The sequence below is a fragment of the Oenanthe melanoleuca genome, chromosome Z (assembly GCF_029582105.1).
Source record: "Oenanthe melanoleuca isolate GR-GAL-2019-014 chromosome Z, OMel1.0, whole genome shotgun sequence".
In the NCBI taxonomy this organism is placed as follows: domain Eukaryota; kingdom Metazoa; phylum Chordata; class Aves; order Passeriformes; family Muscicapidae; genus Oenanthe; species Oenanthe melanoleuca.
Genome location: NC_079362.1, coordinates 20982145 through 21270502, shown reverse-complemented (window position 1 = coordinate 21270502; position 288358 = coordinate 20982145). Strand labels below are relative to the sequence as shown.

Sequence of the window (288358 nt, the reverse complement as noted above, 5' to 3'; positions counted from 1 at the left end):
TACTCTCTCTAGTTTCATTCTATATACTCAAAACAGCAGAATGGATCTGAGAGGAGAACAGGAGATAACACAAGGAAAGTGCACACTGTATTTAGCAGGCCTAAAAGGAGCGACACAATTCCTTTTAGGAAAAAAGAGCCACGCCAGTGAGAAGAGGAGCTGCCTCATTCCAGTGGTTTTGGATGCAGCATTCCAGAGAAGGGACTGCTCTGATATGTCAGCTGTGAAGCACTTCTCTTATGGTATAGTTATGCAGGTTTATTATAGCTGTTCTTTGTTGTTCTCTACCAGAGATTCTCTAGTTGGCAAAGCCTCTTCATACCACGAGCAAATATTTATTAAAAATTAATTATATTCTTAAATGAAGAACCAGCAAATGCAACAGATCTGGAGGCCCCCTATAACAGAAGTCTGCTGTTCTTGTAGACTGAATGAGCAATTCTATGTTATATACTAGTCCTTCCTCAGTACAAAAGAAATCCATGTTATTGTCCTATATTTTTAAAAGTTCCAACAGCTGCCTTAACTAATTCGATAGTAACTAAAAGAGACATCTTTGAAGATAAGAAGCAAATTTGGAAACACTTCATAAGCCTGAACTGTTTTGCAAACTAAATGTCATTCACTGAAGAAAGAAATTACCATATCAAACAATTTCCCAGGACCTCAGATCAGGAACTAAACTGCAAAAGGTGGCAGGGTATGACAGTGGGTCATAGAACATAATTTTCAACAAAATCCTGCTGCTCTTCCTTAAATAGCAAGTTTGTGGAATGCTCAGTTAGAAATAATATATTATTGGAAATTTAATCATATTGATACATGGAAGTTTTGCTGTATTAGTGTCGAAGTGTCAACACCCCCAAATTCATCACATGTATTAATGACACAAAAGGTAAATTCTACCATCAGAAGCTGAATTACCAATAGTTCAGTTTTCCATATATAGGGTGAATTACTTTTTCATCTAAAGGGACCTGTAACAGGCAAATCTTTCTTTTACACAAATGCTGTCTGATAAAATATTTTAAATTTACCATACCTTATTCAAACAAGAACTATGTTTTAAGAAGCTGTTTAAAAGCTGAATTGATTTTAAATTTCTAAAATAACATTTTCATACACATACACTATTGTTACTCAATTCTGCTCATTGTGATCATTCTGTCATTTCTCTTATCTTGACCCACACTCTGATATCAGAAAGAGCTTGTCATATTTCATGAAACAGATATGGTGAAAATCATAGATGAAAAGCTAATAAGAAAGTGTAAAGCAAGAAAAGAGCAGGAAGAAATATGGATTAATATTGCCTAATTTATGAACAGGATATTAAATAACTGGAACATAGCAATTACCTTTAAAAATGACTCTGCCTCTATGTGCAGCTAAGGACAGTCAAGAGACTTCAGCAGGATTACTTCTTATATTTGTGTTTCTGAACAGCACATGCAGGGTTCACAAAGAAACAAAGAGGCTTGTTAAATCTCAATACTACTTTACCTTGCTAGAGTCAAAATCATTATTCCCTAATAATTGAAGTACCAATCACTCATCTTGCTGACATTTCACTTATTTGAAAATGTTTTGTTATGTCCAATTAGAACACTTTAAACATGTTATGTTTAATATATGCAGAAGAGCTAAAATAATTAAAAGCTCTTTAAAACACAAATGTTTGAATGTAGATATAAATAAAGCTGTTTTGAAACTCAATTTTTCTTAGTGCTATTCATCAGTAAGCTTAGTAAAATATCTTTAAGTAAACAATCAAATATGCAACTTTCTATTTTTTCATTACACACCTTGAATCTAAGCAATTTATAAGATACTGTTTTAACAGTGAAGGTATTGCTTTAACTGCAATCAAGGTTAACTTAATTTTCCTAATAAAAACTTTGAATTTACTTAAAATTATCTTTCAACCTTTACTCATTTTTCTTTGAAATTTGGATTAATTTTTCCAGTACTTACACTGGCAAGGAAATATCTAAAATATATAAAATATACCAAGTTTATTGCTACTGGGTAGGATTAGTTTCAGTGAAACAGGATGTTTGTGAAACAATGTTCTTGTTTAGTGACCAATGTTCTGTGTCTTACTCAGGTTTTTACAATGTACTAATGTAACAGTAATAAAAATAAAAAATAAAAATTATTGACAAGATGTATATCTCATAAAACCCTTGCTTTAGAAGTACTGAAAATTGAAAGTCAAGTCCTCTCAGTAACTGGGTAATGGCATAGTGATTTAGTAATTAAGTAATTTTTCTTTTTGTACAGACATGATCTATTTCAAGGTTTTGAAACCCTATGGATCTCCAATAGAGTAGTAGAGGAATTAATTTAATTTTTCTATTTTTCTATCACTAGGAGAAACAAATATGACACTAAAAAAGCAACAGTGAGTGGAGTAGAAAGTTATAATGTATTAAAAATGTATTTGATCACACCTGTGACACTTTCATAGTAAAATTAGTCATCTTGTTATAGCATACAGAAAGTGCTTCAACATTTGTATTATAGATTGATGATGTACATTGATTAGTGTTCAAAACTGAGAATTAATGAAAACTTGAAGGAAAAACAGGAAAGTAAATTCTTCGCAATGCAGAAACAAAAAGAAATTATTTTTTTACTAGAAAAACAGTAAAGAAATGACCTTTTAAATTCCATTTATAGCTGAAAGCCTACTATTTGAACAAACAAACAAAAATATTATAACTATTTCTGAGAATAAGAAAAAACTCATTCTTTAGGAAGTCTAAGTCTCAGCTAGGACCAAAACAGGCCAAAGATTTCAAGAGTAAGAAGGGATCCTTAAGGTAGGTAAGCATTAGGCAGAAGCACAGGAAAGTCACAGGCTCACTACAAAAGAGGTCTGGCAGGATATTTACTGGGAATGCCTGACCAGGCAGAGGTTCCCTTGACTCCCTTGACTGTTTTCAGTGCCATAGCTGTATTCACATCCCAGGATTCACTGTGCTGACCCAGCAGCAGTGGCAGAGGGCTGGTCTGTAAGTGCTCTTATGCCTGGCTGTATCCACTCCAGGGAGTTAAGGCAAGGGGCTGGCTTTGCTGCCAGGCCACTGTCTTGATATCTGCAAAGTTGTGGAAATCAGGGAGCATTTGGGTGGTGACTGGGAGAGGATAGATATTACCCACCGAAAAGGGCACAAAATAGAACTCAGAAAACTTGAGACCCATTGCTCTTACCTCATTATTTTGGGAAAATAACAAAAGACAGTCCTCTTAGGAAGTATTGCAAGTCAAATAAGACAGGTGATTAGGAGAAGCTAAAGCAGATTTACCGAAGAAGGTAATTCCAGACTGACCTGGTGACACTGTACAATGGCATAACACGTTCTGTTGGCAGGAGAGGAGTGGTGAATACTGTTTGCCTGGCCTTCACCAAAGTGTTCAGCACCATTTCCCACAGTCTCTTGTGGGCAAGGCTGAAAAATATGGACTGGATATAAGTCTGTGGGATGGGTGGGAAACAGACCAAGCATTCTATCATTCTATTCTATCATCTCTGTGAGTTAGAAAATTGAGAATGAATATGCATTTGGCCCATGAATTAGAATATCATAACTTTTTTAAATCCTGTCCCAAAGAATAGAATTATCTCTCTATCCTGTAAAACAGCTTATTTAAAGGAATGTAAGTGCAAGTTCCTTGCTTATTCTGGGCTGTATTATATAGAAATAAAGGAAATATTGCAAACCAATTTGCACTAGATAATACTTCTCACCCCTTTTTCAGTCCAGCCATGCTCTGCATTCATTTTTTTTTAATTCCCTGTTCTCCAAATATGCAAAGGTAAAATATGAAGGTTGTGTTATTGATGTGATATAAATTCCCTTTTCCCAGTAAATTGTCAAATCTCATTTAAAAGATTTTTCCCATTTAGGTCAGCCTGGTTTGGAGACATTGTACATATATGCTAAAGAAAGAAGTCAGTTGCAACTAGCTGTATTCATACTATTTCCATGTGTGGAAGGACAAAAAACATTTCTTTGTTCTTCATAAAAATAAAATTACGTAAAGACAAAGCAGCTTTAGATTGGAATTATACAACAATATATAGGCATTTCCAAATTTTTAGTGTTTTTACCGTTTGAAGTAATAATAAGAAGAATTATTGCCAAAATTATAGATATACCACATCAGAATCCTAAGAATGACAAAAAAATACTCTCTTCATGCACTTGAAAATCTTTGAAGATATTATTATTGCCAAGGATATAGTGAAACCTAAAATAAGCATTGGAATTGCCACTTTTTAAACTAAAATGTAAAGTCAGTATTTAAAAATAGGGTTTTTTTCTATCTTGCTAATATTTCCCAAACATCAATAACATTCACCTAAGAAATTAAAACCACAAATAAAACTATATACAAAACAATTGACTCAAACAGGCCACAAACAAAGTAGCCCTATGGATTGTTTTCCAAACTGAACAAATTGATACATGAAGCAAACAGTGTTTGTTCTTTAATTTAGTGACCTGCGTGCTTGGAGCACATAAATAATTTACTCAGACAAATCCTTAGCTCCTGCACTTTAACCTGTACAGCCATAATGAAAAGACTCCACCTCCCACACACACAGCTATATTGTAGTGCAAACCCTGCGTCCCCCTGCCAGTCACAGCACTGGGAAAGAGAGCATCAACCTCCTGTCATTTATTGTTTGGACACTGCTGATCACAGCTTAATGTGTGTTCTATTTGTGAATGCAAATGATTCAGTCTGATAAAGCTTTCTTCAAAGTAGAGAATCTTCTGAGATGAGAAAAATCACTTTTCCCTTACTCATGTCTTACTTCCACTTCCAATATTCTGGTAATGCACTTTCCACATTTAGGGGTTTTTTCATTTTTCAAGGAAACAATTTTTGATTTTGTTTGTTTTGTTTTAGGAGACAGAAATGTTTCTGTGTTGTAAAGCCTTGTTACCTTTGATCTACAGTCAAACACACAGAGCCATTCACCCACACTCTGCACTGTTTCCTGAGCTTAGCTGAGCATTCTATAAAAAATAAAAATATAAACTTCCAAAAATACATCATTTTATTAGCAACAAAGAACTAATGTATGTACTGTTGTGGGCTCATCACTACTCATCACTTACTGACATCCCCTGGCTGTCTCCCCCAAAGACTGTCCCAGCTGTGTCCCCCACCAAAACCCTGCCATTTTCATGCAATTTTCATCTTCCTTTCTGTGTGTGCTTTATTCTAATAAGAAGTATTTTTGTATTGTTTTGTAAAATCCAACGCAAAATATCGAAGCAGATTATATATTTAAAGTTAATACTCTGATTCTTTTCAGAACAGATAAAAACAAATTTTAATCTTAAAAATGGTTTTCACTGCAAAGTGCAAAGGAGTACTGATCTATCTTCGTTATTCTAATGATTTCATTTAAAAAATACCAAAAAGAAGGGTTTTTTTCCAAAACTGTGAGTCTGAATTCATATGAAGGGATTAAATTAGCACTCAGTTGGAGAAAAGATAACTGACTTGTTTCTGTTACATTGTATGGAGATTCAAAACAGGGTGGATTATTTTACTATTTTGAGATGCACACACAACTTTTTTTCTAGTTTGAACCCCAAGAACCTCAGTAAGGAATTTATATTTTTATGTCACACAATATATATATATATCTGAAATAATCAAAGATTTAAAAAGTAATGCTAACTTAACTAACTTAATGGAAGATTTCAGTGTCTCACTGCTCACGCTTTAATTTTAACAGCTATTTAAAATTAAATCAGCACTTACCCGATTTTTATCTGCATACAGATAAATTGTGCAAATTGGTGCTAAAGCAGCAAAACCGAGGGTGCTAATGGTTGTTCATTTCTTCTTTCAGTTTACAGCTTGCATTTTATAGAGTCCAGTGAGCCATCACAAGCAACACCAGCATGCTAATCTGATGCAACCAAGTTTGGAAGTATTTGTAATAACTTTGCTCTGGAGCATAATTTTTAAACCATCTTCCTTTGCGTGAGAAGGAAAATAAAACTGATCAAAAATGTTTGTTGAATCATATAAGGTAGATGCAGGTAAAATATGTACACAAACCCCATCTCTTTTTTAAAGAGGCATATAAAAATATAAAGGATGTGGAAGGATGCTTGAAAAAGTGGGTACAGCTTCACAGAGAATAGCTGGGCACTCATACCTATCATGTTCTTCCCTACTCCCCAAAATGTAAAAAAATTGCATTATTGACCTTTTAGTAATGTTAATTAGCCACCATAATGGGCCAAATGAAAATGAAACAAACAAAAAAAACCCTGAGAGCTTAAACTGAACAAAACCCCCAAACAAATCTACTTATTCAAACATAATATGTGAGACCACAGCACAAAGCAGTGACAGAAAGCAGGGGCAATCATTAAATATTTCTTTCATCTTCTTAGAAAGATTAAATAAATATCTTAGACACATGACTGACTGTCATTGTTCAAGAAAATGTCTTTCAGCATTACTGTCAGCAAAACTACCTCCTACTTTTCTATGGAAGGAACACATTAACTTCATGTTTGTTAATGTCTTATAAAAAGGAAGGACTATAGATCTTCCTCACCTTTTGTTATTTATTTCAATTTCAGTAATAACACAAAGCAAGGGGACCCAATTAAATTGCAGATCATGAAACAAAATAATGAAATAAGATGTCAAGCAGCTGTCAATTCAAAATTATTAAAGTTGTTTAAAGGAAACTTCACAAAGGGTAAAATGTGATTTATTTCTTTATTTATTTATTCAGCAAAACCCAGAAATCCTAATCCTGAAACACAAATTTGTAACCCACTGCTGAGAAACAGACCACAACCCTGCTCTTCTTTGGACACCATTCAATTTATCTTTATCTTCCCTCCCAGTTACTCTGTATTGGTAGATGTTGCCTTCTTGGTGGCATATTAAAACAAATAATTGTGAAAGTGCTGAAGTGGAAGAAGTCTCCATGGAAACAGTTGTTAAAATTGGGTAGTAAAATATGCTAGTATAAAACTTCATCTCTCTACAGCTCCTGGTAGAAATAAATAAATAAATAAATAAAAATAGCCAAAACTATATAAAATATTATATAGCCATATTTGTGACCATGTAGGTCTCCAGCACCATCTATATTACATCAAATGACACACTGAGATGATAATTTTGGACAAAACAGCACACCTTGAGGTCCATTTTGTTCTTCTTCTCCTCTTAACCAAATAATTGCAACTACATAAAAGCATACATTTAGGATAGAATGCATCAGAAAAAAAAAGAACATTACAATTTTCCTCAAATCCAAGCAAATATATATTGCAACTCACCTATCAAGTCTCCCTTTTTTAGTGGGAATAGTGAGATAGAGGTACAAAGCATAAGCAGAAAAAACCCTCCAAAATACTAAAAGACTTGAAAGAAAGAATCATATTCACACAAATTATATTAAAACAAAGAAAAAATGGATTAGCACTTCTAAAGGCACAAGACATATAAGAATAGATTCATGCTATCAAAGGGAACCTAATTGAAATATAGATGTCCTACAATGCAGGAAAATCAAAAGCTGAAACCTTGGCAAATTGAAAAATAACTCCTCCAACCTAAAGATTTCATTGGCCAATCAAGCTGATCCAGGAAAGCAATTCCGTAAATTAATCCTATGGTTTTCTTTATGTATGTAGTTTTATGGTTCACGTATTCTTTTTCTGACATTTTTACAAACTACTTCTTCAACTTCTTAATAGAAAGTCAATAAGCTACCAACATTCTCTCTAGATGGGAACTGAAACACAACGGGATTAAGTGCCCAAGAAAATATAAAATTTCACAGTTAAATTAATGGGTCAGACAAATCCTTTCAAGTCCAGCATTTAGCTTCATGCTTTTTGAATAAAGCAAGGTAAATTCAGGAAACTCAACAATACATTGGCTTTTCTGCCCATTGTTGTAACAACCAGAAAATTAGAAAATAACCCTATTCCTGCAGTCATTTACTGTCAGTTTTGAAGGCTACTTGGAATGACAGATTTCTCCTTGTGACACCAAAATATTAAAGTACAGCTAAATTCAAGTCACTGACATTTGCTGGACAATCCAACTCTAAGTCATAATGTAAGCTAAGAGTTGTTTAAATGCCATTTCCTTTACCTCTTTTATTCCCAGAATTTCCTCTTTGGGAAGAATAAAGACCTTAAAAAGACTTTTTGTGTATTTCATACATTACAAAATGTGGCATACAAGAGCTTTAAGGCACCACTCTTTGAAATACAGCAGTAACTAGGGAGGAGAAGCTCTGAGTTCTCAACTGATTACCACTTTCTTTATTTCTTTATAAAATTTTAAGAATAGGGTTGTATATTCACTGAGTTTTATTTGTGTCATAAATACTACTAGGAATAAAAAAAAAATCTAAATAATTTATTTTTATTTTCTCCCTATACTCTCAATGAATTTCTGTTGCAGTGTTTCTTAACAAAAACATGATTAATCTGAAGAAGGGATCTACACTTTGTGCTATGGGTTGCCCTTACAGCCAAGATATAGTCTGGTTTAAGATTATTTTACAAATTAATTTCCATAAAGATGCTGGGATTTAACAGATACTGTCTGAAGAACTCTAAAGTAGAAAAGAAAAGAATCACTAAAGCACTATAAAATTGTCTCTATCAGAAAGTTAGCTCTAAGACCATTCTCTCTTGTTCATTTTTCTGAGGATGTAATCTGATTTCTCTCCTTACATATGAATAATGTATTCCTTCCCACTCCTATTACAGTTCAAAGATACTCTGCCACTCAAAAACCTGCAAGTAGAAGAGATTGCAATTACTCAAATGTGGGAAGGGCTGGAGAAGTGGGGACAACACTGCATTGAAACAAGTCTGTTTCCCACCTTGAGACAGGACAGGAAACTTCCAAACTACTTATTCATTCACACCCTCTACTTGTAATAGTGCTGTGGCCTCTAAGCCACTGCCCCTCATCATTCATCACCTTCAAGGCTGAACAGAAGCAACAAACCCAGTTTGAACTCTACATGGCATTAATAGTTCTGTCTCAGCTACCAGCCTGGCATGGATGCTTGCCTAGTGTCACCAGACAGCAATGCTTACTACAATTCTCTGTTACCCACAGGATGTCTGTGTTTCTGTGATATAGTCAGTCAACTGGTGATGGTCATCCTCAGGGGCAGCTCACACTAGACTGACCTGTTTAGTGACTAGAGCAGCCACACCTTTGTGACCTATATCCATCCTCTTAATCTTCAAGAGATGGGGGAGAGAGAAGGGAAGGGCAGGTTATCAACTGAGTTTATGTAGCAATCTTTTGCTGTGGGGTGGATGGGCAGGAAGGATTACAGGCACGACCTATGTGAGTAGACACCAGGAGCTGCCCCTGAGCAAGCCCAGCATCAGCTGGCTCCAAAACATGGCCCATGCTGGCACCACCATGCTGGTGGTGGCTCTGTGTTAACATGTCAGAAAGGATAAAAAGTGTGCAACAGCTGTGAGAGAGAAAAAACATGAGGGAAATGGTCCTTCAGGCACCAAGATAATGATGCAGGAGGAGGAGAAGGTGCTCCAGATGCAGAGCTGAGATTGTCCTGAACCCCTTGGTGAAATCCATGGGGCAGGTTGTCCCCCTGAAGCCCATCAGGGACTACACAGGAGCAGATATCCACCCTGTAGCCCATGAAGCAAATTCAGATCTCAATGTGTTCTGCAAGACTAGACTATCATAAAGCTACTTTTCTGAAATCAACTCTACACTAATTATACAAAATTTAAACCAAGGTTTAAGAAATATCCAATAGAAATTTAAATTCAAATTTCTAGTCTCACAAGGCAGAGGAATCTGCTTGATGAGACAGTTTCTAAAAGATCATACTCGAGGAGTAAAGAACCTTTCTCCAGTAAAACGACAATGTAGAAGGAATGTAACGAGTGAGGAAGTATATTTTGACAGGCAGCCACTGAAATCAAAAGCAAAGGAAAGTCCTCTATGGTGGTACTCCTGACACATCATTCATATGCAACACAAAGCAGCATTTCATAATGCTTTTGAATTATTCAAGTCAAAAATGCTCTGAAAAAATCATTCTTGAACTCTAGAATGTACTGAAGACATGTGCTTCAATGGCCTTCAAGGGAGAATAAACTTTACAAAACCTGCCTTGTTACCTGCTGTCTTATATTGCATGCTCTTTGTTCAAATTTCTCCAGTGCATATATCTGCTATAATTACTGTCTCAGTAGTGTGTGTTTACTATCAACATGCAAAAGTTCACAGAAAATCTATATTTATGTCAGTGTTTAAAAGTTTACTCCCGGAGCATAAGTATTTTGCAATCTCATGTCCCATGCCTTGCAAGACTAGTAACTTAAGATTTCTGAGTGTTATATCTCACTGTGATGTCTAAATTACAACTTCAACACTGTAAGTTATTATGTTTTGGCTTGTGTTTTTTAAATGTAACTTTATTTTTTAGAAAAATTAAAATATGCTATGAAACAAAGATAAGGAAAACTTGCACTCTTCTCTTTTGAAATACAATTATCTCCACACTTTAGAAAAATCTTTTATGGAACAGAAGTTATAACTTTTTATTATTTGCATTTTCAAATTCATGTGATTAACAATATAAGCCAACAATAGGGTAATTTTCTGTTAAAAATAACTATTCAGGGGAAATTTTCAGTGAATGCTTATAAATGAGAAATACTGTCTGTGACATATTCAGTCCCCTCATCTCATCATTTTTCTAGTGGAAAAATACAATTTTATTACTACAATTAAAATTAATGTAAACATATTTTTCCTTCAGTTTTCACCCTTTATGGGTCTTTTGGGTTATTGGCTTACTGTGTTGCTTGCTATGTAGAAAATTTCAGAACATTTGCAGGGCCCAAAAAGCAATTTCAGAGAACCAGGCAGCATATTTTCGGCAAGCTGGGTGCCAGAATTTGCATGCTTCAACATTTGAGGCTAAGGACTCTGAAGAACCATTCCAGGCAAGCCTATCATGAAAGAATCAACATCTGCATTAAACCTGAGCAAAACAGAATGGTTCATTTCTTTATATTACCTTGTATGCACTGAATAATGAGCTAATACTTTCCTGTGTCTCTTGTTTCTTTTGCAGACTTTGAATTCGCAAAAAACCAAGAAGGATGCCATATGGTACCCATACCAAGTTCATAAAAATATTTTGGCAATTTATTCTGAAGAAAAAGGATTATGGATGGAATTTTGTGTAGTTCTAAAACAAAGAAAAGAAAGAAAATAGAAAATGAAAACATAAAGTTACCAGCCTTTTTTCCTGATGTTGTAAACTTTAAATTATTGATCAGTCTTTTATACTCTCCAAAAACCATTTTGATTATTTTCTGTAGTGGCTCTGTAAGGTTAATAGAGAGCCCAATCTGTAATTTCTCTCCCTGTGAGAAGTGCTGATTGTATTACCAAACCTCAGCATATGTCTCTTCACAGACTGTGGAGCAGTGACATTTCCATTTCAGCAACTTTCCTTTAAAAAGAAATTTTGGAAAGTGTCACAGAAAAACGTGAAGCAGATTCATAAAAGAGTCTTTAGTTTGGTTGTTCATTAGCATTTCAGTGAATAGTACAGTATTTCATGGTATAGTGCCATTGCTGGTCTCATCAGTCCTATATTTTAAGTGTTTTGTAATTTTTCAAATTTTTCAGGAAATACTGGAAGTGCCAGCTCTTTGTCCACCCCACTTAAAAAGCACAGCATGATGTTCTACTGGAAGTGGAGGATTAATTTTCCTAGGATGTGCAAATATTTTTTTTAGTCAGCTAAATAAAACCTTTATTCTAGATCATTAGCGCAGATGAAAAAAGCTGCAACCTCAGTTATAAACTCAAACATTGTCTGCGGAAGGGATGTTTTATTTAATTTCAGCAGTAGAAGTAAGGGGTTTTGCCTACAATTTAGTGCATGGAGTTCAGATGTTTAGAATTTTTGACATCAGCACATAGCTAAATGAGAAGTAATACAACAGATTTAGAGTAATTTATCATCACCTTACACACAAAAGTGTTACAAGCAAAATAATACGTTAATAAACTTGTTTTATGACCAACTCCCTAATCTCCTTTTCATTATTTGGGAAATACTGGCAGTCTTTTCAATTTGCAGTCTATTAGGAGAGATACATATGTCCATAAACAGATGGCAAGAACATGCTGAGATCTTACTAATTGTATTCTGTTCTTTGTTGTAATGTCAATGGCTTATGACAGTGCTATAAAACCACTATTAGTTGGAGGTAAAATTCTAATTACAATTGCTCAGTAGCAATAATTTGTGAGGGAGGAAAGATCTGGCACAGAAGTCAGGAAGGCCCAGACAAAGGAGAAAGTTGAAGAAGTGAACTCTCCTTAATTTTTCTCTACAATATAACCTTGCTGAGAAGACTCTGTTCATGATTTGTTTTGAATAAAGAAGAATCTACTGATATTATCTAATAATAATAATATCTAATTGAATCAATCAATCTAAACTAATAATAATTATTCACTGAAATTTATTTAACAGGGTAGTCTAAAAGGTTAAAAATATTCCAATCCTTCTAGATATGTGTAAGTGTTAGTCAGACTAAATACTTGTACAAAAATCAGACTGTCTTGGTGACCCCTATATGTAATGATTCTGGTAATTAAATTTAGAATTTCTTATTAAAAATGCTTATTAATTTCCTGAAATAATCTTAAGTCAGAATTGATGTGTTCTGTATGATTTCATCATACAGTGAAACACCAATGTTATGGGGTTTTGCCATTTCTGTTGAAGAATGCTGCTTGAAAAAACAGTCTATGGACTTTAAATTAACAGGATAATGAGGGAAAGGGTTAGGCAACTTGTGTATTTGTACATTGGCATAACATTTATGTTTTTTAAGAATATGAAAAAGTAAGAAGTACCTTAGGACTACAAGGAAGACAGAGAAGCACCGGGATTGGTTTTCCAAAAAACACTGCACATCTTCTGCCTTTGGCTGTTTTCCTAGATTCAGCCACAAAAAAAAAGGTATAAATGACCTACTCAGATATAGGCAATCTTGTCTGAAGCTTGGGGTGGGACAGGGTGACCTCCAGAAGATCCTTCCAAGCAGTACCATTACAGTTCTAAGGAAAAAGCAGCACGGTTTTTCTCAGAAGCATTTATTGGTTGCAACCCTTAATAGAAGATAATGCACCATGAAATCATAGAGGTGACATAAAAATACGTTAATATTGAAATACACTGCAAAGAGAACATATTAGGCTGATTTATTTTAGAGCTCAGTAATAGCAGGCCATTTATCATGTAAGCAAGCAAGTGGAGAATAAGCTTAATGCATTTCAAATACAACAGAATTTCTAAAGCTTATCACAGATTCCTTAAATATAGTAAAGGCTCAAGGATTATTACTATATAATCTCATATATGAATAATTAGTTGCATTCACTCCTGCCCTCCAACACACTCAACTACTTCTCTGTAAAATATTGTGTGACTTTCACATACAGATATATTCTGCAAATATAAGTTCACATTAAAATGAATCAAGATACTGCTCAAAATCCTTTAAACAAAAAAAATTTAATGATCTTATCAGTCAAATTCAAAAATTGCTAATCAGACATCATGGAAGACAATGCAAAAATTTTTCACCAATAATTTGCAGGGCCAGGTTGACTTTTATTAATAACCCCATTTTACAGGCATCAAGTAATACACTTTGCTCCTGTAGATTCCCAGAAAATATATTTCAACCACAAGCATCTTAAAGAACATCCTCAAGTGATTTTTCTTTACAGTGAAAAAAATGTAGTGGTTTTGTAGTGGTTTTGTTGGGAATGGAGTTAAATTTATTCATAGTATCTCATACAGTTCCACTTTTGGATATCTGCTGAAAAGAATATTGTCAGGTCATGGTTTCATTATTGCTGGGCAGAGCTTGCACAGCATCCAGACCTTTTCTGCTTCTCACATATTCAGCACATGCACATGCTGCCCCACCAGTGAGCAGATGGTGCACACAAGAGGCTGGGAGGGACACAGCTGGGCAAGTGACCCCAAACGACCAAAGGAAGATCCTGCCCCATGTAAAACTGCTGAAAATCAAGAGCTGTGAGCCAAAGGATGGAGGAGGTATGGAATCGTGATGCTCTTCTTCCCCAGTCCCTCTTCAAAGTGATGGAGCCTGTCTTTCCTGGAGGTGGCTGAACACCCACCTATCTATGGGAAGTAGTCAGTTAATTTACTGCTTTGTTTAGCTTGTGCACACACTTTTTGCTTTACCCATAAAACTCTTCTCACTTTTATCTTTCAAATAGTTTCTCTCAGCCTGCTGAGGAATATAAGTGAGTGGCTTTGTGAGCTGAGTTGGGTTAAATCACAAAAGGTTTGGTCTGTAAAGACCTTTGGTAAAACATCATGCACTAAATGTCTTGTAAAGATTATAAGTCAGATGGGGAAAAGCAGGTCATTTTTCTTCTCTGAACTTGTAATCTCTGTTCAAATTTATAGTAACATAGAAATGGGTGACATTCAGAAGATATAGTTTCTGTTCTGATGCAATATTTTAAACATGTTTACTTCTACTTTAATGGCTACTTCGATCTTTTTGGCTCTATTGAACTTACCAAAGGGTAGTAAGTTTAAAATTAGGACAACAGCAACATCTTCAATCTTTTCAATGTCTATATATTCAACCTTGGGTTGTCTTTCTTGTCCTTTTTACTCATCTTTGAAGTTCTGATGCAAACCTGGATGAAGGAATGACAAATATTTATAGCTAAAGAGTCTCTGAGCAGCAAGGACTACCGTGGGTCATTGGAAGAGGGGTGAAGACATAGAGTGCTACAATACCACTTTAGTTCTGAGCTCCTATCTCATATGCAAACATGTCTGCTTGTTCAGTTCTGAACCATCATATTGACAATGGGAAAAGTTCAAAAAAGGACAATTCATTGGGAAAGAAAGGCTCATATGTTAGCCAGAAGATACACCATTCATCCAAATGATACACTGAGCAAAAAAATCATCTCTTGTAAGTAAACCCCGAATTTCTTGTTTTCACTTCTTTATCATACTATCAGGTGCTAGCACTTGAAGCAAAATGCCCCATTGCCATACTATAATTAAAAGGTTATTACAAGAGAAAAATTATTTAGGGTCTTACTATGACTTTGAAGCTAATATCAAATGTTTCCCTTAAAAACAAGTCATCCTAGAAATGAAATAGTCATAAAAATAATATTATTGCCAAACAGAATACAAGGCAATATGGAAAGCAAAAAAGTGTATTTTGAGTGTCCTTGTCAGTATGTGTGTGTGCTCATGATGGTCTTTGGTTAATTAAATGCTGTTTCTGCTGGAGGACCTCAGCCTAACTTTCAAATAACTGCCTTAACCTGGCAGATTTTAAAATGCAAAGTTTTGCTTCAGACCTCTAAATCCTTTGGCACTTCACAAATCTTAGTTTTTTAGCCTTCCATGGAATTCTGTAAAACTCATCACTCATATATTTTAAATTAATTTGGGGGCAACAGTTCAGTTTAGATTATGACTGTAAATAGACAGACAATAGCACTGGAAAATAGTGATGTCTATAACAACTTTAGGTCTACATTAGGTACTACCATCTCTCCAGCACAGCAGATTTAGCTGCTTATAAATAATATTTACTCCCTTGCCCTCATACTAAAATTCTTTTCACACTCATCTTTTCCTAAGGCAGTAGTGCTCAAAAATATAAGGTAACAATGCCTTCTTTAAAGCTCTCAGACTGTTCCTAAACAGCAGTCTTATGAATTCTCTGCTAAGCAAAATTAATTTGACATCCACATTATTCTGAAAATGCTTTTTCTTTTTTTTTTTTCTTTCTTTCCTGGGTCAAAATGCCTCTGAAGGTAATTGCACAGGGCTTGCAAAAATCTTTACAATACTGCCATAAAAAAACAAAATATTTTTTTTCTTTTTGTTGTTTTATGAACTGCAGTAATCCAAACTCAGTTTTAGAACACTGGAGGAATATATTCCTTGTCGTTTTTAGTGAATAGCACTTTTACTATAATACTTTCTCTTTTATTTCAATTTATTTGTATTTTACTAAAATGAAAAGGACACAAATATTCTCCATATAATTTAAGTTAAAGACAACGTCACTTAGATTTTTACCAGGACCTTTCCTACTTAGAGCAGTACAGTGCCAAAGTTATGAAAAAATTTAAATTTTTCTGAAATTCATAAGTTAGCAGATCTTGCTTTAGAAATCATTGAAAATGGAAAAAAGAAATTCTGAAATTTCCATGGGGTATATTCAGATCTATACTGGGATATCTCTGTGTTCTCAAATTAACAAAGGACTAGAGCTGACCTTTTACTAAGCAGGTGTCTTCCTTTGTGTATGAATATTTCTGTCTGAATATGATACAGGAATGGTATAAATTTCATGAGACCATGGGAAATGTGTTAAAATTGAAGAATGTGGCACATTTTGCTTTGTTCAGGTATAGTACTGGATGTGATAATAGTTGTATTATCCTCTCTTCCTATAGGCAGAACCCAAAATTATTATTATTTTTTAAAATTGAAGCTTAAGGATAAAAATGCATGCTTTAAATTCAATATTAATAACTATAAAATTGTAAAATGAAGTTACCCACTGTGTTTTGTTAAGGATGGTGTCATGTGACATAGGATTGAGGTAAGATTGGAGAAAATGGTATGGAAATTTTGGGAAACTTTTATTTTTGTAATCTTTTTGCCACATCTAGAAATTGTGAAAAAATATTCTACTGGAATAGATTTTCTGAGGCTAGTAAATTTATTTATACACCCTTGAATAAAAGTTGCATTTATAAAAATGGAAGGATTATTTTTGTAGCAAAATATTTTAAAAGAGAGAATATATTTTTTATTTCTTTTTTTTTTTTTTTTTTTTTTTTTTAGTTGGAAGAGTAGTTTGTCATAAGACAGATCTTTGAACTACCCAGAGTTGGGATAATATTGATAAAGTGTTATAACACATGGATTAATCTTTTAAGCAAATTAGACTTAGTATAGTTTTAACTCGTCTTTTGAGCTTTTTCTCACAAATAAATTGAGGGGACAAGTACCTGCCATGTAGAAAGGCACTTATCAATTCATTCAGATTAATAAATTGTATCTTTTAATAGCACATATTTTTGTGGTTGAGACATCAGAAGATATAAAAATGGGGGTATCAAAACCTTGAGTATATTTAAATTGAATTATAATTCCTAAGAAAAGCTCCTGAAAAGAAAAAAAAATCTTTATATAGTAATGAAATGCTTTCAGACACAGTTGTTACTGATCATTTATGACAGGAGAGGAAACTTTACAGCTGAAATAACTGCAGCAAGGTTGCCAAGCCATCAAGTTTTATTAAATGCAACCCCCAAAATCTAAGTCCGTCAGTGTTTTCATATATGACAACACAACATCTTGCTCTGGAAACATCACAAAACATTCAACAATGAATATGCATTTGAGAAATCAGGGGAAAAATTCTGATTAGTTGCCATAAAATTAGAATTCAATCATAAAAAAATCTGCAGACTGACGAATTTCATTAGAAATGGAGAAGCAATGCCAATGTTTAACCTTTATGTGTTTCTCACAAACATTCTATCTTTACATGCTTAAAATACTTTAAAAGTGTAGAAGAAAGTACAAGCCATTAAGAAAAAGAGTAGATCAGCAGGTCTCATGCAAATACAACCATGCAAAAATACAATACCACCTAATTTCTAGGTTAGAATTGCTACTCCAGAAGAATATAAGAAGTCTGAAACTAAGGAAGATATGTCTGAAATGTCTAGACACATTATGGCTAGGAAAGTTTTGTTCTTCACTGAGCTAAATTACTCAGCTGGTTTTGTTTGTGTGTGAAAAAAGTTATGTCAAGAAATTACAAGGGTGGTGGCTCTGGTAGATGTCTTGAAATAACAGAAACAGCCAGGGGTGACAAGGAGTTGTTCCATTATTAAGCTGTGAAATTGCTTGAAATCTAGCCCATGATACATCAGGGAGAAGTCAGGCTTATTGGTCTTTTACCTTGGCTGAAATTTGCAAGTTAGAGAGATGCCTTAGGAGCATTAGATTGTTTTCAGGGTTTCAAGCTGCTGCATGTTACAACATGACATAACTGTACAACCATGTACAATCATTCCTGCCCCTTTCACCCTTCAGTTCTACCCAGCCTGTTTCTGAGGTAAAAAGTGTCTCAGACTGTAGTTTTACTGGGGCTATGCTTCACCCATGGCAACAGCAGTGACATCTTCAACCTGACCCCTTATTTTGGTATCTGACTGTGAACGTGAAAGCTACACCAGTGAGGGCTTGGAGGAGAGATGAAAAAAAGACATCCAAGATTTTGCATCTCAAGTCCCATCATTACATTCACATATCTTTTGCTCTTTTGTAAGTGTACAGATAAGAGAAGCAAAATGAGATGACTCAAATTAATAATCTTGTAATAAGTGTTCATCATTCAATGGTAGAATCCACACCAAACAGAGATTTTTGTTCTTCTGTTTTTTAAACCAAACCAGTGAAATGCTATCCTGCAGAGTTTTGAAAGTCAGTAAAACATAGGTTGCCAAGTAACACTGATATTTCTAGCCTTTGAGCTTTTCAGTGTTCATTTTCAAGTTCATAGCAATTAATTATAACTATATACTCAGACCTTTCTGCACAAAACCAATATTTTGATTAGTTGGTCCATGGTTTGCAGAAGCAGATTTTTAAAATTTTGTCTTAAATCTCGAGAGAACAGATTTTTTTCCTTGTCTGTTGAATTTAATAGAGTAAAAACTTTCAATGTTTTGTTCATCCAACACAATGAATATTCACTTCAAGATTTTTTTATTCTGGTATAATGCCACGAGTTAAAAGTACATCTTGTTTTCTCAGCTGTTACTTACCTACTAGATGAAAAATTATGTAATTTTTATCACCTACACTATTCTTGTCCTAAAAATTTCTTCTGAAAAGTCAGTTCTACTAAATTACTTGAAAGAAACCACTATTAAAAAATATAGATCTATCAGTATCCTGAGGGGAATTTCAGTTGTTTGGCTGTCATCCCTTTGTACTTGCAGACAGAAAAGACTATATTTCTAAGGAAAAATTTCTGCCAGCCTCATAAAAGTCAACTTTCTAAAGCATGGTAGATAATTGGTTATCATATACTGTATTTATATATTCTCTATTACTTTTAATTTAATCTTCATTTCCTATCCTTTCCCTTTTCTTATGCACACTTCACATTTGATTTGTTTTTACTTTCATGATGAGGACTACATCTTAGCTCACCTCCAAGCTTACCTGCTCTCTTACTGAAGAAGACAGAAAAATTACAAAGAACAGAAAGTGAAACACGAACCATGGATAATAAACTTCACAGCTAAAACCCAAATAACTCCACAAGCAAAGCCAAATCTGTCCATCTACAGAGCAGTGTCTTCCACATTTTCCCAACACAGTAACTTCTCTCTTTTCTCGGAACAACTCTCTACCAGCCTTTTACACACCTCCTCACACGCTGATTGCAGTCTATCTCTTTTTTTTTTTGGATGAGTAAGTGGCAGTGTGTTTGTTCTGTGACTGGCTTGAATTAATCACTTTGTTTGCCTACTACTGCATGAGGCAAGATGCCTTTTTCAGGTGATGACACCAGAGTCAGTCTTTATGGGAGCAATTACTTTGAGTTTTTTTAATTAATCTTGAGTTCCATAAGAGAAGAAAAACTTAATAATTTCCTTTCAGTGTGATTTTTTTTAATTTTGTTGTCAAGAGAACAAGACAGAATGATTGAAGAAACCATAATCCTTTAGGACAGGCTAAGAAGAGTCCTCCACTGACTGTAATTTTGTCAGTGAAAAGTAAATTAGTAACAACAATTTTGTTTTCATTGTGGGTTTTTTGTTTATTTGGGGTTTTTTGTTTTGTTTTTGGTGTTTTGTTTTGTCGGTTTTCATTTGTTTTTGTTGTTGTTGGGTTTTTCTTATTTGTTTGTTTGAATTTTTTATAATTTAATTCAAATTAATTGACATTAAAGAGAGTTGCAGAAAGAATGAACTGATAAAGGAATTGGAGACCTTCTAGGTACCAAATAAAAGACAAAGCTTTCTAAATGGCTATGAACAGAAAGTTTTTTGCTAAACAATAACAAGTGTTCAATTAAAATTAGATGCTAGAAGGATAGGAGCAAAAATTTAAATTTATTTGAGAAAGAGAAGACCTAACACAAAGTAAAATGAAGAAGAAAATAGAAGGCAAAAAACACCTGGTGTGGCAGCAATTGACATAAAGGCCAGCTGATCCAGAAGCACCTTCTAAATAACTGATCTTTGGAATACTGATAGCCATTTACAAACCATCGTGGAAGAAAGTGACACTGAACAAATTAAGGCTCTTCTAAGCAGGACAGCCAAGGCAAAAATTCACTATTGAACAAAATGTGTGGCCTAGATGCATTTTCATCTTATCAGTTGCTGTGAATTAGGCATAACATAACAAAATAAAGGGGCTTTGAATAAACACTACTGTTACCAGACACTCAGTAACAGTCAAAACTCAAATTTGAATTGCAGGAAGCTGAAAAGGATTGGAGAGGAAAGAAATCAAAGATACTAAAGAATTTCTCGCAGCTATCTGAAATAAATGCCAGCAGAAACAGCTGCCTGACCATTTTATCCAGAAGGGATTACTTTGGGCAGCATCACATGGACAGGAAGAGGCAGAAAAATAATTACTTATGAATTTTTTAAACACATTCAAGTTTTTTATTGGAAAAAAAACAGCTTAAAAGTAATTTTCTCATGGTTAGATGCAAAGATGTTTGTTAGATATTGGACATACAGGATGCTATTTGTGTGGAAAGCAAAATCAGATGGAGAGACTGATTGAATCAACCTAAAGCCAAATCTCCAAGGATTCTTACTATGGGTACCATTGTCACCAAGAAAATCATTCACATACTGTTTAACAGACTCTATTCCCCTTGGGAGAGTTAACCTATTGCAAAAGAACTCAATAAATTATTTTATTTCATTATTAAAAAAAATTGCTCTCCTTCCTCAGATAAGATAGATGAACAGGGAAGACTTGTTTTACATACCTAAGTTTAGATGAGTAAGGGCTCCAGGGTTGGGGTTTAGGAAATCAATTGGCAAATACTAGACAGTTATTGAAAAGTGAAGTAGATTCTATTCCATCATGTGGAAGGGTGAGCAATATAAGAGATGTACAGTCTTAAATGCAGAGAATGCAGGACAATGGCACAGAAGAAGGGATCCATCCCTAGTCTCATTCATTCAAAAAGAAATCCTTATCAGAACATACTGAATCCTATGGACAGGAATGGTGTATATTGGCATGTACAAGAGACATTATTTCATGCATGAAGAATTTGCCGTTTTTAAGGTTTCACCCATAAGTTCAAACTATCCACAAGAATTTTCAAGGGAAGGTATGTATTCCGGCTCATTTTGTCTCCTAGCAGATTCTTCCAAAAAAATATTTCTTAGGCTGTCTATAAATATAACAGTAGCCTGTAACCTGATGTCAGCAGACTCCTAGAAGTCTGTGGGGTACTTCCAGTTGTAAGTTTTTCTTGGCAAAGGCTTAAAAAACCAACCACATGCTTCTTTAGCATGCTAACTTCTGCTGGTGTGGGTAGAGGATGTTAGTCAAATGACACATAAGCTTCTTGGCCTTAGGTTTTGGGTTCTTTTGTTTTGATTTCCATCCCTTCTGATTTTTCATTGCAAGCTTTTAGAGATGTAAAGTGTTACATGAAATATTTTCTAAGCTGGTGGTTCTATATCTTTTGCCAACATCGTAGAAAAAAATATGTTTCTGGTGGCAAGTGTTCCTCTGAAATATTTTTACACCAATTTGAATTACTCAGATTTCATGGTAGAGTTGAATCTTTTGGTATTGATCACAGTATAGTATATAATTCAGAAGTTTATGGTTTTATCATATTAGCTTAACAATAGGTAACTCTGTTCCAGAATAATTACAGTGCAAAAAGAAAAATGCAATTGATACACTGAATTAGAGAAAAAGCAGACTAATACACTATTATATTAACACTTTTTTGGAAAAAGAAAAACAAATGTGAAATCTCAAGCTAGAAAATACTGGGGAAGTGAATGCCTTCCAGAGTTCAAGAAATGTTTGGACAACGCTCCCATCACATGATGTGATTCTTGGAGCTGCTCTATGTGGGGCGGGGAGTTGGACTTCGGGTGATCCTTGTGGATCCCTTCCAGCTCAGGATATTCTGTGATTCTATGATTCTGTAGGCATGTAGCCAGGTAGACTGCTTGGACAGGGATTGCTAAAGAGCTAAGTCAGTTTTAGTGCTGTCACGCCTGAACTTTAATTTGGCATTGCCCATCCTTGGCTGGTAAAGTTCTGAGAGTAGCAGGGTTAACAGTGCTATTTCTAAAAGAGTTAACAGTGCTATTTCTAACAGGATTAACAGGGCTATTTCATGTGGCCAAATATGGTTTTGTCTCAGTACAGTGAAGTCAGTGACTCTGGGATGAACTATTTTAATTCCTACCATACTGGAATGTATACAGGCCTGTGACCTGTCATGTTACTGTCCTCTTAGCATGCTGTTTCACATTGTTTAGCTTGCTGAAAAATAAACAGGAAACCATGTAGCCTTTCCAGTTAATAAAGTTCCAGGTAATTTGTTAGAATGCAGTCTAGTAGAGAAATCACGGATATGAGTGGGACTTCAAGAATTACCCAATTACCCCACACCATTAAAAAAAATCCATGTATAAGATATGCAAAAAATTATAATCTGAAGTATAAATTGAATTAGGTGTTAATGAAGTCTGTTGGATTTTGCCATTCAGCAGGTGATACCTTCAAAAGAGGAAGTACTTATAGCTGAATGATTCCTCCTATAAAATGGTGGATATTTTGGGTGGAAGGCATGAGAAAACTCTGGGAGAAGTATAAGCCCTGAAAGTATAGGGAATACTTTCTTTCAACTTAACTATTAGTCAGATCAACAAAAATGGCTATGTGATCCTTTTCTTTCTTTACTAAGACAGTAGCAGATGCTCATACAAAGATGCAATATGTAACATTTCTATGTGGCTGTAGTATAACAGCCAGGTTGAGCAAAAAGAACAATTATTTCTTATTATTTTAATGTTTCCCAGTCGCCCTTTGATTATCAGATAATGGAGACGATTTTCCATTTCTTTGTAACTTATGAAATATTTAGCTCCTCATTTCCTTAGTAGAGCTGTACTGAATTTTCAATGCTAAGAATTCATGTCACAGTTGTAAACATGCATGAGCCAGAAACAGAATTTTAATTCACAGAAAGCACCATTAGAACACTTAAAGTATCATATTGCTGGTGTTTATAGTCAACATCATCAAGCAGAAAAATCTAAACGAGAAAGATAAAATGGAACACCTTAAAAGGAAATTACAGGTGGCTGTGCTTAGGCAGTCACTACAAGTACTGCTGGGTGTTTTCAGTGACAAGAGCATGACAAATCCAATAGTTCACTGAAACTTGTTGTACTGAAAAAAAAAATCTTCATTTGTTATAGAAGGGTAAGTATACTCTCAAGACTGATCCTGCTTCCTGTGCTTTGGTGTTGGATATGAACCTCCATATTCTCATGTTTTTTCATATATCCCTCTTTTCCTTTGCTGTTGAATTATAATGGCACAAATACATTAACAAAAAGCATTATAGTCATAAAATATACACTCTTTGTACAGGCTGTATGTTGCAGTTGTTATAGGCTCTGTGACTTAATCACCCTAAGGTTTTGTGATTATTCCTTAGGAATCAGCCTCCCGAGTTTTTTTGCTGTTTTCCCTGCAGATAATCCAGCTGGTGTGTATAAGTAGAATGCATGAGCAATAAAAACTGAGAAAGGAAATTACAGTATTTATGCTAAGTATGGATATAGTAAACCCATCTTCTACCTTCCTTCCATTTCAGACCTCAATTCCCTCTTTCTTGTGCTCCATTCCACAAAACACTCTCTTCCTGCTTGTAATCTCTAACTCCTGGCAAACTGATCCCCTCAACTCTTGTGACAAAGTATAAAATTCAAGACTTTTTTTTCTCTCCATAATTTTTTACCATGCCTACATACAACAGAAGGGCAGTAACTTCTGCAATAAAATAGGAAAACTTGTAACAAACAGGAGGTAGTTTGACCATACACAATTGAACATATTCCACTGGTGCAGTAAAATCTAACACCCAGAGTCCAAAGATATAAGACATAAAATTGCAAAATAATATATCTTTTAGAAATTACTCTAAATATCTATTTAAAAGTTGTATTTCTGCACAGGTTACTCTCTTTGCAATTTTTTTTTTTCTTTAAAATCTGATGCCTTTCACAGACATAACAACTTAACTGTGTGCTAGAGTAGAACAGTAACACTTTCTGTTAATGAACTTTATTGAATGCTCAGAGGAAGAATGGAACATTGTCCATATAATTGTGCATTGAATCTTGGAAAAGCTTAATTAAGGCACCTAATACTTCTTTTGAAATCACACAGTCAGTTTATTCTGCGTATGTCACTTAATTTGTGGACCTAAAACAAGAAATTAACTTTTCTTTGGCATGAAATGGAATCAATACTACTTTAAAAAAATTAAATCATTGTCAAACCATCTCTTACTGGTTCTAGTAGACCACACAACTGTTGAAATGAAATTAATGTAGCTGAAAATGCCCCTTATAGGAATTCAAATCCACTGTATCAAACTATGATAAAGTACTCTAGATTAGGACTCTTTGGGAAAAAGACCAAAACATGCTGAGAGGGAGGGACAATCTTAAAAATATTCACACTCCATCTGCCTCTTGCATTGCTCTGGACCCACTCAGAAAGGCATAGTTGTGACAGCATCCTAGCTGTGCCTGGACTAATTTTTTCCTCCTTGCAAACAAGATATGCACACCCCAGCAAAACGAAAATAAAATAGAAATATTTATAGATGCTACAGAGAAATCTGTGGGGATGGTAGCTCTTAACACAAGCTAAAAAAATACCTAAAAATGTGAATTTAAATATCCAGTTTGGAGTTGTTACATCTGATGCTTGGTGCTTGAAAAATTCATTTGGATTTTAAACAATAAAAAAAAAATCTCCTTGTTGTCTATTTTTATTATGTTAAAGCAATAACTTTTCTTAGAGAAACATGTTATTTGCAAGAAATACTTTAGTTTTGCTTTTGAAGAAATTCCACAAAAAATATCAAAAATATGGAGAGCACAAAGAAAGTGTTTTACTACAAGAAAGTCTGTTTTTTGTAACCTCTGCTGCATGCAAATCTCTGCTATTCACTTAAAAAGTAAAAAAAGTCAGAAACATTCTGCAATTCCATCCATTCACAATTTTGTCTTCCTGAAAGCCTAGTGTCATGCATAAGCAAGTATCAGAGCATTTTAACTATTGATAAAAAACAAACAAACAAAAAACAAAAACTGGGAGGTTTTTTTTAATGATTAAAAACTTGTAAAAAGAGATAATCAGTTACAATAATAATGGTAGCCAAATTCACTGGCATTTCAGTGTTTAAGGGAATGTTGCTACAATCATAACCACATTTATTTGTTCAAGGTCTAAGCTGAAGATTCCTGCTCTGCATTTTTCAGTGAGTACCAAAACATCTAGCAGATATTTCAGAATATTCACCAAGAAAAAAAAAATTATTTGAAATACATTCAAAAGACTGAAAATTTGATTCTATAAATTGTTGAAACAGGAAACAAATGCACCATGTTATCCTTATATTCACTTTCAGTCGTCTTAACACATAAAAAATCATATATATAATTGCAGTGAATAGATTTTAACATGTTTATAAGTTGGTTTTGCCCTTTTGATTTGGGGAAAAGAAAAACCAAACAAAAATAACCAATCAAAGAAATAACCAAAAGAGCAAATGGAAGGGAAAAAAAAGAAACAACCAACCCCCCCCACTCTCAAATTGCAAATAACAAGCATTTTTGCAGAACTAGTGTGCTCCATGAGCAAATCAAAAGGAGCAAAGAAAGCTCCATTTTGTGAAAGAATTGCCTGCTCTAAATAGGTCAGGCAGATATGGTCACAAGTCCCAGCAGCTGTTCCCTACCACTTGAATGTAGAACATGATATTCTCAATCTAGACATAAATGATGCCTGACTTTGGAACTATAGCAATCAAAACAGACTTTCATATATGTGCAGCACTTATCAGTGCCATTGGAAAAATTCAGTGTATGTGCCAATCTGTGCTTGAATGTCAGCAGTTATTTGTAGGGCTAATGCTTAGGTATAAAGGTACCAGTGGAAAATGTGAGCCCCTTTAGCTGAAGCAAAGCTGGGTTCTCATTCTGCATTTTAAAAACTTTTACTCGGTGAGAGGGAGAGTTTTCTACACACTTTTCAACTATTATCAATTAGAAGCTTTAAGTGCAACTATTTTGTTCCTTTCCCATTCTTTCTCCCTTGTTCTCAGTATGCATGCTATGCTTGCTGTTACTGGCAAACATAAAGTAGGCAGGAAAAGTAATTTTTTATTTAATAAGGATGAAGAGTTGAGGAGAATCTATGTTGCCAACAAAGTACTCAAGCAGCAAGCTTTTCAGAAAGCCAATTACTATGATAGATAACCTTGATATTTAATTGTGGAATAATACATAAATACAGCTTTCATTTCTTACTGTAGTTAAATCTCTACCCCCATGAGGAGATTTGTGAACACCATTAATCCCAAAGTCATGTCAATATATTAGATAGGTCTGTTAATTATCACTTAAGCAAAATCAGCTAGGCTAGAGTAGATCTGCATTTCATCAAGGGATTCACTTGAATCATGTTAGTCTGAACATGTGGCTTTCTGTTCTGTATTTAAGATTATTGCTCATAACCTGCCCCACTGGACTGCAATATGGAATTTATTGTATGCCTCAATGTGTATTTTCCAAGGGCTCTGCTGTTGTTGTTAAGTCACAGCAGACAAGAAAAGTGTTGTGGTATCTCTTAAATAGACATGCTGATTTGTGTTGACATTACTCTAAAGTTATAAAACATATATATATATCCCAAAATTTTATTATTATGAAAACAAAGGCCAACCATAACAGACACTAAAAGAGATATATATGGACATATAAAATAATATTATCTTTTATATAGATTATTATCTCTTATATAGATGGATATAGAAAAGTCTAAAGTTTCAAGGTGTAACAGTACTAGTACAAAGCTATTTGGTAGAAGTTAACTTTAGTTCATTTTCCTACAGGCTGGTTGTACTATCAGCTTAGACCAAAAAAATTTATCTCCAAGACAAGAAAAAAAGGCTGGTAGTATGTGTCAATACATTTTAAATATTTGCTTGTAAATGAAAACTGTAAGTTTTATAATTATCTGTAGAAACAAAAATAATGAAAGATGTCTCCCTGTACTATGCAGCTAACTTCACTTATGTTTTCTCTGTTCCTTATGTGTCAATGTAGTGCTAATGAAACCCAGAAATTAAGAGGTTCAGGTAAATACAACCAACACATGATTCAGCAGTTTTGACAGGATATACTAAACTGTATGTAACTGTATGAAACTGAACTAATTGCTTTATATTCTAAATCTCCTTAAACACATCATCTACAGTATTGTTTCTTAAGAAAGAGAAAATTCTCTCAGTAGTGGTTTCTGCACAGATTCTCTTCTGATGAATGAAAAATGAAATGAAGCTTAAAGGAGCCCCAGTTACTCTTTGCCCAGGAATGACATGAAAATAGTATTCTGCCTCTGGATGAAAAAGTGAACCCTGCACTTGAAGAACACAGAAGTGTGAAAAATATTAATTTTCATAATTGCCTTATTAATTCCATGAATATTTTTGAGAGAACGAAGATACAATATCAAAATACCCTTCGTTACATTAATTTATGAATGTTTACATATTTTCCTGCCTGTTTCTACTATTATTTTACAGGCTTTTAAGGCTAAACTTATTTCACCCAAAGGTAATTAATTAATTAATGGGAATTCTCTTGAATTTAATTTGAGAGATGTTTATGAGAAAATATGCTTCAGAGATATAATTTCTTGATTTATTAGTTGCTTAATGATTAGTTTTAAAATAAGAATTAAAAGCAGTTTCAGACAGCAGTGAAGAGTCAGCTAGTTGCAATAATAGGACAGTATTTTTTAAAATCTATCTCCTCCTTACTCCATATATAAGATTTTTGTTCTTCCTCATTCCTCCTTGACCCCTCTCTCCTCCATCTTCTGCCCAACTTGTTCCTGCTTGTTTTGTGATTTTTTACTGAAGGTTAAATAAATTTATATTACCTAGTCAAAGACATTTCTCTAGACCTGAATTGTAAGCACTGATAAAAAGATTTGAAGCATGCAGGGAGAAAAAAGCATCTTCCAGATTAGTTTACCAGTCAGAAAACAATGGATATACACACATTTCTACATGTTTTTAAATACACTTGTACCTTTGAAAGCTGTGCTAATTTGCTGCATTTACAGAGATCCAAGCTAATGACACTAGAAAGGAATTTATATATCTAGTGATGAATTACATTTGAATTTCCTGAATACAGGAAACATGACTTTAACGATTTTGGACATACTGATAGCCTCAGATAAAAGAAAAGAAATGGTCAAGGACTGAATACACAAAGCTATATATGGAACAATTTCCTCTCTATTATGTGCCAGCATTCTTGCTCATTTAGACTTTGGCTTTCCAGAACCATAAGCAAGTGTAGCTGAAAAGGTTGTGCTGACATCCATTAATTCTGGAAAGAATTCCATTGTGATTTTTCTCTTTTCTGCAAACCAGTGAGGAATTTATTAAGTATAAGGAAGTAATAGATTAATTCAAAATTGAATAACAAACGGGTATCATCATTCATTACTGTAATAGATTTTCTGAGACTTTTTTATGTATTTTTCGTTTAAATTTTCTAATTTATTTTAAAGAAAGGTAAACACTGATAATATAATTCTTACATGGTTTCAACATGCTTCTGCACATTTTATACAGGGAATACAAAAATAAATCTAAAAATAATCAGAGAATTTCTGTTTGCATATAGTACCCAAGCACTACAGGCATTACTTCTTGACATTAAAAAAAAAAAAAAAAGAGAACGAATGTAGTGAGAAAAGGGTTGTATTCTACATGTATGTACAAAAATGTCACAGTGCATTCACAGAAAATACATTGAAAAAACTCATCTGAATCAGGTTTTTACAGACAGATGTTTGAAACTCTGGTGTCAGAAAGTCTGTCAAGCCTGAAAAGAGAGCAAGAGTATCAACTGTACCCTATTTGAAAGAATGCATAAATACATACTAATATGTGATAATATGCTCAGAGGCCAACTTTAGGATAATCATACACTAGTTAGTAACAGCTCATATCATGAAAACATAATCACCAATTCCAGCTGCTGTATGTCTATGACAATAAGTAGAATTAATGATGACTTAAAAGACTAAAACACATCTATGAAAAGATCAGGAAATGCTATGAGTTTTACATCACCAAGATTTACTTTGCAAGAATGAGCTACATATAAGCAGCAGTGCAAAAAATATCCCAGCAAACCAACAAGGTGTGTTTAACACCATATAGTCACAGCTTATGCATTCATTTAGAGAGAAAATTATTCCCATCTTTCAGCTCAAAACGTTACTCAATCATAGTGTTCAAAAAGAGAGGGCTTGCAACAAGCTCAAAATGGAAGTAGAGTTTTATTATCACTTTACTCTGCTGAGTAAGTGATTGCGCAGGAGGAAACCACAAGAGGAGGTAACAGCGTGAGAAATGATGAATGCTAAACTGTTTTTTCATTAAAACATTAAAAACATTTACAGAAACAAATTCTGGCCAGGTCTGTCTCTGGGACTTAGACTTTTATTTTTATGTAGTTACTTTTTTTTTTTTTTATTTGTTTGAGATTTTCGGGGACAGTTTTGCGTGTGTGTGATCTTTTCACAATCCAAGTCATGGAAAGACTCCAAGGCATCAAACAGATGAGTGTGCCACAAATGTCTGGAGTTACATTGCCCATTTTTACAAGAACACAGAATTTCTAAGTACAAAAAATTCAAAAATCAGTAGCATAATCGAAAGATATTGGGGGAAAATATAAAAATACTCAATCTAATTAGAATCACAAAACTAGTTTTCTGTTCTCTAAAATGGTAAATGGTCAGGTAAAATAGGAAAAATAGTCCTTTAAACGTCTCAGAATACTGTATAGGTTTTTTTTAAATTTCAGTTATCAATTTATTTTTAAAGAGGATGATGATATTGCATTGTGAGAGAATGGAAACGTAATTATATTTATAGCAACATAAATCAGTTTTCCACCCCTTCATTTTAGCTTTTAAAGTAAGTTTTTAACTAAGAAAATTATAGTTCTCTGAAGGAGTGCTAGCATTTTCCCCTCATCCAGGAAGGTTAACATTGCAACTAACTCTATGTCAGCTAGTCTGACAATTCCTATGGAGCCTGTGCAGAACGGTAGAGGAAAGAAGGATGACAGAACCTTGTCTTTGGATCCAACTGGCAACTTCACAGCATAAGAAGATTTAAAAGTTAAGCTAGAACCAGTGAAAACAAGTTTGCCATGTAAATGTGATACTTCCCACTGGGATAGGAAATGCAAACACTCCAATTAAATTACCTGGCATTTTTTCAGTGTATCTCTAAAAGCCAGTGTGCTGGTTGAGGCTGGAGCAGAGTTAATTTCCTTCACAGTGGCTGGTATGTGGCTGTGTTTTGGATTTGTGCTGAGCACAGGGTTGATGATACAGAGATATTTTTGTATTGGTGAGCAGGTTTTACACAGAGCAAAGGCCTTTTCTGCTTTTGTATTTCCATGCTGGTGAGGGAGTTAGGGGTGCTTGAGAGGCTGGGAGGAGACACAACAGGGACAGGTGGCCCCAGCTGACCCAAGTTTGGCCTGGTACTCCAGACCATCTCACATCCTGCTCTATACAAAAAGTGGTGACTTAATTCCTTCTTTTTCTTTGCCTGTGTGTGCAGCCTACTTTCCCTATTAAAGTGTCTTTATCTCAACCCACGCTTTTTCTGGCTTTTACCCTTTCAATTTTCTCCCTGATCCTACTGAGGGGGAGTGAGCAAGCTTCTGTTTTGGGCTTGGCTGCTGGATGTGGTTAAACCATAACACCTAGTTTTACAGAGACTGCTAATGTGGAAGTGTCTGGTAGTCAAGGGGTTTTCAGCATTTGGAAGATAGGCTCTCATGTGATTGTAAGGTGAAATAACACTTGGGTAATCTGAAAACCTCGTCAGTGTGTGACCGTGAGAGACATAACCAAATCAGTGTTCACCCATAGTGCTTCAGAGCATAAGAAAACAGGTGGTTATTTCTGCAAGAGAAATATCTCTATTTGCTCCTTGAAGCAGTGGTATACTGGTTTTCTATTATGATTTAAATTCCCAGGTTAAGTTTTATTGCTGTTCTTTCTAATACAATCTCTTTGTTGCGACAATTACATAGGTCAGACGTTTCAAAAGCAGATGAGTGTAAGTTACTGACTGCAATTAGAAATAACCAGCCCACACAGAAAATTAGTTTCTATGCCAGTGAAAAGTGTCTTTATCCCAGACACACAGCATATGCAAGAAGATAAGGCAGAAATACCAGAGTAAGTATTTCCTAGCAGAATGCCTGCGTTACTTGGGGGCTCAGTTCACTTTAAGCCAACACAGATGCTTTTCCTTGGACTCTTCCTGTGCATTCCAACATTGTTGTGTTTGCCAGCAATAGTATTCATGCATCCAAACAAAGAGATAGATTTGAGAATTAATCTGACTGAAAGGTCTTGGTATTTTTCTTTCATCAGCCTAGTTTATGACCAAATCAATTTCCTATCAAGCTCACCCAGCAGCTGCACGAGCTCTTTTTAATGGCAACATACAATTATGCCAGCATAAAGCAACTGCAGAGCCTGAGAGGACTAATCCCTCTTTAAAACTGAAGAAAAGAAGCACCAATGAAGAGCTGACATCTCTCTGTTGACTATGATAATGGAAAATTGCCCAAGCTCCTAAAATGGATGCCCTCTCATAGACTTCATGAATGAGTCTATCTCCCTCTGTATATACTCATCTCTCCCTCTTTTTTGGACTCCAAGAGGTTGCCTTTAAAAGAGGTAAGTACCACTATTTCATTGAAAAGTGCATTTCCACTTATCAAAGAAAAATAGATGCCTTCTACTTTATCTGTGAGGGATCTTACCTTTTAATTATCAAAAATAGTGAACAATATGAAGTTTACAGCGGTTCATTACCCTGTTTAGAGTCTAAATATATTTCCTCAACAATGAAATTTTAATTGTGGTATGAGGATGAAACAAAAGATGCCTGTTTCATCTCTACTCCTGAAAAATTCTGTCAAAAACCCTGACATGGATTTCTCAGTTTATCTTGTATTTAGAAGGCTAAGTTCAGCAGATTTAATTTTTTTCTCTCTAGAAAGAATATGTGCTGCATTTTCCCAATCTTTCTTCCTTTCTTGACCTACAATTTTCTAGAAAGAGTAGGCCTTCTAGAGCTGTCATTGTATAGCAAAAATTTTGGCATGCTTCCAAATTTCCCAAATCTTTCATCAGTTGTGCCAAACTTCTTTTCTATAAAGAGTGTATTGTTCTGTACTTATGAAAAACAGGAAAGACAAGTAATATGGCATCCTTACATATAAATAAATTTTAATCCATTAGTATTAGACCCTTTAATTAGTTCATCACAGGACTACTTTGATCTAGGATAACAGTTTTCTGCTAATGAGATCCTGTAAATCTCACCCCAGTTTCTTCCAGAGAGCTGGTCTAATACACAAACATGTGCACAGGAAAAAATTCATTTCAACCTGACATGAAAAACTTCAGAGAAAAAAAAGAAAATAAATAAACAACAGTTTAAATAGGTGAGCACTTATTTTTTACTCAGCATTATCTCTAGGACAAAACTACTGTTAGCCTATACCCTGACTGCAAAGAGTAACCTAATCAGTCAACCCTTATTTAAAAATTATTTTCAAATACTGAAATATTTTTAAGTGTCAAAATTCCTGGGTCCAATAAAGCTTGTAACTTTTTTAAAAATATTTTTTTGTCTAAGATTGAAGAATAGAGCAGAAATCAGAAGTTAAATTTAGCAAATAAGTAATTTTTTTTCCTTTGCAACCCTAATAGTAATTTCTCCTTTTTGTCAGGATCTAAGTATTATCTGTAAGCAGGACACTTGGGGGAAAAAAAAAAAAAAAGAAAAATAAAATAAAGGAAGAAAGCAACACCTAAAATACAGGTATATTGGTTTTAAATAGTTAATAAAATAAATAGTCAGTGACACTACCACACAGCATGTCCTAAGTTCAGCTTCTACACCTAGAAAGATCCTTCTTTTGGAAGGAAATGGAATACCTGGTTACCCAGGGCACGGAGAAGGCCGAGTTACTCAGTTTTTCACATTAGGCTTCACAAGCAAGTGCTCCAGCCACACCACCCAAGTCACAGAAGACAAGGACAGAAATTGAGACAGTAAAGAGCCTCCTCCTTTGGAAATCAGATTAAGACTATCAAAAGAACCTGAAATTCGTGGAAGCTGGTAAGATGCATCCACAGGTTCTGAGTGATCCTCCTTCTAAGCCACTATTCGTTATCACTGAGCAGTTTTGGCAGTCCAGTGAAGATTCCACCATCTGGGAAAGGGGAAAAAAAACCTTCAGGCTGGTCAGGATCTCTTCAGTGCCTGACAAGAACATTGAATAACTTAGATTGCAAAAAGCTTAAAAATAAAAATAACAATATAAATAAATAAATAAACAAACAAACAAATAAATAAACAAAATAATAATAATAATAAACAAAATAATAATAATAATAATAATAATAATAATAATAATAATAATAATAATAATAATAATAGCTGTTTACCCAGCATCACTCTATTCATCACTAAACCATATCCTCAAGTGTCATATCCACATGCATTTTGAACACTTCCTGGGATGATGATTCCACCACTTCTCTGGGCAGTCTGTTCAATGCCTGATGACCATTAACAGCAAAGAATTTTTTTTCTGATGTCTAACAACCTAAGGCCATTTCCTCTCATCCTGTCACCTCTTAGTTGGGATAGTGACCCTTACCTTGTAAAAGCATCCTTTCAGGCAGTTGTAGAGAGCAATGAAGTCTCCCTGAGCCTCCTCTTCTGGCTAAACCCCAACTCCCTCATGCTCCTCATGAGACTTCTGAGAATGGATCAGATCCTCCTGACAACTATGCTAAGACACATGGAAATAATTGAGGTAGTGATTAGTGACAGCCAAAACAGTTTCACTAATGGGAAATCCTTTAGGTTGGAAGACACCTCTGTGATCACCAGGTCCATCTGCTAACCTAATAATGCCAAGTCCACTTCTAAACCATGTTCCTAAGTGCTGTATCCATACATCTTTTAAATACCTCCAGGAATGGTGACTCCAATTCACTTAGCCTGTTCCACTGCTTCAAAATACTTCTCATGAATAAATTAATTTCTCCTGATATCTTTGTCATATTTGAAAAACACCATGTCTTTCTTTAACAGGGTTACAGAGAAATTGATGTCACGTAGCATTTTTTTGAGGAAAGCATTTGATGCTTCCCCGTACATAACAACCTTGTCTCTAAATTGGAGAGGCACGAGTTTGATTGGTGGACCACATGGTGGAGAAGGATTTATCTGTATAATCATACTCAAATAGTTATGGTTCAATATCCAAACGGAGGTCACTGACAAATGACATTTCTGGGAGTCAATACTGGAGCTAGCACTGCTCAGTATCTTTATCAGAGACACGGCCTGTTGGACAGAACCCATCATCAACAAATCTGTAGATAACACCAGTCAACAACCTCGAAGGAAGTGATTCCAATCAGAGGGATTGACAGGTTTGAGGGGTGGGCCTGTACGAACCTCATCAATTTCAAGGAAAAAAGTCCTACACCTGGGTGAGGGCAACCTCAAGCCCAAATCAGGCTGTCAGGAGAATGGATTGAGAAATGGATCCCTGAAAAGGATTTAGTGATTCTGGTGCTAGAAAAGCTCAGTCAAGTGCACCCACAACCCAGAAAGCCAACTGTACCCTGGTCTGCATCAACAGAAATGTGACCAGAGGGTTGAGTGTGGTCATTCTCTTTTTCTGCTCTGCTCTCCTGAGACCCACTTGTAGCAACACACCCACCCAGCCCTTGGATCCCCTACATAAGAAGGACTTGGACCTAGGGAAGCAAGTCCAGAGAAGGCCACAGAGATGCTTGGAGGCCTGGAACATCTCTCCTATGAAAACAGGCTGAGAGAGATGGGATTGTTGGAGATAGCATGGTTGGAGAACAGAAGGCTTTAGGGAGACCTTAGAGCAGCTCTCCAGTACCCAAAGGGGGCCGGCAAAAAAGCTGAAGAGGGACGTTCTACAAGGGCACATAGTGACAGAATAGGGGGGAATAGCTTTGAACTGAATTAGAATGGGTTTAAATTAAATATAAGAGAGACATTTTTGACTGTGAGCTTAGTGGGACACGGGTGCAGGTTAACCAGAGCACTTGTGGATGGCTCATCCCTGAAAGTGTTCAAGGCCAGGCAGGATGTCAATCTGAGCAACCTGGTCTTGTGAAAGGTGTCCCTGTCCATGGCAGGCGAGTGGGAACTAGATGATCTTTAAGGTTCCTTCCAACCCAAAACATTCTATGACTCACCCAGTTTAAGACACCTTGGAGTGGAAAAAGTTTAACTGAGTCTTAGTTGATTACTAATTACCTCATGCAGAACTTTGAGAATGTGCAGAAAGTGAATAGTTACTGGTTTGCTGCAGAAAGGCCACATTAGCTGTTTGCAGAAACAGTAGGAGAAAAAACAGCAGTTGAATAAATGGATAGAAAAAATTCAATATTTCTATCTGAAGCTATTGAAGATATGCATATTCCCTTATACAGTATGTTATTCCTTAAAATCAAACATTTTACACTCATTTATTTGTGAAAATAACTGGCATATTTCATGATTCACAATTAGGTAGCTATTTCCATTGATGCCTTCAGCTAAATAACACTTTGTTCCATAGATAGTCCTATTGCAGAAAGTCAGATTACCCATTTAGTAAAAACAGGATTTAGGGGACTGGAATATCTCATTTGTTAGCTGTGAAAATTCCACATTATTTTAATTTATATTGATTTCATTTTTTAATTCTATGCACAAAATTAAAAGGCAGCAGAAAATGTATATTTGTTTTGAATGCATCATAAGTATTGCAGTTTAAGATCTATATTTGGTTATGACTTTTTACATAGATGTATGTAGACAGTCTCTACTATTCTCTACAGAATAAAAACAGTACTAACAAAAATCCATTCTATTAGAAAAATCTCTGAAAGACTTGAAGATTTTAACTTTTTCCTAAAAGAATATGAACTTCAGCTTAAATACTTACCTCAGCTCATAAGGCATTTATATTTTGAAACAGTTTGGTGGAAAACATAACACCATGCCATCATTGTTCAGAAGTTTCCTTACTACGGGTCACATAGACAAGAACAACAGCATGATTGGGCAAGAGTCATTCATCATACAAATAAAATAACCTGAAAGTAATAACTTTCAGACGTATATGAAAGCCATTATACAACTACTATACAAATGGTGAAACGACCCCCAAATACACTGAGCAGCTCCTCTATGAACATGATCGTTCAGACATTAGAAATAAGTATTCAGACATTAGATCATCTGAAGTAATAACCATTATTCTGCTTTCTAAAGAATTCATTAATTTACATGAAAGCTTTAAGACATGCAGAGGCTTTCCTAGTATTTTGTCCTGAAAGGAACTGGTTTTCATTTGCATCAGAAAATAAAAAGTACTGTATTTTGAAAGATTATCAAATAAAATAATTTATTTTAAAGTTTAAAAAATTTTAAACACATGCAGAGTCTTTAAATTTTCTTTACAACATAGTGGTTTTTAGCATCCCTTATATTACAATGTTAGACTGAGTTTTTTCAAATCATGTCTGTCACTGAAGCAACACCAATGAATAAATAATGGTCATTTCCCACTGAGAAGCACAAGATATTTCAAATAAAATAAAAATATAATCCAAACTGTTTTCTCCATATATATAAATTGGAGTTCCACATAATTTTTAGAAAGACCACTTGCAAAGTGGGCATGATGCTATTAACTCTCAGCAAGTGTATCAGGAATTTGATAATTTTGAGCATCACTGACACTGTGAAATGGTACTTTAGGGATATATGCACTCTTCTCAAGCACAGCTTTAGAAATTCCATCACTAGTAATAGCTTGATACGCAGCCACTTACTAAGATATGGCATCAAAAAAGATTGCAGGAACTCTGCAAAAGGAAAATGTATACACAATTAAGAGGAAATACTGTCTTCACTGTTAGCTGCTTCAACAATATAATTTGAGGTGCTAAATATTTCACTTACATCTCCTTGGAACCAGATCCACTATAAAACCCAACTTTTTAATATTCTGTTTGGTCTCCAAGTTTAATCTGATCTCTTCTACAAATTTCACTTTTCCTGTCCCCATTAAAAGCACTAACGTTCAACAGTCATCTGAATTTCATTTTTCTCTTTATGAAAATTGGTTTTGGAAGTTTAAGAAGTATTTATTCATATAGACTAAACTCATATTTTTATAATAAATGTTTTGTAATCAGAATGGTTGCCATTATTCTGATAATTATAAAAACAAATTGAGGGATGTAGGTGGAGCTAACATAGTCCTTGCATAGATTTTTTTTCAACCCTTTTTTTAAAAAGAAAAAAAAAATAAGAGAACCCATTTTTTTATACAATACACTAGATATCTATGTAACATATTAATCATGTGCTTTTAAAAGAGGAAACTCATCTTTATATTCTCTTCCCTCTAATAGAGGTGACAACACAGCTTTTATTTTGTATATTTTGATGTGTCAGTGTGATTACTGTAAAGAGAACAGAGCTTGTGGTAAATAATGAAATTTACCAAGGAAGAAATTAGAGAAATTGAAAGAAATTAAAAACTCAGTAAAAGCACATGAAGTTGATGTAAACTGCTGTAAAGGTACAAATCAAGCTACCTGAAAAATAAAAACAGAAGTAAATAACCTTTTTCTGCAATTATTGCCATAGAAGAATCACTTCAGTACTTGAAACTTACTTTGCCTAAGGTCTGTTTTCATGCACCTCATTACTGTAGACTGTCAGAGTAGGATTAGATAATACTTGTACCTCCAAAGACCACAGAATGAGTAGTTTATTAATTTAGATATATTGGATGTTTGCTTAGAATTGTATATTATACACAAGAAAGTGTATGAAAATTCTTCTATTCCATAGTTGAAGTGGAAGACTATATATTAAAACAATTACAAAAATAACAGTGAAAACTAATACAGGATGCCAGAAAGCAAACTCAGATACCACCAAAAAATTACTTTGACAGCAAGAATCAGATACATAAAATTGTACATAAAATTTTAAAATATTTTAAGAAGAATATTATATTCCATTTCAAGATGGCAGAAATTTCAAATATAAGACAGAGCCCAAATCTCCCCCCCGCCCCCCGCCTTTTTTTAAGTGTTTCTGGAAATCTAATGAAATTGCAGGCCTATAAAATCATTAAAAGCCTGAAATTTCTACACTCAGATTCTCCAAACCTTGCTGATAGTGTCTTGTAAATTGTATATTTCATGTATGTGATACAAGTCTTGATCTGATCACAGAGAATACAACTGGCAGAAAGCAGTCAGTCTTTTAAAAGCCCATAGGATTTTTGAAAATTATTTACTTAACAAAATTTTCTTGTAAGAGTTTAGCTAATGTGTGCATTCTTTTAAATTATTAGTGGATTTTGGAAAAGGTTCAGAAGAAGAGCTAAAAATTACCACTTTTTCCCAGTTTAAAGTTGCATTAATTGAGTAAATTTTCTAAATAATCTCTGCTAAATTCCAGTTGTCATGATAAATGTAGGCCCCAATAGCCTTTTAATCAAAGGTATGCTGCATATTCCCTTTCCATATTCTCAAGAATCATTACTTTTTTAGAAAAATAAGCGGGATGAAGAAGAAATTCAGGAGCCCTTCTTTATGAAAGTCAAGTCGGTATGTTGCTTTCAGATAAATATTTTTTGTCAGAATTTTGCTCTCCAACTTTATCTTGTGTTTTTTTCCCAGTTTAATAGCAGTATTACCTTTATATTCTTATACCTTTTATGGAATCTACTTCTGGGATTACTCCTGTAGTTAACTTCTGACTGATCAAAGCCACAGAATAATTTAAGGGGAGATGAAGTTCCTTGGAAATACAAATATTTATTTATGCCTGCAGCTGAAGCAAAAAATGTTGGCTCAGATGGCTGTTACAACTTAATTTACCAGGTAGAAACTGAACAGAAGCTTAACAGAAGAGTTTTTAAAACCTTAAGAATATTAGCAGAAGAAGAGCATAACCCCAGATTTATTGTGTATCAACAAGCTAAAGACAACGTCACGTAACTCACGGGCACTCATCAACTCTTTAAAACTTTTAGGAGTACAAAACCCAGGGAATAAGAAAAAGAAAAGAGCATTTTATTCTCAAGATGGCCTGTCTAATCATCACCAAAACTGGGAGATTAGTGAAGTTATCAGACTCTGAGTGAGAATAGTTAGCTCTCTTACTGAAAGCAGGCAACAGCTCATGGGTCTGTACTAACTGGAAGGGTTGGTGAACCCAGCAGAGATCATATTTCCCCACACAAAAATACTTGACACCAGACAAATAATTTGTTCCCTCTCCAAATAGCCTTATTCATTATTATATAGAGTTACTTTCAGAGTGATTCAGAGGTTGACGCACAATGAATCCTCAGCATTGAGAACTAAGAGTCTCACAACAACCTTCCATTCGAGACAAAAAATTACTCCAAAACACTTAATGTTTTTAACAGAAATGAATGTGCAGTGGAAACTACCTCTCAGTAAAATATCTAACTTCTCACACGATAGGATCACGATTTTGCTAAAAATATGGAACATGCAAGGTTATTTTCTCATGCCACTTTTTATAAGAAAATTTAACTGCAGGTTATTTATCACACTCTAAGAGCTGTAGATCCTTTTATCAGACCAAAGATTTCCCTCATTTTAGGGGTATGAAAAAGAAGATTACTAAAAGAAACACCCAAAAGAAAAGAGTTTTTCTTTAGAGACAAGGAGAAAGAGAAAATGAGATGTAATTAAATCAGTTTTGTTAGCTTACTGATTAATTATGATTTCTTATAAAGAATGCAGTTTCACAAATAACAATTGTATGATAGTAACACATAACTTAATATATATAATACAAGAAAAAATACTCTAGCAGAATAGTTGAAGGAGGACACTTAATATTTCACACAAATGTCACAGTTTGGGGGGTTTGGGGTTGTTTTCCTGCCTTCTGGGGTGAGTGAGTGTGTGTGTGTGGTTGACTGGGTGGTTTTTGTCCAGAATCCAGTCAAAATAAAACAATATCTATTCTAGGAGAGCTATGATTTTTCAGGCTGTTCTGTGAAATTTTTATGGGAGAGAGATTGTTAATGATAAAAGAACATCTCAGCAAGGGTGGCAATGAAAAGATATGGCATCCTTCTGCTCTCAAATAACAAAAAATCTGTGAGGTTTTCAAAGCCATCTTTGATAACAAAAGCACAACAAAAAAGGATTGTCTAGTATACTGAAACTGTGAGCAGGTCATGGAATGTCTTTTCAGGAGGTTGAGATTACCACTAAGACCCTGTACTGGAAAAAATTCACAAAGAGCAAGTTTATAATGGAATTTTAATTTAAGCACTACATTATCTTGAGAACTGCAAAACCTTCACCCTGTTATCTTTACAATTAGTGATTTGTGTTTAGCCAAGAGCCTCTGATGTAAACAAAGAGAACCAAAACAAATAGAATGTTTGTTACAGTATTAACACAATACAGAATTACTGTAAACAAGGGAGATCTCTAGCAAATTATGTTTCTCTCTGAGGGAGTTGGGGATGTTCAGCCTGGTTGAAAGTGGGAGGTGGAAGCACAGGAAATTATCTCGAATTTCACCAGAGGAGGTTTAGTTAAGATAACAGGAAAATAAAAAAACTTCACCCCAAGGGTAGTCAGGCATTGGAACAGGATACTCAGAGAAATGACGGTGTCACTGTCCCTGGAAATGTTTGAAAAACCCTGTGGATGTGGCTTCTGGGAAGACATTTTAGCAGTGAGCACGGCAATGGTAGGTTAGTGGTTGAAGTCAATGAACTTAGGGCTGCTTCCCAACCTTAAAGATTCAATAATTATATGAAATATCTCTGTATCAGGACTGCTTTTTAAAATAGGAATGTGATGAGACATACTTTTTCTCTACTTTTCGTGTCTCCCAAAATAATAAAAAATAAACTTTCCTTACTTCCCATATTTCAGAAATGTTAATTTGACAAGTATTCTAATGTAAAACAGTAAAAAATGGCTAATTAAAGAATGTCTGTAAATATCTATGTACAGATATAATAATTTATATTGTCTGGTTAACTAAATATAACTAATTTTTCCTTAATGTTATCTAAATTTCACTTTCTTTACATACCTTTGAGATGTGACCACCACATGGTTTTCTCCATTTGTTTAAGAGCAAACTCATTAAAAAACACTGTTTTGTAAGAAAACAGAATTAAAGACTAGAATCAGAACTTCAATAATCACAAAAAATACAATGAGAAAAGCTGTAAGAGTTAAGAGTAGAATTTGATTTCAATTAATAACTGTTTTTGAAGTTCAGTTGCCAAAACAAAAAAGCTATGTAATAACTAACTGAAATTATTCCAGTTAAAACCCACATGAAAGAAACTGAAAATATGAGACTGGAAAGAAATCTGATAGTCTGTAACTATTTAAGGGCTATCTTTTAAACATTAGTGTTAGTACTTTTTCGCACTTCTAAAAGAAATCATATATTAAAATGTTTCTGTTTCTTTCTTCTTAAATTCAGCATATTGGTTGGGGTAGAGGGAGTTGAAGAGTTCCAAAGGTAAAGAACTTTAACAAGAATAACCAAACTCTTTTGTGAACTACTAGTATTGAAATTATCAGAGGTAAATAGCACCAATGCACCCCTTAGCTGAGGAAATTTCTCTCATTATTCATGCTGTAGCTCAGCTGGGGTAAACACTTTTCCTCTCTCTCCAACTTTAACTTAATCATAATTTCAGATTATGACTTTGATGCCAACACTACCATTGGAATTTCCAACCACTCCATCAGGAGATTCAGATCTGGATCCCTAAACAAAAAAGTATATATTTAATCGATTTCAAATTAATTAATGAGGAAAATCTCACTGTTACGGGATTAGTTATAATAAAATTTTTTCGTTGGTTACAAAAAACTGAACTTCAAATTGTAAAACACCAGAAAAATCTATTTCCTTTCAGTCTCCAAGTTTTTTCTTCTTTTTTTTAATTATGTAATTATTTCTGCATTTATATACAAAGATTTCAACATGTTGCCTAACTTGAGACTAGAGCATGCACACTATGCAATTTCTTTGCAGTGTATTATAAGGTAACTCCTCAATGAGCAATCTTTTAATATCTTATTCAAACATGGGAATTTTATTCTTTTTCTGAAACCTTTATGTTAAAATTATGCTTCATGCATTTGACAAAAAATGCAGCTTGTATTTAAGGAGTTCAAGTAGAGTGATTTTTACTATCTTAGACATCTGTCAAGTTCATAATACACATTAGCACTTTCTCCAGTACTTTCACACATAAGCTAAGATCACTTAAAGATCACAACTTCAGATTAAATAACTTTTGGCTTCAGATCCTGGTGAGAATATTTTCCTGGCCACATAGCACCTTACTGTGCTACTGGAATACCTGCAAATGGAATAAAGCTCTCAAAAAATAACCTCAAGGGAAATTAATTCTCCCCAAAATAATTTTTAAGCATATTTAGAATGTCTGGAAGCTTTCAAAGGTTATTCCTGTCCCTTTAGCTGGAATCATCCATTTCACAAAAAGTAATAACGATGTAATTTCACAAAGAGTAATAATAATGAGAATTTTAAGTTAAAATAAAATTAACTAGCTCTTTCTTAAGAAGACAGAAATTAATTGCAAAACCTAAGGCTGGAACACATAACACCACAGAAAGTGTACTGAAATTATGAAGGAGGTTGCCTATTTGTAAGTATTTGCTTCAGCCCCTGCCAATTCAGCTTGTCAGAATGGATGTGAGGGTAAATTTTTCTCTTACGTTTTTCTTTGTGTTTCTTTGTAGTCACAAAATATGTTCACATACAAAAAATATACTGCCTCAGAGGTTTTCAAAAAACTATTGCCACTCAGTATGTAGAAGCTTAGAAGAAAAAAATTATTTACAGAGAATAATATTTTCTCTACCAGATTCTGTATTATCACTGTATTCACATATTTTACCTAGGAAAATAAACAAGCAGGGAAAAAAATGTTATTATGATTTCTCCTAATTTAAAGATCTCTAGTCCAATGCGTTTCTTTCTTTAGCTGGTTCTTGAGTACAGATTCACTCCACTCTTACTTGATCTTTTCTGTTTGTTTACTTGTTGATATAATTTTAAAATAATAAATGGGTTGATTAGTTCCTAATATTTTATACTTGTTGATCCTTATAGTCATAAAAGTCAATGTTGGTGCATTATAGGGTCAGAAAGGAAGGAATGGTGAGCAGGAAAGCTCTTACTTGAATGGATAAATTAATGAAAAGGTAGTAAACACAAAACAAATATACAATGGACAAAATATTTGGAATATATACAGAAAAAAAAAAATCTTCAAATTGATTCCATAATTTAAAGTAGCTGCACATTTTCAGATAAAGGCTCTATAGGTTTCACAGAGAAGAAAAATACAAATTTCACCCTAAAATCTTCCTAAACAAGTGTATCCTTTGGTGTAATGAAAGCAGAATAAGAGTAGAAAGGGAACAGATTATATCTTTTCATGATTTCAGCATGTTGATTAACAATTATTTAATTATTCTTTGAAAATATTTTTTTAAAATATATTTTCTTTCTTCTCAGTTCTAGAAAATTTAACAAGTACTTCAGTGATCTGCTACTTACATATTTCACTCAGAAAAATAATTGGAATACTTTAGGATTTTTGAAGACAAGGTTGGCTGCTGACATGTAGCTTAAACCACAAGCACCATATTGATGGTTCTCAGTTTCTTCTTGCATCCTCAGGAAGAAGAGAGAGAGGTTAGAGGTCAGGAGCTGCCCTGTCTGCAGTCTGGACACCTGGACAGCTTTTATGGTAGAATGAAGGTTGTAAATTGCTTCACACACAAAGCAGTCCAATGACATGCACTCAGTTCCACCCCCTCCTTGGGGTTACCCAAATACTCAGTCTCTGACCCTTTGAACAAACTTTCTCCACCTTCTTTCTGCCCTGCCATGCTCATCTGAACCTACATGGATGTTAGTGGAGCTAAACCAGAAGAAAATTAACCCTGTCTAACCCACTGACTTATTCACTGCTGGTTTAGCAGCTTAAAACACCCCGGTTGAGCACCAGCAGCTCCATAAGAAAGCACTGGGAATGTGCAGCTCTCTGCAGGCTCAGGCACATGAACCTTCCTTTAGGAGACACATGAACTTGTACCCTGTTTTCCAGGAGACTGCATCACATGTGGGATCAAAAGAGGCGTTGCACAGTCTTGCCAAAACCCACATTTCACTGAAATAAAAGAAGATCCTGAAAACGGTCAGGCAACTTAGATTAGGAGGAAGCAAGCTCTGTAACAATTAATCCTTCTTTAATAGGTAGGATTAATCCTTTGAATTAGTATTTTGTGGTTTTAAGACAGGAAGTTAAAATTCACAGCAAATCTTATTCAAATTTTTAGGTCAATTTGTAAGCAAACCTGTAATTTATAAAGACATCACTGCATAATCTTATTTCTTGTGTTTAATGCACACATCCCTCTCAAAGAAGGTGCTATTTCAGAGTATGAAGAGCACTAAAAAAGCAGGAGAAAAATGCATTAATCACTGCTGGTTTTCCCCCTTCCCCACTGCTGTAGCAATACTAAAGGGTTTATCTCTGCTCCATAGCTGAGGTGCCCTACTGCACTTGAAGACTATAATAAGACCACTTCAGGAAGCAGTGGTGTCACAATGAAAGTAAAAATATGACGTCTTCCACATGATCTTGGTTAAAAGTTCAATTTCAACTTTAAACCTCCCTCATCTTAAGCTAGAACATCTCAAACAAATAATATAAAAAGTATTAAAAATTAGGCAAGAGCAGTTCCTCATTTTTTGCTTTTATTAAAAGTGACCATATTAAAAATATATGTAAAATATATTTTAAAATAGTGTTGAGTCAAACACTAAGAATTTGGTTTTATGACTGCCCAAGAAAATCTCTTTGATGTTATAATAGGATTAAAGATAGGATATTCATAGTGTTCTGATCTTAGTATCCAATAATTTATGAAACACCTATATCACACAAATTCTAATAAATTAAAATTATTTGTAATAATTTTTACCCTATATGCCTGAGGACTTAATATCAGAATGAGTTTGAGTAATGTTCATTAATAATAAGGTTCTGAATAAAGTTCAAAATAATACTTAGCTCTGTTTTCTGCATATAAAATATTTTATCAAGGGAGGAAAATTATGAACCCCAGATGCATGCTCACAAAAAACAAATGCAATGGAGAAATATATATTATTCCCAGTTATGTCTCACATCAATTTCAAGCCACTGCTGATAATGAAAACAACAGCAAGTATTACAGTGAATGGCAGTACTGTGGAAATGATTATATGTAAAACAGTCTATTAAGGGAAGCTTTCTCACAAAAGTGCTAATTTTACATAATTATTATTATTTTTTGTGAACGACATCCAGATACATACACACACTCTCCTTCCTATGTGATTTGCATGGTGTAAAAGAAGAGGAAAAACACAAGAGAAATACAGGAGCGAAGGACAAGTGCAGCCTTCCACCAAGAAATTTGAATTGAATTACAGCACAGAGCAAGTGGCAGAAAAGATTTTATATGGAGATCTACTGCTCCTTTGGAGTCTGTTCTACTCTTCCTCCCTTAAACCCTCTAAACAACATGCTAATGAAGCCCAGGGTCTCTGGTATTTCAAAATAGTAATTAAACTGTACTAAGGAACTCAGCATAAAAATCTACAATGTTTTTCAATCACACTTGTATCTTTACAAGTTTTATATTAATCTGTCATCAGAAAAAAAATTCCATCTTATTCCTTCTCATCATGAAGGAGGCAGAAGAAGAAGAAGGGAGGAAAGCCATTATGCAATAAATTACTGGAGGTGTTTAGGATCAGCAAGAGTTACAGCAAGAACACACAAAAGAAGCAGAGGAATAGTTCAGCCACTTAACCAGTAGCAAGTGAATTCTGAATTATCTGACCCCCAAACTATTTTTGAGCCTGTTTGCTCCTGAAATTGGTATAATGAGGGTTTAAATTAGGGCGTAAATAACCCTGAGAGTAGTTGGTAGATCAATAAACTCCGTGTCCTTCTCAAATATGCCGGTTACCAGAGTAGCATCTCAAGAGAAAACACACATCTTAAATCACTGGCAATATCTATTTTACAGCACAATACAGAGCCCTGTAGCTGGCCTTCATTCAACTTGAACCTACAGTGTAGTTATTGTAGTTAGACACTTCAAGAGAAATGACAAGCCCATAACATGGCTTTAACCAGGAGCTATCCAAGCTGATTTATCATACCTAGCACTAAATCCTTCCATACCCATGCTGAAAATGTGCAACTGAGGCCCTACTTCCTGGTTATTTGTAACAGGAGTTTTGGACTTGGAGAGGAGATCCATACTTCGAACTGCAGAGGTGGAAACATCTTCCAGAAATTCTTAATCAGGGACTCAGTAGATAGGCAAAAATGAGTAGATTTACAGTAAAATTCTTCTCATCTGTTTAGAGGTCAAAATTCATACAGCTATCATTCAGCTCATTCCAAGCTTGGGGAAGGTGAAGTATCATGACTTTGGAACAAAACATGTGAAATGTTAACCCTAGAATCAGCACTGCTGAGTTAGAAACTTTCCATGTTAAAACGCTAGGTCTTGTTGATTAGGATTTTTTTGTTGTTGTTCTGAGAAAAATTCTCCACAGAAATAATCCTTTTATATAAAAAAAAATTCCCTCTAGATGTGTATTGCACACTCTAGTAGAACGAGCATGTACAGTACTCTTTACATGAGATGTGGGGTTTTTTTACAATTCAATGTAAACCCATTTCTTGTACAGCTGTTGCTACTTGGTGTTCTCCTCTTTTACTCAGAGTTCAAGTGTTCTCCAAAGCTCCTCAGAGCTAGAGCTTCTATCCTCTAAAGCTAAAAAAATGCCTTTATATTACACACAAGACATATACAGCTGCTATGCTGGTAGCTTTTCCTCTCGTATTTTAGAGTATACCGGCATGTTCCCAACTAAGTAACATCAAAGCACAGTGTTAATATCTAAAGAATGCCTCATGGGAGCTTGACACAGCAGATCTCTTCTAGTTCCTGGGAGATTTCAAGTCATTATTAAAAAACAAAATCGAAGGAGAACTGAAGCCTAGCAGGTTTCCCACCCAGTGCATGCCCTCATTTAAAATGGGATAGTTTATCTATTTAATTCCAACAGAGGAAGAAAGCAGACCAAGTTTCTCATCTTCCCAGGTCCTCTCTACAATTCCCCTCCATTAAAATTTCCTGCTACTTCTTACCTTTGCAGCTTGCATTTTACCTCAGTCTTCTTTTCCCTGCTGTGCTGCTCGCACTGGGCAGCCCTTCTGCAGCACCACCAGCTGCTGCTCTGTCTCAGGCTAAAATACAACTTGTGACCAAAAGTATGTTTTCTATCACCATCTGTTGAAACCAGGTGGAGAAGTGATCCTTATCTCTACGGCAGATATTCTCTGCTAATGGACCATCTGTTAAAAAACCAGATGGGGCAATCATCTTTATCTTTTCCACAGCCCATCCTCCCTCCAGGAAGATATCATCTGCTCTTAATGGGCCATCAAGTCCCACTGTATGACTGATAAAATTACATCATCCCACTGGGAGATGCTCCAGCCAGGGAGAGGAGCCAAGCCTTTCCTACCTAGATAAAAAACTGAGTTTTTGGACAGCAAGTTATCCTTCTTTCCACTGGATTCCAGAGGAAAACTGGACCTTTCCACATCATCCCTGGACCTTCAGAGGAAAACTGCACCCTTCTACAGGAGCACTGCTCCAGCTGAACCACATCTGCCACTGCAGGAGGATGCAGCCACCATTTAATGGGACTGCTGCCAACACCCTGACTGACAAGGTGTCAGGTTGTATTCTGACTCTGTCAGGGTTTTGGGATTGTTCTTTGTAATACTGTATTTCTTTTTTCATTTTTCTAGTAAAGAACTGTTATTCCTAATTGCCATATCTTTGCCTGAGAGCCCCTTAATTTCAAAGTTATAATAATTTAGGGGGAGGAGGTTTACATGCTCAGCTTCCAACAGAGAGCCTTTCTTGGCAGACATGCTCTCCAAACCTGGACATGCCCCCCAAACCTGGACATGCCCCAAGGCACCAAGCCACAGGCAGTTCATGGCTCTGGTCTGTCTGCCCAGGGGAAAGGGAGGGCTCAGGGTGCCTGGTACCTCTTACAGTTCACTGCCATGGCAATTTCTGGCTTACTGTGATGACACCCCTTTTTTATTTTTTTCTCAACACTTACAGTGATGCAGACATGTAAACACAGTGCAAGTCTTCAGCTATATGTGCGTTAATAACTTGTAGCTACAAAATTATTACTGTTATTACTATTATTATTACTATTATTATTATCTTCTTCTCCTCTATGCTAGTGCAGAAAAATAGCCTGAGCTGTTAGAACAGGCATGATAGAAAGCTGACCTAACATTAATGGCTTTATAATATTTTTCGGGTATAACCCCCACAAAACAAAGAAGACAGTGGCAAAGAAAGGAGCTCAAACAAAAGTTTTCAATAGCAAGAAAAAAATAGCAATAAAGCAACAAGAGCAAGTAACAGTAGCAAGACTTTACTAGAAATTTGTAAACAGTGAAGGAAACCATAAGAAACATGAGTCTTTAAAGTAACTACTTTGTACTTCAAAATATTTTGTAGTCTGAATACTTCAATTACCACTGATTTATTATCATGAAATATAGTCTGAATACATAGCTGATACGTGCTGTTATTGCGTCCCACATCTCTCATTCATTAATTATTTGTTAATATTATTCAGATCCGTATTGTTTCTCTACAGGTGTAATAGATGGTCTAAAGCATGTTGCACATACTTCTTCCTCTACTTCATAAACAGCAGCAGTGACTTAAATTAACTGTATTAAGTCTAGAATTCTCAAGACATCTTCATAATGCAAAGAAGGTTTTCTAAATTTTATTTGTATCAGATAATTACGATTTGCATCTTTAACTCCACCAACTTTTTTACATGCCACGTGTATATGGTAAGATGTATACCATTAATACTTCTTTCCAGCTTCTTCCATTTGGCTGTCACTCTAGTTTGAGGAGTGCTCTATTAAATTATAAACCAGATGGTTTTCTTCAGACTCACTGTGGTCCTTTGGCAACTTTTATTGTAATACAGGTATAATAAGTATCTGAATTCCTAAATATAACAGCAGAACAACCCACAATGATGATGCTTATTTTACCTTTTTTATAACTTTTGTTTTATGGGTCTCTCTTTTCAGTTTTAGTCTGTTCTTTAGAGACACCAAAAATCTGTTGACTCTGTTCACTTTATAGTACAAAAATCGGTGGTACCACCTTCAATTAGGAGCTTTCAAAGTTCCTTTCATTGTCTTTCAAAGTTACTTTCATCAATTTCAGGGCACTCACAGAGTGAAAGGAAGATTTAGGCTGAGCCTGACATGTAGAAAATGAGAAAACAAGAACACTTAATAGAATCATAAAATCAGGCAGATTGGAAAAGACCTCTAAGATCATCAAAATTTAACCCAGCACGACCAGGTCCACAACTAAACTGTGTTACTAAGTGCCACATTTATGCACTTTTTGCACACACAACCCTTCCAGGGGTGCTGAGTCCACAGTTCCCTGTTTCAATGCTTGACACCCCTTTCAGTGAAGAAGTTTTTATTTCACATCTGATCTGATCCTCCCATGGTAAAACTTGAGGCTGTCATCCTTTCACTTTCCTGTGAGAAAAGCCCTGCTTCTACTCAGCTGCACCCTCCTTTCCAGCAGGGGTAGAGAGTAACAGGGTCTCCCCTGAAGCTCCTTTCCTGCAGGCTGAGCACCCCCAGCACCCTCAGACACTCAGTTCACTCTTTATATGAATAGCCAAAACTGAACATGGTGTTTGAGGCACAGCCACTCCAGGGCACAGTACAGGGGGACAGTCTCTGCCCTGCTCCTACTGGCCACACTATTGCTGGGACCAGCCAAGATGCCCATGGCACTCTTGGCCACCTGGGCACATGCTGGCCTGTACTTCATCCATATTTTTTTTCTGAAAGAACAACAGCATGTCTGTGACATTTCTTTAAAAACTTTCTTACTATCTGAATACTAAATAAATAAATTTAACAGATCTAGATTTGAGAAAAATATGCTGTCATTTTAAATAGATAAGTTTTCAATTGTCAGGTAGGTGAAGAAATCTTTTCACTTTCATCTTCTCCCACTTCTAATTATGCAGTTCATAGATAATATTTCAAATGACATAGTTCATGATGGATTTATGCTGCATGTGAAAGAAAAAGGTAGAAGGAGCAAAGATGTAACATCTAGACTCTTCTGTCATTAAGAATTCACATAATGATGATTTTATCCATTGTCAGTTTTTACATGCTCTCATCACTAAGGGGACAGTTAACACTAAACTTAGCACAAGGAATCTAATGAGGCTTCAAACTCATAAATTACAATTTTGGGGGAAAGAAAAACCACATGACCTTCTTCTCACTGCCTTTTTTTGTCAGTGAACTCTAGTGTACCCCTTATTTTTTCTTCCAGTCTCAAGAATTCAAATCTTAAATTTATCTTGAAATTTACACTTCAGATTTTTTTTATCATTTAGACAGTATAAGGTATTGTGTGTCTCGTTTCATCTCCCTCCCTTGATCCCCCCACTGCTTTTGAGGTAGAATGCAATTGCCTCTTTGCTGGTGGTGAGGTCATTTTTGAGGGACTGAAAAAACAAGAGTTTAAATCGTCAAAATTTCTTGGAAAAGCGTCCATTTTGAGTTTTTTTGATTTAGGGATAGGTTTAGGTAATTCTAGGAATTTGGGTGAATTTGAGGAATTTAGGATGTCTGAAGACGAACTGGTCTGCTGCTGGCAGACAGTTTGTGTAGACACTAGCTGCTGGCTGGATGTCTTCTTTTCAAGTTTTGAGAGACTCTTTATGGCCTTCAGAGGACTAGAAACTTTTATTTTTTTGGCAGACAATGTCTCTAGCATAACTCGCACTAATGTTAAAATATCCTTTGCTTTATTATCTTTCATTGTTGCAGCATGGTATATTTTTTTATTTACCTGCTGCCAAAATTTTATTGTAAATATTTGATTTCTCCCAGCTTGAGGGTAATGTATACGAACCCATATAAACAAATTTCTGAGTTAATTTTTCGTTACTGTAATTGAATGGGAGGAGACTAAAAACTAAAACATGGATAATATTTGGACCTGTTTGTGGATGAAGGATCCACTCGTTATGCGTGTGTGACTGTAGTGTATTTTAAATTTGAACAGCCTTACTCAAAAGTAAGATTTCCAAACTGATTCAGAGTTTTCCTGGGCGTCTCTCTAGCAGATGCACAGGGAGAGGAATTTTTGGGATCCTCTTTTCCGAAAAAAGTGTGGGAGCTGACTTTTTTGGCACCGGCTTAAAGTTTCTCTTTTGCAGCTTTTTTCAGATGGATTTTCAGGGTTTGGCATTTGTGTTTACCTTTGTGAACCACGCAGCCAAAACTTACGATTCCAGAAGTCCAGACGCCCACCCAGGGACGCCAGATGTCACATTCCGAGGTGTCTTCTTAGACCTGAGATCACCTTAGGTGGACATGCAGGTGGTTTGGAACTTAGCTCTTTCCAATGCCCATCAATGAGAGACTGCAGGAGGCTGTTCTTAGAGGTTTTTATGGTTGTTTATTTTTTCTTATCTTAGGAATACTTTGTCCAGCGAACAGCAGTCTGCTCGCCAGACGTCCAGGGCAGAATCTGCCTGGCAGAGGCAGGACTTATCTTTTATAGTCTAAACTACGTACTAGGTATTTACAAATGACCCCCAATACAATACAATTTTGTTACATGGTCCAGCTTTGTCTTCATCCAATCTAAAAGTGCCAGCGTGTTACCCAGCATGGATTACACGGAAAAGAAGGAGGAAGAGGTATCCACACCCCCAATTCTCCATGTTGGCCACGTGTCCCTTATTACAAACATTTTAGAAATTTGCTGATTTTACATTCTAACAGTCTAATTTACACTCTATTTATTTTTGTGGCTTGCGTTTTTTCTCTCAATGTTAGTAAATTGTTTCAAGGAGCTAAATTAAGCCCCTGAGACACCTGGGTCTCATTCGAGGGTCTTTGGGGACCCCGCCAGGGGGGTCTTAAACCTTCTAGGGAAGCTAGAGAAATACTCTGGACTCCCACATCATTTCACTCTTTCTTTTATCTAATAAATACCAAATCCTATGTATTGTTTCAGAAAAAGAAACAAAGAAGATGAATATCACCTATCTTTTTAAAAGTCTTTATGTGTGGGAAATTGGCTTACAGGAAGTGCTTTTGGAGAAATAGGGAAGAAAAATGAAACTATATCATCAATCACATGAGGTAATAGATTCATTCCCATATGCAAATTAAAATTTAAAATCATGCATTTGATGGCACAGCAGTTCAAGAAACCATTTTATCTGTAGTCCAAGTAACTCAATCATCTTGATCGGTCTCAATTAAGACATAAAGCTGGAGTGTTTTATGCATATATTCATATAGTCAAGAAATGGATGGAAAACTTAATTTCCAAGTTCCTCAAATTAATAAAGGTTTTCATATTTTTCTTGTTGCCAAGACTGAATAATGATACAATAATTTGTATCATCAATCTTTCTTAAGTAGAGAGTGATTCTCAAACCTGGCCCTTGGGAATAGCAATGAATAGAAGGAGATTTCTGCTGATTTTGGAAATTCATCTGGATGCAGTTTGTATTGGTTCATACAACAGCTTTACAGACCTTCAGATTTTTAAGATTTTAGCAATTCTTGGAGCTTGGGATTCAGCAGAAATTTTGCTGGGGAAGACGCCTTAATTATTGGTTTTTGTCTGGGCATTACTTACTAACTTCCTGGCTGCTTCCACTGTAGTAAATCACTGGCCATGAAGATTATGAGGTTTTCAATTTTTATTTTCTGGTAACTACAGAAGACCTGTAGTCTTATGAACAGCTGAAACCATACAATAAGAAATGTTGATCTGAAGACTGGAAGTTTTGCACAGTACTTCCAGGGCAAATGAGGAATTGATTCTAAATCATTTGAGAAAGTTTTTGGAGCAGTCACAATGGACCAGTAATTTAATTCCAGTACTGTCACTGGCAGTATCAGATTGAGTCAATAGACTGTCAAATATACAAAGCTGGATGTTCTCACTGGATACAAGGAATGAAAATCTCAACTTACTGTTAAAGTTCCTTAGATATCTGCTGTTGGCCCATGTCTGAAGTGGCATAGTGACAAGGTGTACCATGCCCATCCTCTCCCAAGTGACAGCTTGGTTGGGTGAGGTTTGCTTTTCTCTCTGCTGTATAAACCAGAACATTTTTAGAAACAGAGAGACAGAATAATGATATTTTATAGAAATGGCAAAATGCAAACCAGCAGTAATGGTGAAAGTTCTTCGTGTCAATTTAGTTTGAATTTCAATGAGATTTGTTTCCATTCCTTTATGATAGTGCCTGACATACCAGTACTTTGGTTTGAAACTAATTTTTGTCTCATTTCTGTTCCTTAGTATTGTCCTTCTCATTTTCTGTACTGGATTTTTAAATGTGTTTTTCCTCTCCCTCCTGTGGGAAGCACTTTACAAATCTTCATCCAACAAATTGAACATTGGACTCACAAGAGAGCTGGAAAGAGCCTGGAGCAACTGAATATGGTCACTCAAGTAGAAGGGAATACACTGCAGTGATAGGAATGTCATGCCAGGATTTAGAGTGAGCAGATATGACTAGTACATTTCTTCTGACAGCTGGTGCCAGTGCCTGACTCTCTAATTATATAATCAGGGAAATTTTGCTTTGAAATGTTCTAGACCTGAGAGAAAATATAGAAAGTAAATCATGTCGAACCTATGTACTTCACTTAGTTCTCATCTTTTGTGATGCAGCTTAGGCTGTTAGCAGGTTTCTTTCCCACAGAAGAATGTATTTCCACAACATTTAGAAAATTCAGCAATGAGTTCACAAAAAGGAAGCTGATATAGAAGATGAAGTTATAAAACATGCAGAAGAGTAGTCATGGTCAATGACAGCAAAGACCATTTATCAGGAAACCATTTATCTGGTATTAGTCAGTGTGATTTAGAAGGTAAGATTCAGAGGTGTGTGCCACGTGTGTGTCTGGACTGTAAATGTTTGAACAAGTGGCAGGTCACTATCAGCCAGCTAGCCAAATTATCTTTTAAATGGAGACCAAATGGTAGTCTGAACTAAAACTGATGTGCAGTGATAACAATGATGGACAAACTTAGAAGAAAGCAGGCAGACATCATCCTTGACATGGACATTGACATTTCATGCTGGCTTTTAGTGATACTGTGTGAAAAATCTGGAGAAAGGGACCAAGCTGACATTGATAGGATACTCTGCTCCTAGAAATAAAATGAAAAGGCATATACCAACATGGCTGAAATTAAAAACAGTATTTTTTTCATCCTATTGCATATTAGTGCCCTTCTCATTCATTCACTGGGTTTGTAGTCAAGATCTTAGAAATATATGTATAAACAAATTCATCAGGCAGTTTTCACTCTCACACGAAAAAACATGTAGTAGAAAAATTCTTGAAAGAATTATATTTATGAAGAAAGTAGTATTGCAGTCTTCTTAAGGTTCCAAAAGTAACTTAGAGTGTTTTGTCTTTTTATCAGTCTTTAAGTGATACACTTTTTCTCCTATAATAAAAGCTATCTTCCTATAGCATTGATGTAGTTTGGGTGTTTTACAGTTAGTTGAATTTATCTTCTCTGTCTCTCTTCTGTGTAGAAAATTCACCCAGAAATCAGCCACTCTAATCTCCTCATTCCTCAGGGTTCTGATATGGTAGTCCTGTCTGGGTGTTAAATGGTTCAGAGACAACAGAGTAGATGTTCAGCAGTCCATATATTACCTTCTGTAATTCACAATTAATTAGGAAGAGTGTCTTCCTTGCAAATATTGAAATTATATATGCATATTATTTTGGATCACCTGTTTCTAATCTTAAAATCATTGCAGTTATTACACATTAACTGGACTTTTGATGCTATTTGAAGACACTGAGTCAGCTTTCAGTCCTCTCTTCAGGCAATGAAATACTTATTGAAATAATCCCTTTGGGAAAAATGAGTTATCACATCACATTTTTTCTTCAAGTAACTACAAGATAATTTTATAGTCATCTGTACTTCAGAACTTTATCTGGTTCACTAAAATTATTTTTCTTTCATTTTCACAAAATGTGATTATTCTGACTTCAATCAAATAAAAGTTCAAAAACATTGAAAATTAAATATCTTGAAAGATTAAGTTTAAAAAGCTGAACTCCTTATATTGTTTACCAAAATAGACAACAGTTACTATACTTACTATATACTGTCATCTTTTGTCCTGGCAGATATTTTCTGGTTTATCACACACCAGGAAGTACTAAAGAAGTCTCTTCAACAGAAACACACCTGGGGAAAAAATTAATATAATGTAAAAAAAAAATGAAACCTGTGTAAGAACAAAAACAAGAGCTTCAAAAACATGACTGAGGTACATAAGTGGAGTATATATGGGAATCATATAGTACATCATATATCATATAATCATCATATGTAACTGATGTAATGAGTTTTTGCATCCACACATGATTTTATGTAGTCATAAAATTTTGGAAAGAAAGAGAAGAACAAAGACAGAAGAAGAGTGCTCTGCTATGGATTATGGTAAAAGTATTGGATGAAATCACCTTTGAAGAAGGATAAAGGATTGTGGTACTCATACTGTGATGATGTAGATTACCTCCTGAGTAATAGTGCAATCTTCATGCTTGGGAAAAAGGGAAATCCTTCCCATCTGTAAAAAAACAGGTGATCCTTTTCTGAGGAATATAATTTTAAGAGGCATTACAGTAATATTACAGTTTTACAGGTATAAAATGATATGTGAACATTATAATATTTGTACACAGCTAAGATGTCAAACTGTGGTAAATGCCTCTTGTACCTATATGAATCCCGTTTTTTCTTTAAACCAACAGTTTACTCCTTACCCTTAAGAAACAAAAGTGAGGACTTAAAACACTATTTTTGGACAACTGATGATTAAAACTGATGATTATATTAAAATAACAATTTACATTTTTGTATCAATGTACTTTAAATACTTTGTTTCAGAGGTCTTCAAATGATGGAAATGCCACAGATTTGAAGTGAGGACAAAGGAGTTAGGCAAGATAAATGTACCTCTAAATATCCTTTTGGTAGACCCAGGTACACTTTACTGGGAAAGGGTTTGGGAAGTTGCCATGAAGCTTTCTTGATTTTGATGGTACAGGTTGTTGCTCTGCTGTGCTGCAGCCAGGTGAAAATGAAGCAATCATTGCATAAGCTTCACAAAGCACAGAAACTAGATGCAGTTTTCACTTATTTTACAAAATTTTTTTAGCATATTTACTCACTGATCCTGTTTTTGATGGGCTAAAATGTATCAATGCACCAATATAAATTAAGTGAATTTTCTGGAAATACTGTATGCCTTATACTTGAAAAGTGTTTTTTAAGTAAATCAAATCAATCTTTTAAATGTATTTTTCACAAAATATATCAAACTCTATGTACATAAACCTTTCAGGAAATCTAATGTACTAGATCCTTTTTATTGCTTCACTGCATCATGAAACAGTAATGTAAAAATTTCTCTTGTGCATTACATAACTTACTATAGAGATAAGTTACACAAACCTTCAATGTTCATAAATATGAGAAAGAATAACCACTCTTCTTGTAAATAATTTAGATTTTTTTTTTTTCTGGATTGTAGTTTTTTAATATTTAGAAGCCCCAGAAAACTCAGTATTGGTTTTACGTATGACTGAAGTAGGCAGCTGTGTGTAACTTTATCTTTCACACAAGCCTAAGCATTTTAATAAAATGAGTAAAACTTAGCTTCCCAAGTGAATTTTATGTCAGAAATACAAAACAGCTAGCAGGCACAATTACAGATTCCATCATGAAAGTTGTTTAAGATGATTTTATTTTAAAGGCACTAATTCTGTGAAGGAGTTTTATTTATTCCCCAGTCTTGAACAGAGCCTTTTATATATGCTCCTATATTTCTTAAATATTCAGAATAAACACTTTCCATATTAGAGTCAAGAAGTTTCTCATCACTTTTCCCAGTCCATGTAGTGGAAAACAATTGCAGCAATTATCTGGATTACACTCTTGTTCCTTTTCAGAATCTTGTGTCCTTGGTTCAGGTAGCCTTTGCTTTTTACACAATTATAACTGTTTCCAACATGGTATATATTGTGGAAGTAAAATCCAATCATGATGATGCCATCTTTTATGTTTGGGTTTTTTTAGAAGATTTTATAGTTTTGAAAAAGAACAATATTTCTTCATTCATAGCATTTTGTCTCAAAACCTGTCTCTCAGGTGTTTAAACTGTTAGAAAGAAAGCAGAAAGTGTCAGTCTTCAGAGTATCTCAGATAGACTCTAATTGTCTTAGAGTTAAAAATGTTGATTTTAGTACATTTTGGTCTCCAAGTCACCTTACATGCTGCAGATAAAGCAGAGAAACAATCCAGATGTACTGGCCTCTCAGCAAATAAAATAACTACAGTGATATATTGTTTTAGTAACTTGCAGTATTTATCTGGATCAAGAACAAGATATGTTCTAATTCTCTTGTGAGGAAAACCTTGAAGTTTTATCACAGCTGGATCAAAGTATAATGTTTACAGTGGTGATGAGGTAAAGCTATAATGCTGAAAGCAGCAGCTACTGCCAGGTCAAAGGTGATTTTGATGTAATCTCAAATATTTTGGAAGGTGAGGTAAGTTATTTGAGTACAGTCTTAAGCTTTTCTTTTTTTCTGTTTGTTTTGGGTTTTTGGTTTATTTGTTTGTTTTAATTTGGACAAGTAGTTTCAGCAATTGTGCAAGTTCACTGGTGCTGTTTATACAGATGAAGATGTTAGTTACTGCACATTCAGTAGAGTGACTTCAACATTAGTTTTTAGTTTTTACATAGCCTTATATAATTTTTAAGTAGCCCAAATTTTCCTCCTTTCCTTCCGAAGAGTTACAGAGTACAATTTGGGTAGTGGTAAATTCTTTCTAGGAGCTTCTTCCAAAAACAAGTTAATTCACTATTTGAGAGTTTTGAGTTTAGGGGGCAGAATTTTTTTCTTAGAGGGTATTTCTTTAGTGAATAATCTGGAAAATATCTAAGGTAATTTTGAAATGAAAAGTCACAAAGGGAGCCATAAAATATATGATTTTTCTGCCTTTGCATTACCACATGCATCTCTAGTACTTTCACATTTCAAAGATTATTTTAGTTCATGTTGTGTAAAAGGGAATTTCTACATGCAGTTTCATAGAGAGAAGGTGTAAAAATGTCTTCAAACTACTTCCAAGAATTTTTCTGCTGACTTGTAGGCATATTTTAATTTTTTTTTCACAAAAAATATCAACATGATTCAGCAGTACTGTATTTAGTTAATATTTCTGCTTTCCTTATTTAGTGAGTGGATAAGTATCTTCAGGGGAAATTTTCTGTTTATTCTTGAGGGGCTTGATCTGTTTATTTATATTTTATTATTACTACTTGCATGTTGAAATCTTACCAGTCTTGTAAAGGAGACAGAATTAATGGAAGTTTCCCTAATTAATGCCTAAAGTACTTCCAAAGAGATACAAAAAGGTCTGAGGAGACTTTACTAAAATACATAAATTAAATTATGATTTTTGAAGTGTAGCATCTTAGCAATTTTCAACCATAATTTTTGGGGAAGAAAAAATATCATTGTAGTATGCTTGTGAGGGTAAACAGAAAAAGTCTGGCAGTAGGTCACAACAGCAAAGATTTAATTCTGTGTTTTATTAATGCTTAAGCTTCTGCTCTCCCTCTCTGAGAATCTGCAAGAAAATGAGCCATAATTTCACACCATGAGCAAAAAATGGAAACTCCCTTTGGGCAGAAAATATGATTAAGAACTCTTTGAGGGAAATGTGGTGAATCTCTGGCATTATACATATTTCCTTGACAGACGAAATATTTCCTTTTATGTCATTGTGTGAACCTGGTATGCAAATTACTTAAATGATTGTTTGAATTTTTTGGAACCATTTTTAGTACAGTGGTTTTAGTGGTATTGTGTGTGTGTCATAAAGAAACAGATAGAGATGAATTATTTGCTGTAAATTAATTTTACAACTGAAGTCCATAAATAAATTGATTCTCAAAACTATTTCTTATGTTGAATTTCTTTGCAAGTGTTTCATAAAACTGTATTTTATTTGAAAACTTGGCTTGTATTCTTCTGTTACTCAGTTGAGTAACAATTCCTTAGCATGTAATTTGGAATTTTATATTCAGTTCAGCAGTCTTATCTGTAATTCCATTTCAAAGCATTTTTGTGAGAAGTAGGGGTCTATGTACACTATGTATATATCTGCAGGTGTCTAAATTCATGCTTTTCAATTCCTATGAATTATTTTCAAATCCATTATTTTATCCCTGTAAAGAGCAATAAAACCAAAGACATTGTGCTCCAACAATCTACAGGAAAACTAACAACTGTGTAGAAGAAAATATTGCAAATTTAAGCATTTTATCAAAAACCGAAAAGTTTAGGGAACTGTTAAAAATAGGTGGCCTTGACCAGAACTTAGCATTATTTATTTTTAAAAACCTAACCTTAAAAGAGTTTCATAGTTACTTGAATTTTGCAACATATTAACTCAAACGACTCTCTAGCATACAGACTTCCAAGACTGAAGATTTTGGATACATAAATTTGTATTAGTAGTTAGCAAGTAAACTGTCCAAAGCAAAAATAAAAATTACCTTGCTTAGGAACACAATGCAACCTTTAATTACATAATTCTATACCTTTAAGAGAGGAACACCATTTGGAATTTTTTACCATAAGTGATGTGTTTTTATATCACAAGTGACATTTGACAGTATTTTATTTAGCTAAAATTGACAGGTTGTGAAAAGTTTCATCATGTTGGAAACACAAAGAGGGACCATGAGCTCCATAGCTTCAATAATAAAATAAAGGAAGACTGGAGAAATCCATGAAGGTTTGGAAAGCTTTGCACATGAAGATACATTTATTTTAAATACAGAATTAACAGATGGGAAAAATACTTTCCCTTATGAGATATGGGATGGGATATAAATACAAAGTGACAAAAAGTGGTGTGGGATTCATGGAGTTAATAGAAGAAAGAGATGAGTGTACCAAGTTAAAGAAGAATATTTTGGGTGGTTTCAAAAGTCAATTTTATTCTAAGGTGCAGATCTGGTTAAGGAGATTAAAGACAAAGAAATGTTTTAGTATACTATCAGGATGTCTTATTAAAAAAAGAAGCCAGACAAAATAAAGTCTTTAACTAATACTTATTAGTCAGAAGGAAATATATCTGATAGAATATATCTGAGGATAAATGATCATAATTTTTATTAACTTTGGGAAACAAAATAAAAGCAATGCTGAAAATGCCGTTAAAAACCTAGAATCTGTAGCCCCATCTGTTGGCAGACCTGAGAATGCTTTTTATTAAGATACAACCTCCACATAAAACTAAGATAAAAGAAAATAAGAGAGAAGCCTGATATTTGGACAATGGTAAATGACTAGCCACACTGGTACTATTCAGCCCCTACTGCCTCGTTGGAGGCTTCATTAGGAGCTGAACAGAGCAAACAAACCATGTTGGTGTTAAATTCAGACTAAATATTCTTGTGTGGAGCAGGTTAAGCCATATGTTCATAACAGCTGACTTCTTAATAGGGAAGACAGAAGAAAGGACCAGGATCAGGAACCAGTGGGGACGTTATCATGATTAGAAAAGGAATTGAACTTAATACGTGGTGTAGGGCCTAGTGACAGTAATCATATACTGGCACACCTTGTGGTTTCATCTAGACAAAGGTTTCTCTGCCTTGGCAAGACATGAGCAAGTTGCTAATTTAAAACAAATCTGAATTTCAATTGGTCACTAGAACTAATAAAACACTGAGGCCTGGGGAGGGGGGGGGAAATAAGAGGTGGGATAGACTAACATTGCACCTATGCAACATTCAGTCTTTATTCTGTGTGCTGCTTTTGACGGCATGCGTGATCTTGGGTTTCCTGTTAAGTGTCTCCCAAGTCATGTTACCTTTTGAGGTTTGTTCAGGACCTTCTAGAATTCAATCAACTTCATTAAGCCAAAGTATCTTCGGAGGTGTTGGCATTCTGACAATTCTCACTGGGATTAGTGTGCTTCAGTGACATTGAGAAAGTAGCTTGACCAGTTGCAGGTTCTGCTTCTTTTTTTTTTAAAGACATTGTATTTTATTTCAAAATATGATGGACTACAAAAAAACACACTAAACTCCAAAAAAGAAAAGCCTTTCTCTTTTGCATGAATGTCAGCTAAGAGCTAAGATACTTGTCTGCAAATACTTGGTCCAATTAACATTAAAGTACTATGTGAAAAATGGAATAGGATTCAAAATCGAACAATGTTAATAAAATAGATTGAGTAATTGAGACCTGATATTTACAGTCCTCTTCCTGTGTGTGTGGACAGAGATATGGGGTAAACACAGGTTTCCTGTACACCGAGCAGCTGTATAAACCCATAGGCTAATCCTTCTTCTTGAACATTTTTCTGACAAATGCAAAAACTTGGCTGGTCATTCCCATTTCCTTTTTACTTTTTTCTTCCTAGTTTTGCATTTGTTAAAATTTTCCACTATAAATGTGATTTATTCAGAATAATTAAAAATTACACTTCCATAAAAAAAAACTTCTTAAAACTATTCTTTTCCCTCAAAGAGAAATGGAGATTGATTCATGAGAGCTTGGACTTAAAAAATCTTTCCTCCACTCTCAATTTTTCACTCCACTCCACAGGACGGTAGGAACTATGCAGCAAACAAGTCCCCAAAATGGTAATGTCACCCTAAATCCTTTCATCTTGCTGCTGCTAAAATGTACTCTGACCAAACATTTTTTGTGGCCTTGTTCTTGTCCTTACTTGAAGCAGTGTTGCATAAAAATGAAAATAAAAGCGCTTGATTAGGGGTCCAAACACATTCATGTTTTGTAATGACATTTAAAATTACTATAATATACTTGTTTCGTTCAAGAAAATCTAACATTTTAAAATATTAAAATCTGATTCACCAGAACAATGAGGAGAAAACAAAGATTAAATAAAGCTAAAAAATAGTGAAAAGTGTCATGCCTGCAGGCAAAATTTATTCAGAATCACATTTTTTTAGAAAAAATGAGAATGAGAAAGTCTAATGGCAAAAATGATAGCCTGATTATGTGAATTTCCACACATACAATCAAAAAAATAAAGATCAAAAATACACAAAGTAGTAACCAAACACCCATATGCACAATGATTTCTGTTTTCAAGATTTCTCATATGGAATTTCATTATTATGTAAATTCTCAAGAGAATAAAAAACAAACATATATATAAGGAATAATCATGTGCACACTGGATAAAGAATTACATTGTGAATAGAAGTATTTGACTTAAAGAAAAATACCTTGAATACAGTACATACGCTAGGACATTTTATACACTGATAAAAACTGACAGAATAAGACATTACTTAACATATTTAAGGAAATGCTATATAAAATATGATTTGTAATGATAATTTTTGAAGCACACTCAATTGTATTCTATTTTCCATGTTCTTTATCAATGTAGCTCCCAAATATTTAATATTTTTTCTGAAGATAAAGTGAGGATCAACTATAAAACGTTAAATGGGTAATCAGCTGAATAAGTGGCAAGTAAGACATCACTAGCTGCAATTATTGCAACAATATTATGACTTCTTGCATTTAAGTCTTGTCTTTAATTTTCCTGCATCCAAAAATTGAATGAGATTGATCCAGTGTAGAAAAGGAAGTAATTTGGTTCACAAAATATGATACTTTAAAAACTTATACCAAAACAAAACAAAACAAAACAACAAAACAACAAACAAAAACAAAACTCTTCTAATTATTTCTCATAAGAATGTATGACTTGCTTCCTCAAAACTTTCCTTTTCATAAACCATTTAAATATAGCAAAGTATAAGCTTAAAGAAAAACAGTGATATGAACTGAGGTTCTTTTTTAGCTCTTCTAATTATTTCTTACTACTGTTTTACTTTGTATTTTTTTTTGCTTACTAGACTATGAGTTAAATAACCACTCCCTGGAAATTTGGATGAAGGCTTTTACCATGAATCATGCTTTGCTATGACCAGGGATAATGTTTTTATACATGTCTGGAGACATCATCCAGTACTTCATGGCATAGCATTTACTTATTTTGTTCTATAAATCTTTTAAACCATTTTATCCAGTAATTTCTGTATGAGTAATTCATTATACTCTCAAATTGCATTATTTAATGGCTGATCATTTCTTTTATTAGTTATTACTTGCATATGTTGAAATTGCACATTTTTTCTCTCTAAGGGGCACAGCAGTTTGTAGTAATAGAATACTTAAGTAAAAAAAAAGAACTCCCAAAGGAAAAAACATAGACATTGGACTCAATCTATTCAGAGAAATGACTGTTTCAACCTCTTGTTTCAAGAAGCCAAGATTGATGTTATCGTTAGTATATATCCAGGTCATAATTTTCTAATATACAGTTGTATTGCTAATGAGTTATAACCCAAGAAATAAATTATATATAGGTTAAGATTTCTGTATTTCTTTCAAAGTTTGTGAATGTGACATAAATTATCTATATTATTACAATTTTTTTTAAAAAAGCATATAATGCAAATGTTGCATTACAATGTTGGCAATTCATGAATGCAAGTCTAGTCACAGCCCTAGACTGTATCCTGAACTCCTTCCTTGTTCCATTAGTCACCCAAAATTCTCCTCCAAGAAAACACTCAAAATTTAACTCAGTCTCACCAAACCCTCACTATCATGCTGAGGCTGGTTTCTTGGCTCTCAAACTCATTAATGAGGGAATTGTTTTTCCAGGAAGCAGTTACATGGAAAATCCTCCACATCCAATGTGCCAAATTTACAAAGACTGTAAAGAAATCCACCTGCACATAGATAAAAAAAGAGATTCCTAACACGCGCTTATCAAGAACCCTAAAATGTCACCTCAAGAGAAATAATGGATACATCAAAATTTAATCCTTTCCAAAGTTGTTGTAACATGTCAAACTTTCCTATTTTAGTCATAAAATATTGAGAGACTCTGACTAATATTTTCATTTTAAAAAAATATGAATTGATTCTAAATTTGGAGCGAATGTCAAAATAAATAAAGAATACTAAAATGTTGAATTAATAATCCAAGGCAGAATCTCTTCCACTTTAGCTTAGTAGCATCCCTACAATCATGACACATCAATAGTCATGGCCCAGACACAATAATAGGCAGAATTTTTTGTGGATTTCTGAATAAAAATATTATGTTCTTGACTAGTTGATTGACATAAAGAAAACAGATTTTTTAAAATTGATTCTTAGTATACATTAGTCTTTTATAATTTTGTGCTGGTTTGACTTTGTCTGGATGCCTGGTATCCACCAAAGGTACCCTAACCCTCCTATCCTCAGCGGACAGATGAGAGAAAATAAAACAAAATGCTCACGGGCTGAGATAAAGGAAGAAATCACTCACAAATTATTATCACAGGCAAAACATACCTAACTTGTGAAAAGTAATTTATTTTCAATCATATCAGAATGGGATAATGAGAAAACAAATCTTAAAAACACTTCCTCCCAATCCCTCCCTCCTTCCTGGGCTCAACTTTATTCCTGATTTTCTACTTCCTCCTCCCACTGACATGAAGGGATGGGGAGCAGGGGCTGCAATCACTTCTTCACACATTTTTTCTGCTCTTCTTCCCCATCATGTGTGGGACTCCTCTCACACCTCCCCTGCTCCAGCACTGGATTTCTCCCACAGGAGACAGTCCTCCATGAACTTCTCCAATGTGAGCACTTCCCATGGGCTGCAGCTCTTCACCAACCCCTCTTGGGTTCCTTCCACGGGGTACAGTGAGGGATTTTCTATAGGCTGCAGGTGGATCTCTGCTCTGCCTTGGAGCTCCATGGGCGGAAGGGAGACAATAGATCCCCATAGTCTTTTCCATGGATTGCAGTGGGATAACTGCTCTGGTGCCTGGAGTACATTCTCTCCTTTCTTCATTGACCTTGATGTCTGCAGTGCTGTTTGTCTCACATCTGTTCACTCCACTTTTCACTGGCTGAGAGAACTTCCTTGCAATAATTTTTTCCACTTCTTAGTTTATCCCAGAGGCTCTGGCACCATCACTGATGGGCTCAGTCTTGGCCAGTGGTGGGTCATCTTGGAGAGCTGTCACTAGACATGGAGAGCTTCATTAGACATGGGGGAAGCTTCCAGCATAGTTCCACAGAATCCAACCCTATAGTCCCCCCATTGTCAAAACCTTGTCCTGCAAAGTCATGCTGCTGCATACCTCTGGAATAACATCATGCTCTGATGAAGAAGAAACCCCTACAAGAGTGGCCAAATACTCCCCTAGCACATTCCAGATAAGTATGTTCTTAGTACAACAAAAGGGATCTTGTGATTCTCAACCCTATTCCCATGGTTGACACTATTGACACTGGTTGGATGCCAGGCATCCATGAAAGCTGCTCTCTCACTTCCCTCTGGACAGAGGAGAGAAAATTTATTGAGGAGTTCATATTGAGGGCTGAGATGAGGACTGGGAGAGATCACTCACAAAATACCATTAAGTGCAGAACAAGGTCGACTTAGAGACAAGGAATGAATCTATTACTAAAAAAAAATCAGAGCAGGATAATTAGAAGTAAAATAAACCCTCAAAAATGCCTTCCCTCCACCAGCTGCACTTCCTACCCCAGTGGCACAGGGAGACAGTGAATGAGGATTATGGTCAAGTTCATCACCTGTGGCTCCTCCCGCTGCTCAGGGAGAGGAGTGTGGGAAGATAGTTTGTAAAGATACTGTAGAAGGCAATTTCCCTCGATGAATTACAGCTGTACTGAATGCCAGAAGTGGAGACAGCCTTGCCTGTCCAATGAGGAGGGGTGTTATAAGAGTGGGTTAGTTGGTCAGCAGTTAGATGGAGTTGGAGCTCAAGAACCAGAGTCTGCTGCAGTTTGAGATAGAGTCTGCTGTGAGGAGGAAAGGACAGACAAGGTAAGAAGATGTTGTGTGAGGGATAGACAGGGTAAGGCGGCTGGGTAAGGGACAAGCTGGGGTTAGCCAGTTATGCAGAAGAAAGAAGGAAACTTGCAGAGAGAAGGAGGGAAGGAGTCAGTGCTGTGTGGAGCTGCCTGTGAAGAAAGGAGTCAGTACTGGGTGGAGTTGCCTGAGAGAAGTCCACTGAGCTTTTAATAAGGGACTGGTGATGGTGCCAGTCATGTCTGTCTTGACATAACTGCAACAGAGGAGTCCTTCCTCTCCTGTACTGTGGGGTCCGTCCCATGGGAGACCGTTCTCCATAAATTTCTCTGATGAGAGTGCACCTCACAAGCAGCAGCTCCCTGAGAACTGCTGCAATGTGAGTCCATGCCATGGACAACAGCCCTCCCAAACCTGCTCCAGTATGGGTCACTCTTCCATAGGGTGCAGTCCTCCAAGTACGACAGCATGGGAACAGGGCATCTCTCTCTCCACAGGCCTCCCACAGGATCACAGGCTCCCCCAGGCATCCATCTGCTCCAGTGTGGAGCTCTGCATCCCTGGGATCCTCCATGGGCTGCAGGGGCACAGCTGCCTCACTGTGGTCTGCACCATGGGCTGCAGAGGGACTCAGCTCTCGCGCCTGGAGCACCTCCTGCTCCTTCCTTCTCCACTGACCTTGGCATCTCCACAGTTGTTCCTCTCACATATTTTCCCTCCACTCTTTTCTGGTCAATACTAAAACTGCACAACAACTTTTGTTTTGATTTCTTCTTAAATCTGTTACCATAGAGACATTACCACCAGGTCTAATTGGCACAGCCATGGCCAGCAGCATGTCCATCTTTGGAGGCACTAGGGAATGGCTCTGCCAGATGTGGCGGAAGCTTCCAGCAGCTTCTTACAGAAGCCACCTCTGTGATACCCTGATACCAAAACCCAGGCTGTGCAAACTTAATACACCTATAAAGAATATAATATACACTCTCTTGGACTTTTTGAACTCTAGACCAAAATGAATACTGGAATCTTAAACCAGGAATTTTTTAAATAAATCTTATTCCTTTCCTACTGGACTTAGGTCTGCTCCACAGAGTAGCCAGGGGCTACTATATGAGAAGCTTCTATAAGACCAAAACTTGGGTGTAGAAAAGGTAACATGAAAAGATATTTACTTTTATATGTACATTTTTTTAGTATGTTCTGTATGTCCAGTTCTTACTTCAAACTGCATTTCAGTTGATGCATTGTTCATACACATAGAATTTCTCCCACATATGATTGTTTCATCTGTCATATCTTAGTTTATATAAACCATTGGCAACATCTGTCAACGCATTTATAAGAACTAATATTACTGGGATTAAATGAAGAAACAGGCACAACTGAAACCCACACAGTTGAATTATCCATTACAGCTACCTGCTTTTTGAAGAAGAGCTGTGAAAATACAAATTGTGCTATCTCAAGCTATGAGAAAGCAGCAGAACAACCTTGCTCAGACCTCTGTGCCTACTTCTCCCAGGATAGTGAGCTTTTCTATAGGTATATCTGTCATGGTTTAAACCAGGCCAGCAACCAAGCCCCACACAACTGCTCACTCATGCTCTCCCAGTGGAATGGGAAGAGAATCAAAAGAGTAAAAGTGAGAAAAGTCGTGTGTTGTTATACAAGCAATGCTCAGCAGTAATGAAAACTCTGAACTGTCAACACTATTTCCAGCTGTGAAGAAAGACAACTCTATAGCAGCTAAGACCAGCACTACATACTAATATCCTTTTTGAGTAAATGGGTAATAACTTTTAAGATCCTGACAAAAGCCTGAAGTCTATTGCACTTTTGAGGCCAGATTGTAAAGAAGTAAGATCAGATTTATAAACTGATTAACACAGGTGGGTTTTGTTGGGTGTTTTCCTTTTGCTTGATGTTCTAATTCTTCTGTTCCAGTGCAGGTTGAACTGTTCCATGACAAGTGGTGGGGTTGTGCTTTAACCCGTTGGACAGCCAGCTCCAGGTGTATCAGATACCACTCCGTGTGGAAGCAAAGAATGGCCTGCACTCAGCTATAAAAGGAATTTGGACAAACACACAGACAGCATCAATTGCAGTATACAACTTAGCTAGCCTCAACCCTGGCTGCCAGGGCAGTCAGACACATGGAGAGGGGAGGGTGGCGTGCACCGGTGCCACTTGCAGGGGGCAGCCAGGAATGGGGAATCCTCCTCTCTGGGGGGACTTGGCTTGGCAGCGCCTGACACGAGGCAGTCAGTAGGAGACACTGCGGAGGAGCTTTTCCAACCAGGTCAAGAAAACGTCTCCACCAAAGGGCTGCAAAGAAAGTTTGGAGGACCGGACCAGTGGTCTTCTGTGTGCGGGCAGATATGGGAGGGGTCAGGGTTATAAAAACTAACTGGATCACGGCCCAGTGCTGCTGCTCGCTGGGGCACTCCACTGCTTCTCGGCTGCCCTGCTCCCTCCTTTGCCCTGGCCCCGGCCCCGGCCCCAGCCCCAGCCTGCCTTCTGGCTCTCCTGCCCTCACTGCCTGTCCTGCCTTCCTGCATCCCTGACCGCCACCCTGCCACTTCGCCCCGCGAAGCGTCCTTGTCCGGGCTGCCCGCATTCCACCCAGCCGCCCCGATCCAGCTGGTGGCTGCATCAGCCTCGGCATGAGCCTGTCCGGGGTCCTGGACCATCTGTCCGAGCGCCCACTCACCGCGGGAGCCGGGCCTGTGGGGAGCCGGGCCTGTGGGGAGCTGGGCCCGTGGGGAGCCGGGCCTGTGGGGAGCCGGGCCTGTGGGGAGCTGGGCCTGTGGAGCTGGGCCTGTGGGGAACCGGGCCTGTGGGGAGCCGGGCCTGTGGGGAGCCGGGCCTGTGGGGAGCTGGGCCTGTGGAGCTGGGCCTGTGGGGAACCGGGCCTGTGGGGAGCCGGGCCTGTGGGGAACCACACGTATGGAGCTGGGCCCATGGGGAGCCGGGCCCGTGGGGAGCCGGGCCCGTGGGGAGCCGGGCCCGTGGGGAGCCGGGCCTGTGGGGAGCCGGGCCTCTGGGGAACCACACGTATGGAGCCAGGCTGTGGAGCTGGGCCCTTGGGGAGCCGGGCCTGTGGGGAGCCGGGCCTGTGGGGAACCACACGTGTGGAGCTGGGCCTGTGGGGAGCCAGCCCTGTGGAACCGCGTGTGGGGAGGTGCGCATGGGGAGCCGGGCCTGTGGAGCTGGGCCTGTAGGGAGCTCCGCCCCTGGGGAGCTGCACGTGTGGAGCCGGGTCCATGGAGCTGGGCCCGTGGAGCCGAGAGCTGCGTAGGCTCACTGGCCCCCGTACCTGCACAGGCAGCAGCGTGGTGCCCACCCTGCTGCCAAGAGCACTTCCCTGATCACTGGTGGTAATGTGCTCCGTTTCCCTCTGTCTTCTGTCTCCCTTCTCCCCTATTCCTTTTCCATTTTCCTTCCTTCTTTTCTGTCTGTTCTAGCCCTCTTTCATCCGGGCAACTCCTTTTTTCTTCTCGTTTTTGTTACCGATAAACGGTTCTCAGATACAACATTTGCCTCTTTTGTATTAATTTCATTCCTGACTATCCATTATTAAAAGAACTCATAGCCATTCCCCACACACTGGAATGCGACACCATAGCAAGACTTCCGTGAAGCTACAACAGTCTGCTGTTAACCTCCACCACAATTTTTCAGTGGCCATATGGGGCACTACTAAAGGCTGGGCAAGTCCTGTTGATTATTTTGGCACTCCAGCTGATAGATCAAGTCGTGATGGGAATCAGAAAGTCTTGGACAGTGTGACATTGCCACTGGTGCATCATCATCATCATGGCAATCGTCACCTGCGATTCCAAAATTCACAGCATGGCCTCAACAGAGGGATTTTCAAAGAGATCAGTTAACATAGCTCTTCAATCTTTTCTGTATTTTAGGTAGCTATACCAAAAGTTCATTGATAACTTGAATCCTTGAAGTACCCTTTCCTGAAGCAGTCTATGCCAAGGATACATGGAACCCTGATCTGTGTATGCTGTGCACCTGTGCCTAACAAAGCCTTTTATTTCTGTGCATCTCATACGCACAGAACCCACACAATTTAATGTTACCACTCATGCCTTTCCTTCTCCTCCTCAAAGACAGAAGCCCTGTATTCCCATTCATAGTCACTGTCTGATTCTTGCACTGCCAGACCAGAGGTTCCTTCACCAGAATCCTCAGTAATTTTTTTCTGCCTCTGGAGTATCAGCAATTGCTTTTTTAAGTCTCAACAGCAAAATTAAACTGACAGGTTTCTTGAGTGGTCCCTTCTTAGCAGATGTCTTCCCACTGAATTTCTGTACATGGGCTTCCAGGTTAAAGGTGTGTATGCCATCCAACTTCCTTAAGTTTTCCAGCTGGTCCTACAGGAAGAACCAGAGAGCGCCATGCAGCGCGTGTCTGGGACTCACTTTCTCTCTCACCAGGGCTCCACAAGGCAGCCCTGACAGCCAAGATGCTGTCGCAGGGGAAAAGGAAGGTGAGAGCTTTTTTTCAAGGTTTCAGAGCCAGGAAAATGGGCTTTCCATAGATAGTAAGTCTAAATCTGGGCAATACAGTTGCTAACTTATTTGGTAGCTGGTGCATTTTAGACTATCTTCCTCCACATGGCCTGTGCACACAGGCTGTTGAACAGATCTTTTGAGACCTTGTTTTCTTCTAGGTCATTGCAGAAGACCTTCAGCACCACTAATTTTCTAAGATACTGGATGTTTTTCCCAGTGGCAGTAGACTTCTCTTGGTAATTCACCAGGTTTTCCTTGAATGTATGTCTTGCCTTCATACTTGACAGGAACATCTTCCAAAGACTCCAAATGGTTGCCTTCTTTTATTTTCTCTGTCAGTTTCATAGTCCCCAGGAAAGGATATAAATCATGATTCCATCAATCTCCACGTCCACTGGTTTTTTTTCACTAGTTGAATGACTCTTGTAGTTGAGGTTTGGGTCCCTGTCTCAACTGATGTTCTCTAGTTGTAGTTTGGATCACTGTCTCAGTCAAGGTGTCTTCAGAGGCAGTCTGGGGTCTCTCTTAACTACCTACTCCAATAAAACTGAGCTGTGGCTCAGTAAACCTGGGCCAAGCTTCAAAATGATGGTAGAAGCTGCTAGATTTTATTGTGGAAGGAAAGATACCCTTCTACCAGGCTGTGCATGAATTCACTGTGGTTATTTGCTTGGTTCAGATATTAAATCCCACTCCATGTCAGCTGATAAGTGCCTGAAACACCCACCCAAATACTTCCCCACACCTTGCCACACAAGGACCATCTGGCTAATGGCATGTTTTGCTTTCATCTCTCCCCAGAGCTGTGCCCTCTTACACCAGAATGACATTGGATTCATGAACCTGACAATAAGCTGACAGTGTTAATAATATTAAACAACTTGCCTGAAAGTGATCAAGGGCCTCAGGAGCCCAAGCATCAAAAATACCCACACCAATCCTGAATTAGCAGGATATATGCTCTCCTCCTGCCCACAACACAGCTACCCCAGCACAGCTAGGCATCAATGACAGGGCAAAGCACATAGCCATTGTTTCTATTAGCATGTTTCCAACCTCAGCAAAATAAAGAGCTGAGCAGTGCAGCAATTAAACTCAGTGACCCTCACACAAGCCTGCCAATTAATAACTGTTATACTTACAAATTCAAAACTGCCTCATGTGGAAGGGAAAAGGACTGTGGTGGGTTGACCTTGGAAGGCCACCAGGTATCCAACAAGACAATTTCTAACTCCTCCTCCTAATTAGGACATGGGGGAGAAAATAAGGTGATGAACACATGGATCCCAATGAGAAAAAGCAAAAGATGTGCATGGAAACAAAACAAAACAGCAAGGTATATTCTCTACTTCCATTCAGCTATTTCAATTCAGCCAGTGATGTCCAGCCTGGGAAGCAGGGCTCCAATACATGTAGCCGTTGCTTCTGAAGACCTTAAAAGAAACACCTCCCTTCCCCTTGTCTTTTCCTGTCTCTTCTTTCTGACATCAACACCATGAGCTATAAGGCATGGAATATGCCTTTGGTGCCCTCCAAGTCTCTTTCCCACATCCAGACTGTCAGCCTGGGTGGGGTTTCAACAGGTAGAGTGGATGCTGTGCAGGCACAGCTCAGTAGTTGCCCAAATACTGGTGTGTCATTCACAACATTCTTGATGCAAATACAATTGTAATGCACTGTAAGGTTTGCTAAGGGGAAAGTTAACTCCATCCCAGCAAGATACTATAAACTTTTAAAACTTAGGAGTCCTATGAGTTGATAAGTTTTCAGATAAAGTTCACACCCTGATCTGCTTGTAGAAAAATACTCTTTTTTTTTTTCGTTTTAGTCTTCTTTACCAAAAACATCTGCGTGCCAGTGGCATGGTAAATGTTTTTTTCACAGTACAATTTAAAGCAGCCTTAATAGCAACATAGCAGCAACTACAGCCAGATGTTCTCTGATCTCCTTATAATAGCTAATGAAATTTCTCACCAACATGAATTTTACAACATTACATATCGCACTTGCTTTTCCAATTAGCTTCATATACTTATTCTCACACCAGGGAAATTACTAGAACTAGAATGAGGTATAGGCATTTTTGTTTCATCTCAGTTTTTGTTGAATCGTGGCTACATGTCCATGCAAAAAGTTGAAGATTTCCAAGTTTTCATCTGTTCTTTCCATGGCAAATCTCAGCCATGTTTTAATGTCATTTTACTATTTTTAAAATGTAATTAGTTGTTCTGTAGTATCAAAAACGGGTTTTCCATGTGTGTGTGTGTATCTGTATATCGCTCATTCTTTGCCCATCCTCATTTTAAGTAACATTCAACTCTCAGTTTGGTAAATCAGTAACCTTTTTGTGTTACTATAATTGTCAATATATTGCATATAGTAAGTTCTTGTTAGGTAGAATGCAGAAACCTTTAGCATTTTAATAATTATTTCCTATTTCTATAGGAAATATACAATATGCTCTTCTTGAAGATGAACTTTCTTGTAACAGTAAAGCTCTCTTAAATTGGTGAAGAAATGATAATCAATTTTCTAATCAATCAATTCTATAATCAGCAGGATGTTTTAAATGAAGCATTTGACATTGCTGCCACTCACTTGAATGCACACATATTTGATATCCTTTGATGCTAAAATTATCAACACAGTTAAATATAATTTTCTAACATAGCAGCTAGATTGCTACTGTTTCCAGTCATGCTATCCAAATGGAGATATGAACAGATATATAGTATGCAAGAAATAAAATCAACTTTTTAAATTGCCAATTATGCCACACTTATTCTTAATGGTAAGAAACCTATATGCCTCTTGTTATCTTATTGAAACACCAAGCATTAGACAGAAACAAGAAAATAAAGTGTTCTTGTAAAATTCCTTACCACATTAGCTTGTTAGGTTTGCAACAACCTAAGCACATGCTCCACTGGAGATTTATCCTTGTGTATGTGCATATATGCACTACTGTGAACACATCCACACACACATCTGCATAAACCATTGATTTAACTCCTTCATTATTGGTGTGAAGTTGCTTCCTCCCTTCACCTCTGAGGATGCCAATTCTCATATAGTAATGAAGTCCAATATTCTACAAAATCAAATTCTTATTATGGCTCAAGCTGTGCCATAAATTTTTGCCATACTTTTATTCTTTTTGCTGACAAAAATAGGGGTGATAAAATCAGGTGTATTTTTTACTTCCACTAAGCCCTTAAATATATATTTGTAATGTTTCATAATGCGTGTCTTTAACAGTGTTTGCTGTAACCAATGCAGACCTCTCAGATACCTCAAGAGAGTTTGATGTTCTTACTGTGTGGAGAAGAACACATCAGTATTTTTGTGAGGGTACTTAGCCAAGACATTTTTTCTGATCACATTATGACCATTGACACTTAGTGACCTTATTATTATGATGGAAATAAAGGAAAAGACAACAAAAGAGTGTTCAATTACTATAACCAGTATTTACTTGTTGGCATTGAGATGTACACTTAATTAAGAGGAACAAAAGTATTGATAATGACATTATAATTTCCTCAAAGCATATACTTTGTATATATTTTAATAATGGAAGGGGAACAAAGGCTTCAGGTAGGTTTCGGTCAACCAACTCAAAGAAATTCAATTCAAGTCTAGACAATTCAAAATTGTATTTGAAAGAGATAGGAATGGTTCCATTCTTAGTAACTTTCAATACAGCAAGTCAGTAGCAGCAGTAGCAATAATTGTAATCTTAATGTTAGAATAAATTCATAAGAACCTTATAACACTGAAAGAGATTGTAAGTCTTAGTCTTATCATAGTCCATTATGGCAAGGGGAACCCTGAACCAAATCAGGAAGGTCTGCTCTGTAGTGCATTCTGAAAAAAAATAAAAGAAAAAAGAAAGAACCCCAAACACCCAGACACACACAAAAAAGCAAGACAAACCTCTGACACCCAAATAAACCTAACCCCCCAAAAAAAGAAAAAAAAAAAAAACCCAAAACAAAAACCAGAAAAACTAACTCCGTCTAATTTATTTCAGAGCATGAAGCAATCAAAGATTATGAATTTTCTCTGTAAGTGCAACAAATGTTGAAGCAGTGTGAAGCTGTGATTTTCACAGGAAGTGTTATGTCAGAGAACAGCTGAAGGAGGTGTAGGATAGGTACTAGCAGTATTAAAACATTTTTAAAAACAGGCTGCTGAATATCAATAGTGTTGCAGGGCTGAAAGTAACTCTTCAGCTCTGCCACTTTCTTGTAATAATTTCTTATAATTGCTTCTGTCAAGTAATAACTTGCTGGTTTTAAATCTAAAGCCTGACAAAATCAATGGTTAATCAAGTGGTAAAGATAAATGTGGTTTCCATTTACTCCAGCTCCAGACTTAACAGAGCCTTCATCTTAATACATTGCTTCAACGTTTCAATTACTACAATATGTTTCATTTACCACTGTATCATTCTTACAACAAAGTCCAACCTAAAACCTTGATTCTCAATATGATTTGCCTTTCACAATCCAATCACTGCCCAGGTTAAATAAATAAACAATAAATAAAATAAATAAATAGTAATGGAACTAAGAGGTTAAAAAAAGGACAAGGTTTCTTGACAAGAAAAACATGGCATGAGATACATAAAGCCCCTCCATTTCAACTGTTGAAATACAACCTAATGCTCACTAAATGTATTCTAGACAGCCCACTGTCCCTGTTAAGGTAAACTGATTTCTCTTAACACAGAGGCAGTAAGACAAGCAGAAAATAATATAAAACTACAAAATACATTTGGTGACCTTATTCTGTCAAAAAATTAATTAAAAAGAAATGAATATAATAAAGTATTACATTTCCTTCCAAACATAATTTTTGAATTATCGTGAAATTCATGGTGCCTGTGTCTGCACTTGCAACTCTTTGTTCTGATAAACACAAATTAGCTATAGACATCTTCCCCTTAATAAGCAGAATTACATACTTTTACAAAAGCATTACCATCTTTTTTCATTTGTTTCTTCTTTTATAGGTACCTGAGATATTAATAATAGTTAGATTACCCACTGCTGAAGTAGGCAATATTTCCATGAGGACAGAGAATGTCCTATATTTAATGCATATTAATTTCCTTCCTGCAATATTCCTTATTGGTAACTTGAACAACAAATCTCACTTTAATCTGAAGGTTTTTGTTTCACACTTTCCTTGGCAATTCTTCATAAATACAAATTCTTAAGGGAACAATACAAAGCACCATTTTATATCTAGGGTGAAGGATAAATCCTTCTGCTATTTATTCAGTAGCAGAGCCAAATTGAAAAATAATGGACAATGGTTTTGAGGTTAATAGTGAGTAGTGTTTTATTTGAAACAATACCATAGGTTACCAAGCCATACACTCGATGGTTTCATTGATTGAGAGTTTGAATCAGTCCTACTCTTGAAAGTGACTTCCTGAAAAAACATCCTTTATCATTGTTTTCAGTTAGGTAAGATACACAAAATCATCAGAAAGTCTAAGAGAGGCACTTGGTGAAAAATTACTCTTTACATCTGTACAAGGAGTTCTAGGCAGCATAGTCTGTTGATTCTTATAAACAATTCTCTTTCTAAAAACACCAAAACAAACCCCACCAAAAAAAACCCTCATAACCAGACAAACAAAAACCAACAATAACAAAAACTCACCAAAAAACAAAACCATAAAAAACCCCAAAAACAACAACAACAAAAAAGAAAAAGAAAACAAACCAAAACAAACAAAAACAAACAAACAAACAAACAAAAAAAAAAAAAAAAAAACCCACCCCAAAACAATAAAAGAAATCCCCAAAACTAAAATCCCTAGAAGATCAATGGAGACCCTCTACAAAGTCCAGATAAGACCTTTCCATTATTTCCCATGATAGGCAGTATGTCATTTTTAAGGGTTCTCATTTGAACCTCATCTGTGATGTAAGTTAGTACACTAAAGAACCCTCTAGGGATTCAGCCTGTGTTATTCCTTCACCACATTCTGCTCCTTATCAGACGTCTGTTGCTATTTATACTGAATAAGGGCGGGTTCTATGGAGGGATGTTCTTCAGTTAAAAGCTAAAGTGGCTGAAAAGAAACCTTATAACAAAGCAAATCAAATAAACCTTATAATAAAGTAAATAAAGTTTTACTTGGAACCATTTAACTTTAAACTGGTAGATCTAGAGTTTTACAATGAAAGAAGTTAATTCATGGGATAATTGATTTATTTTTCGCAAAGAAAAAATGACAGGTATTTTTCAATATTTCACAAGCAGCACACTGATCTTTGAAGTTTGTGATTTTGAGGTTGTATTTTATATTGATTATAATAAAGGAATAATAGAGGAAGTGCATCTGATTAATAATAGTAAAAGCTTCACTTTGTAGTAGCCATAGAGAATAGAATTACAAGACATAAAAATACTCTTTGGTTCTATTGGAGGCCACCTAGCCCAAACTCCCACCTGAAGACAAATTGCCAACAACAGATCAAATAAGCCATGGTTTTGTGAAGATAAGTATTTATAACTTTCAGTCTGTCTTATCCTTTTTAGGCAGTTGTCAATAAATTTCCACATGCATTTGGGTGCTAACCAGCCAAGTAATAACTGAGTTAATAATGACACTTTGAGTCAAACGACCAATTACATTCTAGCCTAACAACAGTCCATTCCTCCAGCCTCTATTTTCTCCAGTGAGAGGGATGTGAAAATGGTGTCAAAAGTCTGACTAAGGTTATGGTATCTACTGTCTTCCTGCCTGTGCAGTCACAGAACACAACTGGGCTGGTCAAGCATGGTCCTGTGTAAAGCCTCAGTGACTGTTCGTGATTACATTTCAGTCTTTCATGTGACTGAAAAAATTTACAAGGCAGTCTACACTGTAATCCCCCTGTGGGGGATTGATTGATTCCTGCTTTGGTTACTTGTTGCCTTAAGTAAGTGTATTCAAAGTAATTTTTTAAAAAGAAGGCCCAGGACAATGGCATTTTAAAGCTGATTACAGAGGATACTTAATCAGACAGTGTATAAGGGAAAGGAAGATTATTTGCAGACAGAAAAAGGCCTAGAAATTCTATTACACTGAGACTCATCACTCGTAAAATATCTTTAAGAATTTTTTTTCTATATAAATTAATAACACTGAAAAATGCCAGATGAGAAAAAATGCTTTTGAGTGCCAATACTGATTCTTATGTTAATCTTAATTACTCACCAGGTAACAAGATTTTGAAAATAAATCTCTGACTGCCTTATAGCAATTTATTCTGAAACTCTGCTGTACAAAGTGGCTGAGTCATTGGTTTTCAGCATGTTACTTCATAGAGTAGGAAAAAATGGATTGGGACATTCGTATGTAAGCCAGAATGTATTATCCCTTCTGGTGAGGCACAGCTGGCTCAACTATGCAGGCATGAGAAACAGTGGTTATGTCTTAGAAAGAGTCATAAAACAACCCCTGAAGCACCCCCAGTCTCATTTCTGGGGCCTCTGGTGATCACCAGGGGATGATCCATAGTGTTGCAACAGACAGTGTGAAACACTTCCCACAGGAGAGCTGCTTGGCATTCCCACCTGAATCTGAATGTGTATTAACCAATTGGAATTTTTTGAGGAAGGGCTCCCTCACTTTTGACAGATGAGGGCTGAAGCCATTACTTTAATCAATGAACTTTGAAATTACAATAACTCAGTCTTGTTACTGGATTCACAGGTAGCAATATTTTTCTGCCCTTCTATCTACTCTTGTGTTGTCCTTTTCTTCTTTTCTTTAACTTATCAATTTCCTAAGGGACATTTTTATACTTTCCTATTGCTGCATTTTTACAGATAATTTTTAATAAAGCTCAATGCCCTACTTCCATTGCAATCAAATTGTTCAAAAACAAACCTGCCATAAACACACACACACACAGATAAACACACACCACACACATACCAATCAGTGTCATTTCACTGTAATCTGCTCAAAGGAATTTACTAATTAGAACCTCAGTTACCCTGGACGTATTTGAATAGCATTTAGAGGTGGCACTTGGGGACTTAGTTTAGAGGTGGACTTTACAGTGTGAAGTTAGTGTGAAGTCACTTATTTTGCTTTAACTGCTTTTCCAACCTAGATGATTCCACGACTCTGTGAAAGGAGGCCTTAATAACTAACAGATTCCAACACCAATGATGTTTTTTAACATTCGTTATGATCAGTGTGGATAGGAAGCTGCTGTGCTCTAAGTGGTCCTGGTGACACGTGAGCCAGCCTTGTGCTGCTGCAGTAACAAACACAAATCTGTCTTGGGTGGCATCTGTGGGATCATTAGTGGCAGAAAGAGAAACACGGTCATGCCACTCAGTGCTAGTCAGACCAGATCCGGGATACTGGGCCAAGTTCTGGTCCCTGCAGTTCAAAGGTTGTGGGCTGTCTGGAAAGGATCCAAAAGAGCGCCATGGAAATGGTCAAGGAACAGAACCTGAAGCAGCTATGTCTCCTCTATCTGAAGAAGACAGGGCTGCAGGGGACCTAATCACAGTACTCCAGTACTTAAATTACAGATTCAAAGAGGATGGAGGCTCCCTCTTCATGGGTGCCACACAGAGAGGGTAAGAGGAAATGGGCATAAGCTGAAGTGAGGCAGAATTCATACTGACAGAAAAAACCCCACATTTTCTTCTTAAGAGAGCATTTATTGACTGCAACCACCTCCTCTAGGATGTGGTAAAGTCCCTGTTCCTGATGATTTCCAAGATTCAATTAAAAAGAGTGGTAGATATTTTCATATAGGTTCCCTTTCTCACAAAAGCCTGGGCTGGAAGATCTTTTGAGGTCCCTTTCCACCTGGGAGGTTCTGTAATTCTATGAAAAAAATATCAAAAAATACTTTTTAGACTTCCACACATGAATTCGCTGCCATCATCTCTTTCTATTTTTTTTTCAATTCAAAAGCAGTTAAAACCATACGCTCCACAAGCAAAACGATTAGCTAATTGTTCTGTGCTTATAAAGCAATTAGTACAGCGAGAATTAATCCTGCAATGTGTTAAGCAGCCCAAGTAACCAGACAATTGAAAGGAAAAAAAAATAATTTCTAACCTTGTAAATATTTTTAAAGTAAATGGTTTTATATTCTGGAAGTCATATAAATCCCTTACTGTCTGATGATCCAGGCAAATAAAGGCAAACGTGTTTATCAAATTTTTCCATGGTTGCCATTTTAAAATATATTAATTAAAGGAGAATTATAAGCAGTCTAAATGAAAATGTCTCCATTGTTTTGAGGAACTAATAAATGAATTCCAGACTTGACCGAGCTCCACTTTCCTAATTATCAGGCTTGCTTCACTGTTGTGCTTCATTTTAAGCTTAACAGTGAACAGCTAGAGCTTGATATGTATATACTAAGTTTCCCTGTTACCTGTGAACAAATTATAAAGTTAGGCCTTAGGTTAGTCCAAAGAGATCCATTCTGAGCAAAGTTGCAAGGTACCCAGCACCATCTGTATTATTTTTCTTTTGTGTGTGTGTGTTTGTGTAGTTCTGGTCGTCAGCTTTTGATTAGATGTAGGAAATATTTGGTAAGGATAGAATCCATTATAAAATAACTAGTCTCTTTGAAGTAAAGAATTGTATCTGAAATCTTGACTCAACTCCACCTTTATCTGTCACCTACTAAAACTAATTAAAAATTGTTGAATACTCATGGCTAAAAAAAAAAGTTATTTATCTTCATTATCTCTGTCACCTTTACGGAAAGATAATAAATAATTGAAATAAATTAAAAAAGCTAGTGAGTTGCTCCACAAACCATTCATTATATGCTTATGTAGTAAATCTTGACACACGACCTATATTGTGAGCCATACCTTGCCCCTTAACAGCTAGAGCTGTTGTTGGAAAAAGAAGGAACTCAAAAATTGATTAAAGACTTATCATTTGCTTTGATAAAAATGTGATAACATTTACATGAACTTTCAGTATTCTTACTAATAACATGCCCCATGTTTAGCTCTTATATAATTTCTGCTGCTGCACTGCTGATCGTCTTACTCTCCCATCATGTGAGTCCATGGGGAGTTTAACCATACCAGGGATAATTTCCCATGAATTTTACATAGTTTTATTTCTGTTCAATTAATCACTTTCATATTTTTCTTCTCATTTTATCTATACATTTATAGGCTCCCATTTTCTCTCTCAGGTTTCTATGACTATTTTATTCATTTCATACTAACACTCTTTCCTTCTTTCTATTGATGATTTCAGGAAACAGGAAAGGATTCCCCTCCTCCCAAAAAAGTCTTATTAACTTCATGAAAGAGTAAAAGGACTTTCCTCTCTAGTCACAAAAGTAGAAATGCATAATTTTCCTTCCTTGTCATTTACTGATAGGATATATGCAAACATATAATATGGAGAACTCATTCCTGATGTTAAAAATAGTGTGTTTCTCAGAGTGGTAATGATGTGGATGTTTATAAGGATAATGGTTAATGGAAAGCATACAACTTCTAAAGTAGATTGGGGAAAAATTCTCAAATATCTTTTACATGAAGCTACTTCACAGCTGTTATAAAGAATTTCACTTTTAAAAAAATTGCAGAGAAAAAATGCTAAACTGTACTACTACAGTTAGAAATAATTTTTGAGTGGTGTGATAATGGGTAGTTGCATTGAATAATAATAGTTCATGCTTTCCACAGATTTTTTTTTTTTTTTTTTTAGTGAGAAGTGGAACTACAAAAATAGCCACCTCAAACTAACTCTGGTTCGATTTTATGACTTTATTAACATTGCAGTTATAAAATGTTATTTTATGTACCCTTATATATGTATTATATATAACCATATTTGTACCACAAATAAAATTCTTTTAGTTCCTTAAATGAATAGGTTATTCACTGATTAATTTTAGAATTAGTTTCAGATATTGTATAAAAAAATAAATTATACACTGACCTAGAAAAATACATTATATTCACCCCAGGCAAATTTTATAGCACTTTTACTACTGCTTATGCAGTGGTCGTAGAATCCAGGATAATCATACCTCCTTTTTTTTTGCACTTGGGCTTTTGCAGGATTCATATCCAGACAAAGGTAGCTCAATAACTCTTCCTTATCATTATTTTTCATTGACAAGCATAAAAAAAAAATATTATTCAGCAGGTGTAATGCATCAGATGAAATTCAAAGTATTCTATAAGAATATTTCAGTCAATTGTGTTTTGGATTAAGTTTTATTTACTTGTCATTGTGATACAGACATCTCATCTGCCTAACATCAAAAGAACACTTATGATCAATATTGTCCCCTACTAACTAATCTGTGGTTGGTGTGGCACAGGACACAGCAAGTGAGTGGAAGTGGTATTTATTTCACATAAAACTAGTGAACTCTAACTTCCCCCTGCCTTCTTTAAGCAAATAACCCACACTACTTCTACAGCCAAATTGTTAACTTTGCAAAGCATGGTGCTACTGTAAAACAAACAAGAAAGCAAATAAAGAAATAAATAAATGGAGAAAATTAAATATGGGTGCTCTTTTATTGAGATATAAGATTATCTTACTAAGGGTTTTTTTGAGAAAACTAATGGAATAAAAATTGGCAAACAGCACCGCGCCTTGCTGCTCTGCATCAGCCATCATAACTATTGTCCCTTCCATCAGCCATTTCTATATTTGCCAGCGCAGATTTATTTTTTCTACTTTTTTGTTAACAGAGGAAGATTCTTACAATTGATACAAGCTGACTGAAGATGTCAGAGAGCATAGGGTATCTACATTTTCACACAAATTCAAGAGCTTTTAAACTGCAAAACTTCTCTTCGTAAGTCCATTTACAATAAACTCAAAGCAGAATAAGGTGAAGAAAATAAAATCTCCAGCAGACAAGCATATAGCACTGTTTGGTACTGCAAATCTCATGAGGCATCTTATTATTGTCTAAGGGTCATGCAAATTAGGCTAGTCTCACCATAATTTTTGTCTTTGATTCCCAAATATACAATGATGCATGAATGTTTCATACATTTGTTTGGTACATCCCTGACAGAAAGCAAAAATAAACCAAGAAGCAAAAACAAACAAAACATACACACACACACACACACACACACACACACACACAGAGACAGCTTCTCCCTACAGACAAGTGTTCTGAAGAGAAAGATCTGTGTCAGTGCAAATTTGCAGTCACAGATTTAACATCTTGGTGTGGTCTTATGCATGCCTGAAGCAAAATAAAATCAAATTATGTCACTTCTGCTTTTTAGATATCTCCCCTCAAAAAGCTGCAGGCATGCAGTTTCTACAACATGATTTGTGCTTAACACCCATGTGTGAAAGTTCTTTGTTCACCTACCATCACTGCAATTGCACAGCCAACAACCAGGTCCTTACTAAGCATCTTGAACCCTCAGTACAGTTGATAACTGAAAGCCTACTACTTAATCCAAAGTTTGCTCTCCTTTTCCTCTCTATGAGCTCCCTAGCAATATTAAGTCTGAACTGTTGGTTAGTACACAAAGGGAAGAAAAGGCAAATAAAATCAAATAAGATCTATATTTTTAAGAATCTTGAAATATTGCATCAATTTGTTGCTGATAAATATGCAGATTCAGACTTGCTCTTTATCTTGGGCAGAAGAAATAGGAAGATATTACTTTTCCAGGCCTAGTCAATGAAGCATAGGAAGAGCTTGCTTGACTGTTTTCTTGGCATATATTTCATCAGTGATTTTTTTAAATTAGGTCCAGCTGCACATTTCTTACCAAGAAAAGGAGGGAAGAAAGCATCTTACGTAACTGTAGGAAGATGTGAAGATGTTTTGGACACTTAGATACAGGTGATATTCAACATACAGTATGCTTTGAAATAATAAATATTAAGTCCTCTTACTCTGTGCTCTTTTTGTGCAATGACTTTTAGAGCAGATCTTGCACTTTAAATAATAAGGGTTGTGTGCATAAATCCTGAATTTTTTTGAAATGTGCCTCTAAGGAACCACTGGCCTTTTCGACGTTGCTTTGCAAGTGTAAAAGACTAAAGTCAGCCTCAGGGCCTCTCTGAATAAACAGCTTTTATTCAGCCTCTGGGATAGTGGAAAGGAATAGATGTTTTACTGAAATGCGATGAGTGTTGGCCCACTTTGCTGCACTTCAGTTTGTAGACACTAATTTAGCTGAACCAATTGATGTTGGGTGTCTTGATCTCCCCTATTTAGCTCACTTAGTGCGTTTTTCCACTAAGTGTCTTATGATGGGCACATGGGAGCTGTTTCCTCCCAGAGGATAAACATGGCCAGGCTGATCACAGCACAGACACTGCCAGGGCTCTCCTCTCACCCAGCAGCTGAGATGTCTGCACAGCCCTGTGACCCACCTGAATGAACCTCCTCTGCTCAAACCTTTCCACACCTATAGGCACTGAATTACATTTGCACCCTTACCCAGCCAGGTGCCTCAGCCTCGTGCAAAACCACATACTAATAAGAGGAAAATTAATGTGGTTTTTCTATTGTACTTATTTACTTTTGTTTTTCTCTTTAGCCTCATTGCTATGACCACTGGTAGCACACAACACAAATTGCACACAATGAAGTTATTTTCACTTTTTAAATTTTTTACTTTTACCTATATTAACATTGGAGTTTTCATGTCTGTTATAAAGCTACTGAAACTCTGTTCTGAATTTTACTGTCTCTAGTTTGGCAAGTGAACTGTGATGTGCCAATTGTTGCTTTGAAACATAAGTAGTACTGTGGAGAGCTGAACATTTTACACACTTAGTTTGCAAAAGTTCATTATTATTATAATGTATAATCCAAACTCACAGTGAAACAATGAGAATTTCTTCTGCCTATTCCACAGTCTGAGAAATGAGCCTTTTTTCCTTACCAAAAAGGATGAAGGGTAGATGATATTTCAGGAGATTAAGCAAAGATTCTGGATTAATGTGTTAAATCTACTGAAATTATGTCGTCTTTCATTACGAAGAAAGCTAAATCACAATAAATGGACTGGAATACACCAGATATTCTCTTAGGAAGCTCCTCTTCCTAACTGACCCTGAAAATACAAGCAGTTACTTTCCTTCCTATCACCATATAACAGAATGTGTAAAAATACACACAGCTGTGTTATATTTTGAGTCAAGTCTTTGCCAATTTATTTATATAAGTTTCTGGTTTGTATGAGAGGGCAAAAAGACCAAAGGGCAGAAAAAAGACTGTTTAGTAAATTCAATTTATGGCTTATACTGATGGCCAACATATAAAATTCTCCAATTGCTTGAGTTATTTTTGGATGAGAGAACTTCACACCCAAAGTACTTTTGCTAGTTCACAGTTAAGGGATGGCTATAATTATTAACTATTTTTGTGCAAATTTTCAGGTTTCCTCAGACCTTACCTTATAGTGTAATGCTTTTGTAGATACATTGTACAGATTTTTTTTTGAGTCACACAATTCACTTTCATTTTTTTTCAGTGAAAATTAGGCACAACTGAAGATTTGAGACTCAGGGCCTTAATATTTCCTCCCCCAGATTTTTATTTTTATTTCTTTTGGAGACATTCACCTAAAATTATATGCCTTTCTGTCATACAAGGTCACAAGGTGTTCATCAGACTGTGAATTTAATATTCCTCAGCTATTCACAGATAATCAAATCATGGAACAGGCAAAGTGAAGACATGCCCTTGCAAGGAGAGCAGACCAAATTTGTGAAGGAGTCTTTGTATGCCATACCCAAGACATGCATGTGTGTGTGAGAAAGAGAAGAGAAATAGGCCAGAAGAGCAGGGTAGGGCTTCTCAAGCCCTCACAATCGAAATCATTATAACCAGCTAACTCAGTGACTCAGTTTTTGCTCTGTATTTGGTAGAACTGGAGGAGGACTTCACATTAATTTTTTTTTTCTCCACAGTTTACCTGTTTTAAATGACAATTTCCTTGGAATAAATGCTTGGGACATGATTTGTATGCAGAGCAAATATTATGGCCAAATATCAAGGCTGGTTTCTCAGCTTACTTTAATTTTACTCCAGGATTTTAATTTATCTTTATCTTGATGATTCTTCTACTACACTTATCTGAGGAGGAAAAAATAATAAGGAGTTCATTGCACTGCTGTGGCTTTAAAAGACATGTTAAACCAAAATTAATTTACCTCTGTATGTTGTTAAGACAGAATTTAGACAGAAGAGAAAGTTACTCTTGACAGACTCAGGAAACACTCCTAATGGTCTGACTTCTTCCAGATTTCTGTTGTTTAAAGCCAATGTTTTTACATTGACAAGACATGTTCTTACAACTGAATTAATTTACAGACATACCCAATTTAATCCATTGCTTTCAGAGTGTTTTAGTATATCTGAAGAAGATGTGATATTACACATTCACTTGAGCTCTTCTATGTGAAGTCCAAAATCAGCACTACTATTTTATTTGTCATCACTGAAAGCCTCTTGTAACTTGTTACCTTGCACAAAGAGAGTTCACTGCGGGCAAGGATGGTATTACTGCAGACATCATAATTTTTGTTTACTTGGATAAAACTGTTTCATGTAGGTAATGTGTTTTGTGAAAATGAACGTGTTTTCCTCAGATTCAGCTCATGAAATTTTACTCACAGTAGTAATGTTTTTCTGGGAGTTAGGAGGCCACACCATATTTTTAATCACTGTGTCACTTCATGATAAATGAGATAAGCTGTTTAAGAGGGCTTGTTGATTTTTGGGCATATTGGCTGAGATCACAGTTATGTTGCATTAGATTTTGTACATTACTCACTCAATTAAAAATATTTCAGACACAGCCCCAATAGACTGGCATGAATAATGTGGCTCACAGTGCTTGTAATTCTGCAGACAGATATGGCAGGGATGAGATGAATGACAATTTGCTTAGGTGACATGAGGCTCTACAGCAATATTTACCCCAAGATGTCTGAAAAACAGGAGTTTCAGTGGTTGCAGTGTCTCCATATGAGAGGGAAGAGACATTTTTCTATAATTAACTCTGCTATTCAGGATTACTTGTTTGTTTGTTTTCCCCATGTTGTGTTTTTGGCCTACTCTTTTGTGGGAGCTGATCCTCCTTACCTGGTTGAAAGCAATTTTAGTTATTATTTTTTATTTTAATTTTTCATATGATTTACTTAGACATGAGGGAAATAGGCTTTGCTTTTTAATCTATTATTCTGACTGCACAAAATATTTGATCCCCTATAACATTTGTTAAGGCCAGGAAACACGATAAATGAGGATAAAGACTAAAGCCAGAATGTTGAGTGTCACAGATTTGATTGAAACAACTTAATCCCCTTGCAAAGCATTAATGAAGATGTTAAAGAAACCTGGATACAGAAAGCTGCTTCAATGAAATCTGTAGACGTTTCTGACCTGAGCAGATTTTTATGTATAAAGGAGAACAACGAAGAGAAAACAAAACCAAATAAACACCCACAAAGAAATAGCAGAAAGGAGAATCAGAGGCAGGAGCTCAGAAAATTTCTAGTATAAATGGAAGACAGCTTAATGGACCCTTAGAATCAGTTTTCTGATATGGAGTTGTTATATATAGTCTTCTTAATAAATTTTATCCATTATCTTGCTATGCCAGCACACAGTCTTAGGCTGTTCCAGCTTTTTTATATGTAATTTTCTTTTAATCTGAATTCCCATAGCATGTAGTCAATAGGAAGAAAATGGATTCTCTGAAGATAGTGTGAAGACAGAAAATTAGATAAAAGTTTTAAGAAATATGAAATCATGAGACCTCAATGTAAGTTAAATGCCAGATTAATATCCACACATACAGTTTTGTTTTAATAAGGAATTGCTGCTGTTTCACCTGTTTTAATGTGAAAATGGGAATGGCTTGGTGTATAGAAATTTATTGTAAAATTGAATGAAGTTCTGATCTCTAGGTATGAGAAAAGTTCACTTAAAATATTTAAAATACTAATCTCCCAGCCTGAAAGCAAAAGAGTGCCAACACACTTAGAGCAAGATATCTTTGGAATGACATGTAATATAGTTCAAAAATGAACAGTCAGAACAACAAGAAATTTGTGCACAAAAACCAACTCTGATGAAAAAGATTACTGAAATAATATTCCAGAACTAAAATATAGAAAAATTTAAATGGCAAGTTGAATTTTCACTTAGTGTCTAGGGTATATATACATATATAACATACACTTTGCAATGGAACTTTGTTTTAAGCTCTGATTATCTGTAAATGTTTTGCTTGATCTTAAGTAAATATTTTGAACAAATTAAGTCAATCAGAAATATACCTTAAAATTATTGTTTGGCTTGGTTTGGCTAATGAGCTGCAAGCTTAGTTATTCACAAAGCTCAAGGAAACATTTTGCCAATGATTCAGCACAAAGAATTGTTTTTCATCTGGCACAATGCATTTTTCTACAGTGGAATAGCTCTCCATTCCCTGTGTGTGATGAGAACTTGTTTTTAGTTCTTGGAAAACTGAATACACAGTTGCCTTCAGGATTTTTAACCCTAACCTTTTTTTTACCCACAAGAAAAACACACCTGTGGAACTCTGTTAAAAAGCCCTGCATATTTAAGCAGGTAAGGCAAAACCAGGTATATCCCCCAAAGTGTTAAAACTGGAGGGATTTCTGCAAGACCAAGTACAGCTTGTTTTTGTTTTTTCAGGTTGCAAAACCCACCAAAATGTCTATTCCTTGATTTCTTGAATGTTCCTTGAAGAGGTTTTCTTTCACATGTTATCATAGCTGCCTGTGATATCACATGCTGATTAATAAGTACACAAAAATTTACGTGGGAGTGTGGTTTCCTGGTTTTTATCTGCCCGAGGATTTTCCAGTCACTTGCAGTACTGGGCTGTGATTCCCCTCTCACCACAAAAATCGAAGACAGCTTCTGAGAAAGATGACATGCAGCAAATCCCAGTAATCTGGAGACCTGCTGATGCCATCCCCTTGAAGTCAGCTCTCCAAAACACCATGGCAGTGTTTTACAGGTCCCTGGGAGACATGAAGAAAGGCTGTGCAATCCAGGAGATCCAGCAGCTGCTGGAAACTGCTTGTACATTGCAAGCGTCCTCACTCTCAGCTGAGGGAAGTTTTATCAGTGTGACCCACGTCCTGGCAAACAGCAAACTGGGAATGCCAGCTGGGATCACCCCCCTGCTGTTCACCCACAGCATCACTCACCGTGTACTTGGCATTCCTGTTCAGGCACGAGCAACCAAAGCCTGTCTTTCAAAGGTAAAGTACTTCTGTACCAAAAGTAACAAAAAAAGTTCTGAGCTTTAGAATAAATTAGATGCTATTTTCTTGACACTACTGGGTCAATATGGGTTAGTTCAATGAGGAAACGTAAGTTAGTAATGCATTGCTCAGCAGCTGCTGCCTTTTTTTTTTTTTTTTTTTTTTTTTTTGGAAGCCTGCTTGGTATCATAGTAGCTATGATAAGTTTTTTCATATTTTGCTCTTTTTCTTTCTTTCTCAAAGCATTGCAATACTTCTAATGCAAGCTCTTCCATCAGTTCAGCAGTTATCTTCTTTAAAAATGAATCAGTCTTTGATTTATTTAATATTAATCTAAACCTGTTTTGCAGCCAGAAATTGTGTAAACCTTGAATGGATTTATTCATAATATATGCTTAGACACATTTTTCCATCATTTCAGACTAAATATTAATGCTTTAAATAATATCAAGATATAAAATGGTTGAAAGCCAAACATAAGGAAAGCACTGAAAAGGATTTGCTAGAACAGCAATATGCTAAATTAATAAAGAACAAAGTGAGTGAGAGAAGAATTATGTGCCACAGTATCAGCTGGAAAAGGAGAGAAAACTAATTCAGTGCTGGCATAAGTGGAGAAAAAGGACTGATGATATATGCAACAACAAATATGAGAACACAGCCAGTTTTTACCAGAAAAAAGTTGATGGGTTCTCTAGAAATGTGAGGGGTTCCTGAGAGGAGACTGCCTCTGTTACTGTTGTGATCACAGAGTTAACCAAAACAACCAGTCCAAAAGTGAATATTTCATTTTCTTTCTTGCTTTCTTGCCAAGTCAGTTTTCTACTCTTCTGAGCTGAATCAAATTATTATGTGATCAGAGAAGTACCACAGAGAGGGTAAATTGAGGTTGTCAGGTAGAAGAGAAGGAAAGAGGAATGAATCCCAGTGGAGAAGAGATGTTAATTAGCCAAGTCATCTTACGGAAATTCACCCTCAGGGATTTGCTTGCAGAACCTCTTCATAGGACAGCTGAGTTTCTTCCAACATGCCTGGACCAATGAAGGACAGGATTTGCACATACATTTGTGGATTTGAACAGTAAAAGTTGCAGAATTTTATATCCTGTAGTTCTTTTCTTATTATGGTGGCAAAACAGTTTTCTGAACACAACCTGTAACAGAAGAATAGAGTGCTAGCTAGAGTGCAGTTTTCTATTAACATTTTTACTCTTTAAGTGGAACACAGCCATCTGTATTGTGTATTTGCTGCCAAAGATTGCCACAATAAGAATCACTTCTCTCAAATTTAAAGATTTCATAAATATTAGCACTTCTTTTATTCATTACCATGGTACTCATTAGGAGCTGGGCAAACCCATTCAGAATATTTTAATAGCAAGTTGACACCTGAAACCAGAAACCAGAGTGTTGGCTGGATGTATGCTCTGATCTCTAAAGAAGCATCTTCTGCTTTCAGTCTTTACGAATTCCAGGGCTCTTCCTGGTCCAGCTTTACTTAAGGCATTCTCAGAATAATCTGACTACTAAATTACACAGTTAGTGTTTAACACAAAAACATCCTTCAAATCCAGCCATGTCTTTGACTGGAGCACAGATCTCAGTCAGAGATGTTAGTGGGCTTCTGCTGACTGCTGTGTGCAGAGGCCAAGCTGCCAGAGGGACAAGGAGAAAACCCTCACAAAGCCTGGAAAAGTGGAAAGCATGTGAAACAGGGAGAATCTGTGAGCTGAAAAGGAGATTATTTTTGTCTACCATTCCAGGATTTATTTAAAATATTTTGTAGAATGAGAATAGACTATTTTTTTTCTGATTTTAGACCATTATTTTTCAATGTTATATTGCTGTATTTGTGGTTATGTGACAGTAGCTATTCCATTTGAATGAGGCAATCCTTCACATATATCTTAGCTTCCTTCTTGCAAATTTGAAAGTATTAATATAGAATTTAAAGGGACTCTATTCCCAATGTGGTTAGTTAAAAGCATGAAGCAACCTCTACTGAAATAATTTATATTTTTACAAACTTCTTTAGAAGGCAGCCATTCTTAAACAATTTTTAAGTCTAAAAGCTTGAAAATTCTGTACCTATACTTCTCTGTCCTAAGCTTTCTAAGCAGACAGCTTGTTAATTTCTTTGTTAATTTCTGTCACAATTTGTAAACTCTGTAATTTCTTAAGAGCTGTACACTTGCATTAATACCTTAAAATATGTCGCAAAATGAGAATCTTACTAAGAAATGCGTGTCTTCATAGTAAAAAATTATGCAGCTATTGAAAACATTTGGCTTTATATTTTGGGATGTTGTTCCTCTTCCCTAGTTCTTTTCCCCCAAGTGCCTTAATCTGCTTGAGATGGTGTCAGTAAAAAAAAACCTGCCATGGGTTACTGAATTTTGGTTCCTAATAACCCAATAAAACAATTATTCTGGATATGTCTCTGCCTAAAATGTAGGATGATCTTTTTGAGTTGTTTATCCATACTCCACTCTTCTATATGTGATTTGTCTGTTTTTCCTTTCTTGAGAGAACAATCCATAAGCCTTTTCCAGGAGTGTCCCCACTGGGCTCTCTGGATTGTTTTTACCTGAATTAGCTGTAATATATTGCAGTCCCCAGGAAAGCTCCTTGATTTTTCTAAAAGTTTTCCCTGAAAATGCTGTGGATTACAGTTGGGCTGTGGAGGCAGAGTAACAATTTTTTTTGCAAAATAGAAAGCATTTACCCAAAAGGTGTATACTCCTCTGAGAAAAGATTTCAAATAAGTGAGTTTTATAGGTAAGCCATCTTACCTATGCTTGCTGTTTTTTCCCATTTTTCGAAGGCAAACATGCATTGGTATTTATGCCCTTGACTATTTTGCAAGCCAGCTGAAGGACCACTTCCTGTGTGTTCACTGCTTGATCTTGCAGAACCACCCTGATCAAAGCAATGCCATGTCAGATCAGATCTAGAGCCAGGAAATGCACATTAACTCAAGAATTACATCTGAACTAATAATCCCCAAGTCTCAACAGTGCTCAGAACTGTAACATCTCTGCACCATATCTGGACCTAACCTAGATTACACCTGACAGCTCAGTGCTTCTGCTTTATTTTTCCACGTACTTTTCACGGTTAGGATTAGGATGGATGAAGTCCACACCCCACACATGCCTACATTGACATAATGCTTTCAGTTTCTCTATGTTTCACAAATCTTCCTCTGTTTTAAGTTAGAGGACCATTTCTGTTCAATTAGGTTAGAGGACCATTTCTATTCAATTAAGCATAATATCTTCTTTTTTTTTCCCCATCCAGTGCCTGTGTATCTTCTTTAATGACCACCTGAGTAGAAAATAACCCACCAAAATAAATATGTACACAGAAGAAGGCATCATGTTCATTAAAATAAAACTGATGCTTTCCTGACTGTTGTCACTCAAAGTCACCACTTTCTTGCTGATGCCTTCCCAATGATTAATTTAATTCACATTTGTGGTAAAGAGCCAACAGCTTTTAGAGACCCAAAGGCATTTATTTTTTTTTCCCATTTTTTCCACCTTTCTCACTGAGGGAAGGTGATGCAAATGTCAGCCATGACAGAAACTGTCACAGTTCTGTCACTCATCTGAAAAACAGCATCACCTCCTAAGGCAACAGCATTGCTTGTGAGTACTGGTACACCCAGACTTGTCCTTTGTGGCTGTACATCTCAGGCAATCCTCACCAAGCAGCAGCTCAGCTGCATCTGGTGAGCTCAAACCCTTGTTTAACACTGTGGAGAAATGCACCTCTGAGCTTATATTTTACCAGTTGTACTGCTGGAGGCAGCACTTTACAATGTATGGTTTTCTTCTGGCATGTCTATTTCACGTTGCAAAATTTTATTTTGTCACAGACTACTGCAAGATACCAAGCATTCTTTCCAGATGCTGAGGTAGTTTAATAATATTGATCAAAGGGTTTTCAGTTAAACTTTGGCAGCAAATTAACTCAGGCCCAAGTTTCCTTTAGAACACTGTTGGCATCAAATTTTATGCTAAGCAGCATGACCTGTAGGAAATATTTCTGGTATCTGACACAGTTTCCTAGAGCTGCAAAGACTTCGAGGTCGCAAAGGGAGCAACATTGTGATTACATACCTTCAAAAATTTAGTGCAACATAAAGATGTGACAGCATTCATCATCTTTCTTTTTCTCTCCCCACTTGGAGTTACCTGTAACCTCACACTGCTTGCAGCTGGAAGTCTGGGTGCTGCATGTGTGTTTGGTCAGAATGGTTTTTTATGCCTCACACATTTCTACCAATTATGTGAAAAGCTCTTGCAGAATGGTGTATATCTTATTTTGCTGCACCACTGTATCTCAGTTGTGATCCAGAGAATGTAGTCCATTTTCTTAGGGATTATGTATGCATCTGTCAGATAAATGTAGCCTGCAAGTTCAAATTGTGTTCATAATGAATAGTCCTGCTAGAGGAAAATAGATTAAATTGTGCCCTAAGTTACACAAAAACCTATCAGTTTATCTCTGTGGTCCTCAGTGCTACTCCAAGTATAATTTAGGATAATTTGGGGCATGCTCCTTTATACAATTCAATATCTCTGTGCAATTCTCAAGGCACTGTTTACAAATGTTCATTATATTAAAATATTCTTCAGATAAAGGAAAATTACCATATAAATAACTTTCAGTCCTCATCTACATTCCTATTTCCTACCAATCTAGGCTTTTTCTTAAGAAATTTTTATACAAGAAATCATACAAAACTTAGATATATTTATTATTATTTTTATGTGAACTGATGTTATGAAACTTGGCTAAAATAATAGAAACAGGTAATGAAATGGGCTAGTAAGGACATCCTACCTGAAGTGAATTCTTTTCTATCTGAGCACTGCAGTGTTCTGAGATGGAAGTTTAAGAAGTGTACAATAGTATCACATAATTTTAACAATTGTTTTGTTCCCTTAGGAGACAAAAGAATTTGACTTGCATGTCAGTATTTTCTCTGCTTTCTCCTAATGTGCAAACTGTAGTGACATCAGTGACTAAAAGGAGGCTAATGTAATTAACAAAAAATATGGCATAGGCTGATTTGAATTGACAATAACATACTGGCATTTTTCCAGTTTAATTTCCACTGGGATGCTATATCTAATGTACAGTCACACTGCAAACTTCAAAATTTGGGATGTCTGCTTTTTTAACCCTCACCCCCACCGAACAGCCTATGAAGGTGGCTGCAGCATGCACAATCTGTCTCTGTGGAGCTTGGAAACTCCACTCATTGAGCCCTCTGTCTTAGGTCAGCTGGGGCTGATATGGCCAAGAATTCCTAAACTGACACATGGAAGCAGACAACACAATTCCATAGGCCTTGTTTTCTCAGGGAACTAAGCAGGAAACCAAGAAAAGAACATGAAGTTAAGATAAAATAACCTGTGGAATCTAAAAATCCATATGCTTCAGGCGATTCAGTAAAGAAAGACTTGAAGCAAAAGGTGAAGAATTTGAACAGTATATGTGTTTTTCTCCCAAGGTTCCAATAAAAGCCTAAAACTTATATGATCTTAACCTGCACAGATTAGCATGTCATGGTCAGACCTGTACTTTTTAAAATTACTGCTAGTTGCTTTTTAATCTGTGGTGTTTTAGACAGAGATAGATGAGTGGGATTTTATCTGAGCTGTCATGGCTGGCTGCTACATGGAAAACAACCCATGAAAATCTGAAATAAACACATCTGGATTAAAAAGATCAAACACAAAATAAAATAATGTGAACTAATGCCTGTTGTGCTTGGTTTGCTGAAAAGCATGAAAATTCTGGGAATGAAGGACCTTTGGTTACAAAGTCAGGACCAGCTACCAGATTGACTGTGACAGCATCTGGATGTCAAATTTTTCTTTCTATGCCCTCTCCTTTACTGTGCCACATCCCATTACCTCCTGTAATCTATCATAGCATCTAGTATATAAAGAGAGTTATTCTGAGCTCCCAATAGGATGACTAACATCATTTAATTGATTTACAGGCAATGTGCTTGATGCTAAATCACAGCAGATACAACTACATTACTTTTACCTCACCCTGCTAAACATTTCATTCCACAGTCATATGTTTTAAGTTGTATTAAGACATAGAATGGTCTCAAAAGCAATATTCTTCACTGAAATACACTTAGTCATAAGTAAAGAAGAAACTCTGCCCTCCTTCTAGCCCTTAACATTATTAGGAAAAAGTTTTTATGGAAAGAGTGATAAATTGTCTGGAATTGTCTGTCTGGGGAGGTGCTGGAGTCACCATCCCTGGATGTGTTTCAAAAAAGACTGGATATGACACTTGGTGCCATGGTTTAGTTGAGGTGCTCTTGAAGATCATCTCTTTCAACTCTTTCAACCCAGTGATTCTCTGATTCTGTTATTATTTTAAAATCTATGTTATCATTAAAATTTTCACTATTTTAACAGAAAGAACTGAAACAGGTAACTTTCAATATCTGGGTTCCATTTCCTTATAAATGGACAAAGTCATACATCATCCTGGTCTGGATCCACCAGAACATTGGGGAAAACTGAATTTAGGTGCAGTGTTCCATCTCCTCACACAAGGAACAATTGCAGATACTTGAATTTTGGGATAACACAACTCCAGGGCACAGAGTGACCAACAGAATCCCAAAAAAGAATAAAACTATTACACTGAAAATGGTCTGTGAGTAGTGCTCAGTTTCTGAAAAGCTGCAGTCACATTGAATATAGCCAGCTAAGTTCTTGCATGTTGACTTTAGAAATAAAAATCATAACCACCTGCAGAACTAAAACTGTGGCACAAATTTCCTTGCTCTCAAGAATAATCTTGAGTAAAATTTTAACTCCATGATTAGAAGTCAATGAGAACTCTTTCCAAAACATACTCATAATCTGACCAAAATGTTGTGTATTGGGGATGAAATGTTTATCCTTTTCAGCAAGACTCATGGCTATTCCACAATGAATCAGGTGATTTATTTCTTTTAAGCATTTATTCAACAACCTCTTCTGAACCTTCTGCACTCAGTGAGAAAAGCAGAAATTTTGAACATTTTAATCTTGGTGAAATATACTATTTCATAAGGAATACACCAAAATGGATGTGCTTAACCTAAGAACTCTACTTAAGAAAGTAAAAATTCTTCTGCTGTAAAAATGGTAGTGATGAACTGCAAGCATTTGGTTCCACAGTTCACATCTCAAAAGGGAGACTGCTTGATACTATCCACATCTTCAAAATGGCTAAGGAATTTTTAGCATGAAAAAGGAATATTAAGCAAGTTTGCTATGTGGTTAAAGCTATCCTAAGGGGTGGTTCAGCAGCTGAAATCCAGGAAGCACACCAGCATCTTTTAATGAGATAATCTTTCACAGACCACCAGAAAACGCTCTGTGGATGAAATGTTTGAGATGATGCTTGAGAAACAGCAAACTGTCTGAAACAAGACTGAAACACAACTTCCATGCTGTGAATCCACAGCAACTGCCTCTGCCTCTTTCCTCCTTATGCAGGTAAAACAAAATATCTTGGCTGCACACTGAGATGACAGATTTTATTATGGCTCTATTGTACACTCACTGCAAACTCTCCAACACATTATGCTTTCAGTTTTGTTCTCTGTAGAGAGGGAACTGTATTGAAGTTCTATTAATAATCTGTTAGTAAAATTATGGGCTCAAAGCCAATGAAAAGATAACCATTATTGTTACACCAAAAGATTTATGTAATAACACAATGGGTTTTAGCATGAAATAAACACTTTTTAATAAAGGTTTGTAGAGTAGTGTATTTAAAAAATAACTTGCAACTGCATTTAAAGTAAGTTCAGCATTAATGTCAATGTCAGATTGTTTAAAAACACTCTTTAAAAAAACAAAATAAAATGAAAAACACCTTTTGAACAGTCCATAACGCATACACTTGACTGAGACAAGAAAGAGGTATATGAGCCTTTCAGAGCTCTCTGTAAACAGCTACTTGTGATGTACAGGGAGCCAGTACATATCCTTGTCTGAATGAGTCTTTTCTTACCTACTTTATTAGGTATAGGAGCAAGATGCTTTACTATCCACTATCATCAAAATATCACTGAAATTCACGTCAATGAAGAAATTTTGATTAAAGGGTTTTTTTTTCTGTAGCATAAAAGAAAAACACCTGAGATTTATCCTTTTTGCTGAAGTCCCTTGTAATAATTCTGGAAAATAGAATATGCATGCCTTTAATCACCAAAATGATGCATTATTTGGGGCTCTAGTGGTCTCCTGCTTTGAAATCTCCTAATCACTGTGGAATCTCACTGATCCAAAATAGTTCAAGTTCTTTTCTCTCGCATTCAATCTATACATTGCTTTTTAGCTGCTCCTTACTGACAGAATACATCAGGTTTTTTTAAAAAAAAGGTAAAATTGAAGTGATTTTGAAAATCTTTTAGAGATAAAACCAGTCACAAGAGAGCCAACACTCACTCAAGAACAGACAGACAAAGACATGAAGCTATTTCCACATAGGTTCTTTAGATTCCCATCCTGACTCAAATGTCCTAGGTGTGATAAGTGTTGTACCTGTGCACTTAGATTGTAGCTGCTCTCTTGATGAATGTGAGCAAAATACATTCTTGATTAAACTTCAGCAATAACCCAGGACTCAAATGTTATTACTTTGGAAATATTTTTTTACACAACAGGACCTGGAAAATTAAAAGACTCTTTTTTTACAAAGAAGTGATTAGATAGAATCAAAAGGAATGGATGAAAAAATTATTTTCTTGGTGGGTTATTTATAAATTGGTAAATATTTAAAAGGCCTGAATTCTCACAAGAGAGCAGATTTGTAAAATAATTGATAGCAACTCTTACGTACTTTACATTTGCCAACACATACACCAGAAAAGTGTTTTCTTGCTCAGTATTTTAGTCCAATTCCAACTGACTTATGACTTAATAAAATTAATCTTGACAAAATTAGTGTTCAAATATTTTCATCTGCCAAGAATTTCTTTTGATGGTAGACCCACAAGCTCTACAACTGTAAGGATTTATTCTTATTTACATAAGGGACCTCAGGATGCTCAGGAGTACAGCCTTCCACCAGTTTTAAACTGCTACCCATAAACCCAAATGTATATCCTTTCTAGGAAGTAATACATACAGAGTGCTGCAATACTGCTCAAAGGCTTTTGTGTGCATTTGGAACAGCTGAAGTTAAATTACTTTTACAGATGTGATAAAATATTGAGCACTTTTTAAAGAATAAGGTAAAGTAAGATTAAATGGTATAAATACAACTAAAATAAAGCCAGAGGATTTTTCTTTGACCCAATGTTTCCTTATTCTCCCTTTATATCTTGGTACTCAAGATGCATAGTTTATCTTATTTAAGTTTCTGTAATTAAGACAGATGGAGTCAGTACTTCCTGAATGCCATCTCCTACGTTGCAGGATAGTTTAAAATCCTGTAATACTGTTGCCTTTTTTTGTTGTTGTTGTTTAGTTTTTTTTGTTTGTTTGTTTGTTTTTGTTTGTTTGGGGTTTTTTATTTTTGTTTGTTTATTTTTTTTCTTTTGACTAGTAGTTTGTTTGGGTTTTGGTTTGGTTTGGTATTTCTTTGTTGGGGGGCTTTGTGTGAGTTTTTTTCTTTCTTTGGTGGGGGTTTTTGTTTTCTAAGATTGAGAAAGGAGAAGTGCCTATTATCCTGCAAAAACAGTGATGTTGATTGTTATTCCTCTGACAATCCATTCTCACCTCACGTGTAAAAATGCAGTTTCAGAATTATATTACAATAACAAACCACAAGAAAGCTCATTGTAGGAAAGGTGGATATGAGAAAGTAAATAGCAATGACTTATTTCCAAAACTAATAGCACAAGTAAATTAAAAAATGAAATTTAATACATTTTGCTTGCCAACTACCAAAATAAATTGAGCAAAAACTATCAACATAGGAAAAGAATTCAAACCTGTAAATAAACACTGGGGTCTCAAAGAGCTCTTCAATTATAAGCAAATATTGTGGTGCTATCAGTTGTTCGTTTTTTGGTTTTTTTTTTTTTTTTTTTTCTGGTGGAACTGAGATAGATACAAGAACAGTTCTATTTTTCAAACAGGCTTACCTTCCCCATCTGCCTTTTAATTAGCATCCTAATTGAGATTTATTAATTTAATTATTTTTCCCTCTGGTTCTTCCATCAATGCTGGCAAAGACAGTCTTCCTATTCTGTTTCTGGGTGGTTACTGGTCTTACATTTAGTTTCTTTTATATACACTCCTGTGTGCTTTGAGTCAAAGCCTTTATATCCAGACTATTTGAAGCATGCACTTTTTAATTTTTGGCTTCACTTTATCCTGCATTTATTCATTATGACATATATTATTTCTCAGACTCAACCAGAGAGTTTTCTCTCTATGTCTATGGAAGACCCTAGTTACTATATATGTCATTTTCAATAATGTCCTTATATTTATCTTTCTGAAATACTGTTAAATAATTTGCCTTTGCCTAGAGCTTTGTTTCTCCCAAATGATTTATGGGTTTCTCTGAGGTCCTGGATTCCAGCAGTACATAAGACATAAGAAAATATGCTCTGGAAAAAGTGGATGTGGACTTTGAGGCATAGGAATTCTTTTTATTTGGAATATAGAAATAGAAAGCCTAGCTGTGTATTTGAACTTTAATTAGCCTCTGAAAAGTTACTAAAGGTGGTATTAAAAGTATGTCTTTTCTGTATGTATAATTGTGAGCTATCAGACAGTTACACTTTTTGGACTTTCTTGCAAGCACATGAAACTCGTATCTTCAGCAAGACATTCAGTCTTCCATCCAGTAATTATGTTAGAATTACCTTTAACTGTCAAGGGCAAATTATTTTCTTTATTTTGTTTTTTCCTTTCCCTTTCCCTTTCCCTTTCCCTCTCCTCTCCTCTCCTCTCCTCTCCTCTCCTCTCCTCTCCTCTCCTCTCCTCTCCTCTCCTCTCCTCTCCTCTCCTCTCCTCTCCTCTCCTCTCCTCTCCTCTCCTCTCCTCTCCTCTCCTCTCCTCTCCTCTCCTCTCCTCTCCTCTCCTCTCCTCTCCTCTCCTCTCCTCTCCTCTCCTCTCCTCTCCTCTCCTCTCCTCTCCTCTCCTCTCCTCTCCTCTCCTCTCCTCTCCTCTCCTCTCCTCTCCTCTCCTCTCCTCTCCTCTCCTCTCCTCTCCTCTCCTCTCCATTATTTTCTAAAAAGATTCTTAAAATTTCCTGTCTTAAAACTTTCCTTTTATCTGTTTGAATCTCTTCATTGTAATTTTTTGGAAAATAATTTTTTTTAAAATAAGTTGTCCATCCCTGTGCTTGCTTTAAAGGATGACACTGTACTTACATAAGATGAGCACACTGCCATGTATGGTGACAGTAAAATTTTCTTCATGTGTTTCAAAATTTTCATTCATTCATAAATAAATTTATTTCATTTGCCATTTAGAGCATTTCAGCAGTGATTTAGCAGTGCTAAAAGAATGCCTCTTTCTGAATGGTTTGCTTATGTTATTAGTTCACGAAACATTATTTATCCAAAAAAACACTCTAGTCACAGAAATAACTATTATTGGATTCCAAGGAGCAAATAGCCAGGGATTCAGTGCTTCTCAGTTAGACTGAGACTCTCAATCCTGTCACTAAACATATTCTGCCTTCAGATGATGATGATTTACATAAGCACTCTCTGAGAAGAATTTATTTCTGGAAATGCAGTCTCATGAATACCCATAAAAACCCTCAGTATCATTTCTATATTAGATATTAGAAATAGACAAAAAATTGTCATATTAATTCTAAAGGAAAGTCATCCTACCTTTTGTACTGTACAATATTATTGATTCATTAACGTTGCCTCAGGAATACTCTTTACCATAGTATGTATCATGTCTAATACTTGACTCCAATACTTGCTGGCATTCCATTCCTCAGCAAGATATTAAATAAAATGAATTGCCCTTGGCACAATGACAATAAAGATAAATGTCAAAAGTGCTTCATCCAAGTCTAAATGAAAAGTATCTAAGCATGCAAGCTCAGTGTGTGCAACCTTTGTGCCATAAATAATGTATTATCTAAAAATTTCAAACATCAGAATTGTAATTTTTTCTCCAACATAAAATATGTTTCTATAGAGATCTATATCTAAAAAAAAATAAAATATCATTGTAAAAAAAACTGGAATTATGCTGCGTTGCTTGAGGGGAAAAAAAAAAAAAAAGCCAAACTCAAAAAACTTTTTTTGGAAAATTATACTAAAAAATAGACAAATGCAAAAAAAGATATGAGGTTTTATTAACAGTAAACACACACAAAAAAGACAAAAATTTAAGTGGATAAAGCTGGTCACACACATTCTTGGTATTCAAAAACTTCAGATTTCTCAGCAAAAATAAAACACTGCCAAAATATTTGTACCATCAAATTAGAAGAGCTTTTAGACATCAGAATAAATAGTAGCATAAAAAAATAATAATATTTAAATCTGTAATGGGTACAATTTAAACCCTGATAATAATAATAACAAAAAACCCCAAAAGACATACCCTGGTAAATGGATTGTTTGTATGAAGATGAAGCAGTACATGAAAACCCAGCAGGAAGAACAGCAGGTGATGACTGTAATATTTATCCTTCTGTGTCTGTAGTAAGTACACTTTTATCAGATACATGAGTTTACAGCAGGTAGAAGAACAGAAGGTTACCTCTGCAGTTCAAGCATTTGAAAATCCCTACATTCTTCACATTTTTGCCTGCAGCCCTAATCCTTGTGTCCTTAGAGATGAGACTAAATTGCATTTCCTGTTTCAATCAAAACTAAAATATCATCCCTCAAGGATTACACTGATGCCCCTTTCCTATTAATGGGGCTTTGAAAAAATTTCAAAGGTATCTTTTAGCTTAGGAAGGTTCATGTTTAAATTATTCTGAGTAAATACATCTGCCAATGTCTCTGCTTTGTCAATATGATCCCCCCAAAATAAAAATAAACTGGTTGCTAGAGAAGGTTCTAAAAAGAAGACCTGTTAAATATTTATGCAGGCAAGTAGAGATGGTAACCTAGTAATACATGTTTGAATCTAAAAAGAAGATGAAAAGCCAGGAAATTATTATCTTTATTCATTTAGGTAAAACAAACTTTTCATTCTAGTATCAGTGTGGTTTCTGATTATTGCAAATGTGGCCTTTTGACAAGGCCAAAAAATTGTTTTTTCCTATATTTGTTACAAAACTCCTGGTAAAAAGCAGTATATCTGTTACCTTTAAAGTTTATGCTCCATCCATCAATATTACCCTAAACTGGTAATTTTTTTTAAACACGACCATGTTTATTCAAAACTTATCTCAGTGATCTGGAATAAAGAAGGATCCATCTTAAGTAGCTTTAGTTAAAGTTAAGTGTTTAACCTAAATCAGCTCCCATCTGCTCATGCTTCCTGCCAGCGGAACGATGGGACAATGCATATCCGGAAGATAATTCAATTTCTCACATAACAGATCTCAAACAATGAGTAAAAAAATGTTTTTTCTCAGTTTTTTTTTTCCCACCCACACTTTACTAAGATCCTCACAGGAAAAAAAAAATCATAATTATTTTTAAATTCAGGAACTATCCTGCAAGTAGTCAAACACACATTAATGACTCTAATGCTGTTGACCATGAAAAACCAATAGTGTTAAGGAGAGAAGGTCTCATTTTAATATAAATAAATCCCTTAGCATTATACTGTCAACAGAAAGTAAAAATAAACTGAGAATAAATCATCTTTACACCTGTGGCAAGACATACTTTTTTCACCCTGTTAAGTATCCAGATTAAGTGGAAGTCAAGTCCCATGCAATTTAACTTTTTTCTGCCCTTTGTATTGATTTTGTCCACACAGATAATCATCTACTTTCATATGCATGTGGGTTAAGCAAAAATTAATTAAAAGCAAATTCAGATAACATATCAAAAGAATTTCTCTGCTTGCCTGACAGACTATTTTGGTCTCAAAGCATCATTCAGCATAACAGGCAATATTCAATGTTTGCAAATTTCAGATTTTTTAAAACCTTTCTGCAGTAACTTGATAAGAACTTTTATACCCTTAAAAACTCAGCAATTTCCTGCTGAGTCATCCAGCTTTTCAGGTGGTCTCTTTGACATTATTCATATGTATCATAATGAGCAGGACACAGCTCCCTGAAAACCTGACTTGTACATCACAAGTGTAACATTCACATGTATTCTTGGGATCTCACCTTCTTTTCCTATGTTCCTTGCTCCCAGTGGATTACTAAGCTACTAATATTCACCTTGCCAGCTTCCTATCCCAGTTGACAACTTCTCCCCCATTTGAAAATCAAGCATAACTCTCTCCTGTTAGCTTACTATGTGCACCAAACCTCTAAAGATGAAGACTGTGAGACATATGGAATTCTCTTCTTGTCCTCTTCAGCTCCACAGCACTGAATTCACAGCTTCCAGCAGACTGAATTGTTACCACGAGGCTGCTCCACAAGCCTGCTGAGGGAAGCTAAGTGGTACAGGAGAAGCAGAGATGTGTGTTGTGTGAAGAAAATTCCTGACTGAGGAAAGATCTGGTGTGAAACCAAGGAAGTGTCTGTGGACACCCTCCAGGTCTAGGTCTGAGAAGATGCAACAGGGATGATGTGAGGGAGATCTGCTACAGCTTGCCTCAGATGACATCTCTGAAGCTGTCTACAGACAACTAAGGAATGCCTTGATCAGAGACCTTGGTTCATTGTGAGGGATTTTGACCTAGGGACATCTACTGAACAAGTAGTACAAACTTTAAGCATCGTGGAAGGGTCTTCAGAGCACTGTGTATGAATTTTCCCAGCCAGGAAAATGCTGTTTGACTAGATGCTCAACGAGGAGAAAACTGTTGTGAGATGTGACTGTAGATGTTAGTTTGGGCTGCAGTGACCAGGGGAAGATGAGATGAAGATCTGGAGAAAGGTAAAGAAGCTAGGACATGGACTTGGACTCCAGACTTCAGGACGGAAGATTTTGACTAATTCAGAATATTGCTGATTAATACTCTTTGAGCCTCCTACAAGGAGCAACCAGAATAGCTAGCTGACTTTTAAAGAAAAATTATTTGGAGCTCACGAGAAAAGGACCCCTTCATGCAGACAGACCAGAAATTTCTACCAAATTACGCATTTGAATCATTATGCAGAGAACTTAAATGCTAGACATCACACAGGAAATGAAAACAAGGACAGAAATCAAAAGAAGACTATAAAAGTACTGGAAGAGTTCTTACAAGTATGTTAATATCAGAAGGAAATTCACACAAAGTACAAACTGCTGAATGGGAAAGCCAATTGACTGATAGGTTATATGGAAAAGGATGAATTATTTAATGACATTTTCACCTCAGTCAAAGCCTACTTTTTAAATTCTACGCATATCTGTCTCATTTTGGAAGCAGGCCAAGAAGCTTGGAGCAACTTAAAAATGTTGAACTTAAGTACAAGAAGTCAGATCAAATTGACCTCAATGTGTCAGAGGTGCTGACTGCAGTGAAAGCAAGGCTACTATCATCATTACCATCATAAAAATCATAGTCATCAAGAAAAGTCCACAACAACTGGAAAAAGGCAAATACTATGTTCATGATAAGACAGAAGGGAGATCAAGAGAACATTAAAAAAAGCACCCTCACCTTTTACACAAGTTCACAAATAGCATTCATTTGGAATTAATTTCTGAACACACATGGAAAACAAGGCAATCAGGAACAATACACAGAGATTTACCAGTGGCAAATCACGCTCTACCAGTCTTAATGACTGCCATGATGAAACGTGGGATCAAGGACCTGGATTGTGACATAAAATGCAAACTTGACAAATTTCTGGGTGATGATAAGAAAATTGACTGACATAATGAATGACAAAAATTAACGTCAGCAGGATCTGAGGAAATTGATGGATTTTGCCTAGAGAAGAGTGGTCACACTTAGCAGGCAGAAGGGCCAAGCTCTGCACCCAGGGTGGAGTAGGTGTGGCTGGTGGAGAGTGACTGGATGAGCTGCAAGGACCCAGGCTGAAAGGACTTGAGGGTGACAGCAGACCACAGGGCCAACAGGGAGCTCTTGGCCTGAGCTGGATGAATGTGCAGAACCTGCAGCAGAGGCCTCAGGGGACCTAAAGAACATCACTGACATGGGGAGGTTGAGTCAGGTGAGCTGGTTTTAGTCTGGCAAAGATAAAGCTAAGGGCCATATTTGAAGAAGCAGAGATAAAGGCCTTGCAGAAGTAGCAAACAGTACAAAAATGATTATAGAAGGGACAGTGGCCTTGAAGAGCAAAGTAGATAGATCAGGTTGTGTGCATGGAAAAATGTTTTCATGACGAAATACCAGGATCCATAGAACATGTGGCTGCATCATCAGAGAAGGTTATGAAACCAAAGTTTTGGTTGATCACCTCCAAAGCAAAAGCAGAACACTTTTTAACCAGAAAGATGCCCTAATCAGAATTTTTAGCACTGCTTAACTTCATCTACCCTAACTGCAAGAGTCTGAAAGTAAAATGATGATATATATTTTACCATTTCTTAATTAATATCCTGCAGGCATCAGTTCCAGGACTATAATATTCAGTAATGTTCAGTGTGACCTCTCCTTTTTCATGTCAGAATTTAGATCTTTTAACTATATCTTATAATCCATTTTCAGTTTATTTGTGACTGCATTTTTCCAAAACAAATTTGAATTTGTTTACCTTTTCGCTTGTACTTTTGAAAAGATCTCCCTTTTGCCAGTCTACATTTTATCATTGTTTGTTTACTGTCTTTGCATAAAATAAATCCTAATTAAAATCCTAATTAAAGACTTATTTAAATGTGAGGTAGGATACTCTGCAATATCAGAAAAGAAACAATATTGCAAAGTAAAAGAAGACAGATATTCAGTGATTTCATTCAGTTAAATTAATTCCACTCAAAATAACACGATTAGCTCAATTAGAACAAAGCTATAACCAGGCAGATGAAAATACTTCTCATTTGTTTTAAGATATTCTAAATTAACTTAGAAAACTTTGTTTAAACAGCCTGTACTAAAGACAGTGCCTTTAGCCATCTTTTGCACTCACATACCACACATTTACTTTAACATAAGATAAAAACAGTACAGATTACTGAATTAAAATAAGCCTGTCAACACAAGACCATCCTGCAATATCTCCTTCTCAGCAAAAAGAAGAGGGCATATGATCAACAGAAATGCATTCCCAGCAGATTAATTAAGTTAGTTTTATAATGTCACAGTGACAACTGGTTTGAAAACAGAGGAATGAGCAAAGCAGATGTATCTTTTAGCAATGCAAAAGCAGAGAGTGTTATAGAGAAACTGGAAAAAAAGCAAGCATTTGTTCTAAAAACAGACAGATGATAAACAATTTTAAAACCAACTGTATTGTCTTCTTTCCTCAATAGCACCACAACTGTAACAGTGACAGTCACAACAGTAATAAATATTTCCCTACCTGAATTATAATAATTAGAAATGTATTCACTTTTGCAGTTACAACAACTTAAACATTTTTCTCTAGGAAAAAAATGTTATTATTTAAATAAATTATAAATGTAATTATTTTTCTACAACATATTTATTGCTGCTACAGTATCTGTTTAAATGAAAACAAATAATAGGCTAAATCAAATAAATTCCATTGCATTCCATATTACATATAGATTTTAGTTCATTTATAATCTTAGATGGTCTAGCAATTTAATTTTCAAAAATCTTAAATCCTATTGACTGGGTCGTCTAGTAATAAATTCTAGGTATTAATCTCCCTAGCAAAATAAAGTGTCAAAGTCTCCCCTATAAACAAAGGGTTTGTCATATCCCAATTGCTATCAGTTTGGTGGAAGTGTATAAAAACTCTCCAGCTGTTCAAATGCAGATAATTCAAAGGGAGTTTGTCTCATCAACAGGGGCTCAGATTCCCAAATTCAAAGCTTTTCATTCTGTTTATCCAGGTGGTTTCCATTCACAACTTGCAATGCAACCATATTTATTGGTAAAGAATATTTATTTCAGTGTTAAAGTTAAGGAAACAAATAAACAGACACATATGTTTATTTTAAAGGAATATATAACCAGCACTAATCAAAAGACTGCAATTTTTTTTTTTTTTAATTTTGGGATGTTTTACTTCCTGAAACATTAACTTGACACTAGTCTTTTTAATAACAACACATGTCTATTTAAATCTCAGTAGATAAACCTCAGTGTAACACATTACTGAACAGGTGAATTTTTAATAATTACGTAACTTCTAAAACGTCATCCCTTACCTGTCTTAAGTTTTTTTTTTTGTTTTTTTTTTGTGCTCTCCATATGAAAACTCTTGGCTGGTTTTGCTAATTTGTTTGTACCTCTATAAAATACACATTGCCAAAGCAGAATTTTCTGCCCCCTGATTTCAGTTTACGTAAGTGGTCTATGTGAGCCACAAAAGCAGCTGACAGTGATGCAGAACACACGTGTAGAAACTCATCTTCATTATACTCACCCTGACACCAATGGGTCTTCACTGAGGCAAAATCAGGATCACGTCATTTAGCAACTCTCAATTACTATTTTTCCTTTCTTCTCACAGCACCTAGTTGCCATAAATTTTCAGCATATGCAGTATGTTTTGAGTGAGAGTTCCACGGCTTCCCTCCACATTGCTTAAATAAACATTTTATTTTTGAGCTTCCCAGTGGCTAGATTTGTTTGATGTCCCCTGCTACTGCACACTTCATGTCATTCATGATCCTGTTTCTCTACTCTTTCACACCTCTGTTGAGCAGAATAAGTGTTGCCTGTTGTCACTTCACAGACAGAATCTAATTCTACCATTTTATTTTTCTACCTTTTCATTCATTCTCTGAAGCTTTTTCAGCTTGATCATATTTTTGTTTGTTTGTTTTCCACTCAAGGAACTGACTGCATAGTATTTAAGAAGTTAAATATCATATTAAGCCACTGCATATCTATTGATTGATATGATGTATTTAATGTTCACTTATTTTCTCAGCTGCTTTCCAGTAATTGTTAACTGCATACTTGCATTTTTTTCTGACCTCATAAGCACAAGACCAACATTTTCATAGAAACATTTAACCACTACATATAAAGCTAAGTGAAATATGTAAAAATATAAAATTGCTTTCATATTAGTTTACATTTACCTTCATTGAATTTAATTTTTAATTTTAATAACCAGTAAATCAGGCCACTCCTATGTAACACCTTTAATAACACCTTAGCTATGATCACCAAATTTACCAAATAATTATACACTACTTTTCCAGCATATTCACATGTTCAAATATATTTTGAGACACACGTATAACAGAATATGTCCCCTGGAATTTCACTCTTGGCCTCTGTTGCCTATGAAAACTGACACAAAAACCACTCTTTTGTCCAATATTTTATAAATCTTTTTGTGAATGCAGGAACCTTCCTCTTAGCCAGCTGCAGTTTCCTCCATGTTTTCTCTTAGCCATTTGTGCAATTTCCTGCGGTGTTTGGCAATACTGACACTGTTAGACGCCTTCTAGCTCTTTTTAGAAAGATATTGTTATAGTTTGAACCCTTTTGCCCGTACAGATTTAAAGGATAATACTCTTTCAATCTAAAACTGGCAACACAGTTACAACCTCACATCAAAACAGCTTTAAACCATGAATTTCACACCACAGGTACCATTTGGATGTTTCATCCCTGAGTGTCTTTAAAAATCTTAGGTTTATACTCCTTCCTTTTGTTTTGTACCACCTCATGACTTCATAAGAGCTCACCTACAAAAAAACCCATGTGTAAGAATCTACAAAAGTCCTTCCACAGCATGATCAGAATAAAAATGTTATGACAATTTTGCTCCTACAGCTTCTTCTTCTAAGTGCTTCTGTTTTCCTTGATTATCTTTGAGCCTTACAGACAGTCTCCCAGACCTCCCTCTGCTCTGTTGTAGAAACAGAATTTCTTAATTCTGGTTTCTTTCAACTGTTTTAGTTGAGAAATCTCTATCTTGGAATTGTTTTGATTAATGTTGGTCTGGGTTTAGTTGTTTGGGTTTTTTTTTATTTTTTAATTTTTCTTTATATTTTCTTTAAAAATCTTCAGCTATCTGAAGGATGTCTTGCCCTCAGCACCCTGCTGATTCACTGTGTGCTTTCCCTTTTACCTTTTCTCAAGCCTTTCTAGCTAAGTACAATGTATTTGTTCTCTGCCTTCAATAATACCTTAAACAGTCTCTGTGCCATCTGCCATGACTTAACTCTCTTAGTATTCCTTCCAGATTCTCCCAAACAGGAGTCCTTGTTTATAATTGCCTTTCCTGAAGTTCAGCCCAAATGTGGGGAGATTTCATGGCTTCCTGGCAGCTCTGCAAAGATACTGAATCTAGAGAGAGAAATAATTTGAACAACATCCACCTGGTTTTGGCTTCCTCTCTCGTGGCATCTTCAACAGTCCAGACTATGAAAATCATTGATTTAGTCTCAGCAGTCCTCCAAGATTCCCTCTAAGGTCCTGGGTCAGTGACAGCCTCCTCCCTTGGGGCAGCTCCAGGGCAGAGTGATGCTGTCCTTCCTCTGTCTCTCCTTAGGCAACAGCCTACCACGACCTGGCAATCAGGTTTTACTAATAGCATCACTGCCTTGCTGTGCACCCAGAATATCACTCATCAGAGAAAAAAAAAAATCTCTCCCTTGGGCATATCCACACATGACACTTGGGTCACCTCTGTCAGGGAGAGAGATACTTTGGTAACACCCTGGTGATCACCAGGTTTTGTGGAATATTTTTCTTCCACTCCGCAAAAGAGCTATTTTTACATATCTCAGTTATTCTCACAAATGATGGTGATCCTTGTTTTTTAAAAAATCAACTACTGAAATTATGTCCTGTAGACATGTCTAGAACTGTCAGCATTTTGTTTTGCACACCTCACCCTTTCAAGCTTTTGCCTGCTTCAGGTGGCTTTTTAGATGCCAGCTAATGAAACAATGCACTATTACTCTAGAACTATTTCTGCAGGCATTTCTTATATGCATGACAGAGACATAAACCTACAAAATGACCCAGCAGTCACTGTAAAGACATCTTAGTTGAAAAAGTTCTGACGGTCTTGTCAGTATGCTTGGATGAACACAATGGAAATAAAACAGCTTTTATGCTGTTCAATGAGACAATCTAATTGTCTCCTCTGGTTTTAAACTACAAAAAAGCATTTTGGTGCTAATTATTTGCCAACAATTTCTGAAATTGTGTGTTGAAATGCCGTCTCGTGGGAGTATCTGCACAATATAGAGACATCATCTCAATTTATACCCAATATTGAACACTTATCTAAAGATTTAATTTAAATCTATGAAAATCAAGCAACTTTGATTTCTATCAATGGCACAGGCAGTAAAATAAGACATGACACATGACATTATATAAGTGAGCACACACATTGAAATTAACGTTCCAGCAAGAAGTCCCAGTTAAGCAGAGGTGCAAATATAACAGCATGTGATTAATGAGACCCGTGGTTTACAGTGTTATCTTCCAACTACATTTATCACTTAAATTAGGTCTACATGTTGGTATATGCTCATCATTTTTGCATTGCACACGTTACATAAAACCACTCCCAGGACCAAGTAATTATTTTTCATATCTCATGTATTTTTCTGAAGAAAACTGTGCATTGTTTCAGGTGGGTTTTGTGCAACAAAAATTTTACACACAAGAGCTGATCTAGAACTCAGCATAGCAGAAAAGTATTTGCAAATAGAAACAAATTATTCCACTGGATTTTTATTGGGCTATTTTCAAATATAGACGAATGCATTTTGTTCACAAAAATAAGAGCTGTTTCAATTGTTATTTTTAGGCAATGATGGAAGTGTTCAAATTATCATTCTGAAATTTTCTTTTTGTTAATATTGTCCCCTTCTTAAACAACTGAATACTTGTCTCAAGGAACAAGGTCTTCAATTTTAAAATATAAATTATCCAGAAAGGGAGGAAAATCAAGCCCATGCTAGCTGTGTGTCCAAATAATGTATTCTAATGACACAGGAATGACATCACACTAAGAACACTATAAGCCAAAAGCTAAATTGTGTGTGAACAAAACACAGCCATCATTCTTGAACAAATACAGAGATTTCATTTATCCATTGCACCAAAAGAAATTGACCACTAACTTTCATAGAAAGAGTCAAATCATAAGATCATCCCAATTTTTGCCAAATGAGGGAGCTCAACATAAACTTACTTAATTTTCCAATTTCCTGACAAACTTCAAAAGCTGTTTATGGCTTCAGAGTCACAAGCAAAGACAGGGCTCAGGTCTTTCACCAAATAATACAGTAACATGAGCATCTTTTGCAGCAACAGGACTTGTGGCACTTACTTCAGCAGGGCTGGCATTTTACTCACGAGCAGGCAGGGGTGCCATGCGTGCACACACACACGAACACACACGCATAACACTTGTTAGCACATTAGAGCAGAGCAACACATTTTTAAGATATCTGCCCTTCACAAAGTCAACCCACAGACTTTTTAAAATTAATTTTTGTTGTTGAAAGGTACTTTTTTCCGTTAGTGTGCACTTAAATGCTTCCATAAAGCAATGGACTGAAAGAAAAGCCTATTCAGCTTTATAAAGCAGATACATATAACTGGATTTAAGAGGAATTATTTAAGTAAACTGGGAACCAAATGCATTACTTTCCTCTTCAAATTACACGTAGGCTAATGGACTAAGAAAAAAAAGGAAAAAATATTTTTATTTGAAACAGCTCTAGCATTGAAATGTTCAATAACTCTACAACAAAACACTGCATTAGATGGATAAAAATGACTGTTCTCAACTCCAAACTGTAGACTGTTCTAAGAAACAATCTTTTATTCTGTAACTTTTCAAATTATGAGCAAATAGTATCAAATTCATGGTCGTGTCAGTATGCCGAAACAAACAAAACACCAAACATAAACCTTAGCACACACACCCCCCAGAAAATCCCAACCACCCAAATGAGTAAACCAGTTTTTGAGTAAAATGAGACAGCTGGCAAAAGGTCTCTGTATAATTTGGGAAACCACCATTATTTGACTACATTCATTTAATTCTTAAACATCCAAATTTTCACTTACTAAAACTCACTGATAATAAAAACCCTATCCCATTATATATTTAATTTCTTCCTGTGGATATTAAAATAAACTATGTTCTGAAATTAAGAGTTAAAATACCTCCTTTTGTTTTCCATACATATTTGCCTATATAAATATACTTCATCATTTTACAAATTACAGTATTTATATTAAAGCTTTCATTCAGCAAATCATTACAGCTTAACAAGAACAACAATCCCTGTGTTTTGGTTCTGTCTTTAAATCACTTTTGGAGATCATGAAAACCAGCCAAAATGAGTGACTGCAAATAATACAAACAACACATTTATTTAGAAAAATAAACTGAAAATGTTGCTTGTCTGTTAGATTTCTCCATGAAATATAGACAAATGGCTAGAAAAATTTTATGTCAAGTACATATTACAAATGATTTCTTTAGCAGTAACTGGGACTAAATGTCAATGTTCAATAGGAATATTTTTTGATGTGTAATTCAATAGACTGTATTTTTCGGCTGCTAATATGATTAAAAAAAAGGATGCTATTAAAAAAGATTATATCCCCTTTTTAAATACACCTTATCATGTTGCTGCTTTTTCATATATATACATATGTATATATGTATGTATATGCATGTATTTATTTCATCCTAAGAAAGGAACATAATCCTTTCTGTGAAGAGATCCCCATAGCGAAAGAGAGCAGAAATGTCTGTCTTCAGTTCTAACTTTTTAATTCTTTTTGGAGCCCTGGCAAAGTATAGCTTGTTGTGGTCTAAAATCTCCTGGGGCCATCTGTGCAAATGGTGGCACACATCATTACCCTGAATGGAAGTGACAGTGCAAATAATAGAAGTGCATCGAGATGCAATCTCTAAGAGCAGAACTTCCTCAAAGTTGGGTGGAGGACAGGAGACAGCATCCTTTTAAGTGACTGAACTTCACTTATGCCCTGTTCCTGTATGGCTTTCAATATATACAAGGGATGACAAAGGCCTTCTTCCCCACAGACAGTAACATTCCTCCGTTACAATAAATGTATCCATTTTCTGAAATTACGCAAGTGCTTCGTTTCTCCTTTTGGCTACATATTGAAATATTTGTTGATGCTGGCTGTACCCATAAAAAACTCGTCGTTTGGTACTCTGGTTGCTCAGCACAGAACTCAGGTGTCAGGCTTGGAGACAGCAGTTTCTGCAACGGGGCATTGAGTTCTCTTATCCTTCTTTCCCACTAAATGGAATTTAAGGCTGTGGCTTTTGCCAGGACCCAGCTTGTAGCTGTCAGATCTGAGAAAGATGATTCAATGCAGATTACACTAGTGATCAGTTGTGCTCTGACTTCAAGGGTTTTTCCATTCTCCACTAAGGGTCAGGTTTCCTGGTTACTTCTCAGATCTGGCCTGCAAGAAGTCACAATGATGAATCTGATATGCAAATTAATTGACGTGCCTCCAAATATAGATATTCCTTCAAGCCTGAAGGTGCTGTTAAAAAGAAAAGAAGGGCAAAGTTATAAAAAAATATTACTTTAAATAGACAAGTTAGTCAACAAAACATAATTCTGAATTATCATTCCATTTTTCATGTAAGCAGGAGTTAAAAAAATAATGGCATTTTGAAACTTGATCTTTTATACTTGCACTTTATTATGTATACAAGCCTTGGATTTCTGCTGGGGTAAAAGGGTTTAACTTCAGTGGTGTCTCTGAAACCACATTATTTACATCCCCTGTGAAATCTGGACTCTAATACTTGTTCATAAATTAAACAGAAAGTGAACTCAGCAGAAGTTCCCCATCTGACAAGTAAGTTTTATAGTCACTAAAATATTATATAAAATTCTGATGTGAGTCTTTCACTTTGCTTTCTGTGAAATTATTTTAATTTGCATACAACACTAATAATGCCGCAATCTGATGCCAAGGTTCACTGACTTACTGAGTTTTCCTAGCATTTCCTAGCAACAAAAAGCAGCAGTATTGAAAAAAGAGATCTTAGAATACTTACCTATTGGTAGCTACTACACTAATTTGCATTAAAGGATTAAAGTCACACGTCCTGAGGAAAAGAATAACAACTTCCTCGTGCAGTTTTGGTGATTTACACCCGGAGGTACAAACTTCAGTCAGGAGGAAGGTTTCTTCTTTGCCATCAGTTTTGTGAATCTAGTCCCTCATATACATCTCCTCTCATTTCTTACTCGAATGATTTAAGTTGATAAAGATTGTCAAGGGATAGGATGGAATTTCACTGCCAGACGAAAAAAAAGGGAATCTGAATTTGGTACCTTTTAGGTACCTTTTAGGTACCTTCCCCCAGCATCAAATGGAAAGATAAAATATTTAGGGAAGCTTATTTAACACTCAGAATTGTTAGAGTGCAAACAGTGCAGCAGAACCCAGCAGTCTAGCAAACTTGGTATAATAAATTTTTGATACCACTGCATAGCAGGAGGTTGTTTTCCTAGTCAACTATGCAGGGTTTTGACTCACATTGTTAATGAAAAAGAAGAGTGTTCTAAACATCTGTTAGCAGCTTACTTTTTAACTGAAGACAGTCTTCATATCACTAAAAACACATAACATTTTCTCAGTTGTCATAGTTTCAGGCTTCAATTACATTTGGGCTAATGATTCCTGTATGTTATTACCTCATAAAAATCACCAAAAAGAAAAAGTATTACCCTTGAATGCAGCTTAATTCTCAGGAACAAGATGAATATGGCACAACTAACATACATTTAAAATAATGATAATAATACTCACAAAAGAGATAATGTGACTAGTATTTGTTGTCAGAAAAGAGTTGTTCCTCAAACACAGATTCTGAGCACAATAAAATACAATGCTGAGCACTGTAGACATGAAGAGCAATAAGATTTTTTATTTTCCTCTGGATTGCAATTCATAAACATAGATATTATCATGCTGTTGTAGTTTAATCCCAGTCAGCAACTAAGTAACATGCAGTTGCACAATCACTCTCCACCACACAGTGGGCTGGGGAGGAGAACTGGGGAAAAATGAATAAAATAGCATAATAATGAATAAAATAGCATAATAATGATAATAAAAACAACTGTAACAGAAGTGAGGCTACCAAAAAAAAAAAAAAAAAAAAAAGAAAAAAAGAGAAATAAAAGAGAAATAAAAGAGAAAGAAAGACAAGTGATACACAATTCAATATTGCTCACCACCTGCTGGCTGACATCCAGCCTGTCCTCAAGCTGTATGAGCAGCCCCCACCCAACTCCCCCCAGATTACTGGACATGAGTTTATGGCATGGAACACCCCTTTAGCCAGTTTGGGCTATCTCTCCTGGCTTTGCTCCCTCATGGCTTTTTCCCTCTGGCAAAGCAGGGGAAGTTGAAAGGTCCTCAATTTAGGGCACACACCACCTAGCAGCAGCTGAAACACCAGTGTGTTAATCAACATTATTCTCACTCTAAATCCAAACACTACTAAGAAGAAAATTAACTCTATCCCAACCCAACCCAGGATGATTACAAAACCAGGACGTGGTTATATTTTATAAAGTATACATTTAAAAAGGATATATATTATAAAGTATACAATAATTTCTCCATCATCACTCTCATTGAGTTGTCAACCCACACAATTCAATTCATTCCATCTCATACAACCATGTGACATCCACCCTCATTCCATCAACGTTCTACCAAGGAAGAAAAGACTGTCTTTTTCTCTTCATAATAATTGTGCTAGGGAGTAAAAACTATGAAAATATTTTGCACCTTTCCACATTAATAAAGAATATGTTCAAATTAAAAATGATTGTTACACTTAGTGAAAATTCATTAGATAGCAATGCCTGCATTAAAAAACCAGCTGCTCCTCTTGCTGCCTCCCCAAAAAATCCATAATTGCAAACCATTATTGTACACATGAAGAAGTGAGCAGCAAGAGAAAAAAGGCCATTCACTGAAAAAAACAAAGTGCCTACTATTTACAGATTCCTATCCTGAACTGTCCAGTTTTGAATCCTATAGTCTGTACTGTTTTTGATAACAAGGTATCAAGGTATTTTGATAGCAAGGTATTGTACATTCAGTTCTATATATTTAATTAATCATTACAAAATAATTTTGTTGCACCATACCTTGTCAGTAAAATCACAGTAAAAAAACTCTGACCTTATTAAAGTCATTATTAAGGAGCTAGGACTTAGAAAATTCACAGAAATTTCACTCATGTCCATTCTCCTTTTCTTTTCTTGGGCAGCATCACCATGTCATTCTCTTTCTCCTACAGCATCAGTATTTAGTCCCAAAAGCCAGAGAATCAAAGAAATCAATGTTGCTGTTCTCCCTGTTCAAAACTCATTAACCATCTTCAGTAATAAAAAATAAATTTTATTTCTCTGCATGTATTACTTGAAAACCACCTATGACATTCTGCTTTGTTCAGTTTTGTCACCGTCTTCTCCAAAAACTACAAGGTCATCCTCCTTCTCATCATGGCCATGACCACATTGCCTCTGGACAAACTGCTGTGCAGAACCCTGTGGATGGAAAATATTGAGGGACAAGACTACTAAGGGAAGGCTCCTTTCAGCCCCACGAAATGGCTACCCCATTCTCAGATACAGAGAAACCACCTCATTTATTGGCCTTTAAATAAAGACCAATAAATGCAGTGGTGTGATTGGAAGATACCAAGAAAATTAGAGAGAAGGCATCATCAACTTTTAAATGGTATGCACAGTGATGCCAGTGATCACAGAAAAGGATACTTTTAGTGAAGGTTTCTATGCTGGGCCTAGTGCCTTTTATCAAGGAAAAAGGAGAAAACAACCAGGAAATGTACTTCATATTCAATTGAGAAAGGGAGATTTACTGGATTTATACCAAACCATGTAATTTCTGCAGCAATTTAAGTCAGGTAAAGCACCTGAAAGACTAGCCTGAAAACAAGGTACATTATTTGGGCTATTTTTGCTCAGACAGTATAATTTGGACATATGTTATTACCTGTCTTAAGTACACTGCAAGTCAGGGCACATGCCAAGCTCTTAGTTGTACTCACATACTTAGGAATACAACAAAAGTTCTAACAGGAAATAAAAAAACCCCCAAAAAATAATATAGTGATAAATCTTCCTAAACACAGTGCAGATATTTTCTAGATATTGTTTAAATACAAATGGCATCTGTTAGGTTGTCTGTTGTATAAATTACTTATTTATTCCTGAAAGATCCGGAAATATTTAGATCCAGACATAGACTATTTTATTTATATTAAGTTTTTTACTCTTTTAGGTAAGATTATTTGCAATGCTAATACTCTCAATAAAAGAATTACTAAAAGTGAAGGGAATGCTTCTCTAGAGTTTTGGGGATTTTTGCTAGTTTCTGTTGTCCAAGAAATCCCCATCATGGCACCTGTTGAGACATCTTCGTCTGTAAAAACTAAAACACCTAAACACACAGGATGTTAGCAAACCACCACCACACTATTTTTTTGGTAATGATTCCTACTTTTTTCATCAGAAGCTTCAGAAAACATATTTATTTGTGATTGCCATCCTACTGTTTCAATACATAAATATTTATCAATGAGCAAGTAAGAAATACCAGTTGCTTATTGGAAGTTTATCTTTCAAGCTTAGGGAGAGATTGAAAATGCCACGAAAAATGAAAATATTTACACATTACAAATGAAATGTACTCATTTTCCTTTTCTTCTTTACACACTACAACTCATTTTTATGCGTTGACATTGTGTATTAGGTTCTACAATGGTATTTTTGTGATCTCACTAGCCTCTGATAGCAATATTTCCTTAATGAGACTATAAAGTTCTTTGTTGTGGCAGTTTTTCTATCTCCAGAGCTTTCCCTATACACAGTTCTATAAAGATAATCCTGAGTAGAAACCCACAAATTATATCAGAGAGTATATGATGAAAGTATTTACTAAATATCGTTATCCAACTGAACTCAAACTGTTTAACTAGTGCATTTATAGATGTTTACTGTCTTTGTCTGCTTGCCCAACAAAATGAAGGCCACAGGATACTGACTTTGAGAGCTACTGTAATTTTTTATAGCAATAAGTACACAATCAATGTCAGAACCAATGTGCTTATCAATATATGAAACTCATAAAATCTCCTGCTTGTTACTTATGAGCTACTGGCCATATTAATGTGGTGTTTGTCCCAATCAAGTCCCAAACAGTTTAAATTTGAGAGAAGTAATATGTAGGACCTACAACATGCAATCAAGCCTTTTCTTTGGTTATTTTGTGGGTTTTGTTTGTTTTGTTTGTTTGTTTGTTTGTTATTTTGTTGATACTACTGGTTTCCCATATAGCTGATATCTAAACAACCAAAATTACCAGGTGACAGATGGCAGGTATCTTGACATCATAGGAGTCAGTAACTTACATCAGGAGTTGCCATGATGAATGCAAAAAATGACAACTCCAACTAAAAAAATGCTTATAAAAGAATGGCAGTGGAAGAACACCTAATGATGTATCCTGGGAAAACCTGGCAGTCTTGTTCACTGGTCAGAAGCACGTCACCTTTTAAAAGAGGTATATTTTAATTTTAAGTAGAGTGTTATGTATAGCATGCAGAGAAAGCATATCTAAATTAGCATTTTTAGAATTCTTCAGACATACTTCTGGCAGTAACAATACATTTCTGTTTACTATTTTCAAATTTCAGAAACATTTCTATCAGATCATTTTTCTTTACATGACTTTCTTTTCATTTGCCTTTTCAGTCCCTGATGTGTTAGAAAACTCTTTTGGCAATATCATAACGTATATTTTAAGATAGAATTGGTTATGCCAAGTGTGAAAACAGTCCTGGGATGCTTATTTATTTTCTCATGACTTTTTGGATATGTTATGATACATCTTTCATGAGAAAGGTACTCACGAATATTTCTGGGAGGGTGGTTTTGATTCATTTTGTGTCTCAGACACATGTTTACCAGCTCCCAGAAAAGTATTTTTCTCAAAAAACCATCTTGAACTTAACTAGCATGCAAAAAAAAAGCAACAAATTATCAAGAAGATGAAATCAACTTTTTCATTGTACTAGAGTATAAAATTTGAACCATGCATTTAATTTCCAAATAAGAAGCTGTAGCTTGTCCCAGTATTTATTTGCAGACAGGCTTCTGATGTTGATTTGCTTAAAAAGCAAGTCTAAATACACTTAAGTGCTTGCTTATCAACTGTTGTAATTGAATACGTATGTCATTATGTAAATATAAACATTTATATCTATATTTATGAATTATGTGTCTTACATATGTGTATACATACATAATACATATAGATAAATTAATTCTCCCTTTCTTCTGCTCCTTTGGGCTAGATGCAGGATAAATCTTAGACAACACCCAGAAGACTGCAGCTGTTAGACTGTAGTTTGCAAGTTCACATCCACAGCCATGGCTCAAGTGGCCACTACAGTTGTGCCAACAGCAGCCACTGATGTGAGAATTACACTGGGTGGGTCTCTTCAAACAGAAGCACTCATACTGCAGCTTAGTTTCATCCCTAGGAGATACATCCTAATGATACTATGGAAATTGTTGTGAATTGACAAACACTTTAATGTCTGGGGGTGATTCTTCAACAGCAGATATCAATTGTTTAGCTGTAAGTTCATTTAATACGGAAAGTACTTGAGCACTTCTTCATGAGGAGTTATGAAATAACTTGTACCATGTGCTCAGTAGACAATAATCAAACCATAAAGCCAGTCTTGCATATGAGGCACTTCACTCTGTAAAAGAAAATTTGCCTGCATTTCTGGTCTGGTTGCAGATTTTTTGAGATCCAAGCAATAATTTTAATCAACATGTTACAAGATAGCATTTTATTTCACTCTTTCCTTTTCAGACTCTACACATTTCTATTTATTTTCAGAAGTAAATACTTTAAAATACTCAACCTACAAGCCAAGACACTAAAAAAAAAAAAGTAGAATTTTGATGCTTGTTGAGGTTTGGCTACACTTGTGAAACAAATAAACCTTAAATTGCTAGTGGTGAACAACAACCTGATTCTCAGCATCCTTCCCTGAGTTTGGAGGGATGCAGATGAATGTCTACCTAAACCTGAGGACTACAGCTGCTTTCCCAAACCAAGGCTGTGTATCTGAGATTCTCCAAGGGAATCTCCTATGGTCCAGGGAACCCACCTATTCATTCTTACTGTATTTTTTTTAGTATAAGAGATAGCTAATATTTGATACTATTTTCATCCTTCTGCCTTTATTTTTGCCCTCCTTTTCAAGCTGAGTCAAAACTAATTTTCTTAGTTGGTTTGAATGAATATCTATGTCAACTAGAGGTAGAACAAAGATTGGTAAAAGAAAGAGATGCAAAGTTTTATTTCTAATGATTAGTGACATATAGCTAGTAAAACACTGGTTGGTTACAAAGTCTGTCTACACAGTTTAACATGGGCAATATCAGAGTAAGTAAATATTGAAGCAAAAAATATCAAGGATAAAGCAGGTTTGCATTTGCTATTACTGCCAAAATATGTCACATTCAGTGTCTAGTGTGAGGAAGCTCCTTATCAGTGCTGCACCTATTACCTCTTTAATTAATCTGAGGACCTTGCCATCATTGCCTTCCATCTCTTGGTAGAAAGTAAAAAGATGGAAGGTTTGACATGTAAAGAAAGATAACCCATACCTCATGTAAGTCAGTATTCTTTCTGTAAAAATTCAGATTTCCTGTGGCATACTTTAAAAGCAATCAGTTCCTGGAGCTGACTATATAAAGCACACTAACTATACAACATAATGATAATAAAAATGTATATGCAATTATATAACAGGATGATAATAAAAATCCCTGTGAACCTACACCGAATGAATAAAAATAAATTACTTTGGTATACAGCATAATCTACGTGACAAAGGAAAAAAAACTTTTATCAGTCAGTGAAAGGGACATTAAAAATCAATATAACTAAAAGTTCACACACAATAGTTAAATGGTTTAAAAGACTTGCATCTGTTATTATTTAAAAATTCTTATGTTTCGATTTTTAGAGTTTAGAGGTTTTTGTATAATTACATTTACAGGTCTTAAATTGACCTGTAAATGATTTGAAAATCATTCTCCCCTGAGTACATCTTCCAGCTGACAGGTGTAACCTTTTCTCATTCAGTCTGAAGCTAGGGAGGATAGATGATAAGTGAGCTGGCAGCCCTCCACCTCCTTATTTTTCAAAAAAAAAACAACCAAAAACATATATGGGTGAAAAGTGACATGTAGGACACAATGTAACTATCAATATTTCTGCCTTTTTTTTTTTTTTTTTTGACATTTACTGATCTTTCATCAACTTCAAATTACTCAAGCAATCCATCAGCCTTGTAGGATTAGGCTTACTTTGCAAGCCAAAAGGACTTAAAAGACATCAGAAAAAAATCCATAAATTCTTTGATGCATTCCTTCTGCAGTTTGCCCATTGAGAGATGAAATAATTTGTGATTCTAGCTAACCACTTGCTGTTCATTACCATGTGCTTTACAGGATTTATTTTTTTCCTTTATCATTTGGCACAAATATTTTGCCACACAAGAAAAAGTATTAATTTCACTTACAGTAGATATATGGAGATTACTGAAACTACATTATCCTGTTCTCCCTAAACATGCCAATGTGACTAAAGGTACACAATGATTCATTATTATTACTGTTCATTATTATTCTGGTTAGCCAAAATACTCAAATTCAATTTTTTTCTTTAAAAGGAGTTTCTGTGATGTTGCTGGACACTGGGATATTCTGTCTTTGTTTCTAGGAATTTTTAGCTAGAAATTATTAACTCACAACTGAATCTTGGGCAGAAATCTATAAATGCAGTATAGGTCCTGAGGCCATGGACAGAGTTTACTACAAGTCCTCAAGCTTCAACAGCCTATTGGAAAACTTCCCACCCACCCAAACACAGCCCTTTTCCAGCACAAGGCAGAACAGCAAGGGTTCCATGAACTGCTTGAGCCTTTCTGCTTTGTGAAATAAAAACACTAAAGATTCTATACATCCATTTACCAAGACTTCATCAGTTACCTTCGTGAGCTCCAAAGGAAATCATGGTATCAGGAAGAAACTGAATATAAACCACAACAGAGACCGAATGTATTTTTTGATTGGAAGGTGAAAAAGACATCAGGATATCAGTTCGTATCTTCATACGTATTGTACTCTCAGCAACAAATATGCATGAAAGAGGTCAACCTGGCAAAACATTTACATTGAAGACATTTGAAAGTCTCCTTCCTCACGCAAAACTCCATGTATTTTTATTAATCTTGGAAAGAGCTCTAATTTTTACTCCACGAGCATGTGCATGCTCTCAGGATTATAAAAATAAATACAGGAATTTATAACTTTTGCAAATATACAATGATTCAGTGTAAACTTTCTTTTTCAGGGGTGAACTTCTGTTTCAACAGCTCTTTCAAATACCTCTATATAAAACAAGTGCTGGTCCTGCATATTCTTTCTTAAAATCTACTTATTAACCTCCTGACCCACCACTCAAACACAACAAAATACATAAAACTGACATTGAAAAGGAAGAAATGCAGTACTTATATTCTTCTTAGGCATTCAGAATTGTGCCTTTTATTTTATTTTGAGCAATCCTAGAAATGAGCTTTCAGAACTCTGTTACATAGGTGTGGTGCATATGTATGTATGTATGTATGTATATTGTTATATGTGTTACACACCATGTCACAGGAGCAAAAGGGGAAGGAAAGACTGCTGAATCCATAATTTGGATCATTCCCTCTGCTCCAGTCATAATGCACCCTGTTTTGTTTTGGTGGTAGGTTTCTGGTTTTGTTGTGGTTTTTGTGCACACACGTATGAAAAGAATTGTGTTTTGGGCAGCACAATGGGAAGGGAAAGTATTAAACAGAAATTCTTAGTAATTAAAACAGTAATGAAAAATAAAATGGCTTGGTGTTTTTTCTTGCAGACTCAAGGAGAGACGGTGTACCTTTAGTGATGAAACTTTCTTCACAATTAATATTAAAAAATACATTAAACCTCACCATCACTTCCTCTTTTTACTGTTATCCAAGCACCTCTTAATGCCTAAAAGAGGATCTAAGTAAGAGCAATACAATTACTTTTAAGTGATGAAAACTCAAACAGTTGCTTTTATATTCCAATTCTTGTATTCTCTAGCCACAAACATGTCCTGGATAATAACCTGAATTATCTGTATCAATAATTGGAATTACATAGTTACTGCTTGCAAAGAAACACTGAATATTTCAAAATATGTTTCCTAGATTAAAAAAAAATAACAAAACAAAACAAAACAAACAAACAAACCAAATCACAGATTTGTAAGCATCACTGAAAGTAAAGATGCTAAATTTACTTTTGTAGACTGTTTTACCTGTGCCATAGTAATTTTCCAAAAAGAAAACAAATAAACAAACCCAGGAAGAAATATAGTAAATTCTTAGCATGTGAGCATATAAATCACTGCACTAATCTCAACTGTAAGTCAGCAATCAGCTGAAAGATCAGTGATGAAAATATTCATGTACCATATCAAAACTGCAAAATATATAAGGGACAAATGACAAGCTGACATTTCATTTCTGAAAAGCCTTATTCCCCACCACCACCAGACTCCATTTTGAGTGAAGTTTTACCACTCCTCCCACCAACACAGAGTGTGTGCTGAACAGTAAATTGCCATCTACATCCTTCTGAAATCTTCTATTAAAAGTCTCAGGACAACAAAATTATTTTACTTTGAGAACCAAATTTTACACTATTCTGGGGAATGTCTAAACTTATTCCAGGAGAGAATGGTTGGCCCAGCTGTCTTTGTTTCTGCAATGAGTGTCCACTCATCCACAAGAGAATATGGCTTCACCTAAAGGATCGGGGAGAGAAGTTAAAGAGAAGGAAGGACATGAAGACAGAATTTGGTGAGGTTTTCACTTGCTGTTTATGGTTGTTGAGAAAGCTGGCACGAAGTGTGACCTGGCTGGTCAGGTTTGCAGAAGCAGCAGCTCCGGGTGTGAAGGAGATCTGATGGGAAAGTGGCTGATGGGGAGGGCATGACCCCAGACGAGTGCCCTTGGCAGTGCGTACATAACTGCTGGACACACTCAAGGGGGCGTGTTTGTGGAGGCTGCAAAACAGAAATTCACTCCATCCTTAAGGCACAGGACACAGCAGACAAGAAAGTGGATACTCTGTCCTTTCAGCATGATGTTTACATTGCTTTTCCAAAATCCAACCATCATCTCAGTACTCTCTCCTCTTCTGCACCACCTTCCTCTACCAAAATCTCAGAGCAGCCATGAGCACTGAAGCCATACTGCTACACACAGAAACACAGGGAATGCTTCAGACACAGGGAAGCTGTGAGTTTAAAATGCCTCAGGCAGAGGAAGCAAGTCAATTTGGATTTCTCTTATCTCTAGGAACAGAGGGCAAAAGAAAGGCAGTCTATAAACACCATCTCCTTCTCTAGCAATTTGTAAACCTAGCACATCTGTCCCATGCTTTATTTATGAGTGAATGAAAAACAATTGGATTTGTGTCAGGTAGAATATCTAAATGCTGAAAGGAATGACAGATTTCTGTTTTTCATTTTGGCCATACAAATACACAGTTCATGTTTACTTTCACTACGAGTCAAAATCCACTGTCTTTCCTTAGAGTTATAATTAAAAGGATGGATACAAACAAACCCTTTGGCCTTGCTGGCTTGCATTACTTGAAACAATGCCACCTCAGATGGTGGAAATACTGGGAAACTAAAATTGCCAGTTTTCTTTTTCTTTTTGATGACTTGGACTACGAGACCAGCACTGTGTTAACTATATTTCTCATGTTTCTAATTTCAAAAGAAATGTCACTAGAGCTACAGATAGTAACCAAAACAGGGAACCTTCTATCTCGCCTGTGGGCTGAAGTTAAATTATACACTAGACTAAAAAGGGAATTACATGGTTCGCAAAGATTTTCTACAGTAGAGAATAGAGGTGAATAATTCTTTCCATGTATTAGTCTCCTTCCTTCACCCCAAAAATAGCTCCATAAATAAGAAACTTCAAAACCTGCAAACTGTTTTAAGTGTTAGCTGAACTCTGCACTAACTGATAAGGAGGCATCAGAAATAATAAAAGTGCATACTGTGTTTTAGAAGCTTTAATTGAAATACAAGTGTTCTGTTCAGACAGTAATTATTTTATAAATCTATGTGTAGAAGCAATTACTAATTTTATTTTTATTGCAGATGTCCAATAGTGGCACTACAAAAACTAAGTTGGATGATGGTATCTCAGATAATTTTTTTCTCTTTTAAAAATAAGCAATCAGGAAAAAGTAACATAAAGGCTTTTGCAGAAGGATCAATATGCTCTTGATCTGGTTTAAGACAGTACCAGAAAGTTCTCTCTCAGAAAATCACAGGATTAAATAGATAAACCCCCTTTATTTAATAGGATTTTGAAATAAAGGCCCATTAACTGAGATGGAATTAGAAGGAAAATCCAAGGAGGTTATTTATGTTTTCTGTATTTCGTAAAATGCAATTCCTATTACTGACTCCTTCAGTAGCCTGCACACCAATGATGATTAATAAAATTTTAATTTCTCATATTATTTTCCAGCAATTACAAAAACTATGTTTAAAAGTATGCTAAAGTGACCTATGCTTAGTGGATTTAAAATCTGGCTTATATTCAGAAATTGCACTTATTCATAAATATATTTGATACATTTCAGTACTTACAAAAATGCATGGATAAAAAACTAATTTAAAAAAACAGCTGAAGTAATCATTGCTTGATTTAATGCTTTTACAACAGATTTTTTTAATTTCATTCCTTCTGTCCTACCTTACTAGTGATAAATTGATGGGTTTTGATGGAAGATATGGAAGTAAAATTTGTATTAACGGTTTCATTTATGCCCCATCTGATCTAGTGCAGATTGATTTCCACTTTTCAAACAAGCCTTTAATGAAGCTGCTACATGAAAGGACAGTGCACCTGTTTTTGGGTTGCTCCACTCTCTTCATTGTGGTGATTCCCCAGAAGAGGTGGACACTTCCCCACCTACACAAGCCCTGCACCTGGGCTGGCAGTACAGCCTGGACGCAGGCGAGAGATCTATCAGGAAGACACAATCTACAAGAGCTGCAGACACAACCCCATAGCACAGACAGGGATGACTTTTACTGGCTCTTTGCAGGCTCCCCAGATTGTGTCTACACCACCCCACCACATTTTGCCACAACATCTTCCTGTATCCCACCTGCCTGGCAAGTCTCCACTCCTCCAAGGGCAGGCAGGCTCACAGCCAAGGTGCAGCCATTCAGTGTGCTACATGCCTCTACTTGGGAAAGCCATAGTCCAAAAAATTCACGGAACTGAAAATTAGCATTGTCATTTTATTTCTTCTGGTATTTTCTGGAATACTTCTATCAAAGCATTACTTAACGAAGGTGGAATTTGCTTCTTGAAAAAAAATGCAAACGTCCTCGCCATAGAAATGTATATTCATAGCCATGAAATCTTCTCAACATATTTATTACTGTTACTGTTACATGACTACTTTGAAAGACCAGAAAACACTCCAATATCTCTGATCTTTTCCTAAAGAGTGACACTGTTATAAAAGATTCATGTATTATGGGCCTATCCATCTAATCTCTTTGGACTTTAATACTTCCATAGGCATTTATGATCATAGCATTCTAATTCTTAGTCTAAACTTAGGTATTTTTCTCTTCATTGTCATATAATATATATGAACTTGTCACACGTAAAGGAGGTGATAATCTCAGAATGGATTGTACCAGTTATGCAAACTTATGTAAATTTAGGTAAGGCTAAAAATAGACTAAATTTCCCTCAACAAATGGAAACTTTTCTTCTTATTTTGTGAGACATGCAAGATGCTAGCAGTCCTCTCTCCCACTTCCCATCCATACTAACTGTGCTTTCTGCATGGCTGCCCAGCCTTTTGCTCTGGCACTTTTCATTGCCTGTTGACTGTTCTGGCAAAGCTCCAACAAGGAAAGCTCACTCCCTACCTAGCACATGCAGGTACCTTCTTCCCACAAGTGGACATCACTAACAACTTACAAAATTAAAACATTCACTGGTGACACAGACAAAAATTCACTTCTCTTTTTTGTCACAGTTTCCTCTTTTGAAACTGAAATTTATGAATTCTCATGGATCTTTGGAAAAGTCATGGAGACTCTCAACTAGCTTCTTCCTGCAGCTCCTGAAAAATTCCTCAGCCAGTGTTGACCCAGTGTGGCCTCAGCAGCTGATTTTCACTGAGAAAAATGTTTCATTTAACCTTTCTACAGCACAAGCATTACAATAAAATGGATTTACAGTGTTTCTCATGACTGAGTTCAACCTCAAAGTAAAAACAGATTCGTGGAAGAAAAATTAGTTAAATAGTTTGTTTTCCTCTTTGATAAATTATATGCCCTGCTTCAATCTAAATAATGAAAAAAAGAGGTATTGCTAGGTTCAAGTAACATTCCTATAGAATATGGAATTTATATATATGTTTTACACTTAAAACAAATGCATTTATAAAAACACTTTGAAATTGTATTTCCAAGTCTTGGTGGTTTTATTCCTGTTTCTTTTCTGAAATGCAAGGTTAATTAGCAGTAACAATGCAATTTGGCCCTGGTGTCAGATGTCACAGCATTAATTATTACAGAAAATACATAAAACAGTGATACCCAAATCCTAATGCACATGAGAGTTATTCATTAATTTTAAGTAGGTTTTAGCAAGGAAGCCTAGGTTGAACATAAAAGCTAAGATGAGATTTTAATGTCTCTGCATCATTACCTACTTTAGGGTGTATTTCAAAATCATAAAGCTATCCTATTTTGTACTCATGGCAGAAATCACATAGCAGGCCAGAACTTTCTAAATTATGTATTTAATAATTTATTTATAGGATATCTAAATGCAAATAGCTGAAAAGGATTGAAAAAGGTGCACTCATAAGCCAGGGTTTAGCTGGGAAATGCTTACACTACTTAAAATTTCAATGTTTTAAACTTGCTTTCTATGGCTTCATCTAATCTACAGAGACTACTTGTAACATTTCACAGTACTAATAAGAGGTATCTTTTCTTTATCCCCTACTTAATTTCAATAAAACCTGTTGAATGCACAGCTAAATGTTATATTGATGTGTTATAAAGGTAATATAAAGATAATGTAAGACTCTTTAAAGTAATTAGTAAAATTGTTATATTTTCTTAAGTTGTCCACCTGACTGAGTGCCAAAAAAAATCCACTAGTCACCTTGACACTTTCTGAGAACTTTATTACTGTCCAGACACTAAGCTTTTTACTGATGAAATTTCTGTAAAATACATATTTCAACAATCTGAAGTGCAACCAAAACGTCTAAGGATATGAATTTGTAGATCACACAAGATTTGCAATGTCAGAAAACATAAATGATCATACTAACATATATGTAGTCATCTTTAAATGTTATTATTTGTGACCACTGGTATAGAAACTGCAAAAATAAAAGTGATTTTCTTCATGCTTGACCTTAACCACTCACATTTTCATAACAGATATTTTCTTAAAATAATTTTATTTATTTAAGCATTGTTATCCAATTGTGATCATAATGACAGGGCTGGAATTGACTTGTTCTTATCCCAAATACCTTCATTTTATACAGCTGGTGACATAATAGACCATGACTCTGAAAGATGTTCTGGGCTACAAACCACATATTTCTGTATTCATTAGAGACACATATCTCTAATGACATGTCATTTTAAACTAGCTCTCTGCTTAAAATGAATACATCATATTGAACTATTTTCTCAGTAATTAGAATTCTAGAAATTTCTCCTCCAACAGACTTCCCCATAAGAACTCAGAAATGTGGATTGCCAGAAGTTCATTTCTGCTCCAGAATTAATTTCCTTCTACTACCAGACTTGCTTTTAAATTCATGATGATTAACACCCCAAACCATTTATACCATTTCCTATCTGACCCATCTGGTTCCCAAGAGAAGGAAAACATATGTATTAGTCCCATCCCTACTGGTGATCCTGAAATGAGAAAAATATTGTATCATCTATGTGCAAACAGCCATCCACTGTTTTTCCAACAAACCCTCCTATTTCAGAATAGCAAAAAATACATCCTACATCTTATTCTGAAGGAAACTGCAAGATAAGCTTCTTGTTCAGGATGCAAGCACAGTCTGAGATGTTTCTGGGCCCCAAAGAGTCAAATGCCACAACCACGAAGATGCTGCACTGCTATTTTCACAGTGATTTCTAATGCCAAGTATTTAATGGGAAAATTCTCTGTTGAACTTGCCAACACAGCCTGTGGAGAGAAATCTCAGATACTCTTTAGATTTTAAGAGCATTCAGTACAGAGATGAGATGCAGAACCAGCCCCAATGGTACAAATTTATCCCACCTGCCTGGAGGACCTTGTGGGAGCAGACTGGATTTGTGAAGATTATATATCTTCATTTTGCTGTGACATCAGCTGAAAGAAATGAAGTCCCTCTGAGCACCACCTTCCCCAAATCTCAGTGTTCCAGTGAGCCAGGACAGCACAGAAGCAGAGACACACAGTGAGGGATGAGAACAAATTACTATAGTTAAATCTTATGCATGATATTAGAATTGTAGTCTGTAATACTACTATCAGGGAAAAAACAGAATGCCCTCCCCAGCAAAGTGAAAAGCTTTCACATTCAAAAGCACAAAATAAAGCTGCATTTTGTGGAGTAGGAGAAACGGTAACTGCTGGAAAACTAAAATATAACAAAAGATGGAGAAAAAGCCTGCTTGGGCCAAACTGTATTTTGATTTGCATCGTAAGTATCTAGGACAGAATTTAGTCTGATTGGACATATAAAAAAGTGTAAATCAATCAAAACAATTCTCAGAGAATCAAAAGTTCATATCCAGAACAAGAGTTCTCATGGGTGAATATTTCTAAAGAAAAACCGTTACACATGCCAAATTAAAATTCCTAAGACACAAGACAATACATAGAAAGAAAATACCATATATATCAGGATTTTACTTTGCTTTATAGGTACATATCATCAGCCAACTGAAAGTATGAGCTCTATTATGTATATTCCATGCAAATCAATTTCAACTAGAGTATTCCAAATATTCAAGAAAAGCAATCACTTCCAGTAAAACTGAACAGCAAGAACATTGCCCTGTCCAAGTGAAATAAGGCAAAATGAAAAAGGAAATAATATCTTTGGTTTTGTTCCTAGACATATCTGAAGTTTGCCAATAATTATCAGGATTTCAGGTAGTGATGTGGTAGAAGCCCGCTAATTTACCTTAGAAGACTCATCTGAAGTTCACCTAGTCCTATGTTACATGCCATGAGTAAACCTGATAACAGAGATGCCCAGGAAAAAACACAAGTATAAAATTGTAAATTATTACCTTGAAATCTCTATTTCAGGTGAGTACAGAATACTGGAGAGGCCTTTACTCAATAAAAGCTGCAGTTTACAACCTAATGTGTTTTGGGTTTTGTAGATAGGCAAAAGATATTTGCAGAGCTGAGCCACTTTATCTTGCTGACATTCACAGTTGGCTGGGATTCAGAAACAAGCATTCCTGTACATAATTTCTCTCTGAACTTAGATTTTCATAGTAAAAACTGACCAGATCAAATTCACTTGAAGAGCTTGCCCTTTTTTTTTCTTTAATGTATACAGAGAATGCGCATAGAAGACAAAGGGAAATATTTGAGAGATGAAAGTAGATTTTAAATGTTAAAATATCCTTCTAGTAGTGAGAAAAACAATGTTTCTTTCCCTCCTGTGATTGTATTTCAACCCCATCTTCTATTTAGAAGACAGCCATGATTCCAGATTACTGTATGAGATTTTCCCCCATTGCTTTTGCTGAAACTATGCAACTTTTTCAGAAAATAATGCACAAGTCATTGACAAAGAGACAGCATGACTGCAGTTAATTACTCTCTACAGACACAGGAAGGATTCTGATGAAAAAGGATTATAAAAAAAGACACACATTTTATACCAAAACAGACTTGTTTTCTCCTCATTTCTATCTAAATACTGTGCTATCCAAAAGGATTTTGACAGCTACCCTAGGGCGCTAAGCAGAGAAATTACAAGCAAAAATGCTTTTTCAGGACCTGAAATGGGTTGCAGTTTACAGGTAGATTTGCCAGAATACTTCCTAAGCAGAACATGCTTCAGACCCAAAAAACTCTTTCAATTTTCAATGTTAGGCTTCAGTACAGCCCCTAGAGTATGATAACATTTGAAAAAGGTAATTTGGGTCTTCTGGATCAAATGAAAATGATTTTGAACAAGTCTCCCCTCGGTCAGAATGTACCTTAAGGCCTCTTTTACACTCATCATTATTTGGTGGCTTCCTACAAATCAACAATCCTAAAAAAAACCCCAAAAACATTATTCACTTCTTTTTTTCTTTAATTGAATAAGTGTCTCTTTTTTGAAGTCTGCCAGTGCAACAATGCTAAATGTTCTCTGTCTGTCCAAAAACTTTCATTCCACATGCCCAAGCTCTCTCTGCAGCATGCTTTGCTCCTCTCCCAAGAGGCACAATCTGCCCCACAACCTGCTGTACCTGCAGTACCTACACAGTGCCCAAAATATATGAAAGGACAGGCAGAGTAGTTATGCCAGCTGTCACACAGACGTATACTGTGTCCTAACACAGTCACCCCAATTTACCTCATGAAACTAAAGACCAAGAAAACAGTAGTTTCATCACGGAGTCAAGCCCAAGTCATCCATATCATTGACTCCACGGCTTGTGTTCCTCTTGACTGCTTCAACTGGTAATTTCCTGAATATTTGCAAGACACAAGTAAGGCTGGTATTTCTGGTAAATGCCTTTTTGTTCTATAGCAATACAAGAAAGCAGGCAAAATTTCCTGGGATCTACTGATGACTAATAAGTAACTAGCTAGCTAACTAGTTATCATAACTACTACTTTATATAGTAGTAGTTATTGTAAATATTATAAATACATATAATTATGATTAAAAAGAATTATAGAACTAGCCAGCTAGACAGGAGCAACAGAAAAAACTGGATGATGTTTTCCTCAGGTGATTCTCTGGACAAATTTTCCAGGTAACTGAACACCTGAAGAGAGAATCTAGATTAGGGAAGCAATCTAGATTAAGTTAAATGTCAATCAAGTTACTGCAGTAAGAGACTTGGGAAGCAATTGAGTGCTCTGATTCCACATAATTTCCACCTATTTGCATTCATCTCTACATGTAAAGTGCCTGAGCTGCTGTCCATAGTAATTTAATCACCATCATTCTCAACCTTTCATCTAGCCTGAACATTTTACGAGCTAGCTATGGGATTATTTTATGCAGTTGTGATTTTCTCTCTCTGCAAGGCAAATGAAAGTGCAAAGTAAATGAATACTTTCATGAAAAACTATTCTTTTCTACAAGATCTGCTGCTGCTTCAGAAATTGCAATAATTTTCATCTCTCAAAAGAAAAAACTGCATCACAGGTTGCTTTATCACAGGTGATATTCAAGACAACAATGTCTGAAGTTGCTGCTGGAATAAAATGATAATATTTGCAAAGTGATTCTATGTGTGAAACACTTTAGAGAAATGTTGAGTTGCTACTGAGAAAAATGGACTCAGAGGTGACTAAAAGTAATGTAACTTTATCTGCTCCAAAAGTTTCCAACTGAGACACAGGCAAAACTCAAGTTTGGGTTGGGCTTTTTCCTTCTTCTTTCTTCTTTTTTTTTTTTTTTTAACAACTTGCTCAAACTTTTTATAGTCATATGACTAAGTTATCCTCTATGCAAAAGGAAACACATTTCTTAGGCAAAAGAAGTAACCCAGATAAAAGCATTATTTTTTGACCAAGTTACTTTCTGCTCTTGTCTCTCAAAGACCACCACATCCAGTCACTAACTCTGCATACTCCTAAATTAATTCAGTGAGCCAGACCATCCTTGGACAGTACACTGACAATATCAATGAATAGTGCAACAGAAGACACTCTTGTGTTCAGGACTGGAAAGACAGGCATGATTGAACATAAAGACATTACTACGGGAAAGCTCTAAGAAGGAAGCTGATAGTGTCACTAACTAAAACCAACCAAAATCATAAAAGGTTTTATTCTCTGTTCCTATAAACAACAGTGATGTATGACACTAATGACACAGCAACACAGGGTTTTCATTTCAGTTCAGAAAGCAACACAATTAAGAATACATGTGGTGGTAGAAAGACTGAATCAACTGTGGAAAGTGGTCAGTGAGCAGCCTGAATGCACAGACTCACCTATAGTAGACATCCCTAGAACAGGACAAAAACAATATCTAAACATGACTTCTGACAATACTCTGTTAGCACAGTAAGACTGAAACACAGTTTGCAAATTTATGAGGAAAATTCTGACTCAGAGAAACATACACTTCATGTTTTTGCCACTTTTCAACTAATTCAAGAAAATTAAGTCCAAACCACACGGAACAATTGCATGCATGGAAGAATTCTAATACAGCTTTCTACAGCTTGCTAAGTCTGAAATAGCCCATGGCATATACATGCATTAAAACCTACCTTTCACAGTACATTAACCTCTAGGCTAAAACCAGTTTTAATACATAGTTTAGAAAATACATAGTTATAATCTCAAACATATCTTCTGGAGAGAATTTCACAATTAAACTAGACATTATTATTAATATCTGCCCATTAGTTAAGCACCACATGTTGAGGGATGATGAAATAGGCAGCAACTTTCTAAGTCAATTTTTATTAGATCATTTTAGTCATCTCCTATCAGTGCATTGAGACAAAAAGATCAGAGAAAAACTGAAACTGGAAGGAAGAGGTGGAGTCCAATCCATATCAAAAGAGACTTTATAGTTAGGCCAGGTTTCTTTAGGCCTTGTCCCAAAGAAATCTAAATCTTTCCAGGGACTTTGCATGTTTCTGTGGCATGCTGAGCCTCTGCCTTCAGCACTTACTGGGCTCTCAGCATAAGAAATGTTTATAAATAACTCTGTTCAGAGTTAGAATGTTCAGCTGGAATGAATTTTATTGATTCACCCTTGAGATTAATCCTCAAAATTTCTGTGGTGCAAATCTGTCCACTTGATCACTACATATCTGCGTGTTCTTTTAAAAAGTGACAGTCTGGTTTAATTCCAGAGGATAATCTGTTACAGACTTGCCACAGCACATTTTGTCAGGAAAGAGCAGTGGGGCACCTCATGCACCTGCTGCCAAGGGCACACCCTGGGAAGAGCTCTCCACCTCTGACCAGTGGCTGCAGCAGCACACAGAAGTCAAGCACCTTTCTGTGATTCTTCAAGATGCTTTCAAACTTACACCTTTCAAAATCAGGAACTATGCTGCAGGCTTGAAAAATTTTCTGTAAAGTGGAATATCTGATTTGCTCTGCGAGCTCTGTCTACGAAAACAGACAAACAGTTTAAAGAGACAAACAGTTGAAATTGCAATTCCATTTTGCTGGACATTTAACTGAAGCATGAAATATTTTTGTAAAAATGTGTGAAACTATGGATTCATTTGTCAGACTCCAAATCTTTCCAATACTTCTACAAATTGCTACATAACAAATTCCAGCAAAACAAAATCCCCCTTCGGGCAATTAAATGAAATGGAACAAAAACAGTAACACCACCACCACCACCAGAACCCAACAAGCAAAACACCAAACCAAATAATAATATTGTGTTTGTAATATTTACAGCTGCTTTATCATTAGGTTTAAACTACATCTAAAATACAGCTGTCACCACCTATGAGTATTTGCACTATGAAACCAAAAATCCAAAGTACAAAAGAAAACACTAATATTTCATATTCTTTTCTTTCAAGAGGTAATTTTGGGGGAACAAATAAAGTTGTGAATAGTATCCCAAGAATAAATTTCCAGGATAATTTTTTTTTTTTTCTGGAAAACCGGAATGATAATTTTATTATTATCTTTGAACCAAAGAATGGTAACAGAATGTGCCTATACTAAATGAGATTTGATATATACAGTCCAAAGGTATCATAAATAGTTTTATGTAGAAAACGCTATGAATTTTTGAAAGCATTGATTGATTGAATAGATAAAATTAATGGTATGCAACTTTGAGCAATTAAAACATAAAATAATAGAATAGCAATGGAAAATTAACAAAGACATTGGGGCCTTCAAAACTTTTACAGGTGAGAAGGACCAGGTGAAGATCACCTCCCCAAGGTGAGTGGGACCTGTTTGCTTCAGTATCACAACAAACAGGGTAGCCCAGAGTTGATGCACACTCACCTGGCATTTTCAGCTTTATTTTATCTAAAAGGGGAAAAAACAGCACAATTTTTATACCCAGTACATTCATACCTTTGGAAAATTCAAGTCATACGTCCTGTTTCACTGAATGTTTCAATGACCAAAAATGCAATTTTCCTTGTTTAATGAAAATCAGAAATATCAATTTAGCTAAATTACACTTTTGGTTATCTTGTACTTGTTTAGCACTTAGACCTGTCCTGAAGTGGGTTTCCAACAGCATAAGTCTAAGCAGGGTTTTTAAACAGTGTAAGTCTAAACCTCAAAGCAGGCAAGTAGTTCCAGTTAAGTTCATATAATGTGCTTCTTCTATTAAAGAGTTATTTAAACTATCAACAAATTGTCCATGTTTTATTTTACCAGGGATTTTTACTCCTAACTTATGCACAGATATGTCACTATATATGAACCTCAGAATCCATATCATATTTTTATGTAACTGGTCACCACCACTGCAAAGCATCCTTGAATCAATGCCTCAAGCTGAAGTTTCTGTCTCTACACTAGATATCTGACTTCTCTTGAGTGCTTATCTTTGTGCTAAATGATTTAAATGGCAAGAGACTTGGATACAGCAAGCATTGTTTTAAGTCTAATCAGAAACATTATCTGGGAAAAATCATGTGTTCTCACTGTAGGCAGTTGGGTACACGGCCTCGAATATATCCGGTGGCCATCTGATGACCTCTGTTAGTAAGTATCAGTATTAAATACATTATTTATTGCAGCCATTGGTAAGAGCACCCTGTCCTAATCCTGCAGCAAGTCTCCCAGCACTGGAGGCTTGCTCTGCCTCGCTGCACTGTTAGGCAGCTAGCTTCTCTGAAGTTCTGTGAGAACAGCATGTTCCAATCTGGAGTTACGAAAAGTAGATATGAAGTGACTTCCATAACCTTAATAACCTGGCACATGCTGAATGAAGTATGCAAGTGCTGTGAAGTGGGCCCTCATCAACCCCAGGAGCTTCAAACAAGGCCAAGTGCAGGGGAACTCCGGCTTGAAGACAGGCTGGGGAGTGAAGGGACGGAGAACATTTGGGGTGCTGGGGACGAGAGGTTTGGCAGGTGCTGCCCAGAAGGCCAATTATCCTGGGCTGCATCCAAAGCAGTGTGGGCTTTGGGGAGGGAGGGGATTTTGCCCCTCTGCTCTGCCCTGGTGAGAGCCCACCTGGAACCCTGCATCCAGCTCTGGGGTCCCAGCTCAGGAAAGAAAAGGACCTACCAGCTGGAGCGAGTCCAAATGAGGGACACAAATGTTGTCAGTAGTGCCTGCAGCTATAGGACAAGGAGTAATGGTTCTAAGCTACAGGAGCACGGATTCATGCTAGATATAAAGAAGCTTTTTTCATGATGAAGGAAGTGAAAAAATGGAATAGGTTTCTCTGAGTTATTATAAAATTATAGATTTCCTATTAAAAATTGCTATAAATACAAAATCATAGATTTCCTATACCTGGAAACATTTAGTGTCAGCTTGGACAGGGCTCTGAGCAACCAGACCTAAACCCACCCCTGCTCATGGCATGGGCTTGAAACAGATGATCTTTAAATGCTCCCTCTAGCCCAAACTATTCTATGGTTTGATAATATACTGATACGCTGCAAAATATTAAGAGACAGGTTCAACATGTTTCAATATTGCCATTTCATATCTCAACATGGTTGTGAGTAAAAAAATAAATGTTAGGAACATTAGACATCACCTGCACAGATTGTTTTTAGCTGAAGCAGTAAGATATGTCAATCTCTCCCTCTCTTTTCCTTCTTCTTGTCCCTTTGTGCTTTTCATCAAATGCCTTGCCCAGTAGCTACTTCATAAATACATGGTTCTAAAAATTCTTTCTGACGTGTGTTTCCAATTCATCTTTGTTCATGCCCTTTTCAAGCTCCATATCCTATCATCAGTACATTGGGCCCAAATCACCCCTGATACAATAACCTAGGCACTGGCTTTAGGGATGGTTTTGGTCTTGTCTATTCAGAGGGTTAATTTCTGTCTAAGCTAGTTAAAATGATATTTCAATGCAATTCCCTTTTAACTGTCATGTTCTATAAGATGCATCTGTACTCCTATAATTTCCATTTACTCCCCAGACCACTTCTATGGCTTTTATAAAATATTATCTATTTCATGCTGCACTTCTATTTGAAATCCCAGCAATGCTCTTAGCTTTCCTGTGCTTATGTTAGTCATAAAATTTCAAAAGAGAACTTCCTGTTTAGTCCAAAGACTTCCAGGCATTATGAGAATTAAAAAAAAAAAAAATTAAAAAAAAAATAGCACACACAAGAAGATACAGAACTAAAGCAAACATCCTCTGCCCATTCTTTGCATATGCGATAGAAAACCAACAAATGTTAAATGTTCTATCATTCCATGTCATGTGCCCTTCAGGAAAGGAATTTTGTGAAGAGGTCACTTAGAGATTACCTATAAACCTAATCTAAGGTGGGATGTTTGACAGTTATGATGAAGCCAGAATATTTCCTGAGTTAGCTTGTTGTTCTTGCATTCTTCTTTCATTCTTTTTTCTTCACCTCTACTTAAACCTCTGCTTTCCACTTCAGTGTGGTCTTTCCTTTGACAGCCTCTTAATCCTGCTTATCATCTCCAAAGTTCTCCCCCTTTCAACCCTGCAATGGCATGGTATGGCTTTGACAATGGCATTTGGCCATGCAGTGCTGATTCTGAGCTGTAAATTAAGGTTTGGGCCTTTGAAAGGGGGAGTAGGTAATAACTTCCTATTGCTCTCCACAGTACTTGCTGCAATCAGCAGCCCCTTAACAAATGTAACCCTCAACAATGCCCCAGGTTCCAATATCTGATGCTTAATAACCTTTGAAAGGTATTACAGGAACTCATATCAAAATGGCTCAATAAAATTTTATGTCTTAAAAGGGCAAGAAATAACAGCATAATAAGCTTGCAGTTGTTTGCTATGACACTCTTATGTACAAATGCACAAACAAATGCTTATAAATGTTTTTAATTTTTTTATGTTTAAAACTGTAGCAAGGTCCTCCATTCAAGTTGGAGTTTTGGCTTTTTAAAATGAATTATTAAAGCATCATTCTAAAATTATATGCCCAGAAATAAATTTCATACTCTGAAAGACTGACCAGAAGAACATTTTTTCCTAGTTTTTCCACTGTTCTGTTAGCAACACTTAAATATTTGCTTCCATATAAATATGAGACTGCCATAATAACTGAGGGAAACAAAGCAATTTTAAAATTTTAACACTAAGGCAACATACTTGCTACTGACTGTGCTGAAAAAGCGTCTAATGCAAAATGAATGTGGCACCTGTGTAGTTGTACAGGCAAAAAGCTCTCTGACAGTAAGCAAAATGAAAAATGAGTATGTAAAATTTCTGGGTTTTAGTACCTCAAATCACTTTAACCTCCTGGGTTTGGAAAAGCAATAATGACTAATGAGAAATGACCAAAACACTGCTCCAAAGGAAAGAGGTCAAACAAACTTTTCACTGTTGTGCATCACATGAAACAGATGGTAAGTCATAAGTTACCACATTAAACTGGACCCATACCAAGAAACTAGGGAGTAAAGTGAACCAATAAATCCCATGTCCCTGCGGCACATCTTCTGTTCACCCACTAGATTCATTTCTCTCCCTATCAGCTCCTCCTTCAGAAATAAATCAGGGAAAATGTCTTCATCCTTCCCCTGTACTCTTCATCATCTCTTTACACTTCAGTGCTGCCTGCCTTTAGGTGGATTCAATTTGCCCAGGAATAAATTCTTCTGGGTTTGTGCTGTAATTTGTCACCAGTCGTCACCAAGTTAAAAAAAAAAAAAAAAAAAAAAAAAAAAAGCTGTGAGGAAGATTAAGTCTACAATGGTTAGTTACATTATAACACTGCTTATAAATTAAATTTGTACTGTAGTATCTGCTCCATCCAATAGCAACCACATTCAATTGCAATCAAATTGCTTATATTCAGTGCAATTTGTAAGGTTCCTCTGAAGATACCTAAAACAGACATCAGATCCCTTATTTAGAAAAGAAAGAGGCAACTCTGGATTTATCACAGATATGAGATTTTACAGTTTATAATTACATAAACAAACAACAGAATTACTGAAGGTTTTCTGAAAAATTATTTCCTGTGCTGTGATCCTTCTATTTAGTCCTTAAAATATAAAAGAAATTGGAATTGTTCTTTTAATACAGAATAAAATAAATGTGAAATTGAAATCTGAAGAAAATTCTCCTTTGATTTTGTTCCTGTAATGCATTATGAAAACAGACCACAGCATGTGCCACTGCATTCAAGCTTCATGCTGGGGATACATTTGAGAGCTGGGCCTTGAGAAGAAAAGCCAGGCAGTGAAGGCAGGCCAGCCCCTTCCAACTCCCACGCTGTACCAAGCCATGAAGATGGCATCAGGCCCATGTTAACCCTTTTTTGGCATCACATAAGTACCTAAGCAAATCTGCATGGGAAGAAATGCTGAACATGCATTGCACTCCAGCTGCTGTGACTCTCACCTGAGCCAGGCTTGGGCAACACATCAGCTCCACCAGGGTAGAGCCAGGCATAAGTCACTTGCTGGGTTGACCTCAGCTGGCCACCAAGTCACTCTATTGCTCCCAACCTCAACTGGATGGGGGGAAAAAATATGACAAAATGCCAATGGCAAAAAGACACAAGGACAGGGAGATCCTTCATCTATTTCCATCACAGGCAAAACAGACTCGACTTGAAAAATTTTTTCTACTGCCAGTCAAAGGCCAGAATGGAATAATGGGAAATAAGTACGTTTATGTTATCACAGATGTGCACCAACCCTGTTGCCAGCTCAGCTTTGGTCAGCAGCAGATCCATCTGAGAAAATGGCCTTGTTTGACATGGGGACAACTTCCCAGGGTCCTCCTTTATATCCTCATTACAGCAACCATTTCTCCTGTCACCTGGGACTTCACCTGGCAGCTATGATTTTTTTAATATTGTCAAGAGTGGCTTGGGAACTCCATCAGAAAATTCCCTCAGGACTCTGGAATACATTTCATTGGGTCACAGAGATTTATATATATTTAGATTCCTCAAGTGGTCATGAACCTGTTCTTCACTTAGAGTGAGAGGGACTTTGCTCTTCCAGTCCCCATCCTCCTGTCCATCCAGTCTAGACTTATGGGAAGAGGGGCTGCCAGTGAACACAGAGGCAAAAAAGCTGTTGAGTACCTCAGCCTTCTTTTCACGAAGAACTGATGTACAGTTCATAGTTTTTCCAACCAATATAGATGAAGCAGAGTGATACAGGTTTGTCTTATCAAACAGCCAATTTCCTGTTAAACACAAAGCTAATACCATAGCTTTAATAATTTATAATACATGCCTTTCTTCCTAGAATCTTATGGCACTATGATAAAGCTCTCTGTTTTATATTTCCGACATTTAAAGCTTCCACTCATAGATCAAATTTTCCTTGAAAACACATCACGAAGCACAGGTGCCGAAAGCTCATGAAATATTCATTTAAACACGATTTAAAACATTCATTGTATGTGTGAGAGACAGATAATGAATGTCCTGCATGCATGGTCAATGAGTGATAGCGAAAGAAAATTGTTAAAAACATACTAGTATATACAAATACTTTTCTAATAGTTTTCCTGCCTCAGCAGGAATTCAGATAAGATCAACAGTGAAGCTTGTTACACTGGCAGTCCTCTTCCTAGAAACCAATGAGTCAATTTATTTACAACCTTATTTCTTATCCCCCTAGCCTTAAAAGCAATTACTGAACACCATGTTTTCTTACAGTGGGAGCTAAGTATAAAAAAAAAAATGGATGAAAATAAGCAATGTATGTTAAAAACACATTAGGATTAGAAAAAGTAAATGTTGAGCCTTAGGTTTATATGTATTTACAGTTCTTCTGCAACACTGTCCTTGTTTAATTCTTCTTGTGCCTAAGCAGTACAATTCAGGCCTTAAATGCTGTTCCCCACTTGGACACTGACTCTTAAGCATGAGTGTGAGCAGAATCAACTTCAGATTATACCAAATTATAAACCACTTGGAACAAAGTCCTCCATTTTCTGTACTTTTGTACTGAACACTGGCATAACTGGCCGGCATATCACTGTGACAAGGTCAAATCTAAGTGACAATAAACCAAAACAGATGCACTTTAATATATCTAACAACACGAAGTCAGTGTTGGCTCCTGGCTTTCAGATATAGATACTACTTATTTTTTAAAAATTACTTCCCCGTTTCTTCCGGCCACAAAGACATGATATCCTTTTCACAAATAAATAACACTTTACTCAATAAATTGTAACAAAAGATTTTGATAATTAGAACAGTGTGTTGTACTATCATAAAATGAGGACTATTTCAGTATTTACAGCTCTTTTGCAAATTCTGACAAACCCCAAGTTTAAACTGTTTTCAAATAGCATGGGTGGTCCCCAAGAGTGTCCAACAACAAGTCTGCAAGACAGACATGATCTTAAAATACTACTCTTCTACTTAAAAATTAGGTCATGACAAGGAAAAAAAAACAGTCTATAAAGTATTCAGGATCCATCTACAAAAATCCATTTGTGTTTCATTCATACCTGCAAGAATGATGAAAATTAATTTTAGTAAATAAACATACACCAGAAGCTCTTCTTTAGGTATTTCTTACTTTACCAGTATTATGACAACTTGGAGAAGAAATATATTATACATGTCTCAGAAATAGGATGCTAGATGTCCTTAATTCTTATGAAAAGGTCTGTTTTACTAGAAAGATTAATTAAATTACATCCTAACACAGCTCAAAATCTTATATTGATTATATTTTGGCCTTAGTTATTTTGGTGAAGCCTAACAACATATTTGAAACATATCTAGGTGTGTATATATGAAAACATTTCTCCTGCATTCTTTTCAAACTTTGTAGAAATAAGCCAGGTCAATGAAAAACCCCATCTCTGTGACAAGGTTGATTGTTTTTTCACTCTCCTCTTTCACAGTCTGACTGACCGACTGATTTTGGGGATAAACATTGTTTCAGACGCCTGGGCCACTAAACTGGTTCACTACTGCACTGCAAAAACACGTTTGTAGTTGACTTATTATAGGGATGACGCAGGAATAATCAGCAAAGGTGGGTCAGGATGTTTTTCCCAGAAACAGATCAGAGTTAAATAAAGTTACATCAGCACTGGAGTTTGAAGAGCGTTTGTTTATGGCTGCACTGAGTGACTGATCCTGAGATCGATACCTGCATAGCTGACAAGCACTTTGGCTGCCAAAAGATTTGTCATTTCAGCTGATCTAGAGTATGCTGTTCTGCTGTAGATTTTCCACACAGATACAGAAAGATGCTCTGCTCTGAAATCGTAATTCTTGACAGTAGAGAAGCACTTCCATATATATTCTTAAAAGCCATCCAACACATTCCTTTCAAGTCACCATATAAGTAGAAGCAATTCATTAACACTCTGAACAATTTGTACTGAGTTGTGCCTGTCTATAAAAAATAGTTTGACATTTTAATTTTTTCATTGCTTCTGGCATGCTTAACTGGTTCTTTTCATCTCTCCTCTCTGTCAAGTACAAAACTACACCTGCTGGCTACATCAGAAAAGTGTATTTTTTGTCTATCTTTTAATGAAAGGTGTATCAGTTCTTTTAATGGCTAACAGTGAGCATTAGAGTAAATTACTTTGCCTTCCTGCTTACGACTGTAGTATTTTCCATAGACTTAGTGTGTCTCCTTTTTAGAGAAATCCAGAATTAATTCAAAGACTTCATAGTGTGGATTGCTGACTACTTTTCCAAATAAGTTCTTCTCATTGGGAAGAACTTAAATCTTATTTCTAGTCTGATTTTATTAACTCAAACAACAATACCTGTACTTTTTTGCAATATTAATGGTCCTCTGCTGTCAGAAACATTCAATCACTTAAGTTAAAGCAAATAATGTCCATAAATGTTTAAGTTTCAACATGAAACTTTTCATTTTTCTGAATTTGTAATTTGCACTTTTTCTGAAGATAAAGTATAAGGAAAAGATATTTTCCAGTAACAGCTCACTAGATCTTGGCAGTCTTAGATACTGCTTGTGAGTGGGCTAACCCTGGCTGGATTGCAAGCCCAGGAAAAATGCTTTATCACTCCTCAGCTGGAGGGTGGAGAAAATATAACAAAAGGTTCACAAGCTGAATCAGGTAGAGACCCCCTCACCAATTACCATCACAGGCAAAACAGACTGGATTTGGAGAAATTAATTTATTACAAATAAGTAAGAGTACGAAAAATAACAAACAAAAACTAAATCTTAAATCACTTTCTTCCACTCCTCCCTTCTTCCTGGGTTCAATGTCACTCCTGATTTCTCTACCCATTCTCCAGGCTAAATAACCCAAAGTCCATCAGTCTTTCCTTGTGGGGAGGGTGCTCCATCCCTCTGCTCAGTTTTGAGGCCCTTCTCTGGACCTGCTCCAATATCTCTGTCTTTTGTGTACTGAGGCAGACACAGTACTCCAGTTGGGGTCCCACCAGAGCAGACTAGAGGAGAATCACTGTCCTTAACCCACAGGTCACATTTTTGATGTGACCAGGATACAGTTGGCTTTCTGGGCTATGTACACACATCACCAGCTCATGTCCAAACTGTGATCCTCCAGCACATGAAGTCCTCAGCAGGGCAGCTCTTGATCTCTTCATCCCCCAGACTACATGGATACTGGGGGTTGAACAAGCACTTTGCACTTGGCTTTATTGAACCTCATGAGTCTCCTATGGACCCACTTCTTAAACTTGTGTAGGTCCCTCTGGATGTCATCTTGTCCTTCAGGAGTGTCACTGCACCCACTCAGTTTTGTGTCACCTGCAAACCTGCTGAGGGTGAACTCAACCTCTTCATCTATGTCATTAGTGAAGATATTAAATAACACTGGTCACAGTACAGACCCCCAAGGGCACCATTTGCCATGGATCTCCATCTGTACCTCAAGTTGTTGATCAGCTCCCTCTTATCTGGATGTGACCATCCAAATAATTCCTATTCCACTGAATAGTCTATCCATATCTCATCAATTCAGAAAAAAAAGATGTTGGAGAGAACTCAGCCAAATGCCCTACAGGAGCCAGAAAGAAAATGTCTGTAGCCCTTTGCCTGCCCACTGATATAGTCTCTGCATTGTAGAAGATCACAAGTTGGTCAGCTGTGCTAACTTGTCTCAATTCTCCTCCCTGTTCTCCATGTGCCTTAGCAGAGCTTCTAGGAGGATCTGTCCCATGATCTTCCCAGGCACAGAGGTCAGACTGACTGGTTGGTAGCTCCCAGGCTTCTCCTTTCTACCTTTTGTTAAGATGGGCTGGTTCAATGTTTCCCTTTTTCCTTTTCAAGTATCATGGAGAGTGGGTTGGTAACTACAGCAGCCAACTCCCTCAGTATTCTATGATGCATCTCATTGGGTTCCATAGACTTACATTTATTCAGGTTCCTCAGGTGCTCACAGACCTGATCCTCATTTACAGTGGGATGGACTCAGCTTCCCCTGTGTCCATCCACTTGAGAGTTGTGGGAAGAGAGGTAGCCATTGACTGAAGTGAAGAAGTTTAGTGCCTCAGCCCTCTCCTTATCTGCTGCTACCACTTTGCTAGTCTGTGTTCATCAGGGGCTGTATACTTGCTCTGACCTTCCTTTTCTGTCTGATTAACCTGTTGAAGCCTTTATTCTTTACATTCCTTGCCAAGTTCAGCTCCCTCTATGCCTATGTAAAGAAAAACAAGCTCTCATATTGATGTTGTTATTGTCATGTAAGCACCACTGAGGAAAACACTTAAACACATCTGTTGAAAGTTCTTTTTTTCATAATTTGACTATTCTTTTTCCTTGTGCAATTTTTTCCACTATTGCTTGCAAGATTGCATAAAAAGTTATCCAAAATATCAGACAAACAACATCTAGAGACAGTTGTGATATCAGAAAGCTCTTACAAAAACTTTTTTTTAAAGAATATAATCTACAAACAACACTGAGATAGATTGTGCTAAGTTCCTTAAAGAATTGCAGTATAAACATTTGATATTTCAGAAATCAAAGAATAAACCTCTTGTCATGAGAAGACGATGCAGCAATTCCTGGGCCTTTACTCTTTATCTTTCCCAAGCAAGGCAGCAGAATTATACTGGTTTTACTCATTTCTCAAAGCACTGCTCTTGGCTGGCTATTGGGTGCAATTGACGTTCCACTTTTTTCTCACCTGTCTATAAATACCATTTTCTTGTGACAAAAGGTACATAGTCCTGCAATAACAAGCCCAGTCCTCAAAGTATGAAAAGTTCTAGTCCACTTTCATCATACCTGCATGATGATTCTCATCTTATTTGTATAACCTGACAAAAGAATGATTAACCCAAAAGTAAGAAAACCCTTGCTTCAAAATTTCTAAAGATTTAGCATTACAAAAGACCAGGCAATTTAAATACACCCATGCTTCACCACTGAAACAATACAGCTCAGCTAATGAACACAATGCAGGTGTAATTTCTTAATGAAACTCTCCCACCATGCAGCAATATGCAGCAATTGTCCTGCATACAGGACAAAATGAAGGGCACAGAGAACAGGAGCAGACTTGCACTGGCTGACTCGAGCACGGGTCCCTCTCCTGCAGGATTCATGGTCAGGTACATTTATCCCAGCAGCTCCAGTCTCAGCTAACAGGAGAGCTCTTCGACCAGCATGAGTTAGAGACATGTCAAATCATTTAAGATCAATAATGAAAGCCAGCTTGCTTGTGCTCCCCAGAGCTATCCCAAGATGGATTACTACAGATCTCTTGCCAAAATTATGACTGATGGAGAAACTTGCTCTGTTGGACAATTTGCCACCATAAAACAAAAGATTGAGATAAAATCCCTGTTAGTTTTTCCCAGCTAAAAACCATCAACGTTAACTGCTACCAAAGATGAGGCTGTACTGCAGTTTGCATACACTGCTCCACAGGATACTGAGCCAGTAACACCAGCACTGCTGCTGCTGCTTCAGCATGCAAATATTGCATAAGATATACGAGAAGTATCCCTAAAAACCATATTTTTATATAACAGGTGCTACATATTTTTTCAGATTTAATGCTCTAGCAATTGTGCTTACCCACGTTTACCATATACATTTCTACCACATGCTTTTGTGCAAGACCTTTCTGCACCATTATGTTTTCAACAGTGTTACTAGTTTGAGCAGTGGATAGGTAGTTTGCTTCTGATCACAGACTTATGCATGGCTCACAGCATACATACAAATAGGGTGTGAGGAATTCTGCCTCTGCAAAAATATGTGCCCCAATACTCATGCCTACCTTAAGACTACATCAGACAAGTGAACAGCAACCACAGTATGATTCATATGCACATGTAAAATTACTGTTTGTGGCATTACTGAAAGGAAAGCATCATTAGAACATCGAAAGAGAGAGATCTGAGGAAACATCTCTATACAAATCTCTCTGGTAATTAAAGAATTCATACTTCTCTCTGCTTCAAAACCAATAAACAAGTTATCTGAAGAAAGCTAATAACAAGAGCTGTAGCATAATTGACTTATTTTATAATAAAAACAGCAGTGAAGATCTGGAATTTTTTCTTGTTTTTAAGAAAAATGGATGATGTGATGAAAGATGTAACAACTCCAGATGAGAAGAGAGAAGGGGAAAAGTGACTTTTATGTGGTAGATCCAAGATTCCTACTTTACGTCCTTCAAATGGATTGTTATTGGATTTTACTCTCCTAGTTTTCCTTTCTTGCAATGCATTCATGTGTTAGCTTTTTTAATGAATACCATTATTATAAATTAAGTAATTTTCATTTCTTACTCTAATTTTCCTAAGCTTTTCCCCTTCATTAAATTGATAGAAACCTTCTCCTATTTGCATTTGAGAAGTCTAGATCTGGACAGTTCAGATTTTAAAATACCTCAGGGAAACAAAGCTAGACAGGAGACTGAAGTGATGGCAAACACTGAATTAAAGCTCTGAGTACTGTGACTGGACTTCCATTTTTTTCCAGGTATTAGCATATTTACAAAACACTAAATGCAATCTCAGAGACTATTACATTTGCAAACTCTTGTCCCGAGTTAGTTATAGGGTTAGTTTATAGGGTTTTTCTCAGTAACGTGTAAAGCATACTGTTTTGTAGGTGTTCAAAAATGCTTCACAGACTTTATATTCCTAATGTAAATGTAAAAAATACTGCTGGCTGAATACACTATTGCATTTGTTGTTACGCCATTTCTATTAGCAGTTTCCAAACAGTGCTGCAAAATCTAAAGTTAATTGTTTCCCACATTTTGCAAGTTTACCTGTTTTAACCTTAATTTTATTCTGACACATTATTAATGTGAAATTATTATGATGACAAAAATACCTTACAATAGGACACAGGCCAGAGACATTCTGATTAAAACATAATTGATTCAATCTTTGTACTATGATTTAACAGAGACCTTGGAACATGTTGTATTAAAGAAAGCCTGGATAGTCAAACTTTGCAGAAAAGCAATGTTTTCCCATCACATTTTGGAACTCCATTTCTGGCCAGAGACAGCATTGCATTTGAAAAGCTACATCTTTCCATGGCACAGCCATATCACATGAAGATGTTCAGGAGGCATGGGGAAAGAGACAAGAAAGCACTTGTGAAGGAGAAGACAAAGTACGAGATACAACTGTTGAAACTCAGATGCTGTTTAAGCTTTCCAGAGCTGAGAACAGTAAAAAACCTGAAATTTACATATCAATGCACATCCACAGAGTACAGTGTCCAGTTTGGAAGTGCTAACACGTTCATGAGACTCTGAAAAGCCCAGAGGAGAAATGTTGTGCTCCTACCATAAAAAATGAAGCCAAGTGAGGTAACATTTATGCACCAAACCATAACCTCCTAAAATGACTCCCTGTTACTTCCTTTAATAATTTATGTGCAATATTTGATTCGCATTATCTTATTTCTTGTACATTTGAGAATGAAAAAAAGTACTAAACTAGGTCATAACAGGTGTATGATCTGTATAGTAATGATAAAGTAAGGACAGCAGAAATTTTCTTTTTAAAAGAAAAACCTGCAGCTATGCAATGTGGGTATTTCCACACACTGTACCAGTGATTTTAAATGCAGTTTTCAATGTATGAGCAAGGGAGGTGCTGTGAAGTCCCAGCACGTGAGCAGAAGCCACCTACCAATATCCTGATTTGGGCAGCAAAGACCTGGCACAGATGCAGAATGAGTTACTGTCTCCTGCTGCAAGTGCCTGGACTTACTGCACTTGGCAACAGCTCTTGTGGGAATAAGTGCAGTCAAACAATACCAAATATAAAGTGCATCATGAAAAACACAAGAGGAAAGCATGATGAAGAATTTAGGATGATTTCTTTTTCTTTGCCTTTTGTGCAGGGAATACTTCATGAAGCTTTAGACCCTGGATGTGTATTTGCACAGAATAAAATATTTGCTTACTGCAAAAGTTTACAAATAGTCATCTGATGGAACTTTTTGTTACACTTATTCATATTATTTTGCTTTAAATACTAGAATACATACACAGAGAAAGACAAATATCTGTTAATATAAACCTATTAATAGATGCAAATAGAAATTAAAATTTGTTTGGTTTTTCCTGTTCTGCCATAAAGTACCTTTTATATTTCAGCTGAAATAAGCAGACTTTTTTTAATACAGCATTTTCTGTTGGCCATTGAGATTATTTTGGCACAAGTTTTGTAAATAATACATTTATTATCAGATTTTCTTCATTGACTGGATGTTTTTTTAAGCTCTAAGTCCCTGCAACTCTCTTTGTGAGAATAAAAGGATGTTCTCTCATAATATAATTAAAAACACTGAGGAATTTTTTTCAACTAGTAAGAATATTAATTGGGTTCGCCATCAAAATGTGATAACATGTAAAATATCTTGTTAATGCTCCATAATTGCACAGAGCTTTTCAACTTCAAAGCTCTTTACATGAATTAAGTGGATGTCCCTGGAGGCCTTAAGCAACATTTTCTTTGCCTTCAAAAAGAAGATTTGTACCAGACAAAAGCTTTGTAAAAACACAGGACTGGGCTTTGTTTTTTCAGTCTGCCATTGCACAGTGAGATAAAATACCACTACCATTTTGCAGATAGAGAAGAAAGAGGAACTTAACAGGGCCATCCATTCTTATCTCAAAACTCTGTACTTTACATTGGTAGTGATGCACTAAGACGTGAGAAATAAAATGCAACTCAGTTTTCCAGAACCACGCTGACATACATTTCAATAATTTCTTTACTTCCCCTCCAAAGACCGAGCTGCAGAGGGTCCAGTGATTACCTCCTACTGCAACCACCCCACAAACGGCGAGCTTGCTCAAGCACTCATGAAGAGAAAAAAAGCATTGGCTACAATTCAGTCAAAGGCTGTTATCTGGTACTCACTTGGCTTCATCAAAAGACATTTAAAATGCCCCAAAACCCAGGAGAGAAATGGTTATTCCCTTACGTCAGATAGATTGAAATCTATCACATAATGCTACGCAGTATTTTCACATTGAACTGTCTTCTTCACTGTCTTTTAAAATATGCTACAAATAAGAAACTGCCACAGATGTTTACAACTTTGGTGCTAAAGAATGAGTATTTTTTCAGCACCCTTTGCCATAAGGGTATTTGTGGTGAGTACAAATAAGATCAACAAGTATTCCTCTTTGTACTTACCATGTGATTTTTATGCCACTTCACCGGACACAGGGTGTAATACATTGGGTCTTTTTATTGCTCAAGTAGAAAGTGCTCATTACCTATTTATGTTTATATATAGGGAAAAACAAAGAGTTATTACAAGGGGCATACTTCACACTGTTGTAGTGGTTGACTTCCTCAAGATGGTCTTCTGGGGTTTTGGCGCAGTTTGTGGAGGCACAGTTGCAGGTCTCGGAGGAGGAAAGCTGTTACTGGGACTTATCCCCAACCCTCCATTTTCCAGAAGAAATGGAGGCAACGGAGGTGGAGGAGGTGGCAGAGGAGGGCACTGGTGCGGCAGCTTCCCCGCAGCCCGGGCCGGCTCGCCGTGCAAGTGCACCTCCCTGTTTTTGATGTTGTACCGAACGTCACAGTCGGGGCAGTAGCCGTGGTACTGCACCTTCTCACTGAACCGTACGCGCTCCCTGGCTCCCGGCTGGGCGCACCGCTCCTTCTCAGCTCTGTGCGCCAGGGGCTGCACCGCCACCTTCTCCAGGCCGGCGCCGGCCAGGCAGCACACATCCCCGTTGGGGACGCGGCCGGGCCCCACGGGCAGGCCCCCGTTCCGCAGCAGCGTGCCGTTGGTCTTGACCGGGTTGGCGGCGGGAGGCATCCGGGGAGGCTCCTCGCACCTGACCGGCGTCAGCCGAGGCGGAGGAGGCGGCGGGTTCGGCTTCCGCAGCACGGTGAGGATGGCGGAGGGGTGAGCGGGGGGCTTGATGAGGGGCGCGCTGCCCCGCACCTTCACCTTCTCCAGGCTGGAGGCCGTCGTGCTGCTGGAGCTGCTGTTCAGCGTGTCTGTTTTGGAACTGTCCGTCATCTCGTCCTCCAGCTGCAGATCGCATGTCAGTGTGTCAATCTGGTCAACCACCTGCACAACAGCCAGAGTGAGAACAGTGAGAAAAGCGTAACTCAGAGGAGGCACAGAAAAACAAAGCCATTCTCCACTACCAGTTTGTCCTCCCCAGAACTGAAGAATCCAATTTTTTTGACCGTTATTTCTTTTTTCTTGTCAACGTAATACAATAATCATCATAAAAACGACGACAGCAATAATGATAGGGATGGCTAGTTTGCTAGCTCATCACCTGAATACAAGAGAAATACAACATGAAAACAGTCTAGAATGAAATTCCCTCTCTTTCCCTCCAGGGTTTACTTGGTAATATCATAGTGAGTGAAGTGTAATTCTTCAGTATTATGCTTTGCCTTCCAGTGAAGGAGACAAAATTGTTCAGCTTTAGCTTCTGCATGACAGCTTCTGAACCAAAAAATTCTGCAGAGTATATCTTTTAGCTCTGACCTTTCAAAGACTCTAGATTTAAATATGCATTTTCTGTATAGGTGATATTATTATACACCTAGAATTGTAAGTTTGATACACAATTTTCTGACAATGTTTTAACATAAAAGACACTCTGAGAAAGAAATTCTCTCTTGCATTATCTCCCTTTATGAGTATTTTCCATAAGATCTGAAATCCTCCAAAACAATCCTTAAATAGCATTTGCTGAAAGAGAGAAAATGTTGCTTAGCTTCCACTCACAAGTATTTAAGAACTCATGCATTTTATTTGAAGTTTTCTTCTACCTCCCAGAATTCTGTTTTTTAGATTCTACATTGTTAGATCTTTTCTAGTCTTCAACACTCGTTTTTCTACTGATTTTTTTTTTTCCAGCATGAAACCAATGGTGTATTTACTTGGCAGAGAGGTTTTTCAGGTGACAATTAAAAGCCCTTCCTGAAAACTGCATTTAACTCAGTACCCAGGTGAACAACTGTAGTTACAAGCTACACATAACCACAACAGATACCACAGGAAGTAGCACTGGTACACACTTAAAAACTGATCTCTGTCTTTCACAGCCTCACATGATGTACATAAAGTAATGGGTAGCTGAAATGTTGCTAACTAACTTTAGTGCATGATTAAAAATCTGTGCCACAGCTTGACATCCTTGTGGCTATCTGTGATGTTCTGGAGAAGCCAACCCAATAAGTCTGAAATGAAACCAGATGCGGCCATAGTGCCACAGAAACTTTCAATTCTACTTCCTGCTTTCAGTAATTTGGTGCTGGTACTACTGATTTCAAACTAAGACTATTTTATGGATATGAGCCATATATTAATTGGAAAAAAAAGAGAAAATTCACTACTGAAGGCAGTGACTCTTTACTCAGTCAAACCAGTCACCCACTTATGTGCACAGCAGTAAAAGGTAAATACTAAAAGCAAAATCACCAAAAAAGAGAAAAGCACTCCAGCTTTCACTGCTCCTACAGTATGCAGAGTTGCATAATACAAAATCAATAAAAATTCACATCCATCAATTCAGTTTAGTGCTTTCCTTCTCCTGAAACCAACAAACATGCAAGTAACCATCATTCAGAGAGCTTTCAAGCACCTTTGAACAAACTTTACAACAATTTTTCTCTAAAAGGCTAAATACACAACTCATTTATTCAGTATTCCAAGCCCAGCATTTAAATTTCTTTTTCTTCTCTCAAAAAAAACCCCAAAAAACAAACAAACAAACAAACAACAAAAAACCACCTTAAAACACAGACATTGAATTCCTGAAATAGTAAGGATTTAAATAATTATTCTAGAAGCTGAGATGTACAGTTGAACCCTAGAAACTGTTAGATCCCACACATCCCCTCCAGGGTACAGCATATAAACTCTTGAAAATTTCAGAATACGGGTAGATAAATCCCATCAGTACTGAAATTCATTGCAAGAATGAGATTTTACAGGTGAAAGAATTTTTATTATCACCTTCCATTACATAAGCAAAATAAGGCAGAGACAACTCAGAAGGAAACAGGAACAAAGAAAAGGAAGTCCAGTTCTGGACTACAAGTCATAAATTTAAAAACGCCTCTGCATCTAAGTATGGATTTGTGTAAATATTAGGGTCTGCCTACACATATCTAAATATCCTACTGCTTCCTATCATCTTTTTATTAAACTGTAACAGTGATAGAAGGGATTGATGCAACATAAACCCAAGAAATTCCTTGGCAAGCAAAGAAATAGAAAAATTATGTATTGCAGAGCAAAAATGTTCTCAAGAGTAACAGGAAAGTCTGTTATGAACTACCCTTCAAATTAATGACTAAAAGAGTTTATCTCATGCCTTCTGGGCAAATGTGTAGTACATATCAAATTTTTTTTTTGTCACTTATCCGTTTGTAAAACATAAATCCAGCATGAAATGGCTCTGAACACAACAGCACAGTTTATCTGTCCAGATTCATTCCCACCATGAGCTCTGAGTCTGTGTACTCTTCTTTTCTTTTGCTTTTTTGTCCCAGAAGGTAAAATTCAAATAAGATGAAAAAACAACATGAGAACCCATGATTGACACACTGGTACTGTTGCAGATAGAAAGAAAAAAACAGCCCTTATTTCACAATGCATCTTCTATGGACATAAGAAAGAGCATATTAATCTTAAAAAAAAAAGAAAAAAAAGCTGATCTAGATGTGCAGAAATCTGTCCATTTTTTCAGTTCTGAATAAAACAGGATTTGACTCCCATGTACAAATATTGGGGATACATAATTTTATAGTCTAAGGAGCTCCTTAGCCATTAACTGGATTTGAGTTCTGCAGATATGCCCACTTCTACTCTGCCAGCAGTATCCTGAGGCTTCAAGCTCTGTAGAATCCACTGTGATGCTCGTGAACGAACCAGGATACCAGTTTATTCTTATCTGCTTTCTAGCTTGGTAGTGGACAGCAATATTAGGTGCCCAGAGCTAGGTTCCTCTATCAAAATCCAAAATTACAACCTTACAATTACAATTACAACCTTACATTACAATGCCCAACATGCATTTGGGTTCAGGAATTCTGTGCTGCAACTAACAGAGCATGGGGAACTAATCAATAAAATCAAGTTCAGGTAAAAAGGAAAAAAATACTATTCAAGCTCAATTAACAACCAAAAAACCCCCAAAACCCCAACAAAAACACTGAAGTTGCAAACAATTTTCAATGCAAAATATTTTAGAGTTAACCCAACCCTCAATGTAACCAAATTTTTATGTAAAATTGCTTGAAAATATAGAGCTAGCATGAAGTATTGTTTTTCCACTGAGGTCAAACTGCAATTCCTGTTTAAAGAAATTTCAGAATCTAGTCCAAGGAAAAGTCATGTGATTATCAAAAGCAGCCTACGCTGATCTAATATTTATATTGTATGAACTGTACTATAAGTTTTGTCCAGTTTTTACCTCCTCTGATGAAGGCCTTTCATGGGCAAATGGCCTATTTTGATTGGACCAATACTCAAAACTCCATATTTCTCATAGGATGCCAGGATCTCATTCCAAGAATCTAACTATGTAATCGTAAGATTAAAACATGACACTGAAAGTAACATGTACTTCTTGCTTGTATCCCTAAACTTCTCTGAAAAGCATCTCTGCAATCAGTCACAAACACATTTTTCACCGTTTCCTTGTATTCCACTGTTTCTAATACACCTCCAAAAATACATCTATGGAGAGTTTTGTTGTCCCCTTATAATAAATGCTTCACCAGGTTTGTTTTTCCTTTTATTTAAAGGGACATACCAACATTCAGTGAATACATAATCCACTGTCCACCCTCAATCCACCACAGACAATTGTTGAGCTTTCTTGCAGCCCTTAAATAAAAAAGCAAATTGCTCTTCAGGAAGGAAATTAATATATACTTAGAGATTCACAAATTTTTAAGTTCACAGAAGTAATAAGTTGTAGTATTTCTTAAGATGTCCAGCCATTTGCATTAATTTTTATGTTTTTCAAAGATTCACATGGATTTACAAACTAGATATTTTTTTTTAAATTACTTGCTTCTGTACAGGCTAGCAGCTCTCAAAGAAGCTGCATAAGCAGAATGAAACTTAGGTGATATTATTTCTGAGATGGAATAGGTATAATTCATACATTACTCTGTTGCACTACATCATAGCAGCGTGCAGCTATGAGATTTAAAAGTTTGCTGGAAGTTTACTAGAAAATGAACAGTTATGGTAAGATGCTGAATTTGATTTTAAATCAACCAGGATAAAATCATGTCAAGAGACTAGCTCTCATTTTGAACTAAAGAAACTAGTGAAATGAACAAAATTAGGTCGACAAAATAAATGGAATAAAATGTACAATTTTTTTTTACTTTTAAAGCAATGCCAAAAACTTGCGAAGTTTGACATATTGCACTTTATGTGCAAAAATTAACTACCTGAAAAGCCACAAAAATAAATACGCTATTAAGAAGAAAACAGCCATCAGCTCTACCATGAAGAGGCTATAATTGCCTTTAAATAAAAGACTGGGAAATATGCTGTGTCAGTGGCTCTAGCATCTCATGATTGCATCTCTAATCCTACAAAAAATTGTTCACTTGCTAAAATTAGTAGTGGAATCTTCTAGAGAAGCTGTCAAACTATTTACATTCACATCACTTTACCTTATTATTTCCTGTACAGTTATTAGACCTTTGTTGACAAAAATGAGTGTTCAATCTATATGGGGAACATGAGATTAGCTCAGCAGGTCAGATCATGCTGCTAATAACACCAGGGTTGTGAGTTTGATCCCTGTATGGGATGCACTGAAGAGTTGGCTTTGATGACTTTTGTGAGTCCCTTCCAACTTTGAATACTCTGTGATTAGTTCTGTGATATCTAAGGACACAAACAAAGCTTCTTTCTTTCTAAGTGCCTGTAAATCCTGAATCACCCCAGAGTTAAAAACAAATGAAACAGAGGTCTCTGTTAACAGTGAGAGAACCAATACCACCCTTTACTGTTTAAGTTGCATAACAGCAGAACCTTTTTTCAGGTGCTTATATTTCAGCTTCAGCTGATCCATGGTCCTATCTTTTGTATTTTTCTACAGCAAACTTGACTACAGTGCTACCTGTCCCCTTCCCTTCCTCCAATCCCCAGAGAATACAGCTTCCAGGTCAAGAAGAAACAGAACCAAAATTAGACTATAAAGTTGCATAAGCTAAAAACTTGCCAAAAGAAAGCAAAAGAAAAGCTGTAGCAGGAGACACAAGTGGTCTACTTAGTACAATATTGTAAAAAATTACAAAAAGCAAGTGCTCAGGAAAGAACACTAGAAAAGTCACACAGAAGTATTTTTGTTGAACCTTATTCCATTCTCAAAAAATTTCCAACTCAAGAACTTCCTACCAGATTTTGTATTGATCTTGACATACTTATCTACAGTGAACATGCCTATATCTGCTCGAACCTGCATCAGCTTTTGGCATCTGTAATATCCTCCATTTAAACACCTTCATTACATGGATATGCCACACTTCTTTATGCTTGAGAAAAAAAAAGCAGATGCTTTTATACACAAAGTGCTTTATGAACCTGCATAATACTCAAGCTGTAGCTATTTTGTGAAACTGCAGCTACAGAAGTCTTCTTGTAGCTGGGTAGTGGGTTGGTTTTTTGTTTGTTTTTACAATGTATTCATCAGCATCCTCATATATGAGGATTAGTATTAGTAAGTAATGTCTGCTTATGCTAAAATACTGTAACATAGCAGTGGGGATTAATTCAGTATTTGAATAAATACAAACTTCCAGGCAGATTAGTTCAGCTTTCTCTTACAGTAGTATCTCAGCAGCTCAGCCACTCACTGCAGCAGCAAAGGGCAAGGCTGGTGTGAAGCCCATCAGTGTTAGGGCATCCAAGAGATCAGCCCCATCCTAAGCAAAGTTAGTCCAGGAGACTGAACACCAAGTTAAACTGGAAATAAGCAAGTAAATTAAAATGTAAGAACTATGTTGGGCTCTTTGACAATCTTACAAGGTCATGAAAACTCAGCATCAGGATTCTGAATTAGCAGTTCAGGTAAAGCAAACTGGGAAGCTCATATTCAAAATATCTTTTTTTTAAAATACTTTTTTCCATGAAGAAATAATAAGGAAAAAAAAAAATTACTGCAAGCTGTTCCCCTTGCTCCCCTTTAAGAATTTGACATAGCCATGCTAATTGTCCTGTGAACCCATTTGGATGAAGTCTCATAGTGATGCTGTTTGGAAGAAGAGAGAGACATGAAGGCAGATATGTAGCATGTCTCCATAGCATGATGAATAGTACAATTACGATTCTTGTCACACACAGAAGAATCCTGATAAAATTATGGCAAACAAACAGAAAATAAAGTAACAAGAAAACAAAGAAAATCCTTCTGAGAAAAGAAAGTTCAAATAATACTTGTAACAAAAAATAACTGTTGTAAAATATTAATTGAAACAAGTCAGCATTGCTTTTCAATGGCAACAGAATTTCACACTTCAGTGAAATACGGGAAATGAGTGATGTGAAATACTCACATCATCTCATATTTGGCAATATAGGAAAATAAATAATTTCACTAAAAATAAAGAAGATTAAATCTGTTTTGTCACATCTAGATCATCACAGAATGATGATACTTGTCTTAAGTACTTGATTATTCTGGCAAGTAATGCAATGATTTCACATGTAGCTTGTTACCCAGGCTGGAAGACAAACTGCAGCTCAGGCTCAGCACTGTGTAAGCATAGCAAACCAGTCCATGGGCTTGAAATAAAAAGCAAGTCCAATGGATGTCTGGATGGGCAGCAGTGCTAACCAGCTAACCAAGATAACCCTGTGCTACTCTGGAATCTGCTCAAAAGCAGACTGTGAGAGCAGCAAGTAGGTCTGGTACAGCTTGTCCTGAACACTGGAAAAACCCTCAGAACTAAGATTTAAAAAGGGCTTTTAAATACTAAAGAAATTAATAAAGTTTGCATTATAAAAAATAATTAAAAAAAGGAAAATTTGATTTCACAACTTACAAAGAAGTCTGGAACTTAATGGGAAATTAGCAATTGTTTCTCTACTGTTAGACTGATGTCAATTATACTCCTTTCTTTTTCTTACTCTTCAAATTTAGGTTTGACACAGTAGATGCAGCCTGCGTGACTATTTAAGAAGAATAGCCAAATTTTATCTTTTTGTTATTAGATAAGAAAAAAAAAAGGATGAAACTGGGCATGTCAGATACACATTTGATACTTAGTTCTGCATACAATTATTTTATATTCATTGGCACAAAGAAGGAAATTGAAAAGACAAATTGCTAATCAGCATTCTCTGCCTAAATGTGCATGTAAATAAAAATAAAAAGTCTTCCCCACACAAAACTCAGGGGAATTAATATTGAATCTTTGTTTACATGTTTCAGGAATACTCCTTGCAGCTTACTACTACTTTTCTTTTTCAAAACATGTAACAAAATTGAAAATGGCTGCATGTTGACAAAAAAAAGAGGAATGGTTAATCTGTGTATTCTCATTGCTGCTAATGTTTTCTGGATAAACATGTTGTAAACCAGCTGTAAATACAATAATAAAAAATCATAGAGATTTTAGTCCCTACATAACAGCCTTTGATATAAACATTCACAATGACAACAAATACAGTGACTTGCCTAATTAGAAATCATATTAATTTAAATGAATGCTAAATATTTGTCCAAGCTCTTAACTATTAAGAAAAATAGAACACAGAAGTTCCTAAAAGTATGTTAATTAATGCTAACCATGAAGACTGTTGAGACTAGAAGTTCCTTTGTAGGATTAGAAAAAGCAAATATTTTCATAAATACTTTCCTAGGTAAACTTTTCAAATACATTAATAACATCTATTGCTAAATAAAAAGAAAAGCTTTGTAACATTATAGCTCTGAAAAATAATTTGAAATATTTAGCATACCCAAACAGAATTTGCTGAGAAGCTGATAAACAATTCCACTGCAATTCTTTTGTTAATGCTAGTCTTAAGTACTAGGTATATTTCTCTAACTTTAAATAAACCATCTCACTATGCAGAGTATTAATTGGCATCCCTCCTTTTCCTCTGGCCATCTAAAAGAGATTCCAGAAATAAATTTTTATCATCCTCAAAAAAGACATTTTCCAAAAACAGCCAAAATATCTTTTCAGAGACCATATATTAGGCAGTTGGATTTTTTTTGATTGAAAATACTACTTTGAGTCTAGATGGCCTCTGTATTTTAGTATTTCAGCCCCATTTAGGTTACATTTAAGCCCAAACGGAATGTGAAAAACATTTACAATAATCTGAAAGCACTAATTCCTGTTGGACACTTATTAAAATACAATTTCAACCGAAATGAACAGAACTAGAGGATTTAACTGAGTAAACACTTCTAACCAGTCCTTTTGCCTTCAAAATATGTTCCTAAATTGCACAATCCACTAAGTTTTAATTTAAATATTTAACAAATACAACGTTTAAAGCAAATTTTAGATGAAGCAACAGCATTCTCTGCTTTTTACACTCAAAAAAATGGAAAGCCTGCTAATGCAATATACTTTTTTCAGACACATCTGCAATACTCTTTCTGTTGATAAGTCCTGTCCTTGAAAGAGGTTCTGTTTATGCAACAGGTTGAGTTATCTGCCTGGATAAAAACAATGTTATAGGCAATGATGATGATTATTAGAAAGTTTGCAACTTTTTCTGCTGGGAGATCTTAAATGCACAAGTTCCCACCTCACGCTCGCCCTCCTGGTGAGCTGCCCCTAACACCTGGAAGTACGAGTAGCACAGAAATTGTTCCAGGAAGGAGAGAGCACAGAATATTTTGCAATAGTGACCCTATCAAAGGCTTCTTGTAACTCAATCTGACTTTTTCCATCTGGATGTACTGGGCAGAGTACATCACAGGAGATAGCCCATGGTGAGCTTACACCACCAATAAATAAAAGTAATGAATCAGCAAACTCTGTTAACTGCTATCAACCATAAAGGTTTAGAATGAATACATGGTTGACTTTTAATTATTTGTTGCTCCAAGTTAAATGACCTCTGCTTGCACTGCATCACAACATACTTAAGTAATTTAATTAAAAGAATATTTTATCTTAATATAACAGAATATAATTTTTTCAGATTCCTTTCAGCAAAATGGCACATGTGCACATGAGAAGTATATACAAAAATAGAGTTTTAACTCATTTTTGGTTCTATATATTAAACCTTTGTTTATAGACATCTAAAACTGAGCTCTTCAAGTGATTGACTAATGTCTTGCAGACAGTGTAAACAAATTATAGCTAAGTAATTTTTTAATAAATAAAATAATGAAATGATTTAACAATAATTACACATTCACATTAGCATAATATGACCATTGTCAAGAGAGCTGTTTAACAAAATTCAAAGCAAACAGTGTTATGTCACATGTTTATATAGATGGTTAGTTATTACACAGTTAAAGCTGAATTTAATCAGTCATTTATTCTGGAGTTCAAAGAAAGCTGTCTATTAGCCTTCCAGTCCAGAAAGAAATTAATACATATCATAAATCAAGAATGCATGAGAAGCAACAGTGAAGGAGCACAGTTTATAGCTAATATTTGCAATAAGACACATCCTCCTCCCCCAATTAAAAAAAATAATAAAAAAGGGCAAATTAAAAAAGATCAAGAAATCTCTAGCTCAGGTATTTTCAGCACTTTTGAAGGAGATAATAACTTCAGTGTGCCAAAATACAATACTGCAGTTGTTTTTTCATGCAAAGACTGTTAAATTTTTTTCCTTATAAGACCATTAGCTCATGTTTTTGGCACAAATAGCTGCTGCTCCAATTCTGTTTCTGGTTGCAGATCAGCAAGCTAATAACACAAGAAAACAGAAAGTTTTCTTTTGCAGAACCTGCAAAGCTGCTGGGCCTGTTATGCCTGTAACATACTTACACTCCCAGCATTACTGAACTATTAAGAGACAATGGGCATCACACAAGGTGCATGAAGTTGAAATCAGTACCACGACACTGTGTTTTTACTGCTGGTGGTCCAGTTTGTCTCCTGGGTATTCAGTTCACAAGCTTCTGCATCTCTGGCATAGGTCTCCCTTGCATATAGTTTGTTTTGCCATTTTTAATGTAAAAAGAGAGGCATGACTTACAGAGGTGAAAGGCTGAAGGTGAAATTCTGAAGGTAAGTCAACAGTAGTAGAATACATTGTGCACAGAGTAGAAAACCATTTCCAAACTGATTTGCAAAACACAGGGGTGAGCAAGATGGGGGAGAAACTGTCTGTCTCAGTCATACAAACAACAAACTGCAGCCAAGATTCAGTACAGCTACCACAAATTTCTAACCAAAGATAAAGACAAAATTATTCACTCCTTTAAAAGACTTGTAGACGCTTAGCCTTTGAAGCTTGGTTTTGCTTTTTGGCTTTCCTACAAAGCATTTTCAGTTGAGTTAGCATCTTATTAAAAATTATATTTAATATTTATTTAAAGTTTATATATTTCAGTAATTATTTCTATAGTGATTTTGACAATATAAGGAAAATCTGATCCAAACCTCAAGACAAGAGGAAAAAAATAGCTGTCTATATTTGCTGCATCTTCCTTTCACAAAGTCTTCTGGGGTTTACAAGACATAAATACTTTTTCTTCTCCCTTTCCCTCTCCCCCTCTCTCTCCCTCCCTTCTTTCTTTTCTCTCTCTCTCTCTCTTCCCTCCTCCCCTCATCCCCCCCAATATATCAGAAGTTCTGCTCAGGTCAATTACACAATGCCTCAAGTACTAAAGCATTTCTTTGATTGCCATTCACATTACTAATCCACTTTGAAGAGTCCTCACATCTTGTCCTTATAATCCCTTCCTTATAACTGTAGTACTTGTGGCAGCAGGAATGAAATGTTTTGTACCTAGTATTTTGAAGTGGTCCTTAGATGTAAAGATGTAAAAAGTGGAATTTTCCCAGTGCAGCTGGCAGGATGCACAGAGAAGCACTAGAAAGAAAGATCAAGTTCCCCCTTCTGCTGCTATCCTATGGAGGTCATCTTGGCTGGCTTTGATTCAAAGAAAAATGTAGTTCCACCATTCAAATGAACATGGTTGGTGAAAAGAGATGTTAAGCACAAGAGACCTCTGGTGTATGCATTGAAAGATACCATGAATCTTATCACACATATTGCTATTTAAAATGTTATCAGATAGCATTGAAAAAATAGTTGTTTCATTTTCTGGGCTATTAGTGAAAAGAAAATTATACTGGTAAGCTTTGAAGCCATAACTCATATTTTAATACTAAGACCTATTATTCTAGAGCCAATATTTTCATTTTTAGCAAAGCAAATGTAAGCTGCAAACGTAGACACTTGGGGTTCAGATGCAAAAAATGGACCTGAATACCAAGGTAAAGAGCATATCTTTTTAACATAAAGCACTGCAAATGTGTGAAAAATATAATCTGTGTTTGAAAAATAAAGCAATCCTGGAAATGCCTAAAGAAAGGTAAGTATTGCAAATTATTTTAAAGTTTCAAATGAACATTATTAAAAATACTGAACTTGCACTTAATTTTTAAAAGGCCTAAGAAATGTTTTGACTAGGTTCAGTCAAAAAGAACTACATTTACCTAAGCGCTGTAAGTTCTGAGACATTAGGCACCTTTAAAAGAGAGAACCTTTTATACACAGCTAGGTAGGTTGCATCTTTCTGGTAGGAATTAAGACATTTCTTTTGGGCTAGATGTAACATATTGAAGAAAATAATTCAGGGATGAGGAAAATTTAACAATACATTAAATTTTTAAATTCTGAGGGAAGTGGTAGATGATTCATCATGGATTTTCCAGTGGTAGTCCCTATCTATCATACTTGAGAAGTCATGGAAGTCAGGTGAAGTTCCTGATGACTTGAAAAAGGGAGCCATAATCCCCTTTTTTAAAAAAGGGAAAGTAGGAGACCTGGGGATATACAGAGCATTTAACCTGGTAAGCTTATGAAGCAGATTCTCCTGGAAACCATGCTAGAAACATGGAAGAAAAAGAGGTGATTGGAAGGAGCCAACATGGCTTTACAGACAGGAAATCTTGCCTTCTGTGATGGAGCTACAGCACTGGTGGATAAGGGCAGAGCAATTGACATTGTCTATCTGTACTTATGTCTATCTGTACAAACACTGCAAACATTACATCCTTGTCTCTAAACTGGAAAGACGTGGGTTTGATGGATGGACCACCTGGTGGATAAACAACAGCCTGGATGGCATGGAAAGAGTTGTGGTAAAGAGCTCCTTGTCCTCATGGAGACCTGTGGCCAGAGGTGTCCCCCAGGGCTGGTGCTGGGACTGACACTGGGACTGACACTGTTCAACACCTGTGTTGGTGGCAGGGACAGTGGCATTGGGAGCACCCTCAGCAGGCTCCCTGATGACTCCAAGCTGTGTGGGGCAGCGACATGCCAGAGGGAAGGGATCCCAGCCAGAGGGACAGGCTTGAAAAATGGGACTGGGTGAACTTCAAGAAGTTCAACAACATACAAGCACAGGGTCCTACACCCGGGTCATGGCAATCCCAGACACACTCACAGGCTGGGCAGAGAAGGGACTGAGAGCAGCCCTGTGGGGCAAGACTTGGGATGGCTGATGGAAAACTCCAGGTGAGCCAGCAGTGTGTGCTCACAGCCCACAGAGCCAGCCTTGTCCTGGGCTGCTCCAAAAGCAGTGTGGCCAGCAGGGGAGGGAGGGGATTCTGTCCCTCTGCTCTGCTCTGGTGAGACCCCACTGCAGGGCTGTGTCCAGCTCTGGGGTCCCCAGCCCGAGAAGGACATGGAACTGTTGGAACAAGTCCAGAGGAGAGTCGTGAAGTCAATAAAGGGACTGGAGCACGTCCCCTACAAAGCCAGCTGGGGCTGTTCAGCCTGGAGAAGGGAAGGTTGTGTGGAGACCTCTTGGCAACCTTGCAGGATCTGAAGGGGCTGTAGGGAAGCTGGAGAGGGAATCTTCATCAGGAGCTGCAGTGACAGGACAAGGAGTAATGGGTACAGACTGAAAGAGAGCAGGTTTAGATTATATGTTCGGAAGAAATTCTTCACTGTGAAGGTAGTGGAACAGGGTTGCCCTCCTGAGAAGTGGATGCCCCATCTCTGGTCATGTTCAAGGACAGGTTGGACGTGGCTTCGAGCAACCTCATGTTGCTGTCCCTGCCATGGCAAGAGAGTTTGAATTAGATGATCTTTAAGGGCTCTTCCAACCCCAAACCATTCTCTGATTCTATAAATTAGATTTACATTTTAGAGATATAATTTCACACATTTAATTTACTGCCATCTAATACTTTACTAGTACAACATTAGTTGTACCATTACTTAATAAATATTGCTATTTAATATCTGTGGGTTGTTAAACATACCAACTACCTTCTTAACCAAAAGTACTAAGGAAAATGTCAGGAGACAAAAAAAACCTCAACCTTAATGTATAAACAAGGATCATAGTTGTTTGTATTATGCCTAAAATCTATTCAGTTAAAACAAAGCTACTTTACAAAACACCACAGACATTGTTAAGTGCATAGATTTTCTTAATCCATCTCTTTTATATGCATTTTTTTGCAAGTGTTGTTATATGCTTATATATAATATTATTTTACATTATTTTATTTTACACCTGCTGTCAAATATTTTTAATGTATCCTGGTAACCTGGTGACCACTATATTTTGTTTTTTCTTTCCTCTAGGTTAGTAAAATCCAAGGGCAGAATTACATTTTTAGCCTAACAGTTACAATAGTGACCTTCTTGCATTGATAAACAATTACAAAAAAAAAATGGGTCCACTGATTATTCCTCTCTCCATGCTTACAGCAGGTAGTTTTGTTGCTCTGGATATCTCCTAAAGTATTTTTAAGATCAAGTATTGCCCTCTTGTCCAGATAAAGAAGTGTAAAAACAACATGATGGTACTGTAAAAGCAATGCTACTAAGTCCTTCAACATACTCCTATCCATTCAGAATATTGCAGCAGTAGAAATACTACTTTCTTTTTTTAACAGAAAAATAAAATCACTTTGAATGTAGTTGCTGCATATTCATATATTACACAGGTTATCCTAAAGGAGATCACAGCAAATAGGAGTTTGCCCAGTGGTTTCTAATTTCCACCTCTGCTACTCATGTAACTGCTGTGTTAACTCAAGAAAGGAGATCCATCTTTATGTGGCACCATTTTTCTCTTTACTGTTTATTTCTCATCCATTTACATTGTATGCTCTGGAACATGGGTAACACTTCTCATTTGCAGCCCTTCCTGCAAAATGTGTCCTGCTTTTTACTATTATTCTGCTAGGGTACTGCAGAGTGGATTGTTTTTTGGCTAATTTTGTTGGCTAATAGGATCACTCAACAGCAGGATAAACAAAACACTTACAGTCAAGTACAAAGTATAGATGCTCTGAGGTTCAAATACCCTTTCAATTGACATTTCCTTGCAACATATGCATTGGAACATTTATTTAGGAAAAGAAAACAACCAAAAACAAAACAAAACAAAACACTTACAATTCCCTGCATCTAACAATATACTGGGGAGTTATTTTTTAGATATCATCTATTGTAAGCTATTGTGGAAATTACATGTTTTCCAGAGCCAAGTGTAAGTATATGATGTATTAGGTTATATAAAAGTCTCCATGGCAATTCTGAACACATCAAACCATTTATGACCACTGATATTCTCACAGAAACTGATCAGCACACCCAGGACTGCTTTAGATCTTGCCCACATTCAAACATTACACGTATCTGCCTAAGAAGTGATATAAACCACTTGTCTGAGAGTCCAAACTTCAAGAAAAAGTGAGGATCCCTTTTTTTTTTTAAGAAATCCAAAATAAATATACATATTAATTGAAAGATTAAACATTTCCCTGCATATCCCTGCATAAGAGTTTTAGTACACACAGGAACAGCTGTGTTTAATGCATTACAGAAAATACTACTACTTCCTACAGAGGAATATCAGAACTTATATTGAGTATTTTTTCCAATCAACAAAAATAAACACTGCTATGGTGCCTCAGTGACTAGCAAAAAACAATTATATGCTACACAAACATGCATTCATTTCAAAGCAGAAATTACACAAAATATTTTTTAAAAACTCCATATGTTGAATCCATGTATGCAAACAGTCACAGAAGAAAGGTAATGAAGCAAATTAAGCATTAAAATTGCTCAGCTGATTCATGAGATTGCATTGTGTGGGCTGCCTTATGCACAAGTACATAAACAATTCAAAATCTTCAGCACCTCTAACACACAAAACTATAAATCCCAGAACAAGAATAATGTAATATACCACACATAGGTAGTCATGGTAGCATTAAACATGCAGAGAGTAGAAGAAAGAGAATTTATATTTGGTTTTTGAGGGTTTTTTTTGGTGGGGAGATGGGGTTTTTTGTTTTGCTTTTCAGGGTGTTGTCTTGGGGTTTTTTTTGGGTTGGATGGTTGGTTGGTTGTGGGCTTTGTTGGGTTTTTTTTTGTCTGTTTGGGTTTTTTTCATATAATAATGATGAATCATAAAAGTTATTGTAGTATATAGTAAAGATTTTACTCCTACTGAGGCAGAAAATATTCAGGACTCTCAGAAGCTTAGCAAAGAAAAAACACCCTTATGTCCAGACTATCTGAGTTAACAGGCAGAACAGAGTCCTGACATCTAAAAGATTAAATCTTTAAAGCATTACAACTGCAGTGTGATTTATTTAAGAAGGTACACTCAAATTACAGACAATGAAACAAAGTTTTAGTCCCCTCCTTAACTACATCAACCTATTTCTATTCACTGACATCAGATTCTGATTCTGCAGGTGAAACTACGTTCCTTACTGCCATCATTATACTGTAAGTATAATGAGAGGATGGCAGTGTTATCTCAAAAAAGAGAAAGAGGATAAAGAATGCATCATGACGATATAAAGGAAGCAATAAAAAGGGGAATCCATGAGCCAAGATGCTGTAGAGACACAGAACATGTTCACTCATGCTGACAGTTTTTACTGATGGAGTGAAAGAGAGCTGCAGAGCATAAGAATCTGTATTTTTTCTTCACTGAACTGTAGTAAAGAGTGAATCCTTATTAGGAACAAATTCATTAATACAGTTCTTTACATTGCTATTAAAAGCCATAGAGTTATATTTATTCTTCTTCTGTAAGGACAGAGTTTAAATAAGAGAATTCATGAACACACAAATAAATAATTCCAGGCTGCGGAAACTAAACTTCTAAAGAACACATATTTAAGAGTCTGTAATTATTTATTGTATCCATAATAAACCAGAAGATTTTGCTGAAAACTATACATTAGAGTTTAACTGAAAAAAAACCCCTAAGCTCTTCTAGACACTAAAGTGCATGTTTGCTTACAAAAAGCACCAAGCAGTAATATCTTTGTAAGCCTGGCTGAGGCTGAAACAAAACACTCTGGCTTTCAAGAGTACAAGATTTTTACTAAGCAAGAATTAAAAGAAAAAGGACAAGGATGTTTGGTTTTATTTCCTTCCAACATTCTGAGCAGTTCAACTCCTTCATATATATCTACTTCCTTCTCTCAGTAAGATGAAAACTTTGAGAGAGAAAAAAATTCAGTCTTGCTCATCCAAATTCTTTACTAAAACCAGACATTCCAGCTTCTCATTTTGTGCATTCAACCAAAAAAAAAAAAAAAAAAAAAAAAAGGCGAAAATTAATTCTTGTGATCTCCAACGTCAGGAAAGAAATCATTTCCTTTCATCACAGAAAATGAAGACATAGCTGTCTTTAGTCCATGAGTTATGAAAAGTTTTGATCAAAGAAGCAACATTCAATGAAAATCAAATTAAATTCTATTTTCTGTTGACTCACATTGCTTTCTCAAATATTTTGAAAAATATTATATGCAAATATTGCAGCTATTCATTACACTGACCACTTCTATCACATTATTTTTAATCTTCCACCTTGTTTTGAATAAACGTAATCAAAATTAAACACAGTTTTCACAATTTTAATATCTGAAATTTCAGACACCTATTTGCTTTTCAAATCTTTCATTGTTATCTTCTGCCAAGCAACTTTCCTGCAGTCATGGGTTTGGTAAAAAATATTTAACATTTGAGCCAAAGCAAGAGCAAAACCATATTAGTTCAAAGCATAACTGACATTTGCATTGGCCAAATTTTAAAGCAGGCTTTACTGAATAAAAATGATGTTATTAAAATGCACTATTAAAAGAAAATGAATGTTTTTTTCCATTGATCTCCTGTTCTGTCACCAGCACAAGCTACTATGTTCACATTCTTAAAATTTGAACATGGGGATTTGCGAATTGCGATTGTTGCCATGACATCAATGTTCCAGATTGCATCACTGCAAAGTACTGCAGTAACTGCACTGACAACACTAAACCAGTCACTAAAGCTTTTCACACAACACTACCATGCATGTGCAACATCCAAGCAGCTACCAAAATGTAAGAACCATTCAGATTCCTCAAACCTTAGCAATCATTAATAGCACCCAACTCCAAAAGAAGAAATAAACATGCTGTCTAAATAAAGTTCCATGCTTCAAAGTTAAAAGCTACACAAGTCTTAATGACTTAGTGGATCACTGAATGATAGATAATATCTTGCTGTTCCAACAGACAATAACAGAATAAGCAAGAATGCATCTTTGCATGGGGAAGTGCAACATACCTGGTTGTCTTGGATGTCTGATACCCAGGAACACTGAAATAGGGAGACTGAAAGGAGATAACTACCCTACAGTGATTACAGCCATATGAAATTAACACTACTTTACAAATCAGCCAGTTATCTATATATATCCATACTTCCTCTTTCTCACTTTTGCAAGTACAATACTAACAAGATGATAGAAGGAAGACTTTGAAGAGCAAAACTTCTAAAAGATATGCTAATCTTTTAATTTAACTTAAAATCTCTCCTGAGGATGTTAGGAATCCATTACTGTTAAAAATGGAAAAAAACTTTTCATCATCTGACTGTAAAGTGGCTGTGAAACATACTGTGAAGCACTGGCTCACCCTACTCCATTCACCACTCCTGTACCAGCACTATTTACAGCTGCCAGGCAGCACAGTCACCTTTGCATGTGCCCAAGCACTCCCCTGTGCTGCCACCCTGCAGCCCACACTGCATCATCAGGCATCCTGTTTCACCACAGCTGTAAAATTCTGGCCTAACCACGTTCAGGAGACCTTGAGGGCAAGCCTAACTCTTCTGGCAGCAAAGCCATGGATCAGCCTGCATCATGTCAGTGAAAGGAAGCTGGTGCTGTCTTGTGGTCTCTGCTGCTCTTGTGCACAGCTGTGCCTGTGGAAAAGCCTTCCCCAGCGGCCTGTGACAAAGGGAAGAGAGACTTAGAAAAGTCTTTGCCAATCAAGACAGCAGAAGACTTCACTGTGGCTTTAGAGCTACTTCAGACATCAAAAGTCATTTACATGAACTGAAAAGTAAGTAAGCAACATCTCCAGTCTCCAGGGCTCACCCTGGATGAGCAATGCTTGTACACTTTCCCCCTCAGCCCGGGAATTCCGAGCTCTGGACACAATCCTGCATTTTCTGTTAGTTCTCCTGAGATACCTGGGAGATGTATCTGGCACCCCTTATCAACTGGTAGTCTACTGAAGTTTCCCTTGTACCCCTGTCTATTGGTTTTGGGGACAGAACAGTCAATAAAAAACTTCTTTGTCCTTTGCAATGCCATAGATCATAACCAGGATTGGTTCTGAGGGAGGATTCTGTGAAATGATTTTTATTAACTTCTGAATCTCAAACTGTAGAAAATAATTTGTACTGAATAAAAGAACTGTCAGTATAAGAAAAATTCTAAAAAAATAGTCACTGCTGAAATATAAGTGTTCTTCTAATCTGATTTTTGAATGCCCTAAAAATGACATTGTATCAAAAGATAGCTATATACATTGGACAAATATACACAATTTATTGTGTTAGACACACAGTCATACAGTATGGCTTTACTTACTGTTCTGAAGAGTTGAGTAGATATATTTGCATTATCTTGGTTTATTTAGTTTGAATTCAACATTGTTTCTGATTACTCTTAGTCTACATTTGCACCAAACAGTACTACTGATAAGATCCGATGGTATTTTACCGATTAAAAGAACTTCAGAAACAAGTCCTCACCTTCCCACACACCAAAAAGGTCTTGTGTGCAACTACTTGTAGCTCTTCCTGATGCTGTGTACATTGTTTTTTATAATTTTGTGTCAATTTAATGAGACTGTGGAGTGTTAGGAGTGATACTATGTTACAAAAAGCAATCTAGAAAATAAATTTTAGTGAGATTTTCTGTAGCTGCAAGAGAGGACTCTTGAAGGTTGGCTGGGTTATGTGAAAGGTTTTGTGTAACACATTACTTGGACTATTTTTATTCACCTTCAAGAGATGACTAACTGCCCAAGCAGAAACCATAGAATTATGCAAGTTCACACACCAGTAAAAATATTACATTTGTCAAAGTAAGTGTTTGACTAGCTATTCTTAGAGCATGAGGGAAAAATTACTAACACAATTTCGTGCTTCTACTTGTAGAAATGCTGGCCTAGGTCTATAGTAGGAAACATGATCTGGGTTTATTTCCCTGCACACTTCTTACACACCAAAGAAGATTTATGTAAAAAGACATAAGAGTACCCAGAACAGTCATTACTATTTCCTTTGAGAAGATATAGCCAAACACGAGTTCACTTTCTAATATATTTCATAGGTCAAATGGCATTTGTGAGGTGACTGGAAATGAAAATAATTGTCCAGGCAATTCACTGGAGAACTAGGGTGCTGACACAAGGCTCAAAGCCCATTTCATAATAAAGACCTCATATTTCAGGAAGTGTTGACTAGCTGTGTATGTCCAGGGATATCATGAAAAGCCAGGAATTTTAACTGCTTCTAAATTCAACAAAAGTGGGAATATCTCATTTAGAGTATTTCACCCTTACTGAATATACTGCTTTATCTCAAAAACATTTCTCTCTACTGTATTTATCCTGTGTACAACAAATGCAGTTTGTCATAAAACAGGACTATTTTTCAATTCATTTGCATATTATATATGGTATATTATGAACACTGACAGACTCATGCATAAACACAGAAAGTACTCAGCTAATTTCTTGCAATTACATGCAAAATAATAGTCTACAAAACCACAAAATGCCTAACTATGACAAATAACAAAGAATGAACCACAAGGAAAAATGTAGCTGGTGGTAGTGATGGGGAACATATAGTCACCCAGAAATTCGTCACTAATGAAAAATAAGATAAACCCCCTTTCTTAAAGATGCACATTCTTTTCAGAGTATGGTACATAATGTCTGAACATGGTAGCATATTGGATCATTTGAGATCACCTACATTGTTTTTAGAATGTGAAAGCTTCTGAGAGGTTTTTAAATTATTAAAGCACCAAATAGATCTAAGGAAGTCCATATATAAAGCACCCAGGTCTGATTCCCAGATCTCATTTGTAAGGACCCAGGCACCTAATAAGCCAGGACCATAAGGCCAAGGAAAGAACCTACAGATTTGGTGAGAACAAGGCAGTGAGGGGAACAGTGAAGTGGCTGAAGCAGCAGCTGCTCCAGGGGGAACTTCCAGGCTTTCCTATCTACTACCTGCACTCCCTGCAAAGGCTTCCCCATGCACTCACTGAGGCAGACACCATCCTAAACTTAATTAGACAACAAGAAATAAATTAAAAAACAAACAAACAAACAAAACAAAAAAAGCCCCAAACCATTGTGCCTTTCAATTTTTTACAGCAAGAGAGGGAGCAAGGTGAAAAAAACTCAGGTCCTGGGAATCAATGAGAGTAATGTGGACAGTTCCAGCCCAGAAAACTGAAAAACTGCAATGCCAGTCTGCTGCTCTAGAGAAGAACTAACAAAATTTAAAAGCCTTTTTCCCCCCTTTCTCTCTATGCATCTTATCACATAGAAAATAATAGAAGCATATGCAGTGATGTCAGTTATGGGAAATGCTCGTAAAAGCACAGCAGTTTGGGACATTTAAAAAATAGCTTGACAAAGCACTGCCAAGATCTTATGCAGTAAAATTTCATGCAGGATCATCACAAAGGACTTAATAAGCCTGATTTCCACAGTTGAGGCTAGAGCTCCATGTTGACTACTATATGACTACTTTTATAGTAACAGCATAAATTACTGCAATTCCATGCTTAGATCTGTATGCTGAATTCACAAAGAGGCATTTATTAATTCATTAATACTTGTGATTATAGATGACCTATTTACCTTTTTATGAAAAGAAAATCAAGTGAGTTCACTACTAGAAATATTAAGAATATCACTACATAAATTTTCCTTTAAATATCCATCCTACAAACCCAGAAGAAAATTCATTTGCTGCTCAAAATCAGTGATAGATTAATAATCATCATAAGAAAGACAATCACACTAATCTTTTACTCACTCTTGGTGTTCCTTTGTAAGGGAGGAAGAAATAGGAATGCCCTATAGATATGATTGCCTAGCAAAAGATGCTAAGAATATGGAAAGTGCAGGTGAGATTGAAATGAAAGCAGTGTTCGACTAAGTGGCTGGAGAAGAGTATTATGGATGCCTGAAGGTCTTCTCCCTTTGTTAAGATAATGCCAGTTGCTGCAAACATACCAAAGAGCCAGCAGAAACCCCCTTCTGGCATGACAGGAAGGGTCCAAGATAAAGGTTAGAGATAAGAAAGTAGTAAAACATGGTAATGTAGTGATTCCTATAGGCTGTATGTAAATGTTAGAGAATTTGCATCTTGTACTGGATTGGTTAGTGAAAGAGTAGAATATTCAACATAGGAAATTTAAGACTTTTTAAAAGGAGAACATGCTTTCTCTACTCTTACACCCTCGGACACACTCTCACTCCCTTGCTCTTGTCCCTGCAGCCCTCACCCTTGTTTTTACCCCCTTTGTTATCTTACTCCTCTGAGACTGACCTCCACACAAAACTGCTTAGTGTGGTGTGGAAGATCCTCCTGGCAGAAACTTGCTGAGTGGGCCATCATTCCTCATAACTCCTTTTCTTTTTCATGTTACCCCCCAGAAATTTTTAACAATTCCTGGAATCTTTGTGGAACAGATATAGGAAAAAGACAATTAAAACTTCAACAATTGTTTCGTGATAAAGAGCACCATGCTGCTTCTATTTTCAGTAAGATTTAAAAATCAGAATCAGAGGAACACCCCCAACCACTTTTTGTTTTGAGATGAATAGGTTCATAATCACAATTGCTGTTTTCCAAATAAACTATAACCTTACACATTGCAAAGAGTTAAAAATTCCCTGAATACTTCAGTATGACTGCACCAAGCTGAAATGCAATGCTTTTTGTCCTTTCCTTTCCTGTTCCTCCTTTGTCACTGAAGAGAAGATGTTACAAATTCAGTTAAGAAGGGTCTCAGCACAGGATAATGAAATCCAGAAACCAAGCGAGCTAACAAGATATAAAGTTTAAATTTAAAGTTAACAAGGATTTAGTCACTGATGGCAGGAGGCCAGCGAATATACCCAAAATATGTTGTATTTTGACTAGTGTCCTCAATTGTGGTCTCTCATCCCAAAGCTGACACAGTGGAACTAGAAAAGGTAGCTAGAAGGGCAACTGAAAGGGCAATGAAATGGCTTTTGTACAAGAAAGAAAAATAAAATACCCTAGCTAGACTAGGTTTCTACAGCTTGGAAAAGTGACAGATGAAGGAAGATTTAATCAAATCACAAACTGCTATTCACCAACACATTAGTATGAGTGACTAATCTTTTTCCTATTCACCACTACCAAGGAAAAGATTAGTCACTTGCTCTCATAATCAGAACATAAGAATTAAATGAAACTATTAAGACGTAATTACAAGACATAGCATCACTAAAATTCTTGTCTTAGCTGAAATCAGCCATTCTTTTATATTTCCTACACTCCTTCATTTCAGAAAATCCCTTAAGAAAGTTGAACATAACTTGAATACTTTCAGTGGATTATATGTGTTCATCCAGTAAACTCCTCTTTTTTTTTTTTTTTCTTGTAGGGAAGCTGAGCTGGGGAAATACACAATGTCCTAGGATTTAAAGGTAAATGTTAAGTTTTCAGCCATGCACCATCCCCTGACTTCTTCACCCAAAAAGGCAGAACCATGACTTACTGAAAAAATCTGCAGTATTTGGGGCAATTAAGGACATGTAAGTCCAAGCTTGTTCTAAAGATTGGGAGAAGTCGTCCTGTTCTGTGTGAATAAACGTTAAAAACATGAAACAGGAAGGGCTAATGAAAAGGTAAGAGTGAACACAGCTGCAGATAATTGCACTGTCAAGAGGTAAGACAATGCTTGGACGCTTACTGATTAAACTGGTGTGTCCAGCAGCCCCTATCAACCACCTCTCTTGTGTACAAGCAGCCTAGAGAAAGATGTTCATCTGCACAAATGGAATAACATGTTTGAGCAGACACCTCAGATGTTAAAACTGTTAAAATCAGCTCATTGAGATGAAGCTATGCGTTGGTTCAGTTCATCTGCAATACCAGAACACTGAGTTTAAAAGAAAGAAAAGGCATGCACATCTAAGAAGAACACTACTTATAGTATATTTGCCTTGTTTATTGTAACATTCACCAATGTAAATTCAGTCACATCTTAAGGGAATACAATTATTCCAGGTTAACACACAGAAATTAACATATGTTTTTATTTTTCACGCATCTTCCTTCAGAATACATGACTTCCTAGCACAAAATATACTAATACTATTTCTTTTCTTTTATTTTTTTTTCTTTAATGGAAAGGAGGAAATAGAAATAATAAAACAATAATAGAAAAACCAATAAACAAACTTGATGAGTCATAAGTTGATGATGTGAAGAGATAAAGTCAGTGTAAGCATCAAGTACATTTAATTTTCTGTCTCACATCTCTGCTATATGTTTGCTGAGCTGGCAATAATTCCCTAGACTTAATCTTACAGCTAGTGAGCTTCAAGCTACCCTTTCCACAGAACAAGTTACATAAACACCATTTCTGTACTTCTTCCATTTCCAATTTATGCAGCAGAGGGGAAGAATTGTGTTACTCCTAAAACTTTGTTTACATACCTTTAGCGAGGAGAAAAAGAAGAAAGTGATCTTGATTGCTATTTCCTTTTACCCTGGACTCTCATCTGGTAAGTCTAAAGATTCTTTTTCCAATTATGTACTATGTCTTTCCTTTCCTAACTTGTTCTGAATTACTAAATGCTCTGAACACCACGTTTTAAGAAAAAAAAATCTCTATTTTAAATGCCGTAATTGAGTAACACTGTCTCCTGGAAAATATCTCCATGAAAGGAAGAACAGGGTGCCTTGGCCCCAGTGTACAGTAATTATCCCTACAGACCATTCAAATTAAAGGCAATCATTCAGATTTTAATTATGAAGTGCCTCTGACTCTCATTTTCAAGAAATTTTAAAATACTGCATTTTGATGCTTCTTGAACATGAACTTTCTCCTTCACATTTGGGAAACACATAATGAGTATTACTGATACCCTAATGATGACTGAAAGCAAATACCACAATAGTTTGACAGAAAGAAAACCAGCAGTGAATAAACTTGGAGGCTGATATGTTGGCTATCATGGTCTGTTGTTGGAAAAACGTGACATTTTCAATAATATGAAGAGTACTGAAGTATTCAAACAAATGGAACAAATGAGTTCAAACAGCACGAGCTTTGCTTAGATGGACTGACTGAATTAATGAGCATCTGACTTCTATTCATATCATGTTGACTGTAAGATAACAAATGTGATGACTGCGTGGCTCAAACCTCCCAAGAAAGAGCTGGTCTTTTCTTATTGTCCTGCTTTGCCTGAAGCATTGCTTTTCTTATGTTGTTGTATAAGGCAAGATTTCTTAATTTTTTTGTTCAATATTTTTAAAGAAATGTACTTGAACTCAGGTTTCCAAATAATACTGACTGGAAAATAGGCTAAAGAGTCTCTGGGGAGTGCAAAATCTTCTCAGAAGCTGGCTGTGCATTCAGAAATGTGGATATATGCATAGAGGACTATCAGACTTAGGAGGACTGCAAAAATGGGTCGTCGGAATTTTGGTTATATTAACCACTACAACTAAGCTACAAAAGCCAAGATTTCTTAGCTTACATTAGAATCAACAATCTTTATATGCCATTGTAAAATTACTCAATTAACTACTCAGGCATGAAAATAAAATGCCCTATGAATCTCTTTACAGGAAAGACCTTTCTAATTTAAAAACATTAGTGAGCGAGTATTTTTATAAATGGGAGCTGATAGCAATTATCATCTTTGATATGATTTATTATTTGGCCTTATATATCTGTTAACCTCCACTGAGAGGTCAGCTATTCCAGTTTCTGGAATTACAGGCATGAATTTCTCATCAAATAACATTGAAGAACTTTAATTTTTCCTCATAGCTGCAGGCTACCCTAGCAAATTGATTTAGAGAGAGTAAAACCTAATTTCAGTCAGATGCGACAGGAGAAGATGCTTTAATGTATATTCAGTTTGTTTACTATTGGCTGATGTTTAATTCTGCGTGAATGGGGAAGCTTATTTTCAAGCCTTAGAAGATCTCCTCTCAGCTAATAGGCACAGGACTTCTGTACTGTGGTGGAATGAGTGACATTTCCTCTCATCCAGCTGCCTGTTACTCTCCTGAGAACGAAGTCTAAATTCAGAAACCGTCTTGAACTGCATAGTAGCCAACATTGTGACTAACAGTGCTCCTAGTTGCACAGAAAAAGATTAAAATTTAGTAGGTGACATGTGTGAAATTTCAGTTTAAATCAGAAAATTAAGAATCACTGCATCTAAAAAATTTCACATACTAACAAATGGAGAAAGTCCTAAAATCAAGAGTTGCCAAATTTTATGAAGATGCATTCGCAATGATTGTTTATGAAAAAACCAAAAAGCTCAACATGCTGTCAAAGAATGTAAGAGGATGTGAGATCACCTGAAATTTCCTGTTCAGGGTCTTAAACATATCTTTAACATTTCTTCAAGCTCCCAAGAAATACTAGCATGGGTCTCAGCCTCCAAGGAGGCAAGGACAGCAGGGAAGTTCCAGCATGTGTGTGCAGGTGGAGTGCTCATGCCACAGAGGAACTAAGCAATCTGGACACCACCAGGAGTGAGAATAAAGATGTGGACTGTGTCTCCCCCAAGAACTTGTAGCTGCACAGGCCTCAGCCTCTGGAGGCACCAAAGGCAGAGCAGGCAAAGTCCAAAATTACCAAAGAAAGGGGCTGGAAGCACATGACATCTGGTAGGAGGCGGCTAAGTGACTGGAATGAAGCTTTGCAGAGAAGGACTTGTTGGATGCCGTGCTGACCATGACCAAGCAGTGTGCCCTTACAGCAACAAAAGCAGTCAGTAGCTACTTGGGAGTTGATCACACCCCTCCACCTAGCACTGATGAGCCACAGCTAGAGCCCAAGGCACAGTGCTGGGTTCCCAGTAGGAGACAGTGGGTCTTGCTCTGAGTTTTTGTTTCCGTTTGCTTATCTGTAAATTGTTTTTAAAGAATTCACATCAACGTGGCAGGAAATGCTACCTTGTTTAAAAATAATTTGGCAGATGCTGAGATTTTATGTGTTTCAGCCATAAGAAAAGATTGTTTGAAACAATTCTGTAAAGTATTTTATTGTTCTAAATCTAGTTTCAACATTATGGTTAGCAATAACTGAGAAGCAAGGCTGGGAAGATTTGGGGCACCCATATAAGTTTCTATTTGAGGTACTGTGCTGTAATCCTGCTAGAAGCAAGATGTTCCATGGCATTACATGTACATGCTTCCTTCATGGACATTGCAGAAGGGTAGAAGTGACCTAGATCCAGTGCCACTGCACACATGATCCTAACCAGCTCTGATACTCACAAAAGGAGAGGTCAGTCAGGCTGGCAGAGGCCAAGCCTAGATTTCATTTATACAATAGTGAGAAGAGACACAGTGACCAGCAGAGAGGCTAGAGAGGTTGTGGTGTGGATGACTGATCCTTGCTACAGAAACATTTATGGTACTATGGCAGTAGCTTCCTCTCTGGACAACTGAGAGGAAAATACTGAAAACATTTTACACAGATAGACAATATCTGAAGGATTTTCATAACAAAAATGTATGACTCTCACCAAACTGTATGCAAATGTTACTTTTCTAGATACTCACTGATGTCTGTCAATGGGACAATACCTTAACTAGCACAGCAGTTACAAATCAATATAGAAAGTATCAAATTTGGATAAAATTTGGTTTTGGATAAATTTGGATAAAATTGGTTAGTGATTTGGATAATGATGCACTCATTGACAGATCACCGTAACGAGAGCCCTACTCTTTCCTCTACTTATCACACCCTCTAGATTCAAAAGGTGTTTGAAGTTACACTGAAACCCATCTTGCATTATTGAAGAACTCAGCACCCAAAGGCAGTCTAAACCAAGTTGTTCTTCTATCTACCAAAAGTGATGATTTATTCTGATAGTCTGGAAGCAGCTTTTTGTTTTTGCAGGCTTATATTGCCTAGAAAGCTTTTCATCTTCAACTATAAATTTCCTGGACCTAACCCTATTTCTAAAACCTAGTTCCCTTTAAGATTGCTGTGCAGAACTCAAAATACAATTAAGACATAGTGGGGACCAGAAATGCCAGAAAGTGTCTATATTCTGTCAGGCACACAAATCTGACTCTGACATTTCTTTCCACCTTAAGAAATAAGTGAAAAAAAACCAAACAATCATTTCTGACAAAAATGTTATTTCATTTAGCTGAACGGCAAACAACTGGAGATGAGACTTGATGTCTCTTTTTCTAATTTTACATATTTGTCCTTTGTGGTCTGGCACAGAAAAGTAATGGAACCTCTAAGTATAAGGAAACATTAATAGGAAGGCCATAAATTATCTTTTAGTTCTGTGGATTGAAAGGCCATGTATGTGTTGAGAATTAAAAAAAGGAAAAAAAAATGTCTGGGAATACAATTGTAGGCTCACATTTCAAGATGATTAAAACATCTCCTTCAACTCTGTTCTTGTTCTGCTATTTTTCAGTATAATCACTTCAATATAATATTGTAATTTAACTGCTTACCATTATTTTTCCTCAGCATGGGAACTCCTGCATGTCTGGAATACAGCCACAAATTATTAACACATGGCCCATAGACTTATTAGTAGATAATATAAAACATTTTCAGATATACTCTCTTGCTTTGAGTGTGATTTAATTTTTTTCCTTGGAAATTGGATTCCCATGCTACTTTTTGTTTTTAAAGAATATCTTAATAACCCTAACTGAAAATAAACAGCCATAGAAAAGAATCTCTTTCAGAACTACTGGAGCATTTTAATAAAAAATCTTGCTAACCTTTTTCTTAAAACAAAGGGAGAGGAAAATGGATTCTACAGTATAATTAAAAGGCCTCTCTAAGGCTACTTGTTCATGAAAAATAATTAAAAGGGTCTAGGAATCACAGAACTTTTAGTCACCTAATATACAACAGGTACTGCAACAGGAAGCTGTCCCCCATACCTTTGTTAAAGATTCTCACAGATCAATTAAAATTATCAGTTAAAAATAAATAAGAAAATAACACAATTTCAATGTAAAATTACTACTTTTTGAGGTTTATTAAAGCAATCCTTACTTTTTTTTTACTCTAATGAGTGAGTTTTTAAAAATCTACTAAGTATGCCCTGCTTTCTAGACCCCCCAGAAAGCTGCCTCATCATCTTTGCTGTGAAATTTCTCACACTTCATTGGAACTGCTCTCCTTGCAATTTGTCTCTTGTCCCTGATCTTTTCGTTATGCATGTCTGGGAGGAGTCCAGTTCCACTTTCTCCAAAATTTCCTCTTAGGTAGCAGAAAATGCTCACTAGGCAGCCTGTGACCTCCTTTAGCCTCCTCCGCAGAACGAAGGAGCGCAGTTAGCCCAGTTCCCTCCTCACACTCCAGGCAATCACCTGAAGAGCTGTCTGGGCTCTGCCCAGTTTGTCAATGTCTTTCTCATATGGGGCACCAAAATCAGACTAAGGCAGCCTAGACATGCTCCAACACACACACACTGCAGCACTGCTAACCATTTCTAGTTTCAGCACCCTTTGAAAAATCAGTGTCCTTTCAGATGGCTGGTTATGATTGGAACCCAGCATTAACTCTAAAAAGCAGTTAAAACTGATATATATTACCACAAGCAATTTTATAGAGAGGAGACTGGGAATGACACCAACCGTTGATTTTGAGAAAAATAAATCATGTATATAAAGGAGTGGTAAATACAAAGCCTCTTCCTCAAGCAAGCCTGCCAAACTAAATTTATCAAAGTAGCATTTGTCAAGAAAAAAAAAGAAGAACAAGAGCAAACACCAAGTGCAGGAGAACCAACGTGATTTACAGAGGCAGTCAGCTTTAGTCTCCCTCAGGTACAAGAGACGAGACTGCAAGAGCAGAATTCCTTCAGCTTCAAATTGCTTTCGGAAGCAGAGACCTCAGAGACTGCTGCTGACTGAACAGAAGACCTTTAGGCGTATTATGAAGGAAAAAGCATTTCAGATGCTCAGCAGCTTTCATGGGTTTACTAGATATTGTTTGTAACACGTCTGGCCAGCATTCAGGATACATGCTTTGAATGCTGCACAACTAAACAATTCCATAGCTTTGAGCACACAGGTGCAGTTTAGGGGATGCTGTAAGAAACACTGCAGATTGTAAACACATTCAGTTCACCTACACAACAAATAATCTCAAGAACAAAGTATTAATTTTCTCTGTACAAATAAAACAACCCAAACCAGTAACCTAACAGCACCAGCATCAAAGAAGGATTTCACAAAGAGAAATTCCTGATAGTAATGATCCATCAGTACACAGATCACAATTTTTAATAATCTTATTTGATAATGTTTCATTTTCTAAAGTGTTTCTTGGGTTTTGCTTGTGTGTTTTTTCTTTTATTTTTTTACAATAGTTTCTAGGTTCAGTACTTACTTGAGATTTTCAAAAGCTAAACTACTAATGATTTATATAAATAATGTATTCAGTATTTAAAAAAAAAAATTGCTGATACACTGATTCATGTTCTATAATTTAAAGTAAAACATCCTTGCCTGAGAAGCTGATACTCCTTACTGGAATTTCAAAGAACAGTTTTATACTGTCATAAACAAAGCATTTCTAACTGTATGGCCATAGCCATCTGTTCTTTTTGCACTTAACAAAAGTACTTGAGGATAGAAATAAATCTTTTATTTCAAGAAACCTGAATTTGTTTGAATTTGAATTTACTGTTCAGAAAGCGTTGGGAATTTTTTATGCACTTACTGTTCATCATTTATAATTTTAAACAATTGACATTGTTGACATTAAAAAAAGTGTCAGTGGAAAAGCTTTTCCTTACATTTCAAATACAAATGCCTGCAAACCACTGACATGTCCTCCATTTGTGAATTTTGTGATTTTTCAAAAAAAATAAAAGTCATCTTTCTGCTTCCCATTTTACTGCCTGCATCTTTCCTTTTTATACATTTATTATCTACATATTAAAGAAACCCCAAACCCTATTAGTGTTCATGGTGCAAATAATACATAGTTCTGAATAAATACACTTCAGAATGCTACCCCAAGCATTTCCCCAGGGGGAAAAAAAAAAAAAAAAAAAAAAAGGCAGTTTGAAACACAGCATATGGTTCTCAGATTCTATTAATACAGCTTCAGAGGATGCTGGTACGTACACACAATTGGGTAATTTCAATATGAAAAAGAATGCAGCGGGTCAGCAACAAAAATTTCTCTGTTCAAAATCAGAATTTTTGCATATACAACTCAAGTAAATACCACAGTATAAAATAACTACCAGTAGGGTAGGACACAAAGTTCTGAAATTTCAACCAAAATCTACTTCTTTCCTTACAGTTTACACAAGAAATATGCTCAATCCCTTCCTTAGTCAGAGTCTCTCATAAAAGGTCAGGTTCTCCATGCTGGTGTGCTTCTCTGCTTCAGTGTCTGCCATCCTGAAAAGCACAAACTTCATTTTCAGTCAAAACATGAAATGCAGAACTTTTAAGGTTATTAGTCTTCCAAAACTCTTTGACTTTTAATGGCAGCTAAAATATTATCCCTATTTTAGCCTTTGATAGCTTCCCTTGGTAGATGCTGATTTTCAGGCAGGAAGTTTATGACTATCTTGGCAACTTCAGGATTTGTCATTTCTGATTCATCATTTTCTGCCATTCCCAACTTAGTAATACTGAGATATTCATGAAAGAAGGACTGGTGTCATAAACATTTAAAAGCTGCAAGAGAGACTTGAAATTGATTTCAGTAATATTGAGGGATCTGATATTTCCACTGAATTCTCTAAACTTCAATCCAGCAGTCCCTAGTTTGGAGAACTCTCACAGTGAAGCCTACTCAGAACAGTCAGTACACAATGCTACTTGAGTTTTAATAATGTTTAAAGATCTTTGGGGAAATTGCTAGACACATTCCAGATCTCACACTTAAATAGCCATTTTTATGTAATATCTGGTGTCCAAAGATTTAAAACCACATTCTGTCACATTTTTCTTAAGCTTTGTAAAATTAACAATAGAAAATGGTATAAAAACACAGGAATTCCTGAGGAAGGCTAATAGTGATCAGTCTTTAACTTCAGAAGCAGTATTTGGTCTTATAGTAAGACATTTCTTTATCACCTGAGCTAGAAAAAGAACCATTAAATGCTATTACTGTCTGCTTTCTCTGACATAAATTGTATCTTTATAGCCAGCATCTCAGAAACCTAATTTATCTAATAATGTACAAAACGTTAGCTTCAGTACAGCTCTGCCCTTTTTGAAAACATTCTCCAATATTGTTCCCATATTAATATTTTAAGAAAATGTTTATAAATAAAATAAATCTTTCTAAAATAAACAGGCTGCATTCTGTTTCCTTGTTTTTTACTGAAGAAAACCATGAGTCAAAACAGAAAACCACTTAACACTGGTGTCTCAAGAGCACTAAGAATTCAGAACAAAGGAGCTCAGTCTGTAGAAGCTCATGATGAATCACTTGCAAGACTTTCACTATTCATCCCACTGATATAGGAGAAACAAGAGACTTCAGAGTTCCCTCCACCAGCAGAACAATTATGGAGGAACATATTACTGAATTTCATGATTGCAATTTGTTTTCTCTATTGAAATATTCAAATCCATACCCAAAGTCCTGGGCCCATATAAAAGGATCCATATATTTGAAGGAAAGAGGAAAATTACATTACTGTCATGTACAATTGTCTCATTTTTCTGGGGAGGCAATCATGTGTCAATTCACAGGCCATCAGCTGACCTAAAGAGTACAGACACATCAAAACTCAGGGTTTCAGGTTAGGCTTTTTCAGATATGAGAGGTGTGATTTTTATTTTTAAGTGGTACCAACTGTCTTGTCAAAGTACATCTGCCCCATTTACACTTGGGCTAAAATGTGACTCCTCTAGAGCAGTCTGGTTACTGATTCTCATCTGCAGGCAAAGAAGAAACACATGGCTCACTTTTCCTTCATCCCCTAGCCCATGCAATAAGCTCTTTTCTACAATATCTGTTAGCGAAACCACCATTGCACAGTAAATACAGGTTTAATGTAGAATTGAACACAAAATTGTCCTATAATTACAAAGCTTCTCCCAGCCCAGATATGCCCTATTTTACTGAAAGCATGGCTCAAAAGCTTTCAAAGAATGAAAATTTTAACAATATGTCTTATCTGCTCTCAGACACTATCTTTAAAATGGCTGTATTCATTTCAGAAAGAAAAATATGGTCTTCAGTAACAACAACAACAAAAAAAGATACAGCAGGGGGAAAATAATACCCAACTCCTGAGTGCTCCATATGGTAAAATATTTAGGTTTCACCTCAGGTGTAGAAACCCTGCTAATGAAGGACAGGCAGGAAAAACCCCCAACATCCTTAAAGGCTGTAATCAGCATCCTGAAAACAAATCTATTGCTTGAAAAAGTGGCAACCTTGAGAGTAAACACGCATATAAAAAAAGGGAAATGGTATTCTGTGGAGTAGTGGTTTTGTTCCTGTTCTCTGAAGTTCAGGGATCCTTAAAATAAAGGTGTTTTTCCTATTTTATACCTATCAAACAGCATAAGAATCATAGAAGATTTCCCAGCTACTTGAAAGGAATTTCCTGCTCGTGCCTGTATCACCTCTAATCTCTTCATTCCATGGCCTCTGGTTTTTCTTTCTCACAGAGTTATAGCAGCATCTATATATTTCAGCATATAAAGAGAAATTAAGCCTCCAATTATACAGAACACACTTAAGATTACTTTCACTAGAGACCGAGTAATTTAATTTGGTTCAATGAAATTATGAAAAGGCTGCAGCTGAAAATAAGTTACAAAAACCACGAGGAAGATCAAGATGCTGCAAATTACCATGAATGAAGATATACACATAAAGCCATCAACAACACTTTTAGTCCCTCTAGGTATAAAAAGATAGAGCTACTTAAGAATTAGGAAATAAAGGACTAATGTGAGTAGGACACTTCGGAGTCTGCTTGTTTGACAGTGCAAAGCTTTCTCTGTTTTGTCTCTACTCATAAAAAAGACACTTATTGTAGGATACTTGTCTGAAAATCCTAGAAACACTAACCACATAGCAAGCTTTTCAAAATAGCATGAAACACTTCTGGTGTGGACCCATTTCCTCCAAAGAACAAGGCCCAGAACGATCACATTTTAATTAATTTGCAGTTTCAGACAAGCTAAAGAATGAAACCAAAGAAATCCCATGAAGTTCTAACATTAGGCTTCAATTGTAGGAATGGAAGCAGCAGGACAAACCAGTATGGAAATACAATCATCGCCTGTTTCTGCAGCAAGAAACATAGCTTGGTTTTATCAGCAAGACTTCCAGGTTTCTCCAATCTCTGTTCCAGCAGACACAGACCAATCACCACATATATGGTTTTGCTTGCATAATTACTATGTGCTTTTTTTTCCTGAATCTTGCCCTACAGCACACCTGAAAGCTAGTGATGTACTCCCCATGCTCTGCTGTCCCACCTTTGAGCATTTCCAGCCTCTCTGCATTCAGTTTCCTATTCTTCTCTTTTGGTGCATTCCTCTAGAGCCAATATTAATAGCACTTTTTAGATCTACTTCTTTTTACATGAAATGTAGGGGGCGATGCTTCCTGTTTAACAAAAACATAACTTTGATGAAGCATATCTCTTCTGCCTTTGAAGCTGTGTTACAAGCTGGAAAATGGCAGACTTTTTGAACCCAACTCTTGTTACCATACCTCCACCAGGCCTTTAATTGCTTCACAGCTGGCTTTCATACTCATTTAAAAGAGCTCCTGACTGCTAAGAATTCTTTAAGACTGTTATACAACAAATTACTCATCGTATGAAATATGCATTGCATGTTCTTTGTATTGTCACTCTGTAGCCTTGTGACTACAGTATCACCAGTGCTAGTAATACATGTCCCAATGACTCTGAAAAGCCTTGGGACTTGTAAGGCTTTGTCTGAGTATGTCTTGGCTTGCACAGAGATTTGATTTTGCTGGTTTAGCTATAAAAGCCTAGATGCCTACTGTCTACTTGATTTTTTTCTTTTAATTTTAATTATCTTTGAGTAATCATATGGCATAACCATAATTTTTATATAAATGGTAGTGAAAGCAGTTAGACTGAGCAGAATTAAATACTTATGATATAACAGGGGGACCTGTTATAATGATGTCATCTGCATTTAAAAAAAAAAAAAAAAAAGCAGCAAAAAGCATGGTGTGGCAACAGCAGCCTCAAGAGTGGGGAACTGGATGAAGTGCAAAGGAGTATAAGCACTGTACCACAACAGTGGGGTAGAGGATTACAGTGGAGATTCTGTAAGCAGCCCTCTTGCCACCAGCTGAAGTTATTAAAGAGCTGGGATCTAAAAAAATGGTTTTTTAAAGGGCAGAAAGAGGAACAAAGACCAACTATCCAATATATAGAAAACCCACTGCATCTATCAAATTCTGACTGACTAGTGTAACTGAGCCTAGTGTAAAGTGTGGGGCATACCCACCCCAGATTTCAAGGAAGGAGAAGGAGATCCCAGCAGCATCACAGATTCCTTGGCAGATGGGAGGAAGAAGCATGCACTATGACTATCCTGGCACAGTGCATGCTGACAGCTTGCTTATACCAACAGCACCCACCCAAAACTACAGCTGACCACCTTAGGGGACCACTCACCCTATGGTGATAGAGGTTGAACTTAACACCAAGAAAAGGACAGACAGGAGGAAGGGTGTCTGTAAGAACTGTCACAATATTGTTAAAAAGAATGTATGTCAATTGCACTGATGTGCTACAGACCTCAAAGTTCATTTCTCCCACTGCACTGCAGACTGAGTTTTGTTGATTTTGAATGGACTAACTGCTAAAACAACTGTTTACACAGATTTTGTGTGCAGCCAGTCTCTTGAGATCTGGCTCCAAAATTTTTACACTGGAGAAAAACTGTTTCTGAAAGATGTAACTTTGTCAGGCTTTAAATAAAACTGGCACTGATAAGGTAGCTCATAAAATTTAATCAGTATTCACGTTCCCAACTGCAAGGATGGAGGCAGACACACTACTGCTCTTAGATAATCTCACTAAAACTCTCCCCAAGCTGTTGCATTGTGTGGGGAAGAGGCCTTGTTGGAAATTACCTTTGAGGCTGTTGGTCACAAAACTCAATGCCAAGGTTAAGGCTATATTTCATAAAAGGTTTTCACTAATCACCTGCCAGCTGCACAGCTAAGGAAGAGGCCCTTTGCCAGCTAGGAACTATTCTGCAGTTACTATCTAAAACTAAGTGTGATCTTTCAGAAAGGAAAAGATTATGCAAAAAAAAAAGCATGATTTGGCATACTCAAAATACATCTATATCTAAGATGGCAGAGCAAACCCTTGCCAGAAAAGGTAGCAAGATTTACCCTTTTAATTACTCCATAAGACATATAATAATCACTAGCAAATGAGGGATTCATGAAGAATGGCTACTACCCAGCCAAAACCTATGCAACCATATAAAATGAGCACTCCCATGAGCAACCAACAATTCAGTCCCATCAACAGGGCAGATTATGGAAGCAGTAATACCAAAGGACTATCTGAGGACACATATCCCACCAAAGCTGAATCCAAAGCTGCTTGGAAACACAGAAGATTAACAGGTGAAGCAGGGTCTCCCTCCCTACACAAATCTGGCAGGCACTACACATTTTGAACACTGATTTCTATCTGTGAGTGTCTCTAAAAGGTGGTCAAGAATTTACAGGTAATACCTGTCTACATACAGAACAAGTAAATTACCTCCAGTATAGTACTAAAGGCGACCTAAAGCAACTTTCTCTTTAAGAAGCAAAGAATAGTCCTAGTGAAAAGGCAGCAAGTATCCTCTGGAGAGTCAAAATAGGTCACCTTCTTCCCTACGTACATCTTAGGCAGCCTTCAGAGAGGTACTTGGACAGGCTTCTGGAACTAAAAATAAGGTCTGTGAAGATAAGCGATATGACCACTGCCAGCCTCAAAATAAGGTATATGAAACCAGGCAGGGGCTAAAATATGGTGCAATATGCATTATTCTTCACCAGCACAGATGCAGGAGCACAGGAATGTGCAGGAATACATGCCACAATAGAGAGAGGCAGAGGTGAGGCAGCAGCAGCAGCTTGTCACTAAAAGCAGAACAACCTGTTCATGAGAAACTCCAGAATTCATGGGGACATAAACACTGCTTAAAAATACACTCCTCCTCAGCATTAGGGAGAACTGAAGCTAAACATTCATTAAGAAGCTTGACAAAACTGCACTTAAGATTAAGGAAAATGAAAAATCCCATCATCTCTCCCTCAGGGTATTCTTACTTGCAGTTACTGCTGCAACGGCAGCTCACATGGATGGATATACCAAATCCAGCTTAAAATTGCTAATAAGGTCTCCACAGTAACACAGCTCAGCCTTTGCGAATCATCTCCATGGATAATAAATTGGTTACATAAAACTTGGGTGGGTTTTGCACCTGATATGCTCTCTGCATTGGTACAGCAATGCTTCTTGAAGAATCCAGTGCAAGCTACTGAGCTTTTTACACACTTACTAGAATAAAAGCAGAAGAATTTAGAAGATAATCACATTTAAAACCATAAGGAAACAACTTGGCAATGTATTTTTGTGTGACTTTGGTTTTGGTTTGTTTTTTGGTTTTTTTTTTGGGGGGGGTGGTGCGGGGGTGATGCCATGCAGATTTTCTGTCCTGTGAAATTGGTTGGGAGAGAATTGAAGTCCTGCTCCCTCTGTTTTTCCACTGCTGGCAGATTGACCAGAAATCAGTTCAAGATTGGTGTGTCTCCAAGTAATTCAAACTGCCATTTCCAGCTAAAATTTCTTACCTCTCTACCATAAAAGCAGTAACCAGATGGTGCCAATACAGCAGCCTCACATGTTGCCAGACCATCCAGTATCCTGCTGCCCCTTTCACCTTTCGGGAATTTGAAAGCTCTCCTAATCTTCCTCTCATACTCTGAGACCCCAAACATCAGAAACCACTGCCTTGCCCCAGCCAGGATCTTCAGCTCCATGTGGAAAAAAGGGTCACAGAAAAAGCAAGAAAGTGTAATGCTTAACTGCCCTGGAAGCTTTGCTGCACTCAGGATTAAAGATGCATTTTTCCAGATCCAGACATGTTTCAGCTGTCATTCCTCTCTTATTGTGTCATTTGATTAACACACATGCTTCTCACTTGGGCCAGCACATCAATAGGAAAAATGAGGAATACTGTACCTTCAATAACCACCTAAATTTATTATTAATAAACAGTTACATTTTATGATATTTTATACAGTCACAGACCCTCTCATTAAAAAAAACCTGAAACAAATAGTTGATTTGTAGGCAGCAAGCAACTTAATCATCATTCCAAAAACAATTTAGAACACAGTATGTCACCAATAAGAATTGTAATAACTATAAGAGAAATATAATTCTGTATATGAGATATATACAAAATAAGACTTATGTCTCGTTGAAAAAGATTGCCTTAGCTACCCACAGAATAGCGTGTGTGCCACACATGCACACAAACAGGCACCACTTTAAAGACAGTACATACCTGAGTAACTGTAGGGCCACAGGGAAGATATACAACTTCATAAAGGAAATTTACCTGAGAGATTTCCTTTTTTTAACAGGAAAGCAGTATTTCTTGCCTAGCAAAAGCAGTACAATTTGCTTCAAACACCCATGAGATTAATTCAGACTTCCATAACTTCTTAAGGAAACTTATATTAAGAATTATTACCCCTCATATTTTCTTACAGTTATGACTTTTTTTTTTTAAGGTAATGCAAGGAAGCCTATAGCAAAAGAAATGAGATTACAGCAACCAGTACAGGCACAACTTGTCAGTTACCTGTTCTCTAAAAAACATTTAATCTGAAATTATTTTAACACTCACATTTGACATCTACAGGGACTACCATGATTTTGCAGGGAAATCCCCCCCACCCTCAAATATTAGTTAATTAAAACATGACAAGTTGACTACACTGCAGATAAATACAAAGTAAGTATTAAATGAACCTCTCTAATAAAAGTTCAGAGAATATTTTAAAAAAGGATTAAATCAATGTTCAAAAGTCTGCCTAGCTACATGTACTCATCTTTTCTTCTTTTTTTTTCCCACCCCCAAGAAGCAGGCTTGCTTATTATTTATTATAAACTTGCAAGGATTTTTTGTGAATAATAATATTTGGATTCAGAGTCAAATGAAATCTGTAATTTTACCCTTTCCTGAAATTAAAATTCAGAAAATTTTAAAGTTCATCTCAGAAAAACTACAGTATCTTCTAGTTTATTGGAAACTAATTTACAAATTTTTGTGAGACTACCAAGCCATTTTATTTCAACATGAGACAGAGCAAAGGCATGAAACTGAAAAATTCGAGTCAGACTTCTTAACTACGTGGCTGACAGTCTAGGAACTTTTAAGTTTAGCTGTAGGTATTGCAGTCTAACCTTAAGAGTTCACAGGTTACCAGTGCAAGCCACTACAGCAAAAGTTATCAGAGAGATATTACTCCTGATATCAAGTTGCTAAAGGTGCATGCCAGTTTGCACTCTGTGTTAAAACAACCACTGAACTATTATGTATCAATCTGGACACAAGGGCACTAGCTGCACAGAAGAATATTTTCCATTTGGAGGGTGTAAGGTGGACTTCTACAGTCATGTTCTCAGCTTGCAGGAGAAACAGCTGCAAAGAAAGTATTTTAACAGCCAGCTGCATCCTTATTAAGAATATTGATTAGCTGTGGAACATCAGACTTGTGCAGCTGAATATAAACAATCAAGCAGTTGCACCCATGATTTCTCTAAGCTGTGAGGACTCTGGGGTGTTTGAGGCCCGGGCTGGAATTTGTTATTCTCGTTTAGGTTTCAGTGGTTTGTTTTGGGTTTTTTTACATTCTTGATACAAAACACCAGAAATTTCACCTTCAAAAAAATTCTCACTGTGAACTGAAGTGACAAAATACACAACATAATGGCTGGCTTGCTAAATAGCAGCTGCTGCCAAAAATGGTGGACAACATATATAATGCAAAATTTATTTCTTCAGAGAAAAGTCTGACCCCAATGTCCTGCTTCTCATGAATCCTATTCTTTCTTAACTAGAAATAAATAATATAGCAACATACAGCTGTCTGCTGCACTTTGTTGTACTTTCTTACCCTTCTGTAAAGTTGCAACTGCAGACATGCTGGTAGAAGCAAAGAACTGCAAATAAATAGGAAACCAAGTAACATGAAAGAATGGAGAAATATTCTTCCTAGCAGAAGTGAATCACAGACCACTGAAGGAGGTAGGTATGCATATGGCATAACCTTTTAACAACCCTTTTGAAAACCTGTGATATGAGATTGTTGGAAAAGGATGGAAAGAATACCCACCTTTTAAAATTTACACTACTACTCCCTGTAAATACAATGAAGTACTGGAAACCTCTCATACTGGAAGAAACAGTGAAACTGACTACTTGTAAACAGAGACAAAGCAACAGACTGATGAGTAATAGCCAACCCTGGCTATTCTGGTCAGGAACAAATCATGTCAAAACAAATCTTATTTGCTCCTGTTTCAGGGTACCAAGTATAATGGACAGGAAAGACAAGAAGATGCAAGAACTTTCGGTCTTTTCCTCATGTGTCATCATCCTCTATGTTTGTTATGAAAACACAGCCTGCAACAGGTACAGGTAAGTTTTATTAGTACCCCACTACTGTGTGTCCACTTGAGACTAGAACAATTAAGGAACAAAACAATACTCTTTTCATTTTCAAGGAAAAGGGAGAATAGGATGTCTCAGAAAAAAAGGAAAATCTAGGTAACATCTAATGCATTACACTGTCATGTCTCGCAAATAGATTGTTACAGAATTTAGGCATGATGTTTTCTTGCACAATGCATCAAGGTTAAAAATACCCACATGATATTGATTTGCTGTATGCAAATGCATTTCTCCCCATTTTTCTAAGTAGGCCTCCAATTTCAGGTACTGGAGCCAAAAGTAAGATGTACAAAATGTGAAGACTTCTCCATGTCAGAAATAATGCCACATTTAGTGTCTTACAAAATCCTTCTCAGTCACCCCTGTCACCCCACAAGCTGAAGTTTGGGATAACCCTGAACACCAGAAAAACACGAGACAATGATCCTGGCACCCTGCCATCACTCCCACAGCTTGCTGAAAAAGGAAAACTTCCTGCAGGTATTCACAGACTCCAAACCATCTCGTACAGGCATCCCACTGCACCACCAGCAAAACTCATTGGAACACAGCATCAAAACACCACCTGCAACTGGGTCATTATCACACCAGAACAACTGACCAAATCAGACAGTTCAGGTATGTGGCTTAGGTTTGCTGCCTAAAATCATGCATTTTAAGTAACAAGGTAGAGAAAGCGAGACTATCCTTTTTTAGATCCACAGGCACTGGCAATTTAGTTGTTTTTTAGAAGAGGATTAGAATTTAAATCACAAGCTTGGGATGTGATCTGAAATAGATAAGATGCAAGCCAACACTGTGCTGCTTCCACATAACAAAAAATGAAACAATAAACCAATCATCTCACAGCCAAGAATACCCCAAGCTGTCCCAATCCCCATTATACCAGAAAGAGGCTACAAACAAGAGTCTCCACAGTATCTCTAACTTTATTGGTGTCTTTAACAATGCCAAAGAATTCAAAGCTCCTACTTTGAATATATACATATATATATATACATATATATACTATATATAGGCTTTCAATAATGTCTATAAACTGCTCGTCACCTGTTCCTCAACTAATGAAGCTCCACCTTCACAAGCACTTTTCTCTTTTAAAAATAATTACCTCAGAAATTATAATACTTAGAAACAGACAGGATATTTAGCAAAAAGATAAAAACACATCTGATACAGGAAGAAAAAGGACTAAATGCAGTGTAAGAGCTACTAGGAAAATTATGTAGGAATTTGGATTGTCCTTATCTATAAAAAGTATGTATATTTTTCTTTTTAAATTTCTATTTTCATAGTATGATAGAAAACATGCATCTGGAAATCTGTAGATATTTACAAGAAGAGTAACCTCAGCTACCTTATAGCTTAATCAACTTTTAGGTGCAAAAAACTTACATGAATGCTTAAAGAAAATACAGTATTAAATAATAAGAAAAAGTTTTTGCATATAGCTATGCTATATGAAAGATTTTTCTCTGCTTTATGTTCAGTATTTCTGGTACATAATAAGTCATACTAAGTAAAATAGTTCCCTAGCATACTGTGATATTCTGTCTTTTGCTAAGATTACCCTACCCTGGCAGACAGATTAAAGTGCTAAAACAATTTCTGTACTAATCCTTGGAAATTCTTGTTTCCTAAAAAACACCTAACATACAGTTGACTCCTGTGGCAAACTTTGAGCCAAGAGAAATACTAATATTTTTCTTATCTGATTCATTAAGTGCAGATTTAAATTATCTATATGCAGAAGGCTTTAGAAGATTCTCTGAAAAAAATAAAATTAAAAACTGTTCATAAGACTCTTGGCTAAATTCAGAGACTGTAAGAAATGGAGCACCAGATGTGAAACAGGGTGGATGGGTAGAAGAGCTTACTTAGAGGGTCACAGGATGTAGAGGATCATAACAGGACAGCTAAAGAGTTCACAGTAAAAGACACGCATGTGTTATAACGCTGAAACACTCAAATAAAACATATTGATTTGACTGACTTTAAGTTGAAAGAGAAGAGGACAGGAGGCTCCCTTTGAGCATGGGAGCGCCATGAGTTGTGGGCATAGCTGGCATTGCCCCATAGTTTTATAAAACACTTCCTGACTCCTACTATGCTGAGACAACAGTTTGGCAGACACGGCAAAGGGTTTTTGTCACCAGGTAGCCTCACAGACAGCACAATGACTGTGCTCTGTCCAACCTCCTGTGCACACAGATGAGGAAGGACTCTGATGCCAGAATTAACATATACCAGCAACAGGTCTGCATCATTTGAGAAATCCAAGCGGCATCTGAAACTTACTTTCTGTTCTTGATGCCAGTGTAGCGCTTACTGATTATGGAGGAGGCAGAGCAGATCTCCCCATGCCTGTTCCAAACCCAGAAGAGGAAAAGAGAGAATCTGAGCTTTCGTCAATCAGACACCAATTCTACTCTGCCATTTGCATCAACCATGGTTTTGTACTAGTAAAAGAAGTGGATGGATGGAAAAGCACATCATCATATCAGCATCTCACAAACAGAACACCTTCCTGGCAAGTCTCTCTACAAAGCCTTCACAATTACATTAGCAGAATTCTGCATTTTCAAAGCCAGGTAAGACTGATGCCCTTAAAAAATAAATCCATGCAACTTCTTGAAGAGTTAGAGGGAACAAGAATTATTCCCAAAATAGAAGTATGCCTATCAAACTTAAAAACTAAAATAATGCTTAAATAACAACTTCAAATTTCTAGATTATTTTTTAACTCCAGTACAGTGAGTAAGTACATGCTGTCTCAATAATTGTGTTTAAAGTGGTGTACTACTCTTCACTTACATATCTCCTTGATTAGTGACCTTTCTTAATTAACAAATTGAGTAAAACATATGGAAACTTAATGATAAAAAGTGACTTGAACTTTTCATAGACTGCCATCAGCTCCCACCATTCTGCTACATAAATCTGCTAAGAAAATTTTTTCAAACATCAGTTAAAAATAAAACAACTACAGGTTGAGAGGGGTCAAAATGAAGAATCTCTTGAATATAGATCTTTCTGCTGTGGCTGTCTGCATACTACATACTATGTTAAGAACAGCTACAGCTAACGGTAGTCTCACATGGCAACAAGGAAGGAAAATTTTGTATTCTGTCTTAGGAAAGAAATATGGCACTTCTGCAGCAGAAAAAGATTCGAAAGTGGAATGAGTGTCAGAATAGGACCTCATTCAGAAAACCTCTTGCATTTCATTAGCTCTGAAGGGTGTATGACTGACAGATCGAGAAACAATATTGTATTTCTACCCAATACGAGTTTGACACAGCTGGAAGATATGCCCCAGAAATTTCACTGCCTGTGTACTTTATTTCTGACTTACAGAAAGGCCAATTCACACTCTAATCTTAAATTCCTTGTTATCTTTATTAAAACTGTCAAGATGGGAACAAATTTGCTCCAAAAAGGAGGAAATTCTCAGATACAGCCACCTGACCACAACAAATCAAACAAAAATCATTGGGCTTTTTTACCAAACCACTGTATAACAATTTCCAATCACTATAAATCTAGATGTCATCCAAACTACCCATTCCTTATGTTGAATGATCAGCCACTAAGCCCAATAAAACTGTAAACTACCCCACTATCTTCTTCATGCTTTTCTGCTGCTTATTTATTTTCTTTTCTGTAGCTCTCTTTCCTACCAGTCTTGCATAAAGCACAGTATACTCTATCACAGTACACTGAAAAATAGAAAAAGGGATGAGAACATTTGAGAACAGTTTTCCAAAGCTGCTGACAGATGTCCCTGTAAAGAAAACTGGAGTGAATAAAGCTACTAAACACCTAAGAAGTGGAGAAAAAGTAATCTGCTTAAAGTGCAGCTAAGAGGACTCCATTAAGAAATCTTTGTAACAGTAAGGGCAATGGAACACTGAATCAGATCAACTGAGAATTTTGATTAGTCTATATAATTTCAGAAATTGATAGAATACATAATTTTGATCCAATCTTAGAGCATAGAAAGGGGAAAGGGATCATCTCTTACCTTCCCTTTTGATTTCAGAATTGGAAAACTAAACTACTTATTTCCTTCAGGAAAATGTATCTCAGAAAATCTGTTTAATATAGAAAAAAAATTCTTTTAAATGAGAAAGTCTACAATTTTGCTTACTACTTGAGCTATGCCTTCTAAGATTTTGTGTATATGTATATGTACTGTAAATGCTGTAACAAGTGTATCTCAAACTCAAAAACAGTTTTGGTAAACACATCTTGATATTGATAAATATGAAGATGCTCATAATCTTAAAGGCACTATGACTAAGGTCTAAGAAAAAGAAGGAACTAGCAGATACTTTGTCTCAATACAAAAAGAAATGCCTTGCCACTTTAGTGATCCTTACACATCAACAGACATTCAACTCAATATATATATATACTTCACTATCACATATGTCCACTTGAGCCAAAATTCTCAAGCTTCCTTCAGTTTTATTCTTTCAGGCACTAAAATATGAAAGATACATACAGTAGACTGAGTAAATAGCTGCAATCTTGTCCATTTCTAGCACTGGGCTACTGCAGATTAGTCTCAACCATTTCTTCTCTAATTCTACAGACTAAAAAAGGTATATCTCCCAATATATCAATTTTCCACCACCTTTTACCTCTCCCAGTATTTCTGATGAAACTACCCCATCTGGGGTTTTTGCACTTAAGGCTGATCAGCACCCAACAGCCTGCTGCTACCCCAACCACCAGTACTACATGGTTTCTAGATCCATGGCTGAGGGAAAGTGCTCATTTAATCAAACAATGGCAGAAAACATCTCACCAGAGGCTAATTAGGTATCTTTGCTAAGAATTTTTACACCAAGTATGAACATAAACAACCAGCATTGAAAATTTTGGCATTACCTGAGAGACTACACCAAAATGGAGACTAAAGCCTGCTGTGGTTTCCCTTGGCTGCATCCTTTCCACTCTTTCCTCTTTTCACGGTGTTCCAAAATAAATCCTCCCACCAGCAGAAAGCAATTATCACTGTTATTTTTAGACACCACCTCCCATACACTTCCTGACATTTTCTATAATAAAGTGATGCCTCTGCTGTTTGTGAAAGAAAGAACTCACACTAGGAAGGACATGGACATCCTACCTGCAGCCAGAAGGCAAGACTAAAATCCACACAGCACCAAAAGCATTTTCCCCTGACGAGCTCAGCCCTGACCCATCTGCTGACTATTGCAATCCCTAGTTAAATGAACCTGCATCTCCTGAATTGTTGCACAAGAAGTTTAGGTACTCAGGGCTGTGGTTTCTTGCTTGTAGCAGCTTTCTGTCTACTCTGTGCAGCTGTGCAGAGCACAGAGGTCCTGAGGCTCCCTCCACACATACAAATGCTACTTCACAGAACATGAAAAAGCTCAGATCAGGGCTTGCACTTCAGGAGCTGCCAGAGGAACACCAATAAATAGTTTCAAAGAGCATCCATGATACATGACAGTCTTCACATCTGTATTATCTTTAGTGGCTATTTCTTTAGTCAGTGGCTTTGCATCCACAGCACATCTACAAAGATATGCTCACAACACTTACACACAGAGGCACAACACCCTGAGGAGCAATGAAATGTGAAAAACTAAATTTTCACTTTAACAAGTCACAAACAGTGAAATGTGTTTAGACAAACATACCACCAAATACAAAATACATAAGTCAATTTTCCTAAGAAAAAATGAGAAATTTATGATTAGCATCAAATAAGTTGTAAAAATTAATTGAGCTGCCTTTTTAAACTGTGGTTTGTGAAGACATTTTCCCCTTTCCATCTTTGTTCAGATGACTCTTTACAAGTGGTCCTTAAACAGAATCAGGTTAATCAAAAGGTTAATCAAAAGCACCAAAGAACAAGAAAAGTAAATCAGAGCATCATGCATAAAGAAATACGAATTAGTGCACAAAAATGTCTCTTCCTTCTTCTACATGAAATTGATATACTCAAACAATTTCTTTTTAAAGGTAAGAAATCAAATATTAAGCATCTTTCTTCTTCCAGATATTAACCATTTTCTATCTGCAAGAACCAGAAGTCTAAATTAGATATGCTTTTTCTGCAAGCTTTAGTGCAACAGAATTCGACTCTTCCTGATCATTGTTAATTTGAGCAAAACACGGAACACTTTTAATTTATCATCTTTAAACTTTATTCAATACAAACCAGTAGGGTGCTCATAGCTGTTTAGGGGAATACTGATCAGGGACAATTTGCTCAACCAGGTTGAAGTGAGACAATGACAGGCAGCAGTTTTCACTCCTGTGCTAAAAATAGCAAGAAACCCCTCCCAACTCAAGCAAGAAGTTTTTCTCTTCAGCTTACTTCCCCTTCTAGCTCTTTCAATAGCAGTTAGCAATGTAGCAGGAAGAATAAGTATGTCCCTTGTACAGACAACTAACCTGGACATCTCTAGATGCATACATACAATATCTGCATTTTTCTTCCTAGCTGTTTCACTTCTAGAAGTAGGAAGAGTCATCAAATACATTCACACTGACATTCTCCTTTTCCTTTAATATTTATTCTTCCAATTTTATATTCTTGAGTACCCTGTATCCATTTCAATGACCAGGCATTACAAGGAAAATTAAAGTTTTCACAAGAAAGTAAATCTCACAGAAAACAGGTGGGAAAGCATGAGATGCCTTTGGAAATAGTGTTAATCAAACTATGGAAACACTTCTGTTTCTCTTATTGCAAAATTAAAATTTCAAATATGAAGGAGACAGTCTGAATTTCCAACACAGGTTTGATTTACCAATGTGTATTGGTCACAGAATAGTTAAGGTTGAAAGGAATCTCAAAGATCTCCTAGTTTCAGTCCACCTGATGTGCATAGGCACCGCTTTCTTGAGACAAGGTTGCTCAGAGCTCCATCCAAAACAGCCCTGAACACTTCCAGGAATGGGGCATCCACAATTTCACTGGGCAGCCTGTTCCAGTGCCTCACCAGCCTCACAGTAAAGAATTTATTCCTAAACTATTCCTAAACCTGCCCTCCTTTATTGTAAAACCTCCCCTTGCCTCTTGTCCTGTCAATACACACTCTTGTTAGAAATTCCCCTCCATCTTTCTTGTAGCTCATTCAGGAAAAGCAAGGCCACAATTAGGTCACTCTAAAGCCTTCTCTTCTCCAGGCTGAACAACCCCAACTCTTTCAGCCTTTTCTCATGGAAGACCATCTTGGCAGCCTCCTGAGGACTTGCACCAATACATTCTTGTGCTGAAGACCCCAGAGCTGGACAGCATCACCTCCCCTGACCTGCTGGATGCAAATGACATCTCTTCACAAAATCAAAACTAAACAGAATACTAGAAAAAAGACATAGAAAAACAACAACAACAAAAAAAAAAAAAAAAAAAAAAAAAAAAAAAAAAAAAAACCAAAAAAAAACAACAACAACAACAAAAACCAAAACAAAACAAAATAGAAAAAGAAAGATATCAAACCAACCAACTGAAACTAAACAAAAAAACCCATGGAAAACAACAAAATGCATTGCTAACTTGCTGAGCCAATTTATGATTTACACTAGTATCACCTCCTCCATGTAATGACTATTTCTGACTGCCCTTTGTTGGTGTCCTGTTTTGGCATCTGTTCACAGAACTGTGTTTGCCCCAGTTCTCAAGCCCAAGCCAGCTGCCTATGACCAGCTGATGGAGCTGCAGTTCAGCAATCCTCTTCTGGGGATGCAGCATTGACCTGGGTCTGGCAAGCAACTCACATACTGGATTTACTCATATTTCACTCCTGTATGGGAAAAGAGACCTGAAGTCAGTGAGTATTCCCATAATTTTCTAAGATCTTTTCAATTATATATGTAACACCTATATATATATAACACCTTGTTCTGCTAAATAAAAAGGGATGTTCCCAAATTTAACAGAAAACTGCAGTATTACCTGTAGAAAAAAACCCCAAACTTACACACATTGTAATATTTCTCCCACATAATCTTTTCTAGTTTCATATTAAGATTTTAACACAAAATCAAATCCTTGCTCAGTTTCTAATTGCTTAGAAAAATCTGATTATTGACAAATGTCCGGTAAACTACTATAATTTCAACATTATTTTTTCATAGGAGTAATCTAAAACAGCTCTGGAAAGGTATGAAACAGAACAAATCACGACATATATCAGTAAAGATTAGAAGATGTATCTGTCTTTAAGTTGGTAACCAGTTGAACAACTAGATAATGTAAGACTAGACATTTTGACTGCTAACCACGGTTCAACACTCATAGTTCATTAGTAAAATATAATGCACAAATTTATTTTTGAAAAACACTGAATCTTTCACACAGGTATCTCTATAGCTGAGAAGAAATTATCTCAGTTTTTGCAATGAACACTTTGCTCCAGGAGCAGAGTACCTGTAAGTTGTCTCCCAAATGAAATACAGCTCTTAAAATATAGCAAGCACATGGCCTGGTTGTGATATCAGTGTATCATTTTTAAAGTTCTAAATTACTTTCAACCAGAAAAATGCATAAAGTTGCTCTTTATTTCCACAATATTTCTTTTTAAAAAAACCCTATCCTTTGATTTGCAGGCTCTTAGAACAGGAGTAATAGATTGGTAGAACTAAATGCATGATTGGCTTCACTGTAATGCCTTCTGTACTTGTACTAAAAGCCAGAACTGCCTTGAGAAAGCAGCACTTTTAAAAAATCTACATTAAACTCATGGAAATCAGTAAAAGATGCAATGACACAACATGGCGACATTTCTCTAAATGTTCATTGCATTTATTTACTGACAAGTCCAAACTCCTCATTCTCAATCTCACTCTGATCTTTCATGGGCAGTTCATGCTTTAGCCATTCTAAAACAAGGAACTTACACATTCTACAAGGAATTCAAGCTTGCAAAAAGAAATGCAGAGGTTCTGTTTGTCTGTTTTTTTACAAACACCTACATCAATAATCCTAAATTCCATCAACAGTTAGTCATCTCTCAAAAGAAAATTGCCCTTTTTTCAGCAAATACAGAGCTCATTTCATTGGTATATTTGTTCTCAATAAATCCAAAATAACATTCACCACCTCTGTTCCCTTTAGATGGCTCTCAAGAGGAGTTGCTCCCTTTAAGCATTTCGATCTTGTATATAATTTATACTAACTTTCAATCATCCCTCCCAGGATCTGGAATAATCCATCCACCCTCTGTCCACATGTGCTAGAGCAGCTGAAACGGCTGCCATTATCACCAAGTCTGCAGAGCAAAATCCTACCTACAGCTCATCATTTACATCAAACAGCTTCCTACTTTCCCATAAGTAGTGAGTATATATCACAGAGGTTTAGTCAACACCTCCTACTAGACCATCTCTAAATCTCTGTGTCTGCTATAACAAAATAATTCTCAGGCTCTGTCATCTGTGACGGATGTTTTTCAGATATCAGTCAAGGAGTTTCTTCTTTTAAAAGGGTCACAACACTTTGCTTGAAGTATGTGGTGATAAACCCACAAATTGAATTTTAATCAATCCATGTGATTTTATTTTTGAGTGTTTTTTCCCCCCTTTAAAACTGCCCAAGAAAATCAACATCTGTAGTTTCAATACCTAAGCTACAGAGGCTACAAATATTAACATAAGTTCAATTAACTTTCACTCAGTCCTCCCTTCATTTCATTGTGATTAGGTACTGCAACAGATTGAGATAATTGTAATAGGTGTTTGACAGTTATTTCCGTCAGTCTATTAATCAATACAAAAGCTTTATTTCTTGAAAAATAAAATCCATGCATTAATACACAATATATATCTAATTACTGGTTGCAAAGTACACCAGAGATTATTTATCTGTGGGATTTTTCCAGCTACTTACAGAGTCTTTGCTTGTTTACTATATTCTTCCCAGTCACCCTGTAAAACTTTTTCTCTTAAGGACACAAAAGATATACTTAATAGAAAATGACAAAATTAAATCTTTCTGCAGACCACTAACACGACAGTTAAACTAAATGCCTTCATACCAACGTGCACAAGATCTCAGGAACCCTTAAACCACAGATTACTGGCATAATGGACTACACCAGCTCGTGTCAATTCCTACTTACATTACTTTAATCAGGATTACTGGCACAGGAAAAGCATCAGACCTTCAAAATGCCTATTATGCTGTATTCTGTAAATGAAACATTTTCATAAATGCTAATACTGTACAGTGTATTAGCATTACACTTTATGCAATCACTGCCTCCCTCCACACTGGGTGTAAATGATCCACGTGAACACTACTGTCATAAATATGCACTCTAAATAATTTAAACATACAATATGGTGTTTTGTTTTTACTTACAGCAGTCACAAATATGAAAGCTACCTGAAAATTATTCAAGAGCAGCCTTCTCCAGTTTACAGAGAAGAATTTAGGTATCTTTGTCTACATTAAAAGTACCTCACTTCCTGGTTTAAATTTCATAATTAAGTTTAAAAATATAGATTTATTGAAATAGAACTGAATAGGACAATGAAAAATGGAAATACTGTAACTAGTTTATTAACATCCAACTTGTTTGTTGCCTCTGAACAAGCATACGAGACAAGCATACCAGACACATTTAAATATTGTATTTTCCACAATATCTGGCTATGCTAACACCAGATGAGACAGGTAACTATGTTGCATACAAAATTATATCACAGTACGTATTTGTGTGACTTTAAAGTAAATTACAGTAAAATTCTGAAAAATGCTCCATTGGTGATCTCAATAAAAGAAGTAACAAAAGGTCATTTGAGGCAGAGGTTATGGCAGCCAAAATTTAGAAAGATCCTCTGCATGCTAAATTACTCAAATATTTAATTTTACCTCTGGAAACTAAATCACAACTAGTGATCCAGTCATGAATCTTAAGCCTCTCAAGAGAAATAAAATGAAAGCATTAGAATTTGACAATACTGCATTCCAGTTTTTCAAGTCTTGCACTAAAGATGAATCCAACTTCACCATGGTTCTCTTAGCAGTTTAATTAATGACTCCACAAAACTGTCAACATTGAAAATCTCATATGAGAAGTAACTATTATTGACCTCCTAAAAAGAGAGAAAAGGTGTCAGCTTCCATCAGAATAAACAGCCCTACAATTTGAATATATTAGCACTCGATATTCACAGGAGATCTTAATATTCAGAAGAAATACCACAACAAGCAAGAAAGTGTAAAATTAACAACAAAGACATCAAAGGCTATCTTATTATTTTTACTGACAGCTTTTGAAGTCGAGAAATGACATTTCAAGCACGGGAACAGGCTATCCAGGGAGGTGGTGCAGACAATTTCCCTGGGAGTGTTCAAGAAATGAAAGGACGTGGCTTAGTTGACATGGTGGTGTTCTATCACAGGCGGGGCTCAATGACCTTGGAGGTCTTTCTGAACCTTAATGATTCCATGAAATATCAATTTCTTAACTTGCTCTTATGTATCTTATGTAGTAGACCAAAAAATTTTATTCACCCACTGTTGGCACATGGCAGAATTTTTAAAAAGTGAGACTGGCCCATTGCCAGGCCTGGCTCTGCATCAGATCTGTGCCACAGAAGCTCCATGTGCCTCTCCTAGTCTTTTATATTATTAAGTTCTCTCACACTAGTACTGCACCTTTCTAAATAACCAAATGTAAAGTACAGCACACAATGTAAAAATCACAGGAAACCTAAGTTTCTGCATTGAAAACAAACAAACAAAACCCCCAGCTACAGAAAGATGAGTCTGAGTATTGACAAAGGGGAAATCTGGATCAGAAGTTGTGGAAATTACTGATTTCTACACTATTTATCTGACATTTTCTACAATGAGAATACTAAAATTGAGATTTTTTTTTTTACTTCAGTCTAAATATGCCCCCAGCCACAGATTTCTCAGGTTTGGAGAGCGTTTTTTGGTTGCCTGTTTGTTTGCTTGTATAAGCCTAGCATAACCTCTGTAAGAGGGAAAATTGAACAACTACTCCAATTCAATCACATGTTCATAGCATCAGTGAAAAGACATTTTCTTTTTATAGAAAGGAATATAAACTGTCAGTATTGTCATGATAAAAAAGGCAACGTAGTTCTCAACATCCAAGATCTTAGGAAAAGGCACCCTTTTTGTGGTACAGAACAATAACTGCCTTCTCACTAACATTAAATCAGTTTGCTCTGAGAGTTTAGATAAGACTGGTTTGTAAGGACTCAGAACATTTACACTAGTTTGCCTCAGGTGCTGCAGCTGCTGCACCCAGATAATCAGCAAAAAATTTGAAAGACTACCAAACCTGAGTTCTTAATTTTCTGTTGATACTTTCAGTAACTCAAACTGTGGGAAAGCTTTCTAGCAACATCCTTACAAAACTCCAATAGTCTTAAGAGATTCTTAAGGACACAGTGATCTTCAATAAAGGTGTTGTGCTTAAGATACGTGATTTTCAATGCAGTATTTTTTCTTAGTAGGTACAGATAATGCTGTGGTGGTAAATGATGTACAACATTAATTGTTTTAATCCAATGCTTTGAGCATTTAAACCACATCTCTTCAGTGCACTTCCAGGAAAGACCATTATTCATCAATGGCTTGGATATGAAGCATGAAATAGCAGACAGCAAAGGCAACCACATCTCTATAAAAGGAACAGGACTTCCTTGCCACTACTCAGCACCCATGAGACCAGAGTCCAGTCTGGGCCCTGTTACCAGCAGGAAACACTGACACAGCACAGTAAGCAGCTCAGTGAAGGCACACCAACACTGGTGTAGCTGGAGCATTTCCCTGTGAGGAGAGGCTGGAGAACCAGGGCTGGTTCAGCCTGGAGAGAGTCAGCTCCAGGGGCACCAAAGAGCTGCTTCAGGGCCAGTGAGGGATTGCCAGGGAGCCAAACTCTTCTCAGCAGGCCGTGACACAAGGGTGAGGGGCCATGCCACCAGGACCAGCTGGAAGGAAACATTCTCTCTGAAGGACAAACAAGTGGTGGCTCAGGCTGCCTGGTGCTGTGCAGGCTCCCTCCCTCCTGAGCCCCCTGGTCTGCTCCTTGCTGCAAGGACAGCACTGGCAGCCAGCCCCCTCTGAGCTCCCTGCCCCCAGGTTATCCCATAACCAGAGGCAGCTGGTGGTCAGCAGGCGACAGACATCCTTGGACATAGCCAGAGGATGCAGCAAGGACAGGCAGCACCCAGAGAGTCTCCACAGACTTCATGGGTTTTAAAAACATTCAAGAGCCCAGAAGTGGATTTCCTGACAAGTCTAGCAAGTGGATAATGTGCAGTGTGTAGATCAATGCTGGCATAATGGTCAAAAACTGTAGCTGTGCTTTCAGTGCTGTTAAAATGTACAAAAAAGATTTAATGTTTGTAACAGTACCATTCCACAGTGCATTGCACATGCCACGCTTGATCATATTTTACCTGATACTCTGCTCTCAGATACAGGTTTGTAAGTATGTTGAACAGAAGAGAAAAATCCTGCCTTTAGAGCACCTCCACTTTTCACAGTACCACACAGTGCTCCATTTATGACATGGATCATAGAAACTGATACATCTAGTTGTTTTTGGATTCAACAACTAGTCATATAATAGAAGACCAAATAATTAAATCAATTAAATAAGTAAAGCACTGAAAATAAAATACCTGTCTAGTAACTACTTCTCAGTGACCCACTGAGGCAAACCAGAAATACAGCTAAGTAATTCAATAATTTCACATCTCTCTATAACAGAAGAAATAGAACCCATTCATTTTCATAAGTATTCATAATTTGCATGTTTCACCCAAATCCTGACCAGAATTTTCTTTATGTGTAATCTCCACTTCCATATGTAGCAAATTTCACCACACACTAGACATTCTAATGGTTCTCTATCTTAGCTGATCCTCTTAGTCTCTGGATCTTTTCCACTTTGAAAAGCAACGTAAAATTGGACACTGTGTTTCAAACGAGTAATTTCTAACACATCACTTCCACATATTATTGTTTCAAACCTCCTCTTAACACTTTTAAGAATGCTACTTGCACTCTCAACTCCTGTTGCTAGATGTAGTTAATGCTTAAATCAAGCTGTGATGCTTTCATTGAAAGAAACAGTAACCCTCTAAGTACTGCAATTATTTAATGAGTATCAGAGGATGATGCACGCATGTAAGTGGATGTCAAGACAGAAAAAAACACTCTTGCTGAATATCTTAAATTTATTAGGTCCATTTAATAAAAGCTTGGTTCGGGTGATATAAATACTGGATTTTCATAATTGTTGCTATAATATATTTTTCATTATCAGTATAGGCCAAATAGAGAACTGCAAGAATTGGGACATGACAGGCTAGGACTGAAAGAAATCCTTTCCCTGGAAGGACATGGAAGTGTTGGCACAGGAACTTTGCCAGAGACTGCATCCTCAGGATGAGGCCTCAGGCAGTCTGGTCTAACCCTCTGGCTGACTCTGCTGTGAACAGCTCCTTTCATCAGGCATCCCTCAACCTCCCCACCACTCAACCTCCTTCCCCAGTGAAGCAGTCCTGTGTTTGTGATTTCTATTCCAGTGCTGGCAAGAGGAAGAAGCTGCCCTTAAATCTTCACATGCCTTGAGTAATCGGAGGAACAACCAATGCCAATTACTTGCTTCCCTTACAGACAATTGATTTCCTTCAGATACGATAATGTCCAGACCTTTTCTGTTTTACCTATTTAATAAAAACATCACTGTGACATCGAAGGACCATTCCAGTTTAAAAAACAGCATGCTACCTCTAAAAATATGATCCAATTGTTTTAAATTTAAAAAAAAATAAAAAGAAAATGTCAGATGCTTTTTATGATTACATGAAGAGTTTTTCTAGGTTGAAGGATTTTCCTATAGTGCACAAGTTAGGTTTATAATTACCTAGAGCTTCCACTGCTTCAGAAATCTGTGTACAGCACTCCAGTTTGCAATACAACGTTGTGCTAATGTCAGGAAAGACCTGACTCTATGCTACTGGTCTCCTCAAATTAGCTTTACTTACAAGCACTTGAGATCACATCTAGTATGTCACAATACGCTTTAAAAAAAATCTTATAATACTATTGACTTGTTCTTGAGACAATTTATAGAAAAGTCTTTGTAGAGGTGTGGAAAAGGAAAACAACCCATACAAATCTACATGAGATTCTACAAAAAAGACTGATCTATTTTCATCAAGTACTGTACCAAAAATATCCTCAGAAGGGCTGTCGGCTAGATGAAAGTCATCAAGTATTAAAAAGAACAAAATACAGCAGTTAAAAAGGAAACATACAAGTCATTTGAATTGTGATTATCCTGGCACGATGTTAATTATTATCATAGAAATACCAGTGTAACATTTTGGGGGTTTATGTAAACATCAGCTTCCAAAGTGAATGCCTTTCTTCCTGTATTTGCAGCAAACCTTGCACTTTTAATACAATTTTTATACTTCTTAAACTCAGGTTTTTCTAAAGGTCACAATTCTCTGCTTTCAAATATAAATAGAGTTTATATTACACTTTGAGTGGCTGAAAAAGTAAGGGATTTAGCACTGGTGTACACTTAATTCTCAAAACATTTGAGTTTCAAATACATTTTTTTTGTAGCCAGGTAAAGCCCAGACAAGCTGACAGTCCCTTTCATTCAAATTAAAACAAGCATTTTGAAAATTCTGTCCTTCTTGATAAATGTTTGCTTGGCTGGATGGTTGGTTTTGTTTGTTTGTTTGTTTGTTTTTTTAATGAAGAGTAAGTGACAGAGCAAGTACTTCATCCTCTCTTCTGAGATGTCTGAATGAACTTACAGAACAGAAATTCCATGGTTAATTCAACTCTTGAAAGTTTATAGTCATGCAACGTGTTCTCACACTAGTGATAATTAGTACCTTTTCTATTTTCATTCCTTTGTGTTAGTATTTTGAACCTCACATTCCCATATCCAACCCATAAGGTGAAAAACATAGTCTTATTTCTTGACGGGCTTTAGGTACTTTGCTAGTGCACAGTCAACTTGGTTTTATGCCTTACTATAAATACTAGTATGTATTTTTACAGGAGTTCCTTTCAGACAAATCAAGAAAGCTAACAAGCTGTGCAAGTACAACTACAGACAGGACTTAGTGCCCCACACATGTGTGCACACATAGTTAATGATATTATACAGTGATTTGACCAGAATAAACGCTATGTAGATGATTTTATACAAACCTAAAACGATTAATACAAGCCAAGCATCTATCTAACTGGGGTGTTTTTCATGTAACATCTCTAAGACAAAGTCTTGCAGAAGTGTACTAGTTCATTTATAAGTCAATACCATGTCTACATATATGGAGTAATTATACTAATATGGAGTAATTATACTACCTAAATTCCACACACATTACAGTCTGTTCACTGAGGATTCATGATTTCTTTTCACAGGTTTATGATTATTTTTAAGTAATAAATTCAATCCACACTTTGCTGTATTTAGGGGAAAAGTGATTAATTATACAATTTAGGAACTATACTATTAGAGAAAATTAGAATGCCTGCTCTGCAATCTACAGCTGTAAGTCTATCTGCCATGCTAGACTGGGTAACTGCTGTGCTACTGTGCCACCACAGCTGTCCCAGATGCACACATATTTGCAAATGGGCAGGAATTTCTTTTTTCCACCTCTTTAGTCCACCTCTTTATCCATACATGAAGATATATATATATAATGGAAGCTATTAAATTAATAAAGTCTCTCCAATATATGATACCTGATTTGCTGTTCAGTAAACTGGGAGGGGATATATTAATATTTCCTAAATTGGTACTTGCATTGGCAAAGGTATTACTTAGAGGAGAGTTTAAATTACATAGTATCCATTTTAAGAATTGTTTCAGTGAATCACAAGAGAACCATTGGGAAAAGCAGGTCATCTAAATCCTTACTATATTTTTTAGGCAAGACTGACATGACCCACTTTCTGTCCCTAAATCAATCTCATGCTCAAGCTGTGGCATGGGTAATCTATTCAGATATCTGCCTAAACATATCAAAAAAGGTATAAGGGGAACCATCTTGAGGAAAACAAACTGTCTTAGTTTAAATCTGTGTTTGACAAGTGATGTGAGGGTTAAAGGAAAACAAACTATAGAAAAGAAAGTCACTAGCAACATCTGCTGAAGACAAGCAGCAATAAAGCTGACAATACTATACCTGTACCCACTTTGCCTTCTGCCATTGCTAAGTGGAAAAATGCTCAAAATGTGATCTGTTATGAAGCAGCAAACTAACTTCCAGGAAGATAATCAACAGGAAAAACATTATCTAAACATTAACTAAAGATAGTACGAGTAGGTGTGGAATTGCCTACAAGACATGTTTGTATTTAAGTTTTTTTTTTGCCACAATGAACATGCCTGGGCCAAGCACTATCCCTGAACAGCCTTGACTGAATTAGGGGGCACCTGATGCACCATTTTTTCAACTCCTATCTAGATTAGAAGGAGAATTGCTTTCAGTCTTAGTTAACTGTGCTGTATGGAAATACAGAAAAAAATGCAAGATATGGTTATCTTGTACTGACCAGAACATTTTGCTCAAAGCTGCAGTGTCAAAGAGACCCATCCAACAGATCTGCTACACCTTCTTTGGAGAACTCCCAGAAGCTCAGAAGGAAGCAAACAAGACGAGCAAGGAGTGCAGCATCCTGTAACTACACCTGCCTTGGCCTGGCCTTGGTCTGCCCTCGCTCCTGTGGCATGTCCTAACAGACTAATGTCACCTGAAACAACCTGAAATAAAGGCAAGGTAAAGATAAAAGTGTAAGTAGGAAAGTTAAGCAAGTATGTGTAGTACAACTATAAAAACTATGTAAAAGTAAATTTTTCAGGGGTTTGACTAGGAGCAGCCTATTCCAGAAAGCCCTGATCTCTGCAGTTTCTTTCATTCATTGAAGGGCTTGAAAATCCTCGTGGGTTAAGGCTGGGGAAGCCATGTCAAGAATTCAGCAACCTGCACATATTGGAATGTGGATCAAGTTTTCCAGTAACTTCTTCACTTCCCTCTATTTTAAGATAAAAAATAATACAGAGATCCATCATAGAACAGGACTATGAGACCTAAAGTATTGAATATGAGTTTAAACTTAACAAAAAAACCCACATAAAGAGGATTTTAAAATAATTTTCATATCAACGAAATGGCACTTATCATGAAGCAATTCTGTTTTGTCAGCTTTGAGTATAAAATATGTAATCTAATTTTAGATCTGCAACAGAGTGGGTCTTTTCACTTCAACAGGCATTCACATCTTTGAAAGCAAATTAAGTTATGCTCGTTTGCCAAGCTTCCCACTGTCCTGCCCTATAAAAAGCAAATGGGACTGTATACTTCACCAAAAAGGCATGATATTTATCTTTTCACATAAACACTGGTTTTGTTTACAGATCTTGTCCAAAGAATATGATACACCACGACACAAAATGTAAGAAATAGTTATGAAATTAATTCACAAATGCACCTGCTGAGGAACAGTAAGTACTGGAATCTATCTGTAAGATTTGATCTCCACTATGAGTGTCAAACAAACCCTGAACATAATTGAAACTATTTTGCATATCACAGAATGGGTATGGTTGGAAGGGACCACAGAGGGTCATCTGTCCCAAGCTCCCTTTTGAAGCAGAGCCATCATCATGGCTTTAAACTCGAATGAACATATATGCTGACAGTTCACTAATCTGCAGAAGATTTTTTTTCTATCAAAATGTTAATTACCTAGTGCTGAAATTGTTAAGAATTATGATTTAATAAGCTACCAGGTTTGACACCCCCTACTGTCCTCCTTGCTAAATAATTAGGATGTACCATATTTCACCTCATTTATTTCATTTACAAGATATCAAATGTAAATTGTGGAGCATTTTTAATAAAATAGTCTTTTAGAATAAAAATTTAAAATAAGGAGCAAAAAATTATGAAGAAAACTTCTGTATTCAAAGTATCTGTGAAATTTAGGTAATATTGACCCATACTTGAACAGTTTAGGTATTCTCTATACAGCCAAAGCCCTGCAAACCTAAAATTTTAAAGCAAATAAGTACTTTTATTTTTCATGGCAAACAAAAAGAATAGTGAAAGGAACGAGTTAAAGGCTGTTTTACCTAGGTTCCATAGCTTTATACCATTTGAAGTCTAAATATGGTAAAGCAGATTCTCTGAAGTGAGAAGAGCGAGTTTATCTTGTTCGGTTTTAAGAAAAAATAGGTTCTATTAAGTAAGATGGAAATGACGATGATGTAAAGGCAAATTACTGGAAGCCATGTCATATTTCCAAAACCTTAAAAAAAATACCCCAGAACAAAGACAGTCTCCAGATATTCAGGCACTAAAATACTTTTTTTTTTTAATATATCTTTGGTCAGAGAGTCCAGAACACCCCTAGGATGCTTATTAGCCAAAAAAAAAAATTCTCCAAAATTACAACTAACATTTCTATCTCAGAAACAACCACTAATATCATAAAATATTAAAATCATATAAGATAAAAAGAGAGGAAGGAAAGTCACACTCAGCAACTTTGAGAAACACTGAACATCTGAAAGATTCATCCATTTTGCTTAACATTACACTGAAGGTAGTCAGCACCCCTGACATAAGATCAATGGAAGGAATGAAGTTCAAACTGTGTTCAGAAAATAAATCCTTTTTAGTTATGGCTGCTATCCTTTCCATCCCTAACCTAAATCAAGCACCAAACATCTGCAGTACTCTATGAAGAGATAAAATAGTAAAACTTACATTGGTTGTACAGACAAAAGTCCTTCAATTTCTATCTCCTAACATGCCTCTAATCATACTCCTGAATGATAAATAAATGTCAAAACAAATTTTCTTTCACCATCATCCTGCTCACACATTCTCTTTAACGTAAGAGTTAAGAAATCAGGAATTACAAAGATTCCAGACAATGTCATTCTACTTCAATTACTAAAAGAACCTGAAAAAAACACTAACAAACCACACCACCTAAATCAGCACTCCATGCATGGTAACACAGAACACTACTCATCACTGAGCAGAAAACTGGGAATTCCACAAGCTTTGTGAAGAATAGTAGCTTTAGTTCTGGGAGCAGCTCTCTCAAAAGTGCTCTAGCTGGCCCAGGGAGCATGCTAAGCAGAACCTACCTTTGTGGGTGTTTTGTAATGTCTGGAGTGCTTTTGCCAAAACCACTTACCCTATGAAGTGCAAAACTTTAACACTTCCATTTGCACTGAGAACAGTGGATGTAAATCAGGAGACCCAAAATCCTGCATGGAAATATGTTGTGCAAGGACTGCCTGCTCATTGGCTTCCAACTCAGGAATTCCATGCAGAAAGCCCCCTATGCAACTCCCTGCAGATCAGGTATGCCATCCCACCCTTTTTAAATGAACAAACTGCACTAGGGCTGCTGAAAAACACTGCCAAGCCAGGCAGGTAGGAGCCAGAGGACAGCCTCAGAAACACCACCGTGACCCAACATCATCATCTCTTACAGTGGAGAACCCTATGGAAGGAACAACTGAATTCCTGGAAGAAACCTGATACTGCTTCTATGAACATCAGGTTGTAATGATGTTCACCAGTTCATTAGTTAAGCTCAGACAACACATATGGGATGCAAAAGCAGCACATTGTACAGCTGCCTGCCTCAGCAAGTCCCACCAGGAGAGCAGTAAAACAGCCAGGATTCATATTCAGTGCTCTGTGGAAGACAGCAATTTCACCTTTGTGGGTTACACCAAGTATTCCAAACTGATTCGTTTTCCTCTTCCTCTCAAATAACACTCTGTTTCCTTAGGCCTCATTATTCACCTTTTATGCTGCAAGTTTGCAAATCTTGCTCTGGAGGGCTAAAGACATTTGCATAATGATCACTGCATCAAGATAAATGTTTTTAATTATCACAATAATTTAAGACGTTTTTGAGTACCAGAGAACTAGAGAATTTTTCAGACTTCTATTTTTAATGCACTTAAGTGAAATTCAGTGCAGAAAAAAAAAATAATGACATCTTGCCAGGAAAAGGGCACTCGATGATCACCAGTAGGTTCCCATAATCCTCTTACAGGAACATGCAACTGATTGGACTAAATCACTTCAACATACCAGAGGTGGGATTCACCAACCCCACAAAGAAAAGCTCATAGAATCACAGCTACTCAGGACTGGCAGTCACATTAAAAAAAAAAGACCAAGTTAAAACAGTCAAAAACATGCTTAAGCACTTCCAAGAGATCTTACATTTTCCAAACTGCCCAACTGATATGCAGTGATGAAACAAGGAAGTGATGAGCCTAAGACAGCTGTTTACATGAATAAGCCAGGTAGTTTCTATGAGTATTTATCTGCATCTGAAAATAAATTATGTACTTGCAGATGGTTCCTAAACAGAGCTTTTAAACACTACTTATTACAACATTTAAATTGTCAAACCACTCCAGCAAGTTAAAAAAGTATTTACTTAACAAATATTTCTTATCCATTTCAAGGAAAATGGAAGGAAGGGTAATTGAAAAAAACAAGATGTCACTGATACGATAAGACATATAAAATCTAGACAAGGAAAGGGAGGGTCACCTCTGCCAAATCATTTGGACAAGTAAAACCAATAAAGTTGTTTTCAAAGCTGTGTTTGTATTTCAGTCATGTTCTTCTATATGCCCTTTCTCTTTCTATCCCCTGCCTCAAGCTAGATGAAACTCCTGGGGGGCAAAAAAGCATTTCTCACACATGTATTCTGTACAAAACAGAGACAAAATCTGAGAAAGAACAATCACACTTTAAAATACTTCAAAAATACATATTTCTAGGTGACACATTTTTTATAGGTTTATTGTTTTTAATAGGGCTCTTAGTGATATTTGTTGCAAGAGTCACTGGCTTGACATGTTTCACAGAACCAAATTAAATTGGCTACAGCCCTGCTGAGAAGTCGCAGAGAGCTCACAAAGGAACATGTTCATAAGGGTGAGGAGTAACTGCCTGAACTTTCTGAGCTGCCAACTACAAAACAGCAACACAGCCAAAAGAAAACATCTTCCAGCTGCAAAAAATCCCCAAAAAAAACAACAAATCTCTTCTACAATGATGGAAATACAAATGCTGGGCATCTCAATGAACAAATTAACCCAGACAATTTTAGAACACAATTTGTTTCATCTTCCCAATGTGAACTCAATAACAACTTATACCTAATTTTGCGTTAGGTAGCTTCTTCATGTCATTTACAGAACACTGACTAAACATTAGTACAAATGCATTCTGTTTTATTTATATGGTTCAATAAGATTTCTAGAGCTACCATACAGCATTTGCACTATGTAAGTAAAAGGACCTATCTGTACTATCAGTCTGGGTTTTCTCCTTAATAACTCTAAATCTATTGAAACTCAAGGCAATTATTAACCAACAATACACCAGATCTCCTTAAAAATTAGTAGGGAGCTGGCAGATTTTACTAACAAGAGATATACTCAAAGAACAAGAAGAATATCCATTGAAAGAGGCAATTTTTTCCTAATGACTCTTATGGTTTTTAGTATATTAAGTCGCTTTGAATTAATTCAGAAAAGATTATCAAACACTGTTAAGACAATTTCTTTTAATTCCCCTAACTAAAAAATAACATATATAAATTCCAGCATAGAAAGGTAACTGAACTGAAAAATATTTCTAATACAGGCTCTTTTGCTCTGTATTTGAGTAGCAACTAAGAAATATTCTATGATTATAGAATTTACAGTAAAATATATAATTAGCAAATGCTGGAGAGTGATATAAATAAAATTAGTTTCTTTCTTTAGAGTGATTCTAATAAGGTTCAAGTACATTAATCTTTAAATATTAAAAAAAAAAAAACAAAAAAAAAAAACAAAAAAAAAAACAAAAAAAAAAAAAAACAAAACAAAACAAAAAAAAAACACATCAAAAACTGGGAAAATTTCATTTCAAATATTCACATTTCTCAGGATCCAATGACAACAAAAGTTAATGCCATAACATAATGATTGAGACTGAACCTCCATAAGTCAGGTAGACCAAACTCACCCCCTGCACCCTCGCCCCATTTGTCCTCTGTACCCACAGGCTCTTTGAAGGAAAAGAAACTTTATGCATTCAACTGCATGATGCATGAAATACACCCAACATATAAATGCTGGTTACTGAGCTCATGCTGCATCTCTTTAGGTCTCCTTTCCAGCAGTTTTCTGCTAGACTTGGACTCCCGTCTCTGCTCATACTCTCTCTTCCATCCTGAATGCAAAGTAGCCGACTAAAATAATGTAGCACTCATTTTGAAGTTACACTGTTACATATCAGCTTCCCATTAGTGGTCCCTTGCATGAGAATCCTGCCCTATGTGCGTGACATAAATAGCAGAAAGCCAGCAAAAATGGTATGGAATACTTGGAGCCTAGGCACACACCATTTAATGAAAAAAAACAGATGTGACAGGTTGTGGCTACATTAAATTTTCTCTCCTTAAACTTGGAGGCCTTGAAATAACTTCAAAAATGCTTCAATTTTGTTTTCAGTATAACTACCATTCAGATAAACTCACTCCTACCAAGTTAAATACAGAATTTCATTCATTACTGACACCAGTTAAAAATGCTTTAATCACTGACTTATTTTCCCATACAAGAGCTTAGCAGTACAGCTTCAGTAAAATGATTATGTGCTTCAGTGTATTCACATTGTTAAATATTTAGAAATTTACCAAATACTTCCTATTTAACCATAAAGAATAGTCTGATTTGTGCTTTATTTTTGACTTCTACAAAATTCTTTAGCTGAAGAACAATAGCTGTAAGAGCATAAACTTACAAAATTAATTATAAAAAACACAATAAAAATTGCATGCTAAAAAACAATCTTGAGAGATTAGGCTACTAAGAATAAATGTTTTCAACCATCCAATTACTAAAAGTGATCCAGAAAATGCAACAACATTTAAAATCTACAACCTCCACAGTTATTTTGCTCATTATCAGCTTTCTTCCTCTATTAAGAGTTTAATGCCTGACCCCTTCTCCAAAAAAATAAAAAGAAAGCAATATCCTTTATTTTTTTCCTTTTTCTGATAACTAGAAAACAGCCTCTAAATCCAAGACCTGATCTAAAAGTTTACTACTTGCAAGTCTCTATTAGCTAGCCATTTTTTCTTTATGTGGAAAGAGAACAAGAGGAGAAAAGAGAAGCCATTTTAAAAAGCATTCATTTTTCTTGCTCTGCCCTTAGCACTTCTTTTCTCGGCATTAGCTTCCAGGAACTCACTTTTGTTTTCTCAGCTTTTTTCTGATGACAAGTCATGTTGTGATAAGTCATATCAGGCTGCATCAGTCATGCAGCAAATACACTGAAATGCTGAAAAACACTTTCCCTCTCAAAGCCATACTTACAGCAGTAAAGAATTTAAAAGGAGTTTCACAGGAAAAATCATGCCTGCATAATCTTAAAAAAAAAAACAAAAACAAAAACAAAAACAACAAAAAAGTACAGCATTAATGGCCAGTTTAAACTCCACATTAATTTTGGTTACTTACTGGAGCTAAGCATAATTTATTTCTGATGCTTGTTCAAGAACAAAATTTCAGTTTGTCTTTTTGGCTTTATTTTGCTTTTTTACAGCAACTGGATAAAGATGAAATGTCTCAAAACTGATCTGCATAAGGCAAAAGCAATAGATTTGAGCTACGTATGTTATGCATACACAAGTAAATCTAGAAAACATACAATACATCACATACTTTAATATATCTCATACACTATCTGAAAAATTTTGAAAAAATCAAATGTGCAATTAGCATACAAGGTATTTTTAAAGCTGGAGAACAAAGCTCAAAAAATCCCAGCCTTCATATGGCAAGACACCAATGGTAAAAGAGTTTTATAAAACTAGGATCTGTAGAGCAGTCTTCCTGAAACAGATACTGCATACAACATAATACATAACTGTACAGTTCAGGGAGCTCACGAATTTCACCTCCAGAAACCTTAAATGATGCAGAACTCACTGCCATGACATGTGATGATCACAGCTGGATGTCTTCTTGCCCCATTTCACAACTTCCTCCAAAGACCATTGCTTTAAAACTCTTAAAATGATCCTGACAGAAGTCATTCAGCCACTCTTCCTCCAGGGAAATTCTTCACAGCCTGTTGGAATTATTTATTGGCATGGCAGGGGGGCTTCTGAGATCTGTGACCAAAAGACTTGAGGTGTGGCACTACACCAGAAGAGGAACTGGTAAGATGAGTGCAAAAATGTGCTACTTGTCCTAACACATGGGATATCTTGGAATAAGGAGCTGAAATAAAACCCACCAAACCAGCTATTAAAAAGAGGGGGTTCAAACAGTGCATCTGAATATATGCACTTCCAACTCTTCATATCCCTCAGGTCTTTGCAGCAAAGGCAGTACTGCAGTGATGACAGCTAGAGGTCTTGAAATCCTTGGCATTCACCCACTATGAAAGTGGTGCTCGGAATGACATTTGACACTGAGATTGAGGGCTGGAGATTTTAAGGAAACCAGACAAACAGAAATCACAAAACATGCTATTGCTTGTAAACTTGAGGAATCTGAAAGTGCAGAAACAGCATAAAGGAGCTGGTGTGTTTGGGTATGACATTACTTGTAAAAAAAAGAGTTGGGCCAGGTTTGAGAGAGAAAACTCCTGCAGTTTATAGTTTTGTGGTAGGTAAATAGCAGGTGAAAAAAGAAAGAGTCAGGGATGTCTTCTGTCCACTGTAATTTCTGGCTTCATTAGAGAAGGTAATAATTAATTGGGAGCAGGTAAGCCATCAATAGCAGTTCTAGCATCAGTTCTTGCTGTGCTGCAATCACTTGTTCTCAGAGACAGGTTCTGCAGCCACAGAAATACAAGCTTCCATTTCTCAAGACGGCGTGATTACTGATGGAGAAAAACAACAAGTTTTTCCATGACCTGTAACACCTGTGTACTATGCTAGGCACTCTCACTCATACACCCTGCCGAACTGTTTTCATAAACATTACAGACCAAAAAATCCTGTTATAATTTGACTGTAGAAATCCTACAGCAACTGTAGAGCTTGTTGCAACATCCTTTTCCCAGGCCTTAAGAAAAATAAACTTGCTTCAGCCAGAACTATCCTCAATATTGCAGGGAAGATGGCTAATCTAAAAAGTCTTTTTGAAAGCTTTTCCTCTCTAGTGGATCACACTTTCAATCATTACCTGCTTTGTTTTCCCTTCCCCATCCTCCACTGTGAGCTCTCTCTCAGCCTTGCAGCAGGAACAGCAACAGTAGCATATCCATGATTATCCCACAGGGTTAAATTTTCAAATGAAAATTTATGACCTTTTTCCAATGATATCCCACAGAGGTAGGTTAGATATATCTGCAGAAAACCACTATCTTCATTCTATCTCCTCCTAAGAAAATACACAAAAAGCCACAGCTGAACTAATCATACTGATTGATACTGTTTTCCTGTGCTTCCAGTTAATACTCACCCATTGATTTTGCCTTATTTTCACACTGCAAACCAGCAAGGACATTTTTGTACAATATCTGGTGAATATGGTCCTGATAGATAACCTGGTAATATAAATCATTTTGCACCATAAAGTACTTCGGGTAGCAACCTGTGGATTCCTTTCCCCTCATCACCCAACTGCATGAGTCTATTCCACCCTCCAGCCTCAGGTATTTTGTTCTAAGCAGCAAGGTAAATACATGCCCAAAACCTAAGAACCTGGTGGCAAGAACTGATTGTCCCTGAAGCAAAATTAGACAGCTGCATACAGACTCTTCACTTCTGTTTTCACTTTTGCGTTTTCCTCCCAAACCAAAATATTTCATATATCAGAATTTTAAAAGACCCAGACCATTTCATTTTCCTGTCCTCATCCCACCCAGGGCCCAGAATAATTCAATACTTCAGATCTGCTTCCCTAAATGACACACTGTAGCATGCACTTGCTCACAAGATAAACACACTCAATGAATAAAAAATGGTGTACTTGTTCAACATAAAATACTTGGTGAATACTTCTCAAGTGAGAGACTCAAGGAGTCATACAGAAAGGTTTATAATTGCCATTTCTTATCTATCTCTGAAATTTACACACTTTACTCTTTTGATTTTGCTTCTAGCTGTAAGTTCTCCTCACCTCTATGCTCCAGAAACTTGTGCCTTACTGCTGGTGTTAGGGGGCTCTAAAATCAGCCAATTATCAATCAAATTCACTTTTGGTCACAAAATAATTTTAAAATCACTTTTTTTGGAAAGAAGTGTGACACAACTGATTTAATATTACTTCTCATTCTTGTCAGATGTCAGTGTTTTTCTTATAAGGACTGAATATGATGTTCAGACTGCTGACTTTAACAGCTTATTATTATCAGACCTATTAAAATAGTAGTTCTATACTAATAAGCACAGTCTTCTGTCTCTGGAGAATAGATTACATTTCAGGCAAGTCAGAATGAGCTTCGTGCCCTCAGAAAGTCTCTTAGCTCCCAGCATAATGCCATCAGTTCAGTGTGGAGAGACACATTTCAAAATACAAATTCCTTCTGCAAGGAAACCTGCAATGTCCCTCTGAAGATGCAACAAAGCATTTGTCTAAACCTGCTTCTCACCTACAGCAACATCAACCCAAATGTCCTCCTGAATGTAAAACTGTAATAACACTCAAGATGTCTCACTCACTGTGAATTAAAAAGTCAAAGCTTTGTTAACTTTTTAATAAAAAAAACAAAGTTATCATTGTATTAAATCTCAAGGAAGAAAATATTTATGGAAAATTACCAAGGGTGCTATAATACTAATGCCATTGAAGGAGATGGGGAAAAAAACCTTGAATCACACCAAAAAGAAACCTACCAGGTATCAGCCCAGCAAGCTGAGCACATATGAAATTTGCATTATTCAGCGATTGACCTAGCAGGCTTTCCATTAGTCAGCAAAAGCAAAGATCTTAGAGCCTCCATATTGTTTTGAATTAGATCAACAATATCAACTGTAATAATGCAAAGTATAATAATACAACTGAAATAATGCATGTCATTAATAATAAGACATAATTCCAATTTTTTCCCCATTTTGCACATAAAGAGGGAACCCTTAAATTAAAAATTTACAGCCTTTACCAAATTCCAAAGTCACCAGGGGAACTTAGTTGAGAACAGTTTCACATCTCCTAATTATGACAAGAACTTGCACCACATCTTGCCCTCAGTATTGGGGTGCCCCATCAGTCAGAGGTACCTCCTATTCAGTTGTACACTCAGTTTAGCTGCCCAGGTGCTGGCAGGTGAGTGCAGGGTGGCCCCTGTGAGCAGACTTTGTGCCAGCACAGCTGCTCCAGCTAGCTCAAATGGATCCACCACAGCACACAGCTGAGCTCAGCAGCCAAGATCACAGAATCACCAATTGTCAAAAGAAACCTTTATCCATCAGCTGGTCCAACTCCCTTGCAATGATCAGACACATCTTCAACTAGAACAGATTGCTCAGAGCCTCATCATACCTGACCATGAATGTTTACAGAGATCTCTGAAAAACCTGCTCCACTGTTTAGCACCCTCATGTGAACAACAACTTCCTTGTATCTAGTCAAAATTGACCTTCTTTAGTTTAAAGCCATCACCTCTTGCCCTGCTGAAAGGAGGTGTTCCATGTGCTGGATCTGGGAATTCCCTGCAGCCCATGACAAAGACCATAGTGAGGCAGCTGGCACCTGCAGCCCATGGAGGTCCATGGTGGAGCAGAGACTCATCTGCAACATTTGGAGGCTCCCAGGGGGATAAGCCCTGAAGGAAGATTCAACCCATAGCAACCCCGTGGCAGAGCAGGGTCTCAGCAGGAACTACAGCCTGGAGCCCACACGTGAGCAGGTTTTCTGCCAGACCTGTGGCCCTTGGGGGACTCTTGCTGAAGAAGACTGGTTCTAAAGGTCTGCATCCCATGATGAGGGTCCAAGCTGGAGCAGGGGAAGAGTATGTGGAGATAAGAGAGGGGACCATAAACTAGGAATTGACTACAAGTCCCGTTACCAATCCCCCTGCACCACCTGGGGGGAGGATACAGAATAGCTGGGAGGGAAGCTGAGTTTGGGAAGGGAGCGGTATGGGAGAGGTGTTTTAGGTTTTGCCTTTGTTTCTCATAATCCTACTCTCTATTTTTAATTTGAAATAAATTAGATTAATTTAGCCAAGTCTGTTTTGTCTGTGATGATAATTGCTGAGTGACATTCTCTTCCCATCATGACCCACAAGCTTTGACATCTCATTGTCTCTCCTGTCCTAGTGAAGAGGGAGAGTGACAGAGCAGCTAGCAGATACCCAAGGTCAACCCCCAAAGACTGCTTCCTCTCTCAGTTTGCAGTCAAGCAGATTTTCTGTCATCAAAACAATGCAAGAATAAAATAGCAAACGCCCAGAAAAGAATTTTATGGCATTCTTAGTATTTTAATTTTTATAGAATAAATTACTGTGTTTTCAAGAAAATATTTCACAAGGCCTGAAATAAAGTAATTTCAGTATAATTGAACTGTCATTAAAAAAATCAGAAACCTCTACAGTCATTGCAATTCTCTTATCTCAGGCAAGAGCCAAAAAAGACTAAGTATACAATCTAAATCATCCACACTGTTAAATAGTCACTAGAGACAAACTATTTAGTACTTAATGAGATAAAATTAAGAAGACTAAATCTAATTAAGGGTCTTTTAAAGAACAGTCCACAAGCGGCTAACTCTTCACAAAATTTGTAGTTATCATCAAAACAGAAGAAGCACAGATTTTGAACCATCAAAGATACCTTCTAATTGAAAAATTATTTTATATTTTTAATTCTCCCAAAAGTCTTTGAAATTACAATTTAAAAAAATATGCAGCAGACTTATACCTAATAAATTTATACTGATAAAGAAAAGAAGAATGTAGTAACTATTAGCAGAAACACATTCAATTCTAGCACTACTGTTAAGGTCTCTTTACACTTGGCATCAGCAGTTTAAACTTTCCTATGCTGGTAGGTTCTAATAAATTAGTCACAGATTTAGAAAACCCTGTTCTTACTTTGATGTCACCTACAGGCTTAAAATTCCATGTGTGACAAACTCCAGCATTTTACTACTGTAAGAAATCCTTCCTGCTAAGAACTATAAGCTGGTTCATATCTTCATTGGAACTAAAAATGAACTGCCTTTGAATTCAGCTTCCAATTAATGACAGACTCATATCTGAAACTGTAATGGCTTTGATATAGAATTAAGGTCCTTCTGCATGCCCAAGGGTTCTGGAAGTAGAAGGGAATCCTACTTCCAAATATGCATCACAAAATCTGTTGTATATTAATAGCAAATAAACATCTAAAGTCTTACACAGGAAATATAGCAAATTTCTTCATGTACCCCTCTTCCACACACAGACTGCAGCAAAAGTGGCAGAACAGTGGCATCAGCAGATCTGATAATGTACAGAAGGATGGCTCTAATGACACTCCATGATTTGAGTGCCTGCAACTAAAAGGAGTGCCTTGGACTACATCCAGCTGTGGGAACTGATCACACAGCCAGGATTTTGTTGTGAGGAATAAACTTCTACATGTATCAGCATTCTGAAATATTCTATTATGGAATTACAAGTTATGAGAAGACAGCTGCTGGGGATGGTCCCTGTGCCAGCCATTTAGCTCAACATCCAGATATTAATGACAGTTTTGGATTAAGCTGCTACAAGATGTAGAGTGATTTGTAAGGAATATCATTCTTCATCCTCAGTTTTACTTGGATTTCTTTTATCTGTTTCCATATATGTTTATGCTTTCCTGCTTCATATCTATGTCTGGCTGATCTTGGAAAATTGAACTTTTTAGATTTGCACATCTTCCCAACAGTCCTGCACTGGTTGTTCAAATCACGTCTTTGAACCATCTGTAGTTGTTTCTATCACTAGAAGATAAGGGAAGCAATCAACTTAGTTACACCCAGAGTTACACCCAGTAACTTCACACAGATATTTCAGCTACCCTCCATCTATTCCAACCATTAAGAGCACCTCCTTTCCCTAGAAGCAATTTCCCTCCATGCAGTTCCTGATCCCTCTCATCTCCTCATTTGACTCTCTGTCTAAATAACTAACCTAAGACTAAAAAATACTTCCTTACAAACTGATTACAAATCTCGTCATTCTGACAGCGAGTTCAGAAACCAAAACAGGCTTTGTAACTTGAAGTTTTATTTATTTATTAAGTTTCAAGAGAACAACAATATTTTTCATCTTGATCAAAACCATAAGCAGCTGCAGTCCTAAAACCCCTGAAATGTGCAAATGAATGCCACATGAAGTACTGTAAGCAAGGCTTGTGATACTGACTATTCAATTACTAAGTTGCAAGGACAGTGAAAAAAAGATTGTTTGGAATGGAAAGGTGCTTAGGAAAGAAAGATAAGTGATTTTTTTGTTGTTGTTGTTGTTGTTTTGATGAGGTTTTTTTGTAATTATAAGTATATAGAAAGGGATAAAGAAGCAGTGGGGAACAATTAATGCAAATCAACTAGCTCTAGAGAAGAGAATGAGTATACACTACATTATAAACACATCATCCTGATATACACACAAACACTAGGAGATTTTTTTAATGGGTCTCTAAGCAAACACTGGTTCAACCTTGCTAACATCAGAATTACTTTTGAAATGAAAACACAGGTTTTTTTACTCTGTGATAATGATTTCACATCATGATGTAATTTATAATTTAAGGTATATAGGCTGGAATTATTGCATATAACAACTTTAAGAACAAAATCCTTATGATTTTCAAGTGTAAACACTGGCTCTCTTCTAATTCTTCTGGTTGGATAATTATTATGGCAAGAATAAAAAGGGAAAAAAAATGCTACAAAGTATTTTTGTCCAAATCCTGGTAATCTTTCAAACAGTCTTGTCAGAGGCGTATTTGAGAGCCAAATACAGGACAAGAGTGAACATAAGACACACATACACCTGTGTGAACCTGATCAATCATCACTAAGTGGATGGATTGGGACACACCATCCCTACCTACACACAAACCACCAAAACACTCTTGTTCTTACATACACCTTTTATCTTAATGGTGCTCTGATAAACTACTAGAATTTGACCAGTACAAACCTCAATATCCTTTAAAATTTGTGTTTATTGAAATCCGTTTAAAGGTGCTGCCCTTCATGAAACCTCCTAAGGTTGAAGATCTGATCAGAGAATGAGAATCACAGAATCAACAGGCTGGGAAGATCTCAGAGGGTTGTTTAGCCTGGAGAAAAGGAGACTCGGAGGAGACCTTACCACTCTGCAATTCCCTGAAAGGAAGCTGCAGCCAGGTGGGGGTTGGTCCCTTCTCCCAGGCAACCAGCAACACAGTCTTTAAGCTGCCTCAGGAGAGATTTACATTGGACATTAGGAAGAATTTCTTCACTAAAAGGGTGACTGAATGGACTGCCCAGGGAGGTGATGAAGTCACTATCCCTGGGAGGTGTGTAAGGAAAACCTGGATGTGCACTCAGTAGCTTAGTAGACAAGGTGGTGTTAGGTCATGGGTTGGACTCAGAGATTTTTCCCTCAGCTGCTCCTTATTGGGCTTGTGCTCCAGATCCTTCCCCAGCTCCACTGCCCTTCTCTGGACACACTCCAGCACCTCAATGTGCTTCCTGAACTGGACACAGCACCCAAGGTGTGGCCCCACCAGTGCCAGGTACAAGGGAAGAATGACCTCCCTGCTCCTGCTGACTACACTACTCCTGCCTTGGGATGCCTTTGGCCCTCTTGGCCACCAGGGCACACTGCTGGCTCATGTTCAGTCAGCAGATAATTAGTGCCCACAGCTCCCTCTCTGCCATGGCACTGCCCAGCCACTCCATCTCCAGCCTGCAGCACTGGAGCCACCACTTGGTCCTGTTGAAACTCAGGTTGTTGGACTCTCCAGTCTGCCCAGCTCCCTCTGCAGAGCCCTCCTACCCTCCAAGAGACCAGCACTTTCCCCCAGCTTGGTGTCATCTCCAAATCTGCTGATGGTGGGCTCAATCCCCTCATCCACATCAATAAAGATACTAAACAGGCCTAGGTCAAACACTGATACTTTAACCATGAGGAACACCGAAGTCACACTGAAGTCTGCAGCCAAAACCACAAATGTTTAGCCTCCTTACCACAGAAAAGGCATGACAATATTGGTTTACGAAATTATGACACATGAGTACTACACCAAAATCCCAATGAATTGTGACAAACTCTTGACAGAAGGGTGACATAATATAACACTGTTTCAGTCCAACTGCAATCACACATCCACCTTTTGACATGGTCTAATGGTTAGCATATTATGTGGATCTTGTATTTCTGGGACCATTCATGCAATGACTTCTTTTTATTTTAAGCACAACATGAATACATAAGGAGAGAACGAGCCATAGAAAGGGAACAGACACTGGCAAATTTAGCACATTAAGTCCTAGCACTCCTCTTATTTATTCCTCACCGTTGTGAAGCTTTGCTTCAAAAGCTCTGGGTACAGATGTGGTTGTTATGTAATGCACTGTGTAAATACACTATGCATTTGAACAAGACAAAGCAAAGTCTTACTGTGTTATTTGTACAAACTCTCTGTTTGAAGAGTTTGAAAGTATTCTGGTAAGTATTCTGAAAGTATTCTGAACCTTCTGAGAAGCTTCTAAACGGTATCATTTAAAAGGCAGACAGGGATGGTATAAATTATAGAACACAATGTTGCATGTGCTGTAATGCCACCATTTATCTGCAAGATAGATCTGATGGATGCTATAAGAGCAAAGTTTGAAGCTCCTGGAAGGAAAAAAAATTGCAATAATTATCCATAAAAGCTTAGTGGAAAATTTTCTTCCATTGGTTCTATTAAAAAGTAATTAGCGCCTGTGCAACTGCCAAAAATTGGCAATTAACATTGCTGCATAGGAGAACACTGGCATTTAATCTGGTTAGTGTTCTCAAGGAAACCTCTAATGTACTAATGCTATCTGTCTATCTATCTTAGGCACTTACATAGCTCCTATTACTATAATATATAGGCATTTAACAATCTTCACTGCAGTTATTTTTACGACACCCTGGTGAGGTCATGAAATACAGTCAAACCAAGTGCACAGATGTGGAGCTGAGTTTAGGCTGTAATGTTACACAGCATTTAATTTACAAAATCCTTTTTCAGAAGGTATTTCCAGGTGCTCAATGCTAGTAATAAAACACACAACTAGATCAACCAAGGAAAAAATATTAACTTCGGAGCTTAATTTCAAATTTAAAATCATATTTAGATAGTAAAACAGTGTTCAAGAGAAGAATTCAGTGAAGCTCATGTTTAGAGCCAGAGCCAGGGTATGTCTTGGATGTTTGCTGTAACAACAATTCCTATTTCCCACTGAATTTAAAACTAATTCTCATTCAGCTAATGAAACTGCAAAGATGGTCTTCCTAGCATCTGAACAGATGCACATGCAATAGAAAGACATCAACAGTCAAGCAAGAAAGTTGAAAAATGTGCTCCGAACATGCCAGACCTTGAACACTGTCACAGTGATTATCTAGAAAGGTGACTAAAGGATCCAGTTTGAAAGAAATGCTTAAAAGAAGCCGAAGAGATAAGACAGTGTACTTGTACATGTGTATATACAAAGAACAGAGAGCAGTACACACATATCAAAGCTGTGTTAAACTCTGCTTTGCTTAAAAGCCCTAACCTAAAATACAAAAGCCAACACAATTACAATATAATCTGTTTCTCAGTTTCAACTGCTGACTTGGGCATAATTTTAGCTATATGTAAGCTAGCAGTTTGTCACCTCTAAATATAACAAAAACTTACGGAAAAAAACCCCTACTTTTCCCATATTCCCAAGCTGTGAAGAGGCTTTCAACATATGTGAAACAAAATACATCACTGGCTTCTGGTTTATGCTGCAACACAACTCAACACTGAAATCAATTTGGAACAGAAGCTAAACAGTGTTTTCCTAATGGTGTATTACACCAGAAGCCGCATTGCCTTTACGAAAAGAAATAAAGTGTTGATATTATCCAGTGGAAGAAATAAATGACTACCAGAGATAAAAAGAGGAAAATAATAATATCTTCATTTTTAGTGTCTTTTTACTACATAAAAAGTACAGTGCATGGAAATCAAATGTACCATGGAAATAACATCGAGTGTGTTACATAGTTCACCTAAAGAAAGTATTACCTTTTTTCAATATGCTCAGTTTTTCCAAGAATTTCAATTTAAAGTTTTAAAAAGCATCTACCCTAGCTTCTTGATGGTTTTGCTTGTTAAAATTACAGTAAAAGAGAGTAACTAGTCTGTTTCCACAGTACATGCAATAATGAAGCACTAGCAAATTGCATTTTTTTAACTTTTCTTCTGAAGGGACCAAGATCACCCATAATGGTGGAATAAAAGAGTCTCTTTGAGTGTTATAGCATGATTAAAGGTGATTATTGAGCTAGTCAACAACATAAAACAAGCACACATTTCATCAAGAACATGATGCATCTTCAATAAAAACAGTTTCTATTATCTTTGAAAAAAAGATAAAACAGGACTGAAATTTAAACAGAAGATTTATACAATTCAGACTACAGAAGAAAAAGAAATATATACCAGTAGGACAAACTGTTGATTTAATAATACTATACTAAATTCAGACCATTTAAATTTAATATTTACAGTTACTTTATTCCAATCAGAATTGAATATGCTTCAATAGCCTGAATAGACGCTTCAGATTCTGCAATTCTTTAAAAACAGCTACCTGCTTATAGCTGATGCCTTTGAGATCAGCGAGCACTACATGAGCACTACAAGACCCTTCTCCGAAAATGTTCAGAGAACACAGAATAATGAAAATACAATCACAGAATCTCAGAATGGTTTGGGTTGGAAGGGACTTTATGGGTCATCTAGGTCCACCACCCCTGCCATAGGCAGGGCACCTTTCATTATACTAGATTGTTCAAACAGAAAGCTGAAATCTCCTCCCCAAAATACAGTCAGCTTTTTGGTGGTATTTTCTCCTTTAATGCGTACTGATTTCCACAGCACTTCAACTGAAAAGAGATAGACAAACTATCACACTTCTTCATAATTCTGTTACCTAATTTCAACTACTGTGGATTTGTTTTGCGTAAATCATCTCAGAAAGTGCCATTATCAGTAGCCTCATTTTAGTCACGGATTTGCTTTTAGATGCTGGTTTCCATTATGTATGCTTCAGTTTTCCTGGACCACTTAATTAGTAAAATTTTGTATGTCTTTAGTGTCCTTTCTACTGGAGTCTAAACCTTAAATATCAGGGCATAAATTAGGATAAACAGCCAAAATTTGCCCTAGAATTTCAGCTGGAGCTCCGGGCACATGTATTTGTGGTCCAGACTTAGGAATTTCAACTAGACAAAGGTCTAGCTGACCAGAGACTAAAGTAGCATCTTTTAATAAGAAAGCTCTGAATTATTGTGTTGGAAGATACAAAAGCAACAGAGACTTAAAAAATCCCTAAAAGGTGGCAGGGGGAAGATCCAGTAGCCAAATCAGTAAGTTAATTTAAAAAATATACTGATCCTACCCCTGCCTCTCTCACAGAGCTTGGTGGTACCACAGGAAATTACTGACATCAAAAGTGCACCTATCTTGTAGATGTTTCTTATTTTCTGACCTGAAATAGTCATATCTAATTTGTCAAAGATAAACCTATTTCAGCTGAAGTAAGGAGATCCATAAAGTCCTTAATACACAGAAAAATGAGGTGTTTACGGATTTATATTTGCCACCCTCCAGCCTTGTATCTATGAACTGGACATAAAATCCCCCATCTCATAAATGTATTATGAAAATAAATTCATTAAACATTTATGAGAGTTTCCAGCACCACAGTGACATTTATCACAGAAAAGGCCAATAGAAAATTAATTCTTCATTCAGAAAAACCCTGAATGTCATGCTATGTATATGGCAGGGCTATCACACCAAATAATCATAGTGGCATAGGATCACACATCTAATTACTAAGCATGAACCATCACAAAATACACTGAGTAAAGCAGTCTTATATAAAACAGCTATGCAAATGCAACTGAAAACTCCATCAAAACTAATAAGAAACCATTTTAAGAACACATTAGTTAAGTTTATGTTGCATCTCCTAGTTTAAAATGCAAACCAAAATAGAGGAAAGGACTAATTACACCATGTGATACTAAGCTGATAGTTCTGCCATGTAGATCACTATATGACCACTAGTACACAATGAAACAAGAGAACTGACACTCATGTTACAAGGGATCTGAAAGACTGAGGCACCTTTTACTAGAGGGTTTCACCCACTTATAGATTAAGGTGTGAGAAAATCCAGGATAATGGGAGTCTTTTAATTCAACACTCTGAAGAAAAGGGACTTCAAGTTCATGGATTCTGCTCAAAACTCTCAAACTTCCAGCCAGACTTCCCTTCTTCCCAGAGCTAAAATGTACACCTCTGGTCACAACTTTACTATCATACTGGTATCTCATTTACAACCATTTTCCATCCCTCTATGACAACCCTTTCTTAGGTAAAGGTAAATTGCACATGTAATTTAGGTGCATCACAACACCTTAACTACAGTCTTCCTCAACATTCTCCTTTCATTGGAGGTATGCATCTCTCCACCAAGTTAGCCTAGCATAGTAGCATGGCTTACTCAGGAGAGGAGGGAAAAAAAAAAGAAACTTGTTACAGCAGCTCAGAGGGAACATTTACATCCCCTGGTCATGTCAGACAGGCTTCTCAGATCAAAAAAAACTATACTCTAGCAAAGGCTAGACTTCTTTGCTCGAGTACAGAAAGGAAGCAGCGGGGGGCTGGGAGTGGGGGAAAGCTTTCAAGCATGAAGATGACAAGCCTGATCAAAACCATGACGTTTTCCCAGGCTTATTGCTCTGAAGTAGATCAGCTACTTAGTCTGAAAGAAAGGGGGTTTTTTAAGAAATAGTAACAGCATGATGTAGAACTCAGCATTGAAAAATTCCATCTGAACTATTCGACCTTAACAAAACAACTGAAGGTGGTATTTTATAATGGGAAGCACCTGGCAGCTAGTGATGTGCTACACTTTTTACAACACGTTTGCCTTCAAAGCAAAATTAAATTTAAAAAGCCAAGTAAACTCTTCAGAATAGCATTTTATGAATTTGTAAGTGTACCCAGCCATTCCAGACAGTGCTTCTTTGACATAAACATACTGCATGCTATAGCAAGTTGGTCCTTCTGACACTATTTTACTTAGAGTAGATTTGTACCAACATGAAAGACAAATTCTTAATGTCACTCCCTTATAGAAAAACACCACTTAAATTGCTGTATTCAACTACTATTACTCTTTATTTTAATGGGATATGCTGATATAATATCTCCAAGAGCCTGAAATAAAGGCCAGAGGACTGGAGAGCAGAAAAGGAGAAAAATTATTAGACAGGAGACTCTAGTTCAAAAAGGGTGTTACTCACTGGCCATGGTTTCACACCAGATGAAACCTAACCTTCCAGGAAGACAGGAAAGTTTGTGAAAGTTCACTGCCCTGATGAGAGTATTAAGCTATTGCCACAAAACAAAACAGGCCAGGACACAATATTAGATAATTAGAACCATTACTTTATATTAGAACAAGGACAGAATTTAAGTCTTGCAATTAGCCTTTGTTTACTCTAAGATGGAGGGAGAAAGGAGACGGAGAAGAGAAAAAGGCATTTTGAAATATGCTCTTGGAAAAATAATCATGCTCTGAAAAAAACCAGAGAAAATTCAGAACCATAGTATATGCTTTCTTAATGATGCAATATGTACAAATGTGATGTTTGAAACCCAAAAACCAAAATATTGACAAAAGAATCCCAAAAGAAGTAGAAACATAAGTCTAAAGAACAGTAGACGACTACTAGTGTGGGAAAAAAGTGGCCATTCCTTCATGAAAATAAGAGTAAATATTCATTATTATGAAGAGAAGGTTTTTACAGGAAGTGGGAAAAAAAATTAAAGATAACAAACAGAGAGCATAAATTTCAGTGAAAATCTTTCTGAGGTTGTAGTCCTGACATTTCAGATAGCCTTGCCAGACCATACAGACATTGCTCAGATTCTGAAGACCAACATCAGTTTACCTCACTTTTTTCTTGTGTTTTTCAACTCATCTCTTCAATTTCCTTATTATATATTGCTGGAACAGTAATTTAACAGCACTACAGTATTGTAATCATTGTTTCATAAAAATGCTTGGTAACTAGGTCTTTGAACCAAGTCCACAGAATCTACTTCACTGCCTAGTAAATTACTCATTCACTGGTACTTCCCAACTCCAACTATGTCCATTAACACATGCAGCATTACCACTGCTAATGGTAATACACAAGTATTCCTGATTGTGAAAGCAGTAAAATCCTTCTCAAATCCTGCTTCAATAAAAGATTATACACACACAGACCATTTCAGATCCTGTAAAAAGAGTAATCATAAGAACCCTGGCATATGACAACAGTAGATTAACACACTTAGATTTAAATAAATAAATAATTTTAAAGCCCTAAACACAAAGAGGCCTTGCATTTTTAAAACACAGATGTTGACAGAAGCCATTAAACAGGACCCCATCACTGAGCCCTGGAGAACTGCACTGGTAACTGGCCACCAGTAACTCCAGTCACCACCACTCTCTGGGCTCAGACATCCAGCCAGTTTTTTACCCATCAATTAGTACACCCACTGCAATCCTGGAGAAGCCAGTTTCTCCACGAAAATGCTGTGTCAAAGGCTTTACTAAAGCTTAGTAGAAGGAGATGTTGAAGAACAGAGATGCTTTTCTATGCCTTTAGAGAATGCCCTCTCCTTAATTTTTTCTGCTCTCATCTTCAATGCATAAAAGCTCATATTCTTCATATTATATAGCAGCAATGTCCCACAATTTAAGTACGTACCACCTGAAAAGAGACATGTTTCACGTCTGATGTCATACACTATTTTTATTAACTACCCTGTCACAAAAGTTGCAAATGCTCTCAGTAAATTTGCTGATGTGGGAGAGCTAATAGACAATACACAAGGCATGAAATAAATCTCTCAGATACTTAGAAGTGGGATAAAATTCCCTTGTGCATTATCATAACCATGAGGAGAAACAAACATCTGTGCTACAGACTGGAAGTCAAGTAATTCATAGAGCTCTCCGCAGAGCATCATGGAATGACTGCCAGCAGACAATTTCTCACCAAATAGAAATGCAACTTCAGAATGTAGCAAAATACAATTCCAGCAAAGTTCTGATTAATCTCACCTACAGTATTGCACACATTCCTGTGAAGAACAACTCAACCAATATAGAGCTAGAAAAGCTCTGTTTCATCAAATTGAAAGAGTCTACCAAACAAATAAAAATGTATATATTCTATACTAATGTACCAGCATGCATGTACAGCTAAATGAAGAAATATTCAAGATCTATCAGAGCTGACTGGCAACACTAGCAAAAAGAAACTGCAACAATCTTATTTATTTGTTTGTCCAATGGAATTGTTGGCCTAGATTTCCAGCCAAAAGAACATGGCAATGAACTTTCTGTCTGCATTAAATGGCAATCTGCAAGTAAGAAGCATGTGAAGTCTCATAAAATACCTCCTCCATTGGAAGAAAACCTTCAAGACATATACACCTGCTATAGACAGGTGTATATGTCAGGAGAAAGCCAAATGCTGATGTCTTGTCCTCTAGCCACACAGGCTACCAGACTAACACTACATTCTTCAGGGAAGAATTCTATTGAAGTCTTGAAGTCTATAGTCACTGTGCAAAAAGCAAGGGAACAACCTAATCTGTACAAAATAGATATCCAATTATTAAAAAATCCACTTGATCAAGCTTTAATTGCAGTGTATCAGCATTTATGCAACAGATAACTTTGTTTCACTTTGTACAAGAAATCATGCATTTAAGGAAGACATATCATATCTGTAATTCACAGTGACAAAAATGATACCTCATTCTTCATTAGTAAATTAAACTTATAAGTAATAGATGAACATGGCAGAAGTACTTTGCCATTTGCATTTTTAAAACAAGCTATTAAATGAAAAGAAGTACTCTGAAAACAAGCTGTTATTAAATGAAAACTTGATTTTTAGAAAATTAGGGATCAACAACGTTCCAAATTCCCTCTGGGCCTTGCCACTCTTCCAAAAGATCGTGATAAAAAAACCAAAAGCCATTTGAAAAGCTGTCACACAACACCAGGGCATCAATCCTAAAACACGAGATGTCACTGTCAGAAACTGTGAAACCTAAACAAAAGCCCATTTCACATTTAGCAGTGATTCACAAGATCTATGAGATTTTCCTTTTTTCATAGCAGACTATTATTAACTACATTTGACTTCATAATACAAAGCATCAAGTCAAGCTTACTTACATTTTCCCAAAGAAGACTAAATTCAGAGTGTTATTTATTAACTTTTTACATTAGTAACCTGTTTAATGTCCTTGATTGACTAATATCTGTTGAACATACAAATTCAGAAGCAATTTATATTCTAAGCCAGATATAAACTTTCGGAAGACTACCAGATAATGGGAAAAACTAACCAGGTACATTTAATATTCTGTTGAAATTATCATAAAGTAGCTCCTGATTCTAAGATGATGTACACTGCATAAACCCTGACTTTGATAGAGTTGATTTATTTTTTTTTAATTCGTAAAAAACTTAAAGTAGATATTCATGATGTCGGTCAAGCACTCATCTCCTAGAAATAGTACACAGCTGTCATTCATTGAAATACAGTCTGTTTTTTTTCTATGAGGATTATACCTCTCATACTTGCAATCTTGCAATAAAACTCAGAAAATATTCATCATTGAACAGAAAGTTTCAAAACTTCCTTTAAGGACTTTAAAATTTTAAAAGCTATTTTTACATTTTTAAGGGCATTTCCGTAAGTTATCTGATATTTCTATGTATGTCTAGTTTTAATCAATCTTAGACGACAATTCTTTTGTATGCAATGAACTTCAGGCTGAAATAAAAGAATGGGGACTTAATCATTGCAATTAATACACATTACTGTCTATACAAATACCGGGGTTTTAATTCCTCCTAAAATTAGGTATGTAATTCTAAGACATCCTTTTTGAACACAAACATATACATCTAATGTCTGGAATGACTAGCACTGCTTAAGGACAATGGCCAAATTAATACAAGATGGCACAGCTCTATCAAAGTCAAAGCTGCAAACATTCTGCTTGCTATGATTCAAGACGTCTAAACAAAATAATTAAATAGAGTGTTTGTACATTATTTAAGTCCTTAAAATTCAAGTATTCTTTTTTTATTATTTTTTTTCTTTAGTAGGCAGAATCAAATAATCATCAACCGAAAAACCAGTGAATGCAAATCAACTGTCAACAGGGAACAAGAAAAAATAACAATCATAATCTCCCTCTTTTGCTTGAGCAGGAACATCCTGGACTCGTCAAAAAACCAGTCTCTAAGTCTTTCAGGTTCACCTTACCACCTGTACTTTCATTTAAAGGAACAAAAAGCTATTACTTCAGCAGAGGTAGATATATGGTTTCCTAGTCTTAATAAGTTATCCAAATAGTGTGTTAATACACAGGTTATTTCTTTATCCAAATGCCATAGTTTCATTGAACCTTAAAATATGCCATAAAATTACCTATATGCATTGAAAGCCAAATAAATCAAGACTGTACCACCCTAGATAACACAGATAGAAGTTCTTAGCACTAGCAGAGACCATCTGCTATGATGAACTTACCTTACTCAAAGCTTCTCTGCAATCATCAGCAAAAAATCACAGAGAATTAAGTACAGTTTAGTTGGTAACTGAAAATAATTTATTTAAGAAAATAGTTACATAGTATTTTGAGAAAAGATAATGCAAACTTTAGAAAAACAATGTTAACTTAATCTATCATGGATGGATTTTGCTGTTGTAATAACAACCAGTTAACTTGACTCTAACAACACCTTCCAGTTTCTATCTACGTTAGATTGGAAACTGAATGAAAAAAAATTACCAACAATGAGCCTACACGTGAGAATCTCCTAGTAGCACACAGAAGATGCAAGAGAAGAACAACTGAGGCTCTAAGATAGATGTCAGAGTCACCTGAAATTTTTAGGACTGTCTTGAAACTCTGATATTGACTTTCTGCATCAGTTTTCAAGAATGGAGAGACAAGCACTCTTAGAACACAGATGATGTCTGACATCTCCTAGCAGTGAAGTTACACTAACATTTGAAAATGTTATGAGGGGAAAAGAGGAAAAGGGCTAGGAAAAGAAAAAAAAAAGAGCCTCAGAGGAATGGAAGGATTACTGCAAGATTAGCACAGTGAAAATGACAGTGGAAAAGTTAATTTCAATAATTACATTTGGTTTGCCTGGACAATTTAATTCGAAGGTGAAGAAAAGGATGTATCACAGTTTCGTGTAGAGATGTTATGGGAGTCATAGCATTCCCATAAAAGCAGAAGGGGCTGCAGCCCTCCCTTCATCATTGCCTAATGGGACGTACAGGCTCCAGAACTTGTACTCACAAGCACCAGCTCCAAGCCCTTGGCTTATGCAACTGTAATATTCACATAGGGAGCTATACTGCAAATCTCCTTGTTTATTATTATGTCTGATATTTAATAAAATCCATCTTCAGATCACAGGTAGTGAGAAGTACACAACCACTTATTACTGCAACTTTGTTGAAAAAGTACACAATATATTCTTCTGCTAATTTTAAAATTTTGGCTAAAAAAATATTTATTGAGGGAAGCCAATGCTTGTGGCCTTGCATTTTTACTAAATATATGCCTGATTTTTTGAATTTAAATCCAAAATAGTGTGTGCAGGTCCAGACTCCTAAGCACAAGACAGACTGGAGCTAATTCAGAAAAAGGGCTGGAAGGGGCTGGAGCATATGTTACATACTTGATTGGAAGGAGCAAAGGAGACAATGAGGGGCAAAATCAGAAATACAGAAAATTCAACCTAAACACAAGACCAAAAAAAAGAGTGATTCAACACTGAAACAGGTAGTCCAAAAAAGGTTGTGGACTCACAGCCTTGAGGATATTCAAGAAAAAGATCCTAAGCAACCTGTTCTAGTTGACTCTTGAATGGGTTGGACAATTTCTAGGGGCCCTTTTGAATCTCAACCAGCCTGTAATTCTGTATTAAGAAATAAAAGTATCTGTTACAATTCTTTGTCCAGTAACTATTGAACTTTCAGTCGTTAATTTAGCTGAAAATCCCAATGAAAAAACATATACAAAGAAAGAATTACACTTTGTTTTATTACTTTGCAGTAAAGAAAAAACATACTGACCTAATTGTTCCATATATTCACATATAATTTTATATAGAAAGGACACTGTTACACGGGTATGAACCAATAAATTATAATGGAGAAGCAAGTCCAAATAATTTCTTAATGCTTTCACTTTGTTAAGTTTATAGACTCTACATCTTTTAGGTCACATAAGCTGCCAGCTTTAACACAGTGACATTTCCAGCAAATAATGAAATGTGTTTAGATACCAAAATTTTGAATATTTTAAACATTTATCTCATGTTTTGCAGCTGAAGGAAAAGCTCAAGTCAAGTTTTTGGTATCCCACTGAAGTCTTGGAGCCTGCTGCAGCTCGTCTCACCTAATAAACTTAATAAATACATAATAAACTTCTCGCACTATTTTCAGAGGTATTAAGCTTTATCTCCTTCTCCTATTTACAAGGCAAATGATTACTCTGTAAGTAAGGATGTCTTTGTTTCTATCTTGAAGGTCTTCACAAAGAACTAGACCATAATAAACAGAAGAATATAATACCACCATGGTTCCAAAACTGGAATAACGACCGAATTTATAAAAAAAAAGTAAGGGGAAAAATGAAAAGCATTTTAAATAACAGGATCTTTCATACTACTGAGAAATAATCTTCAATGAAATCTGGAAATGATTCAACATCAGTGCTCTCAGTCTTCATAATGCAATGTGGCACATGCTGCATGAAACAAGGGACGAGTTTGTTAACCTTTAAAGACACATGAACACACTGCAGTTTTTGCAGAAGCAACGACTGATGGTACAATTGCTGTTCAGAGGAGACTGCTCTTCACTGCCTCCCATCAGCTGTACTGCAACAATCTCAAGCTAAACCAGAATGCAGCTCAGCCACCAAGCCCTGTCATGTCACGCATTCAACACACACAACCTGACAGAGGGAAGCTGCAGTGAGAGATTTGCTGGACGATTTTCTCAACCCTTCCACAGAGTCTGCTTTTCTTCTTCCCCTGGGTACAGTAATAAATGGCATTTTGAGGCACTGCAGGTCACTGCAGCAAGAATGACCACTCACTTTTGTATAGAGATCAACAGGAGGTGTAGGAGGTATGTATAGGATGTAGTCCTTTATCACATATTCATACCTAAAGAAGAGGCAGCATTTTACTTATCAAGAAAACAATGCACATTAACTGCATTTTGCTGCTTCTATTAAAAACAAACAAACAAACAACAGACAAACAAACAAAAAGCCCAACTACTAGTAAAGAAAAATAATGCCTTGTCTACTAATAGGTAGCTAGGCTAGTGGTAACCTGCATGGCTGTCAGGCACAGGCTATGTGGGGAAAGAAAGCAGTCCATTTTCAAAATACACCCCTTAACTCTCTGCCTCACAGCAGCAACCTCTGCTGAAATAGAAAAAACAAAAAGGAGCAACTTTCACAAGCCACCCTGTGAGGTTTCTTTTTCTCACCAGCCTTTCAAAGAACAAGTATAACATTAAGAGTAGAATATGAGCCATCAATATTTTGCAACTCTAAAAGAAATGAAAACTGGAAGAGAATAGTGACGCTCACTCACAAAGGCACTGTGAAACAGGCACTGCTGGGAAAGCACTCTAAACTTAAGGATAACACCTGCATCTCTCCCAAGAAAGTAATTAGTTGCGCCACAACTCGTGTACAATATATCCAGTAATTTGGCTGGAAGTTTTTGACTGGAAGCAGGAGACAGAAACATCGTATAATTGCCAATAGAAACTGTTAAAAGTCTTCAAAGCTTCAACAACGGTGTTCAACCAAGTCCTTGGCGTTGCACAGCGCTTCCATACACATGTAGCAGTAAGTAAATTCTCTAAATTTTGAAGTTTAAATAAAAATTATGCAACTCAAAACTAATTTCCATCACCCAAACTTAGTTTTGTTCCTTCAAAAGTCAATGGAAAAAATTGGACTGCAACAGATGAAGTTTTTGCCTCACTATTTTTGTTTTCTGTATCATGGTCAGCAGGGCACAGACTGTGTGAAATTCAAATTTTACAAAAAAAAATGCATATTTCCACTGTGGTACTGTTTTTATTTGAAAACTGAATTTATGTATGCTCTATTTAGCTCCTGATTGCACGATACACATCACTATCAGGAGCTCAGTACTACATATAAGGAATGAAGTAGCTGATATGAGCTTAAAAATAAAATAAGTAGCACAAATTAGTAGTGTGCTTTCCTCTTTCAAGTATGTTGATATCAATAAACAACTCTCTATAGGTACCCAAGCTATTCTTTTGATGGTGTTACACAACACAATTACTACCTCTTGATAGATATGGTTATAAATCAGATGTGGAGCAACCTCACCCTGTCATGTGTCAGCATAAAAATGTTTCTGACCACCTTAACATATGGGGGTTTTTTAAGGCTCACAGTTACCTTTTAGCTCCATTAGTTTAATTGACACTACTAAGCATAAGAATTTTATCTTAGTTCATTGCAAGTTTTATTTTCTATAACTGTATAAATGCTTCACAGACCACAAGAAATAAATGGAAAGAAATAATATAATACAGTTATCTGCAGTGACTATTTATGGCCCTCTTTGGACCCCTGGGCAGATCAAATTTGCTGTGCAGTGCTTCTCTTACATAATGAATTGTACTCTGCAGTCAAACATCCAGGTACAATACATGATTGCATCTGGCACAAAGGAATAAGTACAATAATAAAGCATTTTAAAAAAAAATGCTTCTGGAGAGATTAGCAGGTTTTGGAATGGCAAATGCCTTTGCTCATGCAACACCTTGATTCTGGTACCTGAGCTGGATTCCAACCCCAGCTACAGCAAAAAAATTACAAAAAAGCTTCAGTCCCTCACACATCTTACTGACCAGGATCTGCACATGCAGACAGTGTATGCACCAAACAAAGACTCCAGAAGGAACACTGTTAAGAGGGCTTGCATCCCGCATCCAGATATAAGTAGGGCATCTGCATTTAATTGGATTTCTAATGGTAGGAATGCGTGTGCACAGAAAGCTCTTCCTTGAACCGCCACTACCTAGTAAAAAAGAGTGTCAGGTCCTTGGCACCTGAACAGAATCCAGAGGCAAGAATCAGGAGAAGAAGGAATGGATTAAAATATTTTGCTATTTTTCTACCTATCCTTAGGCTTCTATATAGTACTTCCTATAACTATGTTGTAATAACTTCCGCCTCATCTTCATGCAGCAATATGAACACAAAACATTTTTATGTTGGTGCTTGCACTGTCTGTACATCAGAAATACTGATACATGATTGACTATTGCTGCTCCAGTCATCTTGGTGGACCTGACACCTCCTAGCTTCCAGTTTAACAGGCAAGAACTTGAAGTACCTTCTGCCATCTGGATAGTTACCAGAACACAAAACCAGAAATAGAATGGAAAAAAACTGGTGGTTGAAATCGTAATGCACTTCTACAGTCCTGATCCAGAAATTAAAACCACAGAACACATGACCACTCTTTGCTTAAGAGAGAGATGACTGCCTGCTTATGGAATCAGGGTATTTATCCTATAATGAACTTTGTCATGGTGTTTTGGGGGAAGGGGTTGGTATCTGCTAGTCTCATCATCACTTAAAAACATTTATTAATTAATGTCCAAATTATATAGATCAATCATATCTTTACAGAAAATAAGTCAGTTAGATGACTGAAGATTATGTACTCATTCTGTCAGTAAGACACTTTCACAGGATTTAAAGCAGAGGAGGTAGATTTAAATGACTGGAAATTCACTGATATATGTGCCAATGCCTATGAGGGCTTCTGTTTCTCCTGCACTTCCATTTTGGAGTATTCTGAACACTGGCAATAGCTACACAGCTGCTTCCTTTCGATAAAAGGTTGGAGCACATTTAGCCAATTAAAAGCTATGCAAATGTCTCACACATAACTTCCAGGAATTTGTTCTGCAAGACGAATTTTTATTATTACAAAAAGTATTTATCAAATTATTTAGTTAAGTATTTCCTTAATGAAAACAGGCAAACAAGCACAAGACTACAGAAATGTGCAACATTATCATAAAATGTGAAAGCAAGGAAGGCTTAAAAATTATATTATCATTATTAAGGTTATACAGATCTCTGTGCCCTGCTGCTCACAGGTGTACTTGTTCATACCCTTCAATCCCTGAAATCAGTGGGCTACATCATGCATTTTACAATAGTTTAATTGGAACACATATTTTGATTTCCAATAGTACATTACTTAGATAGCAGACAGATAAGCATCAGTTCCATAACAAGACTTAATAATAACCATCTTTCTAGACAAACTCCAGTGAAAAAGGTCTTTTATTCAATCCTCTGGAGAAGAACCAAAGTTTAAGGCTCCACCAACCTAATTTTTAAATAGTCTGGACTAAAGAAATAAAAAGTGTTACTCAATCCTCTGGCATCCCTTCGATTTTTCTTTGGAGTATTCATCAAATAACTGTGACTTAAACCATTTCAAACCCATTTTTCAAGGCAAAAAACACATCCTGTTGTTGCTACACACCCACACAAGGAGACAAACAGGGCCAAGCCTCTCCTAAATTAACTGCACCCTAGAGAAGACTAGCCATACACCAGCTCAGACTCTGGACTCCGCATCACTCCATTCTTCCATGTCTCCCAGTCATTCCCCTTCTCCATCCTTAATCTTCTGTGGTTACCTTAGCCTAAGCAGACCAGAAAAATAAACAGGGGAAAGAGTGGGAGGGAAGAAAGGGATGTTGCGTTTCTGAGACACAGTAACTCTTAAAATGTATTTGTTTTAATCTGCATGATTTAGTCACGTGCTTCGAGAGAATATTTATAAACTTCATGGGTTGCCCATCTGGGTTTAACATGCCATCCTTTACCCAGCCCCCAATTTCCCCTTTATAAAAACCTAAAAAATGCTAAAGAACCAATAAGAAAAAGGTTGAGAACAAAGGGCAAATGCAAACACATTAATGTAAGTAAAACATAACAAGCTAAACGTAATAAAACATACAAGTGCTGTACAGCCATGCTACAGAGCATGTTCATTTTGAAACAACAAAATGGTATTTCATTTTGACTATAAAATCTTAAAAAAAAGAAGACTGAAAGATAGTCATGAAGTCTATCACAATAACTTAAGTGCTCCATTAAGAATAATCATAATTTATATTTAAGGGTAACAAATATGTAGGCATTAAGAGAAAAAAAGTGTTTTAAAAATGCTGTAAATCACAAAAAAAATACTGTAACATTGTATTTTCTATATACTAACATTACTGGAACTAAAAAAGCTAAAAAACCTTCATGCCCTAACACTGTACCAGAATTGAAAACTATTTAAATAGTAATAAAAAAGGAAATGCTGTTTCCAGTATACTACATCACTCACTTAAAAAAGAGAAAATTAAAAAAAAAAAAAAAATTAAAAAAAGTAACAGATATAGTTGTAGCACAACAGCTGGGCTGCAGCAAACACCCTGAGGGGGGGGAAAAAGAGCAGCAACAACATTTCCAGAAATATAGAATTTGCAGTGAAAGTGGAAAGTGTGAACTTATATCCTCTATCTCATCATTTTGACTGGTCCTACAGTAGAGAACCTAAATGAAGCTATTCCTATGTGTAACACAAATATGAATATGTGTATATTAAAATTTCTATATGTAATACACCAAAACTGACTGTAGACTAACTTCCTCTAAGCTTTAACAAAGAGCCTATCATTGCTTCCTAACACCTACAAACAACCTGTGAATGAGACTGGTTACTAGCTTATAATATCACAAATTAACTCTTACATAAAAAGTATACATTGCAGCTATGTCAAGAGTTTTTGTGCAGACTTAGCCCATCCTAGAAAGGCAGACAAACTGAAGGTACTCAGACAGCAAACTTCTGCAGACTTTCCAAAATAAATGTCACACAAGTGTATTTTACACATAATGATAATATTGCAATCAAGTAGATGTATGTGTATAAAACTCACCTGTTGAATATCAGAACTACCATCTTTGTAAGGCATATTTGGTGAAAAACATTACTCATGTGTGTCCAGAAACAAGATTTAACTATCCTTTTTATAAAAAATACCTTCATTTTCTCCAAACAAATGCTACTGGCAACCCTTGCAGCCTTCAACAGGGACTCAACAGAGTTACAGCTCCCTTTCTCTACAAGTTTCCATATCAAGCAGAGGTAAATCCAGTTCTCTTTTACAGATGCAGTCAACCAGAACGGACAAGTTTGCTTAGATAAAACATGCCACAGTAAATGATGATATACCATCTCCACTTACAGCAATCCTGTTTGCTCACTAGAAGAAAGCTAGGACTGATTATGTGCAGGGAGCGATTTACATTCATGGGACAGAACACATTACATCCTTTCCAGGTCCTGAAAATGTGCTTCTGCAGCAACAGAAGCCAGCGTACGCTATCAGTCTTAGAAACGTTTAAAGAGCTGCTCTACAAACATTGTTTATTTCCATTTCAAAATGCCACAAAAAATTACAGCAGCACATTAAGGAAAAGAGTAATTATAGATATATTAAAAAAAAAAAAAAAAAAAAAAGAAAAAAAAAAAAAAAAAAGAGAAACCTGGAATTGTGGGTGAAAAAAGAGCCTAACAGCTGTGATTAGTGAGTCGTGTGTTTATACATCTTTCAACATTATACAAAGAACTGGGTGAATTTCAGACTGCCTCAGATGGCAAAAGACTGTTGAAAGAAACTTGTTGCCAATGCTGTTAAAATAGAAAACTAATACTGGATGGCAAAAAACCGAAGCTTATTATAAATGTCAAATATAGGATTATAAACCAATACACAGAGATTCGGGACTTGAATTTCGGTGCATAATCCAACCATCTGTCGACCAGTTGTGTAGCAAAATCAAGATAACCTGGAAATCTCCAAAAGGACAGCCAAATTCTTTTCCTTCAGCTACTGCATTTCCCTGCTTATGAACGTGCCCGCGGTAATCGCACTCTGCCTGCAGATTAACCTAGAGGAGATGACACCCGCCACCAGCACGAGGGATTGCCGAGGCGATGCTGGCGGACAGGGCCGATAAGCGGGGCTCATCTCCCGGCCAGCGGGGCTGCAGAGCCTGAGGCAGCGGCGGTCCTCACCGCCAGCCCTCACCGCCGGGCTGCTGCTGCTGCTGCTGCACCGCGCAACCCAAACTTAAACTCGCTGCTCCCGACTCCGCTCCCACCGCCGGGACAACGGCGCGGCTTAGCCCGCAACCGGGCAGCGCCGCGGGTCCCGCAGCTCCCAGAAAACACCTTCCTCGCCCAGCAGGGATCTCTCAGGAGAGGCTCGCCCCGCGAAAAAATAAAACTCCGAGGGCTGCCCTGAGGTGGGAAGTCCCCGAGCGGAGCCGCCTCGCAGTCGAGGGAAGCACGGGCGGTCCCGGCGCGCACGGCTCCCGGGACACGGGGCTCCAGCCCGCCCCGGGCCGCCGGGCAGCGCAGCGATGCCCAGCCCCGGGCACGGCCGGGAGCTGCCCCCTGCCCAGCCTGGACACCAGTTGCTCGACCCGCGGTGAAGAAGCGGTAAAAAGAGCCTGGGGGCGGCAGCAAAGCTCCGGGGGAAGCTCCGGACCTCAGCCTGGGGGCGGTGGGGCGCTTGCCCCACACGGGGCAGAAGGGGGTTCCGCCCGCTCAGCCCTTCATTCTCACCTCCTTAAGTTCCTTGGCGACATCTTTCAGGTCCCCCAGGACTAATTCCAAATCGTCCACGATGATCTTGATCTGCTCCTTCACCTTGGCTTTGGAGGCTGCCGGCGGCCCCTCGGACGGCGAGGAGGAGGAGGATGCGGTCCCCTTGGACTGGGCGGACATCCTTCGGGGCAGCCCGGCGCGGCCAGCGGGGCACGCAGGTCAGGCGAGCGCGGCGGCCGCCGGCCGCCCGGCCCCGTCCCTCCAGCTCCCGGAGCTGCCGCAGCCGCTGCCGCCGCCGCCGCCGCCGCCTGCCCGCCCGCGCATCCCGCGCCGGGGGCGCCGAGCCGCGCCGCGCTCCGCCGGGCGGCCGCGCTGTGCAGCTGCCATCGGCTCCCGGAGCGGCGCGGGGGCCCGGCTGCAGCCCGCCGCGCGCCGCGCCTGCGCCTCGCCCCGCCCGCGCCCCGCCCGCCGGCCCGGCCCGGCCCGGCTCCGTGAGGCGGAGGGGCCCGGCGGAGCAGCGCCCACCGCCCGCGCTCCTGCGGGGCGGCGGAGGCCGGGCGGCTGCTTCGGGGGAGATGCTCTCGCACCTCCTCGGCGCCCCAAGGCCCGCGGGGCCGAGCTCTGTGTCTCCCTGAGGGTGCGCGGTGCTCTCCCTCCCCGGAGCGGGACGGTTCGCACCAGGTATGACGGGGAAAAGGTCAAAACCCGCCCAAACAGCCCCCAAAAAGGAAACATTTTTCGTGGCTGGCTCACTGAAGAAGACAACAGTGCTTGTTTCTGGTGATAAAGGTCATTATTGGAGGGGTGAGGCTCGCACCTCTGTACTGTTAAGTGACCGGTTTGGCTCGTCTGGAGTGTACGTGGCTCGGTTTGCACTAAGGAATGAAGCTACGGGAGGACAGCGTTGTGTAAATGCCACCAAATCGGTAAAAGGCATTTACATGTTCCTGCTCACCCGTATAAACTGCGCTGCAAAAACAATATAATCAGTAGACCTGTTCTAGTTGAGAAGTAAAGGCTGTGTATCACACCATATAGAAATAAATGAGGCACATGAGCCAGAGTATCCTTCACGAATATCCTTTCAGGCTCTTTCTCTGAAATACCAGCCAGCACCACTTTTGAAGACATACTTCCCCTACTGCTCTTCAGAGATCGATCTGCGGAGCAAAATGAATAGATTGTAAGATATCACTAACCTCTGGTGGTTTTTCATTTTACTGCAAAAAAAGCTAAAAGGAGTTGGTTTAGGTATTTCTATCTTCCACTAGCTATATGCAGCAAGAAGAAGGCATGCAGCCAAATCCTGCTTCAAGCATCACCCTGCATGGCTGCAGCTGACTTTGATGTTGTAAATGTTTCTGAGAGTTCTGGCAGCCTGAGATGTTTTAACCTAGCTAAAGCAGGACAGGAAAAGCAACCTTGCCCAGAGCAGTGTGTCTGCACATGGTAGAAATCCAACTTGGTGACAAACAGTTTGGGAAGACTGTGCGACTGGGATATGAATAGAGAGGGTCTGACGGCACCTGTTACTGCCTAGGATAAAGTGTAATTATCTTTCCACATTTTGCCACTATAAAATTTGGAATATTTGTCTGAAATTATATGTTCGTAGGCATAGTGTTTAATTTCTTCCCCAGGTGTCTCAAAGACCTTTCAGACAATTTTGAGGAGGCCATGTTCAAGAAGAGCCCCTGTCTTTCCTTTCAACTTTTCTCAAGTCAAATGGGAGATTTCTTTTTCATCTCACCAAGTGAAAGCTCTTCCAACACTGACTTTTAAAAGCATTCCTTCTGGTTATTTTTACTTAACTGTTTCTATATGAGCAACAATATCATATGATTTTCGAAGCTGGCTAAGTCAGAATTTCCAAACTGCAGTCACCACTAAATTAGAAAGAAAGCAACCCACAAGTTGTTGAATAAGCCTTAATTAATGTGTTTGAATATTATTCCTTAGGGGTATTGTATGAACAGAGAAAAAATAAAACATTTATGAAAAGCTATCAGTGGAATTATCTATGCAGAAACCAGTGCACATCCAGTTTATAATTAGAGAAAAAAGCCTATTTTGTGACCGAAGTTAAGGCTGCTGTACGACAGTATACCTAGCTATACATGACATGGCTTACATGGACAAGGAGTGGTTTCTTATTGTACCAATAATTGTCATCATCACAGAATTGTTACCAGATTTGCTACAGACACTGTAGTTTGAGCATTTTATAGATTGTCTCTGTATGAAGTGTTGCCATGTCTCCTGGCTAAATATTTTTATTTTAAGAAGGAAGAATTGATTCCTGTTCTATGTCATTGGTTAGTTTTAAGATATGACAAGACTTTACCCATAATCCTGTGGTTATCCAATTCCTGTAAGCCTGTGACCATCTTTGGAGACTTCCCAAACTTCTGAAGATATAAATCATGTTCCCTTTCCCGATCCCTCCGCTTTTGTAGTGAAATTCTTCTAAGAGCTGTGCAGGATTATACAGTGGCTGATATTATTTATGCATTCAAGTGTCTACTGCTTAGCCCTGAAAAATAATGACAGCACTTCTAGTCCTGAGTATATTGTCCTATTGGTCTTTAAAGCAACTTATTGCCTTTAAAAAAAGGTTCTATACCTTGGCAAACCATGTCTTAGTTAACTAATAAGTCCTTTCCTACAGCAAAGTTATCTATTAATTGTTTTAGTTTTCTTCTGTCTCTGCATAAAATGTTATTTGTGTGCCGTCAGTTCATTGTTTTGTAGTCTTCCTGTCTATTCCTTCACCAAACACTAACCCCTAGTTAATCAGGCAAAATAAGAGTAGCTGATTACTGAAGGTTTGACCTCTTTAAGGTGTTAAAGAGATGCAGAGGACTCACAAGAAGTCTCCCCAGAAATATTGAGGACAATAATTATTTACAAAGTAAAAAGCTTAACACATTCAAAGTGCAGTTCACTGATTTTCCATTAACACTTGAAATCCCGGAACACTTATTCAAAAAAAAAAAAAAAAAAAAAGAACCCCAAAACTCCCACACACATTAAATGACTACTTGGTGAGGTAACACATTACTGTCAGCTGTGACGTCAATTGCATTTGCAAGTTAAGTAAGGCTTGCAATAATTGGGAAGGACCTCTCTCACAAAAATCTGTCAAGATGCTGCAAAGTTTTCTTTTGGTGATTCAGTAGATGGCACTTTTCCTTCTAGAAAAAAAAGTCCTATATCTTAGCCAAGTGTTACAAATAGAATGAACTGCGCTCACACAAAGCAGTGATTTTATCATGCTGTTTTATTTATGCTATTTGTTTTACGTATGGAGTCACTAGAATTTGGAAGCTATGCAGAAAATCATGAGTAATCATAAAATGTACATGAATCACAGAAATGATTTTGCATGCGAATCAGCCACAGCAGTACTATCAGAAATGTAATGACTTTTAAATTTAGTCACTTGTCTCTTATAAAAATAAAAAAAAAAAAAGACACAGATGCTTGCCTACTTGGAAGGGCTTCTTTAGTATGATTTTTAGTTATTCTTGTATGAAAATAGAAACCAAAGGAGTACTTTATAGATTTTATATGTAAAATTACATCTCTGTTTCCTCCATTTGTTAATATTTCAGATAAATAATTAAAAAATAACTTGCTGTTGCCTGATGAAGGCATTTTATTTGAAATTTGGGCTATTTATCAAGGGCAAAAGTTCCATAAAGCCTTTTAGGTCAAACAAGGTCTGGATGTTCTGATTAATTTTAAACTTTCCAATCGAAAGCAATTAATTTACAAGGCAAAAAAATGTTGTAGTGGGACATCTTAATTTGGTGAATGATAAAATAAAACCTTAGTTTGTTTTCTATCTCTATTTAGAATTTGTCCTTAAAGGCAATATTCCACATACCTACATACAAGCTAGGGAAGCCGTGAAACAGTAAACCTGTCTTTTTCTTGACAAATGAAATTGTGTGGAAGAAAGCTTAGATCAATTGCCAGAGGCTTGAATGTTGGACACATACTATTTAAAATGTTCAATAAAATCGTCAAAATTAATCATAAGTTAAATTAAAACAATGGGCTAAGGTAAAGTACAATGCCACTAGATTGCATTCCACATAATTGTTAAAGACAGATTTTCATCTTTCATAGTTTTCATCCTAAGAGAACAGTACAGTAGTCTCTTTTCAAAATTTTTCCATACTTAACTGAATATTATGTTCTTTTCTTAACTCTTAGACAGATTTTTAATGGTTATGTTGAGAAAGTCACTCTGGCTGCTTATGTTCCAAACTGTAGAGTTGTAGTTCATTTGCATAGAAGCTTAAAAACTTTTCAGTTAAAGGAAAAGAAATGAAAAAATTTTTTTAAGGTGGTACAGTAAAATGACATTATATTCTTCCACCTTTATTAAAAGCAGATTATTCCTTTTTAAGAAAACTCAAAGCATCACAAAATAAAAAACATACTTCTGAATTCAGTTTGCTCATTTCCAAAATGTAGCTAGAAAACAGAATGGAAGTCAGGATGGGGGCACCATCACCCTTTGCACCAATTGCTTGTCCTACTTCTCCATCATTTTTTTCTTGATATTGATTCAAAATCATACATACCATATGTATAACATTAAAGTCATCTCTTTCTGTCAATCCCCAGATCTTCTCATAAGGATTTACATATTGGTAAACATGGTTCAGGATCGATTATTTGTAAAGCAGAACTCTAGGCATGGAGCCAAGAACCTGAACACACACCTTAAACTATGTTATTCTTCTTTCTAATTAAAAGTAGAGCAGAATTTTATGGAATCCATATCTATTTTCCTTGCATGTTGTTTGTAATGTGTAAAATGAGGATGGCAATAAAAATTACTTTTTATATCTGGAAAATCCTTTGTTCAGTGATGTTGTGAAAAGAGCGGTTATTTTCTCCTAACTTAAAAACATATATGCAGTAATTTCTCTATTAAATATGAATTAAATGTATCCTATGCATCACTTATGTTCAGTTCCTTCAGTCTGCTCAGGATGGAATGTCACATTTATTAACCCAGTTTAAAGAAAATCTATATTAATGTCTCTGTATTGAATACTAGCTCACAAGATTTACTACAGCTTCATGGGGAAGTAAGTGCTGGAAGATAAACATGTTGAAATTAAGTCCTTCCTTGAATTACTTCTGGTCTATCAGGCTTCCTTTGTGAGCTGTGAACAATCATAACATATGAACACATTCTGCATCTGGGATAATCCTCAGGCACTGATTTGCAGTGGGCTTTTTTCCCATAAAATTTTAACAAGTATTAGTTCTCTAAAAATGTCAAAAGCTCTGAAAAGTGCACAAGAGAAAGAATTTAAACTATTTATTTTCTCCAAACTAGTCTCTCAGTAGCTTGCAAAGAAAAAAAGCATCTAATAAAAAAGAAAAACAACAGAGTATTAATTATATCTGAGATTTGTTTTAATTCAATAAAGGTACAGTTTAGAGTGTAAAACTTAACCATGTACTGCCTATGGATTTGATAAGATAGGGTAATAAAACCAAATTAAGTCAGAATACAAGTATCTAGAGGCAATGTGAACTTTGTCAAAGCTATGTGGATTTTGTGAATTTTGTCGATCCATATTATACCATGACTTCCAACATCATGTAAATAATTCTCTGCGGAATTCTTTGATTCAAAAAAAGATCCACTGTATAGGCAAATGTAAAAAACAATCTATTAGTTTGATGTGGGAGAATATGAGGTTAAGGACCTCCGGTGCTCTAGGCACCAACTTCGTCGGGTTATCTTCTAAAATGAGAAGCAGCTAATAGTTGCTAAAAGGTTATTTATTGCAGAAGCACATCAGTCTCAAAAGGCACAGGCGTCAAAGTCCATGCTAAGTTTTGGTATAAAGCCCCAAAGAGAAGCAGAAGCTGCCGTTGTCAAAGGTCCAGGGAAGCTGATGTTGCTGCGGCAGCTCCCATCTTCTTCGTGGGTGTTGACTGATGAGAGTGAGCAAAAGCAAAAAGAAAAGCAATGGCAGGAAAAGCAGAAAAGGCCATGCCAAAAAGCACCAACTCTTATACAGAACCTTCCCAACAAGCTAAGACACAAACTCAGACCACCCCTCCTTAACCTATTGGAATTCTAGTTTATTAACATGCCAGGTTACATGTAGACTATGCATACAACCTATCTTGTTCTATCTGAAAAATGTAAGCAATATTCTTACTATAGCTCTATTATGTCTAGGAGCCTTTACTGAAAACATTAGTATGTTTTCCCCCTTCACTAGAGCTCGCACTTCTACTTTGGTATCTAAACCTTTTACTTACTAAAAACATTGGAGCTCATACTAAAACTTACTGACTTACTTATCCTAAAACTTAAACTTACACCTCTACCTTATGTGTGAGTGGCTTAATATACTTCAATCCATCCAAAGGCTTTAATTCAATCCCTGAACTTTGATTTCTCTCTGAAGAATTCAGAGCCCCCTGACTCACTGGCACCAACAGGAGAATAACAAAAAACTGAATAGAGGAATACAGAGCCTTGAAAGATGCAGAAATGTATTTGGTCTCACCATAAGTACTCAGTTCACTGTCCCCTGCTGTGCAAAGAATTAACAGAAATGGCTGTCTTAATGTGAATAATAGAAAATTATAGGGGGAAAAATTATTAAATGGGTCAGGCAAGAAAAAACACACTTATAGCATGCTTATTGCATCTCTCCTGCTAGTATCTATCAAAATGCTTTTAAAATGCAGGAATGGAGTGAGATAAAGAATTTATTTTTTTTCTCCTGAATATCTTCTGCATAATTGCTTGGAAAGAATAGAAGTTTCTTTCCCTTTTCAAAATGTAAAGTATGGTGGTAAACAAAGTGGTAAAACTGAAAGAAGGTTGTCTGAATGTGTTTCTACAATAATCCCCAACCAATACTTTATATTAGTAATTTTTAACATTTGGTTTTCACACTCAGTTATAGGAAGGTATATACTTAATTTTAAGTTTACCAAGATTAGTTATTTGTTTACTGGTTAACTGTCAGCTAACAAATTGGTGCCTTTTTTTCCCTCTAAGGAGCTGTTGGTTGGTGTCAGATGCAAAGTATTTCCTGTGGAGGAATATCCTTTTATTGCTGGCATTCACTTCAGTATTACGTTATTGCAAACATCTGGAGCACAGCAGAAAAACACTGTCTGGATTCTTTCCTAAAGCACCTCAATAAGAATATTCTGAGCTAGAGAAATGCCAGAGTAAATGAGTAACCCAAACATGGAAAAGGACTGGAGTACAGTAGCAAGAACAGAGAGGTAGAAAATGCAGTTCTTTAACCTGCAGACCCCCAGTGGATTTATAGAGCCTTTACCTCAAAGCCCACTCCAGCTATTGTAATTTAAAAAACTATTTCTTCTGTGTCATACACCATAAAGCAAAGGTGAACATTCACACGTTCGAGGCTTTAATTTTAGATTGATGAATTATCTGTTGACAGACAATGAATCTCTGCCATTTCGTCCTCCACTCTCTAGATTCAAATTATGTTAAAAGCCATGGTGCAAACAAAGAGAAAGAAGCCAGAAACATAAATGAGAAGGATCTATTACTTACTGATGAACACTGGGCTGGATTGTGTGAGTGCCAAGTTGTCCCTTGATATACTGACTGTTTTCCAAGATAAGGCACAAGAAAACGCTGGTTCTGTCCATGCCTCTTTGGACTGGACCTATAACATTACAGACCCATGCAGCCAAGGGCACCAGTTAGAATCTTCCAAATTATGGAAAAATATTCCCATATTCCCCTTCTGAATTCAGATAATTATGATTTTAAATCTCTGAGCTTTCCAATTCACTAATGTCATCTGTTACTTATTTAGACATTAATGCTTTTACCCTATGATTTTTTTAAATTGCTATTACTTTAAACAACACTTTCTGTAAAACAGTCTCCTTGTGAATTTCCACCATCAATTTACCTGGAATCTGTTACATCATTTCTTGTAGTCTCTCAGGACCTATGACCTATCTTCAAAATGTCAGTTGCACAATGACGCATTCAAATATTCTGTCTAGTGCTTCTCTGAGAAGTCATGCCAGGTATTTTCAAAGAAGTGATGTTTTCAGTGGATATCCAAGTGTCCAATGCTCCAGTCTAATTCAAACAAAGTGTCATTATTGTTTACCTTGGCTTTGAATTTGTTCCAGGGAATTTGCAATTCTCTGCAGCTGTGCTGGGAAAATTCACAATTCCCCTTCTCCCTAGGTAAGAACTATTGCTAACAGAAATCTTTGGAATCAAGGGCATTCCATTTGTTTCCTTGATAATTAATTACCACCAGTCCATTATTAGCTAGTAATTTAGAACAAGGAGTACTAGAGCCTGTGCACTCTGGATTACAATCTCATTTGGCAGGTGAAGAAAAAACATCACAGTGAAAACACATGAAAACCAACATATAAACAACTTTTTCAGATATTTGAATATATATTTGCTTTCAAAATAATGGAATTATTTTGGATAATAATGGAATTATTTGCTGATATTTTTAGCAAGCATCAGGAAACAGCAACAGCATCCCAGTGGCAGCCAAAGGCTATCATACATTTTTTGTTTAACATGACACAACATTGCAAAAATTAGGAAGAGAATCCAGATCAGAATGATTTTTTCTATTCAAATAGAGACTGTTATTTTCACAAACCAAGCCTGGTAACTTGATTAATAGTAACCACTTGATTAGTAGGTAACATGTAAAGAGAGAAAAACAACAAGCTAGTTCAACTTTTAGGAAAGTCCCGATAATTATATTTTTAATTCACATGCTTGAAGGTCTGACCCACAGTCTATGACCCTGGTTTAAAGAGGGAATCAATTTGGTTTTACATCTATAAATTGTTTTGTGATAGTCCTTCAATATGTCCAATCTTATCTTTTAGCAGAAATATTCAACTCCTCTGAAAATCAGATCACAAGAAGACTCTGTCTTAAATTCCCTACAATTTGCTCTGGTTTTATGCCGCCATCATTTGATTCTGTAGTAATTCAATACCAGACACAGGTTCCTGTGTTAAAGGGACCTTATCTCTAACCCACTACACAAACACTTCCTTTCCTCAGGTCTCAAATAATACAGTCACTCTAATATTATATTGCTGAATACTTCTATCTAACCAGTAAATATACCTAAATTAATTTTGCTACAGGTGTAAAGTACTATATTTAGTAATTTGGTATATAAATCTCTCCCATGTATTTTTTTTTTTTTTAGAACAGAAAAATGTTGAATATAATTAGCCTTGAATAATCCTGCTTTAGATCTCACATGGAATAACTTTATTCTGAAAAGAAATTTTAAAAGTGTAGTGAAGTGAATGAAAAGGAATTTCCACATATAATTTACAGTCTGAAAGGTGGTGAAAATACAGGGTTTAGGATTATTTTGTGTAAGAATAGCAAACTTAGGCTTCTCTGGTATCCAAATATTAGTAAAGGAAGAACAACTCGATTTTTCTTTCACCCTTGTTATTACTCAATGTCTTAATATTTGAAGATAATGTTTTGAAGTTTTTTAGACCTAATCAAATTCCATCTAGAGATAAAATGGTAAAGATCAGATGGCTTAGTATAAATATGCTCATTTGTGCCTCTCTGATAATTTCTATTATTTTTTCTGCACTTGCAAAATAATGCATCAGTAGTGTGCATGACAAATCCAGAAAGGGCCATTTAATTTAATTTACCTTTGTAAATATGTGACTTCAACCTTGTCAGTATTTGAATGAAAAAAACAATCAATCAAACAACAAAGAAAGAGCTACAAAGGCAACTTCTTAAAACTCTGCTTAATTTTGCAAATTGTTTGAACTTGTTGATTAAGTTTTCCATAAATATTTTATAGCAATGACCTTCTGCTTCAGAAGTTACTTAAACTAGAGACACTGGAAGCAAATACAATCCTAAAACTGTGTAATCTGATAAAATGGATAATCAAGCCAATGGTTAGTCAGTTTACAATTAGTTTGGTCTTCCTCTACCAACTACAGAGACCATCTCTTCTTTCTCAGTGAAGTTCAAAGCAGTTTTTTCCTTGCTTTGACAGATACTGGAAACTATATTCCTATTCCTAACTTTCCATGTCACTATGCTTCTTCTTAATTTCACGCATAAGCCCAATTGATGGGCTGATAACTTGCATTTATGATTTTGGGATCCAAACATTTTGCTACTGCACAAAGCATGCAACCTAAGTACAAAGAGAGATTTCATCTAAAAGGATTTCATTTGTATGATCAGTCCAGTTGGTGAAGAAGCCAAGGACCTGAGATCTCAAGGGCCATCAGGTGAAGCAGATTTTTAGGAGTGTGCTTAGACTGGACAGGCTGTTCTGTTCTCACAGGTTACCCCCAAGTCGAGTCAGAAGTCCTATTACTGTTGTGCAGGTTGCATAAGGGAATAATTTATCTATGCAGGTTTGATCAGTAGAGAGGGAAGCAGAAACTTGTAACTTTTGCCTTGTTTAAGATTTTTGACATTCACTTCTGTTTTCTGTGACAGGAAGGATGTAATTATTGTGGGTGTTTATTGAAGAAGTGATGAAAAAATGCATTCCCATTCCCATGATCCTCTCCAGTGATCATTTATTCTGAAGTGTTTAAATTTTTATCAAGCCTTGGCTTTTATATGATGATGCCTTTTGAAGCTGGTAAGTCTGTTGTTATGGTGCAGGAGTTTATTATAGCTGAATTGTTTTTTGCATATCATAAATTCCGAGTTTTTGCACTCACCAAACTAAGGAGTAAAAGATGAGTATAAACTGTACAATAAAAAGAAATAAGTGTAAAATATCATCTCTTTGATTTGACATCCTCTTTAGCAGGACTTCATACATGTATAGACACAAAGAAAATAATCTCAAATCAAGGTGCAAAACATTTTTTGTGCAGAATTAACTGCCATGGCTTTCTTATGTATCATTTGGACTAAGGTGACTCAGCTTTTTTTTCTGCAGCACTGCCAAATTACTGCCAAATCACTCTGAAATCACTGCCAAATCAAGCATTAGAAGTCTTGGTAACTCAGTTTCTGTTAATTTTTTCCTTACAAAAGATAAGTATGATAAACCATGAGAGTCAGAGTTTTAAATTCTTATATTTACAGTTGCTTTTAGGTAGTACTTGTTAAAATATATTCACTATCATAACTGTGTTTTAACCCATGGACTGCTTCCTGCACCTGTGGAAATTAAACACTAGAGGAGGGATTAGGCACAGAGCTTTGAACTCCTAGCAAGAAGTTCTGACATACAGGATCAAACCCTCACAAGCTCTGAATGCCTATTTAACTGGTGCTTACAAGTTGGCAACTGGCATTTCTGAAATTTCAAGACAGTTCAAAAACCCCTCAGTCCTTCTTCAGTATAATGGAAAGTGCCCTATGGACTGGGGAATAGGCCTTGTCACACAAAACCCGTGTGCTGGATGCACTAAGAGGATCAGCTCCAGAACTCAGCGAGGCCAAAGGCAGCCTGAGGCCTCCTGACAAGAGGGGACATAATCTTCCATGGCTGTGTGTGAGCTGGTCCCAGGAGGTTTGCTGGACTTGCAGGCAGGACTTGAGCACCACGTGAAGTGGGCACCTGAGGATACAGATTCTTCCTTCTGGAGCAAGGCTTTTGGGCTTCCTTAAGAATAGATACTTAGATTCCTAGCTTTCCCAAGTACAGATGTTTGAGAGGCCACAGGCTCACATTTGGGTCACACCTGTCAAATATTCTGTGTGGAAATGAGTGAAAATGAGTATTAATAATTTGTTAATCTCTTTTTCCTTAGCTTCAGTGGTTGGAATTTCTGAAATCCAGGATTTACAATTTGCAAGTTATACAGAAGCTCAAACATTGTTTTGCATCAATACATCATCAATAGGACAAAACTAACCTGTATTTTCATGGCCTACTCCAACTCCCATTCCCTGGTAGTGGGTGAGCAGTCTAGCCCTTGGTCAATTTGCCTTTTGAAGATCTGCCTATTTCTAAATTATTGTAAGGAGGAAGCATAATTTAAAAATTATTATATCCTTTAAACTTTAAAATAGGAAGAAAAGCTTCATGAAACTATACATACTATACATAGTCTGTATTTTTGCCTGTTGACAAATATTTAGGTATTTTTGCAACATCCATAGGTTCAAAAGTTGAGAATAGTTTCTAAATGTGAGAAGAAAGTCTGTCAGCCCAACCATTATTCTTAAATAATGGCTGACACTCTTAGTGAAAGGAATCATATAAGAACTTAAGCAAATAGACAACATTGGTTCACTTTTTGCTAAAAAATACTTCCATTCTTATGCTCCTACTTCCCTTTAATGAAAAGCAATTGACTTGAGAAGAAAAAGCATTGGCTGTTTTGTGTGGCAAGGTGGGATACTTGAAACTTTTCAATAACCTGGCATGTCATTCTTTGAAGATGTCCAAAGTACTTGTGTTTTATTCCAGCTGGCATGTAACATACTCCTTCCACTGTCAAGACCTGAAAAGGCTTACTCAGAAAGTGTATAAAATTTTGTTGCATCAGGAGCAGCTCTAATGACAGTATTTCCGTCTCCTAAAATAATTTTATTCTTTGGTATTTGTTTCTTCTGCCCTCATTCTGATGGAATTTTAAATACTTAAAGAAATTAAAGAGCCTTGAGGTTGTGTGTGTCCATATTGTAATAATTTTGAAAGATTTTTTGTGCATTATCTTCAGTTGAGATGAAATAACACACCAAGAAGAACAAATAAAGATTCATTTTACATATAAATTCTAATCTACTCTAAAAATTGAATTTGTGCAACTACAAAGACTAATAATCACTAACAGTTTTATTGAACAGAAGATTGTATTTTAGATCAAAATTACTGGCTATCTATGAATGTATTATATCAAATGCTGAATAATATAAGAACAGACTTTTGACAATGAGAAGCAGGTCATTGCCCTACTCTTGAGGCTGTAAAATCACACTGCTATATCCTCCTCATGATCTGAGGAGTCTTTGAAACTCTGAAGAGCCCTCCTGCAACTCAGAGAGACTTCTGGACTCTGTTCCACAGTTCATATACCTTGGAGTTGATGATACAAAGGGTACTCATGAGAAGGGATCAAGAATGTCTTTGGAATTATTTTTGGTGAAGCTAAGTTTTCTTAAAGTCTGTAGAGATGAAACTCCATTATGATATTAAAACGTGTTGCCTTCTGCCTGCCATGCACAGATCAAGTTTCAGTGTGCTGTTAGATTTTCAGAGAACTGTACATGTGGTATTTGTGCATTGAGTAGAAAGATATGTGTTATAAAAAGGCAGAATTGAGGATGTTCTTGAGTTAACTTATTCTTAAATCCTTAACTTACTTAAAGACACCCTTGTTTTCAACAAAAGCAAGAATATATATTTTGTCCTTAAGGAGCTGTATTTATCCTTTTAGAAATATTGCTTTTGTCTGCCTTCTGACAAATTTTTGACAGGTAAAGCTGATCTCTGTGGGTTTTTATTTATTTTTCAGGAAAAGAAGATAGGATTTCATTAGTAAGGACATGATGTTGCAAGCTAAAAAGCTTGCTTGTTTGACCTCAGTGGACAAGGATAAAGCAGCAGTAAATTATAGCAGCTAGGGAATTTCCCAGATGAGAAGATCTAAAGGTGTGTATTTGACCCTCATTCTCTGTTTCTGAGAAGAGCATCTGGAAAGTTGCACCTAAATCCTGGTGGCCTACAAGGGTGATCTAGCAGGACACTTTTGCACTTTGGGCCTTGAAGCAGGCTGAATGAATGCTGAGGAGGGGAAGGAAATGAGACTGTTGTCTAATAGAGTAGCTTTGGAAAAGAAAGTACTTCTGTTTCTGGAGCTGCAAATGACAGGGCAGTGGATCACTTTAAAATATGAATATATAGCCAACTCAATCAATCTTTTTTTTCCTGTTACTAATGTCCTCCATTTATTACCATATCGGTTTTAGAAAAATAATTTTGTCTGTTCTGTTTATACCATTCAAAATTATGCAGATTTCAGTTGGGAATTTGACAACAGAGCTGCTGTCAACTCCTTTAAAATCCAGGAAGAAACTGACGGACCTGGTATTTAACGTAAGACCTGTCCCAGAAGGAAACTGGGTATCCTCATACAGAAGGACAGTTCTAATGACAGCAGCTTCTCCTGTCTCTGGTTGAATGAAAGTGGCATAAGCATCCTGTATGTATGCCTTTTTTTATAAAGTTGTTGAGATCTTGAATTTCTATTTGAGGTAAGTGCAGCTTGGAGCAGATCACTGAGTTTATTGCAAGAAGTAAAGAAGACGACTAAATACCTCCCCGTTTAGCAAGCGATCTGTGGAGGACCTGACTCACAAATGACTAGATTTCCCTAAACAGAGAACAGAGAGCTTGAACCTTGAACTCCAACCAACCATTCCTACAGTACATTAATGCTCCTTCCTTCAGTTTCTACCATGCTGATGTTGTTTTAGCAGTCTTTCTCATGATCTTCCACTCCATATTTAAACAAGCTTTTCTTTAGATTTATGTTTAGAATCTTGATTTCAGAAAACTATATCATCAAAAACCATGCTTACAGAAACAAAACATTTACTAAGTAGATTGAAAAAGATATCTCAAATTTAAAAAATTAAATTTATTACATTATTTGAAAAATACTGAAAGCATTAGTAGGTCTTTACAGTAATACCTAAATAACTGTGCTGTGCCATAAGTGCCAAATAAATATTTTAATTTCTTAAATTAATAAGGCAAGGTCTTTTACATTTGAAAGTTCACAGGATATCCACTTCCTTAGGTTAAAATCTTTTAAGTATTATTATGTAAAACATTTTTGTTAATTGAATTATACTTCAACAAACTGTATATATTCCTTGTGAACACATATTACCAGCACTATATTTTAATAAAACAGGAATACATCCTCTTTTCACAAAACAGTGGGTTCCAATAACTCCAGCTTTTCTAAATCACACTTACAATGATTGAAGCTATCTAATGTACAAAAAAAGCAATGGAAAATTAATTTAAGAACACATTTAGTTACACATATGTTTGCAATCAAACTGTTGTTTTAAGTTACTTAATTAGAACAGTTTGTCATACTTACTGGAAACTAGCATAATAGTAGCTGAGACCATGAAAGTCAGAGAGGGACTGAAAGGACTGTGAGTGAAAGGAGAAGAGCAAGTGTTTTAAAATTCCCAGAGTTTAACAGTTCTGGAAAAAAATTAATCAACAATTCCAGTCACATATCCCTGTGTGTAACACACATATATGTTTTCTTATGGTAAGAATTGTAAATTTGTTTTTTTCAGTCTTTCATCTTCAGTAAACTGAACTAAAATTGAGTTGAGCTATGCTACATATCTCACAGTGGTACCACACAGAACAAAGGAAAAACATACAGTTATTGCCATGGCTTTGCCTCTGTGGGATTTTCCACTTGGAGCTTTAGTTACCAACAGCATTCGTCAGAAGTTCTTCCAAAACCTTATGGAAGGAAGATTGATGGAAACATCATGGCATGACAAATGTCAGTAGCGATGCTCAACAAAAGTTTCTGGAATTCAAAGGAAAGTCATGCACTGTCACTTCTGCTGATGTTGCCAGAGCAAGTTTCTCCTTTCAGATGTGTTTGGAACAGGCTCTGACCTGCAGGATCTCTGCACTCACATGCCTAACTGGCCAGCAACTCATCTTGTAAGGTGTTTTAAAAGTTTGCCGGACATAATTTTGTTTCCCCACAAGCTCAGCAACTTATAGTCAAATGCTGTAGTGGTTTTGGTTTAATAATTTCACACGTTCCATTTTCATTGATATGGTCATACCAAGGAGCCCCACTTCTTCAGAAACATCCATTTAGATTTAGATAAAAACTGAGGCACTGACCATCTTTGCTTTAGCCTGGTAAGACTGGTTAACTTCAGGGCAACAATCCCTGTTAGCTGATAGCAGACTAGACCCTGTAATCCAGGAGGAGGTAGGTAGTGACCCGCTGAACCATTTACACACCCATAAATCCCTGGGAGCGGATGCAGATTCTTCCAAAGGTTCTGAAGTAGTTGGTGGAAGAGCTCATTGTGCCACCCCCATTATTTATCATCAGTCCTGGCTCACTGTGGAGGCCTTGGGTGACTGGAGGCTGGCCAATGTGACAGCCATCCAACATGAGGAGTCAGAAGGAGAACTTAGGGAGCTACAGGCCTGCTAGCCTGACCTCAGTACCTGGAGAGGTTATGGAGCAGATCATTTGGTTGTGGTCACTCAGCATGTACGGGACAACCAAGGGGCCAGTATCACAGCCAGCATGGGCTTAGGAAAGGCAGGTCCTGCCTGAACAACCTGGTCTCCTTTTATGACCATGTGACTCACCTGATAGGTGAGGGGAAGGTTGTGGATATTGCCTCTATGGATTTCAGAAAAAACATGGACACATTTTCCTGCTGCATTCTCCTGGAAAAGCTGTCAGCCAAGAGCTATGACAGGCATAGTCTTTGTTGGTTAAAAAAGCAGAGAGTGGTGGTGAATGCAGCTACATCTGGTCACTGCTGGTATCTGACAGGAATCACTGTTGGGCCCAGTCCCATTTAATAGATTTATTGACAATAAATAGTACAGATGACATAATCAAAAGTATCCTCAGCAAGTTCATGGGCAACTCTAAGTTGGCTGGGAGTGTTGATCCGCTGGATAGGGATCTGTGCAGGCCAGATCAATGGGCTGAGGCCAAATAGATGAGGTTCAACCAGACAAAGTTCCAGTTTTCACTTCAGTCACTACAGCTCCAGTGCTACATGCTGGAGGTGATGGTCAGCAGTGGGTGAGCAATAGCCAGCCATGTGCCCAGGTGGCCAGTGACATCCTGGGTTATACCAAAAACAGTGTGGGCAGGGCAGTCACCATCCTGTTGTACTGAGCACTGGTTAGACCTCACCTTAAATCCTGTGTCCTGTTTTGGGCCCCTCATGGCAACAAAGACTTTGAGAGGCTGGAGCAAGTCCAAGGGAAGGGCAGCAGAGCTGGAGAAGGGTCTGGAGCACCAGCCCTGTGAGAAGAAGCTGAGGGAGCTGGGGGTGTTTGCCCTGGAGAAAAGAAGGCTCAGGGCAGACCTTGCTGCTCTGTACAACTTCCTGGAAGGAAGGTGTACCCAGGTAAGGGTCAGCCTCTTCTCCCAGGCAAGTGGGCATCACAGGCCTCAAGCTGTTCCATGGGAGGTTCAGGCTGGACATCAGGAGGAATTTAATCATGCAAAGGGTTGTAAACACTGGAACGACCCATGGAAGTGTTGGTGGTTATTCAAGAGATATTCAAGAAAGAACTGGAGCATTGAGTTGACAAGGTGGTGATCAGTCAAAGATTGAATTCAACGGACTTGGAAGTCTTTTCCAACCTAAATTATTCTGTCACTCTGTGATTTATATTTTCCATTACAGGTCTCAGTCCTCTTTTAAAGTAACTCTAGAATATGAATATCATTTGACTAAACTAATGAATAAGAAAGATACTTCTATATTTTCCTTGCTCTTACACAGACTGAGAGGATACCTTTTTCTAATTTTTCAGTAGCCAAAGCTCCCACTTTTTCAGACAATTATTACAGTCTTCTGCCAAGACAGATCCCTTCAAACACACTGTCACAGCAGCAGCATGACATAAAAAATTTTTGCATTTGTTTTTACAGAGCTTTGTATTCCACAAAAACCTAAGACTATAAGTGTAATATGGAAGCTTAATCATACTGAACATACATCCAAATAATCAATGAACCTCAAAGCATTTTAAACATCAAGGGATAATACACAAAGACTACATAGAAAAATAATATATCTTCATATATAATACATAATACAGCTCTAAAAGATATGTAGATATTTAAAAAACAAACTGGTGTCTTATGCAGTGTTCAAATTCATTGAGGAAACTAACTGACATTACAGAACCTGAAAGTTAGAAATATGAGTGTCTTTTAGAATCTCAGTAAATATTTACATACTAGAAATTAATGAACAATGGAAATTTCTTCCCATCAAAAGTTTTACTATAAAGAAGTACCCTGCAACTAAGGAGAATTCAAAGCCAGGAGTTTCTTTGTCATTTTCTTGAGCTCTTTCTTTAGTACCAGAAATCAAAAGCAGATTCTGTCCCCTTTTCCCCTTCCAATTTTAGTATCTTTGAAGTAGGTTCACAATCCGTTTGTCTTAAGACCTCTTTAATGTCATACCAATTAGTCAGATAGGCAGATCGAGAGCTGGGAGAAAGAAAACACTTGGTTATCACCAAGAATTAAATTCTCCATGCTTTCCTGCCAGACATATTTTCCCTCCTTCTCCTGTAAATGAAAAAAAAATATAGAAAAGAAGAAAATAAAATAAAAAGTTCAAGCTCTCTTGGGGCAGAGTAGAATTTAACAGAAAATTCCCATTCAAATGCAAGTTGCTTCACTTGCAACTCAATGGTGGGAATTTACCTTTTTAAACTTTATATATAGATTAACATTGCCTTCTAACTTTGATTTGATTTGCTTTTTCTCCAAGTGTAAGAATACAAAACAAGTTAAAAGAGTCAATAATCTGGAGCTACTGTTGTGCCATTAGTAAAATGCACATACTTGAAATGATACAGGAAAAAGTTAGGAATAACAGAGCCAATATCATAGTCAGTCTCTCCTATGTCCTTTGTTATCAGAAACTGAAGGTGTCTGCCAGATACTGACTAAAATATTTGAAATTTTTTTGCACAGTATACTCAGAATCAGCAGTGAGTTTGAATCACAGATGGAGTGAAATATAGAGCTCTTGTCTCTGTCTTAGTTACATATGTCTTTACTCAAACAGAAATTACAGTTATCATGTTTGTAGCATGGCTTTTCTCCCATCAGCACAGTCTTTAGATTAAGCACTTCTCTGCTAAGGAGAAAGTGTTGTACTCTTCTTCACTTTCCTCTTCCCTTTAGTCTAAATTTTAAAAAATCTTCTAAAGTTTGCTCTTATTTTTATACCCTCTGGAGAGAGAAAAATTATATTATAATTTAAGTGACGGAGAGCACTAGAAAGACTAAAACTGATCTAAATTAAAGAGGCTCAGGAGAAAAATCCTTACAACATAAAATAAAGAACTCAAACCACCCACAACCAACAGCAATTTTCAGGATAAAGTTTAATTCTTGTGGTCTCAAAAATACCTGTCCTTTCAAGAAACTGGTAAATTTTTTTGTCTTTAAGGAATCTGACTCCAAATGAAGCATTTGTTTCTCTGTTTCTGTTTTGAAGCAGAAGACACATGACTCCTGTTCAATTCAAGTATGAAAAAGACAAACAGCAGCAGTCTATTAGGGAAGACATGATGTCAAATGGAAATCAGTGGTTATTCTTGAGACCAAGTAGTAGGGGATTTAAAAAATGAAGGGAAAAAATAAGGGGGTTAATGTGTTAGCAGATTGTATAATCTGTCTCCCATTGTTATGTTTCTTAAAAAATCTTCCCATGCTGCTTCCAGTGCTCTAAGTGTAGATAGTTAAACAGATGAACTTTTCTGAGGTGTTTATAATCAGCTCAATGTGTATTTCAAGCTTGTGAATCTTTGGGAGGTCACTAAATGTTATTCAACAAGAAGTCTGGTAGAATTAGTGAGTAATTGATGTAATAAAGAACAGCTAGAGAATAAACTGACTATCCTATGGCCCCAGAATCATATTCCCAGCACATATTGACTGGGCTGGGAAAATTTTAATCTTTTCAAGTCTGATGCTTTTTTTACTTGATGCTGACTTAAGAAACAATATATTAGCATGCTGTGATTGCACATAAGCTCAGTAAGCTTCAGCAGTGCAAAAAATACCAGGTCCATTAAAGAGAGAGGAGACTTCATTAATATGAAGTAGGTTGGTCCCTTCTCCTTGTGTCATATGCACTCTTTGAGATTCAGGATTGTTAAAAAGAGGTAGAAAGATGCTGTACTAGCACTCCATGTGTCTGTCTAGCTGAATCCTAAACTACATAAAAAAATTGAATTTTTTCTAGTTTTGATGAAGATGCTGCATGAAAATGCTTAAAGGTGTGGATAGATAGAGACCCCAAGTACAAGAGAATATTTTAGGGGATTGTGCAATTACATGTTGATCAAGTAATCAGACATCCTGTTCCTTTATTATTACATGTTATTAGACTTCTTGTCTAGGAATTGTCCCTTGTATAGTAGGAAACTTGTCTTAAGACAGAATAATAGTAATGTTAAATGGTGAGTGAGGGACTCTTGCTTAGAGCATGTTAGGGTGAGGTTTTTTGAGGAAAATAGATGTTGAAGTGTTGAAATTGCAGAGAGAGGCCACAAGGCAAGCAGGACTAGATTTCTGTATCTTTCCAAAATTTTCTCTGAAATTTCTCTCTCTCTCGTTTTTTTTTTTTTTTTTTTTTTTTTTTTTTTTTTTTTTTTTAAAGAATATTAGAATATACCACTGGCTCTTATCCAGGAAGTTTTGCTCCTCTAAGAGAGTGCTTGGGCACCTGTTGCTGAAGTGGATGATGAGCTGCAAGTCACTTCTATCTGAACGTGGGAACAGAACAAGCTCAATTCATTATCATCGAGCTAAAAAACAATTTAGCATCCCACTAAAGTAAGACCTAAGGCACTAAATTAATCTTACTTCAACTAAATATTCTGCAGAGAAATGAAGACCTTAGAATAGACATGGTAGTAGATGGCTCCTTGCTTGTGCATGCTTTTTGTTAACTATTTTGTTTCCAGATAGAACAGGATAAAAATGAAAAGGATGTATTTAGAGAAAAGAAGCTTCAACAGCACAGCTACCCAGTATCAAATCTTCTGGACACATTGGAAAGTGATATATTTGTTTGGTGCAGAAATTAGAAAAAGTTTTCTAAGCTTCCAGAAATGATTGACACTTTTCCACATAGTGACAGAAAGCAGAAAAAAGGCTGTGAAAATAAACCAGATTTTACTTCTTATGAAAGACTATTTTTAAAAATGCATTCTAAACACATTTAAAATCGAACATTTTTTGCAGAAAGGGTATGTTCCATGTGTATTGGACCCAGACTCCATTCCTCCCAAGACTAGAAACTTTACATTTAAAAGTGACAAAAAATTGTAAGTGGGCTATCATCCATTGTCTTTTAATTTTTGATACATATGCAAAGAAGTCAGCAGCCTTCTCCAAACTAAAAAGAAGCTTTTTTAAAAGAGAACATCACCTCTGATTCTTAATTTGGTTTGTGTTTTCTGCCTTCCTGGGTGGGAAATTTAAGCCTTTAGAACCCACAGAATGGAAAGTGCTATGAAAATATGAAATATTACAGCCCTGAAATGTTAAAAAAATATTTAGCATGGTTATGAATCAGATCCAGCACCTGTTTGCATCACTTGGTGACATATTTCAGTTATATGGCTGGGATATGGAAAGCAGCACCACATAAAATACAAATGTTTGTTTGATGGATTGGGCAAAACTTAAAAAACTGTTAGAGGCAAAAAATGTTATCCCAACCAATAGGCTGATGAAGCTTTTGTAACCTACAGTACTGCATTATAGAAAGCATCTAGTACTGCCTTCCAGAAAACTTCAGATGATCTCCCATGAATAATAATTTTTTTCTAGTAAAAATTACTGTATTGATTGAAAATAGTTATTTTGACAGAAACAACACTTGACTCCATTTTGGAGGAAAAAAACCAAGCATGCCATGACTACTTCCCTAATATTACATGAAGCCATTGCCAAATGTTTAGTAATTGACCACTTGAGAAAAAGGCTTCCCCTATCTTGCCGTATATGTGATATTTATGATCCCCCATGAGAGAAGACAGAGAAAGAAAAATAAATAATTATATATGTTCATTTCCATCAGATAAAATGTGGAATTTTTTTTCGCCTGGCAGTGAAGATATTCAAAGAAAAGCAACAAGATGATGTGTCAACTGTTAGTGATAAGTAGCTCCAGTTCAAATCTACAAATATGACAGGTCTGGGTACACACTGTGCTGTGTTCTGAGAGTGAAAACATTTAGCAGCACTATCAAAGTTCCTGCACTCCCAGACATGAGATCAATCTTTCACTACAAACATAAATTGCTTGAGTTGAATCCCTTTTTCTCAAATATTCTGGATATATTCTGCTTTAAGTATTTCTATGCAAATGCTGCATTTGCAATAGCACAGTAGGTGTTTATCCCATACCCAAGATCTGGTCGCAGGAAGCCGGGGCATCAGAGATATAAAAACTTAGCTGTACTTGTGTCAGCAATAGAATTACAGCAGTTTTCTTACTGTAGTATATATAAGAAAGTGCTAACTTATTTCATTTAATCCCTGGCAGAAGTCAGAGGAATCCACTTTATTGTCAGCTGTTATATTAAGCGGATACCTGAAAGGTTGTAATCTGGTGAGTTCTGTTCCACCTTTCCATGCATTGTTAACCTTGCAGAAGTCCACATGCTGCAAGTGTACTCTCCAGACACCTGCTTTGCACTACCTTACAGTAGTGCAAACTGGAACTGCAACTGGAACAGGACTTGGGGTCAGAAAGATAATTTCTTCTTACAAATGTTTCAAGTCAGACTTTGAGTAGGTCTCCTGTTCTATGAATCCTACACAAAAGCAGTTAAGGGATTTACAGTATCTACACATTAGATCATGTGAGTGCCCACAGCCTAAGACGTTGTTAACATCCTTCCTACATTGCTGAAGGAGTGTGCAATGCAGAATTCTGGTCTGAGGCACAGATCTGCTCTGCTGTTTCCTGCCCTGTAACCTTATCTGCGTCCTAGGAACCTGGATTTCTAGGCCACTCATTGATCATAAAGTATATCTTTTTGTGACAGGACACAACTGCATTGTTAGGCTTTTCAAAATGTGTGTAAACCAACTTTGGCTAAGCCTTAGGATCAAGCACAGAAATACAAAAAGAAAAAAAATGTTTTGAAGCATTTTAAGAATTATCTGCACCTTCTTTTTCCATTACAAAAGTGTTTTAAATAACTGTGAGAAGCAAAAAGAGATATTTCTGGAAATTAAATGTAATTCTTCTGCTCTGAATATCAAATGATCAGTGCTTGAAATTATATCTTTGAGTGGTTAAAGAAGGTATAGATTCTTTATCGTTCTGATAACTTTATTACATTTTATAAATTTCATTTCATTTCATCAGAAAATCCATTATTAAAATAAAAGCATAGTGCTCTTATGTCAAGGTCACAGTTTGAAGCCATTCACTTAAAGTTGGACTTTGTGATCATTGGGGGTCCCTTCTAACTCAGAATACTTTGTGATTCCGTGATTCTGTGATAGTTATTCCAGAAAATAACATCTTCACTAAAATATTATTCAGTCCATGAAACTACAGGGAGCCCAAGAAATGAAACTGTATGAAGCTGTATGGTGCAGGATTGCAGAGGAGGGTATGCCTTACAAGGGGTGACTGAGGGCACTTGGTCTGTTCAGCCTGGAGGAGACTGAGGGGAGACCTCACTGCAGTCACAGCTTCTTGTGGGGGAGCAGGAGGGGCAGGCACTGATCTCTCTGGTGACCCATGACAGAACCTGGAGTAACCTGAAGATGTGTCAGGGAAGTTTAGATTGGATATTAGGAAAAGATTCTTCACCCAGAGGGTGGTTGGGTTTCCTTGGCTCCACAGGGAAATGGTTGTAGCATCAGCCTGACAGAGTTCAAGAATCTTTTGGACAATGCTCCCAGGCACACATTGTGCCTTGCTGTGGCTCGCCTTTGTAGGACGGGATTTGGACTTCCATGATCCTTGTGGGTCTCTTCCACATCAGGGTGGATCAAACAATCCTAATTTAATTTAATGTTTTGTATGTCTACTTGTTTTATCCTCTCACTTATGAAAAAAATAGCATTGTGAAATATGCCATTTCTTTGTCTTTTCTGCTGGAATTTCCATAGTTATTTTACTAGTTACTTTTCGTATTTCTCTGCCTATTTTACTTCCCTGCTGCTCACTGTAAGTATACTTTATTTAAAGAAGTCTTTATAGGTGGTTGAAATATACCTTGTAATTCTACATTCACTCCTTCCTTTCGGTTTTTAACATTTTTATGACTCCCAATGTTTTCCCTTTCCAGATTGTTCCTGTTACTTAAAGACCTTCTGCTTATTACTTATACTAACTTTTTATATCCTCTAACCACATTGGCCTCTGTTTCCCCATTTCCTGTCTAAGTTTAAAAGGAATGAATTTCTGTTATAACGTCTACAAAATTATTTCTGTATTTTCCAGTGTTCTGATGGTGACCTCACATATATTAAAGGATTCAGCAGAAAGACTTCAAACAACTCTCAGTCATCTGCTGTGCTAAGAATTTTGAATTGATTCACTATCATCATGAAACATGTCCCCTTTTTATGCACTATTTTTCTTAAGCTACAGTCTGGTCACATATATCTGCAGTTAAATGTTACTGAAAGAAATGGAAGGAGGAAGATATTCAGAGATCTGAGCACATGCTTTATGTGCTTGCTGCAAGTCCTGGCTGTGGAGTTAGCAGTGGTCTCTGACCCTCTGAAGCAGCTAATTACCAGTGTCTGTTCACTAGCTCTGGGTGTATGAACTCAGAACAGTGTCTTACCTTCTACTTTTGTTGTACCCTTTTGATACCTGCTCTGTGTTGAGTTCTGAGACATAAACCCTCAAAGTAGAACATACTGTATTTTACGGATCAAAATAATGATGGGTTTAGTTTCCCAATGGAACTTGCCACGCATTCAGTATCTTGTTGTTTAGAAGGAAAACTTATGCAAGAAATGTTATTACTTTTATGTTATTTTATCTTTCTTTTTGGGTTTTTTTTTTTTTTTTTTTTTTTTGGTTTTTATTTTGACGGGGTTTTTTTTATTTTTTTTGGGCGGTGTGCTTTCTGTGGAGGTGTGTTGTGAAAGCATTTCTTAGACTGAACTAAATTTGTTGGGAGGCTTTTTAGCTGCTTTGGTTCACACATTAAATTATTTTTTATATTCATTTAACAGAAGATATTTTATTTTGAATTAAAATTCAAGTCACCATAGTTGGGTTGTTTTAGAATTCCAATTATCATTATATCAAGAAAATATCATCACAGCATTTTGAGTGTTTCCTACTTTGTTTCAGTGAATTTTACTTCAATTCAGGGACCAGAAAAAAAAAACACAGATTGCTCTGCCAATATTATACAAAATCTTCTGGTTCAGTTTATTGTTACATCAGCAAATAAATTTCAGTCATCCTGTGGAGCAGGCAGAATCACTTAAAACATCAGCATAGACGTGTATAAAAAGCTGGAATTACTGCATTGATGTTTTGGGAAGGTGAACAAAGGTAGAATCATTTCATAGTGTTTGCTAAGAAAGAGGAGCAAATATGTTTAGAGACTTTTCCATGGACACTTTCCAAAGCTCAGAAATAGAAAACCCGAGACATAAATATGCATCTTGAAAAAGCACTCTGAGTACACCATCCCTAAATGAAAACATCACTAATAGTAGGACACAAAAATCAGCCCCTGTCAGATGACAACTCTGAGATACTCTGAAATCATATTCTGAAAGAAGAAACTGTGATGGAAATATAAATTTACATGATGATATACTACAGGTCTCTGTGATATGGATGCATTTGCATGATACAATCTCAATTATTGTATTAATAAAGATGTATCTTTAATGAGTAGATGCTCCCATTCTGATTGCACTGTGACAGAAATTTTACTGCGTATATTTTATTTCCTTTGTTTGAAATAAAACGTGCAATAATGTAAAAATTTTTTGGTAGCCTCACAAAACTAAGTAATTATGCATTAAATTTCCCATGATAAGCAAGAAGTACTTGTTACGAGTATTCGGACAATAATTTAAAAACATTAAATATGTATGATTATTGTGAGTGTCCTGAACAGCTATTTGGATATGTTCCAGAAGCAAAATTGTCCCTATTTCTGAATAAAATTATTCAGATAAGGAGGAATTGGAATTCTAGCAATAGTTCAGTGCTTCTCTAGTGGCTGGAACTAGATGGTCTTTAAGGTCGCTTCCAACTCAGATAATTCTATTGCTCTATGATTCAGAGCCATCAGTCCTTCCTTCCTTTCTGATAAATAGTAAATCGAAGATGCCAGCTGTGAAAATTAAATGGAATATATTCTGGTCTCTGGTTTAAAAAAAGAAAGGAAGAAAGAAAGGCAAATGGGACCATTTGAGAAAGAAGACCAACAGCCACCCTAACATGGAAAGAGACAAGCCAAGGAGGTACAGTTGGAGAGTGACAATCACCACCAAACTATAGGGTCATAAATATGCAGAGAGAAAGAATCTTGGAAGAAATACACATCCTCCTATACACCCTTAAAATGGTATCTGCAGGTATTTTGAGAATAGTACAGAAGCCTCAGGTTCATCATTCCACAGCAACAATTAACATCTTTATCAAGCTGCTATACTTGAAACATGTGGACTACTCCTTTAAGGTGTATGGACTCTACTCCTATGGAATAATGCATTGTTCTGGAATAAGAGAAAACTTTGTTATACCTTGTTATCAATAACTGGTTGAAACACTTCTGAAGATGCTCTTTCAGATAGCTTTGGCACATATTCATGGGAAAAAATGTCATATGCTTGAAAAACAAATCTCTTTGTCATTGATTAAAAGGCTTGTAAAACCCTATTCCTCAGAGGATGATTCACACACTTGGCAAAAAAAAAAGACTGAGGGACTAAAGAAAAGTTTTTAGTTAAGGACAGCTTCCTCTTTGTCAAAAATCATCTCCCTGTCTCATTAAACTAGTCAGGATTGAACAGCTCAGCAATGTGTTTGGTTCTAAATAACCTCTACTTTTTCATTAAGGGAGCTGTCAGAAATGACCATAATCCCTAATCTGCAAAGATGTTCTTTAGTCCTCTCCAACTCATCCACTTAGTTGGCCAGATTTCTACCCTCCAAAATTACAGCAATAAAACATGTCATTATGAAGAGGGACAAAATTCTCCACATCTGATGCATGAACATCTGCTGTTTGCAACCTAGATGAAAGTCCTCTGGTTTTGGCTCAGTGACAGTGAAGCTGTGCTATCTAGGCCTCCTGTTGTTGGGGGACAAAATTTAGAGGGATATGTTAACTAGCAGCAGGTTTATATAAGACATATTAAACCAAACTAGTAATAATAATAAAAATAATTATAACAATAATAATAATTATCATAATCATAATCCCCTTAACCTCCCCATTTTTCCTCAAGTATTACTTCCATTTGCTACTATCAAGCAAACGTTTAAGATTTCACCCTGGAGTAAACTACCGTGCTGTCATGAGCAATATAATATCTGTATGAGACTAAAAAAGGAAATAACAATTTCTTGTTTATAAAAAGCTGTATATACATCTTTTTCCCTCATGAAAACAAGAAATCACAAGATAAAGACAAAGAATCAACTTTCATATTTTTTTCAGGACTGTTATGTAAATGTGACAGTTAACAGAAAGAATAGTATACAAATATTAATCAGGCATTAAGATTAGTACAGGGATGTTTCTCTGGGCATGAATTTTTTTTTTTCTCAAAAGAACACAAGATTGCCTTAATACAGAGTCAAATCAGAGAACTGGAAACCTTTTGCTTTCAAGATTTAGCTTTTCTTGAGGTTTGCTGTCCTCTGTTCTCTATTTAGTGTGCTGGATCATCCTGCTATTTAAAGAGCCAGAGCACTTACTAGGCAATTCAGGAGAGCCACACATTCTGTCTTATAACTCACAACATGAAGAAGATATAAAACAAAACCCATGAGTACCAGTATTGTGCACATCAAAGGCCAAACTCGAGTAGCTGCAAGGGAACTGTGAATTACTCTTTGGATAATGGCCTGGAAAACTATTTGTTCAAGTAACTTTCAAAACTCTTGAAAAGTAGAAGATTTGAGTCTTAGAAAACTGAAAACATTTCAAGAGTTCAAACAATCACCAGAAGAAACATGAACATATTTGGATATTTCTCTCTTTTCTCCTCTGTCTTCAAATAGGGTAGATAGGAATGCTTATATAATCTCTCACCTGTAACTCTAAACTCTGTGCATATATTATATTGGGGCAAAATAAATAAATTCCAGATTAAGTCTTATGGCTAGAAGAATCAACTAGCTACAAATATTAGAGTAGGTCCATCGGTCCATCTAAGGATTGATCCAGTGGGTTTCATCCTAAGATTTAGTAAAAAAAATCAGTGACTGAATGTGCAGTGTTGAACTACCATAGCCAGACATAAAAAAATGCCACTGATCAGAAAAACCAAGACTAGATGCAGCAGCTCATAACTTCCATTTTAGAGTATATTAAGATTAGAGCAAAACATAGCAATTGATAGGATAATTGCATAAGAGCAAGTAGGTTGTCTCTTTTCCTGTTAGACTCTTAAGCCTTAATTCAAAGCTATTTTGCAGATACTTATGTACTGCTGACATTAGATTCCTAGACTTCTTAAGCTTACCCTAGCTTCCAGAAAGGGTATCTAGGAGCTGGAATACTTTTCCAGTCTTACAAAATATTCTTAAAGATTGGTTCTTTAAGCTGGGATAGTCACAAGTCTAAAAATTTCAAGTTGCTTGTGTGCTAGACAAAAGGCTTATCTTGAAACAAACACAGGAAACTAATTTCAGATCCCCAAAACTGTGTCATTTTGGAGTGTTGTGATGCAAACAATAACAAACCCCTAGATAAAACCCACCCCAAAACAAGAAAAAAAAAAAATTTTAATAATTTGCTCATTTTCAAGATGATATATACAGAATTTCTGTGTTCATTGAAGATAACAAGGGCATGTACTGTACAAAGATACTCAAAGTGAATTTTCAAGGGAAAACGAAGGTTTCTGATTGGCTTGCTGGTACCTTACAAACATTCTGTATTCTCTACAAGTGGAAATCTCAGACATGATTGTTTAGCAGATTAGAAACACCTTGGTAGATAGGAATGTTGTTATCCTGTTTTCCAGAGGAGACATGAGTGCCACATGACCAGGAGGTACCCAGCCCTGCAGGGTCAGAATTGAATACAGCTCAACATTCTTTGTTTGGTGAATAAATGAAAGGTAAATTGAACTGTCAAAAATAAAGACAGAAGATATAAGCAAAGTTTTCATTTGGAAGTTTTGCACACACTTGGAAGAAGAAATTAGGCTGTTCAGCTTCAACTGGAAATGGAAACCACCCCCCTTGCCCCTACACCATAAATAAATATACATGACAGACTGCAATCCTAGTGTGCAGTAATATTAGAATCTTCTTATATTTCTAAATCATGAGATAAAAAAATTCCTGAAACATGGGACAAAAGTAAATGACCTTTACTGTGGTCTTGCTGTAGGCTGAGTGAGGTACAAATGACTGGAAACTACCACACATAGCAAGGCTATTTTATTTTGTACCCTCACGTTTTCAGACACTTGCCTTCAGGCTGCATGGTTCTCTTTTTAGAGCTCTTGTTTTTAACTTGCTGCACACATATTTTTAACTGCATGCTTCTACAAACACGGTTAGATTATTTGTGCTACAAAATATTGCCTGAGTGGTGAAGTTAAACACATTCTTCCCCTTGCAAATGCTTCAAAATCAAGACAGAATTATCAGTAGTATCACATTTTAGAACTCAATAATAGAGGGGAAGCCAAACGGGGCACCATATTACAGGGGTTGCAATTTTGAATTCATAAATATTCAGGTGTTCCTGAACTCTGATTTTTTTCCTCAGATGTATCAGTGTAATCTATTAATCTGAAGTGGAACTTAATGTGCCTAGTGAAACAGGAGGTGTTCATTTACATGAAAAACAGTCAACTAAAGAGAAAAAGCTCTTTTTCCTCAAGACAGGTAATTGTTACAAAAGAAAATTAATATATTTATTTAATAGAAGAGGAAAATGCTCATTCTTACAAAGCCAATCATCACAATACTCTTTCAAAGGATGCTGTTGATGAAAATATTGTTTGCACTGTGGTAGTGCTGTAGAAGTTTTGGCTATTTTCTGACAGTTTTATGGTGTTCATCACAAAGTGGTGCATGGAGGGGTTAATTGAACAACTGTTTCACTAAGCATATTTCCAAAGGTTTGTGCTTGGGAGAAAGCAGAGGGATGCTAGAAAGTGGGAATGACAAGAACTGTTATTAAGAGTCAAATGAAAGTGAGAGCTCATGAAAATGATAGTTGATGGAAAAATGGAAAGGGTAAATGCGAATTACAGGTTTATTGCTGAAAAATTAAAAGAAGCAGATAACACTAGTGAAATAACCACAGATTACAGGGTGAAAATATAAAGATAAGGAATTACTTCTTGTAGCAGAATTCTGACTGTATAAGAAAAGCCACAGAAAAGGGTGATGCAAAAGCTGAAACATAATATGATAAAAGTCTGGAGGAGAGTTTTAGCCATATGGCTACTTGGGAAAGAAATATCTATAACACCCACATCTGAAATTATTATACTCACAAAAGCATCAGGTTTTTGAGCATGTTCCAGATTTGAAAATCTAGAAATTGAAGAAGAATGTCACAACCACATTATATCTTTGAGTGATAGGCTGGATGGTAGTACCATCAATGCCAATCAAGAAATAGAGAAAGAGAGCGAGAAAAAAAAAGGCTTTGATTAGACAAGGAGAGGAGAGGAGAGGAGAGGAGAGGAGAGGAGAGGAGAGGAGAGGAGAGGAGAGGAGAGGAGAGGAGAGGAGAGGAGAGGAGAGGAGAGGAGAGGAGAGGAGAGGAGAGGAGAGGAGAGGAGAGGAGAGGAGAGGAGAGGAGAGGAGAGGAGAGGAGAGGAGAGGAGAGGGGAGGGGAGGGGAGGGGAGGGGAGGGGAGGGGAGGGGAGGGGAGGAGAGGAGAGGAGAGGAGAGGAGAGGAGAGGAGAGGAGAGGAGAGGAGAGGAGAGGAGAGGAGAGGAGAGGAGAGGAGAGGAGAGGAGAGGAGAGGAGAGGAGAGGAGAGGAGAGGAGAGGAGAGGAGAGGAGAGGAGAGGAGAGGAGAGGAGAGGAGAGGAGAGGAGAGGAGAGGAGAGGAGAGGAGAGGAGAGGAGAGGAGAGGAGAGGAGAGGAGAGGAGAGGAGAGGAGAGGAGAGGAGAGGAGAGGAGAGGAGAGGAGAGGAGAGGAGAGGAGAGGAGAGGAGAGGAGAGGAGAGGAGAGGAGAGGAGAGGAGAGGAGAGGAGAGGAGAGGAGAGGAGAGGCTGATCTGCAAGTTGTTGTCATAGAGATATTCACTAAGTTCAGGCTTATAGATTAGATCAAATATAGAGAGAAAAATTACAGGAATTGCCTAAAGAACCATTGAATTTCCTTCTGATGCTGCACAGATAGAGGAACAGTGATAAATACTGAAGATGAATTAGTAAATGACAGAGTACTGTAAATCAATAAAGGACATGGAAGACCACAAGTAATTTTGAATGAAAATTAAAAGTAGTTTTGAAATTTACCATAGACAAACAATCTTAATAAAAATTGAGACAAGGTAACTGGAAAACATACCCCACAGAGAGTTAAACTGAAGAAGTTTCCAAGTGTAGATGTGAAACCTGACATAGATACCAGCAAGAGTTTTAAATTAGCTAGTAGATGATAATTAAGCTATTACTGTATATTATTTTACAAGACTGATAATATTATCAATGAGGCTTTCTTTCAGAGGAGTTAAAACATATAGTTATCATACACAAAGCAAGTAACAACCATGACTAAAATTATGCCACCATAGTTGAGCACTCAGTTGAAAAACATTTAATATGAATCAATCCCAGATGAAATTAATAAATTAAATTTAAAAATGTAAGGACATAACATATACATCTGTACTATATGAGTTTTTTGGTAGACTGTTACAATCTCTGAATATTTTTAGAAATATGTTCAGTAGGAAAAAATCCAGCTGAGTTGAAGGTCACCGATTTGCAAAATGGTTACAATGTAATAGTTATAATCAGGAGATAATTGTAGTGCAATACTTTCCAATACTCCGGTTTAAAGTCACTGACAGTGATCCCAGATTTAGAAACCTGTTGGTTGCAAAACATGTGCAGTATTGTCGTAACAATGGTTTCTCTATATCTACCTCAATTATACCTGCCGAATATTAATTGTCTCTATACACTGACAAATCTGAAAAACATGGCTTCTCATTCAGCAGACAAAAAAAAAGCCCAGAAAATATTGTACATCACAGGGAAGGGTATGTAGAACAAGACAGAGAACATAATTTTGCTCTATTAAAGACCTTGCTGCACCAACATTTTAAGCGCTCTGTGCAGCTCAGATTTCTGCATCTGGAAAAGGACATAGTGCATTTAGAAACGTACAGAGACAAAAAGCTGAAAAAACCTCAGGATGAAAAAATGCCTTGTAAGTTGTTACTGAAAATATTTTAATTCTTTATTTAGGCAAAGCATAATCTATATATGATCATAAAGTATATGATCAAGGTCAAAAAATCATGAAAGAAGATAAGTCACCCAGTGACTTATACAATAACTAAGGTTCAGTCATTGAAACTAGTAGAAAATCAGTTTAAAACAGTACACAGCACCTAAGAAGTTTTTGGTGAGATATCACCAGAATGAAGCATGCATTAGATGAGCTTATGGAAAAATCAGTCCATAAGAGATAAGCAGATAACTTCCAACATCCAAAATGCAACATCTGTAGACCTTGGCAGAGACAAGTACCAGGTACAGCCTGTGTTGAGAGGTCCTGCCAAAGGAGCAGTGCCCATGTCACTAGCTAGCTGAATTGCATTGGGTCACGTCTATAATGTGAAGGTTTTTAATTGAAGCAATCATACACATGGGTGGTCTCACTGAAATCCAAACACTGACTGATTTTTTGTAGCTGTAGCTGAGCTTTATAACTCCAATGTCCCTTCTTTCTGACATAGTATCAAAAGACCTGTACTTAATTGTTTAACGTCTCTGATTAACACCAGCATTATAACAACCTGACTCCTGTTTTCTGAACTCTCTGGCTTGATTTATAGGTGGTTTTGTTTATGGTGGGACTGTGCAAAATGGCATAAGTAGAATAGGTCTTTGCTAAGCTCACCTTCTGCTGCATACTCATTTGACAGCTCTTCACACAAATTTGACCATGAGCACTACTTAAAAATAGATAGCCACATAATTTCTGATTCCTTTATTATAGATTTGCCCTTATTAAAAAAAATATATATGTATAGGAGCAACCATTCCTGAAAAATTTTGAATCTTCATCAGTGATATTCAGATAGGGGTTGATTTCTATTGTTAATTTTTACTTTTGCTCTCACAAGGTATTTCTATCTGGTTTAGTTTTGGCTTTTCCAGCTGGACAGCTGATCACAGTTTAAACACTTGTTTTAAGAAATTTTCTTCTAACATCTATTTATTCCTCTGTATCTTACTGCTGATCATTTTGTCAAGGATGTGATAGATCAGTTTTTACAAACTTATTTTCAGTGATTTAGTAACTAAGATGGCCAAGGCCATAAATCAGGCCAAAATTTCCACTGATACTGTACATTTTTATGGTTATCTACACATAAATACATACAATTTGATTTTTAAATTATGTAGGAAAGAAAACAGTCCTACTTGACACCTGTAAGTTATCAGGATAAGTTATGAAGATACCTGATGCTGAAAATTCTTATGCAGGTATTAAACTAATAGTCAATCACACTTTATTTGGCTCAGTTTAAGAACACTGTAGTTATAAAAAGAAATTAAAGGAGCTTCAAAGCTGTGATATGAAGCACTATGGTTTGAAAGGCTTAAAAAAAAGTTTGAACGTTTAAATCTTTTAAATTGCACAGAGGAGAACATTAAGCCATGCTCAGTACTCTCTCCCTGTTTTTGATATTGTGCCTGTGAGGGATTGGCAGCTCTCTACAGAGGTCTGTAGAAATGCAAGAGTAAAAGAAGGAAAGATTTTCAGCTTTCTGAATTTTAGAACAAATGCCATCTGGATTAATTTGTGAATCCAGTAACACTGCTTCAGTTCAGCTCAATACACAGGGAAATATCTGAAAGGGAGTTTGGTTATACAGAGGAAGGCAATTGACCTATCACTAATTCATATGCTTTAGGAGGTCTCTAGTATTTCTTAGGAGATTCTCTTCGATAGATTACAGTATGTTTGATTACGATGGTGCAAAACATTTGTCTCACTGGAAATAAAGTCACAACTTTAAACAAATTACTTGCCCATTTGTCTTCTGATTTTAGGCAGAGAGGAGTTCAGCATGCATGGTGCTATGTGGATTGCATCAGCTGTTACAGGACTATATTTTGGATCTGATTGGATATTGCGACTATATCTTTAAAATATCACTTCTGTACAGGCTGTACTTACTAGTTAGCCCATTGCCTAACTTTCCCAAACAAATGATGAAGCCAAAACTTCTTGGGCCCTAAGTATGCTGTATGCTTCCTATCACCATCTGTTGGTTTTGGATCCAATGTAATATGTCATGCTTCCAGCAGGTCACATGTGCTTTGACTGTCAATCTGGCCAAAGTAAATTTTTCCTGTAGTTCTAGAAATTACCTAATGAAACATCCAATTATATTAGGCCACATACATTCACATGCTTAATTTAGTATAAATATCTGGTAATTTTAAAATGAACTTTTAAATTGAAGTATTCAGATGCTGCTTATTGCAACATCATTTTGAATTGTCTCTGATTTGTAAAATGCAATGGTAGCCAAAAGAAGAAAAAATTATACTCTTTTAACAATCTGAATAATTCAGATGAAAACACAGACTCTTGCCGGTTAGTTTCATATGCCAAGGATGAGTCTCCGCTATTTACGAATATGAAGCAAGTAAAAGGTACCTCATGTGAAGTGGAAAAAACCCCATACTTCCCAGGAGTTTCTAAAACTGCAATTGCATTAAAAATCTAAATTGCAGCAATACCCAGAGAATGCCTAATAAACTTAAATGTATGGATCTCACAGTGACTTTAACACTGTTTGTGTTGTAAGCAAATTCTGTTCTTAATTACAGCAAACAAGCCATTGCAATCACATGTCAGACATTGCAACTGGGATTTCACTCACATTACACTACAAATAAGCAGTAGTTTATCCAAAGAGAAGTAGTATTGTTGATAGGAAAAAGACAATATTTTTGAGGGTATTTGGAGTTGTTATGTCTTCAAGCACCTAGATGTCTTTAAAAGTCTCTATTCCATAATAATTTCTTGCTGTGGAACTTATTTAATTGATTCTGTGATTCCAATCAGTAATAAAACTTGACAAGACAGCTGGACAGGCTTTGACTGACAACACAGTTTATTACTGATTTATTATGGAGGAAAAAATATTTTTCTTTTTTGACTAAAAAATAAAAGTATTTCACAGAATATATTATGTTGGAAAAATCCTCTGAGGTATTGCTTGGAGGAGCAATAGGTATCAAGTCCAACCTATGAACTATCACCACTTTGTCAACTAGACCATTTAGAGCCATATCCAGACTTTTCTTAAACACCACCTCCCCAGGCAGCCCATTCCAATGTTTAACCACCCTCTCTGTGAAGAAATTCCTCCTAACATCCAATGTAAACCTTCCTTCATGCAGTTTGAGAGTAAAGACAAGATCAAGACCAATGTTTAGAGTTATCTGGGGGCAGAAGAGGTGTACTTAAGGACTTTATTCAAAACATAGCTGTCTATAAAATTTCATTGAGTGACAGGCAGTATGAGGGCCAAAGCTCAGTAAAATCTGTTTCTGGTCCTCAGGAATATTCCTCTCCAGAGAAAGGGCATAGTTGAATTGCATCAGATGTCTGTCTATGCCTTCTCCAGCCTGCAGAGAACTGCTAAAACAGGCAAACTTTTTCCATGTATAATTAATATACATGGGTCGCTGCTGCAGCACTTTCTGCTGGTGCACTCAGCCTATGGAGGGAGACATTCACAATTCAATAGGTGATTTAAATTTAATAAGTCATTCAAACCAAAACAAATTACTTCCAGTATAGGATTTTTTGAAAAAGTTTCATTCTTATGGCAGATTTCTTCTTGCAAGAGTCAGCAACTTTCAGAAGAATGTTCAAAAATAGGTCAGTTTTTTATATTGCATAGATATTGCATAGATACTTGTGCTCAGAATTACTCTTAAAATACCTAGGCTTTTAAAATATAGTGAAATGCAAAAAGTAAATAACAGAAAGAAACATCTAAGAAAGGATTTAGAGGGGAGATCCATAGGCAAGTTTTAAAAGGCTAATTATTAGTCTGCTGTTTTAAAGAGGGCAAAATCTCAATTTGGTTGTAAAAAGGTTGTTTGATTTATTCCTTGAACTGATATTCTTCCTCTTTCCAGAGATGCTACTATCAAAAACATTAACTGATTAGCTATGGCAAAAAGGCAATTTTGCATTTTTCTTGGTGGCATGAAAATAGTCCCTGATGCCTTATGCCTCAATCTCTCCTGGTAAAATCAGTTAGTGGGAATCCAAGGTTCCTAATATGAGAAAGAAATAGGATATCCTTAGGTTCGTGGGACTTGATGGGATGCACCCCCCAAGTCCTGAGTGAGCTGGTCAGTGTTTTCCACAGGCCACTCCTGAAATATACAAAGGACAAGGATGTTGCTGGAAATGGTCAGCTGGGACTTGTGAGGAGGAATCCCACGTAACTGACCTTTCAGGTTTCTGTGTTGAGTTGACCAACTCAGTGGATGATGGGGAACAGCAGAGGTTGCACTTCCATTAATCACCAACACGGTGTATCTGGCAGTCAGTTTTCAGTCCACCTCACTGTCTACCTGTGGGGCTAGAAAAACAACAAAAGGAAGGCTAAGGAAAATCTTTATCTTTTATTGGATGTCAGGGAAAACAAAGGATAAAGGACGAGGAAAGGGCTGACGTACTCAATAGCCAGCCCCTGAGCTGAAAGACAGAGATGGGGAGCAGAATGAAGCCCCCATAATCCATGAGACAATGGTGAGTAACCTGCTGTGCCACTCAGACCAGAATTTCATGGGACTCACCCAAAAGTACTGACAGAAGAGCTCACCAAACAACTTTCAGTCATTTATCTGCAGACCTGGTCAAAAAGGGAGGTCCCAGATGACGGGAAGTTGTCATATCTGATGTCCATATATAGGAATGGTTGGAAGGATGATGCAGGAAATTACAGGACTTCATCACTACAGCACTACCTCGACCTGAGTGCAGGAAACATCATGGGGCAGAACCCCTTCAGTGCCATCAGGGAAAAAATAAAGGACAGGCAGTGGGTCATGGTTTCAACTGCATTTCAACACCATTTTTAACAGCATTCTCCTGGAGAAACTGGATGTCCATGGCAAGAGCAGGGATGCTTTGGATACAGCAGAGGCTAGATAGCTGGGTCTGGAGAGTGCTGGTGAATGGAGCTAAACTCAGGTGTCAGGTGGGAATCCCCAGGGCTTAGTACTGGGTCCAATCCTGTTTAATATCTGCAGCAACAATCTGGAAAAGGGCATCAATTCTACCTACCTTCATTAAGTTTGCAGACAACACCCAGGAGGGTGGAAGTGCTGGAGGGTAGAAAGGCTCTGCAAAAAAGGCAGAACCTTCTCTGGGAAATGCAGAACGTAAACCCCCTGCCCCCAAATTAGTATAACTTACAAATTAGGGGGCTCTCAGGCAAAGCTATGGCAATTAGGAATAACAGCTCTTTACTAGGAAAATTCAGATACAAATACAGTATTAAAAAGAACAATCCCAAAAACACTAAGAGAGTCAGAATACAACCTGACACCCAGTCAGTCAGTCAGGATGCTGGTAGCATTAAATGGTGGCTACAGTTCTCCTGCAGTGACAGATGTGGTTCAGCGGAAGCAGTGCTCCTGTAGAAGAGTTTTCCTCTGAAGGTCTAGGGATGATGTGGAAAAATCCAGTTTTTCTCGTGAATCCAGTGGAAAGGAGGTATCTTGCTGTCCAAAATCTCAGTTTTTATTTGTGTAGGAAAGACTTGGCTCCTCCCCCTAGCTGGAGCATCTCCCAATGGGATGATGTAATTTTATCAGTCATACAGTGGGACTTAATGGCCCATTTAGAGGAGAAGATATCTTCCTGGAGGGAGTATGGGTTGTGGAAAAGATAAAGATGATTTCCACACCTGGTTTTAAAGATGGCCCATTAGCAGATAATATGTGCCACAGATGGTGATAGAATACACATTTCTGGCCACATCAACCCAACACAGTCTCATAAATTTAAAAAAAAAGTGTGCATGTGGCACTTAAATAAACCATAGTGCTAGGTTGATGGTTGGATTTGATGATCTTGGAGGTCTTTTCAAACCTTAATGAGTCAATGACTCTAAGATTTGAAGTCCACCTCCTTTCCAAGAACATTTATTTACAGGAAGCAATGAAGAGAAACATCTGTTACACTACAGAGAGAAAAAGAGCTACACATCCTTTACTAAGTCATTTGACAAGGGATTCTTCTGAAGATACTCTTGATCTACCATGGTCATCAGTTAGATCTATACTGAGATTTATTTTAAACTTTGAATGATTAATGCATAATTAGTATAAGCAACAACAGGAGGAATCTGAGAGTTGACCCACAGCTGTGTTGATTATTCCTCTGAGTACAGATGCATTTGTTGTGGTGTTTCACTCAGACTCTTCTGCTGGTCCTTTCACCAGGATGTAACCACTTTCTAAGCTGTGCTGTAACTGCAATAAAGGAAGGCAATGTGAAGATTTTAGTCATGAAGGACTAGCTAAAACTTTTAGTTTCACAAGGACTCTAATCATGCAATTTCTATTGCATAAGGAGGTGAGCCCATTAGAATCCTTCATTCTCACAAGGCTCAGCTACACGGCGCTTCTTGCAAGTGTATTTGAAGTTTGTATTTGAAAAATAAATCTTTTTCTGATCCTATGTCCTTGCTTCGTTTTGCTATAGCATTTGATATCATTTCAAACAAAGATGACAAAATAAAGAAATATAGAATTCCATTGTTGCAGAATTCAATAACCATAATGTCTTTCAGAGATGAAATGTTAAACCCATCTTGATTGATACACTGTGGAGTGAAGCAAATGGCTAAACCCAACCTTTGTTCATGAATTTATTATGATATTTAACAGCCTTAAAGGACTGAAAGTTTCACCATCATGAAAAATTTGTTGCCTTTTTAGATACTTACTACTCCTTCTCCAATCCTGTCCTTAATAGTAGTAGGTATTTTTCTACGTCTACCCTGTTCCCCTGTTGCATAATGTTGCCTGCACTTCTGGTAAATTAATTGAAGGAAATAAGTTTCAGAGCACATGCACATCCACAACCCAAACAAGCAGGTTATTGCATGGACATAGAGGAGCTGGTAAACTCACTGGGTAAAGGAGCAAGAAAAAGCAGGATTGTTAATGCAGGAAAAGATTATTATTGAGTCCAACCAGCAAGGTAGCACCGTGTTCCCCACTAAATCATATCAAGTGCCACATCCACACATTTTTTAAACACTTCCAGGGATGCTTAGTCTGCTACTTCCCTGGGCAACCTGTTCCAATATCTGCTGGACAATTCCATTTTTAATGATTAGTGTGCTTATTGTCATGCTTATGAACCAGAGGGATCAAGAACATAGTTTTGCAATGCTCTTCCATAAAGCATTCAAAAAATCCAACACAGACTTTCCCTTGGAAAAAAAAAAAAATCACAGTTTTGGAAAAGAAGGAGCAAAGTGAATGCAATATAGTCTGCAACTACAGCAATTTTTTGCAGCACAAATAAAAGGAACAAGTCATAAGTCAACATAGTCAATCATTTCTTAAGGCTTGGTGAATTTGTCAAATAACCTCAACATAATCCTCTCCCCATACTTCCTTAAATTCTTACGTGTATGTTGGAGGTTAGGTTTTGTCCTCTTACTGTCCAGGTTAAAGAATTTTTCCCATTATCATGCTAAGGGAGTCTGCCAGGCTACGTTCAGGCTCTTTCAGGACTCTGGACAAAGGGGTAGCTAGGGGCTTCCGAAGGGGGCTGCTCTCTCAGGCGAGGACAGAGGGAAAGGACTGCCGCCTCCAGCTCCAGTTCCGAGCATGGGAAGCCAGGCTCTCTCTCTCTCTCTCTGCTGTGGAATGCTGATCTGGTTCTCCCCCGCTCCAGCCTCCCACTTCTGAGGACACAGATGACCACCAGGACTCAAATGGTGAGCGGGGAGCTGCCCCTCCACCTGCTCCCACCTGAGAAACAGCGCGGCCGCTGCTGCCTCCCCCAGCTCCGCTCCCATCTGCCACCTCCGCGGCTGTGCAGGCTCTGCCCCGCCTTCACCACCAGGACTGAGCGCAGGCAGTGTGCCTGCAGCTCAAAAAAGGACTGGAACTGAGTTACTTGTTCTGTTTTGTTGTTAATTTTACTAGCTGCTGTTGTTTCTGTTTGTCCAGTTAGATATATTAGTAAAGAACTGTTATTCCTACCCCCTTATCTCTGCCTTAGAGTCCCTGATTCAAACAATTATAATACTTGGGAGGGAGATGACAAATTTTCTATTTCAAAGAGGAGCTTCTGCCTTTATTGGCATATACCTGTCCTTCAAACCAGTACAGGTTTTGGCAACCCGAACGTGGGGCAGAGGGCATTGAGAGGCGACTTAAGGCAGGAATAACACCTCTTGATTGGCAACGTGTTGTCCAGCTTAATCTGACTTGGGCTTCATGTGATCACAGATACCTCTCTCCCATTTGCAAGCCCTTATTTGAATATGGGCCCTCTCACCAAAGTTACTGTAGCTATTATCCGATTCGTTTGGTGGATCGGTTATGTCAGGAATTCATTGTTTTTTAATTTCTTCTGGAAAGTGGCCACATGGATCCAGAGCTATCATACTCTAACTGCGTCTTTCTGGGGTTACTTCAATAATGGTACTTACTGTGAGGAAGTGAACGCAAGGGAAATCTTCTTGCAAACCATCAATCAGTTTTTTGAGGCTACCCCACCAGTTTTCAAGGAGTTCAGATCTGCTTTAAATGCTAATGATACCACACAGTGGCTGGTGTTGCTGACAGGCCTCTTCTACTTAGCATTCAGAGACAAGGGAATATTGGCTTGGATAACAACCCTGATACCTACTCCAGGAAATAGAGGTGCTGCCCTAGAGCCTGACCTTACCTCAGAGACTAGAGATGCTGCCCCAGAGCCTGACACTGCCCCAGAGACTGGGAATGCTGCCCCACAGCCCACTGCAGAAAGGAACAACCTGAAGTGGGTGGGGGTTCTGCTGAGGGAGATGTGGGACATGGGCCAGATGTTGAAGGAGCACAGCCAGATGTTGAAGGAGCACTTATCCCCAGCAGGTGAGAAACCCTCCCCCTGCACTAAAAAGGGAGAGCCTGATTGTGCTGCGGTGGGACCCACGAAGGTTACATCTGTCCTGGTTCCAGCTGGATCATAGGGGCAGCCACAGCCAGCAGCAGTTGCCCCTGTGGAAACTAGAAAACCTAGGATTAAAACAAGGCATAGATAATGGGGATCAGCCAGGAGGGTCCTCACAGCCAGCAGGGGAGCCAGAGGTTGAGATTGTCACAGCGTCCCTCTCATACGACAGTCTCCGTAACCTGCGCAAAGACATTGCACAGCGAGGCCGTGAGCCTTTTACAACTTGGTTACTCCGGGTCTGGGACCTTACAGGAACAGGTGTGCAACTGGATGGAACTGAGGCCAGGAATTTGGGATCCTTGGCCCAGGATTCAGGTGTGGACCAGATATTTGTGAGGGAGCAAGGCCTCCTTTCCCTCTGGGACCGGCTTTTAATGAGTGTGAGAGAGAAGTTTATCCACAAAGAGAGAATGCAGGAGTACCACCGTAGAATGCGCTGGAAAACTCTTGAGGAAGGGATCCAGCAGCTGAGAGAAGTGGCAGTATTAGAGGTACTCTTTGGGAGGGATGGACAGCATGACAATGACCCTGACAAGGTCAGGTGCACAGGGCAGATGCTGTGGAATCTGGCAAACCTGGGGCCATCTCAGTATACCACCTTCATTGCAATGATCAATGCTGATGACCACCAAGAGACAGTGGGTTCTGTTGCCAACAGACTCAGAAATTTTGAGAGTATGATGAATGGCCCAATGCAGGCCAATGTCTCTGCCGTGGCCAGGGACCTGCAAGAGGAGGTGAAGGGAATGAGAGGGTTGAGAGGTGAGGTGAGGGAGATGAGGGAGGAGATGAAGAAGATCAGTGCGGCACCAGTACGAGTCACAGGCCCCAAATTTAGAGTCTCCCAGTGAGGGAGGGAGGGTACACCCCACAAGCTGACCTGTGTTCTTCCTGCAGGACGATGGGGAAGACATGGGAAAATGGGATGGGAAACCCACTTCTGTCCTGGCAGCAGGGGTGCATCAACTCAGGGAGGGAAATGCTAACAGAGGGAGCCACACTAAAATGAAGGTAGCCTCAACCTCCCATGGTAAAGGTGCAGGGAATTACAGAAGGGAGGATGATCTGTCGGATCCCCTGGAAGGAATCTCCACTATGTATGCCCAGGAAAGGAATAATAACCAGGGCTGGAGGCATGGGATGACAGGATCTATTGGATAGTATGGGTGCGATGGCCTGGCACATCAAAGCCACAGGAACATAGAATGCTAGTTGATACTGGTTCACAATGCACCCTGATACCATCAGAACATGTGGGGAAGGTACCTGTTTCTATTGTTGGGGTGACGGGGGATCACAGGAATTCACTTTGCTGGAAGCTGAGATTAGCCTGACAGGGAAGGGATGGCAGAAACATCCTATTGTAACTGGCCCAGGGGCTCCACGTATTCTAGGCATAGATTTCCTCAGGAACGGCTACTACAAAGACCCAAAGGGGTTCAGGTGGGCTTTTGGAATAGCTGCTGTAGCAACAAAGAGCATTAAGCAGTTGAACACTTTGCCTGGACTATCAGAAAACCCATCTGCAGTGGGGCTCCTGAAAGTGACAGAGCAACAGGTACCAATTGCCACCATGACAGTGCACCGCCGGCAGTACCAGACAAATCGAGATGCTGTGATCCCCATCCACAAGATGATCCGTGAGCTGGAGAGCCAAGGGGTGGTCAGCAAAGCCCACTCACCCTTCAACAGCCCCATCTGGCCTGTGTGCAAATCTAATGGAGAATGGAGACTGACTGTGGACTATCGTGCCTTGAATGAAGTGACTCCACCGCTGAGCGCTGCCGTGCCGGACATGCTGGAGCTGCAGTACGAGCTGGAGTCCAAGGCAGCAAGGTGGAATGCCACCATTGACATTGCCAATGCGTTTTTCTCCATTCCTTTGGCAGCAGAGTGCAGGCATCAGTTTGCTTTCACCTGGAGGGGCGTGCAGTACACCTGGAACCGACTGCCCCAGGGTTGGAAACACAGCCCCGCCATCTGCCACGGACTGATCCAGGCTGCACTGGAAAAGGGTGAGGCTCCAGAACATTTGCAGTACATCGATGACATCATTGTGTGGGGGAACACGGCAGTGGAGGTATTTGAGAAGGGAGAGAAGATCATCCAGATTTTGCTGGGAGCCGGTTTCGCCATTAAAAAGAGCAAAGTCAAAGGACCTGCCCGAGAGATCCAGTTCCTGGGAGTGAAGTGGCAAGATGGACGGCGCCAGATCCCCACTGAGGTCATCAATAAGATCACTGCAATGTCTCCACCAACAAGCAAGAAGGAAACACAAGCTTTCCTAGGTGCCATAGGCTTTTGGAGAATGCACATCCCTGAGTACAGCCAGATTGTGAGCCCTCTCTACCTGGTCACCCGCAAGAAGAACGATTTCCACTGGGGCCCTGAGCAGCAGCAAGCCTTCGCCCAGATCAAGCAGGAGATCGCTCATGCAGTGGCCCTTGGCCCAGTCAGGACGGGACCAGAGGTAAAGAATGTGCTCTACTCTGCAGCCGGGAACCATGGTCTGTCCTGGAGCCTGTGGCAGAAGGTGCCTGGTGAGACTCGAGGCCGACCCCTGGGATTCTGG

At 36.9% G+C, this 288358-nt stretch overlaps 1 protein-coding gene across 3 annotated transcripts; it reads right to left on the bottom strand.

The window, feature by feature from the left end:
• Positions 1 to 107800: 107800 nt before the first annotated feature.
• On the bottom strand, positions 107801 to 244714 carry PRR16 (proline rich 16). Of its 3 annotated transcripts, XR_008842593.1 has the most exons (4): positions 244398 to 244714; positions 151014 to 151908; positions 114877 to 115119; positions 107801 to 114353 (listed from the first exon to the last, which is right to left on the bottom strand). XR_008842593.1 is itself a non-coding variant. In XM_056514444.1 (3 exons), the coding sequence occupies exons 1-2, from the start codon at positions 244557 to 244559 to the stop codon at positions 151150 to 151152; spliced, it is 921 nt and encodes a 306-aa protein (XP_056370419.1). In that variant the 5' UTR covers positions 244560 to 244714; the 3' UTR covers positions 107801 to 114353; position 151149. The 3 variants fall into 3 exon arrangements, 1 of the variants encoding a protein (XP_056370419.1); XR_008842592.1 differs by lacking the exon at positions 114877 to 115119; XM_056514444.1 differs by lacking the exon at positions 114877 to 115119 and having other exon boundaries at positions 151149 to 151908.
• Between the last annotated feature and the right edge of the window lie 43644 nt (positions 244715 to 288358).

What these genes read in the sequence shown, in the direction of transcription:
- PRR16 (XM_056514444.1), bottom strand. Translation starts at nt 244,559, where the DNA reads ATGTCCGCCCAGTCCAAGGGGACCGCATCCTCCTCCTCCTCGCCGTCC. An exon ending in TCGCCAAGGAACTTAAGGAG is followed by an intron (nt 151,909 to 244,397) that starts GTGAGAATGAAG and finishes GCTGTTGTGCAG; the next exon opens with GTGGTTGACCAGATTGACAC.